This window comes from Paramisgurnus dabryanus, chromosome 23 (assembly GCF_030506205.2).
Source record: "Paramisgurnus dabryanus chromosome 23, PD_genome_1.1, whole genome shotgun sequence".
NCBI lineage: Eukaryota > Metazoa > Chordata > Actinopteri > Cypriniformes > Cobitidae > Paramisgurnus > Paramisgurnus dabryanus.
In genome coordinates, this window is record NC_133359.1 from 30,227,128 (window position 1) to 30,515,485 (window position 288,358).

Consider the following 288,358-nt stretch of genomic DNA (forward strand, 5'->3'; position numbering starts at 1 on the left):
AAACAATATATATATATATATATATATATATATATATATATATATATATTTAAAATGTATTTCTGTAATGTTTAATTTGATTTTTTTGTGAAAGTGTATCAGGTCTGTGTTCATCAAGACATGAAGACTCTGGAGTGGGACAAGAGAAGGATGATGGGTTGTATATTCGAATAGACACATTAAGGTAAATTAAATATTTTTGGCCCATGTTTGCATCTTTGTGTTTATATATCAAAAGATTGCTCTGTGATTTCAGTGAAAGCTGATAAATACAGAGGGCTGGACAGTGGTTTCATTGATTAAGTGAGTAAGAACTGACCATAGCCTAAAATTTATTTAGTTACCCGAATTGCATTGTTGAATACAAAGGAAAATGGTAAAAATACAAATATTTTGTATATGGAATACTGTCTATTTTCTGTTAATCATCTGCTGTGTTTGCTTCAGGTAAAGAGGTGAGACAAGGATGCTGACAGGACAGGAGGAGGTGACATTCAGGTTAGTGACAGTACATCAGGGCCACCATTTAATTTAATGTTAATTTGTTTGCTTCCAAAATCAATACTTGACAAATCTTTAGAATTATATCTGCAAAGCTGAATTTCTCATAGGTGGATAAAGTATGACAGCAATTGTGAAGACCTTAGATGTCGTGCAGTATATGGTTCTTCTCATAAATTGATGTTTACTCACTCCTCTTTATATTGATTTGACTTAATTTTCTTGGTAAATAATAATGGGGATATTCCTAATATAATATATTTTAAGTACATGCTTAGAACATATCTCATTTGCTTTGTATCTAAATGAAAAGTATGTCTTTAAGGTCTAAGCAAGGTTTCATTTTATTTAGACATTCAGCGCAGACATTTTCATCCAAAGCAACTTAAGGAAGAAAACAAGAAGCAGTTCATCCTAAAAGGTTCATCTTCTAATTCTCTATCTAAATGTTTTAAAGTATATCATTATGCTTTTAATTACTTTATTATATGGCTTTTGCTTCATAACATTTATTGATTTGCATCTGTTTTCTTTTATATAACAGTGGGCTGTTGTAATGTTTACATCTATGGGAAGAGGAGCTGAGAAGAAAAGTGAGGCTGGAAAGCAGTACTTCTTGTAGAGGAAAATCCTGAATAGGAACACTTTCTCATACACATAGATTATTATTAGTGTTTGATATTTTTTTCATTTTTATTAATTGTATTGTTTTAATTTTTCGTTTTATTTGAAATTACCCAAGTTAGATTCATGCTAATACTTTAACTGGAACTTGTATCTTTGCGTGAAGCTGGATGTAGAGTTGGTTTCACATACACATTAAGTTTCTAAATAACTTAACTAACTTTTAAGTTCAGTTTGGTTTAAACTTGTATTTACCCATGGTAATTCATTTAAATTTCAATTCATGCTAATATATTAATTTCAATGAAAACTTCTGTATTTGTGTATAGCTGGTAAATTGGGCAAACTACGTTTCACACACAAATGTAACTGTCACAAAGTTTTTTTTATTATCAGTTTACTAAGGATGAAATTGCTTTGTAATTTAAGTTGTTGGTGTTAGATTCATGCCAATAATGTATTTGAACAAACAAGTATTTTTGTTTATTGCTGGCAGTTTATACTACAGTAGAAGAGTTTTAACACGTACAATGTTGAAGTGTTATTGACTTGTGTGTTATTTATTAATAAAAGGCAAACAATTTGAAAGTAATTTTTCATGTGATTTATTTATTAATATAATTTGGGCAAGATTAGGCTGAGTTATGGCTCAGTTTTGGAAGTTCTGGTTAAATGCTGGTTTTAATATGGTTGACATATGCACTGTAAACCCGAATAAGTTGGAAATACTCAAAAAATTTGAGGTAATCAGTTGCCTCAAATCTTTTGAGTTTTGATGATCCTGATTTTAATTATGCAGAACTTATAAGTTTTGAGTTTCTGGTTCTCATTTATGTTAATTGGACCTAACTGAAAGTACTAAGTAAGTTAACACAAACATTTTAATTACTACACAGTTATATTTTGAGTTCTTGCATATCAAACATTTTCATTACTACACAGTTATATTTTGAGTTCTTGCAACTCAAACATTTATTATAAAACGGGCAGTTCTGGTTCTTCATTCTGATTGGTTGAAACGCGTTCTAAGCCGTGATAAAATACACTGGTAACCTCACGGTTCAGACCACATTACATAAGTATCACTGCGCCACTGTTGCTGCGTACTGATTTATGAAAATAAACACCACAGTCTTTAATCATATTTTTAATTTGTCTACAATTGCACAATTAATGGCGATATCCAGATAAATGTCAATAAATATTTTTGCGTCATCTCGTCGATAAAGAGAAAACGTTGTCTGAAGAGTTTATAACTCAAGTTCATACGTCCGCTATTATCCACTGGGTGGCGATCTTACCCAACTTAAACACTGACGCATTCACTCAACACTAAAAACACAGCGTGTAAGTTTTGAAGGCTCAATCTGATCTCTTACATAAGTTCTTCACAAAAATTGAATTATCTCCGCTTTTAGCTAAAAAATTTGAGAGGTGATAAGAGAACAAATGAAGGTAGGATGAATGAAACGTTTTTTTTTTTTTTTTTTTTTTTTTTGAAAGCGGATGGTCTGTTCTTTCATTTGATATTTTATGTTTATTTAAAGAAATAATTTTTCTGCAAGGCATTAAACTAAATCTGGGTGGCAACTTAAAAAAAAACGCTGACGGGGAAAGAGTTCAGCATGCTTCCAAGCATATTTGATCATCACTTCAACAGTTGCACAATATAAATGTTAATGTATAAATTAGATAAATGGTGATTTATAAAATAAACACCACAGTCTTAAATCATATTTTCATTGTGTCTTTGCTGCATCTCTGTTGGTTTGGAACTGCGCTCTGTTTCAGTCACACTTGATTCTGAGGAACTACTTTGTTTGGCGGAAGAGTAATATTTGTACTAATATAATTACAACTTATTTGTGTTTTATTTTATAAAATCCCGCTAACGTTATGCATATGAAGTAACCGTTTTATAAACGCAATAAACCCCTTGAAGCGTTGGGTTACCAGTGCATTTTATAACAGCTAAGGGGGTTAGCTGTTATAAAATGCATTTTATAACCCCTTAGCTGTTATAAAATGCACTGGTAACCCACTGCTTCTTGGGGTTTATTGCTTTAATTTACTAAACTTGTGTATTTTGAGTTCTTGCACCTGAAATATTTCATTATCTAAACTTGTGTATTTTGAGTGCTTGCAAATCAAATGTGTCATTTACTATACTTTTCTATTTGAGTTCTTGCTAAGCAAATTGTTTATTTTCTATATCAAGTTAAATCAACTTCTAAAATCTTTATCAAAATGCTTCAGCAATTTCACAGAAACACATGACATGTTAATAAAATATTGGCAATTTATTTCACAAAAGGATTGCTCCACAGCAAATTTCATACATTTAAACTAGCATGAGACAGTTGCATTAAACATCTCTCTTAAATTTACAATGTGAGACAATCTGCAGTCAAAAATTAAAGTCTGTTTAGCAACCCACATAAGTAAAGTTACCCTTTTAATGGGTTCGAGGTAACATAACTGTTTAACAGCATTTAATATTTTCAAGTCAAAAATTAAATTCTCTTAGCAACACAACATACCTTTTAACAGGCTCTAACTGTTTAACAGCATTTCATATAAAATGAGAAATGAGCAAGGAATGCTTAACAGCCAACTTCATATATTAACACCACACAGTTGCATTAAACATGACAATTTCTTAAACTGAACCGGTTTGTTAATACAATAACTTGTCAATAAGAACTAAGTAGATACAAGTAAAAAAATCAAAGTAACATCAGTTAGATAACATTTAAGTAACTCTTTTTGTCTTTTGTGTGTGCTGAGGTAGTACAAGTTATGCTTCACATCAACTCATTCTTTAAGGTTTGCAGGCTAGGAGACAGTTTCCTCATCTTCCATGCCAAGCAAAAGTTTTTTGCACAAATACAAATGTTTTTGCAAGTCCTTTAGGAATATGTATATGTGAAAAGCATACAGGAATCCAAACAGGACAAGAAAGGCCTCTGGAAGTTGGTTGTGGGTGGTGACCAATTCTTCCTCAAGAACAACAGAGACATTCACTGGGTCACTATGCATTTGGCCATTAGAGCTTTAACGCACAACCGTATATTGCTCCAGTGGCTCTTTCTCAATGTGCACTTCAGAATCTTCAGAAGCTAAAAAATAAGGAACAAAAAAGATTAAGAACATGAAAATGATGCTGCCAGAATTATCCGTTACATGGCTTCTGTACAGGTGACTTTTGAGTTCACCGAATGTGTGAAACATGCAGGGGCAATCATGATACATACATGGAAGTGGACTTATTTTTGAGCAGTGTCTATGTTCTAGTCTTTGGTGTCTGAGGAGGTGGAGTCTTGAGCGATGAATCTTTTTACACCCTGCACTCCCAGTCTATCATCTTATTTGAAATCTGAAAAGAAACATTTACATGGTTAAAAATTATGATTCAAACAGTAATAGCAAGCAGGATCTAAAAATAAACAGGTAGCAAACGCAACAATTCTCTCTCATTAAAACACATACATTGACAAATGCAATATAATGCATATTAATAGTATACATATGTGTCTCATTATTCAGTTAATCTATGGAAGAAAAATAATGACAAAAGTTTTTCAATTAAAATAGCCTGTTGAATTGTACTACCTGAAAAAAAATGCATTGTATTAACCGTACTTGAATTTTAATGCATTGTATTTTTATGTTTTTGAATTAAAACAGCCTGTTGAATTGTACTACCTGAAAAAAATGCATTGTATTAACCGTGCTTGAATTTTAATGCATTGTATTTTTAGGTTTTGCATTTTTAAGGGCTGAAATTCAACATGCGTGTATATTTTCTGTATTAAAAATTCAGTAGTCCACATTCACCTTTTAGATTTCACTTTAAAATATTCGGTCTGTTTAAAAATACAACGTACGTTGAATGTTGCGTTATATGGTTCTAATGAAAAAAATATTCCCGAGCAGCTTTCAGCCATGATCACTTTGAGAACTTTTTTGCAAGCAAGTGGAAAACGTATTTTGAATAACAACACGTTATAAATATGTGCTGCGCGCTTTCCTCTCAATAACATAAACACACAACAAATTTGACAGCGGGGTAAAAAATAGAAAGGAAACATCTGATCACAGTGATGTTGTTTGATAGCCTACCAGCTCTCTAACTCAGCACTAAGTCATGCCATGTTTATTGCTACACTTTATACAATATAGTCTATTGCTTTTAGCAACAAATAGCCTATCACAGGGGTCGGCAAGTAACTTTGGCCGCGGGCCAATATTTTTTTTAGCCAGTAGATGGCGGGCCAACTGCTGTTGGCACACTTACGTCTTATTTTGAATTAGCCTAGTATAGGCTATCTGATCTTTTGTCAAGAAACATTGTCTTTATTTCCTATTTAAAATACGAAAGACGGCATTAAAATGGCTAAAAACATGGTTATGGGTCTGTGTATCATTCGTTCAATCGTTTTTTTTATTAAAAACAAAAATGAAAAAATTAACCACCACGGGTTTTCTGATTGTGTGCTCAGATAAAAAATTAATTACTGGATTAGACATTTTTTTTATTTAACACCTTTATAGGCATAATATATAAATGAAATCATTTTAAACAGATCAAGTACTATTAGTGGTAACATTACAGGCATTTATGCTCTCATGAAAGACTCTTACAGTCCGACTTTTGAACTGTATTCCTTTTTTTATTAATATTTATCCGGGACACACACATACACACCTAAGGTTTAAGGAGGTCTCCGCTTTTTGTCCAGCTCCGACAAGGTTCTATTCAGTAAACCTGCTTAAAATACACTCTGTGTTCACCCGCTTTATTTCCCGACCTGACGGGTCCGCAAAACTTAACGTTAGATCTCGTTCCCAGAATCTCAAATTCAATGTAACGAAAAAAGAGAGATGAAGTAGCCTATAACAATTATAAATGTTATACAAAAATTGTGTTCGTGCCAATATAAATATTATTTTAACATTGTATTGTTAGCAGAGAAAAAATGTGACAGAAAAAATAATGAAATATAAATAATAAATTAAATAGGACAAAGCATCTCACTCAAACCGAAACCATTGGTTGCAGATTTGCTGTTCAAACAAATTGCTGAAAATCCTCCTTTGCCAAATTTTTTTTTTAAAAGGAGGTAAAGATCAAAGAACTATGCGTTAGGAAAATTAATAATGGCTTTATTTTAATAGACATGTAAAACCATATTTTGGCGGATTACTTTCATTTTATAACGAATTTACCTGCCCATTTAGTCTTAATAATTAACGGTAAACGAACTTGACTTGCTGTCGAACCTAAGGTCGGGCTCGAGCCCCAAGTTCAAGTAACAGAACAGAACAGTAGATTCCTACGTTAAAAGTGTAATAGTTAAAATATTACTGCAGTAAAAGAGTTTATTTTATCATATTTTGTGTAGTGGTTTCTAAATGCCTGCAATTACTTTTCAGTAATTTGTAATGTCACGGAGTTTAACGTCTTCACGCGTGACGCATTGACATGATTTACGAGGTAAATTTGCAAATGATTCATGAAGTCAAACCTCTGCAATTATTTGATTGATTGTGTTTTAGAAGTATGTTCAAAATCTAATGACAGTTATGATCGCGGATGCGCTGGTAGAGAAAGAGAACGAGAAAGAGCGGCCGGTTAAGATTAAACTAGCTATTATACGCATTTTTTCAGGACATTCTTGCGAGCCGGTGGCAACTTGTCCACGACGCAAATATTTTTTTAGCAGGTAATACATATTATTTGTCAGTGTGTTATACGCGAATAAATAATAATAAAATGAGAAATGAGACTTACCGGAAAGGTTTCTATTCAAACCCTTATTCAAACCCTTATTAAAATGTAATCTGTTAGTACCTGATCTGTTTAAATTTATTTCATTGGTATATGTCTGCTAAGGTGTTCAATTAAAATTTGTCCGAACCCGTTTTCATTCATTTTTGTTATTTTTGATCTGAGCGCACATTCAGAAAACGAGTCGTTTGATTTTAGTTCAGGAAATAAATAATAGAAAAATAAGTCGTTTTTCTTTCTTTCTTTTTTTTGGTTTTGATTTGAAAAAACGAATGAAGGAATGATACACGGGGCCATTTTTGTAAACTGTTATTTTAAAATAAAAAAGAGAGATAAAAAAAAACGGATTTCAAATTAATCCGACGGGCCAGAAAATATTACTGGCGGGCCACTTTTGGCCCGCGGGCCGCCTGTTGCCGACCCCTGGCCTATCATAACAACCTATAAGCCTACTGTGTAATTGAGACATTTATTTAAGAAATGCATTAAACGCAGAAAGAATAGGCTGCGGAAATATAGTGGGTTCACTATAATCCACACCACAGACATTCTTGGTTTGCTTCTTATTTATTAAATCGAGGCAATTGTTTGATTAAACATTGATTAATATTAAGATACAATTTATACAAAACGAAATTCACTTTAAAGAAAGTCTTTCTACAAAACAAACCTATGCAGGGCTCGCAAAATCGCTACCCCGACGTCCCGAGTAGTATTTTTTACATTTCTGATTGGGCGGGCCAGCTGTCAATCTGGGCCCGCCCATAGCTCCGCGCCTGCCTGCAATTAGTTTCATTTGCGATATCAAATGAATGTCTTCATTTTATTCATAAAGTCATACCTTTGCAATTCTTTGATCGATTGTGTTTTAGAAGTACTGTATGCTTGAACTCTAATGACAGCAATGTGATCGCCGATGCGCTGGTAGAGAGAGAGAGAGAGAGAGAGAGAGAGAGAGAGAGAGAGAGAGAGAAAAGAAAAAGAGAGAGCGCGGCCCTGTATAGAAGTGGATTGATATGTTATTTGAAGTCGGCTCGTAAAGGACAAAACACCTGATTAAACTATAAAGTAGCTATTATACACATTTTTTCAGCATGTTCTTGCGACCTGTGGCAACTCTGCGGTAGTGGACTCAGTTTGCAAAACCATTGCGAAAGCGTGTGCACTGTTTATTTATTGTTTATGAATTTGTGGATATGGATTGAAAATCTGAGAGCACTGATTGTTTAATTGTGCGTATGGTTTATTAATCCGCGCGCACGATTTGTAACTTGAACAGTTCAATAATCCGAGTATGGTTTATAAACTGAGGTGACGAATTACAAAAACGTGTCCGTTTCTCGTAGGCATAAGAAGATGGTAGATTGCCACCAATAAAATCTACAATCCACTTAGCTTTTGAGAAACGAAGCCAATAGACCAATTTAGAGTAGACGTCACAGTTACGTCACTGCAAGCTGCGCGCGCAATGCGGTTGCAGAAAAACAGTGGAAATGAATTAGACACGAGTGAAAAGAGCAAGATAACTCACTGGAAAATGTCCGGTTGTGCTGTTAAGTGTCAGAATAAGAATGCCAAAAAAGATGGCTTTCATTTTTATAGAATACCATCGTCAAAGACATCATTTGAAGATAAACGTAGGTGTTTATGATTACATTAAGCCCTTAAACGGACAGAATGGAGCGAGGAAATCATCTGGAAATCTTTTAATAATTAGAATAGAAAATAAGTAGAGAAGATGTCCGGTGTTCTGTCGAAGTCTGTTCCCCCCATGTGTTTCTTATAGCGTTTTTATCATGTTACAATTATAATTTACTAAGAAAGAAATAATAAAAAACAGGAAAATTATGAAATATTTAATAAACGCTATTATATATAATACATGATAGTATTGCTTTTACATGTACTTTAGCGATTCAGACTGTAAAAATAATTGATTTAGCAAAAAAGAACAATACATATACATTACATACATGCATATCAGTAGCCAAGCCATTTAAACTTTTTATCTATCTATAAAAATAAACGTAATGTGATTAAAACGCTATAAGAAACATTGCACTGAAGGGAAACATAAAGGAATCAGACTTCGACAGAACACCGGATCCATAAAAATCACGGTTTAATGCTAAAACACTTCACAACCCTACTGCGGAGCAGTCACTTTCTGCAACCAGTTTGGCTCCGCCCAGAAAAAACGTCATCTCTGTTTGCAAACACGAAATTGGTCTATAGCAGGCAGAAAGGCCCTATTTAATTTTTATGGCATTTAAAAACCGTTTAGTATCCTGTCAATAACATAACCAAACAATACACTCTCTGTATGAGTGTATTACAGTTGTTCTACTAAAACGGAACATAAAAGCCAACATTCATCACTGCAGTGGATAAATCATCTTACATGTACAAAGTTTTGGCGAACACGTGCACCACCTGCTGGCCAGATCGATTAACAGCAGATGAGATTATACTCGGTGCTCTACTGCTTTTCCTGCAGTTCCCGGATGTTAAATGTTGAAATCTGTACTACTGAATTTTTGGACGCGAATTTAAATGGACTGAAAATTGCCTGCTGAATATTTTACGTTGTATTTTTAAACAGACCGAATATTTTAAAGTGAAATCTAAAAGGTGAATGTGGACTATTGAATTTTTTATACAGAAAATATACACGCATGTTGAATTTCAGCCCTTAAAAATGCAAAACCTAAAAATAAAATGCATTAAAATTCAAGTACGGTTAATACAATGCATTTTTTTTTCAGGTAGTACAATTCAATAGGCTATTTTAATTCAAAAACTTTTGTCATTATTTTTCTTCCATATTAATCACTTAAACAGCCATGTGCACAACGATTCACATTAACCACTGTTTAATACTTTTAGACCAGTCACTTAACACATCGACTAATAGTATAAACACAAACTAAAAATCCTGATCAATACATATAAAACTTGCATTGCCATAACCTTAATATACACATCATTAGAAATTATCATTTAGACCACAACCATTACTCTCAAGTTATCGTCACATGGGGGGGTGATTCACGTGCGCCACGCGTGACCTACTTTTCATTAAACACAGTTTAGCTACTTTTTAACTAATAAAGTGCATAAAACAAACTCATAATAATTCCCACAACAGTCACTGAAGCATTAAAGCAATAAATAATAGGTTTTCTAGGGGTTTTACCTGCAATAAGGGAACAGGTATTAGAGACAAACAAACACGCTGAGTTTCCCTCGATCAGTGTAATTGTTCTATGATACTACAGGAACGCGTGCTTGACCCTAGTCACCTGTCCACGCCCCCTACTGGAATCTTCCAGTACTGCAGTCACTAAATTCCCTAGCCAAATATGGTATTACTCACAAAAGACAGCAACAATCTGACAACGCATCTAAAAATATCATATTTACATCACATCTAACTGTTAAACACAATTACGTACATGAAAAGTAAACATAATAACATAATGGCCTTTAGAATTGATACATTGAGTTTAAAGGTGAGACTTACAGCACCCCATGAAGCGACCGATCCGTCATCTTGAGGAGAAGAACTCAACGCGAGCAGATTACGTGAACACGGATGACGTCAGACGTAAAATCTCTAAACTGAGGGATTTTAAGTTTGAGTACATTAAAGAGACAGTTAGTGCAAATTAAAAAACAACATGTATTAATCTAACTTAAAAAGTTTAATTTTAACAAACTCATAAATATCTGAAAGTTCTAAATACTCAACAAGGTTAATTAATTTGAACTAATTGCAATGATTTAAGTTAACAGTACTAAATACATTTAATTACTTTGAGCATTCGGGTTTACAGTGTGGCTGAGAACTGGTACCAATGTTAGAACCTGTTCTGGCCCAGGTTTGGGCCGATTATGGGCTATTATCTGGCAGAGACATGGGCCAGTTATGGCCCATGTGTGGCCCTTGTCTGTAATTCAGAACTGGGCCACTGTAGGGCCGTCATTCTTCGTTGTATGTGGGCCGAGGAAAAACTGGTTGTGTGGGCCGGAGCTGGGCCGGAACAAAATTGCTATCTGGGCTGTTGTTCAAGAGTGGCTTGACACAAGGAATGCGACAGCTGAAACCCAGGTGTTCATCCTGACCAGTGGAAGAGGATGCTCCAAAATATTTGTATATATTAAGTGCCCCTGCAAAAGACTGTATTTTAAGACTGACTTTTCCTCATATTTTATGGGAATATTGATGTAAAATTTATTTCCATTTTAACTTGTTGAGGGGCATTTGCTAAAACTGAAAAAGGGCACTACCCCTCCAAATAAATAACACATAATAGTTGTCTCAAAACTTTATATTTATTCACTATTAATAATGATCGGAAAATTCCAGTGGGGAACCTTCAGGGCCTTCTACGCCTTCAGAGAAGGCCTAAAAAAATTAATTAAAAATATTTTTTATAATAATAATACAAATAAATAATATAGTATTCAATAAAAATATGTTTTTAATTTTTTACATTTCTATTTAATTCAATTTAATACAATACATGTAATATATTTTCTCTCATCTATGGTCTAACGTTTACTGTCAGGTTCATGTCATGAAAACATCTAATCCAATCAGAATCGTCTGTCTCTATTAAGGCCCGGTTATCTGGCTCATTCATTGGTTAGGACTTCATGAATCCGAGGGAAGGCCAAGCTATGTGTTTTGGTGTGGAGAGTGACGGGCAAATCGACCAATCACGTTTTGATTTCAAGTGGGCGGGTAAAAAACAAAACATTGTAAGCCTTCATGAAGTCCTAAGCATGCAACAAACTGGATGCGAGCTGCCGTAAAACACCAAAGACGAAGATCATAGACCGTTAATATAATACAGTCTAATGGCCCGAATCTCTGCGGTGAGAGTGGTTGAGGTAAATGGCGGAAAACGTGATTGACGTTGTGGTTAGCTTGATAGGGCTGAGGTAAAAACAAAATTACTTAAGCGCGTACTCGTGAAGAGCACAGCCGGTAGAAGCGCGTGCAGAGGAGCCTGAGCATATGACGCGAACACGAGAAAAATAATGGGTTAATTATACTTTTACTTCCTGACAGTTTCACTTGTTACGTGAGGATAGTAATGACTGACAGACGACGCCGAATTACATACAATATAATTTCCTAACTAAATCTGAGAGAATGCGAAAACATTCAAATATTTTTTCCCCCCGCTATACCCGATGGGCAGGGCGGAGATACATTTTGGTAGCCCTCGGGGCTCGGGCTAGAGATTTTGCGAGCCCTGGATATCTTTTAACAACAGTTATAAGCCTCAAGGAGGTGCACTGAGAACGCAGGGTGCTATATTTCCCCTTATGAAAAAGACTAACAAGGTATCCTACAGCTAAATATATATTTCCAAAAAATAAAAAATAAATTAAAGAACATCATTTAAGCATGTTAAATGCAAATTTACAGAGCCCCTGTCATTACAGAGCAGCAGAGTCTGTATTTGTGTTTATCAGTTAGATTAAAGTAATTTTAAACTTTAAAACTGCATTTAAAGGCAGACAATGCCCGTTCTGTAATTTAACTTTGCGTGCTCAGAATTTTTACACGTTCACTGTATGATTTAACGAAATACGAATAGCCTAGTATTATGGATGGAGAGGCATTTGCACTTCATTGCATATTTTGAAGGCCCAGCTGAAGTACCCACGGTTCGCCACTGGAAAATTCACTATTGAATGAATGAATGAAAATGACATTTAACGATAGCTTGGCTATCATAGACGTAGCACTGCTACATGAGTGGAGTGATTTGCTCGCAACACCTGAGAAACCCAGTGGTAAAGAGCAGAGTTCGCTCAGAGTAACTCCGCCCATGTAGCAGTGCTTTACCCTCTGTGAATATTGTTCCCAGTATGTATACTGTTAAAAGATTGTTGTGTCTCACATGACCTTGTTATTTGTAAAATAATGCCAACATTTTCATGTTTATGTCACTTATAGGGAGCAGTATGCTAGTTGGAGCCATTTACTTACAGTCTTTGTGCTAAGCTACGCTAGCGGTGGGTGCGTCAGACAGAGTTACGGCACGCACAGACATGAAAAAGGTATGTTTTTTATTACATTTAATTGGCTAAATATATTTGTAAAACAGACAGACAGATGTAAAGGGTGACCAATAGCATTGATTTATAAAAAAAAAAAAAAACACCTGAAAAATAAGGGCACTTCAGAGTGTAAGGACAAAAAGGGCATGTGCTATGGTGGAGCCCTACTCAAAATGCTTGATAAACATGATTTAAATCCTAATGTCCTCTACAGTGGAAATCAATGTCCTGTTCTTTAACAGAAAGTCATTTTTTGATTTGAAACCCCATAACGTTTTGACATAACATCTGAGATGTTTGTGTATGAAATATCATTTGAAAAGTAGTCAGATTTAAATAATTGAATACCCAGTCCTTACCCGTTCTATTTTGAATAGACCCAAAGGTGAACTGTCCCCCGCGCCCGCTCCGCTTTCCATTTCTTAAACAGCTTCTGTGCATGGCACCTTCTTAACAAGTAGGGGAGCCAATTTGCCAATTCCCCACACAGTGAAATGATAGATAATAGAAAACAGCTTCACGGTGGCACAGAGGATTTTTTTTAACTGCTCGTGCCACCCCGCATGTTTCATGAAAAAATGCTGCCTCGTGCCAAAAAGCGCTAATGTGTGTAACTCAAACCCAGCATAATTACAAAGTTAGGTTTTGCTGGGGTTTATTTATTATTATTATTTATTTAATTCAACAACATCACTACCCTTTCTGCTTCCCCCACCAGCTTAAGAGTTGGCCATGTTGACATTTTAATTTATGCATTTGGTAGATGGCTTTATCCAAAGCTTCATACAGTGCTTTACAAAATACACTTTTTATTAGTATGTGTTCTCCCTGGTTATTGAGCCTATCACCTTAAGCCCATTACCCCTATAGGAGATAGGCCTATTGTTTAGTGTAAAAAATGTTGATTGATTAACGGACGTGCTTAAGTTTAATTATTATATTATATTATATTATTTAATATGCATCTAATACTAAATTTCCTAACAAAAGCCTTTAATTCAACCTACTTTCCTCCAACGGTGTCCATTCAAAAATACTTTCTGCCCTCCTTCCCTATACCGTGTATTTCAGCCTTGTTTGTTTTATTATTTTTTATTATTGATATATCAACAATATATAAAATCAAATAATCAAATTGTCCTAAAATCCTTTAGAAATTATTCTTTAGGATATTTATAAGACAATTCCATTCCTATAGGATTTAATTATAAAAAATCTAATGGATTTTAATAAGAATTCTGTTTAGTGTAGGAACACTGTAAAAAATTGCTGTAATTATGCAGCTGGTTGCCAGTAACTTACTGTAGAGCAGGGTTTCTCAAAGTCCGGACTCCGGTCCGGATCCGGACCCGACGGGAACTTGATCCGGACCCGCGTCCACTTCATATTACAAGTGCATTAATTTCTATGTGACTGATAAATGTGTGCATTTGCTACTTTAAAAATGCATATTAAACTTGTAAACAATTCGTTTAGTTTTTATTTTTAGATTTAAGAGTATTCCTGGTCCGAAAATAAAACGAGTTATTTAAAAATTTCCTGTGTGACGCTGTAGCCATCACACCCAGATATTATGCACAGCTGCTTCATGTACTACGGCTTTTGATCAGTAAGTCCTTATCAATCTGAAATCACTAGGGTTTGAGTTGTTTAAAACATGCATTTGAAAAAGCAACACTCGTCAAACATAATCTTTATACATATTCTTTATTATCTTGAAAATACCTGAAAAGGTTTGAAGAACAGCAATATAAATATATCCTTAAAGAGTAACTAAACCCTAAACCAACTTTTTTTAGTTAATGATCTGTAAGAATGATGCTTTATTAGTGCTGTTCATTGATTTTAGTAAGTTTTTTGACATTTGGATATAAAGTGTTTCAATACTAGAATATATGGTGTAAAAACGTCTGAGTGCTGCCCTCTTCAGGTTGAACGGTGGCTACTGCAGTTGAATTTTCCTATTGGATGTTGGGTCCAAGAAATGACTCGTGACGTAAGCAGGTTCAAGCTCACCACGCCCTTGTTAAGATCTCACAACACACTTAGTTCGTCCCCTCTATCTCCGTTGGGATCTGCCCACTTTTCTTGCATTTTTCAAATATTGCAGTGGGTGGAGTCAGGCTCTGACCAGGGGTTTAGTTACACTTTAAGACATTTCCTGGAGCTGCGTGTGTCTGGTTCTTCGCTGGTTCTTCGCATGTTTAGTTTCTGCCAGAGAGCGCCCCCTGGCTTTTGGATGTAGCGGCATTTCACCATAATTCATTGAGAAGCATAGCAAGCAAGCATCATCAGCCAATTTATAGGTGCACCCCTAATTTTGGTCAGTGTCTCTGCCTACCAACCACCCTTTTTTTTTGCCATGGTTTATGCATCTGATAGAGAACAAACTGTGCCATTCTCTAATTAGGTTGCTCTGTATTTTGCACCTGGTTAATTTTGGCATATTTCTTGTGTTTATGTTTAAAAAATTTTTTTTACTTTAAATGCAAAATACACTTATTTTTTTCCCAAACTATTTGTGTTGATTTGTTATATAAACAAATGATTTACATAAAGTTTTTCCGGACCTAGGAAAATGATGAGAATTCAGATTTGGACCTTTGAATATAAACTTTGAGAACCCCTGCTGTAGAGGATAAAGACTGAAAATGTTTCATGTTCATTTCACTTTGAACAAACTGTTGCCACTGCCAGTAAATAACATAAATGTAAAATCTACAGTAAGTTACTGGCAGTTAATACCCAGTAATACTGTAATTTCTACAGATTTTTTTTTACAGTGAACGGTTCCAAAATATGATAGAAATTCTAAATTGATTCCTGTACATGATTCTTATTGAAATCCTTTAGGACTTTTTGACAAGGGTGTTGTGGAGTCAAGAAATGTCTAAACATTAAATGTAAATATGAGACAAAAGTACAGAATGTCACATTTTATTTTTCGCCTGTTTTACCATATACAATTGACCACATCAACAGAACAGCACATTTAATACTTGGCATTTGGTGACAGAACAACATCCTTTTATACTGACTAGGTTTTGTTGGTAAAATGGAAGTGACATGCTTGTCAAGTATGGAACACATGTGAACTCTGTATTTAGCCCATTCCAGTAAGTAGTGAACTAACGCACTGCACACACACTAACCACACACCCTCACACACAAATTGTAAAATATATATATATATTGTAGTCTAAAATTGTATTCATTTTATTCACTTGGAATCAGTTGTTAAAAAAATGACAGGGAATTATATGTATAGACAAAAAAAATATATTTTTCGAAGAATATTTATGTACAATTTATTGTGTACACCACACACAAACAGCAGGCAGCTATTCCTTCAGTGCCCTGGGAGCAACCTGCCTGCCAAGAGACTTGAACCAGCAATTCTCATATTACAAATCCGATTCACTAACCACTACGCAATACTGCCCCTAAGTAAAGCACATATGTATTTTTTGAGTAATAAAAAGCAGGTGTGATGGAGGACATAGAAAGTCAGATTTCAGGCGAGGGCACTCTCTTTTGCTGGGACAGAGGAATGGGCAGTTTGGAATGGTCAGCAGCAGATGTGACATTACAGTTCATGCTAAACCAGTTAGTCTGACACATTCTTTGGACAAAATGTTTACGGTGATTGTTACATTAATTCTGCTGCATCAGGTAAATTCTACAAAATATGTGTAGTAAATCATGATTAGTTATTTTCACGATTTTCTTAAACTTAAAAGTTTACTTTACATAATAAACCTTTAAACATCATGAAATAATTTGTCTTTTAAATTTAGCTCAGTAATTCCTTTAAGTGGTGTTTTACAGTTTTTCTGAATGGCTAAAACACTAAACCCCGTTCTCTGAACAAATTCCCAGGGACCTAAGCCCATTTTACATTCACGCTTTTGGGAAAAACCTTAAACATAGACACTGTTCGCAAATTTCTCACTAAAACACATTTCACACTTGTTTTGCAAAACGCTATAGGCCGGCAAGCACAAGTTGAACACAACTACAACAAAGTTATCATTAAGTAAACACAACAATTAAAGATTGTTCACACTTTTTTTTAATATTTTTTTACCGTGGATTAGAAACAGTCTGAGAAGCAGATGAAGAGTATGAGGCAGAGCCTCATATGTTGTTTTCCATTTTTTAAGGTAATGTCTAATGGGTGCTCTGTAGTGTTTTATATTATAGACTTATTTGTTTTTGGCAGAGCGGGGCACAACCTACCACTTTTTTACTTCGGTTCTATCATTCAAAAAATATTTAAGTTAAGTTATTAATAATTTTTTACACAATCAACACACACACATCTATGCTACAAATGAACACTTAAAGTTTGTTGGTGGGACCTACTGTACTGTTATCGTACAATTACACCGGAAGTGACAGGAGTGCAAACATTACAACTTACCCCATAGGAGGGGTTAGTTGTAACAGAGGGTTTGTTGTAATACCTGCTAGAATATATAGTTTAAACACAAATAATTCAATACAATTCTGTCTATATACTAAATGTGGATATTGTTTATATATATGCCTATAATAGATAGATATCCACAAATTCATCCATCCATTATCCTTCATCTAGCCATCCTTGTATTATGCATTAATTTATATAAATAGATTTTTTTAAAGGGCTGCACAATTAAGACAAAATTATAATTTTTTATGATTCCCCTAATATTGTAGTAACAGTTATCATTTTGATGAATAGTATTTACACTGTTTCCATTTTATTATCATTGTACACTGGAGGCTAATTTGTTTCAAATGTTGTTATGTTTTAGGTAACAAGACATTGATTAAAAAAATATAAGCTTGGATTTGGTGACTTACACACCCAACTCAGAAATCCAAAACTACATAAGATGAAGGAATTTACTTTTATGCCTCCAAAACACTCTTTGTTCAATATCTTAACCAAAACACATCAAAACTTTTCACAAATTCACAGGAGATCATCTGACAGTAAGAGAAAAACACCAAAAGCACAGATTGCTTGGTCTTGTATAAATATTTAAAGTAGCTGCATTACAATTAAACCCACGTTAGTTTGTGCCCCGCTCACCGCTATAGTTGAAATGGTTTTGAAAGGATTGTACGATTTTGCTGGAAGAGTCAGGGGTTTTGTGAATTTAGTTTGAAAATCTTGATTTGTATTTAAAGTTATAACAAAATGAGTCCTGGTTTCAAGAAATGTGTTTTAGCATTTCAGAAAAACTGTAATTTATCAGTTTTTATGTTATCACTTGCTCGGCCCTCCTCCTGAGGTTTCTGAGTCGAGTAGTTTCTCGTCCCCGTCTCCCCTTTACTCTCTTGCTCGTCCGGATTTCAATGAAGCTCGGTGGGTATAGATTTGTGGTGTTAAGCCCACTAGTCGGGGGCGGGACTTCAGTCCTTAAAAGGGTGTCACTGCATCCATCTCCAAAAACATTCGCCGTCCCGTGCATTTTTCTCGTTCTCCCCAAACCAAACTGTGCAGAGTCTGTCACTGGGGTGACGTTGTATCTTCAATACCTATATGTACATGTGTGTGTATGTGTGTGTATATTCCACTTACTTTCCACTTACTTTCCCGGCTAAGCCTGGGGTTTTTCTCTCCTAGGGGGTTTTTCAACCCGGGGAGGCAGCCTTCTTGGGCTTAACTTAGCACCCTCTTCTTTACGTTACATTAGCAATACGCACGCTTAATGTTGATTCATAGCCGCAGCAAATTTAGCTGCTTGTGCTATCGTGTATTATGTTGTGCTATCTGTCGTTTTTCTGTGCTTTCCACTGCTTCTATTAATGTTAAGCTGCTTTGAAACAATCACCAATTGTGAAAAGCGCTATATAAATAAAATTGAATTGAATTGAAAAAATTATCATGCATGGTAATATCCAATCTCAGCTCTTGTTAACAATCCCAACTCAGTTAAACTATATGATTATTAGCTAGGTTATCATAATGACAATTTATGTAATAAATACATCGTTAAGTCATGTTTGACAATGGTGAACACAATATTACAATATATGTACACTTTAAAGGCTAAAAGTCAATATCATTCTTAACTTACCTGAGCACCTCGAGGTCAGTACATGGTTCATAGACAATGCTTAGATTAAGCCAGGCCATAGTTAAAGTGCACCTATTTCATTGTTAAAAACAAACGTTATTTTGAGTATTGGTATAATGCAGTGTGTTTGCGTGGTTTATGGTAAAAAAAGCTAATTCTTTTTCACATACAGTACATTTTTGTAGCTCCAGATATCATGCTTTCCTCCAATGCTCTGCTTTTTCAAAAAGCTCCTCGATCTGAAAAGCGCTGTGTCCCTGATCAGCCAGCTAATCTGTACGTTGTGACTGGCCTGAATACCTCTGATGTCAGCCGGAAACGTGTCGCTCCATACCACGTTTGAAAGATTTGCTCACAATGCAATGCTGACAGGAGTTAATTTACAGGCTGTGAGTCAAAGCAGGAGGAATTATGATAATGACCGTCATGTCCACGTCAACAGGCCCAGGAAGTAAACTTGCCTACAATCCGTGTGTTTGTTGTAGTCCAAGAAAAGAGAGTTATGTTGGAAACGATATCTCGCATCATTGTTTACCTTGGTGTTTGTACCTTTTGCATATCGTTAACATGTACTAATACAAACATACACTCCAAGGGAAATGTAAAATCAAGAATCGGACCAAAGTTGTCCTTTAAATTAGGACTTTTAAATAGCTTTGATCAAAGTCACTTAAAAAAAACCATTCTTGGTGCCCATCTTGAGATAAAACCATGGCACTGATATATTTTAGGATATAATAAGAAATGTATGTTGCTTTAGTACTACATTTTTTTATATCTCCTTTATAATGGTTAATTACAAGTTTTAAAGTGAGTCAACGCCCAATATATATGATAGTCCAGTGTATATTATCCCATGCATTAACCTTATGACCCAATTTTATAAGAAGCAGAAAAATATTGATATTTTTGTGTAGATTTGTGTGTATCACTCTATTTCATATTTTCCTCTATAAATTCAATAAAATTTGTAATACCAGTGTACACAGTATAAAGCTCTGGGTTGCAGTTTAAAGAATCATATCCAAAACTAACCAACCCCAGAAGTTTCCACTCTTGTGAAGCCATTCCTTGGTAAGATGTGACAATTGAATCTGAGGAAACGGGTGGAAGGATAAGAATCCCTCCAGTGTCTGCCGGGCAAATGTTTGACTGATCAAAACCAGTGCCCTGCCGCCCGCACAGCATGTTTTCAGAAACACTTATTGGAACACCATAACTGGCATATTGCTGCTCACATTGAACAATATCCCCCAGCTTCACATGGCCAACACGGGCTTTCTCCATATCTCCAGCTCTTTTGTCAGATAAGAGGGACCAGCCCGTTACTATGCCTAGTCTGGAGTCTTCTGTGATCTCATGAGCATTTGGTAGGCAGATTGGTAGCACGTAGTCTCCGATACGAGCCTTGTCCAAGAGCTTTAATATGGCGACATCTGAATCCAGCACCAAGGGATCATAGTTTGGATGTAGAGTAATAAAGGATACCTGGTCAATCAAAGATAAGACAAGGCAAGTCTATTACAGTTTAATTGCCGGATATACTGTAAATGCCTCTTTTGACGTTTGGAAGCGATGTAACTAGCAGTCGACCACTGCTCGCTTTTAAATGGCCACAAGGTGGAGCACAAGAAAAGGTAAAATGATAACTTAGAAAAAAACTATAAGGTTACTCACGTAACCCTGGTTCCCCGAAATAACAGGAACGAGCATTGCGTCACTAGCTGATGCTATGGGGAAACTCCTGTTTACTCCGCAATTGAAGCCTATTGTTTAACATCTGTAAAAATTACAGTTTGAGCCTGCAAAAAGGGGCTGGGATTATGCCCTAAGTCCGGGTTGAACACAATAGAGTATCTTTTCGACTGAAGCATGCAGTCAAAAACTCTCACTGCGTGATGTTTAAGCATGGCCAGCTACGCAATGCCCGTTCCAGTTATTTCAGGGAACCAGGGTTACGTGAGTAACCTTACCGCTCCCAATCAATACGATTCATTACACCAGTGAGCTCAGGAAAATGGAGCTTGGAGTGTAAAGCACCATATAAACAGTTGATGTGTGTATAGGTGGGCTATCAAAGCACACCACAAATGTGATTATTTTGTGATTAGGCTGACAGGGCCTGCGTTTGTAAGGTAGTAATGTCCAGGCTGCAAATCTGACAAGTGTAGACGTCGAGGACCAGCCGGCCGCTTCAAATATGTGACCAGTCACGGAAACAATTCGGATCTGGGCATTTTGAGTTATACAAATTCAACAGATGCAATTGAAAGTGCAGTTTCTAAGCTTTCCAACGATGTGTAACACGTGGAAATCTGATAAGATTTGGAGAAGTTGTGGCCATTTGAATATAGGAACTCAGAAATACTCAAACCGAGAAAATCGAGATGAAAGGGACTCTTCTTTCCAGCTGGGGGAGACAATAGGGCTCATTTACATCTCATTTAGCTAAGCCATACCCACTGTAAAGCCGTTTTGAGATGTTCTAGCATCATATGTAGTATTTTATGACCAAATGACAACATGCAAAAATAAACATGACTCTTTTTACCTTTGTGGGAAACACAGGTCGAACCCAGTCTGTTTCAGATTATCCAATGACAATTTTTGTCCACAAATGCGTATAATCCGTGAAATATAGATTGTTTACATCAGATTTCGCATGAATGTCTCGTAATACAATATAATATACAATCTGAAGACTGTTTAAATTGTAACATGTAAGGGTATATGAGCTTACACTCCATTAAACACATGAACCCGCCTTCAAAGTTTGTATTTAAAATAGGGAAGTAGTATAATAGATCATCCAAACAGCGCCGTCGAAAACGTGACATCCTTTAGAGATGTTACCAATGGCTCGCTCGTTCCTCCATCAGCCAATGACTTCATGGAAAATATTGATAGACAAAACATGTAGCCAATTATATGAAGAATACAACGATATCTGTGTAACTTCTGTGTGTTTGGACTCATGCGGCGCTGCAAGAACTGACATAGAGATGACGTCAAAGTACCGCGAGAGCGAGTCAAAATTAAACTACTCTTGAAGAGCTCTCGCGGTACTTTGACGTCATCCGACTGCGGCGCCGCATAAAGTCAGTGACGCGGCTGACGTACGATGCGGCTGACTGTTATTTGTTCCGCCCCAGCTTCTTTTATTTTTCTTTTGTTTTGTGCGCCCGAGCTTTACAGTCTGGGGAGACGCAGGCTATAAGTTTGAAAAAAAAAAAACTTAGCAAACATGTCTGAGGAAGAGGGCAGCCGAGTCACTACAGTCACGTGACTTCACGCTCGAGCCGGAAGAGAAGACAATGCTGAATAAAGTCGTAATTCTGCTATTTTTGGACCAAACTGTATTTTCGATGCATCAACACAATCTTACTGACCCACTGATGTCACATGGACTACTTTGATGATGTTTTATTACCTTTCTGGACATGGAACCATACATAGATTTTCAATGAAGGGGATAGAAAGCTCTCGGACTAAATCTAACGATAAAACATCTTAAACTGTGTTCCGAAGATGAACGGAGGTCTTCTGAGTTTAGAACGACATAAGGGTGAGTCATTAATTACATTATTTTCATTTTTGGGCGAACTATCCTTATTTAGTAGTCACGCTGTTCCCTTTGGGGGCGGAGGCGAAAACAAAAGCTTATACAGTATGTAAATATACACACAGACAATGACGCCCCCCGCTGCACGCTAGAATCTCCGGAAAAACAAGCCTGTTTCAAACGCAAAATGTACGCTTTTAAATATACAAAAACTGCTATCTCAAACATGGAGAGGCTTCTTCGTGATCTCAACTAACAGATTCTGCAATAAAACGAAAATCACAAATTTTGAAAAAAAAACTTTGTTTCTCATTTTCTCGAAACTTGTGCTGCCGACTTGTGTCCCTGGTTTCCGTGACGGGTCACATATATCTGAGATGGAAATCCCTGTAGACCATGCCCATGATGAAGCCATACCTTGTGTAGAGTGGGCTTTAACACCAAGGGGGCCCCGCTTGTTCAGGGAGGCATATGCGAAAAAGATGGCTTTAACAATTTATTTGGATGACCTCTGTTTAGTGATAGGCATACCCAATGACTGATCTGCAAAGCTAACAAACAGCTGTTTTTCTTCCTGAAGGAGGAAGAGCGGGTTAGGTGGTTGTTCGCCGGGAGAAGGCGAGCAGGGAAACCACTTGAATTCTGAAAGTTGTCGATAAGACTTTAGGGATGCACCCCATCCCTAGGGATGGCCTAAGGATTGTTTTGTTATCTTTAGGGCCGAACTCCAAAAACAAAGGGTCTGTGGAGAAAGCATGTAAATCAGCAACTCATTTAACCAATGCCAAAGCGAGGAGAAGAACGATTTTAAACGAGAGGGCTTGCAGGTCCGCCTGTTCAAGAGTCTCGAAGGGGCAGCACTTTCAGGACCATGGACAGATCCCAAGACTGGGCAGTGCGCGGTCTAGGCGGGTTTAAATCTTCACGCACCTTTGAGAACCTTTACAATAAAGTCATGTTTCCCATTAGACTGGCCAGCTACTGGAGCATGATTTGCTGCTATAGCTGTCACATAGACTTTTAGCGTAGAGGGCACATGGCGCTATCCAGCAGCTCATGTAGAAAGAAGAGGTTATGTTCCATGCTACAGTTTGCGGGATCTAAGCTCTTTGCTATACACTTTTGTGCTTAAAGGCGCCTTATGGAAGGGGCCCTAGCCTCTATTATAGTGTTTAGTTTTGCCATAAGAGAACAATCAGCAACACCGTCCATTTGTCCTCCCTGATCCTGTTGAGGATTTGCGGCAACAGAGCTACATGCATACAGAAGGCATGCCGGCCGTGTCTGTGACAAGGTGTCTCACTATTTAGAAAATTTGGTAACACTTTATTTCGATAGTCCACTTTAGACATTTTACTAATTATAAGTAACTTTGCAACTACTTATCAACTACCAATCTTTAGAGAATTAGTAGACTGTCTGCTTAATATCTACTAACACTTTATTGTGATGATATCTCAACAGACATTCAACTGTCTATAAGTATCTTTGCAGGTGCATGTCAACTTATTCCACTAACCCAAACCTCTTCCCTAACCCCAACCCTTACAGTCTACTAATACTCTAATAACAGTTAGTTGACGTATAGTTGCAAATTATTGAAAGTTAGTTGACATGTAGTTGCAAAGTTGTTTATAGTTAGTAAAATGTCTAAAGTGGACTATCAAAATAAAGTGTAACCGAAAATTCATTTGGGCAGTGTGTGTTCTCCTCCAAGGCAAAACGTCGATACCGATCGACTGAAGATGGGCACGTTCTGTTGTGAGTCAGACTCAAGCCCTGTTGGAGTCGAGCGTCATGCTAATCAGCACAATCCCTTGTGTCAGGGTAAGCAAGCTCTTTTAGTGGTTGTTTTTAACCCCAAATTCTCCAGGTGTTGGAGCAGGACAAGCTATAACAGCCAATCGTTGAGGTCGCTAAATATGCGGATGCCACTCACTCTTGCCACTTGAGGAGGGGGAGGGGCATACGGTTCTGTGAGTGCTGAGCACAAAATGGCTGCACCACAGCAGCAAAAAACCTTTGTGAGCTTGTCACAGCTCTGTCCTTTGGTCCCTCTCTGCCAGAGAGGCGCACAAGCCTGTGTGTGCTTGTCTAAGAAAACCATGTTTGTTCCACAGCAAGTGAAGGCTTTATCTTTGGAGCAGCGAGGTGATCGCACTGAAGAGCAATTATTGTGAAAACAGGCAAAACTGTGTGTCACATGGAGAAAGCGTGTGAGTTGGCTTTTAATGAAGTCACTCTGCTTATATTTGCTGTGCACACTGTTTGTGTTAGCTCCTCTCCTCAAATGCTGTCATGAAATGGTACCCAGTGTGCAATTCTTAAAACGGTGTTTATCGGTCAATCCAATATTACAAAACTGATATCCAATAATGGGAAAATCTTTAAATATCAGGGAAAATATTAGGAAACAGATATATTGGTCGATCTCTAACTCTTATAGTATAATAGGGACTCTAAAACATGAGCAACTGTGAGTGAAGCCACTTCCAAATACAAACAGTGCTTTCAAATAGTGCTTTAGCTTATTTGGTTAATAATTGTTGGAACATTACTAAGGTAATAATATAATTTAATGACCATAAAGATTTTTGTTAGTTATCATTTTACCTTTTCTTGTGCTCCACCTTGTGGCCATTAAAGCGCAAGAAGCGTTAAAGAGTGGTCGACTGTGGGGGGATTTTGCTTCTAAATGCTAAAACACCCTACTGTATAATCCCACCACCCAAACAGTGATTCACAGGCTTACGTCCAGGCATTGGAAACGCAAATGCAAAGGAAATTGTTATTTCAGAGCAAGTGAAACAGCAAATGTGCAATTTGCAACTTATAATAAAATACAGCAGGGTCGTAACTGGAAAAACATTGGAAATTCAATTGCAAATTGACTTGAAATGTGGCATACATTGTACTTTTGTGTAAACGGAAATTAATTTAAATTATGTCACAGTTTTTACAGCCACAAGTAGAAAACTCACTCAATTTGCAATTATTTTTAAATATTGTCTGTAAAAATTTTCCATAGAAATGTGTCAAAATGTTTGACCGGTAGTATTCATAACCTAATCATTTGTGAAGCTTACCCGTAACTGCTGTAATCCTTTGGTCATTCTCAGATCACTACGATACTGTTTGCCGAGCAATACTCTGATTTCAGATGTGTCAAGTGGATATATTTTCCCCAACTCTGTGATGCAGTGTGCAGCTACTACCACGCTGCGCTGGTTCACCAGGGCTCCGCTGCAGATAAGCTGCCAATCGCCCAAATCAATCTCTTCCTCCATCAGCTTAGCGTCTTTTCCCTTTATCTCCGCCACACTTGAGTGTTTCCCTGGTTTACTTGAAGCAGGCAAACGATAGATGGCAGCCAGCCAGGGCCAGTTAGTCTCTGCTGGGTGCTGATGGTCAAAGTTTGTCAGCTTTCCACACACTGGCATAGAAAAAGAAGAAACAAAAAACAAAGAATTGTGGTGATGTACTTTTTATTACATCCTATTACATGCATTATAGTTTATTTTTCTTGCACTACCAAGAAGTTCACAATAAACTTTTGTAAGCTCATACACAATTGGAAGATTCATATAAAACTTCATCAAATAAGAAATTCTGTAACCATTTACTCACTCATGCTCAAAATACAATTTTGTTTTTCAGTGGAACAAACCAATAATGTTTTATTCTCAAAAAAGAAGCTCTTGTGTAAACATATGAGTAAGCTCTGTTACATGGTGAAATTACAAAATGGACTTTTATGATATTGATGTAGGGGTCGGGCACAAATTGATTTAGCTCATGCTTGTATATTGCACAGCACACAAACATGGTTTCAGAAGTAAGCACTAGAGATGAAATGTGGCTTTAAACAGTATTCCCATCTCAGAGGGCATGTCAGTGGATGTCTGTGGATTGGCTAATGCTATTTGCATATTTATGCAGGTCTGAAGAGTTTGTGTATTTTGACCACAATATTAAAACAAGAGTACAATGTGAGTTATAGTAAGATACTTCAACATGCAAGGCAGTTAGAAAAGGTTTATTTTGATACAAGACAAGGGTTTAAAATACATTGTTACCAGGGGTTAAATTGGGATTTGTTATGTGGGGGGGCTCTGCGGGGAGGGGTACTTCAAGGGGTAACATGTTTAATACTGATGATACCAAAGCCACTGGTGTGTTTCAATGACATTCTGGACCTCTTATAGGATTTGATAAGTTTCAGCTTTAAAGCTGTGCCAGAGGTTGACCCAAAATATTTTAAGAAGAGCTTCTGAATTTTAAATGATGCAGATATATGTGTTTGACACCCTATATCCATTTGTTGCACATGTCATTATGCACAACTGATCAGATTTAAAATAATCAACCTCCTTGAATAATTCTAGGCATAAGATAGGCTACCCCAAAAGACTCAATTAACAAGAAAAGGTACAACACACAGTACTGTATCATCAACATGTCTTATAAATTAGACATAGAGATTCCCTATGCTGGTCAGCAGCTAAAACAATCATATAGTTAGGTTTGATTGGTGTAATCAAAATACATTATTTTATTAAACTATATAATGAGTTATATCCAGTGTTATACTTAACATAATGTAATTAAATGAGTGACATACATACTTTAATCCTTTACACGTTTCTAGTCTTCTATTAAGTTTTCTCGACGTGGGCACCATTCTTACCTCTGTCTCTCTCTCTCGGTCTCTCTCTCTCTCTCTCTCTCTCATCAAATGATCCTGCGTGAGAGCGCGTTCTTGAAGTTCTGAGTTTTTTCGCTTGAGTTGCATAACTTGCGCGAAGACGCATTTAAAGGGAAAGCGCATCTTTTCGCGGCAATTGCGGCGCCCAATTCGCGTCATTTGCATCGCCCCGTGCGAGGACGCGCCTGGTTGCGTCTTTGCATTGACTTTGTATGTAATCTGCTCGCGCAAATCGTTGAACTTGCGTTGGTGAGTATGCCCCATAATGAATGAAAACGCATTATTCCCTTCGCATCAGTGCACACGCACCAGCGCAGCGAGTACACACGCACAAGCGCAGCGGGTACACTGGCAAGAGCAGAGCGCGACCTTCAGCCTATGTGCCGGGGCTTAGCCCCGGCAACAGTTAATAACACACTCAGTCTCCTCTCCATTAATAAGTGGGTGTGTGGTGGGCGTTCTGGTGCAATATGGCTGCCGTCGCATCATTGCACCAGAACGCCCACCACACACCCACTTATTAATGGAGAGGAGACTGAGTGTGTTATTAACTATTGCCAGTTAATAACACACACTCAGTCTCCTCTCCATTAATGGCAACCAGCTGCCAGTAATGCTGTAATTTATACAGATTTTTTTACAGTGCTGGATTCAACACTGTAATTATGTAATTTTGATTTCAGGTGCTTTCATTAATTATTTTGGATGAATCGTTTGGATGAATAGCCAATTAGTAGATATGGGGATGATTAGTAGGCCAATGGGCAAGTTTGGCCAGGATGCCAGGGCACACCCCTACTCTTTTTCAAATGACATCCTGGGATTTTTAATGACCACAGAGAGTCAGGACCTGGGTTTAACGTCTCATCCGAAAGATGACAGTATATGCTTTTTGACAGTATAGTGTCCCCATCACTATACTGGGGTGCTAGGACCCACACAGAGCACCCCCTACTGGTCTCACTAACACCTCTACCAGCAGCAACCTGGTTTTACCAGGTGGTCTCCCATCCAAGTACTGACCAGGCTCAACCCTGCTTAGCTTCAGTGGGAAAGCTGTCTTGGGCTACAGGGAGATATGGCTGCTGGTCTTTAAATGTGTTTCCAGCAAAAAAGTGAGTCGCATCCTGTAATAATAAAAATCCATCAATTCTTCTTTGTGCAATCTAATTTAAACTGCAACAGTCACACAAAACAGGCTGTCCTTTCAATGTGATGTCAAATTGATTTTTACACCCCACCCATGACCTCTCACAGACTCCGCCTCATGAGCACATAGTTTATAACATTCTGCCAGAGACACACGTTTTGATCAAGTCCAAAGCACACATGTACCCCCTACTTTGCATACGGAGAAACATGTTTAAAGAAACACACTGTTGTATCAGATGATATGCAGGATAAAATGCAAAATAATAGTCGACCACAGCAGATTGAAATTAATCTCAATGATCTGATCCATCAAGGTTTGCATAAGGAAAAAGACAGACGGAGTAAAAAGGAGCAGAGAAGAGACAAGAGGAGAAGAAAATGTTCTAATAAACAAAGAAGAATTCATCAAGACTACAAGCCTAATGATTAAAGTAATTAAAAAAATAAGAACTCAAAAACAGGGTTGTGATAAGGATGATACGAGAGTTGACAAGGTCAATAACTAACTTCTCTATTGTAACAGGCGAGGTTGCATCTTTGAGAATATAATATACTAATGCAACGCCAGCTGTAGCTTTTAACAGATACGCTTTGCATATATAGAGTGCAAAAAGCTTTTAGATGCAAGAAAGCGAAACTCGCTCATACCAATTATGTATTTTTTCTTTCTTCTAACTTTCTATGTTGAGATCTACCTATATAAGACGTTGAGTTTCGTTTGTGCTGTGGGATAGTTAGAATACTTTGCTGAGTGGGCAAGGTGTCAAACCCACACGGACATGAACTAAAGTTCTACTGTTTTTTTTTGTTTTTGTTTTTTTTTTGCTGATATGTGTATGTGCAATCGTGAGTTCGAGTTTCGGTCACCCAGAGAATTGCAAGGTGAAAAAGAGTGTACGCCCGAGTGTGGGGAGGTGTAGGAAACCTCCCTGCGGTTATGTGTGGGCTGAAGACCATGTAAGAATTTTGATTGATCCTGACCAAAAGGTCAGCCCTTCCTGGGAACACAGCATGGATGCCCGAGAGTGCAGTGTGTGTGCCCTGTAGGTGCCCGAGGCAGCAAGGACATCAAAAGAGAACTTTTTGCAACACAACAAGTTTCCTCCAGGACTCACGGCAGGGGACCAAGACCCCCAAAACACCCCTCTCGGGAACCAGAACTTTATCTCGAATACAGGAGACTCCCTGGAGAGTTACACTTGATTTTCAAACACCACATCTCCATACAACAACAGGATTCAATGTTAATCTGTGACAATAAATAAGTAAACTTAACCTAATGTTGGGAGACAACTCCTACCTTAGAGATGTTGACCAATCACCCACTGTATGTATATTAGGCAACACCCCTGAAACTTCTATATGCTTTGTCTCTCTGGATATTTAAGGGAATGATGTAAAATAGTTCAGGGGGTCTTTCTGTGCATGGAAATTCACCCCCATGATGCTGTATCTTTGATACAGCATCATGTATTTTATTTTACTTTGAGAAATCTGTAACCAGTGTTAGGTCCCAGTTAGTGCTGGGCCTGTGTTTGTTTTTTATGTTTTAGGTATGTCGTTATTGGGGGTGTGGTCTTTCCACCTGTGGCTCATCACTGGGCTTATAAGAACTCCAGCGCAGTGGTTTTGGGAGGAACGCAGCGATGTGACGGCACTTGACCAAGCAGCTTTCTTTTGTGTTTCTGTTATGATTTGCGTTCACATTCATGCAGCCCTTTAGCTTACAGCACTCTTTCATGCATCCTTCATCATTGACGTTCATACACTGACTACTGATTGTTCATTCATATTTTTGTTAAATTAATTTAGTTAAATAAATTACTACTTTTTCTATTTACCCGCCTGTGTTGCCTCTTGTTAATGTTGCAACCTTGAGCCAGTTGTAACATATGGGGGCTCGTCGTTCTTTTTTTTTAAGAGGCACAAGGTGTGGTAATCAGTTAAAAAAGAATCAGGTGTGTGCAGGTAACCGCTTCGTTCGCGTTTGTCTCCGGGCAGGTAAGTCAATGCGGCTCATAAATGATTTATGCTCCCCAGGTAGGTTGTAGTTTTTTTTTTTTTTGTGTATTCCTGGGTTGAGTGCACGGCCGTGGTGGCAGATCTGGACTGATTGTTCAGCTCTGTACCAGTGGTATTAGTTGCTTAAAGAGGCTCGACTCTTGGGAAAACACAGAAGAGTTAGGGTTGAGTTAGCTGGGGTATGGGTTGTTTAGGGGGAGATTTGGTTATGAGCCGGATTGTGTCTTATCATGTCTGATGTTTGTTAATGACATCGTGTCTTAGTGGTCATTGTGTTTTGTTGGGACGTCTTGAAAAATGACTTCGTTAGAAGAGTTTGTTAATTCCCCGTCAGAAGAGAAATTAAACTTATGTTCAAAGAAACAATTGTGGGGGATTGTAGGAAGTTATAAATTAGTGGGTATCGATAAGCGTTTGCGAAAAGACGAATTGAGAACTGAGATCAAAAACAAGTTGATTGATTGCGGCGTGATAATTGAGGTGCCAGACACGGCTGGTGTAGGATTGCCATTTGTGATGAGTGACTTGTCATTTGAACAGCGGAAAGAAATGTTAGAATTGCAGCAGGCTCATGAAAAGGAAATGTATAGACAGGCTACGGAGCGTGAAAAAGAACTTAAGGAAAAGGACATTGAGTTGGAAAAGCTTAGGTCCGAGGATTTGACAAGGCAGCGTGAGTTTGAGTATTAGAGTTGGACCGACAAAACCAAGATCATCAGTTACAGGTAGAGAGATTAAAGCTTATGGCTGATGGAAAACTATCGGCAGGTGGTTCGGGAAGTCGTGATCGTTCCGGAGAATTAGTAAGCAACTTGAAGTTACTGCCAAAATTTAATGAAAAAGACCCAGAAGTGTTTTTTTCGTTATTCGAAAGTGTTGCTGATGAACGAGATTGGCCTAGTGCCGATCGGACAATTATGCTTCAGTCCGTATTAGTCGGTAGAGCTCAAGAAGCTTATACTGCGCTTTCTGTAGAAGACCGCAAAAATTATTTGAAAGTAAAAGCTGCGGTTCTTAAAGCTTTTGAATTAGTTCCGGAGGCGTATTGATTGCTTTTCCGCAGTTGGAAGAAAAATGAGCGACAAACGCATGTTGAGGTTCTTCGTGAATTAAGCACTCATTTTGACCGTTGGTGTTCGACCTTCTAATGTGCAGACATTTGAGAGTCTGCGAGAATTAATTCTCACGGAGCAGCTTAAATGTATTATTCCTGACAATATCGCTACATATATTAATGAGAACAAGCCTATGACTGCTGGAGAAGCTGCGGTGTTAGCTGACGATTTTGTGATAACGCACAAAATTCGAGTTGGTGATTATCAAGCTATTAGAGGTAGGAATTATGGTGAAACTCCCTGGCGGTCTAAGTTTCGGAAACCTGATCTATTAAATACAGACCGAAGGCATAATGTGCCTCTAAGAGCTATTCCTGATTCTGTGTGCCGTTATTGTTTTGAGGAAGGCCACTGGAAAAAGGAATGCCCTGTTCTTAAAAATAAACAAATTCGAGGGAAGGGTCTAATAAGATCACAAAATGTTTCCTCACCGGTATTGCTGACTGATTGTGTCCACTCTGAGCTGCGTCCCGCTGAGAATTCGTTTCAGCATTTCTCGCAGGATGATTGTTTAACCGAATTTAACCCGAGTTATGCTCCATTTGTAACTGATGGTTTCGTTTCGTTGCCGGGGGATGATAAACATGTACCCATTAAAATTCTGCGTGACACCGGTGCTTCGGAATCATTTTTTTTAGAATCTATCTTACCATTTTCAGATGCCTCAAGTTTGGATAAAAGTGGGCTGGTTCAGGGAATAGCACTTACATGCATGTCTGTTCCGTTGCACAAGGTAGGTTTAAGTTCGGAATTGGTAAAGGGTGAGGTAATTATGGGGGTGCGTCCATCCTTACCAGTGAAGGGAGTGGGGGTGATTTTGGGTAATAATCTGGCTGGAGAGCGTGTGTGGCCAATTGTATCACCGTTACCCATTGTCGCACCACTACCCGTTGACAATTCGTGTGACGTTGCAGCCAAAGAATTTCCAACAGTGTTTTCCTCGTGTGCTGTTACCCGTTCTAAAATGAAAGCGATTTCTGATTCTATTCAGGGGGAAGTTGATCAAATTCCTTCACAGAAGTCCCGCAATTATCAGGTTCCTGGTTTTTCACTTCTTCCTGAGTCTTTTTCTCGGGCAGAGTTAATGGCTGCACAGCGGGAAGACCCTACATTGGCTGCTTTATTTGATGTTGTTCTGTCCACATATGAGGTGCAAAGTGCAGCTACCGGGTATTTTGTGCAGGATGGGATGCTGCTACAAAAATTGTGGTCCCAGTGCGAGGATAGCGGGGGTGAGTCTGTGGTGCAGTTGGTGGTTTCCACTAATTTGCGGGAGGTGGTACTCAATGTAGCGCATGGTCCCGTTGCGGGGCATTTGGGTGTAAGGAAAACCTATGACCGAATTTTGAGACATTTTTATTGGCCCTTGTTAAAAAAGGATGTGTCAAGGTTTATTAAAACGTGTCATACATGTCAAATGGCAGGTAAACCAAACCAGTCTCTTAGGCCAGCTCCTTTATGTCCAATTCCAGCTGTGGGGCAGCCGTTTGAGCATCTGTTAATTGACTGCGTGGGTCCGTTGCCTCCTTCAAAATCGGGAAATAAATTTTTATTAACGGTCATGTGTCAAACCACCCGGTATCCTGCAGTTTTTCCGTTACGGAAAATTACCACCAGAGCCGTAGTTAAAGCTCTCTCACAATTCATTTCCATTTTTGGTATCCCGAAAATTAATCAAAGTGACCGCGGAACGAATTTTACCTCCAAAATGTTCGCTGAAATATTAAAACAGTTACGAGTGCGGCACCACAATCAAGCGCGTATCATCCGCAAAGCCAAGGCGCGCTGGAGCGTTTCCATCAGACACTCAAAGCTCTGTTATGTGCATACTGTACTGAATTGGGTCGCGATTGGGAGGAGGGAGTTCCGTGGCTTCTTTTAGCAGCCAGAGATGTAACTCAGGCTAGTTTGGGTTTTAGTCTGAACGACCTGGTTTTCGGGCATAAAGTCCGTGGTCCTTTATCCATTCTGCGGGATGATTTAAAGGGAAAGGAACCTCCAATAAGTCTTCTGGATTACGTAAATGGGTTCCGTAGAAGATTGTAAATTCGATCTTTTGAAAGGATACTGGCAGGTGCCATTGACCTCCCGTGCGCAAGAGATTACGTAGTTTATAACATCTTCCGGACTGTATTCCTATTCGGTCATGAGTTTCGGTTTAAGAAATGCGCCGGCAACATTTCAAAGATTAATGAATTACGTCGTGCGGGGACTTGCAGGTTGCGCAGTTTATCTAGATGACGTGATTATTTATAGTGATACATGGGAACAGCATCTGGAGCGAGTTCGGGCTTTGTTTTCGCGCTTGGCTGAAGCTAAGCTTACGGTAAATCTGTCAAAATGTGAATTTGCGAAGGCAACGGTGGTCTATTTGGGAAGAGAGGTCGGGCAAGGTAGTGTGCATCCGTTGCAAGAAAAAGGGCGTGCCATAGAACAATTCCCTATTCCGGCTACAAAAAAAGAGCTGATGCGTTTTTTGGGTATGGCTGGATATTATCGGGCTTTTTGCCCAAATTTTTCATCTGTAGGTGTCCTTTGACTAATCTGCTGAAAGGCTCTGTTAAATTTGTCTGGTCCTCAGGTTGCCAACAAGCCTTTGATCATGTTAAACTTCTGCTGTCCTCCGCTCCGATTCTGGCTGCGCCGCAGTTTGACAAACCTTTTAAAATCCAGGTGGATGCGAGCCAGGTCGGGGCAGGTGGTGTTCTTTTTCAGACAGGCGGGGATGGGGTGGATCACCCAGTTAGTTACTTTTCCCGTAAATTTAATGCTTACCAGGCGAATTATTCGGTAATTGAAAAGGAAACACTCGCTCTGATATGGACTCTGCAATATTTTGATGTGTACATAGGGGGCGGAGCTCAAATTGTCATTTATTCGGATCACAATCCATTGACTTTTCTACATTCTTTACAAAGCCGAAGCCAGCGGTTAATGAGATGGGTGTTGTTTTTACAACCCTACAATTTGTGCATTAAACATATTAAAGGTGTGGACAATGTGTTTGCAGACTGGTGTTATTTGATCTGATGGATCGGGGAGCCGTTCTTTTTTTGGTTGTGTCCTTGTTCTCTTTCCTTCCTTCCTTAAAAGTGCTTCTAGGATCCGGATTGCTGGAGTGTCGGAGAAGAGGAATGGGGGTAAGCTAAAAATGGACGACTGTCACTGTTCGTTTTTCCATCAAAATTGTAATTGATGTTTTTTTATATATTTATTTCATCTCATTCATTCATATCATACATGAACGAAAAAAAGAAAAGAAACAGGAAGAAGAAAATCTTATAATACCTGTCACTTATGCCTACAGAGTCAAACAAAAAACAAAACAAAACAAAACAAAAAAATAAAGAAAGAAACTACATAAATAAGTCAACCCCCCTCCTTACCACAAACACAAAAAAAATATATATATATATATATATATATACCACCTATCTTTACATTTAATTATCATCATATTAGTCATCTTTTTTTTATAACCTTCCAAAATATTTTTCTTATACAGATTCTTAAATTTACAAACACTTTTGCAGCATTTCAGTTCATAGTCCAAGGTATTCCACAAACACCTCTGCTTTTGTGTGGTACGTGCAAAATTAATTTTAAAATAATACTGCCTTCTGTGGCCATAATCTTCTGATACCAAAGTAAATAAATTGTGTATATCCATAGGCAAAACTCTCTGCTTAGCTTTCCACATAAAAGTCAAAATCTTCAAATCAACCAGATCATTAAATTTTAGAAGTCCAGATTTTACATATAAACTATTGGTGTGTTCTCTATAGCCTAACTTATTAATAATCCTTAAAGCTTTTTTCTGTAACAAAAAAATCATGTATTTAGTTTTTTCCCAATTTAAACATAGTTTATTTTTATCAAACCACAGCTTAATTTTTCCCATTTCTGAACTTATGTTTTCTATAATTTCTAACAAATTATTTCCAGAACAAAAAATGTTGGTATCATCAGCAAACATCAAAAACTGTACCACCTCAGACACTTCACAGAGATCATTAATAAACAAAATAAAAAGTAATGGGCCTAAAACGGACCCTTGTGGAACTCCACATCTTATTTCTTTTAACTCAGATCTTAGACCATTAATTTGAACAAACTGCTGCCTATTATTAAGATAGCTATTAAGCCATTTATAAGCTAGACCCCTTATGCCATAATTGTATGATTTTGACAATAGTAAACTATGATTTATAGTGTCAAATGCTTTGCTTAAATCGATGAAGACCCCCATTATATGTTGCCTCTTCTCAATTGCAGATGTCATTTTTTCTGTGAGCTCAATTAATGCCAAAGCAGTTGATCTTTTGCTCTAAAGCCATATTGTTTTTCTGTAATTAATTTATGTTTTTCTAAAAAAATAGTAAGTTTTTGAGCAAACCACTTTTCAAGGATTTTAGAGAACTGGGAAAGCAATGACACTGGTCTATAGTTATCAAAATAAATGTACATCACCCTTTTTGAAAAGAGGAACAACCTTGGCAACCTTCATCTTCTCAGGAAAAACACCTGAGTGTATAGACAAATTAAAGATAAAAGTCAAAGGCTTTATAATGCAGTCAATGGTCCTTTTTACAATAATCATATCCAGTCCGTCACTGTCGGTAGATGTTTTATTTTCACATCCACTAACAATAGATGTATTTTCATTTTCCATCACCTCACATAGGAACATGGACTGCATTATTCTACTATCCATTCTATAGGCAGCAGTTTGATTTGTGTTAGGTACCTCTAGGGGTGGGCGATATGACCAAAATCTTCTATCACGATAGGATTAATTTTATATCATGATAACGATATGTATCACGGTAGAGTTTTTTATGTTTTAATAAGGTTTAAATCTTTAATACCATAGAAATGTTCATAATTCTCACAAAAAACATATACAAGCATAGAAAGAAGATAAAAACAAACAAAACTCAAGCTCTCTGAAGATACACAGTCAATAAGAATGATAATAAATAATTATGCATGTATGTATAGGCCTATATATATTTTTATTTAAGGTAGAAAAGTGATTTAATCAGGAGCAGTGAGAGATTTTTTTCTCAATGCTGTTTGATTAACACGAGTGACAGACAGGAGCAAAATTAGGTAACTTCCCCTTTAAGACCAAAGTCCGGAACCAATACACTGTAACACATGCGCTTTCTCTTTTAGCTGTTTACTTTCTCTTAAGACCTTACTGGTCGTGTTTATGATGATGCTTGCAAAGACGGGAATTTTGACGCATATGTGTATTTAAGGCCAATAAAGCGGGAAAAATGCTCACGAGCTTAATAAGCAGAGGTCGCGCGACTTGCGCGCTCCTCACAGACAGAAAGAGCAGCGGTTGCGCGACTTGTCCGCTCCTGACACACAGAAAGAACGCACGCATACAGATCTGTTGTCTGTGTTTCAATGGCTTAAAATAACTTGTTTTAAAACTGCAGTGCTTAAATACGTGTACAAACGTTACGTTTTCGCGACCACACGCACAGGAGCGTGACATGGGCACGTAACCTCGATAGAAACGATAGTCCAAAATCTCTACCGGTTGACAAATTTCTACCGGTTAATTTTGTCTACCGGTTTATCGCCCACCCCTAGGTACCTCAATTGATTCGGCAATATTTTCCCCAATATTAATAAAAAATGAGTTAAATTCATTAGCCACATCTATACAATTATTCATGACAGTTTCATTGCACACAAAATATTCAGGTAGCTTAGTATGTTGTGAGTTTGGTTTTATTATATTATTTAATATTTTCCATTGTAGCTTTCATATTTCCATTTTTGTCTTTCAGTTGTTTATTATAATAATCCCTTTTAGTGTCTCTTAAAATTGTTGTCAATTTGTTTTTATATACTTTATATTTAGCCTCACAATTTAGTGTCCTATTTTTTACAAAATCTTTATACAATCTATTTTTCTTTTTACATGCTCTAATTAATCCTAATGTCATCCAGGGTTTATCACTTTTAGGATGTTTCTTTAACAACTGTGGTAGGCAACATTTATCATAACTAGATATATACAAGTTTAAGAAGGTTTCATATGCTTTATTCACATCAGTCACATAAACGCCTGACCAGTCTTGTTGTAAAAGCTCACTCCTGAAGTCATTTATTGTTTTTTCGGTTCTTGCTCTAAAATATGAAGGCTGATGTGAACTCGTGTATATCTCAGGTTGCATATCACATATGGTAAAAACAGGCAAATGATCGCTTAAGTCGTTTATCAATAATCCACTTTGAACAATTTGTTTTAAATCGTTTGTGACAATATTATCAATTAATGTAGCACACGTGCTAGTGATTCTACTAGGCTGTGTAATTAATGAATAAAGAGATCTTGTGTGCAAAGCATCCAAAAAATCTAACGTGAGCTTACATTTAGATTGATTAAGAAAATCAATATTGAAATCACCACTTATTAAAAGTGTTTTCTGATTATTCTGTGTATCAAGTAATTCTTCAAATTTATTCTGAAAAAGATCTATTTTAGATCCTTGAGCTCTATAGATGCAAGCAGCGATCACATTCCTGTTTTTTCCCATATCAATTTCAACAGCTACACATTCAAGAATTCCCTCAATTGCAATAGACCTTTTTTTAACAAGTTTACATTTTAAACAACTATCAACATATAATGCCACACCTCCTCCTCTTTTTAATGATCTATTTACATAATATAACTTGTATCCTTCTAGTTCAAAGTCTGCACCCTTTTTATTACTAATCCATGTTTCAGAAAGTGCTATTATATTAAATCGACTTGTAAATGTAGTAATATAATCCTTCATTTTATTAAAATTTGCGTAAAGACTTCTAATGTTGAAATGAACAAGCGACAATCTATCCCTTAAATTAACATTTAAATTAAATTCATAGTCAGTATAGTATTTTGAGGTATCACCTATTTCATTCAACCCATAGTTGTCAGGGTCCAGATCCTTATCAAAATCATACATACTTTGTTCTCCAATATCAAATCCTATCAGTGTTACATTTATCTAGTTGTACATAATGATAACTAAAATCTCCATATATCCAGATCTGTTCAAAAGATAAGTAGACAACAAAATATTGGTGATTGAACATTCCCTTCCCACTCTTCCCCCACTCATAATACCCACCTCCCAGCTCCCACCACCCCCAAACTTAAAATAAATCAGCGCTCATAATAGATCCACTCTCCCAAAATTTTCAAAGTGACAGTCATGCATTATTCTCATTTGTTTCCTCGTATTTGAATTGGAATATAAATTGGCTTCTGAATTATGTTTTTCCTACCTGGTTAATAAATTGTTATGTTTGATTTTATTCTGTGTTGCTCGGTAAATGTTGACACTGCAAGTAATATTGTTGTATCCGTAGTTACTGTAAGGACTGAAATCAGGCTAGGATCGGCCCAATCCCAGTTAGATAGTGAATAATACATCAGCTGAGGATTTGAGAGATACGACTAGCAATTGGCGTTAGTTTAAGTGTACTTAGAAGCGTGGAGGCTGTGTTTCCGTTTAGAGTAACATTTCTGATTACTCTAAATAGGGTCAGCCTCAACCTCTGTATTTTTCAATATTATACTATTCATTAACTTTGACTAGAAATAATTATTGTAATAATTAAGTGTCACCTCTAAGGGGACTAAATAAAATATGTTTAAAGTTGAACACGCAGAGAGCGGCCACTTAAGCGTATATTCCAACCTCTGGCAGCGACCAACACTGATTCGCTTATGACCGTTGACCAGTATATAAATTATGAGGCCCCTACTAGGATCATGTGCGACTGTGAGAACCGAATGAACGAGTGCAATACCAGAGCTTTATCAGAATAAATAAACAAACATCCATCTAAATTCTGTAAGTTTAAAAAGTAATAATCAATCCGATTTGTAATATAATATAAACTAAATATTTGTCTATGGAGTCAGATTAGAGATAAATATACCTAAATTACGTAACACCAAAACGTCATCTGCAAAGCACCGGAAAAGACCGAACGCGCTATAATCCTTCCCATGCGGTTTGGACTCCGCCATTGGTCCAAACGGATGGATGGGGACATATAATTTTCACCCCCTTACAACCATAAATACAGATGTTACAGGGGGTTCTGGGCCGAACTTCTTGGTGAAGACTGATGGCATTATTGTTTTGATTTATTATTGTTTGTAATGAAAAATTTTGTTCATTAAACCAAGCCAGCTGCATATAACGATTCGTAAATTACTTTTTAAATAAGTCTCTGAGTGAGTTTATTTATTCTAAGATTATAATTCATAACTGAACAGACCTTAAACCTGAGCTCCGAGGCTGAATCCAGCTGAAGCTGGCAAAGGCACCACCTAAGGTTACTAAATACATTTCTACGCACTCAACCCAATGGTAAGAAAGGTAAATTACTTAACCCTATGGGGTCTAAGGCAGGGGCGTTGCTAGACATAAAGCTCTACTGGGGCACAGGCCCCCAATGTTTTGCTGACTTTTTTTTTGAAAGCCTGCTGTGTGCAAGAGGTGTGCAACACTTCTATACAATGTAATTTGCTTAACCCACTATTCTAGTGCAACAGTTACTGCAAAAGATACATATATACAAGTGTAATCTTCATCATACCTAACATTATTAACATGTTTGGAAATAATGACAGCAGAGAAATATTGTCTACATTATACAATGATAGCAATGATTATTAACTTATTTTTACAAGAATATTTTAAGAACCAGTCATTTTATGACTGCTATACTAAATAAATAATCTCAGTCATAGTTACTGCTAACTGTTATGTAAGAGAGTGTCCTAGAGTTAAATATTAGTAAACCAAATATTAATTTCATGTCTCAAAATACAAAACAGTATATCACATACATCTGTTGATTTTCTCAGCAACGATGCAATTCTATAGACTTGACAGAGGTTTTCCTGAGATTTTTCCTCTGTTTGAGACCTGACAGGGTGAGGATGTAATGTAGTTTGTCTTACCTCCTTTAAACTCATCTCTCCTTTCTTCTTCCCTTTCCCTGCTTTGCACAAAACATTTCTGATGTCCATATACAGAAGCCAATAATGATCGAGTCAAAATAAGATTAGCATTATTATTTAGAAACTTACTTTAGTTTCGTTATGCTTTCATAAGCACTCGCGTGGCGTCACCTTTTGAATGCGGTTGTGCGCGGTGAACGCAAACGCGCGCGGCCATGGATATGTGCGTGCACGCGTCAATGCGACTACTTCGTCGCTTTTAGAAGCCTAAATTGGGTAACTACTTTGCATAAAGATCCGTTATTGCCGCGATTGTCTTTGTAAAGGAATACACTAGTTAACTGCTAAAATTTAAACTTGAGATTTACACCGGGGCACAAAAGATTTACACTGGGGCACGTGCCCCAGTAAAAGGGGTCTAGCGACGCCCCTGGTCTAAGGGGTTTTTATTTTTGAAATGCACTGACATTTGTGCTTTTTTCAGTTGCTTAAAAACACAATAATGGCAAAAGTCTTAAAACACTGCATTCAGCACAAACTGGGCTACTATTTTATATGATTAACATGTATATACATGTTTGTATTTTTGAGAGAAAAATGTTTATGTGTGGTTTTTGAAAAAGAAATTTTTTTTAAGTGACTGATATAAGTCCACAAACCTATACTAAGGGCCAATCCCATTTCTCTGTCTTACCCCTTCCCCTTACCCCTTAGTTTTGCACGTTCACGTGAGAGTAAGGGCTATCCCAATTCTCGTTTTGACCAAGGGGTAGGGCTAAGGGCAAGTGGTAGATACCCCTTAAAACCAAGAATTTCCGCAAGCTTACTTGAAACCAAGGGGTACCCAGAATACACTGCGCAACCGGCAAAAATGGTGGCCAGAGCTCCCAGAGAGTCCCATAAATGTAAGTATTTTCGGCTTAAAGCAACACTATGTAGTTTCCATGTAAAAATGACTTACAGCTCCCCCATGTGGTTGAAAAGTGCAACAGTGCCTGGTATAAGACACTCTTCTGCAGGCAGGGGGAGGGGCGGGGCTGTGTGCTCTACCCTCTACCGCCACTTTCAGAGTGTGCTTGTAGCAGCTAGGAGGCTGCTCAGGTTGCAGCAACAGTACAATTTGTCCAGTTAAAAGTTGTTCTATCACTGAAATAATTTTAGTGACATTATTTAAAGGTAAAAAAACTACATAGTGTTGCTTTAATAATTAATTAAAAAATTACTAACGTCTTGTTTTGTGCTCTACACAGTCCTGTTCATATATATTTTAATTATGTTCTTAATTTAAATGTTTTAAAATTTCGCTAGTTTGCTACGCTAATGTTGCTTTGCTGATTTGCACAACATTCCCGTATTTGCTTATTTGCACAACATTCCCGTATTTCTCTAACTAGCCATGAATTGCTATGCTTGTCTAAAGTTTTAACTAAATTCCATTAACGTTAGCAGTGAATTTCCTTTGATATCAGTGGATAACACTACTTGCTTTGGAGACATCGGTACGTGCTTTACGTATACCGTCCTGTATCACACAGGGACGCCAGAAGAAACTCGGCGGCTGATTCACTTTCGGGCTGAAAATGAGCAGCGGTTTCTAAAATCAAAATATGCTGCAAAGCAACTATGGGAGTGAGTGAATCATGCATTCATGTTGTATCCATTCATTATTGTATTGTTACTGTATTATTGTAATCATTTTGTAAGTATTTCCTGGTCATACAATGTTGTTTGTTATGATGCAGGACACTGATGAAAGAAATGGGGTTGGAGGGAAGGGTTACTGGCCAGCAGGCATCGAAAAAGTGGGAGAATCTGAAGCAAAGATTCAAGGTATGTATGTGATGTTGTGTTAAAGAAAAAAAAACTATTTCTTTAATCTCGATGCAAGGCAATGAATGCATACTGTATAAGTTTTAGGCATTATTTTGTTTTATGTGTGTTGTGTGTCTTTCCAGGAACTAAGAACTCCCAAAACAGGGTCAGGTACGGACAGGGGGGAAGTGACTGCTGCAACCTGGCAGTTTTATGAGGAAATGCATGAGGTGTTGGGTGCCAGGCCCTCACTTGACCCTCCTGTGGTGGTGGCATCATTTTATGCGGATCCCACACCAATCCTCATGGTATGTAATGCAGTACATTTTGTGGTCTGGGATTTCAGAACAGCTGAATGTTAACAAGTTATAATGACGTTCAGTTACTTATAAGTTATTAGTTGAACTAATATTTTATAAAACATGACTATACATTTACAAATAATTAACTAGTGACATGCTAAACTTTTATAAATGTTTCGTTAATTTAGTTACATTTCATTTTCAATTTATTAGTTAGTGATTAACTAATACTTTGCTAAACACTTCATTCATAAATGATTAATACGTGGTATGCTACCATTTTCTAAATGTTTGTGAATTCAGTTAAAATTAATTTAAAAGGTCAAACATGCAGGTATGCTAGAGCAGTGTATGAAGAGTAATTTATTTGTTTTTAAGCAGATTAATGTTTATAAATGCCTTACAGTGTGGGGATTGCAGTGGGTTGTGATAAATCCTTTTACTCATCAGCACAAACTTTTGTTCTGTGTGGGATCTAGTGATGTTAACCAGTTTTACCTTCCACTGAAGCTCATATCAGGTGCACATGCATTTAAATACTCCATGTGTTTCAGAGAAGACAGCTGTCTATACCCTCACTAGTCAGCATTTACATTCAAGTACACACTACAAAGTGTTAAATAATTTACAAAGATTTCTGCATCCCCCAATCTACAGTGTAAACTATAATCACTGATATATACAGATATACAGTATAGCATACCACTTAGTAATCATTTGTGAATGTATTAACTAATAATTTAGAACTAACTTATAACTGAGTTTCAAAACATTCATAAAATGTTATCATATTACTTATTAATAATTTATGAATGTATAGTCATGTTTTGTGAATGATTAGTTCATCATTAACTAATATCTTATATGTGACTTAAAAGTTAATGCTATTATAGTGTTACCACATGTTGTAATTGCTGTGTGCTCTCTCTCTCTCTCTCATATATAAATACATAGAAACATATTTTTTACATGACCACAAACATTTGTAAATTGTAAATCAAGACTTTTCTTGTTCCTTTAAGAGATTGTTGAGCCCTCATCCACAATCAGCACCTCTGCAGCCAGCACCTCTGCGGCCAGCACCTCTGCAGTCAGCACTTCTGCAGCCAGCAGCTCACAAATGTCTGCACCCTCTACCTCTGCCATGACAAGCCCCCCAACTCCCTCACTCAAAAAAAGAAAAAGAAAAAATCCCATTCTGGATTTCCTCACTAAGGAGTCCAATAAAGAGCAGAGGCGCCACGAGGACAGTGAGGCCAAGACAGAGCGGTTCTTAAACCTTTTTGAAAAGCTGGTACTGTAGATAAGCTGTAGTTTTTTTGTTTTGTTTGTGGTTGCCATTTGCACAGTGTTGTGTTTTATACATTTTACTGCCCTTTTTTATGTGTGTTTGTAGATTTAAGTTATGGTTCTAACAGTTTGTAATGCTTCTGTAATATATTATTTTTATATAATGTTTTTGCCCGTTATGTTCACTTAATTGGGCAATAAAGACAGATTTTGTTAACAAAGAATGTGTTTCTGAACTCAATGACATTCAAAACAGTTATAACTGAAACAGATATACAAACCACAATGCAGTGTGTTTAAAAATATTTATTGAAAACAGACCTAAGTAGTACACAGATAAGAACATCTGCATTCATATCCATCATCAAAGTACACATAAAAGAACTATAAAATATATACATGCATATGTCGTCATGTTCATGGGGCTTGCACGTTGCCTGAAACTAGGGCAGCCAGTCTGTTTCTTGTGTCATTCCCAGAGGTTTCATTGTATGTCATGGGTTCACGGGAAGGTTGGGGGTCATACCCATCCATTAAAATGTCTTCGTCTGGAACCAGTGTGTCACCATTGTCCATACACACATTGTGCAAAAAGGCACATGAAGCAATTACCTGGGGTGCAAACGTGGGCTTTACCTCCAAAGCTCTGAAAAGTGAATCATGCCGAATGCCCTTTCAATGATGCTGCGCCCCCTTGACTGATAGTAATTAAATCACTGCTGTGCTTGTCCATGCACTGGCTCCTTGAATGGGGTAATGAGGCAAATCAGAGTTTCCAAACAGGGATACCCACCATCGCCCAGAAGGATGTAGCCCGTTGGGGGATACCGTCTCGCGGTATAAAAACTGCTGTTTTTCATTATTCGTGTGTCATGGACAGACCCCGGATACCCCACATAAATGTCCAGAAACCTGCCATTCGAGTCACATATTGCCTGCATGTTGATTGAGTAAAAGCCTTTATAATTCAAATAGTCTAATCTGTGACGCAGAGGTGGTTTTATCTGTATGTGGCTGCCATCGATTGCTCCAACCACATTGTGGAATGCAGGGGTTCCTGAAATGTTGACAAATCCCTGACCAACTGCAGGCAGTTCCACTGTTCGAGGGAAGCAGATGGCTCTCCTCAGATTGTCCCATATGTTCTGGGCAACTCTGTGGATGATGCGGTGAACTGTAGACTTTGGTATATTAAAAACACGACACACCACCCGATAAGAGAGTCCATGTGCCAGCCAATAGGTGTATATGAGTACTTCAAGGTCATTACCCCAGCCATGGTCCTGCTCCCTTTGCAAAAGCCTCTGTAAGCTGTGCATCGCTATTCTGCTGAGGCGGAAATCCTGCCTCAGCTCAGTCTCGACATCGAACCACATGCGCAGTATAGGCATGTTGGGGTTTATGGCACAGTACCTTGTTGGAGCATCAGGCTGGAAAAGAAAACCATGTCACACTATTAATGTGCTGAGTTGGAATTTTTTTATTTTAATTGCTTAGTAACCCCTTTTATTAACTGAAAGTGTAAATTTTGATTATTATGTTATGACTTGACTTGTTGACTATGGATTTTACTATGACATTTTACTTAACAATTAGTTAATAGTCACATGCCTCAACAAGTAAAGTCATAACATAATGATACCTTTGCAAATCATTAGCTAATGATTATTTAAAGCAGACAGCTGGAAGTTGAAGTGCATAGCTTTGACCTATTGAGGTAATGAACACATTAATTTACACTTTTAGTTGATAAAATAGGTTATTAAGGAATTAATACATTATGCCACATTTAATTAATAACTATTCATCTGTTAATCATTTATACTCTTTTTTTAGTTGTTGATGCAGTAATAATTAAATATTGGTTTATGTCTTAATGACTCACACATTACCCAACGACGATCTGTACATTAGTTAGTCATGAATTAATGCATATTACAGTGCACCCGTATTGTAAAGTGTTAACGTTACCAATATTGCTTATACACATAGATCTTTACTTGGTTTGTATTACAATATAATTCAAGTCTATGTAATTTACGCGTGTCCAGCTCAGCTAACGTTACTGTATTGGTTAGTTTGGTTAACGTTAATACAATATAACGTTGTTGGCAACCAATCCATACATACCGTAAGCTGGTCCACCAGCATTCGTAGGCATCGTAAACCTCTTCTTCTTGCTTGATTTCTGCGATTTGTTGCAGACAGTCGCAAAAATATCGCCAAAACCACGCAATCCACATATACACACTTGGACTCGGCATCTTGGAAGTTTGTGATCAACATTTGTCGCGTGTGGTGACGTTGCAGCCAGCAAACGACGATGTATGATGACGTAACCGTAACCAAGCGGTGTCTCATTTCATAGGGGTATGTTTTCACCCCTAGCGCTTAACACTTGGTTTTGAGGGACAAGGGCTAGGGGTAAGACGAAGTGGTAGGGGAAGGGGAAGGGGTAAGACAGAGAAATGGGATTGGCCCTAAACATGTTTTCCCAAGACTTTTCAAAACAGGATCTAGTAGTCTAGAGTTTTTTCTTTAAAATGATGTGAAAATCATTCTGCTTACTCATTCACATAAAACAATATATTGATTTACAATTTCAAAGTCACTTTTTGGCGAGGAAGGCAATATGCAAGGAGGCTGGAAGCTCTTGAATAATCTGTGATTGACAGCTGAAGAACAATACACTTGCATAATGAGCTGCATAATGAGCCTTTAGGCAGTAAGACGACACCATTATTGTTACTTGTTTGTTTGTGAAAGCAACACAAAAGAAATGCCTTTCCATGCATGATCCTGCTTTAAATTAACTTACTGTGCAGAGATATACGCGAATAAACAAGGTTTTAGATGTGTTTAGATGCGTCTTAATACAAAGTGCATCAAATATGAGGCATTGTGTGTTTGTGTGTGCGTTTGGCCGTCGATCGCGTCTGACGGAAACACACAGAAAACATTGGCCTCTGGAGATAACTTTAATTTACAGGGGAGAGTGAACAAGTAGATGTAATGTTTACAATTGTATCTTTTATAATGATACCACAAAGCGCGTCAAATATGAGGCATCGTGTGTTTGCACACACACGATAACTTATCTCCAGACGTGAGTATAATAGTCGCAAGTAAACAAGTAGATGTCATGTTTCCAGCACTCGGATTAAAACTCAACACATCACTGAATGGCTGCAGACACGTATAGTCTCCATTGACTGTGGGGTTGACTAATGAATATGGATGATCTCTGCTCTTCTCTTCAATGGAGAACATTGAAAATTGAGAATTATAGATAATGAAGTAACAGCCCAGCGGGCATATGACCGACCTTCAACGTTGAAATTTGGTTGAAATTAGGTCAGTTGTTTGTTCAACGTTGAAACAACGTTGAAACAACGGTGAATGGTAAACGGTTGAAAAAGGTTAATAAAATGCTTAAAAATCAACGTTGAAATTTGGTTGAAATAACGTCAGTTGTTTGTTCAACGTTGATTCAACGTTGAAACAACAGTGAAGTAAATGGTTGCAGAGAGACAATAAAATAATGTTTTATAATATGTGAATCATTCAGAAAAAAAATTTAAAAACTCATTTTATAAAATTGATGAAATTATAAAAAAATGTAACAAATAATTGAATATACAGGTATCGAGGTAATCTCGCGAGATTACACGAGACTGGACTGTTTTAACGGCTGTCTGCGAGATCTTGCGTAGCACCTTAACGTTGTATGCCACCCGCCAAACATAAGAAGAAGAAGAAGAAGAGATCTTGCATATCACATGAGAAAATGCTTCAGAGAAAGAAGAGGTAAGGAAATATAAGTCAATGTAAACGTATAACGTTATTTTATTCACATATACAAAGTGGTATGACAAAAAAGCACGATGCCAAAGCGGGGTTTTTTCTGTTAGTTGCGAATGTATTCGTTATAGTAGTTACTTTACTAGTCCACGGGATGTTCCCGCCGAAATCGGACTTCGTTATTATGAATATTAATAAATGAATATGAGGTGTGGTGTTATCAACTTAACCACTTGGTTTTTGCTTCAGAAAAGCAACTAGTTATAAATGTAGGGGCTTTTTTGGACAACTTCGGTGAAAAAGTGTTGATTTCGTAGTTCAGTCAGCGTAACTTATATCCGAGAGGTCTTACAGGCGCCACAGACACCTATCAGCCTTTTGTAAGGAGGAGCAGCTCGAGTGCGGTGCGGTCCGGTCAGTGTTAAGCTGCTTAGTTTCTTAAATTCATATTACTGATAAAGTGTTAAAACTTAGATGAGATGTTGGTTTTATGGCTCACGAATTCGCAATAACGGATACGTTTAGCAGTTCGTGTTAATGACATTAATCCAAACTTATTGATGACGTGATAACATGGGCGTCGAATCCAATATTAATCATGCTGAGGTTTTCTCGACGGGGTAATGTGTATAAATGCAGTTATAAAATTAAAAGGGACAAGATAGTCGACGTGACCCTCATGTTTCCATGGCAATCAGTCAATTACATGTTACGCTTATGATCGCACCTGCGGTCATTCGCGCAGTTTCCATGATTTTAAGCGGCATGAAACACTTAAGTTAACTCCTTTGTACGAAAATATCATGTCGTGTAAGTTTGCATGTTCTATTCGAATTGAAATACATTGTAACGGTGTAATTTTGCTTACTTGTTGAGCAGTTAGCAAGTTTTAATGGAAATAGAAAATAATGGTTATCTAGACAAATGTGCTCTTGTTTTTAGTATATTTTTATAATTCTTTTGTAATGTCTTCGTTATCAGAGCTCTTCAAATTAGAATAGTGATGATGATCTTGTCAATGCTGAGATTTTCATGCATCAACAGCCACTACATCTGGATCAGGTAATGTTGTGTTAACCCTGCTGTTCTACAGTATATACTTAAATGCAGTATGCAAGTGTATGTATTCATGTTCTGATAAAAGTCATTATAGAATTCTCTTCCAATATTGCACTAATTTTACTTTTTTATATTTTGTCAAGATTGAACAAGAAACAGACAGCAAGGGTTGTCAGATCAGAAACAGAATGACACACAAGAAACTTCACAGGTGAGAATTGAGAGTGGCTTTTTAAAAACACCTGCTACTTGTTTCTCAAGACTGGTTTATCATTGTCATTAGGAAAATATAAGAAACTAATTTAGGATACAATGGTTACTTTTCAGCACAGCAATTAATTTCTTTTCTATGCCACTATTCCTTCTACAGTATGCAGGCCTACATATTTCAAACACTTTGTTTTCAGTATACAGAGACAAAAGTTAATCCAGTGTTCAGAGTGGATGGTGATGCAAGTTTTATAGAGGCTTCATATTGACAGAAAAAAATGGGTCTTTGTGGTGGTGTACATGACAGCATTTATTTGTTCTTATCTTTATGTATTATGGCTTTAATCATAATTTTTTTAATTGTCAATGAGCTACCACCTACCCTGGTAATGCACCACCAAGATACCATGTTGTAATAGAAATTCGTAATTTACCATTTCTTTTTTGTGAAGCGTCTCCCCTAAAACCTTACAATGCATTTAATATTTGTTTTGTAACCAAATCAAATGCTACTAATCCTAATAATTAAGATGCAGTGTTTTGTATTTCACAATTTATGTTTTCTTTTTAAAAGGGGCTATGACTTGTTTTTATTTTATTATGTGTTTTAAATTGTAGGCAGATCAACATGCAATTTGAAGACGTGTGATAAAATACAGAGAGGTGAAGTAGTGTGTCTTTTCAGATCCCCATATCATTCCTTCTTAAAAGGTAATGAATAGTGTTGACAAAAAAATGTAAACATTCTTAATTTATTTAAAAGTTGTACTTGGGCCACAGTTTTCTGTATTTCTTACCACAAGATTACATTTATATTTCTATACTAATGAAATTTGTTTTTCTTTTTCCAAACTTTATCAAATGCAATGATCGCTAACCTGAAGAGGAGATTTGGGAAGATGCTGTTTCGTAAGTCTCTTTGCCAGATCACCTGTGGTAAGTTTGTAAAACATATATTAAAAATAGGATTAGAACATCTCCTAATCAAAAGTTTTTGATCAGGTCAGGATGTCTGCTAACAAGATGCCTTGCTGGTCTGGGCGAGTTTAAAGGCTTACACAGACAATCCAGAAGTTCTGAAGTCCATCTTCGATTTCATTGGTAAGGGACTACACAAAAGGCTGTTTGACCCAAACATAAAGCAACCTGTCAGTGTTTGCTTTGTTAAGCATCTCATTTGGGGATGTTGAAAATATAAAGTTAATATCACTTAAGCGTTCAGTATTGGATTCATTTGTAACCACATCGATCAGAAGCACCATTCACTACCATAGTATTCTTTTATCCTACTATGTAAGTCAATGGTGCTTCTGGTCAGTTTGGTTGCAGACATTCCTTAAAAAATCTTTGTGTTCATCAGGACGATTTAAGGTGTAGAAACATCTCTGCAACCTCAGTTGTTGCAAAGGGTCTGATTATGTATAATGTAAATATGATATGTTTTCTTTTTTCATACATTTGCAAAAGTTTCTAAAATCCTGTTGTTACTTTGTAAAAATATCTAAACAATTACAGTATCATGCAACAACATAAAATTGAAAGTGAAAGGTGTATGATTTCTGAATGCACTGTAGATTATATTAATTGAACCTCATTGTCATCTTCGTAAACACAACAGCTTTGTTCTTTCATCAGATGGCTATGCAATGTTTCAAGTCAGACTATCAAAGAAAACGCATCTTGCCCTGATGTGCAATAACAAGATTTTTTTGTACATGGGCTAAAATGCAGCATTTTTTGAAAATTAAATATCTTGTTTTTTTCCCTCCTTAGATGCTGTCATCGTATTAAGTACAGCATGAGCCAGAATAGATGGGGGGTGGTGGCCATAAGAAGACTGTCAACTAAACCAACAACAAAATTCATATTTGCAGTTTTTCTATTCAGATTAATAAAATGACTTTTAAACATGATTTTGTTTCATATTTTATGACTTTATTATATATTTAGAAAATTCCACTTATGCACTACTAACTGGAAACCTAACTGTTTGAAAGAATGTGTTTTATCCATAAAAAAATATTTTAACAGCTGCTTTCATGTTTATTTGGAAAGGGTAGGCACCTGCCATCTTATTTGTCCACATTTAAACTTTACCTTCCTTAAGTGTTTAGTTTTATGAATGGGGTTGTACTGTAAGTTATGCATAGCAAGTTGCATTCATATGATAATTGCACTAAAAATGACACGTTTACAGTAAATAATTTAGTGAGTATTGCAGTGTAAAGTAAAAATCTATATTTAGTGTTAAAAACAACAAGGAAATAGAAGGTTGAAATTGCGTCATGATATCAACCATAATTCACCTATGTTGAAAGTGTGACGTTGAAACAACGTCGTGATTTCAACGTTGAAATTTTTTGCAAAACCGAAAGGTAATCCAACGTTGATTCAACGTTGGTACCTGACGTTGATTCAACGTTGAATCAACGTTGAAATGCCGACTGGGAGGAGAAAGACCTTACATCTCCCTCTTCTAATACAGTTAACAACGATTTACAATATTTGTTTTCGATTTCACTTACATCTTCCAAAATCAGACATTCAAAGCATTATGTGGACATGTATCTTTTGTTTCTATGACAAGTATTCGTTAAGTTACAGTTAATTTTTCTGACGTGTTTCTGAAAGGACTTCACTGAGGGAGAGAGAACAAAACGCGCATCATGTTTATTTTCTTAATTTTGCGAAAAGCACAACATTCTGTTTTTATTGGGAGTGGACAGAAAAAAACTAGACACTTTGGGGCGGTTTCCCGGACAGGGATTAGACTAGTCCTAGACTTAAACACTTTTGAGAGCTCTCCAAACTGAAAACAACTTGCACTGACATATCTTAAAATACATCAGTACCCTTTGTTTTACCTCAAAATGCACAAAGGTAATGTTTTTAGTAAGGCATGTTTGTTAAAACTAGTTATATTTGCTAATTAAACTAAGACGTAGTCCTGGATTAAACTAATCCTTGTCCGGGAAACCGCCCCTTTAACGTTTTAAATGATGTACACTAGTCAACATTTGAAGTGGACCAAAACATTTTATAAAATTTGTCTTAAAACCAAAATGTGTTTTTTTCACAATTCATGCATAACATGTCAGTCTGTTATTAGTAAATGTTGCCATTAATGAAATGTAATCCTTCATAGCTTTTGATAGTCTCCAGTCATGATTGTTTGTCATTAGGTACAAATTGAACTGTCACAGGGGTCCGTAATTAGGGACTGGTGATTATTTAAGGCTCTGTAAGCTTCACATAAGGTCAGAAAGCATTAAAAATGCCACGTTTAGTGAGATTGCAGGACTCTGACCTGAAAAGGGCCATTGGGATGCTGCAAGGAGGAATGACTCAGCGTGAAGTGGAGGAATCTCCAGGAATCCGTGTGGAGTTTAGAAAAGCATTGCTGGAGGAATGGCAAGCCATACCTTAACAGCCATCCCTTAACAGAATATCCAAAACCTCATGTCAGCCATGCACAGGCGATGTGAGGCTGTGATCAATGTCAGAGGTTGTAACACTGCCTATTGACTGGTTGTCCTAATGCATAACTTTTGTTGTTTCTTGTTCATACCTTATTTGTCGAATTTTTTAAACCATGCAATTCATGTTTGTTTTACAAAACATGCTCAGATTTTTTGTATGCTGTAACATGAGTAATAACATCTTGTTTTGTTGAACTGAAAAAGCATTATTTCCTGTTTTGAGTCTTGCTCTCACTACAGTACAGTACAGTACAGTATCCAGTGCATCACCATTATGACTATAGTGCTGGCTTCTTGAGGCACTCCAAAGGCACCACTGCTGCACTGCAGGCAATAATGTTTAAGATGCATTTCTAGTCCAGTGTGATTTCAGTTTAATCACAGACTTTTGGTACACTGTTGTCTTCACGAATGTGTGAAGAGCCACTTCACACCTTGTGATAAACAATCCTGTCTGGGCACCATTAAAAGTGATGAGGTGTAAAATTCCATTGATGATAACATTGATTACAGAGAGACGCAAGAGAGAGAGAAGCAAGAGAGAGAGACGCAAGAGAGAGAGACGCAAGAGAGTGGCAACACTGTTGTCGGAGCTCCGTCGAGATCATCATCTAAATCCTATTTTTCTACTATCTTGTTCCTATCTATATAATATAACTCACTAGTTCATCTTAGGAATACCTTACCGTGACGATTATTCAACAGTATCAGTAACTGAAACGATTTATCACTGGTAAACACCCAGTATTAGCATATAGCCCGTTAGCGTAAACAAACGGGGAAACGCTGCTCCGTGCATTGGAGCTCCGTCGAGTTCATCATCTAAATCCTATTTTCTTACTATCTCGTTCCTATCTATATAATATAACGTACAAATTTATCTTAGGAATACTTTACCGTGACGATTATTGAACAGTATTAATAAGTAAAACGATCTATCACTAGTAAACACCTAGTGTTAGCATATAGCCCGCTAGCACTCGCTCACTGTCTGTTTTCTGTAAATCTGCCTTCCTTTTCGATCTAATGGCGGACACATCCGATTTATGTTTTTCAGACCTTTCCTCACCAGAGCGGGAAGCTGTGGAGGAGTTGTTCCCCGGCATTCGCACCAGACGGTACAGCTTGCCACACATCACCCTGGCTCCAGGCACCCGGAGACGACCAAGGCATGCAACGAGCGAGCACCCATCTCGATGCAGCTTCACGGACCGCGTTCGGGCGAACGGAGACGCTATCGCACAGCATAAAACGGTAAGACTCCGCTTGTCATTGTAACCTGCACTACTTGCCACATGTACAGTTTAGCTTCTTCCGTCAGCACAGAGGGGTTTACATGTGTTAAATGTATTGAAGTAGTAAGGCTAACGGAGAAGGTTGCAGAACTAGAAGCGCACATCCGAACGCTCGTTGAGGACAGTAAAACCGCTAATGTTTCAAACACTGTTTCGGGTGCGCCTACGGTAACGCGTAGTACACATAGCTCGGTTTCGGCAACTGAGTTAACACGGCCGACTAACTGGGTGACTATCAGGCGGCGTAGTCATATTCGATGCCCATCGAAGTCCCCCCTAGTAATTTCTAACAGATTCGACATCCTAAGCAATACACCGGCTGAGACATCTGTTAAAGGTGCCCTTGTTATTGGAGACTCGATACTAAAGAACGTGAACATTGAGGCACCAGCCACCATAGTTGACTGTATACCGGGAGCCAGATCGTCAGACATTAGATCCAAACTTAAAATGCTGGCTAATGCTAAGCGTAAGTTTTCAAAAATTGTTATTCATGCCGGCGCAAATGACACCAGACTCCGCCAGTCGGAGATCACCAAAGATACTATTAAAGAGGTGTGTGAAATTGCAAAAACAATGTCAGATAATGTAATATGCTCTGGTCCCCTCCCCGCCTACCGGGGTGATGAAACTTATAGCAGATTAGTGTCTCTTCACCACTGGATGTCAAAATGGTGCCCTCAGCATAACGTAGGGTTTATAGACAATTGGAAGCACTTCAGGGGGAGACCTGACCTGCTAAAGAGAGATGGCCTTCATCCGTCATCGGAAGGAAATGCTATACTCTCTAGAAATCTGACCAATACTCTTAATTCTAATACAGTCTGACTACCCAGGGCCCAGGTCAGGAAACAGATAGATCGGCCTACCCGTCCATCTGTTAGCTGCTCTGACATGTCAAGATCACATATATCGCAGAACTTAGAGTCTATCTTACCAGAGTATCAACACATTTCAACTGTGTGCGTTCCTCGAACAAACGAATACAGAGCACCGTTTACCTCGTCTCGTACAAATCTTACTAACATAAAATTAGAAAACAATACGTTTACAGATGAACCTCGAATGTTAAAATTCGTCCTTCTTAACATTAGATCGCTTACCAATAAGGAACCCATTGTCAATGAAATAATTACTGACCAAAACTTAGATGCACTCTCTTTAACAGAAACCTGGCTTAAAGCAGATGATTACATTAGTTTAAACGAATCCACCCCACAAGACTACTATTACAAACATGAACCGCGATTAAAGGGGAGAGGGGGTGGTGTAGCTACAATATACATCAACATTTTTAAAGTTAACCAAAAATCTGAACTAAAATTTAATTCATTTGAAATAATGCTATTAAATATGGAAATAACTGACCGTAACCATAAACAGCTCTCTTTTGTCCTTGCTACAATCTATAGACCTCCGGGCCATCATGCAGATTTTCTTAAAGAAATATCAAATTTCCTGTCTGACCTCGTAGTCACTGTAGATAAAGCTCTTATCGTTGGTGACTTTAATATACACGTTGATAACCCAACAGATACATTAGGATTAGCGTTTATAGATATTCTAAATTCTCTCGATATTAGACAAAACGTGACAGGGCCCACGCATACTCGTAGGCACACATTAGACTTAATTCTGTCACTCGGGCTCAATATTAATGAAATCGAGATATCACCTCAGAGCGGTGCAGTTTCAGACCATTGCCTTGTCTCATACACGGTACTTCTAGATAGGATCACTCGATCCACAATATGCTACCGACTAGCCAGAACAATAATTTCCACCACTAAAGATAACTTTATTAGCACTCTTCCAGACCTGTCCCAAATGAAACATGTAGCAGATAATCCTGAAGATCTAGATATTGTAATAGAAAACCTGAACAGTATTTGTTCTAACACATTGGATGCCGTAGCTCCAATTCGAAAAAAGAGAATCAAAGAAAAAACGCCAGCTCCATGGTATGACCATCATACCGCATCCCTTAAAAAGGCTGCTAGAAAAATGGAAAGAAACTATAGAAACTAAAGAAACAAAGTTAGAGGTATGGTGTGCAGCATGGAAAGAGAGTGTTAAACACTACAGACAGGCTATAAAAATTGCCAGATCTACGTATCTCAGCAATCTTATTAAAGAAAATCATAATAACCCTCGCTTCCTCTTTAGCACAGTTGCGAAACTGACTAGAAATAAAGAACAAACAGAACCCACTAATAAACTCCCACACAATAGTAACGACTTCATGAACTTCTTTACTAAGAAAATTATGATTATTAGGGAAAACATTGTAGGTACCCAAGCAGCCACCACTCTACCCAGTATTATATTTAACGCTAGCTTACCATACGAGCATGTTGAATCATTTAAACCTACTACAATAGAAGAGCTATCTAAATTAGTAGCGTCATCCAAATCATCATCCTGTATATTGGACCCTGTTCCCACAAAATTACTCAAAGAGGTATTCCCTGTAGTGTCTAACCCAGTACTAAATGTATTTAACTCATCACTAGAATTAGGCTACGTTCCAACAGCTTTCAAACTAGCAGTTATTAGACCGCTCATTAAAAAACCAAACCTTGACCAGGGAGATCTAAATAACTTTAGACCAATCTCAAATCTCCCTTTTCTTTCCAAAATATTAGAAAAAGTAGTGGCAAGCCAGCTACGTACAGTCTTAGCAAATAATAGTACATATGAAAAGTTCCAATCACAGACCTGCAAACTTCTCAGAGTAAAAAAGGTGACAGTGTCGCACGCACGGGGGGGGGGGGGGGGAGTATGGGGTTGTTAGGGTTACCCCTGCTCTATATTTGTGATTTTTATATGATTCTGAGCGTGACTTAACAAAAATCAGCATACTTTAATCAAAAAAACAATGTTAAAACATCCTTGAAGCTTAAAGAGAATGACACATTTAATATTTTACAAATGTTTTTATTTACAACTCACGGAAACGCCTGGGGGTGTTGTGAAGCATGACACTGAAATAAAAAACAACAAGAGACAGACAGAAATGAAAAAAATATATTTTGCTGATGTTCGTGAAAGCTTCGTGCGACAGAGCCACTTTGTCCTCAGCCGGCGTCTGTGCAAGGTTGACGATGACGGGCCATTGTGAATGGCAGTGAGTGCTCCACCAAAGTGCCCAGAACCATTGCCTGAAAGTAAATTAAAATCATTAAAATATAACCTTGCAAACTATCATACATAGGACTAATATGATAAAACAACGTGTCTCCATACTGTATGGCTGATATGCAGTTAATATCAAAATACATTTCTGTTCAATAATTATAATAATAATGCATTTTATATGTAGGGCTCCTTACATTGAATAAACAATCTGAAAGTGCAAGTGTTCATAATGTAAATTCAACTAACAATACAATGTAAAGATTTCATTGACAGACTTCAAAATGTAGCCCTTTATTATACAGAAATTGGCTGTTGGTGTATTATCCTAGGACAACACGCTCGCCAGATTGTTTTATCTAAACAGCCCTATGTTGTTAAAAATTACTGTTTACCAGGTATACAGCCACCAGGAATGTATGGGGCTAGGCTAAATCCTAAAACATTCACAACGCGATGTAGAAAGATTAAGTGCATGAATTGAAAAAAGATAGGTATGTATTAATTAGTCTAAGTTGAGGTAAAAACATAGGAAAATATTGAAAAAGGGTGGGTTTTCCTTTAACATTACTCTCGCATCAGCTGTTGTGTAAACAGTCACATTTACCCACATCACGAATGACTGCCTGCGCAAGCGCGCACCACAGCCACCATAATGAATAAGTTACTCAGGGTAACGTTAGCTCAGAATTCGATTAGTAGCCGTATATCTCGGAACTCCGGGCAGAACACCCGGGTAACGATAGGCCTAGCTAACAATCGTCCTGCTAAGTTAGCTAACATTAGTCATTTTGCTCGAAGCATAGGCAAACTTTATGCAAGGTCTACGTTTGTGCATTACTCGGCGTTGACTCGTTCCTAAAAATACAATATAAGCGGTAGCTAACGCTAATTAAATCAAGCAAACAAATAGTTGTCGTTTTTGGTCCAAAAAAGTTGACTTACCTCAAATAAGATGGTTCCTTCACGTTAAAAGTGTCCATCAGACTCGCGCGGTAGCCAGGTTTGTCTTATCCAAAGGGCCGCGCTGTCTTCAAGATTCTGAAGGAAGTGCTAAGATTCCGATTGGCCCAGAGGAAAGCATGCTAAGATTCCGATTGGCCCAGAGAAACGTCAAGTATAAGAATTATCCAATAATGTTTGGCAATTCTAGCCCGCATGGCATTCAGATAAAGGGCAGCCTTCCGACCCCCCCCCCCCAAAAACCTCAAAAAAAAAACTCTCCGGTTCTATGCGATTCACATGAATGACCCAACTGACCAAGAAAACGGCGATTGTCGCCGAAAAGCGACAAGTTTGCAGGTCTGCAATCAGGATTCAGGCCCCACCATAGCACAGAGACAGCGCTGCTTAGAGTTACAAATGACCTTCTCCTAACATCCGATCGTGGCGAAATATCACTCCTTATATTATTAGACCTTAGTGCAGCCTTTGACACAATAGATCACACAATCTTACTTAATAGGCTAGAAAACTATGTTGGCATCAGTGGTCAAGCGCTAGCCTGGTTCAGATTGTATCTAACCAATCGCTATTACTTTGTTTATGTAAATGAGGAGGAGTCACATCACTCCCTGGTTAAATACAAATTCCACTGTCACAGGTGTGCAGTTGTTTTGCACCAAATATACCTTCATACATTACAATGGGTTCCAGTGTAAGAGCGAGCTTTACTTCCTGCTTTGTTCAAAACAAATGCATCCTAATGACGAAAGTACACCCGGCCTCGGATCGATAAAAGTAGAGTGTAAGTGCAAACTGAACCGTTTTAAGAACTCGTTTGTGCCCGTATCTATTAGACTGCTGAATATGGAGAAGTGACATTTGTTTTTTTTTTGTTTTTTTATGATGTTGTATAGACACGGATGCCTGCTGTATGCAGAGTGTGGTTAGAATCTTTTTTTAATGTATTGTGTGTATCAGGTGATGTAAGAATGTTGATTTGAGTCTACTCCAAATTTCCCTACTAGGGACAATAAAGTATATTTCATTATTTCATTTCATTTCAAGTGCGTGCTTCTAGGGGAGTAGGGGGGGGGGGGGGGCAATCACGCTAGGGCATGGTTTGGTTTGGAAAGTGTGAGTGCACCTATTCTTTAGTACACCATATACCAAAACATATAGAATACTTTTATGATGATGTTCTTTTTAAAAACTCAGATAAAAGTCTTTCTGTATTCCTTGGAAAACAGTAATGAGGGTTTTTATAAACCAAGGCTAATTAAATGATGAAGCACATTTTGGTTGAACAGTCTCTTTAACCACTGGCAGTGCTGAATGTTTTGAGTTCTGTGTTTTCACCTGGTGAACAGGAAACGTGACGGCCACTCCACTTGCCAGTCTTCAGACAGGTTCTGCGTGCACTTCCAGAGTGCTTGTAGTATTGTGACATGCATTCATACTCAATGTGTGTGTAGAGATGGTGAAACCCATGTGGAAGTGCGGGTAGGCTGAGAGGGATGCGTGTTGGCCGTATATCATTCAGTAAATTGGTCATCCCAATTGAGGAGTAAAACTTGTGTACAGCTGTTTTCCTGAGAAACAGAAAGAACAGGGGATTCATATTAGACAAAGTAAAGAAATCAAATCAAATATTCAAAACATGTATTACTTAAAATAGTGCAGTTGTTTATACCTTGCTTGGAACTGTGGTGGCAGAACTCTCTGTTTGACCAGTACAGATACCTTGGGTTCTCGACAGGCTGTAAGTGAAAATATCCACAATAAATAGCATAGCTACTGATTTAGCTTTGAATTTATCAGTCCAATATTTTGAAGATTTTATACTAAAAAAACACATTTCATATTGGATTAGTGGTTTTGGTAATACGAATATGTAATAATAATAATAAGTCACGCCGGTCACAAAGATATATTATAAAATAAACAGTATCAGAGAGTTCAATTAATTCTAAATTCTAAATGATTTTGTTCTTGGGAACTTTAATGTTCTGTACAAAAGCTTTTTAACTTTTGAATTACCTCTACTGAATTTAAAAGAATACTTTACCCAATCTCCACTGTCCTCCAACTGGTGAGAGAAGACAGCTGGTTTTTGCATAGATGGTTGGGTTTACCAAGAAGTATCGGTACCATCGCACTGTATGGGAGCTCTTGCAAACTAAGACTCCCCTTGAAATCTCTTGAGGAGGAGTTCAAGGTAATGCGAGTGAGAGAAGTGCTACAGTACAGTGAATCCTCAGTCCCAAAGGTTACTGGAGCAAGAGTGGCAGTGAGAACAGGAAGAAAGTGCAGAGAAGAGGCTGCAATAGAAGAGGCTGATGTGTGGCTGCACCACAAAGTGTTGGTGGGAGCAGTTGCCAAAGAAAGATCTGGCCTTGGAAAGCCTTGAAGTCCCACATTTAGAGATGAAGAGACAACAGCTTATTCAGGATAAAGTCAGGGCAGTCGTGGAAGGGGAGAGGATGAGTAAAGCAGTAGCAAAGAGACAGCCAGGCCCCTGGATCAAATGAGACCAGGTATGTGAATGAAAGATCACCTAGAATGAACCATGGTGAATGGATTTACAGGGTATTAGATTCCTTATTAAGACTGTCTATGACGTCCTTCCGAGTGTTGATGAACAACCGGGGTGCCCCTCTGTGAGAGAATTGGAACACTTGAACATATCCTGAGTTCTCGCATGATGAGGTTCTTAGGACAATTGCAACCATCTGCAACACTCTAAGCATCTGCCGAAGATCAGGGCTTAGTAGGAATCAGAGCATATGAGTGAAGCAGATCGGTGTGACGCTCCGCTAAATATTCGCTCTACTGTTCAAGTGCTCCACTCAGTCACTCACCGCCCAAGCAAGCGCTCCGTTAACTTTCCGCTCACGCTCGCAAAAAAACAAATTCCCGCTCAGATCCCGCTCCGACATAAAAAAATGTTAGTAAGCATAATTGTTTTCTGTACTGACGTTCTTGGATAATTGCATTTAATTAAAGTATTAGCTGATAAATCGCAGTTATGTACAGTTGTGTGTTGGCTATTAGACCTAGTTTAACTGATACGGAGCTCCGGATATAATTCAAATTAACAATTTGTTTCCACGACATCCACATGTTTTACTAATTCACAATTTTAAGTAATAATACATGTAATAAGTAATTACGAAATATTATTATAATTCATTCCCCTTATGAGAAAAAGATTAACAAACTATACTATTATATAAATATATTATTTGAAAAAACTAAAATAAATTGAAGAACAATTTCTTAACAAAAAGGTTTTTTAAGTGCAAATTTACAGTGCATTGGTAAATTCAGAACACAGCTGTGTCTTAAAGAAATTAAAATTAGACAGTATTTATGAACCTGTAAATGTACAAAACGAATGCAATACAGAAGGCCATGAGTATTTATTTATGGCATTTTCAATAGTATATTAGTAGATAAATTAACGTGTATCTATATAGTATAAAAAACGAATAAATCATTATTTTGGCTAAATTAATCTGGATAGATCATTTTAAGTCAGACTGATTTGTCATCATTTCAGAACAAGTTTAAATGCTATCTATAACAACTTACATTTTATCCCGAGTGTTACTTGGTCGAAAATATGTAGAAATATTCTATGCGAGAACAAATTACGGAACAAACATTTTTAGCTCACACGGACCGAACGAAAAGCCGTTTATTAAGCGGACTCTCTGTAAAATAGAGGACGTGCTGAATCAGTCGAGTCGGCAGATTATCCTCAATGTTTATAATGTTCCACGCAGATACTGTTGATGAAAAAATTTAATATCTAAATGTCCAGGTAAGAGTCAAGTTTTGGGTCAGTTAATAACTAAAGGCACCGGCGTTTTTGGCTGCAGCTTCCTCATCCACGGAGCGGACGCTGTAGATACACAAAGAACTAAAGGTTTTTATTTTAAGTGGTTTTAATGCTGGTAAGCAATCAGTTATATTATGGCGCTTTGTATTTGTGTTGATCAGTTAGATTAAAGTAATTTTAATCTTTAAAACTGCATCTAGATGAAGACAACGCTACAGTTATTCTGTCATCTTAGTTTCATTTCTTTCATTTATATATAAGGCTGGCGAATTCATTAAAACAATATTTGAACTCCATAACTTATTGCTAGCCGTTTTTACAGATTCTCGAACTAGCAAATTACCAAAGGGCATTCTGGGATGAGCGAGCGGTGCTGAGCGTATTGAGCGAGCGGAGCGGAATTTTCGGAAATGCGCTCTGCGCTCTGATGGAAATATTACCACACCGTTCAAAGCTCCGCTCCCGCTTCACACCGATCACATGCTCTGGTAGGAATGCTGTTCAACTAGAGAACACCAGGGGGCTCCGCTTTACTGCACAGGATTGAAAGATGGAAGTAGACCTGGGAAAGCAGCTGTGGTTTCCTTCCCATATCACAGAGTTGCAGAGCATGTGAGCGGAGCGGAGAGTGTGCGAGGAGCGGCGCGTGAGAAATATAGTCAGAGCGCAGAACGGGTTTTTATCCAAAGATTGGATTGATCACTCTGTCTCGCTCCGGTTCCGCTCTGGTACCGCTCACACCACGAGTCTAGTGCATGCACAAAAATATAGGCTGCATGGCGGAGGCAACGCAGAGTGGGTTTGCTGCAGGTTGATTTGCTTATTCATGTCAGGTGCGGTCCAACCACACCGCAACCCCAGGCCCCGTGAAGCATTGAAGCAGATTTTTGTCCGCAGCAGTCACACAACAAACCAGCTCACGTCTGCCATGCAGACAGTGTGTCCCAGGTGTAAGGCTTTGGTTGAACATGGCAGGTGTTAGGCATGCAAAGGATTTATATTGAAATTAAATTGTAGGTGAGCGGGGAGCGGAATTGATGAAGCGGTCTGGTCCAACTTTGAGCAGTGAAGCGGGGTTAGCGAACACCCACATGAGTGGGGATTGGAATTTATCACCGCTCAGCTCCTCTCACATGTTCTGCTCAGTAGCCTGATATTGTGCTGTGGTCAGACTCATCAAAGAACATTCTGATTCTTAAGGTTATGGTACCTTGGGAAGAGCAAATAGAGGAAGCTTATTATCGGAAAAAGCAAAGTATGAAGATCCTGACTGCCAGAGAAGAGGTTGGAGAGCTAAGTGTTGGCCTGTGGAGGTTGGTTGTCAGGACTTTGCCGACCTGTTGTTGTGCAGGGCATACTTGGCACTTGAAGTAACAGGAGAGGAGAAGGAGAGTGATCCCTTCCACCACAGACACAGCCTAGAAAGCGTCTAGATAGATTTGGCTAAAAGGGGCAGATCCATGAGTTGCTGCTAGGGCACATGCAGTGTCTGATAAACCCTGGTAGGGTGGCTGGGGCGAGAGTGTATAATATTTAAAAGACCAAAAACACCCTGAGACTGTTGGAAAATCACTGATGATCACATATAATCATAAAGATGTTTCTTTAAAAATAAAATTTTTAAGTTTATTCTGAGATGTAGAGATTAGTTTTTGTAACATTGGGTCAGCCTTTCTCCTAGACACTCACATGAACATGTACAGCGTAGTTAGAAATATAAATGTTTGTTTCACTTCGTTTCGGGAAGATAATTGTATAATTTATAAATATTTTATTTTTTTGATGGGTAAATAAGCTTTTTGGAGCATTAAAAATTCCAACGAAGCTAAAAAAACACAGGATATTATTTATTATAATTTTGATTGTGTTTGTCTGAAAGCAGATAGTCATATCAAGGATGGTTATGGGGTGAGATAAATATGTTCATTTTAATTTTTGGTTTAACTATTCTTTAAACTGCAGTTATGCATATAATTACACTGAATTAAGCTTTAACCTTTAAGACAGATGGGCTGGGTTCCAGTCCAGGTACCATTAGGCTGACACATCCTCCGTGCACTGCCGCTCAGAGCATAAGTGTGGTTGCAGAAAAACTTGAATGTTTCAGGAAGTTGGTCTGTAACCAACTCATAGTAACCATTATACAACGGTGCCAAAGGAGGACAATGTCCTCCTTTACCCTCTAAAAGAAAGACAAGAAAGAGCAAGTAGGTTAATCTGTGATGCTAGAGACCCTAGAAGTGTTTATTCACAACACAGTTGATTATCTTTGAGTACTGCATAAGTTACTTTTTCAAAAGAAGAGATATTGAACTTTAGATCTGCAGAATCTAACATTTTCAGTATAGCTCTATCACACACAAACATCTATTTTAATACCCTGTTTAAGGATCATATACTTATAATTTGAACCTTAATAGGATATACAAACTGTAAAGCATTAAGGATGGTAAGACATCACAAAGCTCACTGTATCATTTTAGCTAGACACTCATTTCTCCAACCATTCATCAATTCCCACATCCTTTTTGATGCCTATAAAAGCCATGTTGTTTCTAACAATCTTTGCAAAGTACTGTCTGTACCCTGTTACAGTTATTGACTTATTAAAGTCAATTACTGTTTTTAGGTGAAAAATACATATATTTACATATTTTTTGACAGATGTATATACAATACATTATGCAAATCTGTACAACAAATTCCTTGTGTGTGTGTGTGTGTGTGTGTGTGTGTGTGTGTGTGTGTGTGTGTGTGTGTGTGTGTGTGTGTGTGTGTGTGTGTGTGTGCACACGTGGTAAATAAACCTCATTCTGATTTTGTTGTTTACTATTGTTTCATGTTTTGCTTTATGTATGTATAATCGGTTTGCCTTGATTGCCTGTTTATTGGCCACTGCCCGCATTTTGACAATGTTTGTTTGTCTCACGATTTGAAATGGTCCCCTTTGTATCAAAATCATTAAACTTTAAGGATGAGACCCAAGTTTCTGTTATTATTCTGCCCTCTTGTTCTTGTTTTTTTTTCTTGAGGCAGGATTGTGACAGGCCCATGTTTTATGTGGTAGCACATGGCCTTTTATTTGGGCTGTTTGCTTCCTTGTCTCGTCTCCTGACCCCGCCCCCGGGGAGTCAACCTACTCAGAATCACTTGAACTAACTCAGATCAGCTGTTCTGTAACCGAAAACTCAGATTTTCCCATATCAGTGTAAGTCAACTCAGGGTTTTAAATCAGAGTTGGTTGAACCTCCTTGCTGAAACGGGCCCCTGGTAAGATTCACTATGTTTAACAAGTTTTATGGTTTTACGTTAATACAAGATTTATTTCTCTAACCAACCCAAAGCATTCAGAGTGTCTCTATGTTTGTTGTAAACATGTTCTGGAGAGGCAGCCATGTGGTGAACAGGCTCTGAAGCAGCGGCCATGTTGTGGCCGTCAGTGTGGAGCATGCAAGCTTCCATGACTGGCCTGGATCTATGGCCAGTGGAGCCTGACGCTTCCCCCCCCCCGAAAAAAAAATGTTTGAGAGAGATGTTCTCCTTCACTCCACAGTAAAAAAGAACCCACAAACAAAGCTTGGTCCAAAAATTGTTCTAGCAATCCTCAAGGACCATTGCCAATGAGGGGATCTTTCACTGGGGGACTAAATCTATAACAGAAGAAATCATTAGGTACACAGTCCAGGAGATCTGATAAAAGTTCAATGGATATAAATTCCTTACAAGCTTTTTGCATGCGGACAACCATTTGTAGTCCAGTATTTTGTAATGATGTTGACACAAGAGCAGTGATGGGTAGCTTTTTCAGTAATTAAACAAATTACTGTTTCCCACTGTTAATGTCGTTGCCATAACTGGCAATAAAATGCTGAGCAATACTATAATTGATCTCACTGAAGAGACTTTCATCTGAATAGGCTCTCTGCAAAGTTTTTTCTCTTGGGTGTGTGTGTGTGTGTTGGGGGTAGGACAATAAGCTGATGATGATTGGTATGTGCGAGTTACAGGGGGTGGGAGACAACCACATAACTGATGATAATTGGCTTAATTTCCATTGTTAACCAAGCACATGCACAAGCACTTGTTGTTCACACACAAGCACATGCACAGTCCGAGCAATCTTGCAAACTTGGTGACTTTGTCACTAGATTTAGCAACTTATTAGAGCCCTTTAAGCGGCTTTATTTAAAAAAAGCGACTATGACAAATCTAGCATCTTTTTCTGACATGGTTAGAGACTTTTGGAGACTGACGTGAAAGCATGTATTGTTCTCTCTTCTCAATGAGCAGCAGGGGCTGCTGCTGTGGGCAACATACCTATCCCAAAGCACTCACAGACATCTAGGGGTGGGACGGTTGTCATGACCACCGCACCACCGCGGTGGTGCAATGCCACCGCAGTGGTGAAGTGCCACCGGCGGTTGTGTGACGTCACATATCAGGTGAATGATTAAACAAAATAATAAGTAAAAATTGCAGTTTTTTTTACACGTGAAATAATAATAACAAAAGTTGTACAGTAATTTAAAGCCTAAGATACAAATTTATAGCATTGTTTTATGTTAATACACAAATCTCCGCTACATTACCATGTATGGCGTTTCCACTAAACTGGTGGATTTTAGCATAACTCAGCACGTTGGAGTTTAGCCATGTCACTGTGTTGTGCGTCTGCTTAAGTTTCTTGTGGTCTCCAGTGACAGTGATACATACACATCACGTTTGTCTTTTGTTGTGAAATAAAAATGTTACCAGGTTAAAGTCGCGCGCATCAGGAAACTTTATTTTCTTTCACCATTTAAACCACCCTAACCCCCCCATGGACCCCACCACCGCAACACCGGCGGTTGTTGTTGATGGTTCCACCGCGGTGGTAAAAATTTGCCACCGTCACAGCCCTACAGACATCCCAGTCCTCGTGCAGTCGCACACATCGGCAATATAAGAGAGATGGCAAGTATAACAAGCTCAAATGTAGTAGGCAAGAATGTTTATGTAATGTGCAACTTACGCCGGTTTCACACCACAATCGTGAGCAGTGCGTATGCCTAGCGTAAGCAGCGCGTGAGGAGAGCATTTGCTGCGTGTGGCCATTGTGCTTTCACACCGGCTGCGTTTGCAGCACATACTGTGCAGTTTAATAACAGTATAAAAATCTCAAGTTCACATTACTTTAACGTATCAACGTTAACCGGTCAAAGTTGTCGGTTAAAAAAAGGGATCTGTAAATTAGGCTATTATAGACAGTGGACTAAACCCTACTACAGTTAGTCATCTCTTTCTTTCCAAGATCATTTTGTGTGAAGTGAACAAATCCCTCACACTCAGTTTTTCATAACTGGTCTGTTTGTACTTTATAAACCAATAAAAAAACATTTGGCGCCAGGTCACTGCGTTTGGTTTCGCATGCTCACAAGGTTTGCGAAAAGTAAATGCTACAGGCTATTTTTTGATAAATTCCTTTATTCGAATAGTAAATAAAATACAGCAATAAAATAATTAAAATTAAAGTCTCTCCTGGTTGGGTTCCAAATTATTAACATTTATGTCTTTTAGACTAACAGTAAAGTGCAGAGTAAGTTTTGTTTCTGTTAATCCTCAGCCATGATTTTTACCACTTTATTAATTTTTGCTTTGTAGAAAGCATTTCTTTAAAGTGAATTTCGTTTTGTATAAATTGTAAATGTTTCATCAACCAAATGCATGTATTTAATAAATAAAAAGCAAATATAGCAGAGTATATAATTACCAGTCCGTGCATGAAGGCGCCGGCACGGCGCGTTCACTTGCATTGCATTGTTAATTAGAACGCACCTCGTCGTAAATAAATAAAACTCAGCGTAGGCCTATATGCCTCATACAAGCATTAAATATCTTTGCTGCATTTGTTCTAGAACAAACACAGTGCGAGACCTGCTTTGGCCGGTGCGTCTTTTACACATTCTGAAGGTGCCCGTTTAATCCATTGGTTTTATCGTGTTGCAGTCTATTAGGCAACATTCCGCATAAGATGGGTTTAGATTTGGAAATACATTACATCTATATTTCAGTGGTAACAGAAAAGGTGATGATGATCATCCTATGTCTTTATTATTACTACCCCAAACTAAAGCGCAGTCTCTTCTGAGCTGTCATTTTCTTAAATGAGCCGCGGCAATTTTCAAATGAGCTTCACAAACGCCTTTATTTTCAAGTTCAACGCGATCACCTAGTACCTAAACTATTTCGAAACTAAGCACGGCGCCGCGTTTGCGGGACTTATGTTTCGCGCTGTAGGGGATTTAAAAAGTGTTGTGAGGTCTGTGTGTGTGTGTGAGCCGGAGGCAGAGCGCAGAGAGATGCAAGTTGCGAAATTGCAGGCGCGGCTCGAAATGGTAGGTATGTGACATAAAAATATAAATACTAGAAAATTCATATATAATTATAACCATATGATAGATAATAAAAAGAACTTTAACATGGTTTTTAAATTATTAAAATCGGATAATTATTAAGAAAGTTATGGAATTTTTTATCTCGAAAATTAGGGGGCATTTTTGTACCCAATTAAAACGATAAAACTATGAAAAACTGTGACCTCTTCCGCTTGACCAAACACTTTAAAATATCATAACTTCCTCATTTCTTGGTCTATTTGCATAATTCAAACACCACATTGTAAGTAATTAAAAGCCCAACAAGATTAAGATGACATCTTTTTAAAAGATATATAAAAATGTTATTATTTTTGATTAACCACTAATTAATGAAACCCAGAGCATCAATCCACGCATATCTTTCCATATGAAATCAAAGCCCTCTCAAATAAAATTGCTGTATTTTTATATATTAAAGAAACATTTCATTGTTTCTTTAATATTTCTTAATTGACTAATAATGCTGGCGAGCAATTTAAATGGTCAGATATTATTAATACATTAATTGATGATTATGTTATTTATCATTCATAAATCAATAAATGCATGCATGTTGCATGCATGTATTTATTTATATGTTTGACAAAATTATGCCAATAATGTAATCTAGAGAGTCTAATCCTTCGTTCTGTATGATTACTTTGAAAAATACTGCACGGATTGATGAAAACGGAGAAGTTTTGGAAGCCAATATGATTGAATGGGCGATTCTGCTTTTGACAACAACGTCACTTGCGGATCTTAAAAAAGCACATGCGAATGTTACAATCAATCCCAAACTTCACCTAATTCAAGTTAAATGTATATTCTATCAAAAGTATTTGGTTTGAAACAAAAAAATACTCGCCTTCATAGTGGATTTCAATGCCAAACACGAGAGAAATTTTGCTTCGCTTATAACTTTCTTCTTACGACAGCTGTCTTGGAAATTCGAACGTGAGAATCAACGTGAGGAAGTAATTTATGTCACTAGTATATGGGCTTTAGAGGTATTCACAAAGCAAAGATATGACAGATTTCCTAAGTCACCAACGTGTCTGGCGCTGAATACCTGCTGGGAACACAGCCGTGGGAAGAAAGCGCTTGTGCGTATTACGTCATTTTGTCACATACCTAGAAATGGCTGTTATTTTAAATAGCATAGCATATTTTAAACTATCGGTTAACCGGTTTCAACCGGCTAATGAGGCTCGGTGGCCGGTCAAGAAAATTTTTCGTTTTCGCCATCCCTAGTTCACGTGCGCTCACCTCCTGTCTGTAAACAGCAAGAACAGCAAACTTTTCTGCTGAATTGACAACCTACACAGGAGCCACAAAACTAAAGGCATCTTTTATAACAACAACAGCAAAAACTGCCTGGATCAGCAAGAGCAAAAACCCAAATTAACATCGGTAACTTTACTGCTTTACCACGAGATGCAAACAGCTACAGGAGGCAAAGAGTCTGAAAGGGTCGCTGCACTGTTTATTTTGGTAAGGTAGGTACGCGATATGTTTGTATTGAGATGGATTCAGATATTCTACTTTGATGAAACATTGTGTTGCTTATGAAATTTGTGTTCTTTTACAGATTAGCATAACGATATAGTTACTAGGTCTACACAACCGAACGTGTGCTTAAACAAATTCTGATGTAAACCAGTTGTTTATGTTGGTTATTTTGGAAGTGTTATTCACTTTGTACTGCAAAGTTTTCTCACTGGTGAATGAGACATGAGACATGACCGTCTGATCTGTGCGTGTTCATGTGTTTTTAAAGAGGCGTGACTTTGGATGGCGATTTGACTTGAGGGTGGGATTTCATTGCTAGGCGGCTACCGTTAGCATTTTTCAAAATGTGTTACCCTACCTTTAAATCTGTTTCTTTGAAGTTTTACAATAAAATAAAATTTCACTCAGTGATTTACAGTAGTGATGGTCAACCCGGATCTTTTAAGGATTCGGGTTATTCTGAGTCACTCACTATGATCCGGGTTGTGCGAGTCACTTGAGTCACTTGGTCAAAATCTCCCAATTCCAATCGGTAAGTCATACTAATGCCAACCAAGCAACTCAGATCACGCATGCAGCTTTGAGTCTACGACTCCTCTGCTCGCAAAAAAGGGCTCATGTGACCTGAGGAACTTGTAAAAAACATGCATGTCCGTGGTAACATTATCAATAACATAATTGTAAAAGTTTGGTGTGTTTAGTTTCATTCCATAACGACAAATATATCAACACCACGTTTAGAAGATGTCAGGCTTTGTTGACTTGGAAGTGAGAGGAACGTGTCCTGTTTCAGATTGACTCAAAAAGATCCAGGATAGGCTTCGGTTAATGCAGCCACACAGTCACTCATCCGCACAAGAACATGATCTTGTGAGTGAGTCCCAGACAGAGCCGCCCGCTCCTGCACGGGTCCTGTGAGTGAACCACTCACGTCACTCTGAGGCTATGTTTACATTAATGCGTTTATCCTTTAAAACGCGTTACTTTTGCTACGTTTACGCCTTTCATCTACACTACATCACCGTTTTCAACCCTCATAAACGGATTCGTTCGCAAACGCTGAAGACCCTGTTTTAGTTTGAGAACTCAGACGTTGCTCTGAGTGTAAATGAACGTAGACGGAGTCTTATGTAAACGAACAGCTGATGTTAACCTGACAACGCATCATTTTCAAAGTAAAAATTATTTTATTCATGTAAATGTTGGTTTGCAACGGAGGTTTTGCCAAAAATAGTAAACATCTACCAACCAGCTATTATAAACGCTATATCGGATTGTTTTAACATGTATCCTTATAGATAATGTCTGTTTTATATTAATGTTTGAGTATTGTTGGGTTTAATGTGTTTGTTTTGTTTAAATTTAGTTAGCTTACGAAATATAGACTGTAATTTTAAACGCCATATAGGCGTTGTAAAGGCCAATATGAATGGAGAATTGTAATGGGTCAGACATTATTTTTGAGTTTAATTTAAGTTTTGTTTGCTACTTTAAAATGAATTTCGTTTCAGATAATTTGTCTCTTAATTTTAATCGATGTTTTGTTGATAAGTTTTGTGAATATAAATTAATAAAAACAATAAACTCAACGTCATTAATATATAATGCTCGTTTAGGCGCTTGCGCTTTTAGCTATTCTGTGTTGCTAGCGGAGGACGTGCACGGACCTCGCACACTTTTAAAAATTAATGCAATAAGCATTTCTGGTAGGCTAAAGCAATACTTCACCTCTTACTATGTTTGATTGAAGTTTGCATTTGCTAAAATTTATTTTTGCTTCAAGTTCGCTACTGTTTAGTACTGTTCACTTGAATGCTTTCTTTTTAAATCATAAAGACCTTTATGTTTAGTTCTAAAATCAAAATTAACCTATTAATCATATTAATATGTTGTAGGGGGGAGATAGAACAGTATAAGACTTTCCCAAACACATTTTTATAGGTTCAAAAATAGTGTCTGTTATAGTTGCCAGCAAAGGACCCAGGTATGACTTTTTGTCAATATCGCACACCCCTAGGCTGCGTAAACGCGCAAAGGTAAGCTATTATTAGAGTAATAAGTTATTTTACACTTTTATGCGCATGCCCAGTTACATGATTGGTCATGTTTCATGGGTTTATGGTGGTGTATAGTGTGGATGAAGATTCTTTTTAAAATGCCAGTATAAACGAGGATCGTTTTCATTTTAAAATGCCGTTTTAAAATGCAAATGCTCTAATGTAAACATGGCCTGAGTGACTCAGTCAACAAGAGGAGCCGTGTACGTCCATTGGTGGCGGATCTTTCCAGCAGCACTGCTGCAGCAGCAGTCTTGTTGTTGCAAGTTATTGAACCTATGGCAGCTTATGTACAGTTATTTGTTATAATTCTGTTGTAAACATTTGAAGAGCTTTGTGTTTGATACAATTTCTCATTTTTAATGCAAAATCTGAGAGGACTCAACTGACTCGGGTTAATGGTCACTAAGGACTCATGGTTCTCGAGTCAATTTAGGGATCGGGTTAAATGATCCGAGTTTCGAGTGACTCGCTCATCACTAATTGACAGCATGAAGCAGTCGATTGTGTTTCCCTTAAACAGTTTAAGCATAAGATTTAAATTTATAGATTTTGAAATTTTGCGTGCCCTGTAATGGAATAAGGATGCGAGTAGGGTTCGGTATTCGGATTCTTCAAGTAATACATTACAGTGGTGTGTTCTTAGTGATGCACCGAATCCAGATTTTTTGGGTTCGGCCGAATACCGAATCCACTGTTTAAGATTCGGCCGAACCCAAAAAATCTGGATTCGGTGCATCACTAAGAACACACCACTGTAATGTATTACTTGAAGAGCCACACAGATAAAAAAATAAAAATTACCTGTATTGCAGTGTATGATGTACAGTAGCTGTCCATCAATGTAAACGATGTGCAAAGTAGTTAAACCAAAAGGTCCATGATTAATAAAGTTATTGCTTCTTAAAGTAGGGAGTCGACTTTGAATCACTGAAACGAGTCGTCATATAGTTTGAATCTCCTGCCTGTTTCTATCTATGTAGATACGAACACTTTGCATAATAATCTCCACCTACAGTCTTGCCCGGGAGAAACAAAAACTTAATGTTGTTTTCACTACCAAAGAATGAAGATGTGAAGAATCATTGGTTAAAGTACCCACTTTATTTGGAACAACATGCGTCTCCTAACCACAACCTGTAAGTATGATTATTACATTATGTGTTTATTTTCCCTGAGTGTTCTAAAATGTCTAGTTTACTGTAATTTCTTATCAGTAAGCCGCGCTATCAATGAATGTTGCAGTTAAACTACTGTTTAGATGTGGCACAGTTAGCTTACATACTTGCTTAAATGTTTGTAAAAATGTTAGCGTCTGTCGTCGTTTTTATTGCTTGGATTAATGATGAATGATGTGTATTGATGCAGTGTTTAAACTACTGTAGTAAACACACCATCTCTGCTTCTTATCATTTCAAAACCCCCTACGCCATCTCATGATGGCAGGGTGATCGTAAACATTCCTTCAAGCATTTTTCAAATTATTGGCTAAACCAAAGGACAAATCTGCACATTTCCACCACAAAAATGGACTTAAAACCATCACCCATTGACTTCATGCTCGTTTTAAGACACTAGCATTCTGAATTAAATATTTTTTCTCATGAAACTGTTCAAATCATCACAGTTATTAACATATGAATGAATGCATGTTCGATATGGTAACATTTTGCTGTCATGTTTATACTTTTTACAATGCCAATGGTATTTTGGAAATGGTTTGGTAAGTGTAAAAAGCATAAATGAAATTCAAAAGACAAAGTTAAACTCTGAACGTTATGCAATGCAAATGAGTTCCTCACATTGAAGAGAGGTTAACCACCTTCTGTGGCCTTCCTCTGACATCAACAGCCAATCACGGTTCTGCATCAGGAAAGCGCCCAAATGCAAACTCCTCCTTGTCTAAAGTTATAAAAGTCCTTTTTTCCCAGACATTCCTCGCTCTGAGTCTCCCACCTGCGTGCTAGAGACATAAACAGAGTAACCTGGCTCTGAGTCTCACCCCTGAAAAGAGGAACATTAACAAAGTATTCCCAAAACAAAGTTTGTGAATCTCTCTTTGAGATTTTACAGCTCCTAATTTTGAGTCCGACAACAGAGACTGAACCAGATCAACCACAAGTTCTGAATCTTTGGCCAGTGCGTCCAGAGAATGAGCGGATCACACCACGTTTCAAGCCTCACGTCCAGAAAGATCTGCTGTGTTAATGCTTTAACATCTTGCGGACTGAGGCACCGAGATTTGGGATGCCGGGCAAAGCGACTCTCTCAAGGCCTACACACACGAACTCTTACACACACATATTTATGCAATCACCACCCAGTACCCAAATCCCTCGCATTCGCAGCTTTGTACCCCCCAGCCGGAAAGACTGGTCTGTGACCAGCGCCGAATATGGCTGCAGGACCGGATGGCTGCTTGCCTGCATTGGGCTATCTCGAACCCCCATTCCTTCCTATCGTGTTGCAAGTCGTGTGTTGTTCATGTTGTAAGGTGTACTGACTATGTGCTTATGTTGCTGAGGTGTTTTTTCCCTGTTCCCAAACTGTACTCCCTTTGGAGCATAGTCTGGGGGTTTGTTTTTTTAACCTACCCTTCCTCATGTAATGCTGTATTTCTTCTTAATGCTCTGTCGACCTGTTCTGTCTACCCAATTGTTTTTATGTATTGTATGTATGGACAGGTTGATGGTTTCATTTCACTGGTTCTTGTGACCATGTGACAAATAAAGCTTCATTCATTCATTCATCTGCGTGTTCCAGATTTGTTAAGGACTGTCTGCACCGACTACAGGATCGCGTCTGTGTGTTCCAGATTGCTGGAAGCCTTTCTGTGCTTCCCGGAGATCAGCATCTTCACAGCAGTTCGTGTTCAAGGCTGTTGAACTGAACCTGACTCTTTCCCCATTACAGAATGGAAAAAGGCTGATATGTGGCCGACGGGCCACCACCCAGACAGCTCATTCGACCGCACAGAACATAAATATAACACAATCAAATCTTTCCTTAAACCATGGCATTGGTGTATTCTATCAGTAACTGTTACCGTATATGACTTTTAATATTGCATAACTGATTTCTTTAATGTTTATTAGATAATTATTTAATTATTTGGGTTATTAGTAATAAGGTTTTCATTTTATCAGAAACAGAAAAAATTCTACCATAAATTAAACTCAGTCATTTCAATGTAGTACGTTTTAAGTAAAGTTTTAAGGTGAGTTCGACTTTATGCAGCGCCGCCGCCGCAAGAACCGCAGGCGGATGACATCAACGTAACGCGAGAATGACTGATAAGCAGACTCCTCTGTATGATTTCTCGATTCACGTTATTACGTTCTTTGATTCCTGCTTAGCGAAAGACAGTTCAGCACATGACGCAGCTATTTTTAAATAATGCATTTTAAAAATAAACTTATCTTTGTTCTGTGTATCAATGTCATTTCAGGACAGATCAAACTTGAGTGCTGCTGACTCTGTTTGACACTTTGAATGCGTGTGTATGATAGCATCACATGGGGAGATTATCAAAATAGTCAAGTTAAAAAAGTTTTTATTCAAAGTCAAACAGCAAGCAAAACTGCTGTTGTAAACTGACAGTAAACTGTCTCTTTTTTAAGTCCTCTACACTTTATTTTATTTTATTCCTCTTAATACCCAGCTAAAATAAAAACAAATTTTTTTAAAGGAGTTGTTCATCTGTAGTTTTTTACAGTTAGGGTTTTTGCAATGATGTGTTGTCTTTTTAATTTTACTCTTTGGAGCAAGCAAAACTGTTTCCTGTGTTATCCCAAAAAGGTGGTGTTTTAAATAAATTACTGCATACACAACACAAATTTGACCTGCCTTAAAATGATTAACACATGTGGTTTTGCATAATTTCTAGTTAAATTTTAACAACAATTAAATCAATTTGTTAACTCGATAAATCAGAGAAGTAATGGGGAAAACATGTTTAATCCCTGTTGTGCTTAAATGATTTCTTACAGGGTAGAAAAAACACTTTCTCATATTATTCTGAAAATTAGAGGGTTGTGAGGGGCCTTCAACATACATTTTTCCTAGGGCCTCCAAATATCTAGAACCGGCCCTGGATGGACAATAAAGAAGCTCTTCTGGCTGCAGTCACTTTGCCAAAATTTAAGTTACGCTGGATCAGAGTGTCATGATTTTCAAAGACAGGACCCAAACGCAGGCCGCTCTCAACAAAAATGTATTTTAATAAATAACAGAAAGCCCTCGAGGGAGCAAACAAGACAAAACTTAACATGACCAACTTAACCAAAATACCAAACTCATTGAAGACAATGAACGAGGACAAGACTGAAAAGACCAGGACATTAAATAGGGAAACTAATCAAGGTAAACAGGTAAGAGGAGTAACTAATGGATCATTAATTAGATAACAAGGGGGCGGGGCTAGACTCAAAACTGGGAAACACATAGTACACACAACTGGGGCCTATATCATGAAGCCGGTTTAAGTGGATAGCCAGGTAAGTTTAAGATTAGTTTGCGCCAACCCTGGGTTTTAGGTACCATGAAAGTAGCACTGCTTTAATCTGTGTTCGTCGCCATGGTATCTTACGCTGCATGGCTAACCTGCCCCGGGGCAGGTTATGTTCTGGATTCGAGATCTGAGACTGCAGTTTGACCAATCAGCTGCAAGCAAAGAAATATATAGCTGACGTAACTATTACACAGCATCTCCTTGCAAATTTTATTTATTTGTTTTTTTTTATTTAACATATTCTAATACAACCATTAAGGCATATTTAACAATCACTATTTTCCGTGTTGACACCGCAAAATAAAAAAGAGGAAAAAAACTAAGAAAGAAAGGAGGGTGAGGGTCTTAATCTTAAACATCCAAAGCAGAAAGAAGTAGGGGTCTCCGCGCAAATTGTTAGAAGAGCATCTCGTAGAGAGAGTTTTTAGTTTTCCCTTGCCCAGTTATTTGTATGAAATATCTAGATTTTCCACGGAAGGAATCTCTTATCTTTGCAAACTTCTAGCCTCACATAAGAAATGTATCACGTTGAATCCGTGCCTTACTGTACCGTAAATGATGTGTATTGCGTTGCCCTTTTTTGCAAGTGGTACATACTTGTATGCGGTCGGTGGGGAAAACACGATTTGTCGAACCATGCGCAAGGTGGTCCTCGCACTGTAGGGCTACATTTACACCTTTATTGTGTTCCCCGGACATTTCCCGACCATGTCTTTAAAAGAGGGCTTTTATAAAATTCCCTGTAAGATTATTAACAAATTTAACAGTGCACATTAACTTAAAGCATATTTCACTTTGGGTAGCCTACCTAAATATATTATACAATGAAGTATGTTAATGTACAAGTTATATTAAAAAGAGTAGAGGCAGTATTATTTAGCTCTTGAAATAAATTTTTATAATCTTCATACTTTTATATAATTAGCTCATGCTCCTCCGCTAAAAAAAATACACTGGTTGTACGTGCTCTCTCTCTCTCTCTCTCTCTCTTTTCTATTCCGATTGGTTGTTCGTGCCGACTTCACTCTTTTATGTGCACGCGCGGGTGGAGTAATCATAGCCTAAAGATCAAGCCTGAGTTTGACAGAGAAAGTTGATAAGCCGCTTCATGGTACCAATAAAGCCTGATTGCATCGGTTTGGTTTTGTCAACTCAAAACCAATCCTGTAACCCTGAGTTTGTTCAGCTACCTTCATGGTATAGGTCCCTTAGGTCAATATAGCTCCTCAACAAGACATCATAACAGAGAGGTAGCAATGCCACGATCCTGTCACAATAAACAAGACACAAAAATACAAGAAAGCTGACAGGACCGTGAAAAAGAGAAGAAGAGAAACAAGACACTGTTAGGGCAATGCTTATGCTTACTACAGAATGCCGTGGGTTGCCAACTGAAGACCAACAGCATAATACTCAACTTCACAAGCCTGCTGACTCCACTGATGACTTTTTTCATTGGAGGAGGAGGAGGGTTATCCCTACTCTGTTGAAACAGAGGTCTATAGTAGAATTTTTGAAATCTGCAGGCTCTGAGCTGGGTGTTCTTAGCCAGTTTTCACAGGATAAAGGCCATTTCACTAACATACAACACAGCCACACCATCAAGCACAACAGTGGAAAGGCTTTTCGGTCCGGGTATCATTCGTTTATTTGTTTTTGCTTTCACATATAAAAACGAAAACACGAGAAAAAACTCATTTTTTTTAGAAAAACGAAAAAACTAAATTATGACTCGATTTTTGGTTTTCCCGTTCTTGCACAGAAATCAGAAAAAACACTTGATATTTCGATTGTGTCCAGTGGGTGGTGCTAAATCTGAGTGGAAGGATATGCGTTCATTGATTTTCAAAATAAACGTTTTTCCAACAATGTATTTAGCCTGTAAAATTATTGTCTATATATGCATGCTATTTGTCACCCAATAATTTGGCTTCACTGTTTGAAAAAAATATATTGAAATAGCCTAAATGCAAACTGTCAGGAAAAACTTCGGAGTCAATTGCAAGTTAACAGAGTTTATTGAGAAAAATAGAGAATTAGAGAGCTGGAGTGCAAAGTCACTGGTAAAATCCACACACGGCATACACCCTCGACTCACTCTGGATGTGATCACTACTGTGGAAATGAAGCACGCCCAACAGTAGGAGAGAGTGAGTCGGCACTACAAGATAGTCCAGTACAGATCTGAAGAGAGAGAGCCACCCACGCTCTCCGTCGAAAACACCAGCACAGTCACCACACGCGACAGAGGTATGAATCACGCCGCCCTGAAGGCGGATGACAGGCGGAGATGGAAGGTGGTAAATCCAATGTTCTCAGACGGAGTAATCCACTGTGGAATCCTGATGTAGATGAAGCCACCCGGAAGTAACTGGTATACCACCTAAGAACGAAGCGAACCAGCTGTTCCGAGAGACAAACAGTCAATAGAGTCAATGTAATCCACAATGGTGAAATCGTATAATCCACTCACAGGTGATGGTGCAAGCCGATGGGAAACAGAGACAGCTGGTGTACCGCCTAATAACGAAGCGAACCAGCTGTTCCGAGAGACAAACAAAGTCAATAAGTTCCAGTAAACCACAAGCGAGCGGTCCGGGCGAAGACGAGCCTCCGGATGCCGTAATCCAAACCTGGGGTAACTAGAGAAGGAAACAAGGAAGCGTCCGACATGACAAGGCAGAGCAGCAAGACTGTGATCAAACAAATGAGCGCGCAACGAAAGACAGGACTACATGCAATATAAAGGAAAAGGTAAACGAGACACCACCGGTGAACAATAACCGAAACAAGAGGGCGGAGTTAGTGAACACACGAGGGACCGGCACCACAGGTAAACAAACACACACACACACATACCCCACACACAGCCATCGATCACCCAGCAGTCATGACAATAGCCCCCCCTCCACGACCGGCACCAGACGGACCGGGAGACTCACCCTGTCACCGACGGAGGTCCTCGATCAACCCAGTATCCAGTATATCCCGAGCCAGAACCCAGCTCCTCTCATCCGGACCATATCCTTCCCAATCCACTAAATACTGAAATCCTCTGCCCCTGCGGTGGGAGTCTAGTAACCTCTTAAAAGTATAGATAGGGGCACCATCCACTAGACGAGGGGCGGGGGGATTAGGGGCAGAGACAGGAGGATTATAGCGAGCAAACATCACAGGTTTAACCTTGGATACATGAAAAACAGGGTGAACCCGACCAAGAGAAAAAGGTAACTTAAGCTTTACCGTCACCGGATTAATGACCTTAGAAATGCTGTATGGCCCAATGAATCTCGGAGCCAGCTTACGAGAAGGCTCACGGAGAGACAGATCCTTGGTAGAAAGCCATACCCTTTGACCACAAACGTAACGGGGTGGAGGTCGCCGATGATGGTCAGCCGCAGCTTTGGTTCATCTGGAATTAGATAATAACAGTGTCTTAGCTCTCCTCCAAGTGCGTCTGCACCTGCGCACGAAAGCTAACGCAGACGGAACCGCTGCCTCGGGCTCCTGTGATGGAAACAGGGGAGGTTGATAACCGTTGGAAAGCTCAAACGGGGACAAATTGGTAGACGAAACGGGAAGAGAATTATGAGAATACTCAACCCACGGAAGCTGATTGCACCAGGAATTCGGATATTGTGACGACAGACAGCGGAGCGTTCTACCGAGATCCTGATTAGCCCGTTCGCATTGCCCATTGGTCTGCGGGTGATAACCAGAAGACAAGCTGGCTGTAGCACCAATCTGTCTACAAAACTCCTGCCAAAAATGAGAGATGAACTGAGGACCCCTATCTGACACTACATCAGTCGGAATACCATGTAACCGAAAGACGTGACTAATCAAAACCTGAGCCATCTCTTTTGCAGAAGGGAGCTTGGGTAGGGGAATAAAATGAACCGCCTTCGAAAAGCGATCCACCACAGTTAGAATAACAGTGTTACCACTAGATGCCGGTAAGCCAAAATCAAAAATCAAGGGCTATATGAGACCAGGGGCGGGAGGGCACGGGCAAAGATTTAAGCAGACCAGCGGGTGGTAAATTAGATGCTTTATTACGAGCACAAACCGAACAGGCTAATACAAACTGTCTGTGGACATAGAAGGCCACCAAAAACGCTGACGGACGGCAGACAACGTTCTCCGAATACCTGGATGGCCGACAAACTTGGACTCGTGACCCCACCGGATGACATCGGAACGTAACCGCTCAGGAACCCATAGGCGACCCGCTGGACACCCCTCCGGAACTTCCCCCTCCCGACTGGCCTCTCTCACCCGCTGTTCAATTCCCCATACGAGGGCGCCGACCACTCTCCCCTCCGGGAGAATGGTCTCAGTCCGCTCTAAATCAGACTTCTCGAACAGACGGGAGAGAGCATCAGGTTTTGTATTCTTCAAGCCAGGCCGGTACGAGAGAGTGAAGTTAAAACGATCAAAGAAGAGTGCCCAACGAGCCTGCCTAGATGTTAGTCTTCTGGCCGAATGGATGTACTCAAGATTCTTATGATCCGTCCAGACCAGAAAGGGCTCCGAAGTTCCCTCCAACCAGTGACGCCATTCACCCAAAGCGAGTCTAACCGCCAACAGCTCCCGATTCCCTATGTCGTAATTACGTTCTGCTGGGTTTAACCGGTGAGAGAAAAAAAGCACACGGATGTACTTTCCCATCAATAGACGATCGCTGAGATAAAACGGCGCCTACCCCGACATCAGATGCATCCACTTCCACTATAAATTGTTTAGCCGGATCGGGAATAGAGAGGACAGGGGCCGAGATGAACCGGGACTTTAGCGCATCAAAGGCCTCCTGAGCCTCTCTATTCCAACGGAAACATACGTTAGGTGAAGTGAGAGCGGTAAGAGGTTTAGCGATCTGACCAAAATTTCTGATGAAACGCCGATAAAAATTTGCGAACCCCAGAAATCGCTGAAGCTCTTTCCGAGTGTCGGGTACTGGCCAATCGGCAACCGTCTTAACTTTAGTGGGATCGGGACGAATCTCTCCCTCGGCAATAACAAAACCCAGAAACGAAACCGACTTCCTGTGGAACTCGCACTTCTCCGCCTTAACGAACAGTTGATTCTCTAAAAGCCGTTGTAAGACCATGCGAACGTGCTGAGTGTGTATCTGCATGGAGGGAGAAAAGATGAGAATGTCATCGAGATACACAAAGAAAAATCTGTTAATCATGTCACCCAGCACTTCATTGACCATGGTCTGAAAGACAGCCGGAGCGTTACAAAGACCGAACGGCAGAACGGAATATTCCCAGTGTCCCGAGGGTGTATTAAAGGCTGTCTTCCACTCATCGCCCTCTTTAATACGTACCAAGTGATAAGCGTTGCGCAGATCTAGCTTGGTAAATACGCGCGCTCCTTGTAACAACTCGAATGCTGATGACATTAATGGCAAGAGGTACTTATTCTTAACAGTAATGTCATTCAGCCCTCGGTAATCAATGCACAGACGAAGAGACCCGTCTTTCTTCTTAACAAAGAAAAATCCAGCACCGGCTGGAGACGAGGAGCGGCGAATGAGACCTGCTTTAAGAGCGTCATTAATGTATTTGTCCATAGCCTCTCTTTCTGGTTTAGATAGGGAAAATATACGACCCTTAGGCGGAGAAGTGTTGGGAAGTAGTTTGATTTCGCTATCATACGAACGACAAGGAGGCAGAGAAGTGGCCCGGGATTTACTGAAAACCTGATGCAGATCCGAGAACTCCGCCGGGACCCCTGAGAGGTCGACAGCCGAAACCTGCAAAACAGAACAAGGGACAAGAGAAGGAGCAGGACCAAGACAAGAAACATAACACGAAGACTTCCAAGATAACACAAAACTGTTCTGCCAATCAACGTGAGGATTATGTTTGGATAACCAGTCATGACCTAAAATGACTGGTGATTGTGAATCCTCTAAGATCTAAAATTCAATCTCCTCACGATGATTGCCAGAAACAAACAAACTCACAGGGGGTGTGGGGTGCATGATCACAGCCATATGCTGACCCTTCAATGTCCAGGCGGACAAAGGAGAGGAAAGAGGGATGAATGGAATACCCCAGGACTTGGCCAACCCAGCATCCAAAAGACACGCCTCCGCACCGGAATCCAGCAACGCCTGTGAATGGAAAGAATTAATAATAACGGAAAGAGTGGTACTGCTTCCGGGAGATTTAAATGACGATGCGCCCACCGAGACTCCCAAGTTCATCGGCGGGCATGCTTTTACCGGACATGTAGCCGCCAAGTGCCCCGGCTTGCCACAATACAAGCAGAGACCATTAGACAGACGACGACTTCTCTCACCAGCAAAGATACGAAACTTGCCCAGCTGCATAGGCTCCTCGGTGGGCATTTCCGAAGCGGTCTCCCCTGGTTCCAACATCAGATGGCGAAATGAACGACGCAGATCTCTCTGCCGATGGCGAGACTCAACCCTCAGAGCCAGATCGATGGCAGCCTCCAGTGATGTGGGTGGCTCCCTCAGTGCAATCTCGTCTTGAATCGCCGGTGTGAGACCCTCGAGAAATTGAGCTCTTAATGCCGCGTCGTTCCAGTTGCAGCAAATAGCGAGAGTCTTAAATCTGATGGCAAAGTCAGTAACAGAGTGATTACGTTGCCGTAATCTCACCAATTCAGCCGCTGCCATGTCTCCCTTGAGTGAACGATCAAATAATTTCAACATCTCCTCCTCTAAAGCCTCGAATGATAACGTAAATGGAGCCTTAGCCCCCCAGGCAGCCATACCCCAGTCTCTTGCTCCTCCCGTGAGTAACGTCAGAACATAGGCCACCTTGGAAGTGGATGAAGAAAAGCGACGGGGTTGGAGCGCAAAGACGAGAGAGCACTGTGAGTGCAAAGTCACTGGTAAAATCCACACACGGCATACACCCTCGACTCACTCTGGATGTGATCACTACTGTGGAAATGAAGCACGCCCAACAGTAGGAGAGAGTGAGTCGGCACTACAAGATAGTCCAGTACAGATCTGAAGAGAGAGAGCCACCCACGCTCTCCGTCGAGAACACAAGCACAGTCACCACACGCGACAGAGGGATGAATCACGCCACCCTGAAGGCGGATGATAGGCGGAGATGGAAGGTGGTAAATCCAATGTTCTCAGACGGAGTAATCCACTGTGGAATCCTGATGTAGATGAAGCCACCCGGAAGTAACTGGTATACCGCCTAATAACCAAGGGAACCAGCTGTTCCGAGAGACAACAGTCAATAGAGTCAATGTAATCCACAATGGTGAAATCGTATAATCCACTCACGGGTGATGGTGCAAGCCGATGGGAAACAGAGACAGCTAGTTAGTAAATGGTAATGGTAAATGGACTGCATTTATATAGCGCTTTTAACAGACCTATGGCCATCCAAAGCGCTTTACAATTAGCCTCACATTCACCCATTCACGCGCACATTCATACACCGACGGCGGTGTCAGCCATGCAAGGCGCCAGCCAGCTCGTCGGGAGCAGCTGGGGTTAGGTGTCTTGCTCAAGGACACTTCGACACTTGGCCCAGTGGAGCCGGGGATTGAACCACCAACCTTCCGGTTTGTAGACAACCTACATGAACCACTGAGCCACTGCCGCCCCAAGTGAGTTAGTGAGTTGGTGAACACACCAGGGACCGGCACCACAGGTAAACAAACACACACACACATACCCCACACACAGCCATCGATCACCCAGCAGTCATGACATAAACATATTCACGCATAGTTGTTATCATACAAATTTAAACTATACATTAATTCTTTGTTTTAGATTTTTTTTTATTTACCTAAATTCTTATGAATAATATAGTTTTTATAATGTCTCTTTGTTATTTATGGACTGTATGCACATACAGGATTTAGGGGGCAGGACTATGGAGGCTGGGGGCTTAAGTTTATGCTTGGACCTGTCATGATTTCCAAGGAAACGGGACCCAAGTGCAAGGTTAGGTGAACTCAAAAGGGTTTATTAATAACAAAAACGCCCACGTGGGGGCAATAGACAAAACATTAACTGACAACTGCAAAAGACTAGACTGAGACAAACACACACTATGGCAAGACTAGACTTATCTTGACTTGACTTGACTTGACTCTTGACTAACAGATAGCAAGCACAATGGTTCAAGACATATAAACAATACAAAACGATTCAGCACAGGACAGAGAACACTGGGGCCTTAAATAAGGGAAACTAAACAAGATAACAAGGGAAGTTCAGGTGCGGGGAGTTAACCAATAATGAATAACTAACAAGGAAACAAGGGGGCGGGGCCAGAGACAAGACACTGCAGCACACTACACAAACAAAAGGCCATGTGCTACAACACAAAACATGGGTACTGCCACAATCCTGCCACATGACCATGAATTACTATAAATAACTATAACAGACTGGCAGGATCATGACAGTACCCCCCCTTTAAGGGGACGCCACCGGGCGTTCCTCAACAGGGTATACAAAGACAGTGGACAAGACAAGACTATGACAAAAAACACATAACAGATCAATGAAATAAACCAGAAAAACAAAGTCCAATGGTGACATGCTTAACAACTTAACACAGCAAATTAAGATTCATAAGGGTGGAGTCCAGGGAGGCTTGGGCAATGGTCGCTGGGGTAGTGACTGTAGTGGCTGCAGCTGCGCAGACGGCTGTAATGGCTGCGCAGACGGCTGCTGTTGCTCAGACTGCAGGAGCTGTGGCAGCGCGGACGGCTGCAGGAGCTGTGGCTGTGGCAGCGCGGACGGCTGCAGGAGCTGTGGCTGTGGCAGCGCGGACGGCTGCAGGAGCTGTGGCTGTGGCAGCGCGGACGGCTGCAGGAGCTGTGGCAGCGCGGACGGCTGCAGGAGCTGTGGCTGTGGCAGCGCGGACGGCTGCAGGAGCTGTGGCTGGGCAGACTGCAGGAGGTGTGGCTGTGGCTGGGCAGACTGCAGGAGCTGTGGCTGGGCAGACTGCAGGAGCTGTGGCTGGGCAGACTGCAGGAGCTGTGGCTGGGCAGACTGCAGGAGCTGTGGCTGTGGCTGGGCAGACTGCAGGAGCTGTGGCTGTGGCTGGGCAGACTGCACTTGCAGGAGGTAGACTTTCAAAAGTAGCCTGTCCACAAGAGTCAATGATGAGTCCACCGATACCTGCTGGGTCCCTGACTGGCTGAATCGTTCTGTCATGATTTCCAAGGAAACGGGACCCAAGTGCAAGGTTAGGTGAACTCAAAAGGGTTTATTAATAACAAAAACGCCCACGTGGGGGCAATAGACAAAACATTAACTGACAACTGCAAAAGACTAGACTGAGACAAACACACACTATGGCAAGACTAGACTTATCTTGACTTGACTTGACTTGACTCTTGACTAACAGATAGCAAGCACAATGGTTCAAGACATATAAACAATACAAAACGATTCAGCACAGGACAGAGAACACTGGGGCCTTAAATAAGGGAAACTAAACAAGATAACAAGGGAAGTTCAGGTGCGGGGAGTTAACCAATAATGAATAACTAACAAGGAAACAAGGGGGCGGGGCCAGAGACAAGACACTGCAGCACACTACACAAACAAAAGGCCATGTGCTACAACACAAAACATGGGTACTGCCACAATCCTGCCACATGACCATGAATTACTATAAATAACTATAACAGACTGGCAGGATCATGACAGGACCATACTTATTCTACAAACATCATGATGGAGTAGGACAAATTACACAAAAATTTTAGTATTTAAATATGGTTACTAGAACAAGTAATATGCAACATGCCTTTAGTCAGAGTTTGGTGGTAGGCTAATACATTGTAATTATAATGCAATATAATTCAGAATGCGCTCACTCGGTTAAGAGAAGATCAAAACTCTTATAAAGTCAAGTCAAAAGCTATTTATATTTTTAATTGTCATAGCTATCTGTCCTCTTATTTCAGATTCTTAAATTTGGTCAACAAATTCAATCAGAATGCAAAGACACATTGTATGGCTATTATGACCAAATAAAAGGAAGTCAGTATCAATAAAATTAATTTTTGGATTGACACAGGCTGTTTAGATATGGCTTGCGGATTTACACAGCAAATTATGATTGCATAAATTATGTAAGAGATTCATGTTTTTAATGTAAAAATTTTAATGTAGAAATATAAAATGATTGGGAAAAAAGTATACTTTTTAACTATGAAACAAACACCGCCAGTAGGTGGCGGAAAATCTCTCTTATCTAAACACCTACTGAAATTGACTGTAAGTACTGTAGACTCTGGGTAGCCGACTGTGGGTAGCCTACTGGAACCATTTACTCTTCTGATTCTATCAAAAATTCAGATATTTGCTCGGAGACGCAGCGGATCTGCAGTTTATTCTGTTTTCTTGGACGAAGCAAAATCAGAATGTAGCCTATAAACGTTACTCAGTAACTTGAACTGTTGTATAAAAGGTGCATTTTTGCTGGTGTGATAATTTGCATATCATAGGCTCTTGTTATAAATATATAAAACTGGAACTCATTAGGTCTAAATGTTTTTGTAAATGTTTCATGTAGGCTATTTGAGATATGATAAGAAGTTTATTAGTCTTTATCATCTAATCATAGACAAAACTGTAAAAAAATTAAAGTTTTAATTTTAGTAGGCCAAATGACAGAAAAAAACCTGAGTGCCTATACTAATAGACTTTATAACCTGTAAGATGACGAAAAATAATGTGATGTACCAGGACATTAAATAACGTAGCCCATTTAAAGTTTAGCCTAATATAAAGAGACGTTTTTACAATGCGGGTTTATATAAAAAAACACTAACAAGTATTTAAACTCATTGGTTTTTATATTCTGGTTTCATCTGCTTACTGGTAAATAGGTTTTTTTAAGTTTTTTACTGAACTTTCCGTTTGTACTGAACTTTTTTTTATATCTTAATACCTGCGCCGCGTAATACATTATTGCCTTTATGTTTTATTACGTGAAACTTTTATATGCTGGACTCGTCTATATTCTCTATAAGGTATGTTATATTGCAGTCTTAATGCATTAAGTCGCGTTCAATGGTATAATTGATGCACTTGCTGCCTGAGATAAAGACGAACATGACCCGAAACGATCTCCACCATCCGCTGGTCAAAAACATTTCATCTCTCTCCGAGTTTGTTTTACATTAAAAATGTTATGAATATAATGACACCTGTCTGGCCATATGTGAAACCAATATCAACTTTGACAATGCCAGTGTTTAAACAGTGTTTTTATAATTTCATAAAACCCATGAGACCAAAAAATGTATTTCTCTTGACAAAAGTATATTTTAAATATAATAATAAATAAGTTAAATTTTTTAGATAAAACTATTTAATTTTAACCTTTTTAAAACTGTTATGTTTATAGGTTTGTAACAAAGTTTTTCTTTCAATGCGACGTGAATATATTTCCTTGAATTCAAATATATGAAGGGCTAAATATATTTGTAATGTTTTAAAATGTATTTAATTGTGAAAAATATATTTTTGTAAACATATTTCAAAATATGTTTCAGCAAAAATATTTTTTGGTATTTTTTGTATATTTAAAATTTTAATTTTAAGAGAGGCTCACAAGCTGCGCTTCCCTTCAAATTGAGCAAATTGAGTTTGCGAAAAAGGCACACAGCCAAATCCCCTGTGTTAAATTAACACCAGCTCGGTGTTTATATGGGTACCATCAGCAGGGTGTTGAAAGTACCACCAAAGCAGTGTTAGAGTTAATTAGATACTTAAGTGATCATTTGAGGGATGATTCTCCATACTCTCCGTTATAGGAATGAAAAAAAATCAGAATGAAAAAAAAAAACATTTAGACCTAATGAGTTCCAGTTTTATATATTTATAACAAGAGTCTATTATATGCAAATTATCACACCAGCAAAAGTACTATTTTCCCGAACATCTGCACAATCACAAATGTGACATTTAATACAACAGTTCAATAAAGTTACTGAGTAACGTTTATAGATAGGCTACATTCTGATTTTACTCCGTCCAAAAAACAGAATAAACTGCAGATCCACTGCGTCTCCGAGCAACACGCGTTTTTATCCTCAAAATATCTGAATTTTTGACAGAATCGGTTCCAGTAAGCTACCCACAGTCGGCTACCAAGAGTCTACTTACAGTCAATTTCAGTAGGTGTTTAGATAAGAGAGATTTTCCCAGGGTCGGCCCTGGCCAATTTGCTGCCCTAGGCAAGATTTCACCTGGTGCCCATAGAATCACAGACAATTGTGTTCCGATCACTTTGTTCATAAACTTCACAGAAACAAACTGCACAGCTTTGTCTTGGCTTTGTTTATTTTGAAAATATTTTGGAAACACACACACACACACACACACACACACACACACACACACACACACACACACACACACACACACACACACACACACACACACACACACACCCTGTCAGGCATTTAATCTAATCATTGTAAGAATCTTGTCTTTTTAACAAGTTTTAACACTGTACATTTAACTTAAAATATTTTATTTTGTACAAGAAAACAGCCCTTATTAATGAAGTATTAGTAGCATATTGTTGTGTCTCAGGAGATCGTGCTTAGTTACAATAGCTCTGTGGCTATACTGCACTGAAGCTGCAGTTTAAAATATAAATCCAGAATTCAGCGAACGTCAAGAACAAGAAAACGGAAAACAACAATCAGACGAGACGCAGGATTTAGCCTACATAACGTTACACAGACCATGTTTAAATTTTGATGTGAAATATCTAATAAATAATATTGTAATAAATATGTAATAAATATTTAAATATCTGTGCTGTGCCACCAGTACTCCGTCCGAGCGGGTCTACAGCACCGCGGCGAGCAGCCAGAAGCACTCCAATGTGCAGCTTATTAATACCAAACAAAGTGAACAAGTTGGTATTTCTGGCCAAAAACATCTAAATTTAAACATGGTCTGTGTGACATTATGTAAATCCCGCGTCTCGGTCTGATTGTTGTTTCCGTTTTCTTGTTCTTGTTTGCTGAATTCTGGGTTTATATTTTAAACTGCTGCTTCAGTGCAGTATAGTCACATAGCTATTTAACTAATGAGCACGATCTCCCGAGACACTACAATATGCTACTAATAATTCATTAATAAGGGCTGTTTTCTTTTACAATATTTAATATTTTAAGTTAAATGTAGAATATATATATAAATGAATATTAATAAAAAATATTAATTTGCGCGCCCGGGCGCCCCAAGGGGTGGGCGGCGCCATTAGCATTTGCCTATTCCGCCTATGCCCAGGGCCGGCATTTTCCGCCAACTACTGACGGTGTTTGTTTCATAGTTAAAAAGTATACTTTTTTCCCAATCATTTTATATTTCTACATTAAAATTTTTACATTAAAAACATGAATCTCTTAACATAATGTATGCAATTATAATTTGCTGTGTAAATCCGCATGCTATATCTAAACAACTTGTGTCAATCCAAAAATTAATTTTATTGATACTGACTTCCTTTTATTTGGTCATAATAGCCATACACCGTGTCTTTGCATTCTGATTGAATTTGTTGACCAAATTTAAGAATCTGAAATAAGAGGACAGATAGCTATTAAAAATATATTTGTCTTGACTTTATAAGAGTTTTGATCTTCTCTTAACCGAGTGAGCACATTCTGAATTATATTGCATTATAATGACGATGTATTAGCCTACCACTAAACTTTGACTAAAGGCATGTTGCATATTACTTGTTCTAGTAACCATATTTAAATACTAACATTTTTGTGTAATTTGTGCTACTCCATCATGATGTTTGTAGCATAAGTATGGCCCAAGCATAAACTTAAGCCCCCAGCCTCCATAGTCCTGCCCCCTTAATCCTGTATGTGCATACAGTCCATAAATAACAAATAGGCTTTTCACACCTGAAATTTTTAACCCTGGGTTATTCTAAAACCAGGGTTAACAGAATCCTGGGTTATTTTTTCATGTTTTACACTGTTCAAACTTAACCAGGGGTTAAGAGATAACCATGGGTATTCATAATTTGACGTTTCACACTGTGCATTCCTAAACCCTGGGTCAGGAGTCTCCAACCCAGCTCCAACACACCTGTCTGTAATTATCAAGCAACCCTGAACACCTTGATTAGCTACTTCAGCTGTGTTTAATTAGGGTCATAACATTCTAACCCTGCTTCGTTTCACACTGCATGCGCTTGGCACCGCAATGCGGGGTTAACACCACAAATGTGGTGCTAACCCTGCTCCGGAGCAGGGTTTCATAACCTTGGGTAAAAAGCGGTGCTAACACCGCTTTCAAATAACAGGTGTGAAACGCTCCTTAACCCAGGGTTAAAAGCGGGGTTTAGAATAAAGATAACCCAGGGTTAAGCGCAGTGTGAAAACCCCTAAAGAGACATTATAAAAAACTATATTATTCATAAGAATTTAAGTAAATTAAAAAAATCTAAAACAAAGAATGATAACAACTATGCGTGAACATGATTACATTTAGGCTATTTTAATATATTTTTTCAATCAGTGAAGCCAAATAATTGGGTGACAAATAGCATGCATATATAGACAATGATTTTGCAGGCTAACAAATACAGTGTTGTAAAAACTTTTATTTTGAAAAACAATGAACGCATATCCTGCCAATCAGATTTAGCACCACCCACTGGACACAATCGAAATATCAAGTGGTTTTTCGGATTTTCGTGCAAGAACGGGAAAACTAAAAATCGAGTCATAATTTCGTTTTTTTTTTTTTTTTCTAAAAAAAAACGAAAAAACGAAAAAGGAGTTGTTTTCTGTTTTTTTTTTTCGTTTTCATATGTGAAAGGAAAAACAAATGAACAAATGATACCCGGACCCTTTTCAGCCTGTGCAATCTTGTGCTCACTCCCAGAAGGAAAAGAATGTCAAGCAAACGTTTTGAGAGGCTTCCATTAATGAGATACAACCACTATTTTAGAAATTAGGCAGCACTGTCAGCTGAGCAGTGCTCATTGCTTAGAAAAAAAACATTTACAGCTTGAAATTTTTCAGAGTAATTCTATATTTTTGTTATTCAGATATTTTGGCAGTGAAATTCTGTTTGTTAAAGCAACACTATGTAGTTTTTTTACCTTTAAATAATGTCTCTAAAATTATTTCAGTGATAGAACAACTTTTAACTGGACAAATTGTACTGTTGCTGCAACCTGAGCAGCCTCTTAGCTGCTTCAAGCACACTCTGAAAGTGGTGGTGGAGGGTAGGAAGAGTGCCTGCAGAAGAGTGTCTGATACCAGGCACTGTTGCGCTTTTCAACCACATGGGGGAGCTGTAAGTCATTTTTACATGGAAACTACATAGTGTTGCTTTAACTAAATGTTACAATGAATTAGAAATCAGTTCACTTTTGTGAAAAATGGTTCATTTACATACATTAAGGTACTCATTGCTTTGAAAGTAAAATTCATGTTAAAGCTTGATACATGTCATGTTAAACTTTTCTAAAGTTGTTATTCAGATATGTTACAGAATAATTATTTTTCTTGATATTCAGATATTTGCAGATAATTTACAGAATGTTTGTTAACTACAGAATGTTACTATAAGAAGTATTATAGTATGTTTTAATAAAGATAAAAAGTTTTTAAAAGCTAAAAGGCTAAACTATTCCATGTTTGACTTATATTTAAATATTTAAAAGTTTAATTTCTATTTTCTCTCCGGTCAGCGTTTAATAGGGATTTTAAGAAGTAATTAATTAAATTACTTATTGTGTAATTAAAATACTTTTCAGACAAAGTAATAAGTAAAGTATTTTAAATACAACATTGATGATGTAATCAGTAATTAATTACTTTTTTGAAGTAACTTACCCAACACTGGTTACATGATTGTCTATGTCATATTACTCTTTTTTCAACACTATAGATTTTTTGTTAGATTTCAGGTGCTTGTATTTATAATTGTAACACTCTTCTACTATTTTAAGTCACAGAGTGTACAAATAAACAAAGGGGATATTGCTCACCTTTAAAATAGGATGACAGAATATCATTATATTCTGTCATCCTATTTTAAAGGTGAGCAATATCACAGACACAAATAGCGTTTAACCTGCCCAAGTATATTATACAAAAGAAACAAATATTGTGATAGCGAGGGATGGGACAAAACGCTCAAAGAAGGGACATTAACAGTACAGGTGGAGATAATAAAGACATTTAACAACACACCAATATTGACAGCATATAATTAGTTTCTTCGTGAGACCCAGCTCCTTGGCTTATTACTCTCAGACAGATCCTCCAGCTTCATTTTCCCCATTTTAATTTTTATTTGCTAACTAATACAATCTTTTATCTGGACTATTGTATCCTTTTTACTTCACAAGATCTGTTGTGGCCAAGACCACCTAAACCGAGACCAAGACCAGACCAAATGTTGAGACTAAGACAAGACACTCTCTTTTTTGTCTGTCGAAGCAACCAGGGGAAACCCCTGCACTTAACCATGCCTAACTTGAGACCATTAAAACACAACTTTGATCCAACACAACCACTATGCAGAGGTAAAGCAACAAATGGATTACACATATTTGTCTCAAAAGAGCAAGTCTGAGTGAGTAGTGCACATAGTCCTTTAATATCTGTACAATGAACACATTTTTTTTTGTTTGGAATATACGATTAAAGTTCACTTTGGCATACTCAGTTTACTTGATTAAGAGTAATTTCACTTAATTCAGCTGAATTTAAAACCCTTTCAACCCAAATTAATACTACAAACTGTATATTATCTGTTATATACCTGGTATATCATTAAAGGTCATATCATATATCTAACCTCATGAAAACATGCAGTTTAGTAAGGCATAAATAGAGTACCTTCTAATCATGTGCGTAATTTGCACGGGGGTTACGGGGGTCATGACCCCCGCAAAAATCAAATCCAGCTAATATAACCCCCCCAATATCATCACATCATTCAGATTAAAAAAAATAAATATTACGAATGAACACTTTTGTTCGTTTTCTTTATTAATTTCATTTGCCAGCAAGAAAGATAGTATTATATTTTAAATAATCTGTAATGTACCCCCCCCCCCCGCACCGACAAGTTGGTATTGCCCAACCCGCTTTCTCAAGTTTCTCACTGTTTTGCGCGTGCGCAGTGGCTGGGATGAATGGTTGGAGAAAGCTGACGGTGGATGATGAAAAGGACAAGGCAGCTTGTCACACCGCGCTGAATGACTGATGATCTGCTTTTATTTCCTTTTTTATTTAATTCCACAAATTTGTTAGCTATATAGGATATATCTGAAGTTGAAACTCTGATCAGATTACTCCTTGTGGTAACAGTCTCCTCTTCTGAGGCAAAGATGAGCTTTAGTGCTCTAAGTTAGACAATTAAAGACTTGGTAGTACAAATCACAACGTTTTATGTCTTTTCTGACTTCTGGCGCGAACACACGGTGAAAAGCGCTATTTTTAGCCTTTCATTGATAAAACTAAAGCGTCTGATCTCCTTAGTTTCATTTTGAAAGTGTGTGAAAGTTGCGCGATCCTATTTCATCAATTGCGCCGAAAATTCAGAGAAAGCTCTAACATATACAGGTAAAAAACACTGTGCAGTATGTTTACTTGCTAAACAAGCAGTGGACTCCGACATAATATTACTTCGCGTCCATATAAACTCATCATTACTCCCGCTCGCGTTTGAATGACAGCAGAGAGACTCGCCAACCCGTCTCGACAGACCGCCCCCTCACAGTATTCAGGACAGAAGTGGTCGAAAGTGGACAAAAGAGACGGATTTAAATACCAGGTGTACAGTAAAGGTGATGTGTCTGATCGATGAAAACACATCTTAATAGCTTGAGCCGAAAGAGTCGAACCAATGGAAAGAGCCGGACTGCCCATCACTACAGGACAGGTTATGCACAACTATGACACAGCAGAGGCTGAACCATGTTGCAGTGTCTCACATACATCAGGACAAATTGGACATCTTAAAGGGACACTTCACCCATTTGCATTAAGCTTTGTGTAGTTAGAAACTCAGTCATTTTTTTGAATGGTCATGCATCATTCCCTATGTTACCCCTGAGACAGGATAAATATGGAATTCAGTGTTGCACTTCCTTCTTTCAATGATGTAAAAATCATTATTTTGCATCATTGAAGAAGTCCTATATCTTTGTAGAGGGGGTGAGACCTCAAACACTCCTTTTCTCGGTCAAATAGGCACCAAATTTTAAATTTATGTTACATTTCGACTACAAATATGATCCACTTTTAATAAAGATGAATGTTTCCACGGGTGAAATGCTCCTTTAAGTAAGAAGTCAGTGTGTGCACAGTTCATTTCTTTTACACCGAGACGTAAACAGGTGTTTGGTGCTTTTATCTGAATGGTATGTGTGTTAAGTTGCAGCCTAATATTTTGTCACATACAGTACCTTAAATGTGATTTACAGACAGGCCTTCTTTTGTATTTACATGCTTTTGTTTAGATTTTGTTAGTGGATGGTGAGTTTTTGTGATGCCCACCGATATGTGAAATCTGTTCTGAATAAAGGTGCAAGCTGCACTTCAGTGTGCCACCCTGTATTGTGTAAGGTTTTGAGAGTTGAATTGTTCATAATACATTTGCTGCATGTAGGTGACAATACAGTGATGGAATTGATTAATCTTTAAGTTCTTGTTTCTTTTTTGATAAAATATTGAACACACAAAAAATGTGGAAACTACCACTGCTGGCTAGTGCTTAAACACTTAATTTGTGTCATTATGGCATAAATAGTCAAGTGAACAGCTGCATTTACGTTAAGTAGTCTAAATCAGTAAAGGTATCACAATGCATTTATAATAAAGGAACAGCAAATTAGCATGTTACCTTTTACACAAGAAAATGATTCAATAAATAAATAAATATGCCGTGAGTTTAACCCCCCCAATGGTAGACCCAAAGTTACGCCCTTGCTTCTAATGAATATGATAAAAGTGGTGCAGTGTTTCTAAAGCACTGAGACTTTTTATTCTGGACCAAGACACAGTATAATAAATCATATAAATTTTTAATTACCAGTGATTACGAGGTTCTCTGTTCCAGCAGTCTGCCCAAATTCACCTTCAGTCTTTGCATTTGGTTGAGATTCCTTTTTCCTTTCCTGTGGTGGGACTTCTTTTGTAATAATTTCAATGACTGTATTAACTTTTAGCATTTCTGTTTTTTTTAAGATATTTGTCACTTTTTCAGTTTCTTTGATCACTGTTGATATTATTTCCGTTCTGTTATTGCCAACAGTAGCTGTCTGCATTTCTTCTGTTCCTTGTTGGGCTGTTGTCTCCAGACTTTTTTCTATGTCATTGCTATCAACAGATTCTGTGTTATTTTCTGTGCTTATAGAATCCACTTTATAAAAAATGTTTTCTTTATCATCTTCAGTAAAACTTAATACTGTGTATCGGGGTCCATCAGTTATTTTTTGGTCTGTTGTTTTATTTTTTCCTGTCTGATTGGCCCTCTTACTATCAATCAACACAATATCTACAAAGTCTACTTCCAAACCTTTTGTTGTACTTTTTGCAACTTTCTCTGTGCTATCTAGGTTATCAGTGGGTTTCATATTATCCTTGTGTTTTTCTGTTTCCTTTTTAATAATTGTATTAATGCTGCTATCAGTATCTTTATTTGCTTCTTTGTCCTTAGATTTTTCTTTTTCAACTTCCTTCCTAATGTCCAAATCTACACCTTGTCCAACATTATCCTTTCCAGAGGTAGGTTTTTGTGGTTGTAACTTCTTTTCTGCTTCTCCAGTGGGTTTGCTTGAGTTTTGTTTATCTGATGCAGGATTACTGTCCAGCTCTAGAAGGAAAAGGAGCACAGTGGTTAAAAACAAGGCTCTCCACTTTAAAAAACAACCAAACAAATGACAAGATGTCCAAAGTAAGCACAACAGTTTTGTATGCGTAAGTTTCAAACTCTAATGGTAATAAGCAGAGACAAGCTGACTAGTTCATAATATTAAGACTGCATAGCTTGACCAGGTTTTCTGATCAACAACCGACGCATGCTCATTAATTGATCATTCAAAATGTTTACACTAAAAAAAGTACTGTTTACACTAAAATTCCAAAAAGAAGTGACAACTTATGAAAGTGATGTGTCAGCCAAGTATGGTACCCCGTGATCGAAATTTAGCCTCTGCATTTAGCCCATCTCAATGTGAAGTGAATACATGCACTGGAAGTCGTGAATACACAAACACTTGGAGCAGTGGACAGCTATCACTGCCGCCTGTGAGAGTTGAACCACAAAACCTTCAGGTTACAAGCCCAACTCTGTAGCCATTAGGCCACAACTGCCCCCTCATACACTTCGCATGCAGTTTTGCTTACATAGTGGAAATGGGACGGGCATATCAGACAGTGTAAGGGGAAAATTCACCTGCAGACTTTGTGTCTAAGCTTATGTTGGGCAAAACGGATAACAAATTGATTTTCATTGACTTATATTGTGTAATCCCTAGGCTTGACCCATCAAATAATAATTCTTTTTTTTTTCGAAATTGAAAGTTTAATTGAGCAGTTTGACAAACCCCCCCCAAAAAAAATCATTTAAAATCATTATAATTTTGTATTGTATTTGATTTATTGGTCCTTGGCAAATTATTGCTCATAACAGTGATGCTTATTTTAGAAACAGTTTTAATTTAGAATACTTTTATATACTAAAAAGTGGGCCAATTTAGTCCCAAGTGGTATTCAGGTAGTACACTTACAAGTGTACTACTTGTGATGTCAGAAATTGATCCTCAGACACCCTTACTAAAAAGAAGTATACTTCAAGTAATTTTATTAAGTATAGTTAAGTAATGTTGGAGTACAGTATTTTTAAGTATACTTTATGTAGTAAGTGTATTAACGTATATGTGGTATTAGTGTACTTGTAAGTGCAATAACGAAATTGGTTTTTAGCAAATAAAAGTATACTTCTAAGTGTCCTATAAGTGTAAGAGCAGTCAACTTTAAGTGCACAACTATTCCACAATTACGTTTTTCATTTGTACTGCAAGTAAACTCTAGTAAACTACTATACGTATCTGTTATACTTGTAGTAAATGATTAAGTACACTGATGGTGCGTCCATCCTTCACAAATTTAATCCAAACGGCTCCAGGATGATAAACAAAGGTCTTCTGAGGGTAATCCGCGCGGTGTTGTTGTAGAATTATCCATATTTAAAACTTTATTAACGAAAATAAATACCTTCCGGTAGCGCCGCCATCTTAGTCGCGTCCGCATTCAGGAGAAAGTATTAGCGTAGTGTACGCACTTTTCTTAGTGACGTATGACAAATTCGGAGGGCGGGGGCACAGAGCAGCAGCAGAGTAGCCTCCGTAGGCTGCGTAAGCTCTCATTCTGAATGCGGACACAACTAAGATGGCGGCGCTACCGGAAGGTATTTATTTTCGTTAATAAAGTTTTAAATATGGATATTTCTACAACAACACCGCGCGGATTACCCTCAGAAGACCTTTGTTTATCATCCTGGAGCCGTTTGGATTTAATTTGTGAAAGATGGACGCACTTTTTTTGGACTTGAAGGTCGTGGACTATGGGTGGACCCCGTAACTTTACATTTAATCAACTGAAAGATCTAAAACATTTGATAAAATATCCGAAAATGTGTTTGTCTGAAAAACGATGTACATATGCAACTCAGACAGCTTGGGGGTGAGTAAATCATATGTTTAATATCATTTTTGGCCGAACTATCCCTTTAATGTTTTCTATATGTTGTATAGTGGTATTGCACAATGCTGTGTAAATATAACATTCTCTATTTTGCAAATAGGATCGAGACAAGATGTAGCTACCATGTCATCTGGAATAGAAACGAAAAAAAAATAAGTGGACCAACCCGTGTGTTCGGGTTGGGGGCGTATATTTACATGTGTAGTATTCACGCCCCCTACTATTTCTGACATGTTGTAGACTTGCCCCACACATCTGCTGGTCAACATAACGTTATTTCGTGTAGTCGCGGCAGTATTCGACACCCTCTTAGTAAGTAAAATGTTTTACTGCATCGTTTCAGCAATACTTTTGTTTAAAATCTTTATTACAACGGACCCTTTGTCATTGCAGGTGATTTGACCACGCTGGTGAATAATATTCACCAGAGACCAGGTACGTAAGAACCCTGGGTCAACAGAGCACCCGTCTCGGGTAAGAGGCCCCTCACAGCGGCCCAGGATCGCTCTTTGTGTAACGGATGTACCGCAACCGCTTGAAAAAAGACCTATATTAACTGGTTCATGCGGGGGTTGATCCAAACTGTAAAAGATATGAATAGACCACGGTCTATCACAGACAATTTTATAGGCTCGATAAACACGACACACTAAATTCCCCGTGTACACCCAGAGTCAGATATGTCTTTAGAACATAATGTCTTAAACACAACTCCGATTGTTGAGGAGTCAGATAATAATTTAGATGTGCATCAGGTTGGTGAGGCAACAGCTAATGACACTTATCAGCAGTGATGGGAATAACGGCGTTATAAGTAATTGGCGTTAGTAACTGCGTTATTTTTTTCAGTAACGAGTAATCAAATAAATTACTGTTTCCCCCGTTATAACGCCGTTTTCGTTACTGACATTAAAATGCTGCGCATTACTAAAATTGATCTTACTGTAGTGATTTTCAGACGCGTATGCTCACTCTCTCAGCCAAACACTATTTTCTCTTGTGTGTGTTGTGAGAAACATAACGGATGATGATTGGCTTAATTTCCATCGGTAGCCAACCAGAGGCAGAGTTCACAAAAAAGGACCGCCCACACGCGCAGTCCAAGTCCGAGGAGTGAGCAGCAGTGTTAAAAAGTCTGAGCAACTTGGTCACTTTGTCGCTAGATTTAGCAACTTTCTATCACTTTAGCGACTTTATAGGACAAATCTAGCTATCTTTTCTGGCGTGGTTGGAGACTTTTGTAGACTGACATGAAAATACGCGTCATTTTCTCTTCTCAACGAGCAGCGGTGCTGCTGCTGACTGTGCCCCATCTCAAAGCACTGACATGCAGCCCGGTCATCGCGCATCAATCACTCAGAAAACACCGGCGACAGGGCGATGGCAAGTACAACAAGCTCAAAGGTAGCGGTCGCAAACAAGAAGTATAAAGCACTACTTTTCCATTGTTGAGGTGTCATGGTCTTGTCAGACCTTCTGTACTAGATTAAGGTCTGAGTGCATCTGACAGGACCATGACAGTATTATTTCTGTGTGGGGACATGTGGAGTCATATTGTGTATGTGGCTTCCACGTGTTCCCACTGTCTTGTCGCTGTCATGGTCTTGCCAGACCTTGGTATAATATTCAGGTCCAATTTCAGAGGGCAAGGTCATGGCAGCATTGTGTTTGTGTGGGGACACGTGTGTTTCACATTATGTATTTGTGTCTCGTGTTCCCAGTGTCTCGTCACTTTTACCATACTCCCTTATGTGCTCGTGTCTTACGTAATTAATTATGTTCACCTGTTCCCCATTGATGTCGTGTCTTTATTATGCCCTCTCGTTCTCTGTCGTGTGCGCGTTTATTCGTCCTGATTCAGTGTTTGTGTTTCCCGTTATCCGGTCACCCTGAATCGAGTTCTCCTTGTTAATTTGTTCCTGTGTTTTCTGTTCCGTTTTTCATCACGTTTTGTTATCATCTGTTTTACCCCCACGTGGGTTTTTGTGTTTGTTAAAATAAACCTTCAGTTCATTTTTTATTTTTGTCGTGTCTGCATTTGGGTTCTCTTTTTGTGTAATACGTACCGTGACATGAGGTGAAAGGCAGGAATGTTTGTGTAATGTGCAACTTATGCCAATGAAGAAAAAGTCTCTCCACGTCTGTGGCAAGTAATTCTGATCTAATAAAGCACCTCATATCGTCACATGCTGCCACAAAATTAGTGATTTCTCTTAAGTATCCATTTTAGTCATTAAACATATTTAATTTTGTAAGGGGCATTCAAGTTATTTGAAATATTAAATTTTTTTTAAGTAACGCAGTAATTACTTTTCCTGGTAATTAATTACTTTTATAATAATGTAACGCAGTTACTAACTCAGTTACTATTTGTGAGAAGTAATTAGTAACTATAACTAATTACTTTTTAAAAGTAACGTTCCCAACAATGCTTATCAGTCATTTTATCCTGAAAATATGCCTGAGGATGTTTAACACATTTTAATAGATGATGGTGAATGTGGTTATACTGTGGTTCCTAAAGGTAGGTTTAACGGCCCGGAAATACGTAGGAATATTAATCTGAGGACAATATCTTCTACAAATATGGGTGCGTACATTGTATTTTTGGATAACACTCTTTCTGAAATAGTGGAATTCTCTAGACCAGTAATTCTCAAAGTGTGGTCCGCGGACCACTAGTGGTCGTCCACCAAAAGATGATCTAAACTAGGCAAGTTTTTATACAATCGTCACTTATTTATGTAGATTTTTAATGCATTTGCGAAACTGTGATATCAGTTCTTGCCTTTCTGTTTTAATAACGTAAAAATGGATCGGTTGGCTAAACCACAGAGGAGTCAAAATAAAAGATCAAGCATCAACTGAAAGCAGCTAAAATCCACAGATCTATTAGTTTTGTAATGTACTAGTTTTTGTTTCATGTGTAAAATTCCTGTAATTTCAGTGATTTTGGACATTAAGGGGAACATTATTTTTTCAGTATTTTATTGTTACCATAGTTACAACCATAGACTTCATATGCCCACCACCTCAGTTTTAAACTAAGGGCTCGACATTAAGTGGGACCTAGGCTGTTACAGTATGTTTAATTGCATTTTTTTCCACACGTGCCGTTTGCTGTTCATATTAAGCTGCAACTCATTTCACATTTACTTTTTCAGAAGAAATAAAATTTATATAATAATTTCTGAACGTAGTTGCATATTAAACTTAAACTTAGCTTATCCTTCCTATTTTGTTGTTTTTGGGGGGAGTGTTGGAGTGGGATTCTGTTAGGTGGGCCTCAGAAAAAAATTGGAAGATAAAGTGGTCCTTGGGCTGAAAAAGTTTGAGAAACACTGCTCTAGACTCTTGGCCGTTGATTGTGGTTTAGTTAATATAACCCTGAGAGGCCCAAGTCTGACATCTGATGTCAATGCTCTGCTTACCCAGCAACGACTACAGTGTATCTATATTCACAGACCAAATTGAAAAAAGCATGCAAATCAATACCAATGTATGTATTGATGACAGTTTGATGTTAAATGTATCCATAGCTAGGGGTAAAAATGGTGGTGCATATAAAAAATTCTGTGATCTTGCACATAACGAGGTGATCAGGAAAAATAGGATGAATCTGTTTTGAAGCTGTGTTTCACAATTTGTCTGGCACATTTCCTGAATCCCCAAAAAATAGATGATGAATTAGTACCCATAGCTGTTGTAATGCAAAATTCAGCTCGATTTTCTGATCAGGACATGATTGGTTTCAATGATATCACCCGGTTGAGCGTATGCTGAATAGTGTTTTTTCACAGATCAAGCACTGATATGTGGGAGAAGTATATTACGAACGGGGATCATCAGTGCTTATATAGCCTATAAGGCTTGAGACTCCTAGCGAGAAATACGTTTTCTATGATTTTGAAACTTGTTACGAGTCTGGGAAGCATGTAGCATATTTTGTGTGTGCTATTACATTTGTGGGTGAAGAATTCACTGCAGAGGGTACAGACCAGGGACGTGCACAGGAATTTTTTAGGGGCAGTTGCTCTGACCTACATAAAGGCCCCCCCCCCAAAAAAAATTTTTTTAAACTCACTGCCTATATGAAGGACTGAGAATAACATGGTCTTTATTAAAATCAGCAAACATGTTTGCCTAATGCCTACTAAAAAAATTGTAGCCTAGGCTGCTTGTCTGCAAGCTGTAGCTAGCTGCTATCTGTCTGATTATTTAGGCTTAAACGTGGCAAACTCAGCCTAGATTCATAAAGATTTTAACAGAGGTGAAAAGAGTAGCCAAAAACTTTACTCAAGTAAAAGTACAAGTAACTAAATAAATAATTACTCAAGTTTAAGTAAAAAGTATGCAATGAAAATAATACTCAAGCAGCGAGTTAGATACACACACACACACGCACGCACGCACACACAGACACACACACACACACACACACACACACACACACACAAACACAAACACACACACACACACACACACACACACACACACACACACAATACAGTGGCCTCCATAAGTATCAGAACTGTAAAGACAAGATTTTTCTGTTTGCTATGGAGACCAGAAATTGGTAAGATAAATATCAGTATGTCAGAAGTTTAGAATGTCACATTTTATTAACCTTTGTTTATGTTTCAACACATACATGCTTTAACAACAAAGAACAACAGCATTAAATGCTGACTTATGTGTGTTGTACACAAATTCACACAAGTCAATCAAACTGATCCTACACATTTTATGCTTTTCATCTGTAAACAATCAGGACACAGCTCAGTGACCAATAAAAAAAAAGAATGTGACAGATTCTGTACTTTTGTCTCATGTTCATCTTTTACAGTTTTTTTTCGATTGCTAAACGCCAGTGGGCACAACTGGAGTCACATGTGCAAAACTCTAACTACAGTCTGCACAGCAGCAGTTCATGTGGACCAAACTCTAGTTCGTTTTTCATTGCTTGAACACAGTTTTCAAAACTTTACACACTTATTCCATGACTTTAACCACAACCTGCACAACACTGTGGATTTACAGCACTTTGTTCAAATGCTAACACACTGCTGTCAAAACTGTGAATCACACATTCAAAACACAATTGATTTCAGCATTGTGCCTTTCAAACACTGCTGATTGCAATTTCATATAAATATAAATTCCAATTTCATATATATCATTTATATATAATATTACCTTTCATGTACTTTAAGTTTCTACCTTTTTTCTCATTACTGTAATTCCGTAAATTACTACAGACAACTGAAGCAAACTGCTAATTTTCATTTACCCTAAAAAATTATGATGTTCTAAAAAAAATATTGTGATAAATCAATAAATAAATCATTCTTTAAAGAAAACATTACTTGGTGTGACATCACTGAAATTGTTAAAACTGTAAAGATATAAAGTTAGTATTTTGTGTATTGGTGTTTGATGTTAGTGTTTTTCCTCTCAGTGTGTTGTGAGTGACAGTGTGTGTTATCTCAGTGAGGGTTGTGTTTAGTGTTTGGCTGCACGGAGCTGTTTTGAGCCATATGTTAAGAGTTGTGCTCAGGTGACTTTTGGTAGTGCAGACTGTAGTTAGAGTTTTGCACATGTAGCTCCAGTTGTGCCCACTGTCGTTTAGCAATCGAAAAAAACTGTAATGTTTAGACATTTCTTGACTCCACAACAAACAGAAGAATACTTATGAAGGGTACAGTATGTGTAAAACTGCAACATATGTTGGTATGTTGGTATCAGTGGTCAGGCGCTAGCCTGGTTTAGGTCATATCTAACCAATTGCTATCACTTTGTTTATGTAAATGAGGAAGAGTCATATCACTCCCTGGTTAAATACGGTGTACCGCAGGGATCAGTTTTAGGTCCTATCCTGTTCTCGTTATACATGTTACCCCTAGGAGACATTATCAGGAAACATAACATAAGTTTTCACTGCTATGCGGATGATACCCAGCTTTACATCTCCTCGCATCCCAGCGAAACACACACGTTTTCTAGGCTAAAAGACTGCATTAGCGATGTTAGTGACTGGATGGCACATAACTTTCTTAAGCTCAACTCCAATAAGACAGAGGTACTTATTATTGAACCAAATCGCTACAAACATAATATGTCAGATTACAAATTGCACATAGATGGCTGTACTGTGGTGCCATCTTCCACGGTTAGGAACTTAGGTGTGATGTTCGACAGCAACTTATCCTTTGATAGTCCTATCGCCAACGTCTGCCGCACAGCATTCTTCCATCTTAGAAATATCTCAAAAATACGCCATATACTGTCTACATTTGACGCAGAGAAGCTTATTCATGCTTTTATGACCTCTAGAAAAGACTATTGTAACTCGCTACTCGGGGGATGCCATTCAAATCAGGTCAACAAGCTTCAGCTAGTTCAAAACGCTTCTGCAAGGGTACTTACTCGATCTAAGAAGTATGACCACATAAGCCCAATTCTGGCATCTTTACACTGGCTACCAGTTAAATATCGCATCCAATTTAAAATATCACTAATCACCTACAAAGCTTTAAATGGCTTAGCACCCTCATATCTTAGAGAATTACTATCAGAATACAACCCATCACGCACACTACGGTCGCAAAATTCTGGCCTATTGATTATCCCTAGACTATCAAAAGTGTCTAAAAGTGGAAGATCCTTTTCCTACTTAGCCCCTAAGCTCTGGAATGATTTACCAACCGATGTCCGAGAATCAGACACAGTCGATCATTTTAAATCTAGACTTAAAACTTTTCTCTTCAACAAAGCATTCGCATAATTTGTCTAGTAAAGGTTCTTAACTCGCAATAGTTATTTGCACGGAACAAAGCACTCACGGTCATAACACAGACCAACCAAATAAATAAATAAAAACCTTTTCTGCATGAACACTTAAAATGAATTGCATTAATTAGTTTGCCACCGTTTGCCACTGAACCTGCATTAACGACGACAGTGGGGCTTCCGGCCTTAGTCAAACGGTTTGGCACGTATGGTCGGGTTGCGATTTTGGTGCTTTCGTGTGTCTTGTGAATAGTATGCCATACAGACCCGTTTGCCACTGAACCTGCATTAACGACGACATTGGGTCCTCCAGCCTTAGTCAAACGGGTTGGTATGTATGGTCGGGTTGCGTTTTTCGCGCTTTCGTGTGTCTTGTGAATAGTATGCCATACATACCCGTTTGCCACTGAACCTGCATTAACGACGACAGTGGGGCCTCCAGCCTTAGTCAAACGGGTTGGCACGTATGGTCGGGTTGCGATTTTGGCGCTATCGTAAGTCTTATGAATAGTATGCCATACAGACCCGTTTGCCACTGAACCTGCATTAACGACGACAGTGGGGCCTCCAGCCTTAGTAAAACGGGTTGGTATGTATGGTCGGGTTGCGTTTTTCGCGCTTTCGTGTGTATTGTGAATAGTATGCCATACAGACCCGTTTGCCACTGAACCTGCATTAACGACGACAGTGGGGCCTCCAGCCTTAGTCAAACGGGTTGGCACGTATGGTCGGGTTGCGATTTTGGCGCTATCGTAAGTCTTATGAATAGTATGCCATACAGACCCGTTTGCCACTGAACCTGCATTAACGACGACAGTGGGGCTTCCGGCCTTAGTCAAACGGGTTAACACGTATGGTCGGGTTGCGATGTTTTTGGCGTTTTCTCCTGGTCCTGTAAATGGTATACAATATAGACCCGTTTGCCACTGAACCTGCATTAACGACGACAGTGGGGCTTTAGGCCTTAGTCAAACGGGTCGTCAGGTTTCATTTTCTCTTAAAGATCGGAAGGTGACCCTTATTTACCATATATACCCTCGCATTGGGCCCCCAATTTGCTAAATCCTCAACTGTGGATAACATAATTATGCCGCAATATTTAGTCTGTCTGGAACTAAGCTGAGTTAAACCACATCACTGTGTGACACTTCAATACATATGAACGGCCGCTACGCTAATACGATTTTGTTTTTCTCTCCCTGTCTCGTCCTCGACCCGAGGACGAGACAAACAGACCCAGTCCCGGTAGATGTGAAAGTTGGCACACCTCTGATCTACTGGCTGTCCTTCAACGTTATGCCCAGCTGATACCTGACCAACGATCACCGGCAGAACCGCTTAATCTCCGCTAAATCTCCATTTCCGTTCTCCCAAGGGTTTTTCCCTCCTAGGACTTATTTTTCCTCGGATAAAAGCCCGGGGTTTTTTTTCTCCTAGGTGGTTTTTCACCCCGGGGAGGCAGCCTTTTTGGGCTTTACCTAGCTTCCTCTTCTATACGTTGCTTTAGTAATACGTGCAATTATAATATTGAGTCATAGCCGCAGCAAATTTAACTGCTCATGCTATCATGTATTTTGTTGTGCTATCTGTCGTTTTCTGTGCTTTTCACTGCTTCTATTTATGTAAAGCTGCTTTGAAACAATTGACTTTTGTGAAAAGCGCTATATAAATAAAATTGAATTGAATTGAATTGAACATACACAAACAGTACAGAAAAAAGAATACAAACACAGAATAGACAAGCATTTCAAATTAACAAATTAACTCTAGTCTCAATGTTGATGTAGCTTATAGCTGAAATATCAGACAAGTAAACTGACAACAGTTTTGCATATGTATAAAGTTAGAAATCTCCTATGGTCTGAGGACATTGACAGTTTACACTTACATAAAAATGATTTTAGACAAAACTCATGTTTTCTTACGTTGTCATGTCACGTCACGTGTGTTTTGTGAGGATCACTTACATCATATACAGTACAGTATACAGCGAATCAGACGTCAATCATCGATGGATTTTCTTCAATCTGTGCTACAATGCTTCTAGAGGTTGCACGCGTTTAACTGTGTCTGACGACGAACAGGTCGCGTGTATGTAATGGCGGGTACATGTGTAAAGTTTTGCTTTTAGTTAAAAGATTGGTAAATTCATTTCCACGTCACCCAACACTGGTTATATTCTGCGTGCTTATGAGTAAAACAGCTTCGAACGATTCAGTTTTTGCAGCGATCTGAACAATTCATTCAAACTGATTCGCGAACCAATTTAAAACTTTGGCCCATTCGCTTTGTAAAGAATCGACTCAAAAGACTCGTTTATTTGCAACACTTTGTAAGGAATCGACTCAAACGAGTCATTAATTCGCGAATACGCCAGAAACACAAGATAGCAATTTAAAAATAAAATACAAATTTCATAATTAATTAAAATACAGTAACGAAGGATCGCTGCATAGTGTAAATAAAGTAAAAGTACAATTTATTTTTTTCCACCTCGGAAGGGCAACTTGAGTCGAGAAGGGCATATGGGCAGTTGCCCTGGCAACCTGAGCAACCCCCCTGTGCACGTCCCTGGTACAGACTGTAGCTAAACTTGTTCAAGATTCAGACATCCTCATTATAAGAATTATATGTGGGTTGCCCACAATGCTTCTGGCTTTGACAACTTTATACTTTTGGAATATTTCACAAAAGTAGGGCTTACTCTTAAAATTACTATGCAAGGATGTTGTTTGATTTTAATGATCGATGACCGCTTCAAACAAAGGTATATCAACAATTTTTAATTCCTTCCCATGCGTCTAGCCAAGACTGCATCTGCCTTGAGTCTGACCTGTGCAGAGAAGGGATATTTTCCACATCACTTTAACAGGGTGGAGAATGAAAACTACATAGGTCCATATCCGGACAAACAAATGTACGGATGTGACTCTATGTCAGAGCAGGAAAAAGAACAGTTTGATGAGTGGTACAAAACAGTTGTCAGTGCGGTGTTTGACTTGAAAAAAGAGCTTGCATTGTATGGCAAGAATGATGTTGTTTTTTTGAGAGAAGCGTGCATAAAGTATTGACCCATTCAGATACACCACGCTAGCTGCTTGTTGTATGGCCGTGTACATAACCCACTACTTGCCAAAAGATATACTAGCTCTGACCCATAGCAATGCTTATGTGGTTTAACACAAAGCATACTCAAGCACTGCATGAAAAGAGCTGTATACGGACAAATACGGAATGGGAAATCCCTGCTAAACTTTAGGTTTGCCAGATTTTTGAGGCAGAGTGCTTGGAAAGGTAATACAACAAAGTAAACTCGTGAAACATCCAGAAACCTTAAGTTTGTGGATGTATGTAGGAACTGGTGGAAGTTTCCAGGAATCCTTACAGCTGGTTGTGAGGAGGGGTGGGTGTGAGGTGTGAACGGCTTTTTATATGTTAATGACCCACAGGTAGAGGTGTCTTCTTTGTTTTCAGAGCTGAGTGGGGTGGGGGGTTAACCATGTCTCTTTAAGACAGCACATACAGTATTGGGGTACATAAAAACTGTGTTTTCTAAATACGTTTATTATTAATATAATTTAATTAGTCTATTTAAGAAACTAAGCATCATTCAAAATAACTAAAATTCAATGGACACAATTACCATTTTAATATTTTGTCTCTGACTCAAGAGAAATGCAACAAATGTTATTTCAGAATATATATTTCCAACACTTTGAAAACATGTCTCCAACTGCCCTAGGTCAGAATATTGTGCACCTATGTCTCAATGCTGCATACATCGTTTAAAAGAAGCCGTTCAAATGACATCATGTAACTCATTTTTGCTAGCTAGGATGTTGATAAATTAGTCAGTGAAATGGAAAGCTGCTTATTTTTGCTGATGTCTCATGATTTGAAGTTCACTGTTTCTATTGTTATTATAATTCTACCCTAACATTTCATTAAATCTTTTAAAATAGAAACAAAAATATCAATAGACAGGTCCATAATCTAAAAGACAGTCTTTCACATGTGGATGCAAAACATGTTGGGTGAAACAGACTGACAAACTCGGGTAAACATATCTGCAGATGCCTGTCAGCTACTGTACTTCTAGGCCAGAGGTGCCCAAAGTTGGACCACAAAAGACCTTTAATTTTTTTTATGTTTCATGCATACTTGAAGGTGTATAAAATGCATCACGAAACTTAATGAACTCGGGTACTATAGGCTAAAAATGAAGAGGTTGCGGCAGTGGCAAACAGAGAAAAAGATATTTAAAATTGATTGGCAAAACGATTTCTTTTTTCTACAAAAAGCCTTGGAAAATAAAACTGCATTAGTTATGCATAAACAGAGTAATGTTTGCTTATTTATTTTTAAAATATTAGAAAATTATAAATTATAAATTAGGGGTTATCAGGGCAACTTTAATTTTAATATAACACAACAACAACATTTACTTTTTGGCCCTTGTAAGGAAAATGTTTGGGCACCAATGAATGTTCTAGTCTATCTGAGGAGGTAACTTTTAGCATATGATAATGCATGCTTGCACAAAGTCAGACCACATATTATAATGTTTGTCTTCAATCAATCAATGTAAACAAAAGAGATGGGGACTTTATAATATAATAAGGGTCCATATATCACAGTGAAAAAAGACATACATGTATTTTTACTTTAACATGAACTAATGCTGAGTTACAGCATATCCTAATCATAAACTATTGAAGAGTCATCATTAACTACGACATGACATGTTTTTCATTGTTAGTTAATGCAGTCATTTACAATAAATTAATTTGAGTTCATGTTGTAGTTAAGTAAGTTCAGTAAGTTACATGTCTTAACTCAGCATTAGTTTATATTTACTTATATTTAAGTAAGAATTCATTTAGGTATACGTTCAATGTTTCCAATGATGAGCAGTTAATCCACTAAACCCAGAGATAATTTAAAGAGTTTTGTATTTCATCAAGAAGGTGCTGATTCACAAAGATTTTATATTTAAAATCTGAGCATCATTCAAAATAACTGTTAACATGTTTGTCAACTAAACATGTTTTGTAAACGTAATAAACTTTATAAAAATATTTTTAATTTTTTATTAATAATCAAGTATAAAGAACAATGCATAGTGTGAAAATGCGGATTATAAAAAAAAATATATTAAAGAAAAGGACTACATTTCCCAGAATGCACCTGCACCCACTCATCTGACTGCCCCCACCCTTCAGGTGCGACTGCTCAACCAATGGGCTTGACGGGAAAATTCAAAATCGCGAACCGTTACTGCCTGGACTACTCCGTCTCTTATTTGTTTGTTTGCTCATCAACAGTAAGGTAAGTTTGATTTAATTCATTTGTCTGCATCGCGCTGATCGGTTGCCTATTTGTTCATATTATGTTATTTACTATGATTCGTTTTTGTTTTTATACTAGAACTGTTTGAATTTAAAGCACAAACAGTAAAACATTAAGGTTATACGTGGTACACAGCGGTAAACATGAGGTTAGAAATACGCGAAGTAACATTCAAACCGGGCTGTTAAAAGAATCAATTCGATGTTTTTAAATTTTTAAAAACAAAACTTTAAAGAAGCCAAGATGAGACGTTATTTTATTAAAACAAACAAAACAAAAGTAACTCGTGTGTTTGAAATGTTAGCAGCTAGCAAGTGTCTCTCTGCTATTTTAAATGATACAGACGCTCTTTTGTTGTTTTAAAAGCTCATTCAGTTATGGTAGATGCTGCTTATTTTTCAAGACTTTATTCAAGACAAGTTTTAATAGCTTTATATTGATTTGTAACAAAGCCAGCTTCACTTTAAGAGAACCTAGATGCTTATTGTAAAGAAGCTTGGAGTCATAATATATTTAAACGTTATATGTTTGCTGTTCTTCATCTTTTTAAATATGAAGTCTATACATGTTTGTGTTTACAGAGGTCATGTACACTGTGGTCAACTTTGTGGACGATGAAGAGGTTTCTGGGTAAAGATGATGTATGTTTAATCATTCAATGATTACATTAAATTAAAATCAAACATGTTAAATAGTAAACGGATGTATTGTGATGTGATTTTAATTTTTAATTCTGTGTTTGCCAGAGAAATATAATGAAGTAACAGTGAAAGCTAAAACATCAGCCTGATCCAGACACTGAAGAAATTGATGTCACTGCAATCTGGCCAAAATGATGTAAGTTTAATAATTAAATTATTAAATTAAAGAGGTTAAATCGTAAATAGATGTGTTATGATGTATGTGATTCTATTTTTTTTTATTCTGTGTTTGATAGACAACTATATTGAAGTAGCCTACTGTAATGAAGCTGCAGAACAACACAGAGACTCTGAGGACATCAACACAGAAAATGAAGTAAGAAGATGTATATTAAGAAGTTCTTTGATCATATATTGTTGTATCTTTGTACAGTTTAATGCAGTGGTTCTTAACGTTATTCCTGGAGACCCACTGCTTTGCACATTTTGTATGTCTCCCTGATTTAACACACCTGATTCAAATCATCAGCTCATTAGAAGGGATCTCCATGAACTGAACTACGTCTGTCAGATAAAAGAGATATACAAAACATGCAGGGCAGTGGGCCTCCAGGAATTACGTTAAGAACCACTGGTTTAATGTAAACTTTCTAAAATGTACAACTTTAATTCTATGTCATTTGATTTGTCGTGTGTGTGTAACGTATACGTATATGTGTATTAGTATTATGCCAAATACTTATATGTTCTTTTATATTTCCAAAGGGCTCCAAAGAGATGTCTGTCCAGATGAGGGTGCATCAACGTTACCTTTGCTGACAAGTATATGCTTTACAATGTAAAACCTAACAGTTAACTTAACTCAAACCATTTAAGGAAATCGGTTGCCTTAACCCATTAAGTTTTAAAAAACATACATTTGAGTACTGTGAACTTAAGTCTTGTGCAATTATGCACTTATATTTAGTTAGTGTGAACTTAAATATAAGTGCATAACTGTATGTGACTCAATTTGTTTAAGTTCACAGTACTCAAATCTATGTGTTTTAAAACTTAAATGGTTTAATGCAACCGGTTTTCTTAAATGGTTTGAGTTTAGTTAACTTTTATTTTTTACAGTGAGAAATTCTTGAATAATTCCAAGACCGAGCTCTGCAATTGAATCTACACTGCAAAAAATCAGTTTCTAAATTGGGATTTTTATCTTGTTTTTAGTAGAAAAACTAAAAATTCTTAAATCAAGATGTATTTTCTTGATGAGCAAAATTACCTAAGAAAATGTCTAGTTTTTAGACAAAAATATACAATTTAAGTAAATTTGTGCCTAAACAAGCAAAAATATCTAACAATGGGGTGAGAAAATTGTGCTTGAATTAAGTTTTTTATTTCTCACACCATTGGCAGATATTTTTGCTTGTTTTAAGCACAAATTCACTTAAATTGTGTGCATTTATTTATTTTGTCTAAAACTAGACTTATTTTCTTAGGTCATTTTGTTCATCAAGAAAAATCATTTTAATTTAAATAATATTTCTACTGAAAACGAGACAAAAATACTATGTAAGAGAGTCATTTTTTGCAGTGTAGGACTGATTTCTTAAAGCAAGATCAGTATAGTTGTTGTTCATTTTATTTAGATATTTACTACATTACAGTGGCAGCTGGTGACTTCTTTTTTTGTGAGCACTCGATGCAAAGTTTGTCACAACATGTATATAGCCAGTCATTTGTGTGGTTCCCAATTTCAAAATATGTGTTCTGCGTGTATGTGCATCACGTGTTTTGACTAAACACGTGATGCACATGGTTTACATGAAGCAACAAACACATTTTAAAAACACAAGTAACACACATGACACTCCGAACACTTATTTTGAATTTGCACCCCTCGGATGAGCAGTCACGAGCCGCCACTGCTACGTTACATTGTACTGCTTTGAATGTAGTTTTCATTGTTGCTTTTATTTTGTTTTATTTTACTCTAATATTGCTTTCTCTGTCTGTATATTTATGAGTTTAAATAGTATTGTTTATGTATGCAACTTTTAATATTTGTGTATAATATTATTTTGTGATTGTGACAATTGTGAATTGTTCAGTTTTTTATTAAATAAACATTTCAAACTCAATTCAAGTTTTTTATTTTTTTAAGGGTTTTGGGGTATATATATATATATATATATATATATATATATATTATAGTGGGTGGGGGATTGTAGTCTATCTGCATAGCAGGCAAATAACCAATCAAGTCACTAAGCTATGAGGGCTTGGGTTGGGCTTAATACAAAGTGTAACCAATCATATAATCTCAAATGGAAAGTTTCAAAGTTGTGTCCCAATAGTTGTCAGAGTTTTGAGAGGGGGTTTTAAAAGCAACCAATCAGTGTTGAGATTAAACACCAATGGGGACACTAGAATTGTGCAAAGGTGTGAAATCCCAGAACCTCTGCAGGTGTGAAAATGTCCCCTGACAAAATCTTCAATGGGATTATTTACCATGGCAACAAATGGCTGCATATACCACAGGAATATCCCATCAGCAAGATACATCCGAATTGGTATCATTACGGGAGTTTCCTAACTTGGTGGAATTAGAAGTTTAACCTCAGTGGAACTAGTAGATACCTCCGAAAATCAGTGGTGTTTACAGGAGTTTCCTAGTACGGATACACCTCTTTTCATGCAGTGAAGCATCTTCACTGAATGGCTTGAATGTGTCAAAAAAATCACGATATTGTAGATGTTCGACATGTGTTAAACCATGCCGAAGTGACATTTGGTAAATACCATGTCGACATATTTTTTGAAAAAGGAGGACAAAGATTTTTGTCTATAAATGGCTGGCTGTTTTTGGCACGGTCATTCATGCACATTTATGGATTATGATTTACATAATATGTCAAAATTGACACATGGTACCCACAGAAAACAGTTTAAGGAAAAAATTAAGATTTTGGAAAAGGAGTAAGGGTTTAATGTGGATGTGATGTGGGAGTGTGAATGGAACACTGCTAAAAAGAATGACTCTACTGTAATAGCGTCTATGCAGACATATACACCCCAAGGTTGAAACCACACGATGCTCTATTTTGGGGACGCATAGAAGCTGCTCCATATGTTAATTTTAAAAGTCTGTACCCAATCTGTCAGGCCAAAAGTGTTATCCAATAGGGCACTCCCAGATAATTTTTTGATTAGATCTACATCATGTAGTCACACAGATGAGGAACGCTCCTTATTAGGCTGCTGGGTCAGTATTGAGTTGTTAAAAGCTATTGAGAAAAGCTATGTTGTGACAAAAGTGGACGAGGTACGGCATTTCCCTCAGCTATCAGAATCCTTGTTTTATGAATATGTTAAAACATTTTTACAAGAGGCCAGCTGTTTCCCTGCACACGTTGTGACAGATGAGGACAAAGAACCATACATTGCTGATTACTTTGAGAAAGAGGGGATAAAACTGGATCTTGAGAAGATGAGCCTGCGATTGAGTTTGTATCTTGTGGTCCAAAAACATATGCCTACCGTACAGCAAAAGGGTGTACCGTGTTAAAGGCCAAGGGCATAGTCCAGAATTACACAAATGATCAAAACAGACACTCTGATTGGCCTTGTCCATAATTATGTTAATGGGGTGATGCTGACAGACACGTGCTGGCACACGCTGACTGTGTTGTAAGGGATAGAAATCACTTTACACTCCACAACAGAACAGTTGTGAAAAAGTTCAAAGTTGTTCACAACTAACGTGTTCTGCTCCTGACACCACTACGATTCCATATGGATTCTTACAACGTTTTTGGTCATAGAGGTGTACCTGATGCTAAAGAATTTGACCACAGTTTGCAACATCCGTTCTCTTTAATTCTAACGGGCCCCTCAAACAGTGGGAAATCATTCTTTGTTAAAATGTTATTGCAAAATGCTGTAAATATGATTTCTGAAAAGTTTGAAAACATTGTAATAATATTTGAATGTTGGCAAAAAAAATTATGAGGAAATATCAAAAATGCACAAAATTTTGAATGATGATCATTTGTTTCCAATTGAAAAAAACATCTGATTCTAGATGATGTCATGCACGATGCGTCTGGAAAATCGAAGTGGCAAAGGCATTCACGCAGTATGTGAATCACAGAAACTTGAGCGTTATTTATATTGTACAGAATTTATTTTGACAGGGAAAGTCCAGCAGGACCATAGCCATAAACACAAATTATCTGATTCTATTTAAAAACCCCAGAGACACAAATCAGGTCATGGTTCTAGCCAGACAGATGTACCCAGATGTAAAAAACTAATATTTTATGGATGCTTACAGAACAAAGACACGACCCATAATCCTTTTGGGTACCTCATGATTGATTATAAAGAAAAAACACAAGAGCAATATCGTCTCAGAACAGATTTGCTTTCACATCATTCTGTGGTGTAAATCCAGAAAAGAAAACAGAGAAAGTGATGAATTTGTCTTTATAGAAACCTCCCTCTTTTAAAATTACTATTAAAAGCACCCCCAAACAGAGACAGATTATTCTACAATCTGATAAAGATGATTTCGTTGTAACATTGTGCGAGCTGGCTCTTAGGGTGTTTTCACACATACACTGTTAAGGTCGGCCCAAATGACGTGTCGGTCCGAGTACGCTTCGTTTGGGTCAGTGTGAACACAGCAGCCGCACTCTGGTGCGCACTAAACGGCCGCTCCGAGACTGCTCTAAACAGGTGGTCTCGGAGCAGCTGCCGCCAAACTCTGGTACGACCCATCTGTGGTGTGAACGCTGCTCGACCTTGAGCCGAACCAAATACAGGAAGTTCTCCACATATTTGATCCACTGGGCTTACATTGCGATGTGAGCCGGGTGTTATATTGTGGGTTAACAACAAACATGGCAATCTTGGTCCACTGCAGAGATTCACTGTCTCCTGGATGTTTGAGCTGATGATTTTATATATGCACAGCTGTCCTCCACAAACAAAAATAGTGCTGTCTCCTTGAGAAGGGCTTTTAATAGAACAGTTGCACAATTTCGCGTTAAAGCAAAGAGACTTTGCAAAGACGTGCATCGTTTATCCCCATATCTTGCTAGCCTCGCTCTTCCTGTCAGGTTGTCGTGGAAACGTTGTAAGGGTTGTGTCTGTCATGTTCTTTGTAATTATTTGCTCTTTGTCTTGCCCTGTTTATGTTCCTTATTTTGTCTGATGTTAACCGTGTTTACCTATGTACTCTGATTAGTGTCTTGCTTGTATCTCCCTGTATTCATTATCGTTTCTGCCTATTTGTTACCATAGTTACTCATTACTTTCACGTCCTCCCTTGTTACTCATTGTCATAGTGATTTATTGTTTCAGCATTTCTATTGGTCATTTTTTTGTTTATATTCAATTCCTGTTCCCCTGTCTTGTTGCGGTTCATTGTGTATGTTATGTACATGTTACGGTGTGTTCTCGGATTTTCGTGTCTGTATTTGTCATACCTTGCTGTTTAATTAAAAATACACTGGTCTGTCTTTTGCTCTTCTGCCTCCTGTGATGTTTTTCAAGCTCCTGAGGTTGAGCCATCGGACTCACCGGTTTAACCTCCTGTCACAGTTAAGGGGTCCGAACTTGAGAATCTCACCCATCCTGTCACAAGTCAAGCTTCTGTCACATTTGAGCCACCTGAGTCACAAAGGACACGCGAGTCAACTGAGCCCCCTGAGCTCCCTGAAAGGGCTGAGATGGTTAATCCTGAATTCCCCGTTTCATGTAGGTCAGCTAGTACGGTCTCGCTTAAGCTCCATGAAACCTCTACTCAGTCTAACTCGACTCATGTCGAACTCTCTGTTATGCTTAGCGTGTCTGATTTTGAACTTTGTGCCCTGTCTGTTACGGCCAGTGATGAGCTCTCTGCATTGTCTAACTTGACTGACTTTGAACTCTGTGTCCCAAATAAGATGAACAGTTACGAACTCTTTGCCCAGGACAAGATTACTGGTGTTGAACCCTCTGCCACTGTTCGCCACTGACTCCAGCGTTATTATGGGTTCTAGCTGGTCTGTGGACTCAGTCTCTGCCCACGGCTCCACCCTGGCCTCAGTCTCTGCCCGCGGCTCCGCCCTGGACTCGGTCTATGCCCGCGGCTCCGCCCTGGACTCGGTCTCTGCCCGCGGCTCTGCCCCGGACTCAGTCTCTGCCTGCGGCTCCGCCCTGGTGTTGATTATGGTTTCTGGTCATTTGTTGGCCCTCCGTCCCTCCCCCGTTCCGCCTCCACTCCACCTCCCACCTGGACTCTTGCTTTATTGCTTGTTTGGTTCGTCTGGTAGCCGTCTCTTAAGGGTTGTGTCTGTCATGTTCTTTGTAATTATTTGCTCTTTGTCTTGCCCTGTTTATGTTCCTTATTTTGTCTGATGTTAAGGGTGTTTACTTATGTACTCTGATTAGTGTCTTGCTTGTATCTCCCTGTATTCATTATCGTTTCTGCCTATTTGTTACCATAGTTACTCATTACTTTCACGCCCTTCCTTGTTACTCGTTGTCACAGTGATTTACTGTTTCAGCATTTCTATTGGTCATTGTTTTTTTATATTCAATTCCTGTTCCCCTGTCTTGTTGCGGTTCATTGTTCAATTCAATTTTATTTATATAGCGCTTTTCACAAAAGTCAATTGTTTCAAAGCAGCTTTACATAAATATAAGCAGTGAAAAGCACAGAAAAACGACAGATAGCACAACAAAATACATGATAGCATAAGCAGTTAAATTTGCTGCGGCTATGACTCAATATTATAAGTGCACGTATTACTAAAGTAACGTCTAGAAGAGGAAGCTAAGTAAAGCCCAAAAAGGCTGCCTCCCGGGGTGAAAAACCCCCTAGGAGAAAAAAAACCCCAGGCTTTTATCCGAGGAAAAATAAGTCCTAGGAGGGAAAAACCCTTGGGAGAACGGATAAGGAGATTTAGCGGAGATTAAGCGGGTTCTGCCGGTGATCGTTGGTCAGGCATCAGCTGGGCATCACGTTGAAGGATGGCCAGTAGATCAGAGGTGTGCCGACTTTCACAACTACCGGGACTGGGTCTGTTTGTCTCGTTGTCCTTGGGTCGAGGACGAGACAGGGAGAGAAAAACAAAATCGTATTAGCGTAGCGGCCGTTCATATGTATTGAAGTGTCACACAGTGATGTGGTTTAACTCAGCTTAGTTCCAGACAGACTAACTATTGCGGCATAATTATATTATCCACAGTTGAGGATTTAGCAAATTGGGGGCCCAATGCGAGGGTATATATGGTAAATAAGGGTCACCTTCCGATCTTTAAGAGAAAATGAAACCTGACGACCCGTTTGACTAAGGCCTAAAGCCCCACTGTCATCGTTAATGCAGGTTCAGTGGCAAACGGGTCTATATTGTATACCATTTACAGGACCAGGAGAAAACGCCAAAACATCGCAACCCGACCATACGTGCTAACCCGTTTGACTAAGGCCGGAAGCCCCACTGTCGTCGTTAATGCAGGTTCAGTGGCAAACGGGTATGTATGGCATCCTATTCACAAGACTTACGATAGCGCCAAAATCGCAACCCGACCATACGTGCCAACCCGTTTGACTAAAGCTGGAGGCCCCACTGTCGTCGTTAATGCAGGTTCAGTGGCAAACGGGTCGGTATGGCATACTATTCACAAGACACATGAAAGCACCAAAATCGCAACCCAACCATACGTGCCAAACCGTTTGACTAAGGCCGGAAGCCCCACTGTCATCGTTAATGCAGGTTCAGTGGCAAACGGGTCTGTATTGTATACCATTAACAGGACCAGGAGAAAACGCCAAAACATCGCAACCCGACCATACGTGCTAACCCGTTTGACTAAGGCCGGAAGCCCCACTGTCGTCGTTAATGCAGGTTCAGTGGCAAACGGGTATGTATGGCATACTATTCATAAGACTTACGATAGCGCCAAAATCGCAACCCGACCATACGTGCCAACCCGTTTGACTAAGGCTGGAGGCCCCACTGTCGTCGTTAATGCAGGTTCAGTGGCAAATGGGTCGGTATGGCATACTATTCACAAGACACATGAAAGCACCAAAATCGCAACCCAACCATATGTGTCAAACCGTTTGACTAAGGCCGGAAGCCCCACTGTCATCGTTAATGCAGGTTCAGTGGCAAACGGTGGCAAACCATTTAATGCAATTCATTTTAGGTGTTCGTGCAGAAAAGGTTTTTATTTATTTATTTGGTTGGTCTGTGTTATGACCGTGAGTGCTTTGTTCCGTAAAAATAACTATTGCGAGTTAAGAACCTTTACTAGACAAATTATGCAAATGCTTTGTTGAAGAGAAAAGTTTTAAGTCTAGATTTAAATAGATTATCTAGGGATAATCAATAGACCAGAATTTTGCGACCGTAGTGTGCGTGATGTATTGTATTCTGATAGTAATTCTCTAAGATATGAGGGTACTAAGCCATTTAAAGCTTTGTAGGTGATTAGTGATATTTTAAATTGGATGCGATATTTAACTGGTAGCCAGTGTAAAGATGCCAGAATTGGGCTTATGTGGTCATACTTCTTAGATCGAGTAAGTACCCTTGCAGAAGCGTTTTGAACTAGCTGAAGCTTGTTGACCTGATTTGAATGGCATCCCTCGAGTAACGAGTTACAATAGTCTATTCTAGAGGTCATAAAAGCGTGAATAAGCTTCTCTGCGTCAGATGTAGACAGTATATGGCGTATTTTTGAGATATTTCTAAGATGGAAGAATGCTGTGCGGCAGACGTTGGCGATAGGACTATCAAAGGATAAGTTGCTGTCGAACATCACACCTAAGTTCCTAACCGTGGAAGATGGCACCACAGTACAGCCATGTATGTGCAATTTGTAATCTGACATATTATGTTTGTAGCGATTTGGTTCAATAATAATTATCTCTGTCTTATTGGAGTTGAGCTTAAGAAAGTTATGTGCCATCCAGTCACTAACATCGCTAATGCAGTCTTTTAGCTTAGAAAACGTGTGTGTTTCGCTGGGATGCGAGGAGATGTAAAGCTGGGTATCAACCGCATAGCAGTGAAAACTTATGTTATGTTTCCTGATAATGTCTCCTAGGGGTAACATGTATAACGAGAACAGGATAGGACCTAAAACTGATCCCTGCGGTACACCGTATTTAACCAGAGAGAGATATGACTCTTCCTCATTTACATAAACAAAGTGATAGCGATTGGTTAGATATGACCTAAACCAGGCTAGCGCCTGACCACTGATACCAACATAGTTTTCTAGTCTATTGAGTAAGATTGTGTGATCTATTGTGTCAAAGGCTGCACTAAGGTCTAGTAATATAAGAATTGAGATTTCACCATGATCGGATGTTAATAGGAGGTCATTTGTAACTCTAAGCAACGCTGTCTCTGTGCTATGGTGGGGCCTGAATCCTGATTGGAACTTTTCATATGTACTATTATTTGTCAAGAATGTGCATAACTGGCTTGCCACTACCTTTTCTAATATTTTCGAAAGAAAAGGGAGATTTGAGATTGGTCTAAAGTTATTAAGCTCTCCTTGATCAAGCTGTGGTTTTTTAATCAGCGGCTTAATAACTGCTAGTTTGAAAGCTGTTGGAACGTATCCTATTTCTAGCGATGAGTTAAAGATATTTAGAACCGGGGTTGACACTACAGGGAATACCTCTTTAAGTAGTTTTGTGGGAACGGGGTCTAATATACAGGACGATGATTTGGATGATGTGACTAGTTTAGAGAGCTCATCTATTGTAGTAGGTTTAAATGAATCAAGATGTTTGTATGGTAGTCTAGTGTTAAGTGAACTAATGGGTAGAGTGGTGGCTGCCTGGGTAGCTACGATGTTTTCCCTAATAGCCGAAATTTTGTTAGAAAAGAAGTTCATGAAGTCGTTACTATTGTGTTGAAGTTTACTATTGGTTTCTGTTTGTTCTTTGTTTCTAGTCAGTTTCGCAACTGTGCTGAAGAGGAAACGAAGGTTATGATTCTCATTTATAAGTTTGCTAAGATATGTAGATCTGGCGGTTTTAATAGCCTGTCTGTAGTGTTTAACACTCTCTTTCCATGCTGCACGCCATACTTCTAACTTTGTGCTTCTATAATTTCTTTCCATTTTTCTAGCTGCCTTTTTAAGGGCTGTGGTGTGATGGTCATACCATGGAGCTGGCGGTTTTTCTTTGAATCTCTTTTTTCGAATGGGAGCAACGGCATCCAATGTGTTAGAACAGACATTGTTTAGGTTTTCTATTACAATATCTAGATCGTCACAGTTATCTGCTACATGTTTCATTTGGGACAGGTCTGGAAGAGTGCTAATAAAGCTATCTTTAGTGGTGGAAATTATTGTTCTGGCTAGTCGGTAGCATGTTGTGGATTGAGTGATCCTATCTAGAAGTACAGTGTATGACACAAGGTAATGGTCAGAAACTGCATCACTCTGAGGTGATATTTCGACGTCATTAATATTGAGTCCGAGTGACAGAATTAAGTCTAATGTGTGCTTACGAGTATGCGTTGGCCCTGTCACGTTTTGTCTAATATTGAGAGAATTTAGAACATCAATAAACGATTGTCCTAATGCGTCTTTTGGGTTATCCACATGGATATTATAATCACCAACAATAATAGCTTTATCTACAGTGACTACAAGCTCAGATAGGAAATCTGCTATTTCTTTAAGGAAATCTGCATGGTGGCCCGGTGGTCTATAGATTGTCGCTAAGGCAAAAGAAAGCTGTTTGTGGTTACGATCCGTTATTTCCATATTTAACAACATTAGTTCAAATGATTTAAATTTTAGCTCAGATTTTTGGTTTACTTTGAAAATTGTGTTGTATATTGTAGCTACACCACCCCCTCTCCCCTTTAATCGAGGTTCGTGTTTATAATAATAGTCTTGTGGGATGGATTCATTTAAACGAATGTAGTCGTCTGCTTTAAGCCAGGCTTCTGTTAAACAGAATGCATCTAAGTTTTGGTCTGTAATTATTTCATTGACAATAGGTTCTTTATTGGTAAGCGATCTAATGTTAAGAAGGCCGAATTTTAACATTCGAGATTCATCTGTTAATGTATTGTTTTCTAATTTTATATTAATCAGATTTGTACCAGATGTAACAAGCGGTGCTCTGTATTTATTTGTTCGGGGAACAGATATTGTGTATGTTATGTACTTGTTACGGTGTGTTCTCGGAGTTTCGTGTCTGTATTTGTCATACCTTGCTGTTTAATTAAAAATACACTGCATATTGGATCCACCTGCTCTGTCGTCTCTTGCCTGTGTGTCGCACACCCTGACAAACGTGGGGGGTGGTCATGAGATGGTAAGAGACCAATAGCCGCGTTTGCACTATCGGGCTTCAAGCGGGCGCGCCAGTGCCTGCCGAGGCCTGTGGCGTTTGCATTGTCACTTCCGGGGCATGATCGTGCCTCACTGGTGCTTCGTTGGGGCTTAAGGCCCGGCTTTTCTGGCCCGCCGAATTCCTTGGGCCAGAGCGGGCTTCTCGGGGCTAGGGGAGTGGTAAAGGTCAAAGGCGGAGTTTATCTGAGTCTCTGGCAAGATGCGCAACCATCTGTCTGCAGATTTAAAACTTTAAAAATAATCGGGATCACCAGTAATTTACTGTTTAACGGAAGATGCCTGCTACGTTTGTACTTCGGACTGAAGAAAATGATCTGCATATGTAAAAAAAACAAAGACGCGTTACAACGCCGAATTCATCACGCTAAGGATCCGGCGCACACCGCTACCGGTTCGGGAGAAGTTTATAAAGTTTCCGGCACAGAACAAAGGATTTAAAGTGCAACAGTGCTGAGAAATTAAAGATGTGTGGTGGATCATCATTTCATCGTCCATGTATTAAAGAAGCGATCACTCGAGTCACGATGGTATCTACAGTCGGTGAGTAACATGCTACATAACGTTTGCATACAAAACACTTAAAATACAATACAATTAACGATTGCATAAGTGTCTTACATGGGTGTTTGTTGTGTTTTTTGTGTTATATTGTCATCTCTGTTGAATTTTTTAGTCAGCCCTTAGAAAAAGTAACCAAGGTTTTATTATATTAGTCATAGCCATGCTTTCTGGTATTTTGGAGATTAATTTGACTCTTATATGAATGTAGCAAACTTATGTGGGTATACTGTATGTGTATTTACAAACCCTTTATACAAAACATCACATGTGCTGCTTTCTTTTGTGTCCGTTTTACAGAAAAATGCCAACGTAAAGCTTTCAATTTGTCATCCAGGAGTTTTTATTTTGTATATGAGAGATGACACAGCAACAGATGAAAGAGCAGGAGATGAAATGAAGATGATGATGATGAGACGACAGGAGCCATGGATGTTGAAATCCGTCCGGAGGAGATGTCTTTAAATACACCTGTTTGTGCACTGATATAAACTTCATATGTAAATAAAGTACTGCGCTATTATTACTACGGCTGCTTGTCAGTTTATTGAAAATGATTGCTTTATAAGGATCACATCTGAAACACAGAAATGGTATGCAACAAAATGGTAAATATAACCATCATTAACTTAACCACTGTAACATAGCTTTTTAAATACTTGTGCATATTCAGAGTTGATTCTTAACGAGTACATTTTCTAATGATTTCTCAAACGTTTTGAGATGCAAGTAAAGTGATTTTCAGTCTTATTCAGCTATTCGAGGCAGTTCTTTATAGACAAGTATTTATTGATTGACACATTATTGAAATAGCTATTAGACAGTTACCTTGTGTTTCATGTGATGTTCAACTATTAATGTTTTCATGATTAAAGATATCATACCTCTTATAATGTGTAAGTATGTTTACATCGCCATAGAATTATAATTACAAACTTAACATTGCATAATTAGACACACGTGCATATTTTAAAATAAGATTATTTTATATAAATGTAAAACTATGACTTGTTATATTCTTTAAAATATTGTGTATATAGTATAATGGCACATTAGGTAGATGAACGCTTTATTTGTAATTATCCTACTTCATAAAGTTAACTATTGCTTATTGATCTGATATTGTCTCGTCGTGAGATCGCTCGTGTGCAGCCAACATAAACTTCAAGTGTAACACCGCGGATGGAGCAAACATCTTTATCTTCTCATCTTGGCTTTCACCGTGCAAACAGCCGCCTCAGTTATTTTCATTATGTTGTTGTATGATGATGCGATCTCACTCCCGTCTCCTGTCAGATTGAAGTGACTTCCTCACGGTAAAACAGGCAGAGTTGTGTGACGTTACATCCAGTAGGCGTATTAAGGGCAGGGTTTTCTGAAGCGCTGCGGCGCTATTGGCTTGACAATGCAAACGCGTCGTGATTTTGGCTACACAGCTGGAGGTCTGAGGCTATTGGCTCCGCGAGGCCCGTTTAAAGCCCTGGCTCGCACAGGCCCGATAGTGCAACTGAGGCTATTGACAGCGCTGACCGTTGTCACATGGTGTACAGTGTGGCGTTTCGAGTACGGTAAAAATAACATATGTGAACACGGACCACACTAATTAAAAATGTATACAATGTATTTTGGTGCGCACCAACATATGTGAAAACACCCTTAAAGAGTAACTAAACCCTAAACCAACTTTTTTTAGTTAATGATCTGTAAGAATGGGGCCTTATTAGTGCTGTTCATTGATTTTAGTAAGTTTTTTGACATTTGGATGTAAAGTGTTTCAATACTACAATATATGGCGTAAAAACGTCTGAGTGCTGCCCTCTTCAGGTTGAACGGTGGCTACTACAGTTGAATTTTCCTATTGGATGGTGGGTCCAAAAAATGACTTGTGACGTAAGCAGATTCAAGCTTACCACGCCCTTGTTACGATCTCACCACACACTTGATACGAGCTTAGTTCTTCCCCTCTATCTCCTTGGGATCTGCCCACTTTTCTTGCATTTTTCAAATATTGCCAGTGGGTGGAGTCAGGCTCTGACCAGGGGTTTAGGTACGCTTTAATTTGGTTCGCGGGAATGTCCCCCTCACAAGTCAACAATACCAAAAGTTGAAAAAGAAGAAATGTGAGATAAAAATCGTTGCAGACAAGAAGATTAGTGTTATAAGAAAAAGACGTTTGATAAACCATGAGGGGGGTTTCTTTCTACCCCTCCTAAGCGTCACAATACCTTTTATTACCAGCCTGATTGCCTCTAGATAAAAACCAAAGCATGGAATATGCAGAGAAAATGTATTTAGTCCTGCAACACCAACTGGATAAACTAAAGACCGATGCCCTTCGCGACTCTATTCAACAGGTTGTTGAGAGCGACATGGATCAATCTGTAAGAAATATTTTACACAGAAACTATTTGGATGTCTATGAAAAGGCAAAGCTGTCCTGGAAGACCAGGAAGTCATCACATAGTCAACACGTAGATGATGTTGTGACTGATGTGTTAAACAATGTACCATAAAAAGGTTTTAAAACATTCAGTACATTTTAGATAAAATGTCTAAAGCTTAAGATGTATCTTCATGGGCCGAATCAGGGGAATTTGTATTTTAGGGGAAACCTATACACAGATCGCATTTTTATGATTTAGTGACAAGTGTTACAGCTTCACAAAAGATCAGACAAACACAGACCTGTAGGATGGTCAGAGTTTTCAGAGGCTATCGCATTGCTAAATTTGCCTTATTCTATACTACCAAACCACAATGTTTGACAGGCTGTAATCTTTTAAATCTAATCCATTGCCACATATGTATACACCATCCAGAAAAAGAAAAAACGTAGATCTCGAACTTGTACATCTGCTATCCTATTGGATGAGCCTATGTTTAAATCACCTAAACTCGATTATAATCAATGGCTACATCTCTAATCTTTTAAAAAAAAAATTTATTTTAAAACAGGTGTTTTATGTCATCATTATATGCATTGTTGTTGAATGAATGTATTAACAAATAAAAACAAACCCTCTGAAGAAAATAGTTTTGTGTTTTTATTGATTAATTAGGAATGTGACACAAACATTTCACCCGTCTGTACACATTGAACTCATTTAAACGCATCCTTATAACAAGCAGACGGTTTTAGCTTTTTAACAAAACATGATACATTATTCATAGTCTTTTTTAATCAGACATGGTGATTACATTACCTATATAAAAATTATCATGGCTTTTATTCATCACATCTAGAGTTTTTAAACAAACAAGATGACAATATGGTATGACCATCACACCGCAGCCCTTAAAAAGGCAGCTAGAAAAATGGAAAGAAATTATAGAAGCACAAAGTTAGAAGTATGGCGTGCAGCATGGAAACAGAGTGTTAAACACTACAGACAGGCTATTAAAACCGCCAGATCTACATATCTTAGCAAGCTTATAAATGAAAATCATAATAACCCTCGTTTCCTCTTTAGCACAGTTGCGAAACTGACTAGAAACAAAGAACAAACAGAAACCAATAGTAAACTTCAACACAATAGTAACGACTTCATGAACTTCTTTTCTAACAAAATTTTGACTATTAGGGAAAACATCGTAGCTACCCAGGCAGCCACCACTCTACCCATTAGTTCACTTAACACTAGACTACCATACGAACATCTTGATTCATTTAAACCTACTACAATAGATGAGCTCTCTAAACTAGTCACATCATCCAAATCATCGTCCTGTATATTAGACCCCGTTCCCACAAAACTACTTAAAGAGGTATTCCCTGTAGTGTCAACCCCGGTTCTAAATATCTTGAACTCATAGCTAGAAATAGGATACGTTCCAACAGCTTTCAAACTAGCAGTTATTAAACCGCTGATTAAAAAACCACAGCTTGACCAAGGAGAACTTAATAACTTTAGACCAATCTCAAATCTCCCTTTTCTTTCGAAAATATTAGAAAAGGTAGTGGCAAGCCAGTTACGCACATTCTTGACAAATAATAGTACATATGAAAAGTTCCAATCAGGATTCAGGCCCCACCATAGCACAGAGACAGCGTTGCTTAGAGTTACAAATGACCTCCTATTAACATCCGATCGTGGTGAAATCTCAATTCTTATATTACTAGACCTTAGTGCAGCCTTTGACACAATAGATCACACAATCTTACTCAATAGACTAGAAAACTATGTTGGTATCAGTGGTCAGGCGCTAGCCTGGTTTAGGTCATATCTAACCAATCGCTATCACTTTGTTTATGTAAATGAGGAAGAGTCATATCACTCCCTGGTTAAATACGGTGTACCGCAGGGATCAGTTTTAGGTCCTATCCTGTTCTCGTTATACATGTTACCCCTAGGAGACATTATCAGGAAACATAACATAAGTTTTCACTGCTATGCGGATGATACCCAGCTTTACATCTCCTCGCATCCCAGCGAAACACACACGTTTTCTAAGCTAAAAGACTGCATTAGCAATGTTAGTGACTGGATGGCACATAACTTTCTTAAGCTCAACTCCAATAAGACAGAGATACTTATTATTGAACCAAATCGCTACAAACATAATATGTCAGATTACAAATTGCACATAGATGGCTGTACTGTGGTGCCATCTTCCACGGTTAGGAACTTAGGTGTGATGTTCGACAGCAACTTATCCTTTGATAGTCATATCGCCAACGTCTGCCGCACAGCATTCTTCCATCTTAGAATTATCTCAAAAATACGCCATATACTGTCTACATCTGACGCAGAGAAGCTTATTCATGCTTTTATGACCTCTAGAATAGACTATTGTAACTCGCTACTTGGGGGATGCCATTCAAATCAGGTCAACAAGCTTCAGCTAGTTCAAAACGCTTCTGCAAGGGTATTTACTCGATCTAAGAAGTATGACCACATAAGCCCAATTCTGGCTTCTTTGCACTGGCTACCAGTTAAATATCGCATCCAATTTAAAATATCACTAATCACCTACAAAGCTTTAAATGGCTTAGCACCCTCATATCTTAGAGAATTACTATCAGAATACAATCCATCACGCACACTACGGTCGCAAAATTCTGGTCTATTGATTATCCCTAGACTATCAAAAGTGTCTAAAAGTGGAAGATCCTTTTCCTACTTAGCCCCTAAGCTCTGGAATGATTTACCAACCGATGTCCGAGAATCAGACACAGTCGATCATTTTAAATCTAGACTTAAAACTTTTCTCTTCAACAAAGCATTCGCGTAATTTGTCTAGTAAAGGTTCTTAACTCACAATAGTTATTTTCACGGAACAAAGCACTCACGGTCATAACACAGACCAACCAAATAAATAAATAAAACCTTTTCTGCATGAACACTTAAAATTAATTGCATTAAATAGTTTGCCACCGTTTGCCACTGAACCTGCATTAACGACGACAGTGGGGCTTCCAGCCTTTGTCAAACGGTTTGGCACGTATGGTTGGGTTGCGATTTTGGTGCTTTTGTATGTCTTGTGAATAGTATGCCATACCGACCCGTTTGCCACTGAACCTGCATTAACGACGACAGTGGGGCCTCCAGCCTTAGTCAAACAGGTTGGTATGTATGGTCGGGTTGCGTTTTTCGCGCTTTCGTGTGTCTTGTGAATAGTATGCCATACAGACCCGTTTGCCACTGAACCTGCATTAACGACGACAGTGGGGCTTCCGGTCTTAGTCAAACGGGTTAGCACGTATGGTCGGGTTGCGATGTTTTTGGCGTTTTCTCCTGGTCCTGTAAATGGTATACAATATAGACCCGTTTGCCACTGAACCTGCATTAACGACGACAGTGGGGCTTTAGGCCTTAGTCAAACGGGTCGTCAGGTTTCATTTTCTCTTAAAGATCGGAAGGTGACCCTTATTTACCATATATACCCTCGCATTGGGCCCCCAATTTGCTAAATCCTCAACTGTGGATAGTTAGTCTGTCTGGAACTAAGCTGAGTTAAACCACATCACTGTGTGACACTTCAATACATATGAACGGCCGCTACGCTAATACGATTTTGTTTTTCTCTCCCTGTCTCGTCCTCGACCCGAGGACAACGAGACAAACAGACCCAGTCCCGGTTGATGTGAAAGTCGGCACACCTCTGATCTACTGGCCGTCCTTCAACGTGATACCCAGCTGATGCCTGACCAACGATCACCGGCAGAACCGCTTAATCTCCGCTAAATCTCCTTATCCGTTCTCCCAAGGGTTTTTCCCTCCTAGGACTTATTTTTCCTCGGATAAAAGCCCGGGGTTTTTTTTTTCTCCTAGGGGGTTTTTCACCCCGGGGAGGCAGCCTTTTTGGGTTTTACCTAGCTTCCTCTTCTAGACGTTGCTTTAGTAATACGTGCACTTATAATATTGAGTCATAGCCGCAGCAAATTTAACTGCTCATGCTATCATGTATTTTGTTGTGCTATCTGTCGTTTTTCTGTGCTTTTCACTGCTTCTATTTATGTAAAGCTGCTTTGAAACAATTGACTTTTGTGAAAAGCGCTATATAAATAAAATTGAATTGAATTGAATTGAACAATATACCCATAAAGCATGAGACAATGCATCTGCAACTACATTGTCACGTCCTCGAATGTGCCTAATCTCCTAGTTATAAACTTGCAAAATCAAACTCCACCGAATTAAATGCTGGTTACAATTGCCCATGCAATCGAGAAAAAACAAAGGGTTGTGATCTGTGTATACCACAACCGGATCTGCAGCACCTCCAACATACACCTCAAAGTGCTGCAAGGCAAGCACAAGAGCAAGGGCTTCCTTTTCTATTGTCGAATAAGCACGAGCGATAGGAACGACTGGCAAAAGAAACATCAGCGGCAAGTGATTTGTCAGCGCCTGGCACTCTTGCTTTAACTGGTCATCACAATCGTTCACAGACACAAAGTGATCGGACTACATCAGCGGCTATGGACAGAGCTGCAATGATAACACAAGGATATGAATCGACAAGTTTTAATAACCCAAGAATGTTTCCATGGACAAATGATGAGGACATTGAACATTATTTAATTACTTTTAAGCGAATTGCTCATGCTAGCAGATGGCCACAGCAAGATTGAGTGTTACATCTCTTCATTGGAATTCATTGGACTATGATTGTGTCAAGCAAGTAATACTGGAGAAGTTTGAAACTAAACCTGAAACATTCCGACAGCGTTTCAGAGCATACAACCAACAAGAGGAAGAAACGCAGCGAGAAATGTATGTAAGATTGAAAGATCTGTACTAAAGGTGGATGAACCCTTCACAAAGATCCAAATAAGAGATTGGCGACCAGATAGTGCTTGAACAGTTTCTTAAGTTGTTGAATCCTGAAGTAAAAACATGGGTGAAGCAGAACAGCCCGACTTCATGTAAACTTAAGGCAGAAACGGCAGAGACGTTTACAGCTGCAAGGCGATCGTTACATCAACCAAGATGATGGTGAGGCACCAACTACAGCCCAACCGGTAAGTCTAGGGATGCTTAGGGTAGTGGTCTGACAAATTTTGATGCCGATAACCGAAATGTTACAAACTAGTTTTAACCGGAGTAACGTTATCAGTATGCAAACAGGCGGAGTTGTTCAGTACAGTAGAAAGTCTGTAATTATATGTCATGGATGTGGCCAGTCTGGGCATACCAAAGCAGATTGTCCTGGGCAAAATGTGACTAATACACGCCTAGCATATGAGTTAAGATCATCTGTGAAACTATATGAAATTGAACTGAACACTGATACAGTAATTGATGTGAAAATAGGAAACACAACGTTTAAAGCACTGGTCAATTGAGGTTCAAGTCAAACATTAGTTAGATCAGAGTGTGTAGAAAAGTAAAATATGCTGTCTGTTGTATCCACAGAGATGAAAAAGAGTACCCCCTAAACTGAAATGGTGATTGAAATTGAAGGCCAAGCATACAGTTTGACTGTTGGGATAATTGACAAAGCACCTGATATTAGGCAGAGACATACCTGTGTTGGTGGATCTGCTACAAAGGTTAAAGGTGTTGCAACTGGCTCATTCAGCACCATGTGCAGGTTCATCTGGGTCAGCAGAAAACACTGTCTAGAATTGCTAGTAGGTTTTATTGGCCAATGCTCTATTCAGATGTTTTTGATTTTTGTAAATCATGTCCAGAATGTCAGCTGGTCAGACCAGCTAAAAAGAGTGATAGAGCACCTCTTGTAAGTTTACCTATTATTGACATTCCATTCACTTGTATTCCAATGGACATTGTAGGACTGTTGGAAAGGAGGAGATCTGGTAATAAGTACATTTTGGTTTTGCTGATTATGCAACACGTTATCCAGAAGTTTTTCCTCTCAGAAACATCAAGACGAGGCAGGTAATAAATGCGTTAGTCAAGGCCGCCTTAATGCACGGGCTTACCTGGGCTGAAGCCCAGGGGCCTCCCAAGTTCAAGGGCCTCCCAAGTTTGCGTTCATGATGAGCTGAAAAGGTCATATTGTTTTGTAACTTGTCAGGTTTTCTGTCAATCACTCTAATTGCACGTTACATGGCTGCTGATTGGTCCGTTGTAACTTAACGTGAAATAAAATGTTAGACGTAACATATTTTTTATTCTGCGTGATGTAATTAAGTGCGCGTTGTCAACTTGACATTCCTGCATGTTAGACTGAGTGTGACAGAGAAACGGGAAATAATCCACCAACAAATGAAAGAGTAATTTCTGAAATTTCATAAAAAGCACTGAGGTGCAGGTCTCTCTCTCTTTCGCGCGCGCGCTCGCTCGTTTGCTCTCTCTGTGCTCCTGCAGCTGTCTGAGTCTCTGGCATGCAGAAGTCTCTCCAAACGTGCACAAGAAACTGTGCCGCTAAATTAAGAAAGGAGTTCCCGCACATAATGCTGTTAGTTGTTATAAAGTTTAAGTTTACTCGCGTTTATATCAGTGACGCGTGCGCAGCTGGAGCGATGTTTGACGCGACGTTAGCTCACAGTACACACATCTGTTGGTTTAGAAAGACGAGAAAGAGACGCAACGGTAAAGGTGCAAATCTAAGAAAGTAAAGAGCGACTAGACCATCTCAAATGATCATCCCCTGATAGCACCATTATAATCTCATTATCTTAAGATCTTATATACAGGTATGTTCCCTGTCTGTCTTGTGCATATTCATACTTGGTCGTTTTACATGCTTATGTATGCATAAATACTAAATACAATGCATACTATATCTTCAATAGCCTACAAAATAAATAACTGATTAAAAAACAAGATTCTGTCTAAAGACTTATCTTTTGTTATCATTAATGCATTTAACAAGATTCTGTCTATAAAGACTTATCTTTTGTTATCATTAATGCATTTTCACTTTAAAACTAACTTTAACTTATTATATTTTTAAAACTGTGTTGAGCATTTAGTTGTGAGTGGCAATTTTCTGCAAATTTGTATTTTCCAAAAACTATATAAATATAAAGCTTATAAACATATATACTTTCACACATTTTGGTTTTATTATCACCACATGTTGCTGTGTGTGGTTGTTAAATAAAGTGTCTTGTGTTTATGCTCAAGTGGGCTCAGTGATATGTTAATAACAATATTATGGTGTTTTCTGGCTCAAAGAGGGAAAACTCACTGTTGTATGTCTCGAAAGAAACTAATGCATTTTGTGATGTACCTAGATATTACACTTAAAAAAAAAAATTAGACTATAAATCGAGGGGAAGGGGGGCCTACAAAACCTCTTAGCCCCGGGGCCTCACATTAGGTTAAGGCGGCCCTGGCGTTAGTGCAACTCTTTTCACTAGTAGGGTTGGCTAAGGAAATAATCACAGATCAAGGCACTAACTTTACATCTAAGTTAATGAAACAAGTTTGTTCAATGTTGTGTATACATCCGATACAGACCACTCCTTACCACCCTCAGACTGTTGGTATGGTAGAAAGATTCAACCAGACCATTAAGTCAATGTAACACATTTTTGTGTCTGATACAGGTTCCGATTGGGATCAATGGTTGCCATACTTGATGTTCGCTTACCGTGGAAGTGCCACAATCATCAACAGGTTTCATACCATCTGAGATGCTATATGAACGTCAGGTCCGGGGACCGTTGCATGTGCTTGGGAAGGAGGTAATGCATGTGAACAAACAAATATCATGTCATATGTTCTGAAGATGAGAGAGATATTAGACTCAATGACTGAGGTGGTAAGTGCTAACTTGATAAAAGCACAACAGCAGCAGAAACACTGGCATGATCTGTCAAGTAGGGAAAAACGCTTGCTCCAAGTCAGAAAATGTTATTGTTACCTCCTACTTTTAAAAGTTTGCTTTTGGCTAAATGGCAAGGGCCATATGAAGTGCTTAGAAAGTCCTACGAACGATGAGATTTCTGTACCCGATCGTAAGAAAGAGTCAGATGTTCCACATGAATCTGTTGAGGCCTTGGAATAAGAGAAAGGGCTCATGGTCAAAACAGTTGTGGGCAAGGAGAGTTGAGGAAGAAGAAGAATTGGAAGAACAATATTTTCCTGTTGATTCAAAGTTAACTTTCCCAGCAACAGATCATTTGACACCTAAACAGCAGATAGAGTTCCAGAAAATGGTAGCAGAGGGTCTGTTTTACGATAAACCAGGCAAAACAATGCTTTTACACCATAACATTCACACAGCATTTGTTTATCATACGCATGCGCGCAAGTTTTACAAGATTTTCCTTATAACAATAACCTTGCATGTAATTGGAGGAGCCCGACAGGCTTCTCGCCTTCGTCCAATCACGTGCAAGGTCATGGCTACGACTCTTATATCAGTACAAGACGAGCAGACGTTTGGTGTTTGTAACTCCAAAAAGAGAAGACGGGTGCACAATCCCAAGATTGCGGTAAGAATAATTTTATGTATAAGCATATTTTTAATTAGCCCAAGCTAAAAGCCCAAGCTGTGTGTTTTATAACTTAGAGGTGTTTTTTGTCTTGTAATTTTTAGGAGGCTGTACGGCATGAGGCACACTGTAGGCGCTATAAACCAGAGCAAGGGTAACGTTACGTTACGATTTAAAGAATATATTTTAATTCTTGTATAAGGAAATAGATACGTTAATAGATCCGAGCTTAAACCCGCACATTTTGTTTTCACAGACTAACGAAGCCGTGACCTCCTATTTGCTTGGGGCTATTTCAGCAAGTCAGATTTAACTGCTGAGAATGACGACGTAATTTTAAGTAAATGTAATTGTTTTCCAGCTGCCTGTAAGACGTATTATGAGTCGATACGCCAGAGCTTCTGATACAAACAACCTGAATTCGCGTCGCAGGCGGAAAATGCGAAAGTTTAGCTCGGAGTCGATCCAGAAGAAAAAGGGACAGATTTAAAATATTAGATCAGTTTTTTGTCGATGTGAGTATTTTTCAGGTCACTTATTGTCTTTATTGATCGTATTACAGTTGCTGGAAGCGAGACGAAGTGTGCTGGCTGAGGATGAGATGGACATTTGGAAGTGCGCCACCATAGATCTCATGTCTGATGAGGAAGACTGCATTGTTGACGGGGTGTCTGGATGGATTGTGCGGCCACCGCCTTCTCACAGCCTGGAACTCTCCGAGCTCTGTGCCAAGCTGCAATACAGATTAGAAGCGATACCAAAGTACAGGGCAACTCACCATATATGCCTGCAAAAGTTACTTTTTTACGCTTTTTTTCAACACTTTGATCACTTTGAAAAAGATTTTTAGGGATCTTTCCCGAATGTCTTGGGCACTTTTTGACGTGTTTGGAGGACAACATAAGAGACATTATGCTGCTTTGTACATAGTTGTGTGTTTCTTTCTCTTTCTTTGAATAAACAGCTGTGTGTTTATAAATAAACCTCTTTGTTTTCTCTTATATTCCTTGATGGTGTGAATAGTGTAGTACATAGCGCACTGACATTAATATATGATAAATTATTATAACATAAATTATATATTTATTATTATTATTATTGAGTTTTACATTTATAATGAGCCAGGGTGCCCAATAACTCCCCCTTTTAGAGTAACGGCCCGACTTGAATTTACCCACTCAGTATTGACTGAAGCCACTACTTTAAACAAGAAAAATCCCTTGTGATTGGTTTGAAGTGATCTGCCAACCATTCACGGGGGATTTTACTTGTTTAAATGTAGTGGCTTCAGCCAATACTGAGTGAGTATATTCAAGTGGGCCGTTACTCTAGTTTCGCTTCTATTTGTTTCTATATCTGGCCTGCAGAGGTTTCGCTGCTATTCATATGCTAATTAGAGGCATCGCACCCGCGCGGGGCTCTCCACCTACGTCATGGTTCGTTTACAACAATTTGTGACACAGACAAACGCAACACTCGCTGCCTGTAAATTGAGGAAAGCGGCCGAAAATTAGGGAGATTTTCGGAAGCCTACAGGCGCTTACGGGGACGAAAATCCCACTTTTCATGCAGTGTTCTCTTCTTCTTCCTAGCATTTTCCTGCTGTGGCGTGGAATCCGCTTATCAGCATTGTCTTCTCCATTTGGCTCGGTCCAGGGCATCTTCGGGGGATGAATTGACCGTCTTCATATTTTCCTTTATTCGATCCATATACCACTTCTTCGGACGTTCAAGTGGGCGGCGGCCCTCTGGCTCAATACGCATGGCAATCCTGGCCACTAATGACTCTTCACTTTGCATTACCACCGTAGCCGGGGACCACACAAATTTGCTTCCGGACATCTTCGTTCATGACACAATCCCAATGTCCGAGGCTCCATCTGAACATCTTCATCTTCATGGTGTGGAGGGCTTGTTCATGTGCAGATGTGGCTGGCCAACACTCGGATCCCTAGAGTGCCACTGGTTGGACGATGGTGTTGTAGATTATGCCTTTCAGTCTGTCCGGCATTTTCCGATCACAGAGGACTCACGTGGCTTGCCTCCACTTCATCCATGCCTCATTGACTCGTGACTTCACATCAGTTGTGATGCTTTCATCTGAGCTGATGGTAGAGCTTGATAGCTTGTTCCACTTCAGTGATGGGCAGAACAGGACCTGGGACAGGTTTAGCACTAATAATCTGTGGTTGGGGAAATTCCTGGTTGCAGATTCCAGGGAATTCCAGAGAAGTAGTCGCTTCAGTGTTAAAAGATGGCGGGCGGGTCTCTGAGGGTGCTGTGGTTTTCATCTTTTATGCACCTGACCAATATCCGAACGATGGCGTGCCTCTGCCAGTCGATAGATCTTGTTGGCATCTTTAGGGGTGTCCAGTTTGACACAGAGTTGGTCATATTGAGCTGATTTCGCCACTGCTACTACTCGCTTAACTGTCGATTTGCAGTTTCTGTAGTGTTGGTTATGCAGCCAGAATGTGGCGCATAACAAGATACCACCCGGAGGCGTAGGTCATGTAAGTCGATTTCGATGGACATGAGGCAATCAAAAACACGATGGGTGGCCCCGACACTATCTTGTTGATTTTGGCTGACTGCAATTCCAATGCCGTTCTGGGTGTTTCTTTCACTGTTGTAGAACAGTTTGTATTCTTCTCCAATCTCCCTGGTCTTTGCTCCACTCCACTTTGTTTCTTAGATGCATGCAATGTCAATACAACGGGCCTTAAGGGCAGCTGATAATTCTCGACCTCTCCCTTTCAATGTTCCAATGTTGAGTGTTCCCAGCTGTAGTTGTACTAACTTCTTTGGCCTGCACCGTCCATGAGCAGGTAGCCCTCATCCACGTCTCGCATTGTTTGGGCAAGGACGGCACGTGTCGCCTCCAAAGGAGGCCCTAGTTTGTATCAAAAGTTGACTCACATATTATTTTAGCAAATTTTGTGCTGAACACAGTGGTATGTGATTAATGTCATTAATATGTGACATGTCATGGAAACCAGGGACACAAGTTGGCAGCACAAGTTTCGAGCAAATGAGAAACAAAGGTTTTTTTCAAAATTTGTGATTTTCGTTTTTTTGCAGAATCTGTTAGTTGAGATCACAAAGAAGCCTCTCCATGTTTGAGATAGCAATTTATGTATATTTAAAAGCATACATTTTGTGGTTGAGATCGGCTTGTTTTTCCGGAGATTCTAGCGTGCAGACGGGGGGCGTCATTGTCTGTGTGTATATTTACATACTGGATAAGCTTGTGTTTTCGCCTCCGCCCCCAAAGGGAACAGCGTGACTACTGTATAAGGATAGTTCGCCCAAAACTGAAAATAATGTAATTAATGACTTACCCTTATGTCGTTCTAAACTCAGAAGACCTCTGTTCATCTTCGGAACACAGTTTAAGTTAAGATGTTTTAACTTTAGATTTAGTCCAAGAGCTTTCTGTCTCCTTCATTGAAAATCTATGTATGGTTTCCATGTCCAGAAAGGTAATAAAAACATCATCAAAGTAGTCCATGTGACATCAGTGGGTCAGTAAGATTGTGTTGAAGCATCGAAAATACAGTTTGGTCCAAAAATAGCAAGAATTACGACTTTATTCAGCATTGTCTTCTCTTCCGGCTCGAGCGTGAAGTCACGTGACTGTAGTGACGCGGCTGCCCTGTTCCTCAGACATGTTTGCTTAGTTTTATTTTTTTTTTCAAACTTATAGCATGCGTCTCCCCAGACTGTAGATGAAGCTCGGGCGCACAAAATAAAAGAAATATAAAAGAAGCTGGGGCGGAACAAATAACAGTCAGCTGCATCGTACGTCAGCCGCATCACTGACTTCATGGGGCGCCACAGTCGGATGACGTCAAAGTACCGCCTTGCAGTCTTGCAGCGCAGCATGAAGTCAAACTCATATGTTACACAGAGATCGTTGCATTTTTTATATAATTGGCTACATGTTTTGTCTATCAATATTTTCCATGAAGTCATTGGCTGATGGAGCAACGAGTGAGCTATTGGTTACATCTCTTAAGGACTTCACGTTTTCGACTGTGCTGTTTTTGGATTATCTGTTACACTACCTCCCTATTTTAAATACAAACTTTGAAGGCGGGTTCATGTGTTTAACGGAACGTAAATACCGGAGTGTAATCTGATATACCCTTACATGTTACGATGTAAATAGTCCTCAGATTGTATATTATATTGTATTACCAGAAGTTCATGCGAAATCTGATGTAAACAATAGACTATATTATCTATATTTCACGGATAATACGCATTTGTGGACAAAAATCATTGGATGATTCACACATCTGAAACAGACTGGATTCGACTTGTGATCCCCACAAAGGTAAAAGTCCTGTTTATTTTTGGATGTTGTCATTCGCACTTCTGTAATAAAATACTACATATGATGCTAGAACATCTCTATCTCAATACGGCTTTACAGGGGGTATGGCTTAGCTAAATGAGATGTAAATGAGCCCTATTGTCTCTCCAGCCAGGGAAAAGGGAAAGTGTTAACTTTTTTTCTTTCTCAATTTCTCAGCATTCTCTTTCTTGAATGTGTTACATTCAAATGGCCACAACTTCTCCAAATCTTATCAGATTTTCATTTGTTACACATCGTTGGAAAGTTAGAAACTGCACTTTCAAAATCTATAAATATCTCAAATTATTTAGTTTATTGGTTCTTCCTTACCCCAAAATAGCTGGTAGAAGTCTGAAAAAAATTCAACCAAAACCTGAGTCTTAGGAGGTTAAAGCAACTGAAAAAAGACCAAATGTAAGAGCATGTCAGAACCTCTGCCAGTGTCCCAAAATGGTCAGACCCCAGGGGGTTAAAAAGCAATACTGTTCCATTAATATTGGATCTGACAGGAATGGCACAGCAGTCTTATGTGAGTAAAATATTTTAGTTCTATGTGTCACTATTGCTTTGTTAGAGATTGCTTGATATGTCCTGATTGTGTGTAACATCTGAGTTTGATTGTTTCAATTTACTAAAAACATGGAACGATTAATAAAGGTCCAGCAATCAACATAATATAACTGTAATATAATGTTATAAATATACAAAGATAGTGATAAGGACTTACCAGCCCCAATTTAGATTTTGTGTTGTGCTTAATGTGTTTACGATAATTTAGGCAAATTGCATTTGAAAGGTCCAACACTCAACAAAAAAAACGTTTTAATCATATACAGTCTTGTTCAAAATAATAGCAGTACAATGTGACTAACCAGAATAATCAAGGTTTTTAGTATATTTTTTATTGCTACGTGGCAAACAAGTTACCAGTAGGTTCAGTAGATTCTCAGAAAACAAACAAGACCCAGCATTCATGATATGCACGCTCTTAAGGCTGTGCAATTGGGCAATTAGTTGAAAGGGGTGTGTTCAAAAAAATAGCAGTGTCTACCTTTGACTGTACAAACTCAAAACTATTTTGTACAAACATTTTTTTTTGTGGGATTTAGCAATCCTGTGAATCACTAAACTAATATTTAGTTGTATGACCACAGTTTTTTAAAACTGCTTGACATCTGTGTGGCATGGAGTCAACCAACTTGTGGCACCTCTCAGCTGTTATTCCACTACATGATTCTTTAACAACATTCCACAATTCATTCACATTTCTTGGTTTTGCTTCAGAAACAGCATTTTTGATATCACCCCACAAGTTCTCAATTGGATTAAGGTCTGGAGATTGGGCTGGCCACTCCATAACATTAATTTTGTTGGTTTGGAACCAAGACTTTGCCCGTTTACTCGTGTGTTTTGGGTCATTGTCTTGTTGAAACAACCATTTCAAGGGCATGTCCTCTTCAGCATAGGGCAACATGACCTCTTCAAGTATTTTAACATATGCAAACTGATCCATGATCCCTGGTATGCAATAAATAGGCCCAACACCATAGTAGGAGAAACATGCCCATATCATGATGCTTGCACCTCCATGCTTCACTGTGTACTGTGGCTTGAATTCAGAGTTTGGGGGTCGTCTCACAAACTGCCTGTGGCCCTTGGACCCAAAAAGAACAATTTTACTCTCATCAGTCCACAAAATGTTCCTCCATTTCTCTTTAGGCCAGTTGATGTGTTCTTTGGCAAATTGTAACCTCTTCTGCACATGCCTTTTTTTTAACAGAGGGACTTTGCGGGGGATTCTTGAAAATAGATTAGCTTCACACAGACGTCTTCTAACTGTCACAGTACTTACAGGTAACTCCAGACTGTCTTTGATCATCCTGGAGGTGATCATTGGCTGAGCCTTTGCCATTCTGGTTATTCTTCTATCCATTTTGATGGTTGTCTTCCGTTTTCTTATACGTCTCTCTGGTTTTGCTCTCCATTTTAAGGCATTGGAGATCATTTTAGCTGAACAGCCTATCATTTTTTGCACCTCTTTATAGGTTTTCCCCTCTCCAATCAACTTTTTAATCAAAGTACGTTGTTCTTCTGAACAATGTCTTGAACGACCCATTTTCCTCAGCTTTCAAATGCATGTTCAACAAGTGTTGGCTTCATCCTTAAATAGGGGCCACCTGATTCATACCTGTTTCTTCACAAAATTGATGACCTCAGTTATTGAATGCCACACTGCTATTTTTTTGAACACACCCCTTTCAACTAATTCAACTACTTGCCCAATTGCACAGCCTTAAGAGCGTGCATATCATGAATGCTGGGTCTCGTTTGTTTTCTGAGAATCTACTGAACCTACTGGTAACTTGTTTGCCACATAGCAATAAAAAATATACTAAAAACCTTGATTATTCTGGTTAGTCACATTGTACTGCTATTGGTTTGAACAAGACTGTAACTGTGGGATGTAACGCTACGTGTTCATAAGCGCAACCTCACAAGCAGATTAGAAATATACATAGTTAGTGATAAGGACTTACCATTTGCGATTTAGCCCACATGGAAAGAACCTATATGTGGATATATGTGCATATATGAAACCTATATGCAGCTTATGCACATATATGCTGCATATATACAGCATATATGCACATATATATAAATATATATGCGCAAATATGAAACATATATGCAGCTAATATGCACATATGCAGCACATGTACAGCATATATGCACATATATAATAATATATATGCACATATATGAAACCTATATGCAGCTAATATGCACATATACGCTGCACATATACATCATATATGCTCATATATGATAATATATACGCTGCATATATGCAAAATTGAGGTGCATATATGTGCATATACAGGCCATATAGGTCTCCTGTATTGCTTCTTAATATCCACATATGAGCCCTATAAGTTATGTCTCCTATAAAGCAGGATCTGGTCATTTTGTAGCTCATATCTCACTTTGGCAAATGTCATACATGCCCAGCTCATATTTTCTATTATCAAGGCAATATCTAAGAACTAACAAAAAAAATGCAAGAACTTATGTATGTGCTAACACATGAAATTTGTGTCACATGTAATTGGCATTTTATGGAATTTAACTACACTCTATGAAAGGATGTGTTAATCCCAGACATGGGGACTTGTGACTTGGTGACTTGGACTCGAGTCGACTCGAGTCGCTATTTTTGTGACTTGTGACTTAACTTGACAAAAAATAAAATACTTGAGACTTGACTCGGGCTTGGAAGTTAAAGACTCGGGACTTGACTTGACTTGAGACACGATGACTTGAATGACTTGAGTGTTAATCACATCATGTTTTCAGTTTAAATATAAAATATGTAAATTATTTTAAAAAATAAAGTCGACCCAGCTGGAGCGCAGGCTGAGAATGGTGTTGTCATGACTGAATCACGACACTATCATTCGCCATGCCCTCTCGTACCTTACGCACACCACGCCCACTTAGATCAGATATCAACATGGAAACCTCCAATTTTGGTCGTCATTTAAAGAGCCATTATGCCCAGTAAGTGCTTGTCAATTTGTTAATATCTGGTTAGTTGGTAGTTAGCTAATGTAATAATAGCTAATGTAGCCCTCATCATACTGTGTTGAGGACAAATGTGGGCAAAATAATTTAGATTTTTTTTTTTAAATACTTATTTTTATTTTTGAATACTTCTTTTTCAAGTTTGCCACCTGAACACACACACAGAGAAAAATTACTTGATTCTACAATGTTAGGGGCGGTTCACATGTCGTGTCTTTTGCGCGCCCAAGTTCGTTATTTCAAATTTAGGCACGCGAACGGAAGAGGTGCGACGCGCTCGTTTTTTCTGGGCACATGTTTGAGAGAGAGAGAGAGAGAGAGAGAGAGAGAGAGAGAGAGAGAGAGAGGGGAGAAAATTTAACAAAGTTTAATGTTGTACATAAACTGTGTTTGAGAGAGAGGGAGGTGTTCAGAGAGGGGTCTGTTGGATGTTAAGCTGTTATTTGTTTTATGGACTCAATGTGGAAAATTTCAAACACGGTTGGCAGAAGTGAAAAATAAAGAATTTATGAAGTTACAATTTTGTTTGATTCCATGATGTATTATACTGAACATGAGTTTTTACAATGCAAATCCAAATGATTGTAATTTACTGATAGTTACTTACTGTATATCTTGTCACTTTATTAAGATCAGATTCTGCAGGTAAAATTACAATAATAAGGTGACTTGACTTGGACTTGACTTGACCTACTACAGGACTTGACTTGACTTGACATAGCCTGTGACTCGACTTGACTTGACTTGCCCAAGAAAAAAAATACTTGGGACTTACTTGAGACTTGAAGGTTCAGACTTGAGACTTACTTGAGACTTGCACATGTGTGACTTGGTCTCATCTCTGGTTAATCCTATTTAATACATTATGTGTCATTTCGTGTTGATTTTGAGTTTAAATAAAGAAAAGGGACAAGATGTGTTAAAACAACACAAAGTGTGTTGTCACAAAAATAACACAGAGTTGTGTTAAGTTAAGGACAACACATTAGATGTGTTATTTTAACACATTCGTTTTAAGAGTTTATGGCAATTACAGGGAGAAAAGTTATGATGTCTGCACGTTTAAAACATTTACAAGATCTGTCTAGGACATGTATGACAAAATGGTTTAATTTAACAGCTACTGTTCAGTGTTTTTTAACAGTGACAGTAGCGCAGATGGTAGAGCAAGTCGTCTAATGATCAGAAGGTTGGTGTTCGAATCCCAGCAGTGGCGCATATGATTGCATTTTTTTTATGATCGGAAGGTTGGATGTTTGAATCCTGGCTCCTGCAGGTGCAGACTGTCATTGGCTGGACCTTTATTTATGTTTAATTTATTAGCAGCTACAGATTTTAATAATTTTACCAATATATAGGTTACATCATATGTATATGTTTCTTTTGCATATTGGCTATTCATTTACACAGCTTTTCTCTAGTTTTGGCCATATTTGCACTTCACCATAATTGACTTACAGGTATTTTGCTCACTAACATTATTTGAATTTAAATACTTAAAACTATTTTAAAAACAATCCATTTACATTTAGTCATTTAGCAGAAGCTTTTGTCCAAAGTGACTTACAAATGAGGTTAACAATAGAAGCAATTATAGCAACACAAGAACAGCAATATATAAGTGCACTGAAAATCAAGTCTAATACAGTATACATAGCCATGTTTTTTGTAAGAATGTATAGATAGAGATCAAGAAAAAAAGGAAAAGAGAAAGATAGTAAGTCGTATATTAGGAAATGAGGTAAAGGCGGAAGAGATGGGTTTTAGCCGATTCTTAAAGACAGCTACAGAGTCAGCAGATCGTGTCGCGACCGGCAGATCGTGGAACAGCTCCAGAGAAGGTACACGATAATGTTTTTTCCCTTTTTGAGATGGCACCACAAGCCGTTGCTCAGTGACAGAGCACAGCGATTGAGAGGGTGCAACGCAATGTAGTAATTTAGTGAGTTACCTTTCACACAGGTAGGTGCCATCCCACTCCAAGTGTTGTTGCTCAGGCAGATTCTCTGATGAGTTCCATTTAGTTTGTATGGTTTATTGCACAAAAACTGGACAGCGATGAGTACATCATTCGGTCCATAAACAAGGAAATGATCACCATTCTCTGGCTTTGGCGGAATCTTACAGTTTTGGTCAGACACTGGAACAAAAGGTCAGAATCATGCATTAGCTCTTTTTTTCATTTGCATCTTATAAATGCTGAAGCAGGGACTTCTTAACATAGGATTCTTAGTCAAAAATATATTCACTAAAGAATGTCAACATTTTAGATTATTCTCACAGATCTACACCAGAGACATTGAAATGGGTTTGCAGATTTCTTACCACAATGTGGAGTCATTGTACTCCATGAGCCATCCAACAAGCAGGTGGCCACCTGAAAGCCTTGTAATGTGTATCCAGGGTCACAGCTGAACAGAGCATGACCTCCAACCCTTACATCGAGATGCTTTGTAATCCCATGGGCTGGACTCAAAGGCGTTCTGCACTCGAGCACTGAAATATCAAACAACTATTACAAATACAGAAGTGGTAAATGGAACAATGAAATGCACAAGGCATGTCTTTGTCTAGTTAATTTATTTAAGAAATAAATCTAAAAAATTTAATACATTTTTGTGGTACTGGCCATTTATTAAAGCTGCAGTTCTTGGATTTAATCAACTTGTAGATGTCTTGCTTAAGAGCTTAATAACGCTGAGCCAAAAGAGAAAGCGATTCATCTTCAGGTGACCAAAGTAGTGTGTGAGTTTGCTATATACCTCATTTACCTTGCTTTTTATGCTTGGATGACATGTTGTTAAGAAAACTTTGCTTGCTTGTTTAGTTAATATACTCAATATATTGACCGACTGTTAAGTTTTATTTTTGACTCTGTTTGTTAGCTTCTGTTAGTGTGTTTGTTAGCCTCTGTTATCAAGTGCTTCATTAGTTTACTCCATCAGCTCTAGCCAAAAAGTTTGTTTTTGTTTCACTTTTATAGTTTTGCACTTAAGGCGCATAGCGACTAGCTCATACCAGCACTTACACACATCATCAACACCTCTCTGCCCACTGGCACTTTCAGTGCAATACTTTCAAGCAGGCACTGGTCACTCCATAGCTTAAAAAAGCAACGCTCAACCCCTCTCTTACTGACAGTTATAGACCCGTCTCTCTCCTTCCTTTCATTGCAAAAACCCTTGACCACATTTCTATTTCTACTATATTTTATCTAAAAAAACTAACTCTTTCTTTCTCTCTCAACAGGTATTGTTTCGGAGTAGTGATAATTTGTATCTTGGTATTAGCACCTTTTGTACCATTGCCTCTCTGTGACAAATCTCTTTATTGTTGCCTAATCTTTGTAAGCCACGTTGGATAAAAGCTTCTGCCTAAATGTAAACGTGACCATTCTTAAACAGAATTTGTAGTTTGGGATCCATTTTAATTGTAAATTTATCACCAAATCAGTAATTCTTTCAGGGGACTGTACTTACCATGTTCACATCTTTTGCCAGTATATCCAGCCAGACAGGTGCAATAAAAAGAGTTTGAGGACTCTGCGATGCAGGTGCCATCATGAAAACATGGAGAGGATATGCATGCTGTACACATACAGACACACACACACACACAAATGTAAGGAATCATTGGTGACGGCTGCTAAATTAGTAAGGAATAATTGACGACGGCCCATTGAATTATTTGAAAATAATACACACCCAAGATGGTAATGCTGGTGTGCATTATTTTCAAATAATTAAAAAAAACTGGAGTCAATTATTCTGCTTATACCACAGTTAAACATTGCTCTGGTGGTTATTTTAAGACAGGTCAGGTGTGCTTTTAACAGAAAAATAATTAACACCCATGAAACATTTCTCAACCAATCAGAATAAAGCATTCAACAGGCCTGTGGTATATATATATATATATATATATATATATATATATATATATATATATATATATATATATACACATACATACATACACACACTCACCTAAAGGATTATTAGGAACACCATACTAATACTGTGTTTGACCCCCTTTCGCCTTCAGAACTGCTTTAATTCTATGTGGCATTGATTCAACAAGGTGCTGAAAGCATTCTTTAGGAATTTTGGCCCATATTGATAGAATAGCATATTGCAGTTGGTGGAGATTTGTGGGATGCACATCCAGGGCACAAAGCTCCCTTCCACCTCATCCCAAATACGCTCTATTGGTTTGAGATCTGGTGACTATGGGGGCCATTTTAACTCATTGTCTTGTTTAAGAAACCAATTTGGAATGATTCGAGCTTTGTGACATGGTGCATTATCCTGCTGGAAGTATCCATCAGAGGATGGGTACATGGTGGTCATAAAGGGATGGACATGGTCAGAAACAATGCTCAGGTAGGCCGTAGCATTTAAATGATGCCCAATTGGAACTAAAGGGCCTAAAGTGTGCCAAGAAAACATCCCCCACAACATTACACCACCAGCCTGCACAGTAGTAACAAGACATGATGGATTCATGTTCTCATTCTGTTTACGTCGAAACCATATGAATGTCTCAAGAGAAGTCTAGACTTATCAGACCAGGTAACGTTTTTCCAATCTTTAACTGTCAAATTTTGGTGAGCTCATGCAAATTGTAGCCTCTTTTTCCTATTTGTAGTGGAGATGGGTAATACCAGGTGGGGTCTTCTGCTGTTGTAGCCCATCCACCTCAAGATTGTGCGTGTTGTGGCTTCACAAATGCTTTGCTTGCATGCCTCTGTTGTAATGGGTGTTTTTTTCAGTCAAAGTTTCTCTTCTATCAGCTTGAATCAGTCAGACCATTGTCCTCTGACCTCTAGCATCAACAAAGCATTACCGCCCACAGGACTGCCGCATACTGGATGTTTTTCCCTTTTCATTAGTGATGTTAGGTTCTTGAACGAATCATTCTTTTAAGCCGGTTCTCAGGCGTAAATGCGCGATCCGCGATTGAAACTTTGACCACAAACATTACTAACTTGTGAATGAAAGGCAATAAATCAGCTATGGCTTCACAAAAACAACTTTTTATTTGAATGTTTTAATGTATTGACACAAACAACTTTATTTGAATGTTTCATTGATAAAAGTAGTTAGAAAATAAATGCGTAGTGATGTCATTTCTTGATGACGTCAGGAACCGTTGAATCGGCCTTTTGAACTGGTTCAATGAGCCAAACTGTCCGAAAAGAGCTGGCTCGCGGAAATGAATCGGACTTTGCATCACTACTTTCACACCATTCTTTGTAAACCCTAGAAATGGTTGTGCGTGATCCCAGTAACTGAGCAGCTGTCTTGACCAGCATTACACCCCTAAATGCATTGAAGCAACTGCCATGTGATTGGTTGATTAGATAATTGCATTAATGATTAATTGAACAGGTGTTCCTAATAATCCTTTAGGTGAGTGTATACAGACACAGACACACACACACACAGGGGAAAATAAGTATTTGACACATCAACATTTTTATTTGTAAGAGGATTTCTACGTGGGCTATGGACACAAAATTTCCACCAGATGTAGCCATCAAGCCAAACATTGAATTCATACAAAGAAATCAGAGCATTCAAGTATACAAGTTGAGTTATAATAAATAAAGTGAAATGACACAGGTAATAAGTATTAACATGAAGAGAACAAGGTGCAAAATTGCATAGAAAGCCAGATCATCACCTGAAATCTGTCAGTATTGAGAGAAAAACCTTACCCCCATCAGTACTAATTGATATCAGCTGCTTTAGTCCAAAGAATGGGCCAAAATTACTCCTGAGCAATGCAGACGACTGGTCTGTCCATACAAGAGGCGTCTAGAAGCTGTAATCACCAACAAAGGCTTTTCTACAATGTATTAAATAAAGTGTGTTCAATACTTATTCCCTGTGTCATTTCACTTTATGTATTATGACTAGGGGTGTAATGATTAACCGTGCAAATGCACGTTTTATCAATGAATGAATTTGAATTAATTATGGTGAAATCCCGGCCCATCCGAAAGCCAGGGGGCACTCTCATGCAGAAACTCCCTTTGTGCCACAGAAAAAGTAGCATTACAAATGCTATTCCATGAAATGTCTACAGGAATATTTATATTGCTGTTCTTCAAATTGTTTAAGGTATTTTCATGATAATAAAGAATATTTTGAATGATTTTTATTTAAGGAGTGTTGGTTTTTTAAATGCACGTTATAAACGAATCTGACACATAATGATTTTAGATTGATAAGGACTTCCTACTGACCAAATGCCGCAGTACATGCACAAGCTGTGCGTGAAACAAAGAATTGCAGCCTTGCGATTCAGAATCGATTTCAGACAGGCATTTTTAATGGGACACGCAAATTAATTGTTACATCCCTAATTATGACTCAACTTGTATACTTAAATGTTCTGATTTCTTTTTATGAATTTAATATTTGGCTTGATGGCTACATCTGTTGAAAATTTTGTGTCAATAGCCCACTTAGAAATCCCCTTACTGATAAAAATGCTGATGTGTCAAATACTTATTTTCCCCGCTGTATGTGAACGTTTTCCTGTGACGGTAATTTCTTACTACTTTAAAACAGCTTGAATGTAACTGTACACCCTATCCTATTTTAATATACGTATGTGGATCCATAAATATAGGAACTAATCCTGCTGACCATAGATATATATGTAAATAGATGCTACATTCGGGCAGTTTTAGACACATCGTTTGGATTTACAATGCATATGTAAGCCGCACATTTGCAACACTATTTTTGCGCTGATGTTAACAGACTAGAGCATTCACACTGCATGTGTGAGCATCACAGAAGTAGAGTTAAAGCTGTTGTGCTGCACTTATTTTAGCACGAGTCTAATCAGTTTCCATCCATATCTATGACTCAGAATGCTTGATCCACTTGTTGAACTGTGTTTGATTGGTGCTTTGTGACGTAGGAAACTGAGGCGATTACAAATAGTAGTTTTGAGTCTTTGAAAAACTCAAATTTTATAGCGAAAATACTTTGCTGTTAATGATGAATTAGTGCATGGGCATATTAAAAACGCCTCATAGAGATATAAAAAACTATTAAAACTTGATTTTCACCACAGGGTTTTAAAGTTATTGCACTGAAATACATAATATGACTATATCTGTGGTGTTTATGGATTCAATGTGAGTGGGAAATCCTCTTCTTAGTCTCTAGGTCTAGGAAAAATGCTAAAGGTTAATGCTCATTCACTGAAGTAGTGCCCATGAAGTGGGTAATTATTTATCGGCAATGTAATTAGGGCCCGAGCACCGAGGAGCCAGAATGGCCTGCACCGAAAGGTGCGAAGCCCTATTGGTTTTGCTCCGATTTATTATTATTATTATTATTATTATTTAACACTTTTGGGCATTTTGGGTGCCTAAACATACTCGAAAACTCTTGGAATTTGGCACAGACGTCAAGGGCGTGGCACTGGGGCTCTGTAGTGCCCCCTGTAATGCAAAAACAAACATTGTTGCACAGATCGAGCAAACATGTACGCAAATGTAAGAAAGTTGGTACACATATAGATCTCATCGACCCGAACAACTTTCGCCCTCTAACCTTTTAGCTCCGCCCAACAGTTAAGTCAGCTATTTTGTATTGTTTCAAAAATGCATGCGGTGAACTTTTAAATACTCCTCCTAGGGGATTCATGCGAATGACACCAAACGTGGTGATCATGATGCAGAGACATTGTACTTGTTAAATTGCGAAGGGATTTTTGATATCTCAAACGGTTCTGCCATGGCGAGGCGACAAATTTATGGCGAATTCAGAGAAACAGGAAGTGTCTAATATCTAAGGCAAAAAATGTCTTATTGTGATGCCATGCGGGGTGTTTGTTCGTCTGAAGATTCCGATCGCATCGATGTGCCTATTGTGATTCCCAGGTATAGCGCCACCACCAGGCGCCAGGAAGTGTGTCAGTCACAAAGCTGGATTTTTTTGACAGTTCCATGCTATGTTCTTTTAAATACTCCTTCTAGAAAAATCATGCAATTGACACCAAAAGTGGTCAACATGATGCTGAGACATTGTAGATGATAAATTGTGAAGGGATTTTTGATATCTCAAGCGCTGTTCCCATGGCAACGCGTCAAACTTTACTTTCATTTTAAAGGCATATTTAAGCCTTTCAGTTGACGCCGATGTTTTTTTAAATATTCCTTCTAGAAAAATCATGCAATTTACACCAAAAGGGGTCAACATGATGCTGAGATATTGTAGATGATAAATTGTGAAGAGATTTTTGATATCTCGAACTCTGTTCCCATGGCAACGTGTCAAACTTTACTTTCATTTTTACACATATTTAAGACTGACAGTTACATGCTGTGAACTTTTAAATACTTCATCTATGGGATTCATGCGATTTACACCATAAGGGGTCAACGTGATGCTGAGACATTTTAGACTCTAAATTGCGAAGGAATTTTTGACACCTCGAACACTGTTTCCATGACAACGTGTCAAACTTTACTTTTATTTCAGGCTTATTTAAGGCTCTTGGCGTGCTTAGAGTAACTTGACATTGGCACACACATCAGAGTTGTTGGCTGTTCAGTGTTGACAAAAAGGTCAGATAAAGGCGTGTCTATTTAGTGGCTCACTAGCCCCCCCGTTTGTCTAAAATGTGGGGTTTCTTTTACCTACAGTCGCCAAATGGGTCAGTAACAACATTAAAAAGCCCCACTGATATTTACCCACTTGATGCCCTTGCCCACCGTGCATCGTTTTCTCGGACGCACCGTGTAGCGGTAAAAAAAACTTGCGAGGGCCCGCCATTGCTGCTTGCAGCTATATTTATGTTTTGTAATCAAAATTTATAAATACTGTTCACCTTCCAAAATGTTTTTCTATCGAGAATATTAACAGGTTGATCCGGTGAATTAGGTGTTAATTCAGTGAGACATGGAAAACCTTCTGGGGGGTTGGATGAGGACTACAGTTAATTATATAATAATTTATATAATATTGTCTTTATGGTTTTCTACCTGAGCTCTCCTGGAAGCTGACAAAAAACCCATCAAAATTCTTGTAACCATCAGAAACAAACAGAATGTGGAGAGAATCGCCAGTGCTTTTAATTGGAGGAGGTCTCTCATTTCCACAGTAGCGACCAATTACACGCGAGTTCAAGCTGTCTCCATCCCTTACTTCCACATAGTCATACTGACAGCTGTAATCAAACTCCACGCTCAGCATCAGGAACCTGTGTGAGAGAGAATGAAACAATGGCCTATAGTTTAAACTCCCATGCAACAATAATTTGTTTTCAAATATTGTCAGTTATCCCTCCATTTTCCCCTATTTGACGTTTCTATTTTTATTTCTAATATTTTTTATTAAACATTTAATACAATGTCTAATTCAATGACACTCGGTTTCTCATTAGTTGGTGTTCATGTTTTTTTAAACAAACGCTGCTTTGTTTTCTGCTTAAAATGTTTTCCTGGCTCTAAAACACTGTGACACAAAACACTGTAACACTAACATATTAAATTGCTGTTGGACATTTTGAGTTGGAAAGATTTTTCTGATTTGTTTTGGAAATAAACACAAACTCGGCACTGAGGATTTCTGGAGCACACTAGGTCCATCCTTCTGTCAACAATTCAATACACTTTAGAGAGATCACATTTTTATTTCAATGTGTGACTTCATTATTGTTTTTTGATAATAGCTGAGGCACTTTCATTAGGTCTTGGTCTAAAGATGTTGATATCCCTTAATAAAAACGCAGGTGGATTTTTGGCTTTCTGTGTTATTTGTCATACTGCCATGCAAAGGCAAAAGGCCTTTGGTTTTGGCAAAAATTAATTATTGATATTTTTGGGATATTCAAGCCTATTTTATTATGTGGATAAGTATTGTGAAATAGTAAGTATTTTTTTAGTTATCTATTTATTTAAGAAAATAATGGGTTGTCTTTAACATTGACTTTCAACAGTCCAGAAGAAACCAAGGCGAACACTGCAACACCAGTTAGCGCTCTTTGACTTTGTTTTGGAACGCTCAAATTGAGTTTGAGAGTTCTGCCTTTGCTGCCATAACTTGCTAGCAATAAATAATCATGAATAAACATAATTTTTTCTTTCTTTTCATAATTCATATTTATCACTTCGTGCATAGACTTACTCTTTGTACAGGGCCTCATGAATTTGTTAGCATTAAGCCTAGCCCCTATTCATTCCTTAGGATCCAAACAGGGATGAATTTAGAATGTTTTATCTATTTAAAGACTGTTACATGAGTAGTTACATGAGTAAGTATGGTTGCACAAAATAAAACGTGGCAATTTTTTAAGCGGATAAAAAATGAAAACTATTGTATGGTGAAAAAGCACTAAGTTTGCGAAACTTCGACCTCAGGCCCAGTATTATTGATGGAAGTTTGGGCGAGAGGGGGAATTGTCAGGAGTGATGATGTTACTGCGCCCCGAGGTCGCAAACAAAGTGCTCTTCCACCATAAAATATATTTCTCATTTTTTACTCACTTAAAAAATTTGCCACGTTTTATTTTGTACCACCACACCTACTCGAAAAAACTGTGGTGTTTTCCTTTAACTGCCTTTTGCCTATGCGTGACATCTCACGTTTTGAAGACAATACAAAGGCAGTATACAGTAGGTATCAAAAATCAAGTTTTAAGCTCAAGATTTTTTATGTAAATAATATTTTTTACTACACCATATAATTGCCAGATTTCCAGTGTCTTGTCTATAAATAATTTGGCTGGACAACTAAACATCTTTAAAGTAATTTTTCTCACACTCTAGCGAGTTAAGGTCTTTACAAAGGCAAAAGAAGTATAAATAACAGCACTCGCATCAGTTATATATTATATATTTGTTGAATATCTGTTATAGTCACAGATAAATTGATCCTTTTTGTCCTTAAATGCCTTCATTAGTAGCATGACTAAAGCAGCATTTTTTTCAACTGTTCTGAATTTCTATTTTAGTACAAAAGATGCTGAAACACTGGTACATGCTTTTGTAACCTGTCATGCCTTGATTATTGTGCCTCAATCATGCCTTGATAATTGTAATTAATTATTTTATGGACTAATAGCGCAGTCTATTTCCCAATTTCAATATATTGTCATATCACCCCTACTCATATCACCCCTATACTTTTTTTATCTTCACTGGCTATCTGTGCTTTTTCGTATTACCTTTAAAGTCCTTCTGATTACCTTTAAAACACTCAATGCTCGCTCCTATTTTTCTGACTTACTCTTTTCCTATATTCCTCCTCATTCACGTCGATCTTCTGAGTGCAAGCTTCTTTGTGTACTCAGATTCCACCTATTGTCAATGAGCGGCAGGTCTTTCTCTGTTATTGCTCCTAAACTTACTCATGTAACTCACTGCCCCTGGCTCTTAGGACAATAAACTTCAGGAAGTCTAAACTCAAAACGTATATGTTTAGTTAGTACTACCGGTCATAATGTATCTGTTATTTACTCTTTGTAAGTTGGTCTTAATTCTTCTGCTTTTGAACTCTTGTGATATTCAACTGCAATCCCCTATGCCTTAGACTGTGGCAAATGTCTACTGGCCATTTCTGTGTTCTCTTTATTTGTAATTGTTTGATCTATTATAACTGTCATTATAAAAGTTTTCTTACGCATGAAAAGGCACCATAGAAATTAAATATTTTATTATTATTATTATAAATATCACATTATGGTTACCTAGCAAAGGCATCACTAGGCCCCTTTTAAGTGGGCTTTAGCCCCCCCCCCCCCAATCTCTGACCAGCCCCCCTAAAAAAACAAAAAATATATATTGCATCTTTACACAAATTCACCCTTACAGAAAAGTCACATGAATTGTGTGTGAATCCCATGTGAAACACAGGTGAAATCAGTGTGGTAACATGATGTCCCCATGTGATCACATTAAAAAAATTGTCACCATATTATGTAGATGTGATCACATGGGTTTCACATGGGATTCACACAAAAATTTTCCAAAAGCACACATTTCACATGTGAAATTGATGTTGCTCACAGATATTGTCCCTGATTAAGAGGCAAAAATAAATGTAGCTGATCTGTAGAGAAGACAGAGTTAATGGGATCTTTCTCTCAAGAGAAACCAGAAAGCATTTCAAAAGCATTGTTCAAAGCATTTTATCAAAAGCACTATTCGGACGGGATTAGTTTTCCAAACAACGTTTGAGTTTCAACGTGTCCCCCAGGACATCTGTGATTTTATGTACCGATTCGGACGGGATTAAAGTGATGCAGGCTATTCCAGAGATGGGAGTGTCTGTTTCATGCATTTGGGTGTTGCGGAAGAGCACGTGCTCTGGATACGTGTGTTTGTAATGTTTAATATTTTGCTTTAAATGTAAAATTATGACAGAACATGTAATTTATTAATTTAATTTTAACAAATCAACATAAAATATACAAATCCTACTAAAGTAACGTTAGCCTACGTGTTTTATATAACTGTCGAAGCGCTCTCTGGCTGAATCCATGTTGTGCCTCCATCTTTGAAATACATTCGCCGACGAGGCACATTCCTGAAATTCAAGCTCCGCCTTTCGCGCTTTCAGACTACACTCACGCTGGCCGCTAGCTGAAGCCTCCGGAGGTTGCATGTGTAGGCGGTATACGTCATCAAGACAGTCTTATTTCAGAATATTAACAATTATAAAGCTGACAATTATTCTTAGTTAATTGTAAATTGATGTATGCTTATGACTTGCGAATGTAATGCTCAGTTAATTTAAATAAACCAGGCTTGATGACATATGCAGCCTGCGACCTGCGTAGCTGAATCCTTCGGATTTTACAACAGCCGCACACCGTGATGAACCTGCAATCTAATGCTTTAATTTGAAAGCCTGTTGAAGACATATTCACGAGGACATTAAAACAAGTCGCCAAGTAAGCGAAACAGGGATTTTAAACGACAATGCGACAGGAAAACATCAAGACCAAAGTCAATATTGGAGTTAGTTTTCCAAGATGGGACTCAAGGGAGACAGAAGTTGCACTTTATATCTTCTCCACAGGTAATTCAGCATATTCGTTTTCATCTATACAGTCTATGTTGTAAACTTGAAGTTTTATAGTTCCTTGGCTAACTATAGCATGGTTATGCAGTTAGTGTAAACACGCATGTGGTTTAATGTGTTCGAACAGCCACACGCCGTCTCTCCACCCATTTATGTAATCTGAGGTACTGAGATAAATGTTTTTCATCTTTTCTGACCTCTAGCACAAACACACGGTGACAGTCCTATTTTTAGCCTTTCATTGATAAAACGGCACTGATCTGCGCGTCTTTCGTTTCATTTTACAAGCGTGTGAAAGTTAAGCGATCTTATTTCACCAATATCAGAGAAAGCTCTTTCATATACACGGACATGTAACGTTTACTTAAAACATAAGCATTGGACTCTGACATAATTAGTTCGCGTCCATTTAAACCCGTCATTACTCCCGGAGAGGGACTCGTCCACAGACGAGAGAGAAGCGGTCGAAAATGGACAAAAAGAGACGGATTTAAACACCAAGTGTAAACGTAATGTGTCTCTCTCGTCCACTTGTGATCTGATCGAAAAACACATCTTAATACCATGCCTCTGTGATATTTTTCCTCGCGTCGATGAAAAAGGAGTGTCTAAGCTACGTTTATGGTTGCTTTTTGTATGTGATTTTAAGCGGACATATCATGACAATCAGACTTTTTCCATGTTAAACATAAATCTGTGTGCTTTGATGGATCACAGGCAAAGGACATTGCAAATTGTTCATTTTTTTCATTGCTTTTGCTTTGTAGCTACTGGAAGCCATGTTAACCTTGGCATGACACGGCTGGGCCACCGTACGAGTTAAAACGCATTCCGAATGGGGGGGCTAGAAAGTAATATTCAGTTGGTTGTCATATAGACTTTCACCGCTAGATGGGAGTAGATCTTGCACAGTGGAGCTTTAATGATATAACAGTGGCCAGTCCTAACAGTGTTTGATATTCAGCTCGTCTTGATTTAATTATTTTATTTTGCCGAATGCGTAAAAACATCCATATCTGAATGAACAGGACTCAGGAAATACAATATACGCGCATTAGTAAGACCCTACGGCAGATCACGTTGGCCAAAACATGAAATGAACTGCGTTTTCAAAAGATATTGCGGGCAAACACAGACATTTGCATCTGGACGGGATTACATTTCTCAGAGGACCTCTGAGTTTGGCGAAAAACAGTAGGTAAAATTTTCTCAGAGGTCCCCCTGTAAAACTAATCCCTTCCGAATAGGGCTAAAGAGGCGGTTCATTTTATTTAAACAAAATGCCATTTTACAATTCTCACCTTAGATCAATGGTAAATGGCTGGTCCACTCTCAGTGTCCATTCACAGCGGGCGTTGGTTGGGTAACTCTCTAGCCCCAGGTGACCCTGCCTCCTATGAATCACCCCTCCACATGCTCAAAAAGGAGTCAGTGAAATAATTTTGTCAAATTAAGAGAGTTGAAATCTGCATTGATGGAGGTTAAAAAGGTTTTCCATATAATGAATAAATGTTTACAGAGGTGAAGCCATGGGTTTTTGTAATGTTTGGTTTGAGGTCAGCTTAGTATGGTGGCCCTGAAGTGCAAACCACAACAACAAATTACTAAACAACAACAACAAATAAAAAAAACCACAACAAAATAAAAAACCATAACAAAATAAAAAACACAACAGCAAGTTAAAAAAACACTACAACAAATTAAAAAACACTACAACAAAATAAAAAACCATAACAAAATAGAAAACACAACAGCAAGTTAAAAAACACTACAACAAATTAAAAAACACTACAACAAAATAAAAAACCATAACAAAATAAAAAAACACAACAGCAAGTTAAAAAAACACTACAACAAATTAAAAAACACTACAACAAAATAAAAAACAACTACAAAATAAAAAACACTACAACAAATGAAAAAACACAACGACAAATTAAAAAACACAACAGCAAATAAAAAACAACGATATTAACCTACCGGAAGAGGTAGGTACCAGTGGGCATAGACATTATATACGTAGACACCTCATGACGTGCTGGAACGCATCAAGCGTCTGCGCCATATTGGATGGGTCTCCTCACTGTACGCTAGCACCAGAGTCAATCGGAGTTAACAGAAGAAAGCAACTATGCCCGTATTTTGTGCAGCTTACGGTTGCAATAACCGGCGCAGTATTGATTCCAGTTCAGCAGGAACTGTTACTCTCTCTCATGATCTCTTGCTGTTTTTTCTTCACATTTGAAGGTTTCCCAGTGATACAGGCATAAGGAGGCAATGGGAAGTTGCTATAAAACGGGAGGGTTTTTTTATTACAGAGTCGTCAAAGGTCTAGCAAAGAGTATAGAAGAACAAGAGGGGGAACTCTGATTCGTTTTTGGCCTCAGCCACTAGATGGCGCTTCAGAAGCGCGGCCGCCATTGTGGAATGAAAATTCTCACACCCAATTCATTCACAAATCATTCATATTAAAATCAATTTAATACCTAATTACATAAAATACCTAATTACGTAAAAATTACATAAAAATTGTGTACATTTTAAGTAAAAGTAAAAAAGTAGATGTTTAATGTACTTAAATATTAAAGGAACAGTTTGTAAAAAAAAATATATTAATTAATCATAAAATGGCCCTTATACGTCACTAGACATTAAGAAATCATTTTCATTTCAAATACTTATATTACTGACAACAGTGGTCTGGCCAGGATATTGGCCTCTTCTGGTAGGTTAATGTAGTTGTGTTTTTTAATTTGTAGTTGTGTTTTTTTAATTTGCTGTTGTGTTTTTTATTTTGTTACGGTTTTTTATTTTCTTGTAGTGTTTTTTGATTTGTTGTAGTGTTTTTTAGCTTGCTGTTGTGTTTTTTATTTTGTTATGTTTTTTTATTTTGCTGTATTGTTTTTTAATTTAAAGCAACACTATGTAGTTTTTTTTACCTTTAAATAATGTCTCTAAAATTATTTCAGTGATAGAACAACTTTTAACTGGACAAATTGTACTGTTGCTGCAACCTGAGCAGCCTCCTAGCTGCTACAAGCACACTCTGAAAGTGGCGGTGGAGGGTAGGAAACACAGCCCCGCCCCTCCCCCTGCCTGCAGAAGAGTGTCTGATACCAGGCACTGTTGCACTTTTCAACCACATGGGGGAGCTTTAAGTCATTTTTAAATGGAAACTACATAGTGTTGCTTTAAGGTTTTTAACGTGACCTCAAATCTCTTATGAACACACGTAGTTTATAACGTTTGTAATGAAATGTTTTCGAAGAAAACCCATTGCGTTGCCTCAGAAAACATTTACCTTTATAGATTTTTTTAAGCATGCGTGTGCTTTTTGTATCTTTATACAATCCAATACAATTATAAAGCTGAAAAGAGTCAGGATATTAATTACATCAGCCTGATCTCACAGGAATTTATACGTTTTTTACAAGTCATATGAATATGAAAAAATTATTTGAAAAACTACAACATTGAAACCCCACCCCTAAACCAAAAAGCAATTAAAGCAAATTTTTCGAAAACATATGAATGTGGTCATACAAATTAATAAAATTAGCCACCTCATAAAATATTTACGAATTGCCATGAGATTGTGGTATTTTAACACAGTCTCACCCCATTTCGTCAATATTTGACGACACTTGACCATTCGTCATATGTTGACGTGAAGGGTATACCTTTCGCGTCATTTTTTGACGAACTGGGGACTTCAATACTATTACGTCCGTTGCATTCTCTTTCCTATTTTATTACCATTTGCGCGTCGGTTTAGGGTTAGATTACGCAAAATTAAACAGTGTACGCGAAATTAAACAGTGTACGCGAAATTAAACAGTTGTCACCTGGCATTGGGGTTAGAAACAGTTGTCACCTGGCGTTGGGGTTAGAGTTAGGTTTGGGTAGGGATGTCATTATGTAAGTCTAACCCTAAACCGACGCGCAAATGGTAATAAAATAGGAAAGAAGATGCAACGGACGTAATAGTATTGAAGTCCCCAGTTCGTCAAAAAATGACGCGAAAGGTATACCCTTCACGTCAACATATGACGAATGGTCAAGTGTCGTCAAATATTGACGAAATGGGGTGAGACTGGGTTGGGTATTTATAACCGACTGTGATTTTTTCATTTCTTAGGAGCCTTTAATATTTCTTAATAATGCAGGGATTCTCAGTCCTGGATGTGAAAAGCCACTGTGCTGTAGAGTTTAGTTCAAATGTTAATAATGCTCAGATAGTGAGTATATCTGCAGGCACTGTGGATAATCTGTGGGTTGGGGAATAAAAAAATTACGCTTGATTAATTGCAGGTGAGTTGCAGGTAGATGATATAAATCATTACTTATGCAAATATTAACCGCACACTATAAATATGAATGTGTTTAAAATGTATTTTTAATCAGGCAAGACCGACATTGATTTGCAGACTCTTAATTTAAAAAAATATTCGCAACATGGTGGGGTCTATTTCTTAAAGTGCCCATATTATGCCTGCTTTTCCACAAGTTAAATAGGTGTATGAGTTCTATAAAACGGCCATTCCCAAACAGTCGTCCGCGGACCACTAGTTGTCCGTGGGGGTACTGCAGGTGGTCCGTGTAAAGGCAAAATAAGAATATATATATATTAAGAATATGCAGTGTTGTGCCTGAACAAGCTCAATGAACGAAAGTTCGTGAACTCGTTCATATTTTGGGCGAACGTGAACTGAACGTACTGTATTACTGCCTAATGAACGTTACTGTGAACTCATTCATTCTAGTGCCTGTGAACGGCACGCTCTCTCAGTTTAACGTCGTTCAATAGGGTGCCAGATTTCTATATTCTTCCAGGCGAAAACCCGACTAAAACACACTGTAAACAGGCCTTAATGTGTAGCGGAAAAAACACCCAATCTGGCAACACCGCCACCAGTCAGTGTTCACCAGTCACGCTGCATGCGTCATCAAAACAACACAGACGCTGCTGAAATTTCTGCCACGCCACTCAAATAGTTTAACATTAAATAACATCATATTTGTCCTAAATCGTTAACGATTAACATAGGCTGCTAACGCATATTCAGGATCTTGAAATAGACTCTGACTAAGCTCACGCTATTTAATGTGCACGTGTGGTGTGCAATACCTGCGAGTTGCCATACAGGCAATGCCTCGCAGCACTTCTCGCCCGGGGTGCGACGCCCACCCGACTAGCCTTTCAAGGTATGTGCAAGCTAATACAAAAATTAAAAGACAGTCAGTGCTAATGTTAACCCTGGTTGGATAAGGATTTAAAGTTGGATATGAAGATGAAATCTGACGCATTTAGCTTCAGTGTTAAAACTGATAAAATAATTGCTTTCTGTGATGGTTCTATATGGGCTATAATGGCAATCATTTAAAAAAAAATATGGGAAAAAATAACTATAAATTAGTTCATTTTTGGAACTGTGAACTAGTTCAACATTTTCAAATATGAACTATGAACTGAACTAGTTCATTTTAATATTTGTGAATTGTGAACTAAACTAGTTCATGTAGAAAGTGAACTTTCCCAACACTGAGAATATGTATATAAATAATACTGCTATAAGGTTAAAAAACCTGTTGTACTGATGTGATGACCATTTATAGTTTTAGTGCTAGTAAGACTATTTAGATGTGCAGATTAATTCAGGACTTTGTGTAGACATATTTTATAATGAGTATTATGAGGTGGGCCACGGAAATTCTTGATTACAAATAGTGGTCCACACACACAAAAAGTTTGAAAACCCCTGCTATAAAACATGTTTCAGACGTTGTTTGCTCGAAATAGCTTGTAGGAAAAGATTCTTATCCATCTCTAGTAGCCTCTGTTTCAGTGCCTTTTTAAATTGTGCTGTTAAGGTGGTCATTACATATTTATGAGCTGCTGCTCCTTTGGCCACAACCCGCTACTAACTTCATGTGTGCACACGCAATGGTATCGCTCAAGCAGTACAGACCATATACTGTATATTATTATATATTATTATTAGCGGTTTAGGTATTATTTGGCCAAAAAACAAATCAAGCAAAAAAGTATCACTAATAAGTATACTCCAGGAGAACAAACTCATTACACATAATGATTGGCTTCAAGAGTAAATTGTGATGTGATGCAGCAGTCTCAACAATACACATTGTTTTGCTCTGGACAACGCTAACATATTTCCATTTATAAAACATTTTCAAACGCATTCTTTTCGCAAATTACAGAAATTTAGACCCGGTGGGGGATGTTTGCTGTTTGTGGACACCATGCTAATTGCTAGAACCTAGCGGGAGGTCCGCCGTATCTTGGGAAAGTGATAGAGACTCAGGGGTAGGCTCGTCGGAAAGGCCCGGTCTTGGTTAGTTTGGCAAAACACTTTTAGTTTGGCAAAACACTATTACTTGGTCAGTTAGTTCATGTAGAATTGTAAAATAAAGCAGTTAAATATTACTTTTAACTTTCAAAAAGTACGGTAGCTGGTCACTGGCTTTGCAGAAGAAACCAATACTAGCATAGCGGTCAGCCACCTCATTCTCAATGGCAAGTGACTGCTAAAACACACAAACAAGTTCACCCTCTCGACGTGCACCAATTCGTGGGCGGGATGACGTCAGTTTTTTAACCCTGCTAATAATAACTATATGGCCTACTGTCTACAAACATTAATAATATTACATTACTATACATCGTTTAAATGGTCTACGGGTTTAGCATCAGTGTACTGTCTCTGTTTTGAGATACAGATGCTCTAGCATCATAAAGGTAGTGTTTTGTGACAGAAGTCCAGATGACAACCAGCAGAATATAAACGTGACTTCTTACCTTTGTGTTGATATAATGATCACGAGTCGAATCCAGTCTGTTTCAGATGTGTGAATAACCTATGAAAACCGTCTAATAGAAAACATCCAATAACCATTTTTGTCCACAAATGCATATATTCCGTGAAACATAGACATATACTCTGTTGTTTACATCAGATTTCACATGAACGTCTTGTAATAGAATATAATATACACTCCCTGACAAAAGTCTTGTCGCTTATCTATTTTGTAGAAACACCTGCTTATTATCCTGACTTTTAAATAATCAATTGGTGTTAGAAATAGCTCATATGAAAAGCTAAAACCCTCCCAAATGATGTTTAATGCACTGAAATGAATTAGTTTCACAAATTTTTTATCATTTAATCAAGACAGAGAGGTCAAATTTTGGCAAGACAAAAGTTTTGTCGCCTATACAAAAATTGAACAAAATATTTCAGCAAATTAAGTAGTGGTGCTGTGAGATTGAACAAAATATTTCAGCAAATTAAGTAGTGGTGCTTTCATGAGCTTGAAGGACTGCATCCATGGGGTTTGGCAAGGATTCATACAATGTATAGATGAAGTCATCAGGAATAGCAAAAAAAGCAGTCTTGCCTGCCTCCCAGAACTCATCAATATTCTTTGGTTTCGTCTTCCATGCTTCCTCTTTCATCCTACCCCACATATGCTCAATGATGTTCATGTCTGTTGACTGGGCTGGCCAATCCTGGAGCATCTTGATCTTCTTCGCCTTGAGGAAGTATGCGATGGAGCACCATCCTGCTGCAGAATTTGGCCTCTTTTATGGTTGGGAATACAAGAGGTAGCTAAGATTTCTTGGTATTTTAGACTATTGATGTTGCCTTCCACCCTGCAGATCTCTTACACACCCCCATACTGGATGTAACCAGACCATGATTTTTCCGCCAACAAACTTCACTGTTTTCAGGGTGAATCTCGGATCCATGCGGGCTCCAGTAGGTCTCCTGCAATATTTTTATACACACCTGAGACCTAATTTATCCATTATTAGTCACAGATGAAGGTCATATAACTAGGCGACAACACTTCTGTCTTTGCAAAAATTGACTCAGTGGGCTTTACCAAGCTGTGAATATTAGAATACCTTTTGACAGTTTCATTTTGCACTGAAACATTATTTCAAAAGCTGTTGGGATTAAAATGAGGCATTTCTTGAAAACAAGTCTTGATTAGAAATATATTTTAGCAGCACTTCAGGTCAATTTGTACACAAGCGACAAGACTTTTGTCAGGGAGTGTACAATTTGAGGACTATTTAAATCGTAACACTGTATATGAGATTACACTTTAGGTTCCGGACCGGTAAACACATAAACAGGCGTTAAAATTTTGTTTTTAAACGTAGGTGGGAGTATAATACATACTATCCAAACAGCGCTGTCAAAAATTTTGACTTGCTCCTTCCTCAAACGACTTAGACAGAACGTATAGCCAATTAGATAACGAATCCAACGGTGTGGAAACTGCATTTTATGTGGTAACATAAGGATTAGGGGTGGGACAAAAAAAAATCGATTCTTAGATGAATCGCGATTCGGACGTGGCCAATTCTGAAATTGATTCACAAATGTCAAGAATCGATTCTTAAATGTTAGTTTACAAAATAAAAACATGACGTTATCAGAACCAAAAGGCGGAACTCAACTGGGGGAGCGGTGCTGCACACGGACAACTTAAGAGAGTGTGAACTGCACGAGCGCATAGCGGAGCTTACAAGAGCAGAAGAGAAACAAAATAAAATCTAGAACAGCCCTGTTTGACTCATTCTAAACTGCAAGAAAACAAGATACACTTTGGGATAGTATTTCTCTGCCTTTTCTCTGTTCAGTAAGCGGCAGGGAGAAACAGCGCATTTAATTTAATGACTCTGACTGCACTGAAAAAAATTATTAATTGAATTTAATATTTTTTTTTAGGTAAGTAGTTGAAATCAATTTATTTAAGCTACATTTTCCCCTAGTTTGTTATTCAGTCGGTGGGTGCACTGCATTATATAAATACAGTAATACTGCCAAAATCACTGTGTATAATGATGATGCTAGACGCTTAATGTTAATAATAATAATAATATTTCCTTACATTTATATAGCGCTTTTCTCAGTACTCAAAGCGCTTTACATATGAACGGGGGAATCTCCTCAACCTTAGTTAGTTCGTGGAAGTTAATGATGGTTTACATATAGAATTAATATGTCACGTTTAATTACTGTTTTTACTGGTTTTAATGTCTTATAACAGAAACAGGACATATATGTGTATAAGAATGACATTATTTATCCCTTAGTTGCATTTAAGTACAGTATATGACAGTTTATAGACTAGCAAAAGCGCAAACATTAACCTGGCTTTGAGAGCACATGTGACGTAATGACGTCACAGATTTGCAAATTAGTACGTCAAGAATCAATTCTAAATCGAATCGGGACCCTAAGAATCGATTCATGAGGGTCAAAGCGATTCCCACCCCTAATAAGGATAAATAATAATAAGAACGAACGTGTATGCGTGTTAACCAAATACTTTATTTAATTTCCGTGTGACATGAAAACAATATGTAGGATATCAACAATGACAACAATAGGGAATGTGAAGGTACGTCATGCAGTATTGCATTATGGGACGTGGGTGCCATATTTAGAGGCACAGCCGACCGCTATGCCAATTTAATTGTGGGTGTGTTAAGCTAAAACAAAGTAAAATTGAAGAAGAAAGGAAATAAAATGAGACGTTGAAAGAAAAAAAGAAGGCACCATATCGGGAGAAACTAAATGCTACTGCCAAAAAACTTTATTGGACAAACTGTCCGAGATAAACAATATAGATCCATATGATTTAGCAGCCCAAGACTGGATTACGGATCCAGACACACTACCTCCACTCACATATCTGGTCAATTACCTTGTTTTTGGATTGAATGCATCCACTTTGCAGGAGTTTAAGAGCTATAAATCCATCCAGCTCCTAGTAAGATGGCACTTCTTTCTGAGTTTTTGACGGTTGGCAAACCAGCTAAAAGATATATGCATTTACTTAATGTATAAATAGCTACGTATCTTAATGATTCTATAAAATTTATTCTTTCTCTGTTGTTTTCTGTGCAATGAATCAACACATGTTCATAAGATGGTACTTCTGTTTCTGGCAAAGTTACTGAAACTAACTAAATATTCAGCTAATGTTATGTTATTTTAAAGAGTCATAAGCAGTGGGTTTGAGCAGTTGCATTTAATAAAAAAAATATTTGTTATAATCGTCAAAATTGTCTAAAGATTTATTTTTGTAACTCATGTGGTTATGTTGATTAGAAATTAATGAATACATAATTTACATTTATCGATTCATTAGTTTGACAGTGTTAGCATAAAAACAAGACAATTTAAGGGGTTCTGCTTTTATTAATCACAAATTACTGAATGCCTGAAAATGCAGCGAACACACTCTCGCTGATGCAGGGATGTTTTGAAAAGTAAAAGTTTTTCTCCTGATTGCGGCAGGCAAACCATGCGATCTGGCGTCTTTTCGTCAGCTCCTCCACCGGCTTCCCTTGTTGTTTTTTCCAAGAATGAAAGCTGAAAAACGTATTCCGTTGTTCAGTTTCCTCCCTGAACGATCGTGTGACCTGCTATGGCAGTTCTTGATGGAGCAGTACTGACCAAACATATCAACGTTTATTAAAATCTCGACAGAAAATCCAAAAACAACCTACAACACACAAACTCAAATCCAGCTAGATAGGGAACAATCCTGCAAATATGGCGGAGGACTCACCTCCACATTCCCTATATGTAGGATATCAACGAAGTGACTGTTATAGCTACCTGGTGGGTGGAGACCTGGGTAGTGGGGTGGTGGGCGGGAAAATACAAATGGAATGTGACAACAAGGCATGTGATGTCACAACAGAGCTGATTTTGAAATCTGAGACTCAAGGCAGAGGACATTCAGAAACCTGTATCTCACTCAAAAGAGCATAGATGTATTTTTTTCCAAGTTTGTATGCGTGTGGAAGCACCAGAGACACAAAAGAACACCACAAACCCCAGAAAAAGTGAGTTTTTCAAAATATGGGCACTATAAAGCAGAAATGCAGGCGAAATAAATTTGAGATGAAATTAAAAAAAGTGATCATAAAAAGAAAAACAAAAGGAAGGTAAGAAAAATACTGTGTGGCAGGGTTTAAGCAAAGTGTTCACAGATATGAATGTTTATTTTAAAGTACCCAGATGTCACAGGCGCGGATTGAATCTTGGCATAGCCAAGGCCATAAGGGATCAATCTATGGATCCTTGGTATCAGGGGAAACAAAAGGCACATTTGGAGGCTGCATGTAAAGGAGCCTTTGAATTGGGACAGGCTTCGTTGGGTCTCGGTGATGCATTGGCCTTTAAATACAGCCTTCGATGGAGGCAGCCATTGATTTGGAGTACACCCATAGATGTTTGATTTGTCCCCTCTCAGTAGTTTTTGAACTTGCTTAATTGAATAATATTAAAATTACTTATGGTAGGGCTGCCTTATTATTTAGGCTACTGTATTTGCACTAAATTGGAAATTATATATTTGAAAAATACAATAAATTGCAAGGCTGCAAAGAACAGTGCAGCAGACTTATTTAGGCTACGGAGGATTTAATTATTTTATTTTAATATAGTTAGTCGTAAACTAAAGTGGGCCGGTCTAAGGCATGAAACCCCAGGGCTGGAAATGAGTCCCACTTCAGCCCTGGTTTAATATATAATGTTCATTTAAAAGCAGCATAAGCTCAGCTATTATGTTACATATGTTTAATGTCACTTAATTTGCTGTTGAATGATCTATTGATGGTGTCATCATGCTTAAAACTTTGTGCTCCTGTAGAACTCAGTGGTAGAGCATTGCATTAGCAGCTCAAAAAGGTCATTTGTTCAAACCCAGGAAACACACAAGAAATCTACCTTGTAATGCAGTGTAAGTTGCTTTTGATAAAAGTGTCTGCCAATACATAAATGTAAATGTAAGAATTAGAATAATTGTAATGTGATGAACGGGCGCAGATTTCTAAGTCCGAGAAAATTTTGGTGAGGGTGGGTGACATCTTTGAAACAGTGGATTTGAGTGACATTTAAGCTGATCCATGCATCTCTATCGAAGGCTGATCAAGCACACATGAAAAATCTAACTAAAGCTCTCAGGTTTACTTGTAATGGACATCAACACTCAACAGGACAATGGCCCTCCAGGACTGCCCACTCCAATTTGGTTGTGCAGGAAAGAACAAGCGTTTCAGTGTTGTACAACAATGACAACAACAACAACTGTGATTTAATGCCACGATATTGGTGTAGTGTGGTCTAAACTTACATGTAGCAGCAGCTTTTACTGTAAGCCACTCTACGACACGGATACGAGTACGACTGCATATGAAAGAGCATAGCAGAGCCGCTCATAGCAGCGCATGTGTATTGTAATTAGGCCTGGCAAACTCGATTCCTTTTAAGGATCCGGGTTATTGTGAGTCACTCACTTAAGTGATCCGGGTTGTGTGATTCACTTGAGTCATTTGAGTCAGTATTGCTAAATTGCCAAGGAAACTCAGTACAGACCCACTTGTAACCGGCTGATCCACGCGACTCGAGATTCTCAGAGCCGGAAACATTGCAGACTCGCAGACCATGGACATGAGACTCGCTCTACAGATCCCACTAACCGGCTGATTCGCGTGGATCAGCCGGAGCCGGTTAGTGGATCTATGGAGCGACTGAAGTCTCCTCAAAAGCAAATCCATAACAAAAGCCTTTCACTTCTGAAATAACATGCTTATAGGTTTTAGGTTTGGTGTGTATGGTCGACCATTTAAAAAAGAAGCCTAATAACAATAGCATAATAATATAGAGAAAATATAGAAAAGAACTGTCCTGCTTATGTAGCCCCCAGAGTCGGAGAGACAGTTCGCGCAGATCAGCCGGTTACGGATCAGCCGGCGGATCAGCTGGTTACGGATCAGCTGGTTACGGATCAGTCGGTTACGAGTTGAGAGACTCTCGAGTCAGAGCAGATTCGCATGTCTCTCGAGTCCGCATTGTTTCCGGCTCTGAGTGAGAATCTCGGGTCAGTTCGCGGCTCGCGCGGATCCACAGGTCTCTCGAGTTTGCAATGTTTCCGGCTCTGAGTGAGAATCTCGGGTCAGTTCTCACGCAGATCAGCCGGTTACGAGTGGATCTGTAGTGCGAGCGAAGTCTCATCAATAATGTTGAAAGAGGTTTGTGTGTGTGGTGGCACTGTTTATGGTTTTACATTGAATTGTAGTAGGACTCAACTGATCCGGGTTAATGACACTAGAGACTCGCGACTCATGAGTTAATTTAAAGATCCGGGTTAAAGATCCGAGTGAGTCGCGACTCGAACAGGTCTAATTGTAATGCCTGTTTCAAACCATACATCGGCATGCATCTGAACGAATGACAACTGATTCATACTGCACGTTGCAGCAAAGCAGAAGCAGAGTGCATTTTTCCAGTATGCATGTTAACAAATAAGTGGACTTACACCGGACGCTGAAGCAGCTCGGTAGTGGTTTTGGCATTGAGTCTTAGCAGCTCTAGTTTAATTAATGTGCCAGTACAAGGTTGAAGGATAATTTGAAAAACTTTTTAGTTGACAAAAAAAGTATATATTGCAAATAATAAGCATGTATTTGTAGAGTAGTATGATTACATTTAATATACACTAATTATGCAACCGGCCCTTCATTACCAGTTGCATATGTCAGATTTTGTCAATTTAATGGTGAAGCAATAGATCAAAGATTCCAAATGATGGAAGGTTTGCAAAGAAATTTCATGCTCCCTTGTAAACATTTTTTTTTTGTATTTTCAAAATACAAAAATACAGTAGTTTATTTTCATACATGTTATGGATGCTGTATTTTGAAGTTTATTTTGATACACTTAAAACTAAGGTATTTGATATTTTATTTTCAAATACATTTCGATGCATCTTTGCCCAACCCTGCTTGCTTCTACCATTGTTGTTATTGCTATCTGTTATTATTGATACAAAAATTGTGTCATAGCACAATCATTAATTAATATTTAAAGTAAGCAAAGACTTATCCAAAACTTTCATGTTCAAAAACAAGACATTCCTAGAAGCATGTAAAACATGTTATTCCTCTGAATACAGCAGATTGTTAAAGAACTTACTTAAACAATCCCCACCAGACCATCCTGGCCGGCACTCTGCACAGTACTGCCCTTTCACAAAAAAGTCATCCATTGGGCCCCAGGTGCCATTGTTACAGCGCTTGCAGTTTTCATATATGCTGCAGCCTTAAGTGGATAGTAAAAAAAATAAAAAGAGGCATTAAAGAAAGTGAAGGAAATGGAGGTAAATGAATAGCAGTAAAAAGCATATAAAGATTCTCAAATTGAATGCAGAAAGCATTACTAAAAGTATTTACAGACAAAAAATAGTCCTTTTAAAAGAAAAGTATTGTAAAATCCAGTTTTCACCTGCTGTAAATATATATCCCTAAAATGATATATAAATACAATTTTATATCACACATAGCTTAACTAATGGTTAAGGTCTGTTGTCCAAAATTCCACTGACACATCAATGCAACTCACCAATGAACTGATAAGATGCTCTATGATGTATTCATATGATATGGTCAAGATTTGGAACTACAAACATTGTTCAAATAATAACTGGGGAAGAACATCAATGCACTGAAGTCCTTTTCTGTAACAATTTTTATTAATCTTATCTTTGGTAAGAGTTTGTGATTGGCTTTCAGTTTGCCACCATATTTGATTTGTCACATAATAAAACAAATCCGTGTGGAATACATTAAATTATGATTTTAACTAAACTAACCGTAAGAATAAAGTATTATTATTTAAACAATGATTTATGTTAACATACGTACAGTTCAAACTTCAACCACTCCAATGTTCAACCCTACACCCTTGGCCACAACCCCACAAACCAAACCCCACCATCCTTACCAGGGTGTATTATGCAGGGATCACATTCATTTATGATGTTACGGCAGCATGGCACTGCATAACCAACAGGGGTCCCTTGAAGAGGACATTTACAGTGGATGACCTCATATTCACAGCATCCCCTGCACATTACGCTCCACTCTGGCCCCGGACAGTAGTTATACAAGAACCTGTAATCTATCAAACAACAAGCATTATCATAGGAAATACATACTGTTTGCACATGATGTTTATCAAAAGATACTGACATCATGGATTGGTAATCAATCTACATTTAAGGCATCTGAGGCTCTTATTGTCACGAACCGCACACACACAAAAGAGGTAAGATCCAAGTGCAGTTTATTAGGGTAATCCATGATCATAATCCAGCCAGGCAAAATGTCATACACGGTAAACAATCCATACACAAAAAATCAAGACAAGAAACAAAACAAGAACAGAACTCCAAAAGGCAGGGTGACATGGAAACAAGGACTCCGTGACAAGAACTGAACAGACAGGGTACATATATACAGGTGGTGATGAGTGCCCAATGGTCTACAGCTGTGAAGAGTAATCAGTGGCTAATGAGCTGCTGTCAGGTGAAAACACTAAACATCACACACACACACCAAACACAGTTCAAGGCTATGTTTACACGTGGGCGGTTATTTTCATAAACGGACATTTCAACCTCTCCTGTTTCAAAAATAATATCGTGCACACATGTCAGTTTTCAGAAAAGTGTTTATTTACACGTACCCGTGCATATATGCCGTCAAGAGAAGCTCAAGCCCACGTAAGCCAATCACCGGCTGCGCTGGTGGTGACGCGAACTGGTTCTTCATGTTGGAGGGAGGAGTTGTTGCAGTAGGTGATCGATGACGTCAAAGTACCGCGAGAGCGAGTTGAGGAATCATACATAGAGGTCTAATTTCGAATCGCTCTCGCGGTACTTTGACATCATCCGTTGCAGTGCCGCATGAAGTCAAACACGCATAAAATTGCTGACCTCAGAGCACTCGTCTCTGCTCCTTGACATAATGGAGCAGCTGTATTTGCAAATACAAACACACGAAACGAGTTTGCACGAACATAAATGTGATCTTGGAAGCATTCAGAGTAGCAGTCACATGTAAACATAGGTCACACTTTTGACGTAGGTGCGAGCTCTGGCGCATACTCTGTGACGTTGCCTGCTTAAACATCCGTTTGTCTCACTTTACATGCAACCGTGCAACCGAAGATTTTCAAGATCTCCACTCTGGCCGGAGTTCTTAGAAACAATCGGTTTCGGGCTATGTTTACACGTGGGCGGTTATTTTCATAAACGGACATTTCAACCTCTCCGGTTTCAAAAATAATATCGTGCACACATGTCAGTTTTCAGAAAAGTGTTTATTTACACGTACCCGTGCATATATGCCGTCAAGAGAAGCTCAAGCCCACGTAAGCCAATCACCGGCAGCGCTGGTGGTGACGCGAACTGGTTCTTCATGTTGGAGGGAGGAGTTGTTGCAGTAGGTGATCGATGACGTCAAAGTACCGCGAGAGCGAGTTGAGGAATCATACGTAGAGGTATAATTTCGAGTCGCTCTCGCGGTACTTTGACATCATCCGTTGCAGCGCCGCATGAAGTCAAACACGCGTAAAATTGCTGACCTCAGAGCACTCGTCTCTGCTCCTCGACATAATGGAGCAGCTGTATTTGCAAATACAAACACACGAAACGAGTTTGCAAGAACATAAATGTGATCTTGGAACCGTTCAGAGTAGCAGTCACATGTAAACATGGGTCGCACTTTTGACGTAGGTGCGAGCTCTGGCGCATACTCTGTGACGTTGCCTGCTTAAACATCCGTTTGTCTCACTTTACATGCAACCGTGCAACCGAAGATTTTCAAGATCTCCACTCTGGCCGGAGTTCTTAGAAACAATCGGTTTCAGAGGCGAGTTCTCCGTTTGCGTGTAAACGAGGGGCACAAACGAAGGTAAATCTCTCAATTTTTAAAAATAACCATGTACGTGTAAACAGAGCCTCAGAGGCGAGTTCTCCGTTTGCTTGTAAACGAGGGGCACAAACGAAGGTAAATCTCTCAGTTTTTAAAAATAACCATGCACGTGTAAACAGAGCCTAACACTGTGACACTTATATTACTAACAGCCAACCAGTTGCAGAAATCACAGACCAAATTCACGACAGAGCAGTTTCCCAGACAGGGTTTAGATTAATCTACGACTTAACCTCAGTTATATTAGGACATTTAAGAATTTTTTACAAATATACCTTACAAAAACTACTGGTGAGCATCTTGAGACAAAATTATGGCAAGGATATATGAGGATATGTGAGTGCAAATTGTTTTTAAATTAAGACACCTCAAACATGCATTTTTAGTCTGGGACTAGGACTGGGACTGTCTGGGAAAGCACCCCTACATTTGAATATATACATAAATTGATGTAAAAGGTTCACACTGTCAGGTATGGTAGTGCAACAGGATCTTTTTTTAGATAAATGAACAGTTCTTTGTAAACCAGCAATGCTGTGTAGAGCAGGGATTTTCAAACCTGTCCTGGAGGACCACTAGTACTGCACAATTTGCATGTCTCCCTCATTAGACACACCTGGTTTAAATCTTCAGCTTATTAGTAGAGACTGCAAGACCTGAACTGGGTGTGCAAGGTAACTGAATGAGGTGTGTCATAAAAGGGAAACATTGAAAACCCCTGGTGTAGAGTAATCCAACATTAGAAACAATCCTTCAAATTTAAAACATAATTTAAGAAGTAATTTCTGATTAATTAATCAGAAAATATGATTTCTAGGGATGCACCGAAATGAAAATTATTGGCCGAAACCGAAAACGAGGAAAACAAGGTCGAAAAACCGAAACCGAAACACCGAAATAAATTATTATGCCAATTATTAGTACAAATGCATTTATGGCTATCACTGTGTACTAACTTTACTAGGGGTGTGTGACAGATCACAAAACTCATGGTTCAGATCACATTACAGTTTTTGAGGCACGGATCGGATTATTTTTCAGATCAGCAAAAAGGGGGTGGGGAAAATCTAATAACAAATAAAGAAATTACAAACATTTATAAAAAAAGAAAAAAGCTGCACATTAATAAGGGCTAACATTAGCATTAGGTACAGAAATCGAATTAAATGAGTCATAACACTGTCTTTATTGTATAAATTAAATATATTATTATTTTTAGAGCTATTTGTCTATTAGATGAATTGAGGTTAGTTTCTTTAAAGGGACACAAGGCAGCATTTTTATGTTAATAAATCATCTTCGTAAGTCGGTATATGGTTAAATGACTCATTACATGACGAATGAAGACTCTCTCGCCCGCCCCTACCGTCTGTAGGAAGAATACCCCACTTGCAAGTTCGCTGTATCCGACCCGGTGTCCTTCAGTCTTGTATAGTCTTAGATATAGAACGCATTTACTCCCAGACACTAGGGGGAGCTAGTAGAGAAATAATACTCAGACTTGCCTTGTGTGCCTTTAAATAAGCAGAGACTGGTTTATGACTGTAATCTATACATACCCTTAAGACATAAACAAATGTTTTTATTAGAAAAAGAATACTTTGGAGATAATTTTGTTTATATGTGCCCTGTCAATAACAGAAAGATTTTACGTTCTCTTGTTTGCGTCTCACTCGTGTGTGCACTATTGAGGGTGTTATGGATCAACTGGGGATCGTGTTATCTGGGGACATGCGCGTGCACGCACGTAAATTTACCTGATATACCAGCAGATGTTAGACGGCGACAGATTCGTCACTTTGATTATCCAAATGAGCCCTTATGAAAACCTATATTAGAGCACCTATAAATGTTGTTATTATCATTTGAGACTGTCTTTTTCTCGATGTCTGTTTTCATGTATTAAATGCCGTTCATAAGCGGGTTTTAAAAAGTTTTAATATTAAGCCCCGCCCATATTATTTTGAGACTAATCAATTGAAATTGGTTAGACGTGTGAGCGCATAAAGTCTGCAGTCTGTCATGCAATAATATGCTAAGTAAGCGTTGTGGAGCCATAGCCTCGTGGACAGTACTCATCGCTTTAATTCAAACCACCAGAGTTCAAACCCCACTTCTGGGCATGCTGACTTGCTAGTCCTTCTTCATTTGTTTATGTTTATTTTTATTTTCTCACAAGTTAAAACCCAGCATTTATATATTTTTAAGTGATCATAACTGATTTAACAAATTAGCATTCAAAAGAAGTTCTTATATGAAAACACATCTAATATGAAACATATTCTTATAATTAGTAAAAGCACAAACCATATGTCGTTGTGATAACTTGTAAATAAATGGGAATAAACAAAATACTAATTTCATAATCAGAAACAACTGCAAAAGAAGAACCACCAATTCGATAAATATGAAAAATATTTTTATATTTTTCATAGTTTTTTTTTTTTTTTGCTAAATTACCAGTTCCCTATGCACTCAGGTACAACCTGTAACATTTTAAATTCATTTTCAAATACAATACTACCACATTATGTGTATAAGAGAGCTTTCTATTATAGGATTGTAGAGCCTGCCAATCAACCTCAGGCTGATTTGCCTAAGGACACTGAACATCTGGCAAAAGTGTTCTTTATATGTTGAGTTATCTGAATGTAAAGCATATAGTTCTATTACCCCCGCCCCCCAAAAAACAAAACAATTTAGCACCAGCCGCGACTGTTAAAGACAACTTTGTTTGCAAATAGTAAGTTACAGCAAAGTCCCAAATACTAGTTGATGCTTTAGATTGAGGTGCCAAATGAGTAATGATGTGTTCTGTATTTAAGAATGTCTTAAAGCATACATGTAAGAAAAATGATTGTTTCAGAATTTATGATGATTTATGGATATGTTCTGCTCATGTGGTTACATTGAGCACTTGTCATAAAGCTTGCATAAACAGAAGGGCAGAAGGCCTGTTGAAGCTGAGAAAAATTTTTTTTGAAACTTAGGATGGTAACAAGAAATAAAATCATCATTACTTTATCATCTTTAGTAGCATTGATGGAGAAAACTGCAAGTCCCATTGTCACCTCATTATCCTACAGCATGGTGAGTTTTGAATTGTAAAGACTATAAAGACTAAGATTAGTATGTCACAGAAAATATAGAGACCAGTTATTTATTGAGAAAGTTTACAGAAAACAATGTATTCGCCACATATCCAATCACAGAAACAAGACACAATTTTAAAGAGTTTACTTTCAGTTTTACACTGAGTTACAAAACAATATCATTTTGTAAGCATATGTAACGTGTATGGATGTAATCTCAAAGATCAGTCATTTACCTTAGATATTTCCAAATTTGTCACAAATTACGATCTGCTTAAAACAATAAAAACAGATTGATGTTTGACTGTCATCTGCCTTTTTTTAACATTAGCCAAGCCCTACAATCAGAACATTAGTCCATTTAAGTCAGGCTAAAAGCGTATAGGCTTCATAAGAGGAGTTAGTTACCTTTGCATATTACTTCTTTGTTTGATGTTCAGGGCAGATCATAAAGATGTATGCATAAACTGCTAGACCTCAGCTTTTGGTACAAGCAATTTAAAATACAGTCATTTAGAACAAACCAAATGCATCTCTATGCTGCCTTCAACTCAAATTGATATTAAATTAACTTATACAATGTGTTGAATGCATTAAGTCACTTGTTTATCAAAAGAATGAACCCTTATTATAAAGAAATTACATTTCACTAATATAAATGTAATGTAATGTAGATGTAAATTATGTTTTAATCATGACACCTGTTGGTACGCTACAGATGCACATTTTCCTACGATACAGTTGTGTTTTAAAGAAAATACTTACAAAAGTACTTAAATCCGCTGGCAAGTTTAATGATAACATCCCCGAAAGGTAACGTTACAGCTGTCCCATTTTAACGTGGGCGTGGTGCATTTGGCCAAACAAAACACGCTAAACTTAATTTAAACTGCGTCAAAAAATAAAAACGGGAACACAAGCAGAGGGAAAAAAGTAGTAGAACATTGATAACAACAATTATAAATAATTTTATATATGTTTTAAATCACGGCGTTTAAAAATGGAATTTAACGAATCTGATGCTGTGCTGGTATATTAGGTAAATTTACGTGCGTGCACGCGCATGTCCCCAGATAACACGATCCCCAGTTGATCCATAACAAGGGCACTTAAACGCGCGCGCTCACTCAGAGAACGAAGGCGAATCCCAAACAGCGCAGCATAAAAACGTTACGTTGTTTTTCATTGCTTTATTCGGCACATGTATGTTAATGGACTATACAGTATGAGACACATTTGCGCGACTCTCTCTAAAGTTTACACATCAAGAGTTCTGATCTTTGAAGAGCGTACTCACTGTTATGATCACGTCTGGACCGGACACAACCGCATGTGCCTCTGTGCGTACTTTAGCGCCTTTTTGCGGTTAAATACATCCACGCCGCATACATGTTGCTTCAGACAAGCATGTGCAGGTCGCGGTTTCTGTTTGCGTCATCACAACATTTCGGCCGTATTGTTTCGGTGATAAAAGTCTTTTGGCCGATAGCCGAAAATGCTCTTTTGGGCCATTTTCGGCCGAAAAGTTTCGGTGGCCGAATATTCGGTGCATCCCTAATGATTTCCATACAATAATTATAAGGGATGCACCGAAATGAAAATTCTTGGCCAAAACCGAAAACCGGAAAAAAAAGGAAACCAATGCCGAAAACCGAAACACTGAAAGAAATTATTATGCCAATTATTAGTACAATTGCATTTATGGATATCACTTTGTACTAACTTTACTAGGGGTGTATGACGGATCACAAATCTCACAGTTCGGATCACATCACAGTTTTTGAGGCACAGATCAGATTATTTTTCGGATCAGCAAAAAGCAGGTGGGAAAAATCTAATAACAAATAAAGAAATTGCAAACATTTATAAAAAAGAACAAAGTTGTATTTAATAAGGTACAATAAACATTACCTTAGCTTTTCTACATTTACCATAAGTGACAAATCAACGGTTTGGTTGAGCACGTTTCTGAAAAATTATTAAAAAAAACATACAAACGTTTTTCATGGCACCAAGTAACATAATTTTGTAAAGATATGGCTCTTGCAATGTAATATGTCAAAAATATATGCTTTCCTTGCAAAAAGTCAACTAGAACAGTTCACATGGCAGGAGTGATTTCTTTCTCTCTGACATCCATCTAAGAAGATGTGTAGTGACAACTGCTGTTGATTGACACACTGACATCTAGTGGATTTGTTTGGCATAACATAGCTCAACCAAAAAATAGAGATGGCTCAATCAGCTTGAGTTAAGTTAGGTACTCTTCTCAATAAAATATAGGGACTCAAAATGTGCTCAACCATTTGGTCGAGCAGGCAGTTAAAGGGTTAGCTTGCCTGTAAAATATCATTTTTTTATGAAAACATAAAAATATCACATAAATTATGATTAAATTGTTTTTAGATATTTATCTATATGTTATTTGTTGAATTCGGACATTTGGTGTTTAGAAAAAACATTAAAGTATTACAGTCTAGGAAATAAATCATTTTGACCAGCAGATGCCCATAGAGACCCATTCATTTAAATGGATGTGGCCAACTGCTCAAATTACTAGTTTAGTGATACATTTTGTGAATTTATGTTTATATAAACATTACAAACAGTGCCGGCGCCAGCCGAGCGCTGATGAGGGGGCGTCTAAAATACCAGAGGGGGCGATCACATGAATGCATATAATTCCCCCAGCTAGAAAATACATAGGTTTGGTACATTAAGTTTTAAAGTAAACAAACATCTCAATACAACCACAAAAACTACAGCTATAGTGAGCAACGTACAGAGCTCTGAACAATAGAACAACAACAAAAAAACGCATACCTAACGTCACATATTAGCACAACACTACTCATTTGAAGTTCAGACCCAGAGGTAGAAATAAATTTTACGTAATGGTGGGGGCAGTGTTGGCAAATAGAGTTGATGGTTTTCAGCCCAAAAACGGTCCAAACGCAACATTTTATCAACATTTTGGTTCAATTTGATCATATAACGTAGTTATTTTAACTGCCACAAGTAATGCACCAAGCTAGCGATTAAGCAGCTAGAGAACCACAATAGCAAAATGACAATAACTCGTTTACATATACAGCTATGCTGTAGGATAGGCTAATTCAAATTCGTTAATTATAAATTTAACAATGTCTGTTTTTTATCTATTTACTCCTGATAAACAGGTGTGTGTGAGAGAGAGATCGTACAGGCTTACCTTTAACGTTAAATGCAGAACAATAATAGGCTGTTGGTTGTACGTTGACTTGCAAGGATGCTGAAGAACATGAACATCTGAACTTTTCAAAACTATGTACAGTCTGGCTGAAGTTCATGGTGCCCGAATTGACTTAATGACAGCCGAAAATTTGGATCTTTGCACCTGAAATGCTCCGATAATTCATCCACGCCACGGCATTAATTGATGTGTGACAATCAGGAGTCCGGTTTGTAGAACTTCCAATGCTATTTTCCATATATCCATTGCTACAGGGCAGGCCCAGGTCACTCTCACACTCCTGTTTGTACATTTTTATATAATTTCCCACTTCGACATCTTGATTTCCCTCTGAGACTCAGAACGCGGGCTCATTGTCGGCGTGCCTCAAGCCGCCAACACAAACTTGTTCAACTTCAGGCGCGGCTGCAAGAACCAACAACCACATGACGTCAAAGTACCGCGAGAACGATTCGAGAAATCATACTAAGTGTCGTTTCGTCTCGCTCTCGCGGCATTTTGACGTCTTCGCCTGATGAATTCGAACAAGCCTATAGGCTATACATGAGTGGGCGTGTGTCACGGTAGAATACATGCACACTTGTTTTTTTGTTTTGTTAAATAATTAGACTTTAAAATTCCCTTTAGGAAGACAATACACAAGGCAAACGTGATTTTTAAATAGCGCATTTTATCATTAAAATCCCATTCAACATTAATGGTGATCTGAGGGGGCGGGATAGTGCCAGTGAGGGGGCGATGCCCCCTCACGCCCCCTCGTGGCGCCGGCCCTGATTACAAAGGACATTAAAAATAAATATTATTTCAAATAGTAGAATGTTTTGTAGTTTTTAATGCATTTTGAGAAATGCAACAGAAATTTGACTGAATGTAAGTGTGTGTGTCCATGTGTGTGTAGGTGCGTGCATGTGTGTGTGTGTGGATGGGGTGCTAAATAGGATCTAAAAACCACCAGATCTTCTTAACTCAGCGAGCTCATCAAAAAAAAAAAAAACGGTATAAAGACTTTATAAACTTCTTCGCTAACAAAATTGGGGTTATTAGAGAAAATATCAAAGCTATGCAAACAGCAACCGTTTTACAAAAAAGTACACTGAACACTAGATTACCATATAAACATCTTTTGAGTCATTTACTACAATAGAGGAGGTCTCAAAACCAATAAAATCATCCAAATCATTGTGTATATTTGATCCTGTTCCCACAGTTATTAAACCCCTCATTAAAAAGTGGCACCATGACCAGGGAGAGCAGAATTATTTTGACCAGTTTCAAATCTTGTTTGCCTGGTTTAGATTGTATATTTATCCAACTGTTATCACTTTGTTTATGTAAATAAGGAAAAGTCATGTCACTTTCAGGTTAAATTCGTTGTACCGCAGGGATCAGTTCTAAATTAAGCTCTGTTTTTTGCACAGGCCTACTAAAGGGGTTAATGGTGCCACATGGTGATCAACAGTAAAACTGACACATTTTACCTTTAGCAAAAGGAAAAACTACCAACAATCAAGAATGCATGCTCAGTACTGAGGTTGATTAACAGATTTATGAAAAAAATGAGGAAAAAAATTAATCTGATAATTTTTTACAGCCGTTTAATTTAGTTGCCTTTTTTGTACACTAAGAAAAATAAACCCAAGGTTTTGTCGAAGGAGACCAGAAAGAGATAACGGGAGAGTGACAGAATAAAAAGAAGGACGAGGATCAATTATATTGGGCCAGCGTTCGCTCTCTGGCGTGAACTAGAGGAGGAGGGGTTCCTAACCGATGCTGACTTGGCCGTCATGCTTTTGGACTAGTAAGTAATGTTATATGTTTAAGAATTTAGGCGGAATGTTCGACAGCAATCTATCTTTCGATAGTCATATCTCCAATGTCTGCCGCACAGCATTCTTCCATCTTGGAAATATCTCAAAAATACGCCATATGCTGTCTGCATCAGATGCAGAAAAGCTTATCCATGCTTTTATGACCTCTAAAATAGACTATTGTAACTCGTTACTCGGAGGATGCAATGCAAATCAGGTAAACAAGCTACAGCTGGTTCAAAACACCGCCGCAAGAGTGCTTACTCGATCTAAAAGTATGACCACATTAGTCCAATTCTGGCATCTTTACACTGGCTACCAGTAAAATATCGCATACAATTTAAAATATTACTAATCACCGCCTAGCGCCCTCGTATATTAAAGAACTACTATCAGAATACAATCCACCACGTAAACTGCGATCACAAAATTCTGGTTACTTAATTATCCCTAGAATATCAAAAGTCTATCTAAAGGTGGTAGATCCTTTTCCTACTTGGCCCCTAAGCTCTGGAATGATTTACCAAATAATGTTCGAGTATCAGACACAGTCGAGCAATTTAAATCTAAACTTAAGACATTCTTCTTTAACAATGAATTCACATAGAATGTCCAGTAAATGTACTTTTCCTGCAGTAGTTATTTTGTCTAGATCAAAGCACTTACATACCTCATATGGGTAATAAACTATTGCCGCAATAGTTAGCCTGGAACTGAGCTGACTTAAACCACTATAATGTATGACACTTGCATTACATGCGAACGCCCCCTACGCTAATAGAATTCTGTTTTTGTCTCCCTGTCTTGTCCTCGACCCCGAGGACAATGAGACAAACAGACCCAGTTCCTGCTGCTGTGAAGGTCATCGCACCACTGATCTACTTGCTGTCCTTCAACGTGATGCCCAGCCGATGCGCGACCAACGACCACCGGCTGAACCAGTTTAATCTGCTTACCTGCTTCCTATCCCTACCGTGTCTCTATATATAAATATATATTAATTTTTCCCTAGGGTTTTGGTCCTTCTAGGAGTTCTTCCCACCGGGTTTTCTCCTAGGGGGTTTTTTAGTCCCAGGGAGAGTCAGACAACTTTGGCTTAACTTAGCACTGTACTGTATACGTTACATTATTAATACGCTCGCTTGTACGGTTTATTCTTAGACGCTATATTCTACTTATACTATCTATTGATTTTCTGTGTTCTTCTCTACATCTACTCATGTAAAGCTGCTTTGCAACAATTAACACTTGTGAAAAGCGCTATATAAATAAAATTGAATTGAAAAAAAAAATGAATTAAATATTTCTTGCATATATTAGTCCTGTCTGGCCCCCAAACAATAATTTTTTTAAAGTGAATTTTACTGGAGGCTACTTGGAGAGTGTAGGGAGAGACACTGTGGTGCTGCAGTAACCTCATGGACCTACGACATGGGTGATCCGGGTTCGATTCCCATTTAAGGCAATTTTTTTATATAAACTTTAACCAAGCGACCACCGTTACAATTGGCTTGTAAACGTGAGCGACGAGAGCTTTTGCCGTTTGAAAAAAATAAAACCCATGAAATTATATTCATATGACATGCCGGAAGGCCCACTTGGTGACCTAAAGAGTTGTCTTATTTTTCTTTGGGACAGTGCTGCGGCGCTTGTAGCCTCTAGGGGCACTAGATGTTGTGATCATATTTTTGAGATATTTCTAAGATGGAAGAATGCTATGCGGCAGACATTGGAGATATGACTATCGAAGGATCGATTGCTGTCGAACATCACACCTAGGTTCTTGACTGTGGAAAACGGCATAACAGTGCAGCCATCTATGGGCAACTTGTAATCGGCATATTTTGTTTGGAGCGATTTGGTTAAATAATAATAATCAACCCCTAGTGGCCAAAAAGTTTCGCGATGTGGCTTTAAAGCTAATACAAAGCAAAGAGCTCTCAAAATTAATAAAATCATGCAAATCATCGTGTATATTAGACCCTGTTCCCACAAAATTTCTAAAAGAGGTATTCCCTGTAGTGTTAGACCTAGTACTAAATATCTTTAACTCATCGCTAGAACTAGGATACGTTCCAACAGCTTTCAAACTGGCAGTTATTAGACTGCTTATTAAAAAACGCACTTTGACCAGGAAGTAGGGATGGGCATTTGATAAAAAATTTTTAGTCGATCGTCGGGAGAATTAACGATCGACTATCGATTAATCATTAATATTTTTATCATAAAAAATAATCATTTAACTTTTATAATTCAAAAATGTTGAATAACATAATTATGCCGCAATATTTAGTCTGTCTGGAACTAAGCTGAGTTAAACCACATCACTGTGTGACACTTCAATACATATGAACGGCCGCTACGCTAATACGATTTTGTTTTTCTCTCCCTGTCTCGTCCTCGACCCGAGGACGAGACAAACAGACCCAGTCCCGGTAGATGTGAAAGTCGGCACACATCTGATCTACTGGCTGTCCTTCAACGTTATGCCCAGCTGATACCTGACCAACGATCACCGGCAGAACCGCTTAATCTCCGCTAAATCTCCATTTCCGTTCTCCCAAGGGTTTTTCCCTCCTAGGACTTATTTTTCCTCGGATAAAAGCCCGGGGGTTTTTTTTCTCCTAGGGGGTTTTTCACCCCGGGGAGGCAGCCTTTTTGGGCTTTACCTAGCTTCCTCTTCTATACGTTGCTTTAGTAATACGTGCAATTATAATATTGAGTCATAGCCGCAGCAAATTTAACTGCTCATGCTATCATGTATTTTGTTGTGCTATCTGTCGTTTTCTGTGCTTTTCACTGCTTCTATTTATGTAAAGCTGCTTTGAAACAATTGACTTTTGTGAAAAGCGCTATATAAATAAAATTGAATTGAATTGAATTGAATACAAAAATACAGCGCGTTTTCCTCCATGAGACCTTTATTACAAGTTCAACTTGTGGCAAACAGTTAAACTACATTTAGTTAGACAAACGGAACATATATGCGCTTAAATATGTGGTGCTCTAAAGCAGCGGAACCTGCAGCTGCGAGCCGCATTCTTAAACATAGACCTAATTTGTTCCAAAAAATCATGACCTCTTCATGATTATTTTGTTGAAATCAAACGGAAGGTCACAGATAACGGAGTATGGTGTCAAATATTGCACCCTGGTGGTAAAATGTTGAATTTCTGCCACACAGTGAAATTCATTTAACTGTTTCAAGACACATGCTACGCTAGGCAACACAACCTGCATTAGATAAAAAAAAAGTATTCGATTAATCAATAACAAATTAACGTCATCGACTAAATTCTTAACAATCAATTATCGATCGTCGATTAATCATGCCCATCCCTACCAGGAAGATCTTTTAAATAATTTTAGACCAATCTCAAATCTCGCTTTTCTTTCTAAAATGTTAGAAAAAGTAGTGGCAAGCCAGCTATGCGCATTTCTAGTGAATAATAGTACATATGAAAAGCTCCAATCAGGATATAGGCCCCACCATAGCACAGCACTGCTTACAGTTTCAAATGACCTCCTATTAACATCCGATCGTGGTGAAATCTCAATTCTTATATTACTAGACCTTAGTGCAGCATTTGACACAATAGACCACAGAATCCTACTCAATAGACTAGAAAACTATGTTGGTATCAGTGGTCAGGCGCTAGCCTGGTTTAGGTCATATCTAACCAATCGCTATCACTTTGTTTATGTAAATGAGGAAGAGTCATATCACTCCCTGGTTAAATACGGTGTACCGCAGGGATCAGTTTTAGGTCCTATCCTGTTCTTGTTATACATGTTACCCCTAGGAGACATTATCAGGAAACATAACATAAGTTTTCACTGCTATGCGGATGATACCCAGCTTTACATCTCCTCGCATCCCAGCGAAACACACACGTTTTCTAAGCTAAAAGACTGCATTAGCGATGTTAGTGACTGGATGGCACATAACTTTCTTAAGCTCAACTCCAATAAGACAGAGGTACTTATTATTGAACCAAATCGCTACAAACATAATATGTCAGATTACAAATTGCACATAGATGGCTGTACTGTGGTGCCATCTTCCACGGTTAGGAACTTAGGTGTGATGTTCGACAGCAACTTATCCTTTGATAGTCATATCGCCAACGTCTGCCGCACAGCATTCTTCCATCTTAGAAATATCTCAAAAATACGCCATATACTGTCTACATCTGACGCAGAGAAGCTTATTCATGCTTTTATGACCTCTAGAATAGACTATTGTAACTCGCTACTCGGGGGATGCCATTCAAATCAGGTCAACAAGCTTCAGCTAGTTCAAAACGCATCTGCAAGGGTACTTACTCGATCTAAGAAGTATGACCACATAAGCCCAATTCTGGCATCTTTACACTGGCTACCAGTTAAATATCGCATCCAATTTAAAATATCACTAATCACCTACAAAGCTTTAAATGGCTTAGCACCCTCATATCTTAGAGAATTACTATCAGAATACAATCCATCACGCACACTACGGTCGCAAAATTCTGGCCTATTGATTATCCCTAGACTATCAAAAGTGTCTAAAAGTGGAAGATCCTTTTCCTACTTAGCCCCTAAGCTCTGGAATGATTTACCAACTGATGTTCGAGAATCAGACACAGTCGATCATTTTAAATCTAGACTTAAAACTTTTCTCTTCAACAAAGCATTCGCATAATTTGTCTAGTAAAGGTTCTTAACTCGCAATAGTTATTTTCACGGAACAAAGCACTCACGGTCATAACACAGACCAACCAAATAAATAAATAAAAACCTTTTCTGCATGAACACTTAAAATGAATTGCATTAAATAGTTTGCCACCGTTTGCCACTGAACCTGCATTAACGACGACAGTGGGGCCTCCAGCCTTAGTCAAACGGGTTGGTATGTATGGTCGGGTTGCGTTTTTCGCGCTTTCGTGTGTCTTGTGAATAGTATGCCATACATACCCGTTTGCCACTGAACCTGCATTAACGACGACAGTGGGGCCTCCAGCCTTAGTCAAACGGGTTGGCACGTATGGTCGGGTTGCGATTTTGGCGCTATCGTAAGTCTTATGAATAGTATGCCATACAGACCCGTTTGCCACTGAACCTGCATTAACGACGACAGTGGGGCCTCCAGCCTTAGTCAAACGGGTTGGTATGTATGGTCGGGTTGCGTTTTTCGCGCTTTCGTGTGTCTTGTGAATAGTATGCCATACAGACCCGTTTGCCACTGAACCTGCATTAACGACGACAGTGGGGCCTCCAGCCTTAGTCAAACCGGTTGGCACATATGGTCGGGTTGCGATTTTGGCGCTATCGTAAGTCTTATGAATAGTATGCCATACAGACCCGTTTGCCACTGAACCTGCATTAACGACGACAGTGGGGCTTCCGGCCTTAGTCAAACGGGTTAACACGTATGGTCGGGTTGCGATGTTTTTGGCGTTTTCTCCTGGTCCTGTAAATGGTATACAATATAGACCCGTTTGCCACTGAACCTGCATTAACGACGACAGTGGGGCTTTAGGCCTTAGTCAAACGGGTCGTCAGGTTTCATTTTCTCTTAAAGATCGGAAGGTGACCCTTATTTACCATATATACCCTCGCATTGGGCCCCCAATTTGCTAAATCCTCAACTGTGGATAACATAATTATGCCGCAATATTTAGTCTGTCTGGAACTAAGCTGAGTTAAACCACATCACTGTGTGACACTTCAATACATATGAACGGCCGCTACGCTAATACGATTTTGTTTTTCTCTCCCTGTCTCGTCCTCGACCCGAGGACGAGACAAACAGACCCAGTCCCGGTAGATGTGAAAGTCGGCACACCTCTGATCTACTGGCTGTCCTTCAACGTTATGCCCAGCTGATACCTGAGCAACGATCACCGGCAGAACCGCTTAATCTCCGCTAAATCTCCATTTCCGTTCTCCCAAGGGTTTTTCCCTCCTAGGACTTATTTTTCCTCGGATAAAAGCCCGGGGGTTTTTTTTCTCCTAGGGGGTTTTTCACCCCGGGGAGGCAGCCTTTTTGGGCTTTACCTAGCTTCCTCTTCTATACGTTGCTTTAGTAATACGTGCAATTATAATATTGAGTCATAGCCGCAGCAAATTTAACTGCTCATGCTATCATGTATTTTGTTGTGCTATCTGTCGTTTTCTGTGCTTTTCACTGCTTCTATTTATGTAAAGCTGCTTTGAAACAATTGACTTTTGTGAAAAGCGCTAAATAAATAAAATTGAATTGAATTGAATTGAAGAATAGACTATTGTAACTCGTTACTCAGGGGATGTCACGCAAATCAGGTAAATAAGCTTCAGCTGGTTCAAGACGCAACTAAGAAGTATGACCGCATAAGTCTAATTTTGGCATTTTTACAATGGTTACCAGTTTAATATCGCATACAATTTGAAATATCACCTATAAAGCCTTAAATGGCCTAGCCCCTTCGTATCTTAGAGAATTACTATCAGAATACAATCCATCACGTACACTGCGGTCACAAAATTCTGGTTACTTAATTATCCCTAGAGTATCAAAAGTATCTAAAGGTGGTCGATCCTTGGTCTAGGGTTCTATCAATGTCTAAAAGTAATTTCGCGTAGGTCAAAAAACATGGCCGCCATCGACCAATCAAGAAAAATAAGCTATTAGACAGGGTTAACGGAGGCCGATCGAAACGAAACGCGGTGGGCCTGTTTGTCTCTTGGCCATGAAGGTCTGTGTAGAGTAAGAAAAAATTCAGCCTCCGGGGGGCACTATCACATTTTTTCAGTGTTTAAGTAATTGTGTATTACGCAGTGTTTCAGATATCAACAAGATCCTCATATCATTTAATAGAGGTACTTACAATGAACAACTTTGCCTCAAGAAGCACTTGTCTCAGTCGAATCGTTTGTTAGTTATTCATCATTTTCTTTTAAACCTACTTTTGCGAACTAGTCCTAGGTTTTTTGACCGATCTGAACCAATCCGGGGCTGGAATATTCCCTAGACACTGAATATCAATAATTATCAAAAAAAAAGTTGAACTTGCACTCGTCGCCGCAACACCACGGTCAAAAGTACAATGAGGCGGGGCTAGGAATGATAGGAATGAGATATCAACACGAAACTTGGTTCACATAGGTATAGACGCAGGCTGAGGTCATATGCAAAAAATTGCAGAGATTGTCCACTAGGTGGCGCTATAACCTAAGAACAATGACTATAGCGTATGTATACGACACATAAATATTTGTCTGACCTACTTGTTATTTTGCACATAACATTTGCTTTCAGATTCTTATAATGGTCTATTAGGATAATTACATATCTTAGAAATCATGCTGACCAACAGCCAACCAGCATTAACAATGTACAAGTCAGCGTAATGGTGTGCAATTACAACTTAACTAATGGGCTCCTCAGTCTGCCTCTCATCGAGGGCGTCCTGCGGTGGCCACCTTCATTCCCCCTCCTCGGACCTCATCTTGGCAGAGCAGGGGAACCGGTCGTCAGCAGCTCGACCCGCCCGCTCAGCCGCTTTCCGTGACAATCATGAGTTTAAGTAGCCCCAAGACGGGCGACCCGGAGTTGGAGAGGATCACTCTTCAGGTGATTCGCTCCTTCCCCCCGAAGAGGGTCAGCAGCTGCGGCTGTGACACTGCTCAGGCTGCTCCATATGAGACCGCTTCAGCGTTGACTTTACGATTGAGTCCAGAGGAGAGCGTGGCGCACCGGCATACACTGTGTAACCATTACACCTGCGTGTCGTTTTAATTTCACCCCGTGGTCTGACCCAGCATTTCTGAGGGCAAGATATGCCCCTGAGATAGGTCTCCTGGCATTCTGTAGCACATACGATGTCCCCAGCACGGTTTGAGCAGCCACGTATAATGGGATCGCAGTCTCAGGGGTGTGCCTAGCACCCCAACTGCCGCGAGTGGTGGGCTGTATATCTGGGACTCGTATGCTCCGCTATGGAGATGCGAGGGAAGGATGTATTAGTCGGCACCGACAACATTGCGACTGTTGCGTTTATCAACCGTCAAGGCGGTTTTGGGCTCTCGTCACCTGTCGCATCTCGCTCGTCATCTCCTCCTTTGGAGTCAAAAGCATCTGAGGTCCCTTTGTGCCATTTACATTCCAGGTTCGCTCAACACAGCGGCAGAGCTCGCGCCGGCGAGTGGCGACTCCACCCCCAGACGGTTCAGCTATTTGGAAGAACTTCGGTCGTGCGCAGATAGATCTGTTTGCGTCGCCAGACAATCTTTAGAGTTTAGAACGACATAAGGTTAAGTTATTAATGACATTATTTTCATTTTATTCATTATTATTATTATAGTTCATTATTTTGAACTATCTCTATTAACTCTTTCACCGCCAGTGTTTTTAAAAAAAGTTGCCAGCCAGCGCCAGTGTTTTTCATGATTTTCACAAAAGTTTAATGTCTTCCAGAAAATGTTCTTCTTCAAATATATAAACATACAATATACCAAATGAAAGAACAGACCCTCTGCTTTCAAAAAAAAAAAAAAAAAAAACGTTTCATCCTACCTTCAGTAGTTCTTTTGAAATCAGCTTTTGAATATGGGTCAGTTTCTGCAAAAACACCACATTTTGAGCAAAAAGCAGAGATAATTCAATTTTTGTGACGGACTTTTCATAGAGTTCCCATTCAGAGCGATCTTTAAAACAGACACGGACATGCAGAAGCTTGCCATAGGGCAATACTTCCGGGTTTAAAAAGTTGCGGAATCTCCCTTTTTTCCCAAAACGCAATAAATACCACTCCTTCTTTTCTACAGAATGCAATTAATCCGCTCCACAAATTACAGTGCACAATTCCACGCAATTTAAACAAACAATGGTGGCGCGTTGAGTACACAGTGTCCTAGTTTTCCTCATCTACTTTGTACTTCATGATCAATAAACAAACAAAAACAAAATAATACTTTAATAGCATTGATAAACCTGTGGTTTTTTGTGATGGGAAAGAAACGTAAGCCATCAACATCTAATAATTTATGCGAGAGGCACTCGGGAGATGATCGCTTGTTCTCCCGACAGTAGGGCTGCACGATTAATCGTTTTTAAACCGAAATCGCGATTTTGGATGGGCAAAAGCTGAGATTATTTCGATTCAGAACTATCAAATAACAATCATCTAGTACGCAGTTTTTGACAGTTCGCTTCATGCGCATTTTACGTTTGATGCAGTTTAAACCAATAGAGGGCATTAACACTGAGGTGCTGAATGATCGTCAGATAACGCCATTGCGCGAGCAGCAGTTCAACTCCCCAACAAAGTGTACGGCCATATGATTTCCGCGATGCGGAAAACATGGACAGAATTGCGAAATGCATACAAATGGAATTACCTGCACAACGCGGAATGTCATGGAAGTTGGCAGATTTTGGATTCAGTCATTTTTAAAAGCCATTATAACTCATTAACCGGCAAATGAAAGGACAGAAATGCGCGAAAACATTTCCCTTTTGTGTAATGTTGGACTTAAAGAAAGGTGTATATACGTCCGTTTCTCATCATGCATCGCAAACAATGACAAGCGCCTCATCAGACTATAAGCAGGTTTCATTAAAGGCGCTCTAAGCGAATAATGTGCGACGTCACTTCCTGTTGATGTTTGAACTGTTTTCAAACAGACAGAGCGTAGCTAACTCCTCCCCCTCCCCCTCCCTTCCGTGCTTTCATGAACGCGCCCAACCCCCACCCCCAAATCCTTCTTGTCGTTTATTGGCTGGAATACTTTGTTTAGTTTTGTGATGCTAGGTTTGGCCATTTGTTGATATTGCCGTTTGTGAAGCCTGGGCTGTCTACAGAGATCGCGTTTTTTTACAGTTTGATCAGCGGACAGGCAGCAAGCAGATAGTGAGGAGATGTTTCCGGTATGTAACAAAAAATGTTTTATGGTCTAAAACGCTTCAATTCGCTTAGAGCACCTTTAAAGCCGGAACACAGCAGACGAAAGAGGTACAGTATACTTTCTTGCACGCGCACATCCGCACCGCTTTGAAAGTATATTACAGGCACGAGGGTTCATGAAGCGCGCACACAGAGAGCAGTCAGCACACGCATGATCACTAAACTTAAGTTTTCTTTCTTGTCTAATTGAACATAAACAGCTGGATGTTTATCAGTATATTACTTTTCAGGCATCTGTAATAAATGTAAATTATATTAGTTATTAGAATCTATGATTTTACATAGCAAAGATACAAATAAAACAGTGCACAGTCCTCGCTGTGGGATTTTAAATGTGGAGCTGCAGAAGCTTGTTCACTTAAGAGTAAGGTGTGATTTTAATTTTTGGTGTTTAATAAACATTTCTGACACAGAAAGCACCAGGTTACTGTCTGTCACTTTAAGACACAAGACAGCTTTAAAACCGCTCTGCTTTAACTGTTAAACGTCACCGTATACGGGACACCTAAGTTTACTTCAATATTGTTCAGGTAAATGTTAATCTATCACTACAAACTATATATTGTTGGAAAGGTCTAAGCCTCTTGAATAGACATTTTAACAGTGTTTTATAAAATAAATTATGTAGGTAGAGTAATTGATTCATTTATGAAGAGAGTGCGCCTCAAAACATTTATATTCTGCTAAATGTCACTGTCTCGCCAGCGGGGCTCCTACGTTTACATCAGTGTTTTCCATGTGAATTCTTATCCAATCCTGACAAACTATATATCATTTGAAAGCTCTAAGGGTGTAGTTTCGATTTATCATCAGAATTTTGGGAAAGAAATTACATAGTGAGAGCCATTTTCTAAAATGCCACAGGTCCACAGGTGGGCCCATGTTGTTATTATATATTGGTAACACGAATACCCTATCTAAACCTAAAATATCTTGACAAACTTTATATCATTGGAAAGCTCTGAGAGTGTAGTTTTCATATTTTATCATCATTTTGGATAAATTATGAGAGAGTGAGAGTCACAGGTGAACCCAGTTTATTTTAACATATGTATAGCACTTATACCCTATTCCAAACCTAAACAATTTTGACAAACTATATATCATTGGAAAGCTCTAAGAGTGTAATTATCATATATCTTTACCATTTTGAGAAAAAATGACGTAGTGAGAGTCAGTTTCAAAAAGGTCACTGGCCCACATGTAGGCCCAATATGTTTTTACATTTTTCTAACACTAAACCCCCACCCTGAACCCCAAAAATCTTGATAAACTATATATCACTGAAAAGCTCTCAGAATGTAGTTTTCATATGTCAAAGTCATCTGATGATAGAAATAATTTAGTGACAGTTGTTTGTTACATGCCACCCCCCCATAGGAATGCATATTCATTTTCTATATTCATAATACTATATCCTAGTATAAATCCTCAAAAATGTTGATAAACTATATATCATTGGAAAGCTCTTAGAATGTAGTTTTCATATTTCAAAATGTTTTAGCAGTATTAATAATGCAGTGACAGTAATTGATTCATTTATGACAAGAGTATGCAGCAAACCGTTGACACCTACTGGCCGTTGTTGGTAAAACCACTCAAACTGTGACACAAACCTCATTTTTTGTGATTTTAACCTGAGATGTGGATCACAACTGCTTGAGACATATGGCTTCAAATTTAAACTGCTATAACAATTTTTCTGTTAAATATTTTCACCTGCTTATACTTCAGTCAAAAACCTTGAATTGTCTTCTTTAAAACAAGATAAAGATTAGGCTTCTAGACCAAAAAATGCCAGAGTTATATTCATTTGAAGATGCACTTCAATTTTTCACCCCCCCACTCTAAAGGATAGGACAACGCTTAAGAGGGTAAAGCAAGATGAGTATAGTCTTATGATTAAAAGATAAAACTAAACATTTGCTTGTCAGAAACATTGTTGGTAGTGACAGCCAAAATACATTGGCCTATATGTTATTTTAAATAAAACTTTCAATATATTTTTGTTAAACTGTATTTTTTTAATGTTCTTAGATTAAAAAAAGTGTGTCTGCAGAAGAGCAAAGTCCTGCAGACACCTTGGTACAATGTTTAAGAGGTCTTAAATAAACAGTAGCACAGCATATTTCTTTGGTGCTATTAAAACCATCACAACAAACCTGGATGTAGCTTTTTTATTACATACTAATGAATCGCACTTAAAACCTCGAATCGCAATTGTGATCAGAAAAATCGCAATTAGATTTTTTTCTCTCCGAATCGTGCAGCCCTACCCGACAGCATCTAGCTTCTCTCGTGCTAACACATTGACCCCAAGGAAACTAATGAAAAACTTTCCATAATTTTACTCAAAGTCAACGAGAATCACAGCTGATCGCTGTGAAAAATGTTAAGCGACGACGTCAAGTATAACCGTGCAGCAATGACAGAGTTCCTAATATGACAAAGTAAGTGTTTTGATTAATGCCATTAATGTTTATTTTTTTAATTAGTGTGTACAGCTGAATGCACATTTATACATTGATTGAATAGATTTATAGAATTTTGGAAACCTTGGATTTATTTAATTTAATTCATTTTTATAATAAATCTTTGAAAATCAAGTTATGTATTTGAATTTTTTATGTTTTTATAACCTAAAGATGCTATGTGAAAGTTTGTTACAGAAAATAGTGGTTTTATCTTGTTACTTTCTTGGTATAGGGGTTATTCGATCTACGTCATCAATGTTTGCGGCGGCCATATTGTTGACATAGAACTGTCAGTCTGTCAATTGACAAGCGATGCAGCGTGGGTATTATGCATGATATTATTGGTGTATTTTTTTTAAACCGCGCGATGGTGTGTGGTGTAATACACGGATGTTCTAACAACAGCAAAAAGAACCCCGGAATTAGTTTTTATGCGATACCGACTGTCAGAAAACATGAAAGGAAGGAGACAGAGGAGTTGAAGCAGCGAAGGAGAGACTCCCAACATAACGATCACATAACGATAACTATAAAAAATACAGTTTTGAAAATCGTTTTATATTAAACAGAATAGCGGAGCTCACACCAAAACTATAACGATACAGATACAATGAACGACACCATTGGGGTCACTTTCTGAGCGATTTTTCCCACCTGATGAAGGATAAACCATTGATAGCATTAAAATCTATTTGAACTTCAAGTGCACGAGCACTTAAAATGACAGTGAAGCTCATTGCTGAGGTCTATAACAGTAGATTACCTCCAGTTGCTGTGAAAATTGACTACGTAATGCTTTTAATCTATTACATTAACTAACTGTTATGCCAAAAGGTAAGAGATTACACAAACTATTAGATTCACTGTTTAGAGTTACGCGAAACGCAGCGTGTTGAGGACATCTGCAAAAGTTTTTATTACAAGCAATATTAAAGGCAAGTGATTTGCGCGAGTGCCGTGAGCGAATTAGCATAAACGTATTGTTTGGTGATGTGGACGATGATATAGTTATCGTTATAGTTATCGTTATAATGTGAACGGCCCTTCAGTGATGAATGCGGATACTGTATGAACGATATAGTTATAAATATCCGGATAAGTTACGGCTGGCAATAAGGACGGATCTATACTTAAGGCTATTGGGTCTATTTGATATGGTTCCACAATAATCAAGCTCGTCTTCTCTTAACTCTTTCCCCGTCATTGACGAGATATCTCGTCAATTAAGAGAAAACGCTTCCCCGCCAATGACGAGATTTTCCGTCTTTCCGCAACTTTTTAAACCTGGAAGTATTGCCCTATGGCAAGCTGCTGCATGTCCGTGTCTGTTTTAAAGATCGCTCTGAATGGGATCTCTATGAAAAGGAATTATTTCTGCTTTTTGCTCAAAATATGGTGTTCCCTTTCAGTCGGTCACTACGACGTCACGTCGTGACCGACGAATTGGGAACCGCTCCGCGGGTGACCTATCTACTTCGAGAAACTATAAAAACGCCAATGAACTTGGCATGCAGGTATTTGCATAATGCCGGCGCTGCCCCGCCAGGTGCGTATATAAGCCGCAGGTGCACAATACCAAATTAGCTTTTATTGCTTCGAAGCCGGCAGACATCTGCTCTCGAGAAGCTTTCTATCTGATCTTCGTAGATCCTGTTCTGGAAGGGAAGAAAATAAGATCTCAGCTTGCTGAAGTTGGTTGGGCAAAGACACCTCAGCGGAGGCTCGCAGTGTTTTTTCTCCACCCTTTCTCTCTCTCTCTCTGTCTCTTTAATTTAGGACTTGAGTTCGAGTGAGTGCGTTGCCTCTCCCTGTGTGTTTCACCAGCTCGCACAAAAGAGTGATTTCCCTAAAAGAGCAGCACGTTTGAGCTTTGTGTCTTTTTAAAGACAGCCACTCATTCGTGTCACGGTCGGGGTCGTCTTTTTAAAGATGGATTTCCGTCCGTGTTCGGTTTCTGGATGCGGTGTGTTCATCGCCCCCCGGGACGGCCACCAGCGTTGTCTTTCGTGTCTGGGGCTCCAGCACGCAGAGGCAGCGTTGCGTGATAGTTCATGCTCCATCTGTGAGGGCATGACTATGGCGGATTTGCGGAGACGGGTGTCGTTTCTCCGGGAACGGCGCCCGCCTTCCAAGTCTGGTGCTGCTAAGAGCGCAGCTACCAGACTTGCGAAGGATGATCTCCGTATAACGGTGCTGGGTCGGTCTGCTGGTTCGTCCAGCAGCTCCCAGCGCCCTGATCCGTTGCCAGCGGAGGTCCCGATGGAGACGAGCGGCCCGTGTTCTACGGTGTCCTCGCGCTCTGTCGAGCCTCCACCCGACGCGATGTCCACCGTAACATCGGAAGGGGGGTTGTCAGCCTCGGACGTCGATCCGGATCCGCTCCCGCCTTCGGGCCAGGTTGCGGCTTCTGTGTTCGACCCCGAGATGGCAGCCATGCTCGCCCGGGCGGCGGAGGCAGTCGGCTTGGAGTGGACTAAACCTCCCCCACCTGAACCGTCCCGCCTCGATGATTGGTTCTTCGGGGGTGCCAGGGCTTCTCAGTCCTCGCCCCCGGTGCCTTTCTTCCCCAAGGTGCATGAAGAGCTGACGCGGTCGTGGAAAACCCAGTTTTCCGCCCGGAACCGACCGTTTCAGCCTTCACCCCTCACCTCTCTCGAGGGTGGAGATGCCAAGGGGTACACTGGTATCCCGTCAGTGGAGCGGCCGGTCGCGATGCAGTTGTGTCCGGCCGGTGTCGCTTCCTCCTGGCGGGACCAGCCTACTCTCCCCTCACGGGCCTGTAGGCAGTCTTCGGCGCTGTCCGGTGCTGCTTACAAGGCTTGTGGGGAGGCAGCCTCTGCCCTGCAGGCTAAGGCTCTGAGGGACCTGCACGCGGGAGGTCACGACTCGGCGGAGTTCTCTGAACTGCGTGCGGCTACGGATCTGGCGCTCCGTGCGACCAAGGTCACCGCACGCGCCGTCGGGCGTGCGATGTCTACCCTGGTAGTCCAGGAATACCATCTCTGGCTGTGTCTGGCGGACATGAAGGATGCTGATAAGACCCGGCTCCTGAATGCTCCGGTTTCCCAGACCGGCCTGTTCGGCGAGACGGTCGAGGAGTTTGCCCAGCAATTCTCCGCGGCCAAGAAGCAGACTGAGGCCATCGCCCAGATCATGCCACGTCGGAAGCGTCCTGCGCCTGCCCCGTCCACGTCGGCACCTCAGCCTGCTCCTCGCCGAGGGCGTCCTGCGGCGGCCGCCTCCGTTCCTCCCCGGGGCTCTTCTAAGAAGCGAGGAACCGGTCGTCAGCAGCCCGCCCCGCCCGCTCAGCCCGCTTCAAAGGGTGGAAAAAGAAAATCGAAGCGGCCCTGAGACGGGCGACCTAGAGATGGAGGGGATCGCTCTTCGGGAGATGGTGAAAGCACCACTCCCCCCACCGGAGGAGGGCCGGTTGGGGAATCCTTTGTTTCAATTTTCTGTTCCGCCGACTTTTCAGTCGGCACCCACAATTCCACAAAAAGAGCGAATTCCACTTCCATCTCTAGGTCTTCAGATGAGCGCCGGAGACACGAGCGGGCTCATAACCCCCCCTCGTTCTCCGACTCATCAGAGGAGTACGAGAGCTACGCACGGGCTCATAACCCCATCGCGCTCTCTGACTTCTCAGGGGAAAGAAGACAATCACGGGCTCATAACCCATCGTCTTCCTCCCCCTTCGCCAGAGGGTGCATCGAGTGGCGTGAGGTGTCTTCAGCAGAGCCTCCCTTACTCACCCACCCAGCAGCGGACTCAAGTGAGTGTTATCATGCACAACACTGCTGTCGGTGCGGCCAATACGCACACACCGGCGATCACCTCCGTTGCGCCCGCCGCGGGTACACCGATCATGCCTTTAGTCCCCCTCGCACGGTGTCTGGGGGCGTGGGAACAGCTTCCCAGCCCGTCGCGTTGGCTTTTACGCACGATTCGTCTCGGCTACGCGATCCAATTTGCCCGGCGTCCCCCCAAATTCTCCGGCGTTCGTTTCACTGCGGTGAGAGCTGCCGATGCGCACGTCCTCCGTGCGGAGATCGCTGTCCTACTGGCGAAGGACGCGATCGAGCCGGTCCCTCCAGCCGAGATGAGGTCGGGGTTTTACAGCCCTTACTTTATTGTACCCAAGAAAAGCGGCGGCTTGCGACCGATCCTGGACCTGCGTTCGCTGAACCGTGCACTTCACAGAATGCCGTTCAAGATGCTGACGCCCAAGCGCATATTTCCATGCATTCGTCCAAACGATTGGTTCGCATCCATCGACCTGAAGGACGCGTACTTCCACGTATCGATTCTCCCCCGGCACAGGCCGTTTCTCCGCTTTGCGTTCGAGGGGCGAGCATACCAGTACAAAGTCCTCCCATTCGGGCTCTCTCTGTCTCCCCGTGTTTTCACCAAAGTAGTGGAGGGGGCTTTAAAACCCCTGAGAGAGAAAGGTGTGCGCATTCTCGCGTATCTAGACGATTGGCTCATAATAGCTCAAACACGTCAGACGCTGTGCAATCACAGAGATTTAACTCTAAAACACCTCGCTCGTTTGGGTCTTCGGGTCAACTGGGAAAAGAGCAAGCTTTGCCCCGTGCAGAGAATCTCTTTTCTCGGGATGGAACTGGACTCGGTCGATTTGACAGCTCGTCTAACAGAAGCGCGTGTACAGTCGATTCTGACTTGCCTGAATACATTCAAGAGCAAGAGCGCGGTCCCGCTGAAACAATTTCAGAAGCTCCTGGGGCATATGGCAGCAGGCGTAGCTGTAACTCCGCTCGGACTGCTTCATATGCGACTGCTTCAGCATTGGCTTCACGATCGAGTCCCGAGGAGAGCGTGGCTGCGCGGCATTCACCGTGTTATCATTACACCTGCGTGTCGTCGCACTTTCACTCCGTGGTCAGACCGTGCGTTTCTCCGAGCCGGTGTGCCTCTGAGACAGGTCTCCAGGCATGCAATAGTATGCACAGATGCTTCGGACACGGGGTGGGGGGCCACGTACGATGGGCTTGCGGCTTCGGGGGTCTGGACGGCACCCCAGCTGCATTGGCACATAAATTGCCGAGAAATGTGGGCTGTATATCTTGCGCTCGTCCGTTTCAGCAACGAGTTACAGGGCAAAGATGTATTAGTTCGCACAGACAACACTGCGACCGTGGCGTACATCAATCGTCAAGGCGGTTTACGCTCGCGTCACCTGTCTCATCTCGCCCGTCATCTCCTCACTTGGAGTCAGAAGAATTTGAGGTCTCTTCGTGCCATTTACATCCCGGGCACGCTCAATGTAGAGGCGGATGCGCTCTCTCGGGCTGCGCGTCCCGGCGAATGGCGACTCCACCCCATTGCGGTTCAGCAGATTTGGAGACGTTTCGGCAAAGCGCAGATAGATCTGTTTGCTTCCCCAGAGACGACCCATTGTCGCCTGTTCTATTCACTAGCCGACGACTCGCTCAGCGTGGATGCATTGGCACACAGCTGGCCGCGAAACATGCGCAAATACGCGTTCCCTCCGGTGAGCCTCATTGCGCAAACCCTATGCAAAATCCGGGAGGACGAGGAGAGCGTGCTGTTGGTGGCACCGTATTGGACAACCAGGAGTTGGTTTCCAGAACTCTCTCTCCTCGCGACAGCCCCTCCGTGGAAGATTCCCCTGAGGAAGGACCTTCTTTCTCAACAAGAGGGCACATTATGGCACCCGCGCCCCGACCTGTGGAACCTCCATGTGTGGTCTCTGGACGGGGCACGGAGGATTTGAGTGATTTACCGCAAGAGGTATCTAACACTATTGCTGCTGCGCGAGCGCCGTCTACGAGACAGGCTTACGCGCTTAAATGGAACCTGTTTGTCGACTGGTGTTCTTCCCAAAGTGAAAACCCCCGAGAATGCCCGATTAGTGTTGTGCTTTTATATCTCCAGCGCCGTTTGGAGAATAGGCTGTCACCATCCACTATTTGGTCCGAAACCATTTATTTACCGAAACTATTTATTTATTTATTTACAGATTTACCACTGACAGTGATAAGGCACCTGTTGCAAAAAGAGTCAAGACCAACATCCAGGCAAGCAGCAGCAGGTCCATTCTGTCATGGAAAACAGAGGCTCATATTGATGTGCTTCCACACACTTTGCGTTTCTTTCATGCACGGGAACCTGGACATCAGCTGAGTCATGCAGACGCACACACCCGAGTCTCTTCAAAATGTTTTTTTCCGGAGGATGCAGTTTCAAATCTAAGCCATAACACCAACGCTCAGGCTGCCAGGGTAACAGCAAATAGTTGCAAGTATAAATGGAAAGATGTCAGCGTCACTGAGAGGTAACGCTACATTGGACTACTATTTTATATGGCCATGGTAAAGATGATCTCCATCAGGCACTACTGGAGACAGGACGATGTTTTCTCCGTGCCTTTTCCTGCCAGAGTAATGTCAAGAGAGAGATACTGCACTATTTCATGGAATGTGCACATGAGTCACCCAGAAGACGACAAACATGTAATGTTCCATTGTGTGTTCAGTTAAATAGGAACTGTTTTGAACAATGGCACGACAACATTTAACTCCATTCTCAAAGAGTTACAGTGTGTGATGGTTTACAAATGTATACCTTATTTTTTATATTGTGAAGTATTTTTAGATGCACACCAAACTGTACATTCATAGCTGACATTTAGAATAATTTTCTTTTAATTAGAGCCATATTGTACTGGTCATATAGAATATTGTTACATGTATTGTTACTTTATTATTTATAATTACAATGATGCTTCTTTATTGATAATTACAATAAAGCTTTTTAACTCTATTGTTTTGTTCATGTTTTTAGCATTTTTTGCAACCCTATAAGACTTTTATTTTACTAATTTCAGATAAAAATAAAGTCTTAACTCTTTTGTATTTTATTATAACCTATTTTTTTTAAACTACAAGCAAAATATTCTCTCTTTAAGTCTCCCCGCATTCATTCTTTTGTCCCAACATTCCTCACTGAGCCATTAGGGGGTTGGGTCTCTGGTGTGAAACACATCAATATTCATGACCATTGACCCGCCCTTGCATATTGCCTTTACACAGCAAAAGGTGTCTTACAAAAGTTAAATCAATGTATTGTTTCATGTGAGTGAGTGGGTTAAATGGTTTTTACATCTTTTTGTAGCAAATTCTCTACTCTACAAGAGTAGATAACTTTTTTGCTTGTTTACAAATGTTTAGGATGTGTTCCTTGGCCTTATTTCAGCAACTTTTTGTTTTCTTTTTTTTACTAACCACGCATAAACATCATTTACTTAAAAATACAAACATGTACATACATTAATCTTACATATTATTATAGCACAGTTTGTGCTGAATACAGTGTTATGTGATATTAGCCATTAATGTGTTTTAAAGCAACTGAAAAAAGACCAAACGTGAGAGCATGTCAGAACCTCTGACAGTGTCCCAAAAGGGTCGGACCCCAGAGGGTTAAGGTCGATATAGCTGCGATATCAGCTCACCATTCACCCGTAAACGGTAGGACAGTGGCACGACCTGGTCATTAGATTTCTCAGAGGCGCTCGAAGACTGAATCCTTCGCGTCCTCCCTCTATTCCTCCTTGGGACCTGTCCTTGGTGCTGAAATCACTCCAGGAAGCCCCATTTGAGCCTCTGCATAGTGTGAGTGTTAAATTTCTTACTATGAAAACATTAACTCTCCTTGCTTTGGCTTCCGTTAAGAGGATAGGGGATATTCATGCATTTTCGGTCGACGAATCGTGCCTTCAGTTCGGGACGACTGCATCCAGCGTAACACTGAGACCCCGGCCCGGCTTTGTGCCCAAAGTTCCCACCACTCCTTTCAGAGATCAAGTGGTGAACCTCCAAGCGCTGCCTTTGGAGGAGGCAGACCCAGCCACGGCTTTGTTATGCCCTGTTCGTGCACTACGTGTGTATATAGACAGGACGCAAAGCTTTAGGACCTCAGATCAGCTCTTTGTTTGTTACGGTGGTCAGCAGAAAGGAAAAGCTGTCACCAAGCAGAGGATGTCCCATTGGATTGTGGATACTATAGCCCTTGCATATCAAAAGCAGAATGTGCCTTGTCCATTAATTTACGTGCCCACTCTACACGCAGTGTGGCATCATCTTGGGCACTGGCTCGCGGTTCCTCGCTAACAGATATTTGTAGAGCTGCAGGCTGGGCGACACCTAATACGTTCACAAGATTCTATAGTGTTCGTGTCGAACCGGTTTCCACTCGGGTTCTTTCTACTAACTAGTTAAGAATGCCGAGGGTCGGCTCGTGTGTCGGCTTGGAGCCTCTATTTTGGTGCTGCACATCTGCACCAATATGGAAGGCCATCGGGACAAAAACGTCTAAAAAACTGTTTTTGCCTCTCCTCCACCGCCCTGATAGCTGGTGTTGCGGAGCATCCGCTGTCAACCTATCACTGATGTATTCTCTGTAAACCTGTGTAGGCTAGGCGTCCACATTTGTCCCCTACGTGGGGTTCATTTGTGTGTATACTCCGTGGGGTACTAATCCTCCACGTTTTCCTTAGCAGAGCCTGCTCTGCATCTCTCTGCATACTATGTTTTGTTCAGAGACTTTTTATGAGCAACCTATCGGTTGTTTCATATTTTTATGTCATCCATTCAACCTTCTTAGGGGATGGCTTCCGCAGTGTTCTAGCTCCGCTCAGTTTAGACGCTTCCCCAGTTCGCTGCTTCACTATCGTGGGTTAAGGAACAGGTAGTGACCGTTCTTCTGCATTTCGCCTTAGGTTCCGCCCCCTATGTGGAGGGCGGAGGGCTTTTACAGACACTGGAAGGGTTCAGCTGCAGTGGCGTTTTGGTAGGGATTCCTAATTCGTCGGTCACGACGTGACGTCGTAGTGACCGACTGAAAGGGAACGTCTCGGTTACGTATGTAACCCTCGTTCCCAGACGTCACGTCCCGTCGCCACAGTTTGCTGTTCCATTGCTGTTTTTCAGGCCGGGCACTGTTGCTCGGCTTCTCAGCAATAATATAGCTAATTTGGTATTGTGCACCTGCGGCTTATATACGCACCTGGCGGGGCGGCGCCGGCATTATGCAAATACCTGCATGCCAAGTTCATTGGCATTTTTATAGTTTCTCGAAGTAGATAGGTCACCCGCGGAGCGGTAACCAATTCGTCGGTCACGACGTGACGTCTCCGTTCCCTTCCTTCAGGGAACGAGGGTTACATACGTAACCGAGACGTTTTTGCAAAAACCTACCCATATTCAAAAGCTGATTGCAAAAGAACCACTAAAGGTAGGATGAAACGGGTTTTTTTGTTTGAAAGCAGAGGGTCTGTTCTTTCATTTGGTATATTGTATGTTTATATATTTAAAGAAGAACATTTTCTGGAAGGCATTAATCTTTGGTGAAAATCATGAAAAACGTTGGCGCTGGCAACTTTTTTTAAAAACGCTGGCGGTGAAAGAGTTAATACAGACGAGATGAAGCCATAGGCTACTGCTCCCCTCGACTCAAATCTACGTGCGGCTAGGGGCAGGACAGATGTCATGTCAACAAGATGGCCGCGGTTAGCGACCTCCGGTGTTTGCGAATAAGCCCTATAGGAAACACATTTTTACAGAAATTTGTCAAAATGGATTTATTGCGTTTTGGAACCAAACTCTGCAAATATACACAGACAATGACGCCCCCTGCTACACGCTAGAACCTCCGGAAAAACAAGCCGATTTCAACCGCAAAATGTACACGCTTTTAAATATACAAAAACTGCTGTCTCAAACATGGAGAGGCTTCTTTGTGATCTCAACTAACAGATTCTGCAATAAAACGAAAATCACAAATTTTGAAAAAAATCGTTCTTTCTCATTATCGCGAAAGTTGTGCTGCCGAATTCACTGGTTTCCGTGGCGGGTCACACACGCACGCATGCACGCACACACACACACACACACACACACACATATAGGGAAGGCAGTCAATCAAATAACAATAGGCAGTCCAATCCAGGCAAACAATACAGAGGGGTTATCCAAAAGACTTGAGTACAGATAAACAGGCTATGGTCAGAACAGGCAGGGTGTGATTTGCCGGGGGGGATGCGTCGGATTTCCCCCTTTTTGGTCAATGTATCCCTGCCTCTGCTTAATTATTTTTATCCCCAGTGGGGATAAATTTATCCCCCCCCTCAAAGTGATCAGTGCTACTACACTAGTGGCGAGACGGATCACAAAACTTATCATGGATCCGTGGTTTGATTAAAGTCAATTTTGTTTCAAAATGCGCTACTTTGGCTGGCTTTGATACAGCTGCCGCACAGCCTCTCTGTATTCACCACTCTGCATACTTGCTCAATGTCCCGCACACGGCGCTATCTGATTGGTTACAGACCCGGTTACACCTCATGAGTAATAGCCTATCAACACTTGTGAGATGGTTATGGAGCTGTGTGTCGAAACGATGGAAGGCAGCATATAGACCCTTTTACTGTTTGTACACAATGATGACGTGGCAGCGTATGCGCGCGCATTTAGGCAACGGAAGTATTGTAAGAATCAAAAGTGAAGCAACACAAACAGTAAGTTATTTTAAAAAAGTTGACTTTATGAACATTTTCAACACAGCTACCAGATCTGTGTACTATAGGGGAGTGGATAGAAGACGTTAGCAGATGGCCAAAAATAAAGTTGCCAGATACATATATACGTATATTAGTATATTATATTTGTGCAACCAAACTCAACAACCAGACAATTTGATGCTGGGAAACCGTTTTAATAAACTTTCTGAGTTGCTACCACGTTAGAACCAATGGGGAATAACACCACTTCCGTTGCCCAAATGCGCGCGCAGGCTATTTGATCACGTGAGCTGTAAAAGGGTCTATTCAGCCGCATATTAAAGGCTCTCTAAGCGAATCTGCGAGACGTTAGTTATTGTTGACGTTTGAAACTGTTTTCAAACAGACGGAGTGTAGCTAACTCCTCCCCCTCCCCCTCCCTTCCGTGCTTTCATGAACACGCCCAACCCCCACCCCCAAATCCTTTTTGTCGTTTATTGGCTGGAATACTTTGTTTTGTTTTGTGATGCTTGGTTTGGCCACTTGTTGATATTGCCGTTTGTGAAGCCTGGGCTGTCTACGGAGATCGCGTTTTTTTACAGTTTGATCAGCGGACAGGCAGCAAGCAGATAGTGAGGAGATGTTTCCGGTATGTAACAAAAAATGTTTTATGGTCTAAAACGCTTCAATTCGCTTAGAGCGCCTTTAATAAAGCGGGAATAAACATCACAATCTGATTATCTGTTTATGATGACAAGCAGAGTTAGTGTCCCAGTCACACCACTGAGAATGGCAGAAGTGACACATGATAAATGCAACCTGATCTCACGAATTTCCGTGGCACAGTCACGGAATTTTTTGCTCATTTTTCCGTGGCATTCTCACGGATCTCCTCATATTTCCGTGGCCCTGCCACGGACTTTCTTTTCCGTGGCATTCTCACGGATTGGTTACTCAACTGTTTTGTCCTATTTTCTTACCATTGTCGCTTCGGTTTAGGGTTAGATTTACATAAAATGACATCCCTACCCAAACCCAACTCTAACCCCAACACCAGGCGACAATTGATTAAAGTTTAGAAAATATAAAAGAATACATCAGAAAAAATAGTATAAACCAATACTTAAAGTCACATACTAACGCAAACACCAAATCTAACCCTAAACCGAAGCGACAATGGTTTGAAAATAGGAAAAAGCAGTTGAGTAACCAATCCGTGAGAATGCCACGGAAAAGAAAGTCCGTGGCAGGGCCACGGAAATATGCGGAGATCCGTGAGAATGCCACGGAAAAATGAGCAAAAAATTCTGTGACTATCCCACGGAACTTTGTGAGATCATGTTGGATAAATGCCGATGACGCATTTAGCGAGGCGCGGGCGCGTCCAGTTTGCACAAATGAGGCTAATTGACTAACACATAATGCATCTGTCTTTTCTATCATTTCACTGTAGCTCAGCATCGCGGTGTAAAGTTAATGTTATTACTGTAGCCTCTTATGGAACGGCTGAAATTCCACAAGGGGGCGCATTTGTTCCTCAGACGTTGCACAATAAACATGACATCCGAATATATTCATTATAAATCATGAATGAAAAGTGAGATTCGAACGAATGTCTGTTAGTGAACTTATTGTATACACTATTTATATCGTAATTCGGTCAGAAACTTCAAGATTGTGAGATGAACAAATCGTTTTGGATTAAAAGGCTTGGATATTCCATTTCCTTGGACTTTTGGGGATTTATGAACAATTTGTTTTGGACAATTTCACCGAAGCGGATAAAGGAAAGATTTTGAAGGTAAGTAAATATCCTAAATCGGCGCCGCCCGGTTCAGGTAACTAACAACTAGATTACAGTTTTATGACTGCTAAAAATCATATTATGCTTTCTGTGTGCGCTTAATGGAATCCCGAAAGTCTAAGCTTTACAACGATGTGCCGCATGACCGTATATTTTGAAGATTTAATGCTTCAAAGTTACAATGACGTAATGCAGCCTCACGTGCAAGGGAGGGGGTGTGCCGTGTACCGCACAGTGTTCCTTATCAGGTTAAAAGCCGCAGTAAAGCTGTTTCTACTGTAATGGTTTAAAGGAAAACTTCAGACAATTTAAATTTGAATATATTATTAAATTGGGTCACCTATGTAGTAGAAGTGTGAAGTTATTTTAGAAATTGGTGCCCTCTAGGCCGAGAAAAGCCAGAAAATGTGGCTTATGTGGATGAAAAACACCAAGTCCCAGAATGCATTGCTTCGCTGCTCTACGAGGCCACTCCCTAGTCACGCCTACTGGTTTGAGACGGCAGGAGGGAGGGAGATTCAACTAGACTAAATACAACTTTTACAGACACGTCTGCGACGATTTAGTTGATATATTATTATAAATACTACCTTTTCCACATCGAAATGATGATAAGTTGCGTTGTACCGGGATGTTCAACCAAAACCGGGAAAAAGACAAGCAGTAAGTATCGTTTGCTGCGGTGTAAACAATGGCTGTGGGCTATCAACCACGCAAAGTGTCGAGAAGACAACGATGCGGTAAAATAAAAAAACCAGAGGGTTTGCAGTCTCCATTTCAAGCATGAAGACATCGAACCCAATGTACTCGGAATGAAGCAAAACACGCGAAAGGACACTGGAATTCCGTTCATGTTTACCTTCACAGACACGACGAACAGCCGGAGCTATCTGGTATCAAACGCATTCGTCTACGTTTGAGGTAAGACTCTTGCTAATACTCGTTTCTGATCACACAGTAGCCTTTACATAGTGATACAGTGGTTAGCAAAGTAACGCTAGATAGATAATGACACATAAGTTGGGTGTTCTCAAAATAAAACAACTGTTAGCTACCGAGCTACTTCTGGAGTTGCGTACCCTGCTGAAAAAAACAGCATCAAACCAGCATGGGAATTATGCTGGTCTATGCTGGTTTAGCTGGTGGTTAGAGCATACCAGCACCAAAACACAACATATGCTGGTATGACCAGCATGGGATGCTGGTGCTAATGCTGGTTTAGCTGGTGCTAATGCTGGTTTGATGCTGGTTTAGCTGGTGCTAATGCTGGTGCTGATGCTGGTTTGATGCTGGTTAAGCTGGTGTTCACTAGCAAACCAGCACCAAAACACAACATATGCTGGTCTTGCTGGTATGCTGTTTTTTTCAGCAGGGTAAGCACGAAAGCCTGTTACTGTAAAGTTATTCGATGGTTGAGATAACTGCAGATACATTTGCCAGATGTACATGATTAATTAAATAATATTTATGCATACTACACGTAAATAACATTGCATTTTATCTGTAAAACTGTAAAATATAGTAATATATTTCCTAAATCATATGTGGTTTTCCTGTGCAACCAGTAAGGGGGACGTTGAGGTAAGACATTTGATTCTAATTTGATTCATTTTTAGGAAAAACTATTTTTCTAGACTTATTGATAATAATCATATTTTCATGCAGGTACTGAAATTCCCGTGTAAATCCATTCTACACCATGTGTGTAATGAGCATGAGTGTACAGATGATGACGGAGGACATCCTGTGGCATTTCATGACCTGTCATCGCTGGTCCTTGATAAAAGGCTTCTGAGAGACATGGAAAAGATGGCCCTGTTCAAACATACTGGTGAGAAGTTGCGCTTGTACACTTCATTGTTTTTCCAAATCCTAATGATCATGTTTTAATTTGTTATATCCCTTCTTTCTTTCTCTTTATATAATTGCACACAGGGCCGCTGGAAGTCTTTCACAGCGCACTTTTGAAATACCTCCCCAATGTTAGTTCCTGCACTACAATGGTACCACACTGCCCATAGCTGTACATATCTTATTTATATGGTTCTTGCTGAATATGAATATTTATTGTGTTTTTCTTATAATATATTCTGTTTATACACTGCATAAATCAATATTATTTATACTACTATTAGGTTACTGCTTCTACATCGCACATACATACACGTCGAAATATCACCTCAGAGTGATGCAGTTTCTGACCATTACCTTGTGTCATACACTGTACTTCTAGATAGGATCACTCAATCTACAACATGCTACCGACTAGCCAGAACAATAATTTCCACCACTAAAGATAGCTTTATTAGCACTCTTCCAGACCTGTCCCAAATGAAACATGTAGCAGATAACTGTGACGATCTAGATATTGAAATAGAAAACCTAAACAATGTCTGTTCTAACACATTGGATGCCGTTGCTCCCATTCGAAAAAAGAGATTCAAAGAAAAACCGCCAGCTCCATGGTATGACCATCACACAGCAGCTCTTAAAAAGGCAGCTAGAAAAATGGAAAGAAATTATAGAAGCACAAAGTTAGAAGTATGGCGCGCAGCATGGAAACAGAGTGTTAAACACTACAGACAGGCTATTAAAACCGCCAGATCTACATATCTTAGCAAGCTTATAAATGAGAATCATAATAACCCTCGTTTCCTCTTTAGCACAGTTGCGAAACTGACTAGAAACAAAGAACAAACAGAAACCAATAGTAAACTTCAACACAATAGTAACGACTTCATGAACTTCTTTTCTAACAAAATTTCGGCTATTAGGGAAAACATCGTAGCTACCCAGGCAGCCACCACTCTACCCATTAGTTCACTTAACACTAGACTACCATACGAACATCTTGATTCATTTAAACCTACTACAATAGATGAGCTCTCTAAACTAGTCACATCATCCAAATCATCGTCCTGTATATTAGACCCCGTTCCCACAAAACTACTTAAAGAAGTATTCCCTGTAGTGTCAACCCCGGTTCTAAATATCTTTAACTCATCACTAGAAATAGGATACGTTCCAACAGCTTTCAAACTAGCAGTTATTAAACCGCTGATTAAAAAACCACAGCTTGACCAAGGAGAACTTAATAACTTTAGACCAATCTCAAATCTCCCTTTTCTTTCGAAAATATTAGAAAAGGTAGTGGCAAGCCAGTTACGCACATTCTTGACAAATAATAGTACATATGAAAAGTTCCAATCAGGATTCAGGCCCCACCATAGCACAGAGACAGCGTTGCTTAGAGTTACAAATGACCTCCTATTAACATCCGATCGTGGTGAAATCTCAATTCTTATATTACTAGACCTTAGTGCAGCATTTGACACAATAGACCACAGAATCCTACTCAATAGACTAGAAAACTATGTTGGTATCAGTGGTCAGGCGCTAGCCTGGTTTAGGTCATATCTAACCAATCGCTATCACTTTGTTTATGTAAATGAGGAAGAGTCATATCACTCCCTGGTTAAATACGGTGTACCGCAGGGATCAGTTTTAGGTCCTATCCTGTTCTCGTTATACATGTTACCCCTAGGAGACATTATCAGGAAACATAACATAAGTTTTCACTGCTATGCGGATGATACCCAGCTTTACATCTCCTCGCATCCCAGCGAAACACACACGTTTTCTAAACTAAAAGACTGCATTAACGATGTTAGTGACTGGATGGCACATAACTTTCTTAAGCTCAACTCCAATAAGACAGAGGTACTTATTATTGAACCAAATCGCTACAAACATAATATGTCAGATTACAAATTGCACATAGATGGCTGTACTGTGGTGCCATCTTCCACGGTTAGGAACTTAGGTGTGATGTTCGACAGCAACTTATCCTTTGATAGTCATATCGCCAACGTCTGCCGCACAGCATTCTTCCATCTTAGAAATATCTCAAAAATACGCCATATACTGTCTACATCTGACGCAGAGAAGCTTATTCATGCTTTTATGACCTCTAGAATAGACTATTGTAACTCGCTACTCGGGGGATGCCATTCAAATCAGGTCAACAAGCTTCAGCTAGTTCAAAACGCTTCTGCAAGGGTACTTACTCGATCTAAGAAGTATGACCACATAAGCCCAATTCTGGCATCTTTACACTGGCTACCAGTTAAATATCGCATCCAATTTAAAATATCACTAATCACCTACAAAGCTTTAAATGGCTTAGCACCCTCATATCTTAGAGAATTACTATCAGAATACAATCCATCACGCACACTACGGTCGCAAAATTCTGGCCTATTGATTATCCCTAGACTATCAAAAGTGTCTAAAAGTGGAAGATCCTTTTCCTACTTAGCCCCTAAGCTCTGGAATGATTTACCAACCGATGTCCGAGAATCAGACACAGTCGATCATTTTAAATCTAGACTTAAAACTTTTCTCTTCAACAAAGCATTCGCATAATTTGTCTAGTAAAGGTTCTTAACTCGCAATAGTTATTTTCACGGAACAAAGCACTCACGGTCATAACACAGACCAACCAAATAAATAAATAAAAACCTTTTCTGCATGAACACTTAAAATGAATTGCATTAAATAGTTTGCCACCGTTTGCCACTGAACCTGCATTAACGACGACAGTGGGGCTTCCGGCCTTAGTCAAACGGTTTGGCACGTATGGTCGGGTTGCGATTTTGGTGCTTTCGTGTGTCTTGTGAATAGTATGCCATACAGACCCGTTTGCCACTGAACCTGCATTAACGACGACAGTGGGGCCTCCAGCCTTAGTCAAACGGGTTGGTATGTATGGTCGGGTTGCGTTTTTCGCGCTTTCGTGTGTCTTGTGAATAGTATGCCATACATACCCGTTTGCCACTGAACCTGCATTAACGACGACAGTGGGGCCTCCAGCCTTAGTCAAACGGGTTGGCACTTATGGTCGGGTTGCGATTTTGGCGCTATCGTAAGTCTTATGAATAGTATGCCATACAGACCCGTTTGCCACTGAACCTGCATTAACGACGACAGTGGGGCCTCCAGCCTTAGTCAAACGGGTTGGTATGTATGGTCGGGTTGCGTTTTTCGCGCATTCGTGTGTCTTGTGAATAGTATGCCATACATACCCGTTTGCCACTGAACCTGCATTAACGACGACAGTGGGGCCTCCAGCCTTAGTCAAACGGGTTGGCACGTATGGTCGGGTTGCGATTTTGGCGCTATCGTAAGTCTTATGAATAGTATGCCATACAGACCCGTTTGCCACTGAACCTGCATTAACGACGACAGTGGGGCCTCCAGCCTTAGTCAAACGGGTTGGTATGTATGGTCGGGTTGCGTTTTTCGCGCTTTCGTGTGTCTTGTGAATAGTATGCCATACAGACCCGTTTGCCACTGAACCTGCATTAATGACGACAGTGGGGCCTCCAGCCTTAGTCAAACGGGTTGGTATGTATGGTCGGGTTGCGTTTTTCGCGCTTTCGTGTGTCTTGTGAATAGTATGCCATACAGACCCGTTTGCCACTGAACCTGCATTAACGACGACAGTGGGGCCTCAAGCCTTAGTCAAACGGGTTGGTATGTATGGTCGGGTTGCGATTTTGGCGCTATCGTAAGTCTTATGAATAGTATGCCATACAGACCCGTTTGCCACTGAACCTGCATTAACGACGACAGTGGGGCTTCCGGCCTTAGTCAAACGGGTTAGCACGTATGGTCGGGTTGCGATGTTTTTGGCGTTTTCTCCTGGTCCTGTAAATGGTATACAATATAGACCCGTTTGCCACTGAACCTGCATTAACGACGACAGTGGGGCTTTAGGCCTTAGTCAAACGGGTCGTCAGGTTTCATTTTCTCTTAAAGATCGGAAGGTGACCCTTATTTACCATATATACCCTCGCATTGGGCCCCCAATTTGCTAAATCCTCAACTGTGGATAACATAATTATGCCGCAATATTTAGTCTGTCTGGAACTAAGCTGAGTTAAACCACATCACTGTGTGACACTTCAATACATATGAACGGCCGCTACGCTAATACGATTTTGTTTTTCTCTCCCTGTCTCGTCCTCGACCCGAGGACGAGACAAACAGACCCAGTCCCGGTAGATGTGAAAGTCGGCACACCTCTGATCTACTGGCTGTCCTTCAACGTTATGCCCAGCTGATACCTGACCAACGATCACCGGCAGAACCGCTTAATCTCCGCTAAATCTCCATTTCCGTTCTCCCAAGGGTTTTTCCCTCCTAGGACTTATTTTTCCTCGGATAAAAGCCCGGGGTTTTTTTTCTCCTAGGGGGTTTTTCACCCCGGGGAGGCAGCCTTTTTGGGCTTTACCTAGCTTCCTCTTCTATACGTTGCTTTAGTAATACGTGCAATTATAATATTGAGTCATAGCCGCAGCAAATTTAACTGCTCATGCTATCATGTATTCTGTTGTGCTATCTGTCGTTTTCTGTGCTTTTCACTGCTTCTATTTATGTAAAGCTGCTTTGAAACAATTGACTTTTGTGAAAAGCGCTATATAAATAAAATTGAATTGAATTGAAAAAAAAAAAAATGCTTCATATTACATATCCATATTTATTCTGCTATTACAATGTAATAGCTAATAAACTGAAACATTTATATTTTGTTTATATTACTCTAACCACCTTCTGTAAACAAACAGTATACTACTGTCTACACTGCACTATATTTTTTGCAGTTCTGGTTGGACACAAATTTTGTACTTGTACTCTGCATAATGACAGTAAAGTTGAATCTAATCTAATTTTCTACCCTTTACAGGAGAAGCACGGTTCAACCAAATGTTCTGCAAGAGATCCAAGCAGTGGGTCTTGAAGAAAAGCTTCATACCACACAGTTTGTAGACAAACTCATCCAGGCGGCCACTGACAAAAGACTCAATCCAAACATTGTGTTCAACGTGCCAACCTCCTCACTGCCACCCAACATTGCACCAGTGCCTAAACCATCAAAGGAGGCTGCCACGACTTCTTTCAAAAGTCACTTCTGAGACTGACACTTTCTAATAATAATAATAACAATCACCTCTTCCCTGAGTTCTATTGCTGTGCCTAATCAGATTCTGCCACCACTCTTATATTTATATTATTATATACTGTGTGTATATACACACATAATTATTATTATGTTTTGCTTTGTTTTTATTTTGTGCAGGACATTTTTAGATGTAAATTATGTCCTTGTTTATTTTAATGTGTTCTTTCCACTGGTGGCACAATATTTTTCCTTTTTGAATTATAAAAAATACATTTCTTCATCTAACCCTGTCTTTTGTACACCAAAGTTATACATTATAGACTTGTGGAGGCGCAATGATTACTGTTACTGTGATTTAGCTGTCATTACTTACTTTACAAAATCATTTGGGTTAAAAATAAAGCCAAATATTATGTGTGTTACAGAATTTAGACCTAAACTTTAAAAAACGAATGCTTTCCTCAAATTGCAGTCACTGTTTCTTTATAAACTCTAATGTAGCAACAATAAGGACTATAACACGAACCACAACAAATGTGAGTTTTAACTTTTTATTAAAAAACATAAACAACTCCCACTCATAGCTGATTCAGAGCTTCATCCGTTTCTTTATAGCCGCTATAATGTCCGTGAGGAGCTGGATATCTACGTCTGATGTCCTGAACAACACAGGCAGGTAAAACAAGTCGATGTCCTTTCCCCGGTCTTTCACCTTGCTAAGCCCATTCTATGAAATGACGAGGATGTAAGGAAAAAAAGTAAGCACGAAGTTAGCAGTGCAAGCCATTTTCACATACAGAATAGGCTAACATAGGTGTAAATATAACAACCATAGCTCAGCTGACGGACGTGAAAAACAAAATACTAACTTTATACCCATGCCTCCGTTTCTCCCTGCGGGCTTCAAGAAGAAAATGCTATCGCTGAAATTCGCGACAGCAATATGACTCTCTTTCGGTGTCCATAGGCGCACAGCGAGAGCAAGTAAACCACCAGACCGGCCCCACCTCGGCTACAGCAGCCGTGGTGGCAGCCTCTTGTTCCTCGATCATCCGTAACTGTTCCTCGTTGTATTGCGGCTCATCGGAATAATTTTTTGCACAACCAGAATACAGATATCTCTCCTCTCAGAGGAACATGAGGGTGGGAAACACGGTCATTCAAAAATATTGTCAGGTTTCTACTGATACAAAGCTGAATGCTAAATCGGTGAAGTATTCCTTTAACATTGCTATCAATCCATTGTTCATATTTATGTTTAAGTTGACACTACGTTGTGCCATACAGTTTTGCCATTCAAGATTTAATTCTTGCGTGTTTTTTCGTTGTGCATGATCACAGTTCATATGTGTGGGAAAAGATAAGCTATTAGAGTAAAAATATTGCGTTAGGCTGCTTCATGAGTTAATAAGAAAAAAGATTTTACAATTCCTGCAAATGCAGTGATGAGTTCATGTTCTCATGATTTAGTTTTATGAATTAAAATGTTTTGAAATGTGCTGTGGACAGAGACGCATTATGTCAAGAATTATAAAAAATCGTCAATAAGCTCATAATTTGTGCTAAAATAGTCTAAATGTTTAGTTTTAAAACCATTTTAAAAAGCTGGTTATATTTTGATGTTTCTGCGCAAGTTCAGCAGACAGTGAGGTTTCGGATTGTTCAGATCAGAGCTCGTGAGCGGAGAGCGCATTTCTGAATGTTAGAAATATTTTAATTAGAAATATATATATATAAAAAATAATAATATTATAATGGATTTTTGTTAGGTCGGACAATGATTACCAAATTGCTCTTCATAACCACTGAAAACAGTCAAAAAAGTTAAAACTAGTGGTGGGTACAAAATGACTCACGGCGAAATATGGTGGGTACCCACCGTGGCCGAAATCAACGCCTATGAAAACATCCCCCCCTCTGTTTTTTTCACAATCGCACCCTGACAACAGGTAAACAGAATGCAATGTAATAAAGCTAAGTAAGGCAGGTAAATGGAAAATACTTTGCAGTGAAGTGATGGCGTGAGCAGGCCAGCTGACAGTCTTGCCTGGGCCCGGGACAAGATAATCTTAGAGCCCCCCCCCCCTTACTTTTTACTGGTAACAAGACATATGGCATTATCAGATTCAGGACCCACGAATATTGCATATTATACTTTGTATAAAACATTTATATAGACGTTAAATGTAGTACTGACACTGTATACTGACACAAAATATCATATAATCACGTATGAATTATGAACAGACTATTGGAAATATCGGTAAAACAACTTCAGCTAATATTATTCCGTGTTTGGACTAAAAATTTAATAAATATTACTCCTTTCTTTAGAAATTTGAAGTAAACATGTAAAAAAAATCAATATTTCTCCAAACATGCACGCCTTTGAACCAAAAGCCCAGAGGGATATTATTTTGTAAAGAGCTTTCATGATGAGCAGGCATTAGATTTTTCTCAATGAATGCGACTGAGGGTAGAGCCCTGCATTTCAGCACAAGCCCGACAAGGCCCGACCTTTATACACCCCTCGGGTCGGGTTTCGGGCCAATTTCAACGTCACAGCTGATACGCGGGCAGACCTCGAGCTTATTTAGGCTTCTATAAGTCCGCTATAAGCACAGCCAGCCACACATTTACAATGCAGCTGTTGCGTATTTAACAGCAGGACCTTCAGCGTACCTGTAAAAAATGGAGGACTAGATTAAAACCTTGGATACTGTGCATAATCTATGCAAACAGCATCCAAGACATAATCTATAATATATATATATGCATAGCGAAGTTGTAAGATAAGGCATGTTGCATGTTTATTCGGTTTCATGTTTATTTCGTTTCGTTTTGTAGCTATAGCCCTTTTCATTTTTTTATTTCTGCACCCGTTGCAGCTGCGAGCAGCAGAGCAACCTGCCTCCGCTTTTTAAAAATAGTGTGTGTTGATAATAAACGTTTAAACTAACACTGTGATATGCTGAAAATATTTATTTTATATAGTTGTTATTATAGGCAAATGAAGTGTTGATTTGAGAGTTCAATTCATCAAACATGTCGTCAACTTGCTGTGGCTGCTAACCTCTTGTCATAAAAAAAACTTTCAACAAACAAAAATACTCTAAAATGTAAATAAAAAAAGAAATATAACTATTTTGCCATTTAAAACAAATCTGAACTACCTTAATTGCTGCAAGCGTAGTACAGCTGTGTAAGGAATCTGTGTAAGGAGTTATTTTTTGCTATTTCTGCGGATTCCTTTTGCAAAATCTATGCAGAATTTTGCAGAATAATTAAAAATGTTTTAAAACGATCTGAGAGAATGTGCGCTGTGAATATTACAAAACAATAAAATATTTTATAATTACATTTTATTAAAGGATTACCCTGAATTAAACTGGACCAACATGAACCAACAGATAATGGATAATGTGCTGTCACGACCATAGAGTTTTATATAAAATACATATATTACTGTCTACAGTGTAACAGTAAAAATAAAAGGCTTCTCATAATGAATGTAGCCTATATCAAGATAATTTCATCTGTTTAACAACACAATGTATATTTATCTTGTAAACGGATTTGAAATAATAAATAATTGTCGCGTCACTTAGCAAGAGAGATGATAGAGATCTCATTAACTTCTCCGCGGTAAGTTTTATTTCAAATTCAAGTTTTACATATTAAATATTAAATACTTTGTGCTTTCTCTCATAAAAACCTCACAGCAAACAGCACAGACTTCTACTCACAAACACACGCAATGCAGTGACTATATCTGCAGTCACGATTCCTAATGTGGAGAATTAGGAATTCTATTTTCCTCTATAAGGCCTATATTTTCTTCTTTTCTTTTATTTTCTGAGCACCGGACTTGTGCTGAGTCTGACCGGACATTTTGAGCGTACTGAACTTCGAATCAAATGAATCAAATATTTTCTTTATTTTGTAACAATTATTCCATAGGTTCCAGTTCTGGGCCCCCCTCTGGGCCCCCCCTCCACCCTGGGCCCGGGACAACAGACCCGTTTGCCCCCCCCTGTCGGCGGGAGTGGGCGTGAGCATGCTTTATAATGAATGAAGCAGGAAGTGAAAAGAGAAGCAGAGGGTGGCGCTCCACTAGAACTCCGGCGAGGGCTACCTCTGCTGTCATGGCATCACAAGCACCCTCTTATATATGTTACATTGTTACTAGCTCGCTAGTACGGTTTAGTATTCCGCTGCTTATGTTGTCCATCAATTTTTTATGTCTTCTCCTGCATCTATTAATGTAAAGCTGCTTTGAAACAATTAAACAATTGTGTGCACTATATAAATAAAATTTTATTGAAAAATTTTAATATTTCGTTGGATGAGGATGCAAAGGTTTGGTGCTAAGGGAGGGCGACACGTCGCCTCCACTTTCAGGTTGTGTTTAATTGGCAGTCGTGTAGTTAATGCATATTCACAGTGTGTACCGCATGTTGGCAGTATTTTTCAATTCAATTTTATTTATATAACGCTTTTCACAATTGTTTAATTGTTTCAAAGTAGCTTCACATTAATAGATGCAGGAGAAAACACAGAAGGAATACTATTGTGCTACTGATAATGTCGAGGTATGGAGCTGTATTCAGTTCATCCTCGTTTCTTTCACACTAGCTATCCTGGTGTGCATCTTATGCTACACCAGCGGATGCCGAACGCAAGTATGCTTGCTTTGGTCATTTGTTGCATTGTGCTTATCTGCTGCCCTGTGTAGTGCAGCGATAACACCTGTATGCTGGCTGTGCATCTATGTACCCTGTCCAGGGTCGAGATGAGTTTCTGATTGGGTTCCTAGAGGCTCTGGCATCCAATCTTTTTCACGTTGGCTTACTCCGACTGAACTAAAACTGTACTATGTGCTACTCCTAAGTGTTTCGGTGCATGGGTTTGAGTAAACTCCACTGTGGCTGCTCTTCGTTGTTCTCACTGCGTGGTTCTATAAAGTCTCCCACAGTGTCAGCCAGACATGGGGACTTGTGACTTGGTGACTTGGACTCGAGTCGACTCGAGTCACTATTTTTGTGACTTGACTTGACAAAAAATAAAATACTTGAGACTTGACTCGGACTTGGAAGTTAAAGACTCGAGACTTGACTTGACTTGAGACATGATGACTTGAATGACTTGAGTGCTAATCACATCATGTTTTCAGTTTGAATATAAAATATATAAATTATTAAAAAAAAATAAAGTTGACCAAGCTGGAACGGAGGCTGGGAATGGCGTTGTCATGACTGAATCACGACATTATCATCAGTCATGCCCTCTCGTACGCACACCATGCCCACTTAGATCAGATATCAACATGTCAGCCGGAGGGGTACCGAGGGTCATGCTTTTGGCTTCAACAAGATGGCAAAAGACGAACAGTGCGTTGCAAGACATGCAACATTAAAATCACGGGCAGCCAGACGACAGCCTCAAAGCGGTACAAGGCTTGCCTACTTTTTCTAAGTTTGCCACCTGAACACACATACACACACACACAGAGAAAAATGACTTGATTCTACAATGTTAGGGGCGGTTCACATGTCGCGTCTTTTGCGCGCTCAAGTTCTTTATTTCAAATTTAGGCGCGCGAACGGAAGAGACGCGCACGCGGTGCAACATGCTCGTTTTTTTTAAGCGCATGTTTGAGAGAGAGGTAGAGAGGAGAAATGTAACAAAGTTTAATGTTGTATTTAAACTGTGTTTGAGAGAGAGAAAGGTTTTCAGAGAGGAGTCTGTTGGATGTTAAGCTGTTATTTGTTTTATGGATTCAATGTTGAAAATTTCAAACATTTCAACACGGTTTTACTGAACATGAGTATTTACAATGCAAATCCAAATTATTGTAATTTACTGATAGTTACTTCCTGTATATCTTGTCCTTTCACTTTATTAAGATCAGATTCCGCAAGTAAAATTACAATAATAAGGTGACTTGACTTGACCTACTACAGGACTTGACTTGACATAGCCTGTGACTCGACTTGACTTTAGACCTGTTCGAGTCGTGACTCACTCGGATCTTTAACCCGGATCTTTAAATTAACTCATGAGTTGCGAGTCTCTAGTGTCATTAACCCAGATCAATTGAGTCCTACTACAATTCAATGTAAAACCATAAACAGCGCCACCACACACTCAAACCTCTTTCAACATTATTGATGAGACTTCACTCGCACTACAGATCCACTCATAACCGGCTGATCTGCACGAGAACTGACCCGAGATTCTCACTCAGAGCCGGAAACATTGCGCGAGCCACAAATTGACCCGAGATTCTCACTCAGAGCCGGAAACATTGCAAACTCGAGAGACCTGTGGATCCGCGCGAGCCACGAACTGACCCGAGATTCTCACTCAGAGCCGGAAACAATGCGGACTCGAGAGACATGGGAATCTGCTCTGACTCGAGAGTCTCTCCGTAACCAGCTGATCCGCCGGCTGATCCGTAACCGGCTGATCTGCGCGAACTGTCTCTCAGTCTCCGGCTCTGGGGGCTACATAAGCAGGACAGGTTTTTTTCTATATTTTATTTATACTATTATGCTATTGTTATTAGGCTTCTTTTTTAAAATGGTCGACCATACACACCAAACCTAAAACCTATAAGCATGTTATTTCAGAAGTGAAAGGCTTTTGTTATGGATTTGCTTTTGAGGAGACTTCAGTTGCTCTATAGATCCACTAACCGGCCCCGGCTGATCCACGCGACTCAGCCGGTTAGTGGATCTGTAGAGCGAGTCTCATGTCCATGGTCTGCGAGTGTGCAATGTTTCCGGCTCTGAGAATCTCGAGTCGCGTGGATCAGCCGGTTACAAGTGGGTCTGTACTGAGTTTCTTTGGCAATTTAGCAATACTGACTCAAGTGACTCAAGTGACTCACACAGCCCGGATCACTTTAGTGAGTGACTCACAATAACCCGGATCCTTAAAAGGAATAGAGTTTGCCAGGCCTACTTGACTTGCCCAAGAAAAAAAATACTTGGGACTTACTTGAGACTTGAATGTTCAGACTTGAGACTTACTTGAGACTTGCACATGTGTGACTTAGTCCCATCTCTGGTGTCAGCTACGTAGAGAGATCGTTCTCGAAAGCGTAACCTCGGTTCCCTGAGAAACGGCCGTGTTACTGCTCTGGGGTGCGTTTTCCGAACAACGACGCTACTACGAACCAACATAGTACGATGGATAGTTGGAGAAACGAACTACCTTGTCACGACTTCCTCTTATGTCACTTCTTTCTTCTGTAAGCTGACAATTGCTGGAATCAAACAAAACTGTCTTTAGGTTTCTGAGGCACTCAGGGCCAGAGTTATACACTTTCAAATAAAAACTTTAGAAAAAAACATCAAAGCGCCTATTTATTTTGTGTTTATTAGAGGACTAACAACACATACAACCATGTTTAGCACTTTCAACAGTGTTTTATGTAGAGATCGACCGATCTGTTTTCCGATATTTTCCCCGATATTTGAGCATTGGTTTTGTATTAACGGATTGACCGATAAATGAGAGAATTGAGAATTGCACGCTAAACGCATTTGAGGAGAGGAGCTCACAGCAGCAGCAGCAAAATATGAAGGCAGGGTGACGTGACTTTATTAAAAGGTCTTTGAGTATACTTACTTTGCATATTCGCAGGCATTTATAACACATCTTATTTGTGCATTAATGTATGTTATGTTAAATAAGTTGATATATTACTGTAAAAGCAATGTATGCAGCTTGTCCAAGAATAGAGACGAACTCACAGAGTCACGCTGATCCATTAAATCCGGTCCCAATAACGACGTAGTTTTGCATGAATAAAACAGCCATGAATTAATGCTTTGTGGAATTAAAAACGCTAAATTAAATCCGTTTTTCTGTTATTTATGCTTATCAGTAGCATCGTAAAAACACGTTCATATTGCTGTTCACTTACCGGGGTTGAAGGCTGAAGCACAGCCACCACATGTAACTAACTTTTAACAAGATTTAAGTTATATTAACATTTACCAGATAAACATTATTTTGCTTAAATATCTAAATAAATGTCTGTGGATATTAATTAATTATTTATTACCTTCGCAAGCGGTCACAGTTTGATACAGTTAATGCGTGAGTAAATGCATAAATAAACAGCGCTGTCAACAGCCATTTCATAAGCTACAGTATAACAACAAAATAGTAATTATTCTGACATCAAATACCAGTTAAGAAATTCAATGATATATAAGCAGTTTTGTTTGTTACTTTCCTGAATGTATTCCAGTCAGTGATATTATGTGTAAAATCTCTTTGCTAACTACTGGTTGGATTGCTGAAGACTACAGGTTGCTGGTCAAGACAATTATATTATATCTCAAAAAAGGCACTTAATCCACCTGTTTTACTTTATAAACTATGTACAATATGCAGCCAACTCCGCTATGCTGTTCTCTCTCCCGCTCCGTCAAAACCGCAGCGCGAACTTTGGATCAGTCCATTTCTGACGAAATGATATGGGTGTTTGGAATGGTCCATGTATTGGGAATATAGTTTCTACATTATTCATTAAATTAATATTATTTTGGTAGGCGATTGGTAGGCGATTTTCCAGGCGAAAATCCCCAAAATAGCTTCAGGGTGGAAGAAGTTAAAGACGTAAATTTTTTATTTGTATATTTAGAATGATGGATATAGAATGTACTACTTTTTTTTTTTGCTTATTTTGTTCAAAACCATGATCAACGTAAGTCTACATATTAAAATAACAAGGAACTATGCTTCTAACAACAGGTGAAGAACTTTGTGATGCAGTTTGCGAATTTCCGCTGCAACGATGGTTTCGGGAAACACCCGCATCGGTGAACTACGCTGAAACAATGGAACTTGCGACCGCAGTTGGCTAACGATGCTTTCGGGAAATGCACCCCAGATCATCTCTTTTTTTGTTCTGTCAAAAGAATCTGAGGGTTGTTAAAGAAGGTCGTTATGTAGCCCGAAAGCCACGCCTCTATACGTGGTCATGCTAGGCATTGGCAAGTACACTGGCATTGTTCTATTAAAAACTTCAGAAAATCGGAAGAGGGGAGGATATCCCATAACGTCATTTACTGATGCAATGTCTCGTTCCCGTTTTTCAGGGAACCAAGGTTACGATAGTAACCGAGATGTTTCATATGGTATCAAAACCTAAAATTTCACCATATGATGGATTTTCCCAGATCGCATCACATATATGTTATTTAAAGACATATATATTTTTTGTGTAATATAAAAATTTTGCATCCGGGTTACTGTGTGTTATTAGTTTTAAGCAGTTGTTATCTGGAAATAACAAACCTTCGAATGTTGCAACTGGCCAACCAGAATTAAGCATTCCAATAATCCGTGTAGTAATAAAAGAACAAACTCAATTAGCCCCACTCATGTTCACATATAACATAATTAGGGTTTAAAGTCACATATCACAGATGTAATGCTAAGCTGCACAGAGTATAATATTTTGCTAACAATGTTACTTAACATGCAAGTATGAAATATTAAGTCCAAAACCTCACACTTCAGTGCAGTGTTCGGATATTCCATAGTTCTGAATGATTTAGTAGGTATACACAGCAGGAAACCTTTCTGTGTCTTGGCAGGGCTTTCTTTCTAAACATACCTTCTTAACCTCTGTTTGTGAATGTACTGTCTTTGGTAGGCTTTGCAGTCTTAACTAGAGTTGTGTTTAGGATAACAAAAGCTTTTTTCATAATTTAACATTAAATTAAAAATGTGACTTTGCTCTCTGAGGTGGGAGGGTAAAGTTTTCCACAAAAATGTACCTTCCCTTTTCTGACTGTTGCCCTTATGTCCCTGTGCTCACCACCCATTGGCAAAGATTGGTTTGTTTACATCTAACCAAAATGAGTCACAGAATGTATCAGCTGATATATCCTTTGTCCTACCACTTTATTAGTTTTGTCTGAGACGAGTTGTTACATCTTATGATTACAATTCTGATAGAAGAAAACATAACACAACAAATCAATATTACATGTTTACAGAAAATAACAAGTCATTGTTTGGTAAGTGTCCCTCTGTAACCCTATGATTTAATGCAATCCAGCTGTGATTTGAAAGAATGTAAACATTAGCCAAACATTAAGGGCCTGAAAACAAATTAAAGACGGAGACAAACAACTAATAAGAACTCTCAAAGAACAACAAACTGAGACTCAATTGGAGTCAAACTCACCATACGGCCAGGCTGTCCCTTGAGCCAGCAATAGGAGGAAAATGAGGAGGGTGATGCCGGGAAGACAGCTGTAGTTCGAGGAGAGAATGCCGCATGCCCGCTGGCTGCACCCCTGAAGCACTTTAGATAAACACATGCTGCAGTCTCAAGTTCTGTTTACTCTCTGAACTCAGCTGCTTTGACATCACCTCTCCTCTACCCTCCCATCTGACTCACATTCTCTCTCTCTCTCTCTCTCTCTCTCTCTGACACACACACACACACACACACACACACACACACACACACACACACACACACACACACACACACACACACAAACACGCTCTGTTCACTTCCCTTTCTCCCACAATCCACAATCTTTTTTTAAATTGTTTTTAGTCAAACTTGTCTCTTTATTTGATGCTATGTTTCTCTTCCCTCCCCTGGTGTTAGGTTTCAAAGTCCAGCCTTCAAAGAAGGATCTACACTAATAAAAGCTCTACTGCTGGAATACCCACACTGCTTTAGAATAAGAGTGCACCCTACTGAAAAATCCAGCTAAGACTTTAGCTGTTCTCCCAGCTTGGTTTTAGCTGGTATTGCTGGTGTAGCAAGCTGGTCTAGCTGTGTTTTGATCACTTTTTAAGCTGGTCATGCTGGAAGACAAGCTGACCCACCAGCTTGACCAGCTTTGCAAGGCTGGGAGGACCAGCTATCAGCTTATGCTGGCCTTTGCTAGATTTTTCATTAGGGCAATACTATACACATATTCTGTTCAGTTCTACAGTTTCTACTTAACACTACAAACTATCAGACTTGCCTGGCTTATGTTCAGTCTTAAAACTATTCATTGTATAAGCCTGGTATCTTGTAAACACAATGTTTTTCCATACAAACTGGTGCACTACCCTGCACCAGACACACACATTTGAAAATGATCTGCAGCATATTGCATTTGCTAATTATTTTAGTCCTCTACACCAATAATAAACAATACACATATCATACCACAAACATTACAGAAATCTCTCTTTACTCTACATCAGATGTCTATGAAAAACAGTGTTGAATTAAATAAATAATATGACTTTTGATCAATGTTCTGTTATTATGTTAGTAGTCATAGGAACACTGAAAACAGATGGTACCCGAGAATGACCCATAAAAGAAATCACATACAATTTAAAATGTTCATTGTTAAATGACAAACATTCATTCAAAGAGCATTATGTTCTTGTGTCCCATGTAAGGCTTCAAGTCAATGTGATTTCAAAGCGTGTTCCTACATGTTTTTTTTTGGTTCTAGGATATTTCCAGAAAGCAGGGTTAAAATACTGTCACAAAAACCCTGGACTCTCAGTTTATTAACCTACAGTTTGCCTAGCTGCCCCAGGCAAAGAGATTTGTTTAAATGTCATTAGATTTTAAACCTTTTCAACCTTACACTTTTGTTCCTGAATGCTGTAACTACACACTGAAGGTACATTCACATTATAAGCGACTTTGACGCTGTGTGTCGCTCGTCTCTTTCAAAAGAGGCATTTCTAAATCTGGTTGTCAACATTTCTCAACTTTGTCGTGCGACTGGACACGCCCCATGCTTTTGCCAACGATCACTGTCACTCGTGTCGCCAGAAGTCGCCAAGCTTTTGTTGAAATCAATAAGTTTGCATTGCTCTGCTACTGCTAGTCGCTGCTAGTTTGAATGCAGCTTAAAGAGGCATTTCACAAGACTTTTTTTAAGATGTGGAAATAAACTGACATTTAAACTGTCATTTTGACCCAGGTTTAAAATTTCTAGTAAAACTAGATTATCTTTTATTCTGTTGCTACAGTACTTTCAACTCTGTTTTAAATCTCTGTTAGGGATTAACTTTAACCTTGCATATGAGGAGGTTTAAATATTTTTTTTACAATTAAATGTGTGGCAATTAAATCATTTATGACAAATTCGTCTGCACATCTTGAAAATCCGGAGAGTTAACAACGCACTTGTGACTAAACAACATTTAAATCATCAGTCCAATTTATTACTTTATCTGGAAGTAAGGATCCAAATGGCCATCGGGAGAGTCGAGACATTTCCAGTGGCAAAGCCAAAGGGCTAATTGGGGTGGCAATTGCCGGAGAGAGACAAAAAGTCCTTGCCACCCCTGTTGCCACCCCGCTGAAAACATTACACTGTTTGATTTTTACGAACATTTCTCAAATCTCCCAGTGGACGTGAATGCGCTGCTACACTTGCGCTGCAAGAACCGACAGCTGGTGACGTCAAAGTTCCACGAGTTTAAAACTCCTCTGTTTGATTTCGCGAATCGCTCTCGCGGTACTTTGACGTAATCCGGCTGTCGATTCTTGAGGCGCCGCTTGAAGTCGAACAAGCTCCTTCGTGCTCCAAAACATAACGCGGCAGCACACACAGGATCAATGAAGAGCGTTTTGCTGGTATGTATGGCTTTTTTGGTATTAAATTAAACAAAGAACTGTTTAAACGGGAAGTAAGGGAGATGTTGCACTGTAGTGCTTAGCATTAATACTTCAATGAGCATTATAATCTTGTGAAACTGACTATACTGTCACGCCTGCTTGAAGATGCTTAAAACAATAAAAAACATGTCGTTAGCAACTGTTCCGCAACAATCACAGACATTAGGTAGGCTTATTCATATTGGCACGTGTAATGCAGCATATTGAACTTAATAAAACCACCGTGGAGATAGTACAGGGATGTAACAGCGTGCTTTTCGGTGCCTCATGCTTTTTTCACGTCAGTTTGGGTGACTTGGGTCTGAGAGGGTTGGATTATAATTTCACAAAGTCATCTGAAGCCATTCCATAGCTTAATGTGAGGGACAGAAGTCTATTTACATCATTACATTAAAGTTTACGGAAACTCGCTCCCTCCTCCCTTAACATAACATTTCTAGATGTCTTTAAGCAATTTTCCTCGTGTTGTCAAAAAGCTAGACCTCAATATACTCAGATTTGTCGTAATGTATTACTTTAGTATGTGTATTATTCGGAACGGTGTACTTCTGGTAAATAAAATCAAGCAAATTGTTCCCAATTTTGGTTTCTTCGTAACCAAGTTTTCCTTTAGGGACAGCAGAATGAAGAGAAAAAGCAATATTACCAACTTCTTTCTAAAGAAGCAAAAGTCAGGTGCAAATCAGGGCCAAACAGATCCCAGTTGTTCTATTTTTGCTGTATACTTAATACATATAGGCTATAATTATGTACAACTTTAATTTAACCTATATACATTTTGTGGAAAATAATTTATTTTTAGTGTAATTGAACACTTTGTATATTGATCCCCCAAAATAATACCTTGCCACCTTTGCCACCCCAGTTTTAAAAGTCTAGCTCCGCCATTGGACATTTCCCAGTGGGTCGGTAGTGTTTTGAGGCTGCGAGGGCCGGTCTGATAATAGTTTTACATTGCGAGTTATATAGCAACCTCGTCTGGTGGCCTGATGTGCGGCCGCTTCCCGCTGACCAATTGTGCAGCCTCTTTGCTCAACACAGTGGCATGATGATTGGTTAAAATTAATTGGTTGTGTGCTCATTCTCACATAAGCTCAGCAGTAAGGCCAAACATTAGAGTGGGTGATACTGCAGAATTTGGTATTCATGTAAATACAGGAAAATATTACCAAAATTCATACCGGTACCGATCCTTTTTCCCGAAACAAGCATGCACTTGAGCCTACATGTACTTTACTCTACGGGAGAACAGTGTATCATGAAGTAAATGCAAATTCATTATGCTGAATTTAAATAAATTTTTATGACCACTAAAATATTTTTTATTTGTAATCTCAACTTGCCTGTAATTTATGCAAGTTTTTCAGACAACTTTAAATTAATAATTAATTAAATGCTAAAATACAAATAAAATCTCAAAATATCTCTCAAATTTGAAAATCAAATGCTAAAGAGTTAAACATAAAGTTAAATTATTTTATTTTCAAGGTGATAATCGTTCTTTCCTGCCAAATTGGAAAATAAAATGGAATTGAGGATTTGACATTTCATTTTCAATACAATATCGAGGCAAGACTTCCAATCTTAAAATGAAAGGGCAAACTTGAAAAGGAATCTGTAAATACATTATTAAAAAGATGTTTTATTCATGCCCAAGCAATAATAGTGACAAAATAAAATTTTAAGTTTAGTTTTCATTTAATGTTCTCTTTTATTTATTGGTTTTTAATTTCTTTTTCATTTTCAACTTGTATCCAAATCAATGCCAATCAGTGGGTGGGGTTTACTTGCTCAAGAAACAGGAATTGAGTGAAGCAGTGTTGCCAATTTAGCGACTTTTAGACCCATTTAGCCAAACCTAGCAGCTTTTTGAATGAATCTTAGCTTCAAATTTGTATAGATAGGCTACTGTGTGCCCACGAGTGCCAGGTCTTGCTGTCTCAGTAAAATACGCGTCTCTCGGCTCTACATTCTGTGCATGGAGCTGCAGTGAGCAAAATTTAGACTCTTCCAAATATGATAAGGAGCGCCACATTTCTTAAATTTCTCTGGTATTACCTCAAATATCAGACGTTTGAGGTATTCGGCCAATCAAAATGCACTCTATATCTCTTGCCAATCCCAGCACACCGTGCCGTTCAGAACGATAAGTTTGTACAAAATTGACGCATTTTAGAGAGGCAGGGCATAAAAGAGCAACAAATATGTACTGTATGTGGAAAATAATGTTTTTTTTACCATAAACCAATTTTTATTTTTATTTTATTTTTATGTTATTTTTTAGCAACGTAATAGGGGATCTTTAACATCAGTATTGAAAAAAAAGGATACTTCACGACCCTATTGAATGTGTGACACGATTTAATAAGCATAACGTAACTGATCTGAAGAGCATGAGTTCAGTTCCCATCCAAAAGTGTTGTGGTCTTTCTATTTTTCCTTAAGTACATGTGGAAGTAAGTTAAATAACATTATAAGTGAATCCTAAGGAAAGGAAAAAATAGCATGACATAACCCCTTAAAAAAGCTTGGACTACAATAGTTATGAATCACTGGCATGCTGTGAAGAAAAGTGTTGGGGAAAATGTCTCTGAGATAATGGAAAACGCAGACATGGAAAGCTGCAGTGAGGAAAGCCCACAGAGCAGGAGACTTTCCATCTGCTGAACACAAAAAACAAACACCACATTCATAACAGACAATTAAGCAGAAACAGCAAACCATCGCAAATTATTTTAAATACACAACAGAACAAAGCCAATGGGTGAATAGAATGAACAGATGTTTCACCCACAAAATATTGTTTTGTAACTCCATAGAAACTTGGGCCGATGTTTGATGTGTGTTTTGGAATGGGAATTCCTTTCACTAATTATCGAGCGACAGCATGACTTCATCTGTTGTGAACAAAATTAACTCAACTTTAGTTATGTAGCATTAATACATAGCAAAATCACTGTTAAATGGACACTGCTGGTGTTTATATGAGTACCACTAGACCTGATGATACCTATATACTGTTTATACACCAGCAGTGTACATTTAACACTGGTGATTTTGCTGTGAATGTGGAATTTATTCTAATAATTTTAGTTGACAAACAAATATCATGTAAATCACAATGTAAATCTCCATGTTCATGTTTTTCCCCTGTAAATACAAACAAACATAGAATTAGATTTCATTGCTATGGTGTTGATAGTCAGCTCTCATCAAAGCATGAATCCTACAAATTTTAGTAGCAGACCATATTAATTAAATAAAATTTTATTTATATAGCAGTTTTCACAATTGTTTATTTGTTGCAAAGCAGCTTTACATTAATAAGAATGTATAGAAGAGAGTTCTAAGTTAAGCCAATGTCAGCTAAATCCCTAGGGGAAAACTAGTAGGATAATTGGATGGCCAGTACTTTTAATGAATTCTAAGGTATTACAGCAACACTTTAAAATAAGGTTGTATTTACACAAACATGTTTTATTGCGGCACTTTGAGATAATTTTGTGCAAATATGTCTGTTCAAGTGCATACAGTACATGTTGGCATCCGTGGTTTATGGGGACAATTCCATAAACGCAATGCATTTTATACTGTACAAACTGTATATTCTATTCCCCTAACCTACTGTAACGTGGTTCCCCTGTGTCCCTGTGTTCACTTGTGTTTTGGGTTTATACTTATGTCACTATGTACCTGTGTTTGACTTGTGTTCCTGTATACCTTTGCTCCCAGTTGTATCTACCTGTGTTAATTAGTGTCTCCGCCCCCTTGTTTGCAACCATGGTTATTCATTGTGTCTTACCTGGTTGTCACCCGTGACACCTACCCCATTCCCCAACCCCAACCATCACAAAAACCAGTTGTCAGTCTTTAATCTATGAAAATGTGCCAGTATAGTTTAGTATGTTTTTTAAGACGTTCACTTCCTGTGTCCACGTAAACCATTGTTATACTGTAGCATAGTAAACAGGGGCCTCATTTATAAAACTGTGCGTTGATCCTTACTAAAATTCTACGTATGTACAAAAGCCAAAAATGGCATTCATTAAAAAATATTAGGGCTGCAACTAACGATTATTTTAATAATCGATTAATCTGTCGATTATTTGTTCGATTAATCAATGAATCGGATAAAAAACAAAAAACAAGAAAAGCATTCATTTCCAACCCCTTATTCAAAACTAAACTAGAACTAAAATCTTTAGAAATTAAACAAACATGTTGCTCCTTGAACACACCTGAGCTGTTACAATAATAATAAAATAAAATAAAAATGGACTAACACAAAAAAATACACATGTATCCTTTACATCTGCCAAATATATAGACTTTTTTATGATGAATTTCCCATCAAGAAGCCTCTCTTGATGGGCCAAAAAGATAGTATATGAGTACACTCTCAGAAATACAAGTACAAAAGTTGTCACTGGACAAAAAGGTACACATTTGTACCAAAAAAGTGCATTTTAGTACTTCAAAAGTACATATTGGCAGTTCAAAGATGTTTCAAAGATTTGTACCTAAATGGTACATATTAGGACCTTTTATACAGGGTACTGCTTTGTACCTTATATTTGACTTTATGTGTTTTTTTCTGATCGGATAGCTATCTCATTTGTTAAAACTGTTCCATTTACATTTGGCCACATAAATGCGTCTTGTGAAAACGGAAAATGTGTCTTCCACTCCCGCGCAAAATGCAAATACACCATTCATTACTTCGCCTTAAAAAATGTAAGACGATGTTTATGCAACAAAAGGCGGCACTTACTGTATGTTGTACTGTATGTTGGGCCGGGCACGTGCGTCTCCTTGCTCGCCATGAGCTGGAGCGTGCAGTACAGAGCAGCAGGAGAGTGACGGCACGATGATTAACATACAGGTCAATGACAGGGAAAAGCGTTCATACAAAACTCTCTCAACGTTATATTTCTTTGTTTAATATTATTGGAGTTTGTCATTGGAGTTTTTTATTCGTTCTAGAAACTTTTTTTACTCGCTGTCGTCGCTCCATAAAGCATAAGCGTGTCGTCTTTGTTTGTTTACCTCTTTGACGGCTATAACGTCCAGGTGACGGTTGGCGGTTTGGGACGCAGTGCGAGTGTGTTCACTCCGCTCCGCGCTTAACTGAAGTTTTTCCTTTTTTTTATTAAACGTCTCTGCGTCACGTGACACAACGAATCGATTATGAAATTCGTTGCCAACACTTTTAGTTATCAATTTAATCGATTCGTTGTTGTAGCCCTACTCTTTTCATCTATCCTGAATTTGTAAATGTCCTGTAAACCCAGCCATCCATGGATAAGTATGATTTGGAAGCTGCACGGATACCTGCACGCGAGACAAAGATGGACACACAAAGTTTGTTGTGTTCCGACGCCCTCCCTCCCTCTACATACTATGCGCACCAGGTGGGCACACATCGTCAACAGACAGACAAGTAGGCAGGAGCTCCTCACAGGTCATATAACAGCTGTGTTTTTCTTGACTTGTGTTGAGGTGAGTGAAGATCAAATGACTAAACTACCTGTACCAGTGCATCAGCTTTACAGCTAATTAGCCAAAAGACAACTACAGTTAACTTGTGTCTTGCTAACATGACTTATATATAATGTAATAAGTTTTCTAAATTTAAGATAAGGCAAAAGTAGGAGTTCAGTTTAACATGTAAAACTTTTTGTAACAACAATAGGGGAAGGTTGCATACAATAGCAAACTGGTATCGGACATTTTCAAGAAACCTGTTCCGTAAATAGTACCTTACTTCATGTGTTAGGGAAACATCGTAAGGGACATTTCAGAAGAAACTTGTGTCATTTACTGCGTGACTTATTCCATTGTTTTCAATGAAAACATACAATGAGTAGGCCATTACATTCGCATCTTTTCGACAGATTTTGCGATAACATTTTAATCTGTTCATTAAAGGGATAGTTCGGCCAAAAATGATATTAAACCCATGATTTACTCACCCCCAAGCTGTCCGAGTTGCATACATCCATCGTTTTTCAGACAAACACATTTTCGGATATTTTATAAAATATTTTAGATCTTTCAGTTGATTAAATGTAATGTTACAGGGTCCACCCATAGTCCACGACCTTCAAGTCCAAAAAAAGTGCGTCCATCCTTCACAAATTAAATCCAAACGGCTCCAGGATGATAAACAAAGGTCTTCTGAGGGTAATCCGTGCGGTGTTGTTGTAGAAATATCCATATTTAAAACTTTATTAACGAAAATAAATACCTTCCGGTAGCGCCGCCATCTTAGTCGCGTCTGGATTCAGGATGAGAGCTTACGCAGCCTACGGAGGCTACTCTGCTGCTGCTCTGTGCCCCCGCCCTCCGAATTTGTCATACGTCACTAAGAAAAGTGCGTACACTACGCTAATACTTTCTCCTGAATGCGGACGCGACTAAGACTCCAAAAATGTGTTGTCTGAAAAACGATGGACATATGCAACTCGGACAGCTTGGGGGTGAGTAAATCATGGGTTTAAAGCAACACTATGTAGTTTTTTTACCTTTAAATAATGTCTCTAAAATTATTTCAGTGATAGAACAACTTTTAACTGGACAAATTGTACTGTTGCTGCAACCTGAGCAGCCTCCTAGCTGCTACAAGCACACTCTGAAAGTGGCGGTGGAGGGTAGGAAACACAGCCCCGCCCCTCCCCCTGCCTGCAGAAGAGTGTCTGATACCAGGCACTGTTGCGCTTTTCAACCACATGGGAGAGCTGTAAGTCATTTTTACATGGAAAATACGTAGTGTTGCTTTAATATCATTTTTGGCCGAACTATCCCTTTAAAAGAAACGGCCTGTGGTCTCCTTTTCTGTATACAGCAGCGTTACATATTTTTATGCTAGCTTGCAGGCTTCCGTAAAGTGGCTTTGGCAAGATGCCTTCTTGCAATGCGGCTGGTGCAACAACACGTCTACTGTGAACTTGTGTAAGGACAAGCAGCGGATGAGATTAGCAGTTAACAATGATTTCACCGTGAACTTATTTTTACAACCTGATTCTGGACATGCCACAGCTCGCCCCTCAAATATATGCATTTTTAAAGAGCACCTATTTAATTGCTATTTTGTGTATTTAGTATAATACAATGTGTTTGCGTGGTTTATGGTTAAAAAAACTGATTTTTTTCCACATACCGTAAACTTTTGTAGCTCCAGATATCCCTGTCTTCCTCAAATGCTTTGATTTTGTACAAAACTCATTGAATTTGAAAAGTGCTGTCACTGATTGGCCAGCTAATCTGTACGTTGTGATTGGTCTGAATACCTTTGACATCAGCTGGAAATGTGACGCTCCTTACCATGTTTGAAAGATTCACTCACAATGCAATGCTAACATTAGTCAACTTACAGGCTGGGTCAGAAGCGGGAGGAATTATGATAATGTCGGTCTGTAATGTCTACATCACCAATCCCAGGAAGTAAACTGTTGCCTACATTCGTTTGTTGTAGTCCAAGAAAAGAGATTTACATGGGAGATGATAACTTGCGTCATCATTTACTTTGTGGTATGTACCTTTTGCATATTGAATACATGTACTAATACACACTTAAGTCCAATTAACACAATTAGTATTAGCTGCTGACCTCTAGTGATTTGTAATAATTACGGAGGTTGTCTGTGTTCTTAATCCTGTGCGAATTGCCATCTCTGTAACTTGGACAGGATTTGGCAGGGTCATATATAGGCTTTTGTTACCTGCACGCCTTTTTAATTTTGTTTTTCTCTGTTTGTGCACCTCTCGCACTGCAGCTGTGGAGCGCACATACAGAGACACATCCCTCTGCTTTTTATGGTTTACTTGTGAAACTTGAGGGGGTTATTATTATATTTATAATTTTAAACGTCTAATCAGTCTCTCATCATCCATGTTTGATGATTAATATTAAAAAAGTGCAGAACTGTCATTATTTGCTCTTCAACCCTGAGGACCCTGTCCCGGGTCCAAAATTTTGTATTTTGACTTAATATAACATATAATTTTAATTTTTAAAGCTCCGTCATGGACCCCAGTACCACATATGAGATACTGTTTGAAAGCTTTGAGTCTCTACTTTCTGCAGATATGCATCACTTTGACATATCTTTTACTGTAAGAAAGTTATTAACACTTAATTTACACTATCACCCCCCATATTTTTTATATCATTTAATATTCACATATTTCATATTTTTCAAATATGACAAACATGGGCAAGTCTTATACCAAATGAAAGTTCTCACTCTCAGGAATAAGGCTACATCGTTATTTTTGTTCTATTATCAACACATATCCAACAATCATCGAATGAATAATAAGGTAAAAAATTGTCTTTTGTAAACATATGGGAAATTTGAGTGTGAACTGCCTCAGATAGCACATATAGCCACAAATGATACACCATCTTTTATTTTAGGTCCTACTCTAAACAGTCCATTCACAGCATTTTCTTTGGTTGTGTGCATAATTAGTCCCTTGCTATTTATTATATGTGCAAAACAAAAAATGTATATTTATATGAAAATGTATTTTCACACCCTTTAGTAAAATGAGAATAACTTTTGAATGCGACATGCTAAAGAGTTCATTCTTTTTTTGGGTGTTTACTGTCTGCTGCTGCTAACAAACAGAACTGTCTGCAGTCTGCTAGACCACAAAGAACCAGAGTTATACACTATCAAAGACAGTGTTTACAACATAAAAAAGAAATTTTGGTGTTTCATCATATGAAAAACAACATAAATAACAATATTTGTCACAAACAGCAGCTTTTTATGTAACTTCAAAGGGTTTTATTTAAAATGATATAAAGAAATTGCATTTATTCCACTGTATGTGGTTATGGGAGCACTTCAAATGTTTTTAGGCAGAAATTGTATACAAAAGGGGAATTATTCCTCCCTTCAGTTGGAGTAAAATAACTTTTGCATATATTATGATAGAGAAAAAAATCATTTTTCCTCTATAAGCTGATAATTGCTGGAATCAAACAAAACTGTCTGCACGGAGCTGAGATACCCAGGGCCAGAGTTATATACTTTCAAATAAAAACTTTAGAAAAAAACATCAAAAAGCGCCTATTTATTTTTGTGTTTATTAGAGAACTGATATCACATACAACCATGTTTAGCCCTTTCAACAGTGTTTTATGTAATTTCAAAGGGTTTCCTGTAAAATGATACCAAACATTTGTATGTAAACCTCTGCATGTGGGTATGGGAAGCTTTTGAAATTGGGTAGGCCAAATCCAGGCGAAAATCCCCAAAATAGCTAGGGGCTGTCGTGGTAAATAATATAGTAGATAAATGAATGTGTATCTATACAGTATGAAAACGAATAAATCATTATTTGGGCTAAAGTAAGTTAGATTTTTTTCATTATTTCAGAACAAGCTTAACTGCTATCCATAACAACTTACATTATCTCCTGTGTGTTCCTTGTTCGAAAATATGTAGAAATTTATACGAGTTAAAAGTACAGAACAAAAACGTTTAGCTTGAAAAGCCATTAATAAAGCAGACTCTCCATAGAGGATGCTGAAACAGTCGAGTCAGCAGATGATCGTCATGTTTATGTTTCACGCAGATATTGTTTTTGAAGAACTTGACAAATAAAGATGCATAAAATGTTAAACTAATAATTTTATATGCACAATATATTTTTAAAATGCATATGCTCACAATACCATGATAGAAGGTTGTTAAAGTATTTTATTATGTATTATGTTCCTTACGTGCTTGTCAATGTTGAGGCAAAATCAAAAGAAAGGTGAATGTAAACTTTAGAGCAACGGTCTCCAACAACGTCTGTGAGGTGCCCGCCAAAGCACATTCTATTAATTGTCTCAATTGTAATATTTATTCATTACAGATTGTATTTGTATACAGATTTGTATTAGTTTGCCCTGGTTTATTTTGAAACAATACTAAAACATCAACAAGTAACATAAAATAAAATAAACAAGTAAAACAAAAAGGTTTTGAGTAGACAATATCAAAAAGTAGCCCTCCAGATTGTTTTATCCATTGTGGTAGCACTTGCTCACAAAAGGTTGGAGACCCCGCTTTAGAGCCTAACAGGCTGCGCGGTCGTTGGGGCTCTGTAGTCTGCTGATATTTGTGCTGTCAAAATATTCCAGTTAAAATCACTTTGACCAGTCCTCAGAAATGACAAGCGCGTTAACCAAAGTCACAATGCCAAATGTATAGTGCTCATATAAAGACCATCAAACCGCCAAATCATACCAGTTTATTTGTGAAACCCATTAAAATGAGAACCTCTGCAATATTATCTTGATATTATTTTAAACAATATTTATTTCATTTTTTCTCATTGCATCAGGATCAGTGTTCAGCCAGTGGCAGATCTACTGGTGGATTGACAGCTTGCACAACCAAACATATCCATGGAAAGCGCTTTGATTCGACCGTAACTCTCCAACCATTGGGGATATAAAAAATTGAATTGCTCCTATAATGCTTTTTTGGCAGTATATGGTTTATTACGGTAATGTCTTGCTTTCCATCCACCAATCACTGCTGTTATCTAGAGCGGAAGGGGTGGGTTTGAACAAAGCGCGGATTCACGGAAATTAGGGTGCACTCACTGAGTAGCAGATTCGTGTGGAGAAAGAACGCGTGGATCATTGTTGTAAAGAAAAGCCTCGTAAATAAAAACGGTGTGCACCAGTAACACACTGATGTTATCTCGCTGTTTGTAGATCGGGACTCGACGGCCCGACTGGACTGTTTAAGTTGATTTTCAATAAAGCAGTGTTTAATTTTTGCTTCTGGGTCCTCTATGTTTCAGAAACAGTAGGTAAGCCACGGGCGTTTAGCTAATTAAATAAATGCTTAATGCTTAAATAGTTAATCGTAAATTGTTGTAATATGCTTATGCCTTGCGAATGTAATGCTCATTTAACTGAAATAAACCAGGCTTAACGACGTATGCAGCCTGTATATCCGACCTCCGGAGGATGTAGCCTTCTGTTTCACTTTCAGCCATTGTAATTCAATTCAATTCAATTTTAATGACCCCACAGCCAGGCTGGTGGAATTTGTTTTTCAGTACAGATCTTTTCTTTGGTACAGGTTCCAGCATTACGTTAAACAATAAACATGAAACATATAAAGTAACATACACATTCATACATTCATATACAACACAGAGTATTTAAGAAGTGGTACTTAATCCAGTCCTCAGCGTACAGAGTTAAGAATGTTTATTGCTGTTGGGATGAAACTGTTTTTTAGATCGAGTTGTTCTGGATGCTGTGACCCTATAGCGCCTTCCTGAGGGCAATAGCTGAAAAGCGTTGTGTGCAGGGTGAGTATTATCTGAGATTATTTTATAGGCCCTGCGTAATGTCCGTTTGTGGTAGAGTGATTCAAGGGATGGTAGAGGTGAGCCAATGACTTTAGATGCTCTGTTAATGATGTGCTGCAATTTCTTCCGGGAAAAAGTGTCAAGACTGCCAAACCAGACTGTAATGGATGTAGTGAGAATACTTTCAACGATGGCTGTGTAGAAGCGGAGCAGGAGATGTGACCTTACTTTGAATTTCTTGAGCTGTCGGAGATGAAAAAGTCTTTGCTGGGCTTTTTTGTGGATATGATCCGAGTTAATTTTCAATTTAAGGTTATTGCTGATGTAGGTTCCAAGGAATTTAAATTGATCAGTGATGCAAATGGGTACACCTTCAATGAGCACAGGAGTTTTGGGAGATGGCTGACGTCTAAGATCGACGATAAGTTCCTTTGTTTTTGATGTGTTGAGTAGGAGATCATAATCTTTACACCAGGTCACTGCTTGGTTGATCTGTGCACGATATGCAGTTTCTTGATTATTGGTGATGAGTCCTATGATGGTTGTATCGTCCGCATATTTGTATAGGTTGACAGAACTGTGGTGTGATATGAGCTGGTTTGTGTAAAGAGAAAATAACCAGGGTGAGAGAACACATCCTTGGGGGCGCCTGTACTGAGGAACAGAGGGGAAGATATGTTGTTGTTAATCTTTACCCTTTGTTTCCTGTTCCAGAGAAAGCTATAAATCCAGTGACAGATGCATGGGTCAATATTCATATCCAGTTATATATTAAACAATTTAACTGGGTTTATTGTATTGAATGCAGAACTGAAATCCATGAACAAAATGCGGGCATATGTATTTGCAGACTCAAGATGGTTCAGAATGTGATAAATTGCTAAGTTGACTGTGTCCTCAACTGACCTATTGGCTCTATATGCAAATTGAAATGGGTCCATTTGAGGGGTAGTGACAGTTTTTAGGTGCTTAAGTAAGATGCGTTCGAAAGATTTCATGACTGCTGATGTCAGAGCGATAGGTCTGTAGTCATTGTGGCAGGAGATGGTCTTATTTTTGGAAACCGGAATGATAATGGATTCTTTGAGGCACTTGGGCACCGAGTATTGGCAGAGGGAGGTGTTGAAGATATCAGCGAAGACTCCTGCCAGTTCAGCAGCGCAGTGGTGGAGAACGGTAGGGCTGATGTTGTCTGGGTCGGGGGCTTTGTTTCTCTTAAGTCCCCTGAAAATGCTCCTCACCTCCTCCTCGTTAATAATAAGGGGGGGGGGGGTCGGGAGGAGATGGTGGAGTAACTGGTGCTTGCTCAAATCTCCCATAAAAGGAGTTGAGTATATCTGGAAGCTGATTATCCCCGTCAGGTGTGGGAGTGAGTTTCTTTTTGTAATTTGTCATGTTTTGGAGCTTTTTCCAAATAAAACATGTGTCATTATTGGTAATCTGTTCTTCCAGTTTGGTAGCATAGTTAGATTTGGCTCTTCGTATAGCAGATCTCAGTTTGTATTTGGCAGCCATATATTGTTCTTTATTTCCTGATAAATGAGCTAAATTTTTCTCCTTTCTTAACTGTGTAAGTTCCTTATTAAACCACGGTTTATTATTATTGTAATTATTGATTTTTTTTTAGAGGGATGCACAGTAGGGGTGGAACGGTACACAGAAGTCCCGGTTCGGTTCGTACCTCGGTTCAGACATCACGGTTCGGTTAATTTTTCGGTACAAAGGAGGGAAAAGCAAAACAAAAATGCAGAAAGCAAATTTTTTTAGTACTTAAGATAATCTTAAAAACATAGGTGTCCTTATCTGTGTTATTTTGAGATGTCATGAATATGAACTGAAAGGCATTTAAAGCAACACTATGTAGTTTTTTTTACCTTTAAATAATGTCTCTAAAATAATTTCTGTGATAGAACAACTTTTAACTAGACAAATTGTACTGTTGCTGCAACCTGATCAGCCTCCTAGCTGCTACAAGCACACTCTGAAAGTGGCGGTGGAGGGTAGGAAACACAGCCCCGCCCCTCCCCCTGCCTGCAGAAGAGTGTCTGATACCAGGCACTGTTGCGCTTTTCAACCACATGGGGGAGCTGTAAGTCATTTTTACATAAAAACTACATAGTGTTGCTTTAACATACTATCTCGTATAACAAAAATGTATAAACTTGTACTAATCTTTCATACAAAGATTTCAATGTATTACAAGTTACCTAAATACATTTTTAAATTACATTTAAGCATTTTTTATTTAATATTAAATGTACTAAAGAACAAAAAAAATGTAGGCTTGTAGGATGCATTAACAGGTGTGTACGACTTCATGAGGCGCTGCAAGAAACTACAAGTGGATGACGTCAGAGTAACGAGAGAGCGATGTGAAATCAGCCTCCTCCGCAAGATTTCTCGTGGTACTCTGAAGCTGATGGCGCTGCGTTAAGTTGAGCACACTTAAAAAACTGAAAGCAGCTGAACTCGACAGAACTGCCTTGCGTATGCATGCGCTTCGTCCATTAATTGTATATTAGCAGGACAATTTATCTCCCACTTCTCAGCGTGAGAAATACAAGGTGTGGCGTGTGAACTGACTGAAATGTGTGTGTCTCATGGTGAATGCTTGAGACCTGAGAGCCCTGATAAGATGTACTTCCACTCACATACCTAACAACTGCTGAAAACGCCGACACACAGTCGTCGTCTTTTCCACCACTCTCTCGCCTGTACTACTGTAACTGACTGAAAAGTGAAGTTTTGCCAAACTTGCGATCTTAAAGAGGCCGGCGGAGCGTCACCACCATTTACCATACTCGCTGTAGCTGCTCGCTCACTCACTCACTAGACCGTCAATCTGACAAAAAACTGCAGAGTGCCAGAGAATACAGACGGGCTCTGATAGGGCTAAAGCAGGGCTACAGATTAGTTGTCCCTAAAGAACCCGCGGATCTAACAGTAGTTCCGCATTACATTAATTATTTTGCACGCAAGTTTTTTTATTTTCATACCGTGTATTCTCCATTTAAATTCATGCACCGAACCGTGACCCCCATACCGATTCGGTTCGAAACAAATACATGTACCGTTCCACCCCTAATGCACAGGTCCATGCAGTAATTGACATATGACGTTATTACGTCGGTGACGTCATCGAGATCGCCTGTGGCACGGAAAACTTCCCAGTCTGTGCACGCGTAACAACCACAAAGTTTTTGATGGCCTCAGAGGACCAGCATCGAACAACTTTTGTTGGTGACTTGGAGGATTTAATTTTTTGTTTGTATTGTGGAATTAGCAGCAGCATTGCGTGGTCGGACCTGCCCAACGGAGCCCTCGGGAAAGCACGGTAAGCCTCCTTGATGGTAGTATAGCAGTGGTCCAACGTGTTGCAGGGCTCTAGACTAACTTTTTGCACTGGTTGCACTGGTGCGCCTAACATTTTTTGTTAGGTGCACCAGCACAAAAGTTAGGTGCACCCTAATTTTTGACCACATCGGATTTATAGTTCACCCAAAAATGAAAATTCTGTCATAATTTACTTACTCTCATGTTGTTACAAACCTGTATAAATGTCTTTGTTCTGGTGAACATGAATGAAAATATTTTGAGGAATGTTTGTAACCAAACCATTCATGAGCCCCATTCACTTCCATAGTATTATTTTTTCCTAGAAGTGAATGGGGCTCATGCTTGGTTTGGTTATTAAAGCAACACTAAAGAACTCTGGCTCTTTGCTCCCCCTACAGGTTAGAAGCGTAATTGTTCATTACCACTGTCATAAATACTGAGGCATAGCTGGCTCTGATTGGATTGTAGGTCTGCCGTAAAGCAAGTTTTTGTAGTATTCACTCGGACTATAGGACCACTACCCGACGTTTGGAAACTTCTTTAGTGCGGTTTTGGCCGATAGAGGGCTGCAAAGCGAATGTGAACGTGCTGTTCACCCTGTTTAGAGTGGATGAACGACTGAAACTGTTTTGGAAGCGTTATTTTAAGGTAAAAAAAACTCTTTGGTGTTGCTTTAACATTCCTCAAAATATCTTGCTTCGTGTTTATCAAAACAAATAAATTAATACAGGTTTGTGACAAAATGAGGGAGAGTTAATGATGACAGAATTGTCATTTTTGGATTAACTGTCCCTTTAACACAGCAAGTTTAGCGCCCATGGTGGTTTAATACAGAATATAAACATGTAGGCTATTTTATAATTTTCCTTATATGAGTCATGCACAGTCCTGTTTGATTACCCGCATCCGCGCGATTAAAATAACATTAGACCGTTATCCGACATCAGCATCACTTTATTTCATACCCGCCCGTTTTACATAAAGACTGCGACCGGCCGCACCGCAAATCGTGAAGTAAGTAGAAACCTTTAAAGATCTTCATGCAGAACATTGACAGAAATAAGCACAGGACCATGACTGGACAAATATATTAACATTTAATGTGAAACTTTGTGAGGGTCGGCAGATTGACAGCTGAGCGGTCAGCAGTGTTTGAAAACTCATACACGCTGCGTGTAACCCTGTTAAAAATGTGACATAAATAAGAATAAATAGTTAAAAGCTGCATAAATAAGTTTAAAAAGTTAAATGATTCGTTTAACGAAGTTTATTCATGAGAATTAAAAATGTTAAAAATGTTAAAACAGCCATTTAATGTCTAAAGATTAAAAGCATGCTGACAGAAAATTCAGCTCACCACCCCTTTAACAGGCTAGTGACGTAAGTGCGTCACGTTAGCGACGCTGCAGCAGAGATCTGCGGGAGAGAGCAGAAGAGAGATCGGAGAGAACGAACTGTGTTTAATAAGCAGCGAAAAGAGTGTAAAAGTTGATTTTGCAGTTAAAAAACATAACTTACCTGATCGGGGATTGACAGGGATTTTATGTGATCTTAGCCACAACAGTTTTGGTGAGTTTGAGTTGTTTTTTGCACTTTGCTGTGTCACATGTTTTTACTTTCTCTAGCAGAGAGTTAATAGTAAAACGTAGCTGTTTACAAGGAAATGTTTTGCCATAAGTTGTTTACTAGTTAAAATTTTGAGTTTATGAAAACTGTGAATGTTATAAAAGTGAATGTATGCTTTGTAAATGAAGGATGTGTTATGTATTTATGTTGAGACGGAGTGGTGAGTTAAATGAGAGCGCTCCGCCGCCATTTTGGAGTGAAAAAGCACCGTAGCAATAACTTTACAACTCAGAGACTGTGGAACATTTAATTGTGGGATTTGAAGAGTTAAAAATTAATTTATTGTGCTTATGACCTGTTATACAGGTCAGGTTTTTTATGTGCTTAATTTGAGGCTCTGTCGGAGCGAGGATTGATCTGCAGTGTGCGGGTGTGCTCACGTGCGGACGGGATTCAAGATGGCGAGCCAGACCCAGATTTGCATATCTTCATCACATCAGTAAGGGAAATCTTTTGAGTACAGTGACTCGCTGCCAGAGCGGTAGGAGTATATTTGAGAAATTGTTTTTGGATCGAATTGAACTCTGATTGAACTATTTTTGCGGACTGAATCGAACTGAAACTCTTCATTGAACTGAATAATTGAACTCCCATTTGAACTCGGACTGATTTAAAGGGACACTTCTATTTTCACATTGAGTTCATATGTTGAAATGTGATTTGAAATGTGATTTATGTGATTTGAAATCTGATTTGAAATGTTTTTGAAATGTTTATGGGTTATTTTGATTTGATTGTGTAAATTGAAGGTATTTTCTTACCTGTAAAAGAAAAAGGGTTTATTCAAGAAGAAAAATAGGATCCAAAAATAGGTTCAACATAGGAGAGACCGGTCTAACCTAAATTAGTCCAATTAAAAGTGCCTAGGTGAACTAGATAACAAAAAGAGAGTGAAATACAATTCATTTTTATTTCTTTAATCTTTTATACTTACCTCTACTTACCTCAATATTGATAACTTGCAGGGTATATTTTCTTGTTTTACATTTTCATAGTTCTGTATATATATTCATGTGTTTTACATTCAGTAAATAGCCGGCCTTTTGTATTTAAAGTAACGGTCTCTGGTGTAGTGATTTTTGCTCCCCCACTCCTTAGAACCTAGAACTGGTCCAGTAGCGCAGACAGTGGTGTGATACCAGTGCTACAACATTGCTACAACTTGGCGAGCCAGCCAGGAGTGGCATAGAGCATTTAAAATTAGAAACCAGAGACCGTATAGTATTGCTATCAGTGATTCATTATGGATGTTATTCAAACGAGTAGTGTGAAAATCTCTAACTCGGTCATAGTTAGTGGTATAGCTGATACAGAAGCTGATGAAGAACTATGTGATTTCCTGAAACAATATGGTTCCATTCAAAGGGTAATTCCAGTAGATTCCGCTGAGCCAGCGTCAGACAAACAGGTCATAGTAGAGTATGTACACGGTACAGCTATGCAATCTCTCTTACCTTCATTGCCATACAAACTAGACAGTAAGACCCAGACTGATGTTACTTATCACATTAGAGCCTTAGCCAGTGTTTACACACCTGTAGCTAGCAAAACAGCCACACAGACTTACCTTTCAGAGTTAAAGGACATAGCAAAACAAACTGGCAAAGACTTTGCAGCTGTCCTTAGAGAAGAGCTCTCTGCCATCAGTGAGAGTGTTGATCTACACCAGTCAGAAACCCAAAGTGAAGATTTAGAACAGAACTCACCTGCTGTTCCAGAGCGAAATAGTTCTGAAAATGCTGCACAGGCAAGCCCCCTGCCCAGTACCACAACGGGGCAGCATGTTCAACACCATTGGTCCTCATTACTATCTAGAGAAAAGACACAGCCTGCTCTGAAACTTTCTGACGTCAACCCACCTGACATACAAAAAGTAATAGTCGAGCACATAGTGAGAAATGAAGATTCTGCTCTGCAAGTGCACACTTCTTTGAGACTCAGACCTTTCTCTGGGCGTTTCCCCCGGCCCAATAATGAAGTAGATTATGAGACATGGCGTTCCAGCGTGGAACTTCTCCTTAAAGACACAACGCAGTCCAACCTTTACAAGTCACGAAAGCTTCTTGAAAGTCTCTTATCACCTGCCATCGATATTGTGAAAGACTTGACACCTGAATCCCCCCTTTATGAGTACTTGGAGATGACCTTTTTGCAAAGTACCTTAACACAATGCAAGATAACGGTGAGAAACCATCAGCTTATCTACAACGGCTGCAGGCGATGCTTAACACCACCCTCAGGAGGGGAGGTGTAATTGCAAGTGACCTTGACCGACATCTTCTCAGACAGTTTGTCAGAGGCTGCTGGGACAACATCCTAATAGCTGAACTCCAGCTAGAGCAAAAGAAACAGAACCCACCTACCTTTGCTGAACTTCTCCTATTACTCCGCGTAGCAGAAGATAAACGTACTTCTAAGGTATCCCGCATGAAACAGCACCTCAATATTGCAAAACCAAAAGTGTCTTCTTATTATCAAGGTATTTATGTGCAAAGTGAAGAAGACTGCAGCCCATCTCAGCCAGCTCTTGGTCACAGATCCGAAATCCAAGACCTAAAGAAACAAATAGCAGATCTACAGTCCCAGCTCACACGTATCACACAGAAAGACAGTAGAAAGACAAAATCAGCTGCCAGACCTGTAGCTCCACAAACAGCTATCACTCCAACATCTCAAAAGCCGCACCACAGCCGAGATGAAAACAAAAACACAAGCAACAGACCAAAGCCCTGGTATTGCTTTAGATGTGGTGAGGACGGACACATCAAACCTCAGTGTGAAAGTGAGCCGAACCCATCTCTTGTAGCTGAGAAGAGGAAGCAGCTGAGAGAAAAACAGTTAACGTGGGACATTGAAAATGGAGCTTCAAAGCCTGATAATTTAAACTAGACCCAGTTCCGGTTGTGGGACAAACGGGGACTGGAACACAGACAAAGTGTCCCAAAAAGAAGCTGCACAGAGCCTGTGTGTATTCTCACACACAAAAACAGACAGTGACCCTGCCAAAAGGGCTGATCGGAGCCAAGTGCACCGCACAATTGACCATAGGTAACAAAGATTGCAGATGCTTGTTAGATTCAGGCTCTCGGGTAACAACGATCCCCAACTCTTTCTATTTAAAGAACCTGTCACACTTACCTATGAATTCCTTAAATGATTTGCTTGAAGTGGAAGGAGCCAACGGCCAAAGCGTCCCTTACCTTGGCTATGTTGAGACCACCATCAAATTCCCAAAGAGCTTGCTTGGAGCTGACATTGAAGTGCCCACATTAGTTTTAGTTGTACCTGACATGCGCTCCACCTTGTCATCAGTGCTTATAGGCACAAACACTTTGGATGTTCTCTACGAAAAATATGCAGACATCTCTCCTCAGAAATATGAGTCTCTTCCCTAAGGCTATAAAGTTGTCTTAAAGACCCTTGAAATCAGGAAAAGACAGTCTGTTGATTCCAGTCTAGGAGAGGTGAGGCTTCATAGTAGGGACTTTGAGACCATTGCAGCTGGACAGACAAAAGTCCTTGAAGGATCAGTGAGCCGCAGGACAATTGATGTTGGAAAGTGGGTAATGGTAGCGTCACCGAAGTCATCTTCTCTGCCAGGTGGCATCCTGGTGACCGATAGCTTGGTAAGCCTACCACCAAAACTACCACGCTGTATCCCAGTCATGCTCAAGAATGAGACACATCATGATATCACCCTATCTCCAAAAGCTGTAATAGCAGAGATACACGCTATCAAGAGTGTTCAATCAATTAAGATCCCTGATTCAGACCCCCCCACAAAACCTGACCAAAACTTAAATTTCAACTTTGACTTCACTGACTCTCCTGTACCCAATGAGTGGAAAGAGAGGATAACTGATAAATTAAGTTCCATGCCAGAGGTGTTTGCATTGCGCGAGCTCGATTTTGGTCGCACTGACAAAATAAAACACCACATAACCCTTAGTGACGAGACAACCTTCAAACATAGGCCAAGACCCATACACCCCCAAGACATAGAGGCTGTGCGCAACCATCTCCAGCAACTCCTCGATGCAGAAGTCATTCGCGAATCGGATTCGCCCTTCTCCTCACCAATTGTCGTTGTCAGGAAAAAGAATGGCGATGTTAGACTCTGCATAGACTACAGAAAATTGAACAGCCAAACAGTAAAAGATTCGTACGCCTTACCTAATCTTGAGGAGTCATTTTCGGCATTGACCGGGTCCAGGTGGTTCTCGGTGCACGATCTCAAATCAGGCTTTTATCAAATAGAGATGGAGGAAGCAGACAAACATAAAACCGCATTCGTCTGCCCACTAGGATTCTTCGAATTCAACAGGATGCCTCAGGGGATCACGAATTCCCCTAGCACGTTCCAGAGGCTTATGGAGCGCTGTATGGGAGAGTTGAATTTGAAGCAAGCCCTAGTTTTCCTTGATGACCTCATCATTTTCTCCTCGACACTGGAGGAACACGAGGAAAGGTTGATGCGCGTGCTCCACCAATTAAAAGAGTTTGGCTTAAAACTGTCACCAGGGAAATGCAAGTTCTTCCAAACTTCTGTAAAATACCTCGGTCACATTGTGTCTGAAAATGGCATCGAAACTGATCCAGATAAAGTAGCAGCATTAAAAACCTGGCCAAAACCCAACAACCTGAAAGAGCTAATTTAGAACCAGCTGAATTAAGAGACAAGCAAAACTCTGATCCCTGCATCCGTGAAGTACTTAGGCAAGTGGAGGTAGGAGAGAAACCTCCACCATCCTTGAGGAAGGAACTTCCTGAGCTGGGTCTCTTATTAAGAGAGTGGGATAAACTTACTGTCTTAAATGGTGTCTTGTATCGAAAGCGACAGGAGGGTGCTCAAACTCACTACCAGCTTGTACTCCCCAAAGTCCTGAGATCCTTAGTTCTCAAGAGTCTTCATGACGATATGGGCCACATGGGCGTAGAGCGCACTCTAGATCTCGTCCGGAAGCGTTTCTATTGGCCCAAAATGTCAGCTGAGGTGGAAACTAAAGTCAAAACCTGCAATCACTGCATACGACGTAAGGCTATGCCTGAGAAAGCTGCACCACTTGTCAACATCGTCGCTACAAGACCACTTGAACTTGTATGCATCGACTTTCTCAGTGTGGAACCAGACTCCAGTAACACTAAGGACATTCTGGTCATTACCGACCATTTTACGAAATATGCAGTAGCTGTCCCCACCCCAAATCAGAAAGCCAGGACAGTGGCCAAGAGCCTGTGGGACCACTTTTTTGTCCATTATGGCATCCCCGAAAAACTCCACAGTGACCAAGGTCCCGACTTTGAGTCCCGAACAATAAAGGAACTGTGTGAGCTCATTGGCACTCAAAAGATAAGAACCACCCCTTACCATCCGAGAGGGAACCCTGTAGAACGCTTCAACAGGACCCTGCTCAACATGTTGGGAACTCTCGAGAATCAGAAAAAGAGTCACTGGCGGGATTACGTCAAACCCTTAGTACACGCTTATAATTGTACTAAAAACGAGACAACTGGTTTTACCCCTTACGAGTAAATGTTTGGGCGTCAGCCAAGATTGCCAGTTGACCTAGCCTTTGGCCTACCAGTCAATCACCAGCCAGGCTCACACTCTCAATATGTTCGCAATCTGAAATCCCAACTTGAAGACAGTTACAAAGTAGCAACTGAGAATGCTGAAAAGACAGCCAGTCGCAATAAAGCGAGGTTCGACAAGCATGTTGTTGACTCCACCTTGAAAGAAGGCGACAGAGTCTTAGTCCGAAACGTCCGTCTTAGGGGCAAGCACAAGTTGGCCGACAGGTGGGAGTCCGATGTGTATATTGTCCAGAGACAGTCTGGAGATGTCCCAGTGTATATTGTGAGGCCTGAGACGAGAGATGGTCCACAAAGAACTCTTCATCGTGACCTCTTGCTGCCATGCGGTTTCCTTCCTGTAACCTCAATTGAAAGTGAAACTAACCCGGCCATGACAGTGAGACGACCAAGAACTCGACAATATCCTAAAAATGACAGTACGGATGGAGCTAATGAGGATGAATCCCAATCTGACTCTGAGGAATATCACTATGATGGACACAGAAACCTACAAGTGGAAACACTAAGGTTTGACCCAACCCCTGAACCCATAGAATACTTACCAGAAAGGATTCAACCGGAACCCTCCAAAGAGTTGACTGCTGTTAAGCAAGGCCCTTCAAACGTAGCCAATGCTCTTGAAGATGTCCCAGTAGAGACCTATGATCCTGGAACCAATGACTTACCTGATCCTGAAGAGAGCGGCTCAACCGCTGGACAAGAAACTGAAAACTTACCTGAGGAAGATGTGGATAACGTCCATCCTTCTATTCAACCTGCTCAGGAGGACAAGAAGGACACAAGTGTTATGGACCAAAGTGATATCCAAACAGAAGATGACTGTTCTAGAAGACCTATCAGAGATAGAAAAGCAGCTAAAAAATGTTAAAAATGTGACATAAATAAGAATAAATAGTTAAAAGCTGCATAAATAAGTTTAAAAAGTTAAATGATTCGTTTAATGAAGTTTATTCATGAGAATTAAAAATGTTAAAAATGTTAAAACAGCCATTTAATGTCTAAAGATTAAAAGCATGCTGACAGAAAATTCAGCTCACCACCCCTTTAACGGGCTAGTGACGTAAGTGCGTCACGTTAGCGACGCTGCAGCAGAGATCTGCAGAAGAGAGATCGGAGAGAACGAACTGTGTTTAATAAGCAGAGAAAAGAGTGTAAAAGTTGATTTTGCAGTTAAAAAACATAACTTACCTGATCGGGGATTGACAGGGATTTTATGTGATCTTAGCCACAACAGTTTTGGTGAGTTTGAGTTGTTTTTTGCACTTTGCTGTGTCACATGTTTTTACTTTCTCTAGCAGAGAGTTAAAGAGTAACTAAACCCTAAACCAACTTTTTTTAGTTAATGATCTGTATGAATGATGCTTTATTAGTGCTGTTAATTGATTTTGGTAACTTTTTTGACATTTGGATATAAAGTGTTTCAATACTGCAATATATGGTGTAAAAACGTCTGAGTGCTGCCCTCTTCAGGTTGAACGGTGGCTACTGCAGTTGAATATTCCTATTGGATGTTGGGTCCAAAAAATGACTCGTGACGTAAGCAGATTCAAGCTTACCACGCCCTTGTTACGATCTCACCACACACTTGGTACGAGCTTAGTTTGTCCCCTCTATCCCCGTTGGGATCTTCCCACTTTTCTTGCATTTTTCAAATATTGCCAGTGGGCGGAGTCAGGCTCTGACCAGGGGTTTAGTTACTCTTTAATAGTAAAACGTAGCTGTTAACAAGGAAATGTTTTGCCATAAGTTGTTTACCAGTTAAAATTTTGAGTTTATGAAAACTGTGAATGTTAATAAAGTGAATGTATGCTTTGTAAATGAAGGATGTGTTATGTATTTATGTTGAGACGGAGTGGTGAGTTAAATGACAGTGCTCCGCCGCCATTTTGGAGTGAAAAAGCACCGTAGCAATAACTTTACAACTCAGAGACTGTGGAACATTTAATTGTGTGATTTGAAGAGTTAAAAATTAATTTATTGTGCTTATGACCTGTTATACAGGTCAGGTTTTTTATGTGCTAAATGTGAGGCTCTGTCGGAGCGAGGATTGATCTGCAGTGTGCGGGTGTGCTCACGTGCGGACGGGATTCAAGATGGCGAGCCAGACCCAGATTTGCATATCTTCATCACATCAGTGAGGAAATCTTTTGAGTACAGTGACTCGCTGCCAGAGCGGTAGGAGTATATTTGAGAAATTGTTTTTGGATCGAATTGAACTCTGATTGAACTATTTTTGCGGACTGAATCGAACTGAAACTCTTCATTGAACTGAATAATTGAACTCCCATTTGAACTCGGACTGAATTAAAGGGACACTTCTATTTTCACATTGAGTTAATATGTTGAAATGTGATTTGAAATGTGATTTATGTGATTTGAAATCTGATTTGAAATGTTTTTGAAATGTTTATGGGTTATTTTGATTTGATTGTGTAAATTGAAGGTATTTTCTTACCTGTAAAAGAAAAAGGGTTTATTCAAGAAGAAAAATAGGATCCAAAAATAGGTTCAACTTAGGAAAAGACCGGTCTAACTTAAAGTGCCTAGGTGAACTAGATAACAAAAAGAGAGTGAAATACAATTCATTTTTATTTCTTTAATCTTTTATACTTACCTCTACTTACCTCAATATTGATAACTTGCAGGGTATATTTTCTTGTTTTACATTTTCATAGTTCTGTATATATATTCATGTGTTTTACATTCAGTAAATAGCCGGCCTTTTGTATTTAAAGTAACGGTCTCTGGTGTAGTGATTTTTGCTCCCCCACTCCTTAGAACCTAGAACTGGTCCAGTAGCGCATACAGTGGTGTGATACCAGTGCTACAACATTGCTACATGCGCTTATATTTATACCTTTTAAATTGATGATATGATTGCAGTGATTCCAAAGGGATGTCCAAAAAAACTCAAGTAGAATGTTAAATGTTTAAAGTTTAATGTATTTTTCTCACTGCCCTGCGTAAACCTGTGCCGGTGATGGCATGATACGCATGATAAGATTGCATAAAAAAGTTTTGGAGCGTGTCACACAAAAAATAAACTCATATAGGCTATATAGGCTACTTTTAAATTCGTTTTGTTAATTTGCTAATATTTAAGTTAAACACATTTCATGTAGGCTTATTTATTTTATTATTTTTTCACAAAAGAAAGATGTAATTATCATGTTCTATTCATTTTAATGCTTTTTGCGCATAAACTAAACCCTTGGGGGAATTATTTATACATGCATTAACAACGCAAATCAAGGAATTAACTTATTTCTCTATTTAAGACGATACAGCAAACACCGAAAAGTTTATAGGATTAGATTTGGAAGTAAGATTATGAAGAAAACAGCGGTCCTGACTCCTGGCTTTTTTCTATAAATTTGGCGCACGGCACGCGACATTGCTGTTCGGGGTTACGTTCAAATAATTTTTTTCAAAAGAATTATGCTCTGGCTCTGACTCGATTGTAAGAGGCTCATTACCTAATTCTGTCTTCGGGTTCGGATCTGATGTGACGTGAGGTTGATGTCAGAGCATTGGTTATGATCTTCGGACGGATCAGGCATTAACTTAACATTCTTAACGAAAAAATTATCAATCGTTGTTTCCTCTTCTCTAATCATCCACGGCTACATCCACTCTGTTTATCTGACGGACTCACCTCTCTCTCTTTCTCTCTCTGACTGGAGCGCACACGCACTTTTAAACGTACAGACACGTAGATCTGGACCATGGCTTTTTCCCTCGAACTCCTGATATTTTTTTAAGTCGCACCATTGAGAAATTAGGTCGCATGTGGGAGCGGTGGCCGGTGCGGTCGTCTCCTGAACCTGGCAAAGGTTCCTGAGCGACGACCTTTTTTAGTCGGCAGCCATGGTGTTGACTGGCTTGGTATATCTAGTTCCCGTAGATTCTCCAGTAAGGACGTAGACAGATCACAGTGAGAGGTGTATCTGAGGTTTAGGAGCTCCGATCGAGTGTACTGAATTAGACATGACACTTCACAAACAAATATCGCAGACAGTAGGATGACATACAGGAACACTGCTTGTACTGTGGCAAGCCTTACGGCAGCCATCTTGTTATAACTAATACGGTTAGATTGAATAACGTCATTTGAACTTGAATTGACACAACTGACGGACAGAACAGAGTCATTTTATTCTCCCAATTAAGTTAAAAAAACGATTTGAATTTTTCTGGCACGCAGATTTTTAGAGACCCACCCATCAAACACTTTCTCCCTCCGCAAACATAAAAATAGGAAGGATAAGCTAAATTTAAGTTTAATATGCAACTGTTTCAGGTCAAAAACTAATTATTCAAACACAAATGCAATGATATGATTAGAAATTATTATATGAATTTTATTTCATTTGAACAAGTAAATGTGAAATGAGCTGCAGCTTACTAGCCTTGGTTTCCCTATGCTGCCTTGTGTGCAAATGTATTCACACTGCAAGTCTAGCATGGAAACCAGGGACCAACGGGGAGGAGGCAGCAAGACGATGACGACACCTATGCGAGCAGTTTTGTTTATCCAACACGCCATTGCAGCCTTAGATAGTGTTCTAAGTAGTTTTGAACGCAAGTTTATTTAAAAACAGAGCAATTTCATATCCAAGGATGTTTGGATATAGCAAGACATGAAAGCCATGGAGTTTAATCCAATTCAATTCAATTCAATTTTATTTATATAGCGCTTTTCACAAAAGTCAATTGTTTCAAAGCAGCTTTACATAAATAGAAGCAGTGAAAAGCACAGAAAACGACAGATAGCACAACAAAATACATGATAGCATGAGCAGTTAAATTTGCTGCGGCTATGACTCAATATTATAATTGCACGTATTACTAAAGCACCGTATAGAAGAGGAAGCTAGGTAAAGCCCAAAAAGGCTGCCTCCCCGGGGTGAAAAACCCCCTAGGAGAAAAAAAACCCCGGGCTTTTATCCGAGGAAAAATAAGTCCTAGGAGGGAAAAACCCTTGGGAGAATGGAAATGGAGATTTAGCGGAGATTAAGCAGTTAATTAAACATACTGTAGCAGCCTAGGTCCCACTTAATGTTATTCCAAAGAGCCATTAGTTTAAAACTGAGGTGGTGGGTATAGGAAGTCTATGGTTGTAACTATGGTTACAATAATGTCTGGCTCCAAAGAGGAGAGTTTCAGTCTCATGCTAGGCTCCATGTTTAGTCTGTTGCACTGTTTTGTTTTTAAACCAACAAGTATGGAAAACCCAACTTCACAGTTGTATGTAGTTGGGAAGGGCATGAGCACTTTGAGGGCAGATTCTGCAAGCTTTGGATGTTCAGTAAGGAGCTGAGCCCAGAAGTCTGTTAAGGATTGTTGTTTAAATGACATTTGAGACCTCTATCTGATACAGTGTCCACAAGACTATTTGCCTTCTTTTATTGAGAGCTTGGTGATGCTCAATGATGTTGCCAAACGGATTTCTGATCCACTCAAAGTCCACATCTAGCTCTGGGAAGTATTTTCCCAGCTGCATGTGAAGGCCCTGTAGATGTTTCTTTATGGCTGTGAGCGTGTTGAAAATATCTGCAAGATAGGCTTGTTTTGAAAGCCACATGGGGCTGTTTACAGTTGGTATAAAGATGTGTTTTCATCGATCGGATCACAAGTGGAAGAGAGACACATTACATTTACACCTGGTATTTAAATCCGTCTCTTTTGTCCACATTCGACCGCTTCTGTCCTGAATACTGTGAGGGGGTGGTCTGTGAGACAGTGGGCGAGTCTCTCTGCTGTCATTCAAACGCGAGCGTGAGTAATTATGAGTTTATATGGACGCAAACTAATATTATGTTGGAGTCCGCTGCTTGTTTAGCAAGTAAACATGCTGCACAGTGTTTTGTACATGTTAGAGCTTTCTCTGAATTTTCAGCGCAATTGATGAAATAGGATCGCGTAACTTTCACACGCTTTCAAAATGAAACTACGGAGATCAGCCGCTTTAGATTTATAAATGAGGCTAAAAATAGCGCGGTTCACTGTGTGTTCACGCCAGAAGTCAGAAAATACGTAAAACTTGTGTTTAGTACCTCAGATTAGATAAATGGGTGGAGAGAAGGCGGTCACGTGTGGCTGTTCGAACACACATGTGCGTTTACACAAACAAAAGCAATCCGATCGAAAGGGGTTTTGACTACCTCTGAATGTGGTTGAAAGTTGTCGAAAGTGGACGAGCTCAAAACGTTTTGAACACCGTTTACACCTGCCATTAACTTTGTCCACTTGTGATCCGATCGATGAAAACGCATGTTAATGTCAAGTGTAAATAGCCTCATAAAGTCATGAAGCCAATCATACAGTTCGTCAGCTGGTGCAGAAATATTTTACTTCATTGCGCAGTTCAAAGAGATGACACAGGACCTTGCCACATAGTAACCAGGGCACTTCAGTGTGGAACAAGTTTTGTGTGCTCACTCCCCAATATTTCTTCACACAGGACTTTAAAGAGGCGTGAGAAGAGGGCCTTGAATTTATAGAGTTGACTATTTAAACTGCCTCATCCAAAACAGTTTTAAGGCAACTTGGCATCTATTTCACCCCAAGCTGTTCTCTGTGAATGCAGCAATAAGTTGAGAGAGCAGATGGAGCAACATCCGTGTTACCAGTTAAAACGTGTTACCTGGCCCTTGTGTTTGGCTGTCATCGCAGTTGCGCCATCAGTGCAAACTTCAACACAACATTTCCAGTCAATGTTATTATGCAAAACGAAGGCATTAGTGCATGAAAGATTGCTTTTCCTTGTGGTGATCACTTCTCCTTTGTGAGGTGTTGAAAGGGATTTACAGAAGAGAAAATCGATGTGGACTGAGCGCGCATGGATGGATCTCACAAAACACAGAAGATTTGCCTTGTTACAAATGTCAGTGGACTCGTCCAGCTGAAGACAAAAGAAGGGACTCTGATGCCCACCAGGACCCCCGGATTCACCGAAGGGCGGCCCCCTTTAACCGGGCAGAGCTTCGCGAAATGTCCCGGCTTACCACAGTAGAGACATAGGGAGTTCTGCTGACGCCGTTCTCTCTCTCTCAGCGATAATCGCATCCTACCCAGCTGCATGGACTCACTCCTGGCGGTTAAATGGACACTGAACAGTAGGGGTGACCCCGAATAGTCGAAGATTCGATGCATGGATAGGAGAAGCCTGATTCGACTACCAATCTCACAGTCGAATCGTCGCAGATGTGTTATGAAATGAGGATCATTCAATTTTGGCCGTATATGTGCACACATTATCTGATTTCACATATAACAGCTTTCTCACAATATATTAATATACTGCATATTATGATAATGCTGCAAATAATATGTGAAGTAGCAGCTTTCAATAAATATTTTTAAAATGCGTTAATAAATCCAACAACCCCTGTGACCGGGCTACACGTCCATAAGAGGTTTTATGTTAATAAACCATTGCCTCTTTGTTTCTACATTTAAAAGACAAAGCTGGCAAATGATATTATGCCTTTCGTTCTTTTAATAATTTCTATATTTTATTTTATTTATAAATCACTTTGGGTTATCTGATTTAACTATTTGGCATGTGTTTTGTTTCCGTGCACTTGAGGCATTTTGCATATTTGTTCTGCACTTTGTTACTTCTGACCTTATTTTATTTAAAAAATTGTATTTATTATAAACGTAAATTCTGATCTAATTTAAGTATGTACATTTTGGATAGCTTTTCGTTGTATCGATGTTGCGCTATTGCGTGCTGGCCATGCTTGCGCATGTAATTTAGCCGAACGCGCTAGGTGCTCTGCGTCTCATATTTAGGAGTTCATCAGACTAAACATTAAAAAACTGATGTTTTTCGACGAGTATACGTTTTTAAAATGTATTTAAAACATAGTGGTTATCTTGTCAAAACAGGTAAGCCGTTTTTTTTTATTCGGTGATAAAACGGAAGTATCTGCACCGAACCTATTTCTGCCTGACACGAATGTCTTTCTTGTGATTTAATATTATGGTGGGTCGGTGTTCACTTTCAAATGATAGCAAAGAGATTCCTGAAATAAATAATATCATCCGGTCTTTCTGTATCTAAAGTTAATACAGAGATGATCAAAGTCAAAGCAAGCAAGGTATTTCTGTGCTAAATAATAACGTGAAGTGTCTATAAAATCATTAATTTCAGTGTTTTTCTTGTTATAAATTAACATTTAATGAATTGTATATAAATATTAGTTTTTATCATTTACAGTCACAATCACAAATTATTTGTCATTTCTCATTTGTCGTTTTTTTTGGTCAGGACTGCTTTGACGCGCTATCTCTAAATTAAATAAAAACACCCGAATTGTAGCCGGAGTTTCCAAGGCAGGATCACCTTTGTTATTTTTTTAGGTTTAGTTATCAAAATGTATTTTTGTGTGATGTTCTGTAGATCGTGGCTTTAAAATGTTATGAGGAATAATTAAATGTTGCCTTACATTTGACCATAAAAAAAAAAATATATTATAAATGCATCGTCAGTTTTGTCTTCGTTTATTACTTGAAAGACAGTTTTGGTCACTTAATCAGAAAGTTGTTTATGTGTGCTGCTTGTGAAAGAAAATAAAAGTTACCAATTTGTACCTGATCTGGCCCCCTCCCAACCCATGCACACAAACATAGATGATTTGACTATCGGTCGACTATGGAAAGATTCGACAATTCTGATTCGAATATGTAAATCCTTAGTCGAGGACACCCCTACTGAACAGACTGGGGTGGGTGACTTCACTCTGAAGAACACGGTGGCGAAGAGAGCGGCGCTGGTCGCGGAACAGCATCCGGGCTTCAACCCTCAGTGCTAGCTCGATGATGCCGTCAAAAGAGTGGGGCAGGTCATGGGTAGCAATTTCATCCTGAAAGTTGTCGCTGAGACCCTCAAGAAACTGCGCCTGGAGTGCAGCCTCGTTCCAGCTGCAGGCCGCTGCCAAGGTCTTAAACTGGATGGAATAGTCTGTCACCGAGCTCACTCCCTGGGCAAGGCGGGCCAGCCGATCCGCGGCGGCATCCCCACGAACAGAACGGTCAAAGAGCTTCACCATCTCCTCCCGGAACTCCTCAAAAGACTGGCAGCATGGCTCCTGGGCGTCCCAAACTGCGGTGCCCCACTGGCATACTCTCCCCACCAGCAGGGTGATAACGTAGGTGCGCTCAGTCGCATAGCGGCGAGGCTGGAGAGCAAACACCAGCGAACAAAGAGATAGGAAGACCCGACAGGAAGAGGGATCACCGTCGTAAGGTGGAGGGTTGGCAGCATGGGGCTCTGAGTCGAGAGAGTCATGAGTCCAGTTGAGACGCGACGAGAGCTCTCTAAGGCGAGCGGACAAATCCTCCACCTCCTGGGCTGTAGTGGTGAGCTGAGCGGTGTGTCAGCCCAGCCAAGCCCCCTGCTGAGCGATCGCTGAACGGACAGAATCTGCATCTGCAGGATCCATGGTGGCAAGTTCGTTCTGTCAGGCAGAAAACACAGAAGATCCCAGTGCGGATAAGAGAAAGTTTATTTAAACAATAATGTATGATAACAGACAGTAGCACTTCTGGGCGCAAAGGCCACTCCGAGGCAGACGGCTGGAGGCGGGGAGCACACACAGGCACTGGGGAGATGAACCGCACACGTTTGGGCTCCGAACACACAAGCGAACGGTGGGAGAGAGTACAGTACAACAGTTGAAACAATACACAACGACACAGCAAATGTTCCTCTGCTTAGAGACGGGGTGAATAATCCACTGAGGAGAGACAGGGTGAGATGTTAAAATGCCGTGGAGATATAACCAGCTAAGCTGGACCGCGGCTGCAGACCCTGAATGGGTACGCTGGACAGCGCCCAACCAACAGGCAGCTGGAGCTGCGGTGGAGAGAGTGTAAACGCAACCTCATGGTGGGAGCTTAGCAGTGGATGACCTGGCAGATAGCACATCAGTCCTTAAGCAGGTAGATGGAGAAAACAGTCTCTTCAACAGTCAGCATGACAGAAACAGTATTTTGAGAATATTCCTGGGCAGCAGAGGGCACAGATTAAGGGTGGGACAATGATTAATGAACAGACTCGAACTAACAAAACACACGACAAGACAGGACTAGAAACTAGCAAAGCTAGTAACTGGCGAGAACATACACAAACGAACTTGCAACCAGACACTGAACACACAGGGGAATAAATACTGAACCAATTGGGCATCAAATGAGCTGCAGCTGTGAGAGACGCAGGTGAAGGACATAACATAATCACACCCGTGAGAGAGACGCGCACGTGAGAACTGTCAAAACATATAGTAGTTTTTGTTGGGTAAATTACTGATCATATGCTGTATTAATATTATATTAGGCCTAAGGCCTGTTCTTTCTACACAAGGCTATAAGACGCCCAGTTAAACTTTCGTTTTCTAATTAAAAGAGTCCAGGTGCGATCCTGCGACTATAGCCCTATTGTTCTCGTCACGATTATCTTGAGAAGCAAGGTCGAAACAATTGATAAACAAGAGTACGTCATTTTGGATTAGAGAATTCGTCCAGCTGTACTTCGCTACATTAACAATAAGGTATCTGTGCAAGCTAGGCCAAGGCCATGAAAACCAATAAGCAGAATATATCATTTTAGATATGAGGCAGGATGCAGCTGCACTTTTGCTACATCAAACAAATAAAATTAATTGTGGCAGACCGAGACCAATGAGAAGAATATACGTCATCTCAGATAAGAAGTGCTTGATCTTACTGTATAAAAATGGAGTCAGATTTTGGGAGGGCAGATGATCTTTGAGCACCTCTTTGAGGGGTATTGATTGTCTCACTTTGTTGGCTCGAGCAAATAAAGTAATTTTTGTTTGGCACCTGGAACCTTTGTCTCCTGAGTATTTTTCTTATGAAGATTCAAGCTAAGACTTTTTGCCACAACAAACACAAACACAAAGAAACCAAAACATAGCAATCAATAAAACCGAAGTCATGACACCATTAAAACTTTCAATGTATATAAAAGAATAAACGTATAATGTTATAAAAACGCTATAAAACACTTAAAGGGGGAACAGACTTCGACACCACACCGTGGCCGCGGAGCGGTTTAGTCCATGCCAATTATTTTATTCGGCAACACTTAAACCCTTTTGACATTTTGCCTGACGTGGCTATATTAAAATATTTAAAAAATTTCACCTCCCAAGACAACTCATTATAAAGCTGCTGGATCTTCTCAGACTATATTCTGTATCTAACTATCTCTATCTGTTCCTTGTAGATAGGTTGCTTTTTATTGAAAACATTAACCAATGGAAAGCAATACCGCATTAAACAGAAGTAACTGCAGCTGCTTGCCAATCAATTCTGATTGTAAAGTACCTTACCATTGGTATAAAAGTGTATTACATAATTACAAAAGTCGTTAAACCTATGTCAAGAAGTGGCACAACAGGATTAGGAGGGTGGATGATTAGGGAGGGATACACAGTTCGTCTACCCGTATTACTGACAATTTGATAATTGAGTGTATATTTTACGGATAACTTAAACTATGTTAAAATAAATGTAACTGGAATAATTTGACCAATGTTCCATTTGTATAGAACGTGTTGTCTTTCTTAACGCCGTAATGCACCTTCATGAAGTAAAAAATCGATACTTGAGCAATCAATCCCAAATAATTCAGCACCTTCACTTGGGACAGCGCCTTTGTTACGTCGAACTTAGAGGCAGCGTGTTAAGAAGCTTCCTAAGGGACACTTCGGGGAACACACTAAGGAACATGAACAACTTTGGTAAGATATATCTTTTAGTGTCTTCTTAGCATACTAAGAGTGAGCATTATCGGGGAACTGGGCCCTGGTAGATATGTTGTGCGAGTTATATGCATATTTTATTAGCTAACTGTTTAGAAACGTCACATTAAAGTAAATTATTCCAATTCATGAGCAGTGGCATCAATTATGCAGTGCCATTTTAATTGAGCATGAGGTGCAAAACATAAATGTGACCCGCCACGGAAACCAGGGACACAAGTCGGCAGCACAAGTTTCGAGAAAATGAGAATCAAAGTTTTTTTTTTCAAAATTTGTGATTTTCGTTTTATTGCAGAATCTGTTAGTTGAGATCACGAAGAAGCCTCTCCATCTTTAAAATAGCAGTTTATGTATATTTAAAAGCGTACATTTTGCGGTTGAAATAGGCTTGTTTTTCCAGAGATTCTAGCGTGCAGCGGGGGGCGTCATTGTCTGTGTGTATATTTACATACTGGATAAGCTTGTGTTTTCACCTCCGCCCCCACAGGGAACAGCTTGACTACTGAATAAGGATAGTTCGCCCAAAACTGAAAATAATGTCATTAATGACTTACCCTTATGTCGTTCTAAACTTGGAAGACCTCCGTTGACGTCATCCGACTGCAGCGCCCCATAAAGTGAGTGACGCGGCTGACGTACGATGCAGCTGACTGTTATTTGTTCTGCCCCAGCTTCTTTTATTTTTCTTTTGTTTTGTGCGCCCGAGCTTCATTTACAGTCTGGGGAGACGCACACTATAAGTTTGAAAAAAATAAAAAATAAAGCTAAGCAAACATGTCTGAGGAACAGGGCAGCCGCGTCACTACAAGTCACGTGACTTCACGCTCGAGCCGGAAGAGAAGACAATGCTGAATAAATTCGTAATTCTTGCTATTTTTGGACCAAACTGTATTTTCGATGCTTCACCACAATCTTACTGACCCACTGATGTCACATGGACTACTTTGATGATGTTTTTATTACATTTCTGGACATGGAAACCGTACATAGATTTTCAATAGAGGAAACAGAAAGCTCTCGGACTAACTCTAAAGTTAAAACATCTTAAACTGTGTTCCGAAGATGAAAGTACCGCGAGAGCTCTTCAAGAAATCTTACGGAGTAGTTTAATTTCGACTCGCTCTCGCAGTACTTTGACGTCTTGCAGCGCAGCATGAAGTCAAACTCATAAGTTACACAGAGATCGTTGAACTCTTTATATAATTGGCTACATGTTTTGTCTATCAATATTTTCCATGAAGTCATTGGCTGATGGAGGAACGAGCGAGCGATCGGTAACATCCCTTAAGGACTTCACGTTTTCAACGGCGCTCTTTGGATTTTCTATTATACTACGTCCCTATTTTAAATACAAAATTTGAAGGCGGGTTCATGTGTTTAACGGAAAGCAAATACCGGACTGTAATCTGATATACCCTTATGTTACGATGTAAATAGTCCTCAGATTGTATAGTATATTGTATTACCAGAAGTTCATGCGAAATCTGATGTAAACAATAGACTATCTATATGTCACGTATTATACGCATTTGTGGACAAAAATCATTGGATGATTCACACATCTGAAACAGACTGGATTCGACTTGTGATACCCACAAAGGTAAAAGTCCTGTTTATTTTTGCATGTTGTTCATTCGGACTTCTGTAATAAAATACTACATATGATGCTAGAAACATCTGTATCTCAAAACGGCTTTACAGGGGGTATGGCTTAGCTAAATGAGATGTAAATGAGCCCTATTGTCTCTCCAGCCAGGGAAAAGGGAAAGTGTTAACTTTTATCTTTCTCAAATTTCTCAGCATTCTCTTTCTTGAATGTGTTAAATTCAAATGGCCACAATGTGTTACACATCGTTAGAAAGCTTAGAAACTGCACTTTCAGAATCTATGAATAACCCAAAATGCCCTAGACTTGTGTCCCTACTTTCCGTGACTGGTCACAAATGCTTCCATCTAGAGCCTTGTGTTTTATTGTTAAGCTTTTCCGTTATTAAATTGCATACATGCCTTAAACTAAGATTTGTACTTCTCAATTAGACTATTTTTCCAGATCTTGGTCCACTTTATTTATCTGACGCTCCGTCAGTCACGTTGATCATCCCCATCTCCATTTTGTCTTGATTTTCACTTTCTTAGGTAAGCTCTTTTATTTATTATCCAGAATTGGCGGACAGAAACAAGCTGCTTTGCTTAAGGAAAGCTGGCAACACGTTTGTAGAGTCTCCGCCGTTTAAACACGCTTTTTACACGCACTGTGAGTTTGCTCGCGACGTGAGCACTGGTTAGAAGATGTAACGTGACAGCTGGCTTTAATGTCACGGAGTGACTAGATAGGGTGGAACCAAAAGCAGAGTGAAGAGGTTCCGCCCGGACCGGTTTGCGCAGACACCGGCACTTCCGGGTTTCCCGTTGATCCCCCGCAATCGCTGTAATAAGTTGCAGCTGCGTAAGCGACGTGGCGAACGATGATTGGGCGAGCCACGCTAAAGAGAGGGATATAAAGGGAGAGAGCAGAAGTTACTTCTGAGGAGTTCGGTTGCGTTGGATGGACGCTGTGAGTACCTGCTGGGTTGTGAGTCGTTGAAGCTGGAATCCGTCACTGTTGATACGTCCTGGTTATTTGTGAAGAGAGAGAAAGCACCGTTTAAAGCCAAGTAAGAGTGAGCATTGTAGGGAAACAAACATAGTGACACCTTTGTTGTTGTTGTCTGTATGAAGGACTGGGTGAGCTGCATAGAAGACGTTGTTGACATTGGTGGACGTCCTGGAAAAGGAGGAAATAAGAAGAGAGCGATCAATTAGAGACTTGCCAGCCGTGAGTAACAGCGAATCAGTGATGAATGTTGAATGTTTACATTGTTAAAGGAGAGTGTAACCTGTTTCTAAGCGGCCCCACCAGGTGCGTGTGGTAGGTGGGCGAGCCGAGAGACGTGTATCGAGCTGACACTGGACAGCGAGAGTTTTGCCACCAGTCGAGGCACTGCACGACGTAGCAAAGTACGATTCTACCCCCGATTCAGGTGTAGTCCCGCCAGGAGAGGAGTACGGACCCTAACCTATTCACTGGAGTGTGTGCTGTGCAACGAGTGAGTGATCTATTTGACGTGAGTACACAAAGCTTTTGAAGTGTTGTGCTGTGTCCTTGTTGTTTGTACTCACCTCAGGAGGGATTGAACCCCTGTGGATGCCATCGGGAGCCGCTACGACGGCGCATACCCAGCCAAACAAATTACGCCTTGTAACTGTGTCTAGCCGGAGCTCGACACAAACACCAAGTAAGATACTGTGAGGAGTCCTGTAGCTACGTCAGCCCACCAAGCAGCAGAGGAGTAGTCGAGGGTGATCGGGGAGACCTGGGTGTCCATGCATACGTTGTATGTGAAACTAATGTGTGACAACTACTGTTTTTTTCGTCTAGATCTTCGCCTGCCTAGGGAAGAGGACGTGCGGTCATTGGCCGTTTGGAATATATTCAGCGGGACGTCATTGTGTCAGCCCCAGCCGTGAGCCAGACAAGGCCCCTCGCCTCTTGCTGCATTGGATGGTGATGGTGACGTATGGGTTTCAGTTTTAATTGAACTCCTATGCCTAGTCGAGGAAGATACCTACCTCATCCTGAGCTAAAGCTAACTTACCCAGCAACGATCCACAGCCCTAGAAGGCCTGTATAGAGGGAAAGATACCTACCTTAACACGAGCTAAAGCTAACTTACCCAGCAACGACCCACATTCCTAGAAAGCCTGTATAGAGAGAAAGATACCTACCTTATCACGAGCTAAAGCTAACTTACCCAGCAACGATCCACAGCCCTAGAAGGCCTGTATAGAGGGAAAGATACCTACCTTATCACGAGCTAAAGCTAACTTACCCAGCAACGACCCACATCCCTAGAAGGCTTGTATAGAGAGAAAGATACTTACCTCTTCACGAACCCAAGCTAACTGCTCCGCAACGACCCCCGCCCTAGAAAACCTGTAGAGAAAGATCATACTTACCTGTGTGCAGACGGAAGTCGAAGTCCCTTGACCCATTCTAGAGACCTGGTGAGAACGAGATGCGTACCTTGCCTTGAGTCCCTGCCAAGTCCACTCCATCTGATCCAGGCACCTAGAAGGAAGGCGTTGTGCGAGTTTTGTCCAATGGAGAACTTACATTGTGTTTATTCTGCCCTCAGGAGTAACGAGGCGCGCCACGGGAACTCCTTCCACGCAGGAGGTGGGCCGTGGACAAAGGAGCTCCGCCCGGCCCTTGCCCTGCTGTCCCCTGGTCCCGCAGAGAAGGCTTCTCCCCTCCAACGTCCCTGGCCCCGTAGTGTTCCCCCTGAGGTAGGGAGAAGCGATATTTTAGATTCCCTTTCCCCACTCCCTATCAGCTTTTAAATAATTTAATAAAGTTTACTGTTTTATTTTACTCATCTCTCGTTGTTTGGTCATTGGGGTGCTTTTGGGACCTCCTTGATGTGGAACTTGGGAAGGAGCGAGACGCACACAGTCTGTGGTCCTCTCCGACCTGTGACGGATTTTTGGCGTAGTCGGCAGGGCGTCCACCTCGAGTGGAGCGACCAAGGTCCCCCAATTGGCCAACAATGAGTTGCCTGAAGTCCCACCCCGCATCATGCCTGTGCAATCCCTGGATCCAGAAGTATTGTGGTGCCGAGTCTGAAGTTAAACTCTCGGAATGGCGGGCCCAGATTGAATATCTAGCCGGGCTCCAGGGCCTGACCGCTGCCCAGCAGTTACAATTTGTTCTCAGTTCTTTAGAGGGAGAAGCGCGTCGGGAGGTACAGGCTGCACCAGAGGCAGTGAGAGCCACAGCGCAGACCGTGTTCAACTTCCTGTCTGAGCAGTATGGTGATACCACCCCCACCGCAGTCCTGAGGGCCCAGTTCTTTGCGTGTAAACAAGGGCCCCGACAGCCCATTCGGGCGTATGCGCTACGACTACGGGAGCAACTGACGCGGCTACAAAAATGCCCGGATCATGGTCTGGAGGATGGTGAGACGCCTTTGAGAGACCAGTCTCTGCTGGGATTGCGTGAGGGCCCCGTGCGACAGAGCCTGCGGGTACAATTCCGCCGGGACCCAGACCTCACCTTCGAAGATCTAAAGAAGGAGGCGACTGCCCTTGAACATGACCAGGAAGAGACTAAGGAACCCCCAGTGTGTGCTGCGGTGAGTGGCACTGGAAGCAAGCCTTTAAGGCTGAACTTCTGAAGGATCCTCAAGAACAAATTAAGGAGTTGTCTAGGACACTTGTAGAAGAGTTGCAGTCAGGAGCCCCTCGCCAGGACGTGCGGGCCGTGCCCCGAGAGCGGGCCCATTCGGACGGAGAACGAGGCCTGCGGAGAGGAGCGAGTCGGCCGATGCGGCCACGCTTCGAGTGGGATGAGCAGGGGCCTCCCATATGTAACCGTTGTGGGGAGGCCGGCCATAACAGCCGACAGTGTGGCCCCCGAAGAGGCTCGATGGGGGATTTTTAAGGTGGTCGGCCACAGTGGGTCTTGTGGTCGGATCCCCTTTAGGAGACCCGCCTGGAAGAAAAGAATCGGCAGAAGCATTGATTGGACAAAGTCCCACCATAAAGGCAAAGGTTGGTGGTGTGAGTATTTCATGTTTAGTGGACACTGGCTCCCAAGTCACCCTCTTCTCCGAAAGCCTGTCCCGAGAAGTGTTCAAGGGAAGAAGCATGGAAGAGAGGTGATTCGTCGTGGCTGACCCTAAAGGGTGCAAATGGGCTGGACATCCCGTATATCGGTTATGTGGTGGCCGACATATGAGTAGGAGGGATTTTTGTCCCACAGAAGGGGATAGTGGTGGTAAAGGACCGCTGCCTAGGAGTACATCGAGCCTTGCTGGGGATGAATATCATCGCCGAATGTTGGGAGGAGTTATTTCGGGCTAGACCTGGGAGGACTGCCCCTAGATCTGAGCAACAGGAGTGGAAGAGGGTCGCCGCAGATTGTCGGCGAATCCAGACAGCCAAAGTGAAGATGGATTGGGAGGATACAGGGCGGGTGGCCTGCTGTTTTGCTCTATCTATTCCAGCAAAGAGTGAAGCCCTTGTATGGGTGAGAGTCCCCCGACAAGACTTTGGACCTGATGGCTGGGTACTAGTCGAGCCCCACCTAGATTGTCAACACGTGGAAGTGGATCGAGGGTTGGCAGTGGTCCGCTGAGGGAAGATCCCCGTGAAGGTACGGAACGAAAGTCCATACCCAGTGCAGTTACATCGTCACCAACGGCTGGCCCGAGTGTCCGTGGTTGGCCCCCACCAAGTCCGGGAGGAGTGAGATATGAGCTTTCGGCAGGTTAGACCTACTGTGGTCGAAGTTGCTCTAACCCAGGTAGACACGCCCCCGAGAGAGATAGGAGAGGAAGTGCCCAGGCACCTGAGGAATACCTTGTTGAGAGGAGAAGAATTGCAGGAGGCTCAAACTCAGAAATTGGAGAAATTGTTGATTCGCTGGCAGCACGTATTCTTGATGAGGACTATGGGTGTACAGATGTTGTACGACACCAGATCCCTACTGGGGAAGCAGGACCCAGCCGTGAAAGGTACCGACCCATCCCACCCACTTTGTACTCGGAGGTACGAACGTTATTACAGGGCATGCTGGACCGAGGGATTGTGAGGGAGAGTAGTAGTCCTTGGGCAGCACCAATCGTTCTGGTGCAGAAGAAAAACGGGGCCTGGCAGTTCTGTGTCGATTACAGAAAACTGAACCAGGTGAAGGACGCCTTCCCTCTGCCTTGGATCGAGGATTCTCTGGCCAGCTTGACCCAGTCCGCATGGTACTCGACCCTGGACTTGGCGAGTGGGTATTGGCAGGTGCGAGTGGAGGAAGAAGATCGGGAGAAGACCGCATTCATCACCACCCCATTCAGCCTTTTTGAGTGGGATCGGATGCCCTTCGGGCTTTGTAACGCCCCTGCCACTTTCCAACAATTGATGCAGAGGTGCCTGGGAGGGCGGTTGATGGAGTCGACCTTGGTGTACCTCGATGATGTTATTGTGTACTCACCTGATTTTGAAACCCATCTCAAACATCTAGAGGAGGTCTTCCAGGCTGTAGAACGATATGGGCTCAAGTTACAACCAGATAAGTGCCACCTACTACAGAGGAAGGTAAAGTTCCTGGGCCATGTGGTGAGCGCGGCTGGAGTGGCCGTGGACCCTGAGAAAGTCGCCGCTGTACGAGAGTGGAGTGCCCCGGCGACGGTGAAGCAGGTTAGATCTTTCTTAGGGTTTGTGGGCTATTACCGACGATTCATTAAGGGGTTCTCCAAGATTGCCAAGCCTTTAAATCAGCTGTTGACAGGGACAGGACGACCCCGAGGTCGGGGGTCGCCCTCAATAGTCTGGGATCCTGAATGTGAGGCTGCGTTTCATCAATTAAAGAAGGAACTGTTGCAAGCCCCTATTCTGGCTTATGCGGATTTTAACCTTCCCTTTATTTTATATACAGATGCCAGTAATCTGGGGCTGGGGGCCGTGTTAGCCCAGCGGCAGGACAGAGCTGAGAGAGTGATTGCATACGCCAGCCAGAGCCTCCATCCCGCAGAGCGGAATGACGCCAACTATAGTTTGTTTAAGCTGGAACTGTTGGCCCTGAAGTGGGCCTTAAGTGAGAAGTTTAAAGACTATTTGTGGGACGCCAAGATCCAGGGGGTGACTGACAACAATCCTCTGGTCCATCTACAAACCGCTAAGTTGGGGGCAGTGGAGCAACGGTGGGTGGCGCAGCTAGCCAACTATGATTACCAGCTGCAGTACCGACCAGGGAAGGAACATGTGAATGTGGACGTGCTGTCCCAACTGCCTGAGGGACGGACCCCGGGGGAAGAGTTTAGTAGGGAGGCCCAAGTACCGGAGGATGGGTACTTGGTGGGCGTAATCGAGGCCCCAGGAAGTCACCGGGAGGCAGTGCTTCAAGTTGGGGGTGGGACCCCGCCCGGTGGATAGAACGACAGCAGAAGGATTAGCGAGTGCGGACTGTGAGTCGCTGGCTGGAACGAGGCCAAGGGCCAACGCCAGAGGAGAGGAGAACCCAGGATGAAGGGGTCCGTACAGATGTGGCCTTTAAAAACGCGCGTTTTCTCCCGCGGCATTCGCCAAATCGTCTCGCGGAGTCAAGCAGAATTCTGCAAGTGTTTTCGGGGGGGCTACTTTCCCTTTTCCCTTAATGTGTTTCGCTTCACAGAAAATCCACCAGGTGGCGCATTAAAAACTACATTTTTATATGCGTTGTCATTGCGGTTGTTTCCAGAAGTTAATAAGGGCATTGCTGAATATTTAACATTTCTATTAAAACAGCAAAGTGACGTCAACCACTTCTTGCCAGCATAACAGCGCATACATATATTAAGATGACTGTACGTGCAATATGCATTTATACTAAGTGCAACAAAGAATTTAGTGTGAGCCTAATACACTTAACTCTATTTACAATGAATATCTTAATTATTTGTGTTGTCGAATTTTGACACCGTTTCATTGTTTGTTCATAATATTAATAATTATGTCAGTTTTTCTAAAAGTATTAATATTTTAAAGAGATTCATGTGGTATAAAAATACATGTTTTAAAGTTAAAAATGTTGTAAAAATATATTAGTATTATTGTTCTTAATATATTAAGAACAATAATATGACACATGTATATTGCGCTAAATTGCTTTACATATGGAAAGAGGAATTCTTCTCAACCACCACCAATAAAGTTTAAAAATTATTCTTTAGGAAAACGGCGTTTAAACCCACGCAGAGCGAACAAGAAAACATAGGCCTATGCTTACATACTGTACAGTGGGCATATGATATCTTTATTTAGTTTTACATATTTAAAACTTTAATAATACCTTTCTTGCGCATATAGGCAGTCAGTGTTATGATTTTTTTATCCTTTCAGCAGTTATTCATAACAGTAAAAATATTCAGTGGCTTTGTAAATATATTACTAAAATAATGGATTAAAGTAACTTTATAAAATCACTTAATGTCACTTATGTATTTTTTAGTTGGTCAAAACAAAATAAATGGCTAGAAATAGAACAGACATTTTAATTTAAAATGTAAATATATTATAGGCGTATATTATAGGTCCTTCCAGATATCTTATCTCAGACGTTCGCAGTCAACACTTTTAAAACTTATTTATATAAAATCTAATTTATAAATTAAAAAACAAAGTTTTAAGTTAAGACAATAATAAATATGTTTATTTTTATTGAAAGAAAAACGTAGAAAATGTTATTATGGGTATAGTTGAGGCAAATAAAGTGTGCAGTATACAAAAAATGCAAACAAATTATTTCTAAAAGTGGCAAGATTTTAAAAAGATAAAGGTGGTATAAAGAAAGACATGAGAAAAGTAGAGGTATGCAAAAGAGCACAGTTTAGTTATTGTTAATTAAAGCGGTTTTATACACCTTTGTTTGAATTGACAAGCATTTTATTCGCCACTTTCAACACATTTTGTGATTGATTTACTGATTTATTACAGAAAATTGTTGTCAGAAGCAAAGCTATTGTACAAAGCATCTTTATATGTATGTTTTAAAGTTAAAAATGTTGTAAAAAATATATTAGTATTCTTTTATATTAAGAATAACAATATGATACATTTATATTGCGCTAAAATGCAATATACATTATTCTGCAATATAAATTATTCTCAACCACCACCAATAAAGTTTAAACATTATTCTTTAGAAAAAAACGGCGTTTAAACCCGTGTTGTGTGGAGCTAACAAGAAAACATAATGCTTACATGCTCAATCGGCATATGATATCTTTTTTATTTAGTTTTACAGTTTTAAAAGTGGCAAAAAAGTTCTTAAAATCTAATGAATACCGGTTTTGTAAAATGTATATAACTGCAGATGCGTGCGTGGGATCCGGGCAGGTACCCTTTTCCTCCAGACCTTGACGCATGGTCGCGGAAAAGCGAGAAATATATTTTTTTAAAGTAAAAATATTTTGCACAATTGATATATTACTTATGAATATTTTAGGAAATTATTTTTGACACACGTAGGTTATTACGTGTATTTTGGATTTTAATTTCATTACTGTCTGTGCCTATCCGTGGCCTCATCCGAGCGCACTTTCTCTGTCTTGCGTCTTTTGAAGACATTGGTATGCAGCACCATGCCCCAGAAAAGACTCACACACCTTTCCCTGATGCATGCCCACACAGAAATACTGAACTCCCTGGACATTCGTCCCCTAGCTCATGAGAGACTTTGGAATTTCTATTATACAACCGGCGCAATGCGCGAGAGCGCATTGATAATATGCGTATTAACGGAATGACAATGCGGGTTTGTTTATTACATACATGGATGCGCAGCAGCACAAAAACGCTTTTTAATATGAAAAATTAAAGGATTAAAATGTAACAGATTATTATTGAGTCTCTTGGACATAAATGATGACCAATTATGAGACGTTAGAAGGCTTAAATAGCTGCTTCATCTGTAGCTAAGTAAATAAATGCTTTGCTTTAAACAAATGCATCTACTTTTAAATGTTTTTTTTAAATGCTACCCAACGGATTTATTGTATATAATGACTCTGCACCTGTAGATATGGTGAGATGAGAAAACATTTTAAGTAATGCTTTTAAAAAAAACATTTCGCTGTCCAAGTGCTGAAATGGCTCTCCACACGTTTGTAAATTCTTTATCTTTTGTTTGTAACAAATAGAGTATTTTTACAGTACAAACCTTATATAAAGCCTATTCTAAAAATGTAATTATACACCATGTATTTCTTTATAAAAGTATACAATATCAGAACTAAACCCATTATTATTTTTGTTCAAATTATGAATTATTTATAAGTTTAAAAAAGACAGTAATAGTACTATTCAGTAAAAAAAAGATCTATATAAAAATATTCTAGGTATGTTAATGTGAGAATATTTTACATCTGTCGTGTGATTCTAATTTAAAAACGAAAGTAAAATATGTTCGTCCGCATGGACATTGAAAATTGTGAAGTTTAATTAATATTATATGTTGTTATAATATTATATGTTGTATGTAAATTGTAACGAAAGTAATTCCCCCTGGTATAAGTATTTTTGCTTCTGATTAATAGCGCATATTCATCTGAGAACTGATGATGTCTGTGTGTTTCAGACCCTGGCTGTGTGCCCTGAAGTGTATATGACAATAAAGTAGTAAATCTTAATGTATTTATTTTTAAAATGTATTTTAAATAGGCCTATAGGCTCATAGATTTTTTGGTTAAAAAATTCACAGCACCCCCTGTTCAAAATGACTTCCAGCGGCCCTGCCTTGACGCTTTGTATGTTCGACTTTAAATGGTGCGGCGCTGACTGGTCAGCGTATGACATCAGAGTACCGCGAGAGCAAAGGTAAAGTCGGACCATTTGTAACATTTCGACTTGCTTTTGCGGTACTTTGATGTCTTCGTTGCCGATCTGTCTGCGCAGCGCCACATAGAAACGCCCTTTGACTCTTTAAGGCAAAGTACCAGCAACATGAGAAATGGTGGCACGCAAAAGAAAGTGAAGGTACGCAGTACGCTAAAATATAAAGCGTCTGTACTGCGAGCACTGGTATAATTATTTACATCGTGTGTTGCTCTTTCACCATTGTGCACCCGCGCACTCGCTCTGTAGTTTGTAGCTCGCGCTCCGGCTTCGATAAACAATGCCCATTTCTCAATACCAAGTAGGGGAGAGTGGGGCAAAGTGAGCCAGTGGGTAAGTTGACCCACCCCCTTTATCTAGGCAACCATACAGATTTGTAGCCGTGTGACCACAAATACAGGTAGCAACCATAATTTATATGTTAAAGAGAAGGACAAATTAAAGAGTTATGATTAAAGTATGATTTTTTTTAACAAAAAAACAGTTTTTATCCTATCAAAGTAAAAGTTTATACATACCAGGTATAAAGGCTGTTATGTTAAAGTAGATTTATCCAGGTCTAAATATTCATACCATAAATATTTGTGATAGGCTAATGTATAAAACCATGTGAATGATTTAGCTAAAGATTAGCCTGAATTACTAAGCTAGGCAGTTTCCCAGAACGGTGGCTGTGGGGCAAAGTGAACCAGATGGGGTAAACTGAACCAGGGGTTCAACCCCACCATGAGGCACTGTAACCATTGAATATGTTTCATTAAAAAAAAATCTGTGTAGTTTCGCACAACTGATTTGTTCATTTTTAAACATTTTAGAAAACATATCATGCTAAGACATTACAATATTAATTAATTTTTATGCATTTGGCGTTTTGCAGGTCTACACTGAAAAAACAAACATACCACTCAGAAACGTCCATTGACAATCTCCAAACAATAAGTTGTTCCTCAAAATCTGTATTTTCATCTGATACAGACTCAAACATGAGTGGATGACATCAGAGTACCGCGAGAGCGATTTAAAACCAACCTCCTCCGCTTTATTTCTCGCGGTACTCTGATGTCATCTGCTTGTCGGTTCTTGTGGCGCTGCGTAAAGTTGACCACACCTAAAAAATGTACTGCTAAACTCGACAGAAATGCTCTGTATACCAGCACCTCCTTTATTAATTTGTATAGCAGGAAAAGTTCTATTTTACTTCTCAGCGTGAAAAAAGCTTACAAGGTTTGGTGTGTGAGCGTGTGAACTGACAGAAATGCGTATGTCTCATGGTGATTGCGTGGGACTTAAGAGCCTAGGTTATATCAACATATGTCAAATTAAGTTACCTGATATCCACTTAATTTTATAAGTTATAAACATTCATTTAAAATAACATACAGCGTATGTATTAGGCCTATTTGCTTAAATTACATTTTAACAAAGAAACTGCAAGGGTTGATATTAAAAAAACAACACGCTGGTAAAAACTGGATAAACCGGTTTTCTTTGATGAGGTGATCGATTAGCATTGGGGGTTGGCAAAGAATTGGCAGACCTAGGGGTGGGTGGTTTTTAATTTCTTGACTTTGTGTCACTGGTAGCTGCTAAAACAAGCAGCTAAACCATGTACAATTACTTACATTTTGGAATTAACTTCCTTCATGTCTTTTTATTTATACACTGTTAAAAATATTTTCTGAATTTTTAAGTAAAGTTAGCATTAAATATGTTTTACAAACAATTGGTTTACAAACCCTGGGATGTTTGTGATTATCATGATTCAGAAAAGTGGTGCTTGTGTTTAGACTTGTGTTTTACGTGATTAAATCAGGAAGATTACATTAGTTTCTTTACAGTGTAGAACAGTTTGTAATCAAAATGCAAAAATATATTATATTTATAAACATCGCTGAAACAAAGAGTGAATTAAAATTAAAAAAGTAATTAAGTTAAAGCTGCTGATAATTTTGTTTAAATTTACTAGCATTTTCTGAGTGAAAATTTTTTAGATTTTGTTAAGTAGCCTAAATCCTACTCCAATTTATTTCAGTGTAGGTTTCTCATTTTTATCAGCTTTCTTTTGCTTTTCAAAGAGCCGTCTACCTTTGCTACCGCCAGTGCTTTAATGTGGGCCGGTAGGCACCAGTACACAGTACCGCCACTTCCAAATATAGCTCTTGAGCGTACCACCGCCTCTCCCTGCGCCCAGAACGTACTTCTAGCGTACCAGAACGCTCATTTGCACATCTGTTTAAATCAGACGCTTAATTTAATTATTTGGCTGCGCTGCCGCTTTTCAAAGTGCCCCTCACAATGCAAGCTACCTAATTCGTCCCACCGAGAGCAGAGACTACATTACCCATACACCTTTGAGTTTTACAAGTTAAAAGCGCATGCGTAGCTTTTGCTGCTGTCAATAGGCTAGTTCGACTTCATGCGGCGCCCCGAGAATCGACAGCCAGAAGACGTCACAGTATCGCGAGAGCGAGGCGAAATATGATTTCTTGAATCATTCTCGCGGTACTCTGACGTCATCCGGCTGTCGGTTCTTGCGGCGCCGCATGAAGTCGAACAAGCATAGTGTTAACAACGTGGTTTGGAGAGGTGTGTGAAACGCGCAACCATAGCTGCTCTGTTAAAATGAAAATACAATGAATACTTAATATGCCCTCCTGGTTTTAGACTCTGAGGAGTAAAAGAACAAGGTCAGAATCAGAGGACTCTCGCTGGCTGACATCCCACCAAGCCAGAATGATATCGCTGCAGGTCAGATGCAAACTTTTTCCAATACCCTTCTGTAGGTACGTGACAATCTCTGCTGTCGGGGCTGTCAGCTTGGTTCCCCTCGACGCAACTTCGGATTTCCTCAGACGATGTGCAGTGTAAAAACATTATTGAAATTGTATTATACATACTTGCTAAACTACAAGTGAACGAAATTTCAATGAATTTGAACGACGCGCACAGGAGTTTTACCACACGCAAAATGGAAAACAATGGGACAAAATAAAGTGATGACTTTCGAGTTTCAAATGGCCAATATTTTGTTATTCTTGAACCCATAGACATGGTCTTGGTGTCCAGAGAGTATCTTTGCCCGACAGCGACAATATGTTATTAAAAAATAAATTACATCATTATGGATAAATAAGTGCTTGCAGAATATATATGTTTGAGAATGCTTATCAGTCCTTTTTTGTTTCTTAAACTTTAAAGATGAATATTCTCCTTTAGAGATGGGCAATTTTCAGCAATAGCACATTATATTCAAATTTTTGAGCTCATAAAAAAGATTTTTTCGCTTATTTAAATGACTTTTTTATGTTTTTATGCACGTTTAGTTTTGGTGCAATTTCATCAAAAGCTTGTAATTAGGAAATACACACAACATGCTTAACGTGTATTTTCTATATATTAAAAATGTAGTAAAAATTGCGTATTCTTATATAATAAGAATAACAATATGATATATTTATATTGCGCTCAAAAAAAGTATTTAGAAATAGAAAAAGTAATTCTTCTCAACTACCACCAATAAAGTTTTAAAATTCTTCTTTAGAAAAACGGCATTTAAACCCACGTGCACCGAACAAGAAAACGTATGCTTACATACAGTCCGTGTATGATATCTTTTTTATTTAGTTTTACATATTTTTATTTATATGCATTTAATAATAGTCTACCGTAAGGTCATAATGTACACACTGTTAATGATTCAGTGGCTTTGTAAATATCTCTAAAATAAATGATTAAAGTAACTTAATAAAATCTCTTAATGCAGTTAAAAATAGAACAGATATTTTGTGTAAAATGTACATATATTATTTGATGTATTCGCCTTAATAATATAAGTATTACATTTACAGATTATTTTAGTCAATATATTTAAAAAGGTCAGAGTAATATTTTTTTTTGTTTTTAAAACTGTAATAATTGCATATTTCAAATTATTATTATTTCTATTTGACATCAAAAATTTGTACGTTTTACGCCTAACTTGAAGTATGATTTACTTATATTTTCACATTGATATTATTTGAGTAAATGTAGGCAAAAAATTAATTAATAATAAGTAGAAAAAATGTCAATTTTAAACAATCACATAGCCAACGGTTTTTAATCAGCAACAAAGAAACTGCGCATTTTGCCGATGACAAACACCTCAGAAACTCCTCGAATTTATTAATATTTACACTCACAATATGATTTTATTTCCTTAGTACAAAAGTATAACATATTATACAAATTCTCAGTGAAATGTATTAAACACCAATGCATACTTTTTATCGTGTTTCATGTAAAGGGAAACATAATAATATAAAAAGTAGCCTACTGTTCAGTAATGCAGAAAAGCGCACCACAACCATGTTAAAGCTATTAAAACGTTCAGATGCAAAAATGAACTAAATGTAAAATTAGATAAACTAGTTAATGATATTGCGTAAATGCGCTCGGTCTCTTCAAAGGTCTTCGCGAATTATTTTGTTATAAGACTCGATTATCATACATCACGTCTCTTCTACTGTAAGTACACGGAAAAAATAAGACAAATGATGCGCGTTTGAGTCGGATTTTTATGAAGAATATGTGACTGTTTATGTAACTGGCAAAAGAAAACTTCGCCAACAAAATGTTTGCCAAAAAGCATGCATTTGTATGACATCAAAGTCTATCACCTAAACATTGTTTACTTCAATATCATACAGTATACGCTCAGCATGAAGTCGAGCACACACATTGTCGTCAGTATGGCCTACAAGAAACACGCCTGCCCTCTACAGGTTTTAATATTTCCTGCGTCCCCCACCGAACCCCCCTTTTGCGGGATCTCGCAGAATTTCGGAAGTCTCCGCGGCATTCTGCTCTCAGAGACGCGCATTTTTAAAGGCCACATCTGTAAGTTTATGGGGCAGTGGGAACGGCTGGAGTTGCGAGATGGGGTCGTATGCAGAGTGGTCTCCGAACAAGGAACAGGAGAAGAGGTCCATCAGGTGGTGGTGCCTAGTCAACGAAAAGTATTACGAAATATAGTCGTCAACGAACCTTTTTCACATGACGAAAACGAGACGAGACGTAACGAAAATGCTGGTCATGTGACGATGACTATAATAAAATGTATAATGCAATATTGTTGACGAATAAAAACGAGACTAAAAGTGGTTTACAAAATAAAAACTAAGCTAAAATGTCTCTTCATTTTCGTTGACCAAAACGAAACGAGACGAAATGTTATAACGTTATTTCGTCTTTTACCCATCTCAGCATCTCCGGCCCCCACCACTTGACTGCAGGTGATCACGTGTGTTGTTGGCGCTGCGTAGATCAATCAAAATATGAAAGTACCGCGAGAGTGAGTAGAAAGCATGCGGAGCAGTCTGCTCTCGCGATGCTTTGATATCATACGCCTCCATTTGCACGTTAATGGGCATTTCAAACAGTGTGCGCGGCAACCGCAAGACATGCCGAAAGCGGAGAAACGGGGGCGGTTACAGAGATGAAGCGGAGTTGGTCCACAAGCCTTGCTCGTGCACCTAAGATCCTCTCCCTTTTATGGCAGTCGCTGTTGAAGAAAAACACATTTCCACTAAATGCTGCACAAAACACTTCCACTACATGAGAAAAGCTGTAGCCGCGCGGCGATTCCGACCGGGAAGATGCAGCATTCTGGCTCCAAATGTAAAAGAAAAGTCCAAAATAAATCTCGTGCATCACTTTCAGGTCAGTTCAACAAGCCTGTTAAAATCTATAGCTTTGATTGCTGACACCACCAGTATAACAATGTACAAATTTATATCATGTAACAGTTGTTTAAATGACATTGTGCTGCGTTGCCTTTTGAAACATTGTAAATATATCTATGCTAAAGACATTCGTTGTTTTGTATATGCTTAATAACTACACTTATTTATTATTTAAATAAACAAAACATACTTCGCTGAATACTTGAGTATTAAATCAAGCAAACACCTGTACTGTTGAGAACATAACCATACATACCAACTTTGCTTTTCTTAATAGACATCTGATGTTTTCTTAAAGCTGACTTTTAATTTACTTACAAGAAAAACATTTAGTAATTCTCCAAAATTGCTTGGATTTATACTGACATTTAAGATCAGCTTTGTCACATTAGATTAAGCCAAAGTCCATTAGGTACACTGGTGGTAACGTACATATGCAGAAATATAAACTATAATAATATATAATTACATATGTATGATTGTAGTTTGTGCTGCTGTCAAAATATTATAAATGTTAACAATAGCATATTTCTATTCTCACACATACTATAGTTGTGTGTGACCCATTTGACCTTGTGTGTGTGTGTGTGTGTGTGTGTGTGTGTGTGTGTGTGTGTTTGCTTAGACTACTTTTGTTTTGATTATGTAGACTCTTACGAACAGTCAAGTCACTCACTCAGAGGATAGTAAAATAAATATCTATTCAAATCAGAGCATCTTCCATGTCTGGAATGGATGTATTCGTGGGTCTATAAGGTAACAATAATGTAACTTTTGTTTGAAATGGGTTTGGCTAAAAGAAAATATTGTTTTGTCTATAATAATATTAGGTCATTATACTATATGGGTTAAATAGAATTGCATTACTAAAAAGAGACTAAATACAATTTCACTGACTAAAACTAGACTAAAATGTCATCAGTTTTCGTCGACTAAAACTAGACTAAAATAGTAATGGATAAGTCTGACTAAAATAAGACTAAAATGGCAAGAATTTTAGTCGACTAAAACTTGACTAGACTAAAAAGAGTATGACGTGACTAAAACTAATAAAAACTAAAATGACAGCTTGATACAAAGACTAGACTAAAACTAAAATGAAAACAGGCTGCCAAAAACAACACTAGTGGTGCCCGCCGGAGAGGTGCAGGCCTTGCTTACAGCATACCACGACCAGCTGGGGCACCAGGGGAAGGAGAAAACGGCATCATTGGTACGCCGGCACTTCTACTGGCCAGGATTGGAGGCCGCAGTGAGTACCTTTATTCAGGCTTGCCCCCGTTGCACGCTCTTCAAGGCAAGGCGGGAACCGGTGAAGGCGTGGGCCCCTCTACATATTGTGGCAATGGACTTTCTGACCTTGGGAAGGCCCGCGGAGTGACGGATCTGTTCACGAAATATGCGTGGGCCATCCCGACATTGCACCAGACCGCCCATACAACTGCCACGGCCCTCTGGAGGACCCTCTTCCAGGCCGGAGGGGAAGGCCGGGCCAGAACGCATCGTCCACCGAAACATGGTTAGACCTTGCCTGAATTTCCCCCGGCCAAGTAAGTGGATGGGCCGTGATCCCCAGGAGGCCAGCACTAGCACCTGCACCAGTTGAGCCGGTGTCTCCACCACGTCGCTCTCAACGAGAGACCCGAGGACGCCCTCCGGCAAGGTATGGTGAGTGGACTGCGCGAGGACGTTCTAGGGGTTTCGCCCCGGACTGGTTTGCGCAGACACCGGCACTTCCGGGTTTCCCGGGGATCCCCCGCAATCACTGTAATAAGGCGCAGCTGCGTAAGCGACGTGGCGAACGATGATTGGGCGAGCCACGCTAAAGAGAGGGATAAAAGGGAGAGAGCAGAAGTTACTTCTGAGGAGTTCGGTTGCGTTGGATGGACGCTGTGAGTACCTGCTGGGTTGTGAGTCGTTGAAGCTGGAATCTGTCACTGTTGATACGTCCTGGGATTTGTGAAGAGAGAGAAAGCACCGTTTAAAGCCAAGTAAGAGTGAGCATTGTAGGGAAATGAACACATTGACACCTTTGTTGTTGTTGTCTGTATGAAGGACTGGGTGAGCTGCATTGAAGACGTTGTTGACATTGGTGGACATCCTGGAAAAGGAGGAAATAAGAAGAGAGCGATCAATTAGAGGCTTGCCAGTCGTGAGTAACAGCGAATCAGTGATGAATGTTGAATGTTTACATTGTTAAAGGAGAGTGTAACCTGTTTCTAAGCGGCCCCACCAGGTGCGTGTGGTAGGTGGGCGAGCCGAGAGACGTGTATTGAGCTGACACTGGACAGCGAGAGTTTTGCCACCGGTCGAGGCACTGCACGACGTAGCAAAGTACGATTCTACCCCCGATTCAGGTGTAGTCCCGCCAGGAGAGGAGTACGGACCCTAACCTATTCACTGGAGTGTGTGCTGTGCAACAAGTGAGTGATCTATTTGACGTGAGTACACAAAGCTTTTGAAGTGTTGTGCTGTGTCCTTGTTGTTTGTACTCACCTCAGGAGGGATTGAACCCCTGTGGATGCCATCGGGAGCCGCTACGACGACGCGTGCCCAGCCAAACAAATTACGCCTTGTAACTGTGTCTAGCCGGAGCTCGACGGAAACACCAAGTAAGGTATTGTGAGGAGTCCTGTAGCTACATCAGCCCGCCAAGCAGCAGAGGAGTAGTCGAGGGTGATCGGGGAGACCTGGGTGTCCATGCATACGTTGTATGTGAAACTAATGTGTGACAACTACTGTTTTTTTCGTCTAGATCTTCGCCTGCCTAGGGAAGAGGACGTGCGGTCATTGGCCGTTTGGAATATATTCAGCGGGACGTCATTATGTCAGCCCCGGCCGTGAGCCAGACAAGGCCCCTAGCCTCTTGCTGCATTGGATGGTGATGGTGACGTATGGGTTTCAGTTTTGATTGTACTCCTGTGCCTAGTCGAGGAAGATACCTACCTCATCCCGAGCTAAAGCTAACTTACCCAGCAACAATCCACAGCCCTAGAAGGCCTGTATAGAGGGAAAGATACCTACCTTATCACGAGCTAAAGCTAACTTACCCAGCAATGACCCATATCCCTAGAAGGCCTGTATAGAGAAAAAGATACCTACCTTATCACGAGCTAAAGCTAACTTACCCAGCAACGATCCACAGCCCTAGAAGGCCTGTATAGAGGGAAAGATACCTACCTTATCACAAGCTAAAGCTAACTTACCCAGCAACGACCCACATCCCTAGAAGGCTTGTATAGAGAGAAAGATACTTACCTCTTCACGAACCCAAGCTAACTGCTCCGCAACGACCCCCGCCCTAGAAAACCTGTAGAGAAAGATCATACTTACCTGTGTGCAGACGGAAGTCGAAGTCCCTTGACCCATTCTAGAGACCTGGTGAGAACGAGATACGTACCTTGCCTTGAGTCCCTGCCAAGTCCACTCCATCTGATCCAGGCACCTAGAAGGAAGGCGTTGTGTGAGTTTTTTCCAACAGAGAACTTACATTGTGTTTATTCTCCCCTCCAACGTCCCTGGCCCCGTAGTGTTCCCCCTGAGGGCGAGAAGCGATATTTTAGATTCCCTTTCCCCACTCCCTATCAGCTTTTAAAAAATTTAATAAAGTTTACTGTTTTATTTTACTCATCTCTCGTTGTTTGGTCATTGGGGTGCTGTTGGGACCTCCTCGAGGTGGAACTTGGGAAGGAGCGAGACACACACAGTCTGTGGTCCGCTCCGACCTGTGACATTAACGTGACAGCACATAATTTTCAAGTGATAGTGATTATGTCACGGAGTGACTTTCTGAAGGGGCGGAACCGAAAGTGATGGAGAGACGTTCCGCCCGGAATATGATTTTCAAACACCAGTCACTTCCTTCAACTCCATGGCAACCCAAATCGGGGTTTATTAGCAACAGGTGTGGAAAATGAGCATGGCAGTTGTCGATTGGGCAATGCAGTGAAGAGGAGACATACAAATAGAGCGTCAAAAATACAGGAAGAGCGGTTGACTTGGGGCGAACTTATTTCCGCTAAAGGCGGCAAAAATTGCCTGCCTTCTAAAGAGTCGGAAGGCCCTGTTGATCCGGCGATCGCACGGAAGCGAGCGGAAAGAGGACGGGGCCGAAGGAGACGAACGGAAGGGCAGTTTATTCTAGCCGATCCGGCGAGCAAGTTGGAGTGTTTGGGCAAGTGCAGCGGAAAGAAGGCGGAGGATGTTGTTGGCTGGGCAAAGAAGGAACTGAGGAGTTGGCAAGAGTAGTGATTGGGCTGAGTATACTCCGATAAATATCTACCTGTGCAATGATCTATGAAAGTGTGTAATATCTTGTGAGGATTTCAAATAGGAAGATTCACTGGAAGTACTGCCGGAGGAGGCCATCCAGGGACGGTCACAGGGCAACCAGACTTCATTTGGTGGCAAGAAGGAAGAGGAAAAGAGACTTTGTGTTAGCAACAGTGTGAGTACCCCAAATTATCGTTAACAGCCTACTTCCCCAGAATGAAACCACCAGCGAGTCTTTTGTGAGCGGCCCCACTGTGGAAAGGAGTTTTGGGGGAGCCGGAAATAGCGAGTGAAGGGAAACGCAGGGGTGTCGTGGCGGCAACGTCTACAACTGACTATCCGCTGAATCCGTGTCTAGCAAATTCCAGGACGAGTCCCCATTCAGTCGTGGTTGTGACCCTAATTCACCAAGAGTGTGTGGAGTGCAGTGGGTGAGTCTTTGTCCTTTGCTGTGAGTGTATACACTTGAAAACTGCAGTATCGTGTTGTGTCCGTGTTGTCAATAACCACCTTTAGGCCGGACGAACCCCTGTGAAGAAGTGGACATTGAGGCTGGCGAAGTAAACATCATCATTCATATGCCGTCGGCGACATCCAGATCTTTCTTCCCCACGAGGCGGTGGTGAGATAACCAAACCAAGTAAGAACAGTGTGGATGAAGTGGGAAATATTAGTAGTGAGAAGTTTGGCTGCTGTAGGAAGAAATCAGCTGTGTGTATAACATTACCTGATGTGGAGCCTCTTCCAAGGTTTGCCCCTGTCTAGATCTCTTGCCCTGTTGTTTGGAAGAGAGGAGAGGGAAGCATTCGAACCACTCAGTGTAGTACACCCAGGGTTGAACAACTTACCCGAACTTACCTGTGTGGTGACACCAGCGGAGGCCGTGTTCAATCCAACGCAGCAGTTTTCATCTCAAACAGCCCTTTGTTGAGGCCTCCAAGAAGGTCAACGCCTGACGTCCATCACCTCATAAGGTCTGTGAGTTTCATGTACTTCCTGCTTCTTTGTATATTCACCGCAAGCCCATCGCCCAGTATAGTCTGTTGTGAGACATACCTACATGCTGCCAAAAACTAAAGCTAGCATATTGTGTTGTACACCCGCCCGTAAGCCCAAGTGAAGCCCCAGTTACCTGCATTGTACTTACCTTATGCCAAGAGCTAAAGCCAGCATATTGTGTTGTACGCCCGCCCGTAAGCCCAAGTGAAGCCCCAGTTACCTGCATTGTACTTACCTTATGCCAACAGCTAAAGCCAGCATACTGTGTTGTACGCCCGCCCGTAAGCCCAAGTGAAGCCCCAGTTACTTGCATTCTACTTACCTTATGCCAACAGCTAAAGCCAGCATATTGTGTTGTACGTCCACCTGTAAACGCAAGTGAAGGCCCAGTTACCTTGAAGTCCTACCCAATGCCCAAAGCTAAAGCATTCATGCTATGACGCTCAGCTTGAGAAGGGGATTGGATGTTACTGGCCTCCCTCCACCAGTGAGCGGAAAAGTTAAAAGCCTCCATCTTGACCTGCATATCGCTGTGTCCCCTCTCGTTGCTACCGGTCCCTGGTCTGTATGTTTGCTTGTAAGCTGAAGAGCCACAGCCCTGTGTTCTTACCTGCCCCTTGCTGTATGTGAAGAGTTAAAGTGCCGAACCTCCCACTGTATCTCCATTTGAGTTAATACCAGAGTATTCATTTGTGTGTCTTCTGCCACCAGCCTGCATGTTAAAGAGCTAAAGCTCTGTACCGTCGCCTGACTGCTCTTCTGAACATTTAAAGGCCAAAGTCCCGAGTGCTTGCCGTACTTCTACCTGTGAGTGCACAGCTAAGAGCCTTGTCGTCTTGCCTGTACGTCCTCTCCAGCCGCCTGAACACCAACGAGCTAAAAGCCCTGTGTACTCACCCACATGTCTACCTGTAAGTCGAGCCCACCTGTATACTTCCCTGTGCGCCCAACGGCCAAAGCCCTGTGTACTCGCCTGTATGCCCAACGGCCAAAGCTCTGTGTACTCACCTGTATACTTGCCTGTACGCCCAAAAACTAAAAGCCCTGTGTACTCACCCGCCTGTACGCCCAAGAGCCAAAGCCCTGTGTACCCTCTTGTATACTCACCTGTACGTCCACCAGTGAAAGCCCTGCGTACTCACCTGTTTATCTACTTGTATGCCTCTCTGTGAGACGAAGAGACCAAGTTAGAGTACCTACCTGTACGTCCACCTGTGGATTGAAGAGAGAGCAAGCCCCGAGCACCTACCTTTACCTCCCACCTGTACGGCCAGAAGTTGACACCGGTGTCCCGAGCCGCTCCCTACACCCTCCAGCCTCAGAAGTTTTTAATTATTTAAATCCCCCCTCTCTTTTAAATTAAAGTAAAGCTGTTATAATTTTATTTTCTCTTGTCTGTTCATTGGGGCATTATGGGAACTCCTCGGGGTGGACTTAGAGGGAGGAGCGATCCCATGGTATTGGTGGTCTGCTCAGACCTGTGACATATGTTGTACTTGGATTGTTTCTGGAATGCTAGCGTGGAGAAGGATTGTCTTGTTAAAATGCCAAATATAATGAAAATGCTCTTATGTAAACATCACCCCAGGTGTGAGGAAATGTCAGAGCGAGAGCTCATTTCAAGTGCAAGAAATCAAGCTCTTGTGTAGATTAAAGCTCACAGTTCTCTCCATAAATAAAGCACACAGAATGGCCAGAAGTCTCAATGTTAACGTGAAACTGTGGCTAACCATAATAGTTTACAACATTAAAGTGCAAACAGTCAACTGTCGTCTTGAAGGCATCACTATCGGCAATACGTCTGACTCATCTGCACAACCATACTGATTCCGCTTCTCATTTTTTGGGGGGGTCTGATTTAACATTGTACACAGATATTTTATAACTACCTGCACAACACCCTCTTAAAGCATTTAATTCCTTTATTGTTTCAAATTTCTTACTCTGGCATGTTGTTGCCTTCTACGGCCTACATGGCCTTTTTTACTCTGGTAAATCGTTGCCTTCTATGGCCTATGTGGCATTTCTCACTCTAGCATATCGTTGCCTTCTACGGCCTATGGCCTTTCTATCCAATGTAAAGTTACATTGTGTCTCGAGTCTTTGTGGTAGAAATATTGTTTCCCAGTCCTCTGCTGTCATTGTATGTAATGATGCTTCCCAGAGCTCAAATGATGCAACAGCAAATGACAACATTGAACTGCCACAGAATTTTAACGAGTCATTTCATAGGAATGTTTGTTTACTGTACCTAATATTGCAAGGGCAGCTCCTCATTCCAGCTTTAACAATACAGACAATTGTTGAAGAGATGCGAAATGTGCATGAGTTAGGACAGAATTATATTTTAAGTTAACTACAGTGACTTAAAAAAAAAGCTGCTGGATCTTTTCAGACCATAATTCTGTATCCAACTCTCTGTCTCTGTTCATTGTAGATAGGTTGCTTTTTATTGAAAACATTAAACAATGGCAAGCAATACCGCATTAAACAGAAGTAACTGCAGCTGCTTGCCAATCAATGCTGATTGTAAAGCAGTGTTGTATAAAGTACTAGAAAGCAATACTTGAGTAAAAGTACAAGTATTGTACTAGAAAAAGACTTTGGTAGAAGTGAATGTTATCTTTTAAAATATTACTTAAGTAAAAGTCTTAGAGTAATACTGTACTTAAGTATCAAAAGTAATTTTCTGATATTTAATGTACTTAAGTATTTGAAGTAAAAGTAAAAAGTTTTTTTTTTTAAAGCAAACGGTTAGAACTTTGATTGTTAACTTTATTGTGGCTTTCTTATAGTAAAGCATATTCAGGGTTCCCATTATCTTCTTAATCTCAATCATCAAATAAAAATCTGTTTTTTTCCAGGACTTTTCAGGCACAATTCTCTTAAATTCAAAGAGCAAACAGCATATTTTTAGAGTTGACATCAAATAAAAAAGCAGAAATTTCACTTTTGTATGAACTTCAGGTAAAAATGAAAAAAATAAATAATAACTTATTTTCTTTCAAAACATGAGCATATTTTTGAAAAAAGTGGAGTATCCCTTTAAGTTAGCTGCTCTACTAAGAAAAAATGCCAACTCGTTGTGTGGCAATGAAAGCACTGTGACTTTGATCAACAATGCAAACGTACATTCACAATGTATAACATTAGCACAACATTATCCTATAACCACTGAGTTTTGAGTTAATTAACATAAAAGGAAATCTCAAGTTTGACAAAACGTATGATGCTTTTGAAGACGTGAATACAGTCCTTAACACTTTCTTTCTAACCTGCCCCTGATTAACATAGCAGTTTTTAATAAATATTTCTCAATCTAACTTTAGCCTACCGGAGGGAATATTCGGCCGGCAGTTATGCTATAATGTTATCATAAACAGTTAAGCGAGTTTCAGTTGAGAGTTCTCTGTGAATTAAATAAAATCAGCGGTGTAACGTTAACGTTTATTAAACCATCACATTAGACAGATAATTATCTGATACGGCTTATGATAACTAATGTTGAATCACAATGACATTGTTGCTTTACTTAATAACTATTATTTTAACGTACCTTGATGTGATTCTTCAGGTTGGACGGGGAGTTTTTAAATGACAAAATGTAAGTGATTTTCTGTAGGCATAAGACGCGCTTTATTCGGTAATCGGGAATCTTTAATTCCAATGTACACAAACATTTCTTACAAATACGGCCATGGGTGTATAACGTTAGCTTTCTCGCCCTGTTCATCGTCGGGGTGGTCGATTACGATAACGGGAGGTCCTCCAGTAGGTGCTTTCATTGCAGTTACAGTTGTGCTTTCTCATCTTTTGGCAACACTACGCTAAAATAGAGTGTGCGTGAAATAGAGTGTGCGGAGCGTGCGTAATGCAATTTAGAAGCACTGATTCGCCAAAACCTCCCTTATTGAGGTTGCACACATTTCTTCTGATTTTATTTTGTAGTAACGAGTAACGAATATGCTTCTTGGAAATGTATCGAAGTAAAAGTATACATTTTATCTAGAAAATGTAGTGGAGTAAAAGTGAAAGTTGACATAAATTTAAATAGCGAAGTAAAGTACAGATACGTGAAATTTCTACTTAAGTACAGTAACGAAGTATTTTTACTTTGTTACATTACAACACTGTTGTAAAGTACCTTACCATTAGTATTAAAGTGTATTGCATCATTTTTAAAAGTTGTTAAACCCATGTCAAGAAGCGGCACAAGTGGAACAATGGGATAAGGAGCGAGCGGTGCGCTGTATATCTGGGACTTGTATGCTCCACTATGGAGATGCGAGGGAAGGATGTATTAGCCGACACCGACAACATTGCGACTGTTGCGTTATTTACCGTTAAGGCGGTTTTTGCGCTCTCGTCACCTGTCGCATCTCGCTCGTCATCTCCTCCTTTGGAGTCAGAAGCATCTGAGGTCCCTTCGTGCCTTTCACATTCTGGGTTCGCTCAATACAGTGGCAGACGCGCTTTCCCGAGCTGCGCGCCCCGGAGAATGGCGACTCCACCCCCAGACGGTCCAGCTAATTTGGAATAATTTGGTCGTGCGCAGATAGATCTATTTGCGTCACCGGACGATACCCACTGTCGCCTGTTTTATTCACTAACTGAGGGCAGCCTCCGCGTGGATGCGCTACCACACAGCTGGCCGTGGGGGTAACGAAGTATTTATGTAAAGCGAAGTATTTATGTAAAGCTGCTTTGAAACAATTGACTTTTGTGAAAAGCGCTATATAAATAAAATTGAATTGAAAAATTGAATTGGATGCGCAAATACGCATTCACTCCAGTGAGCTTAATCGCACAGACACTGTGCAAAGTCAGGCAGGACAAGGAGAGCCTTTTATTAGTCGCCCCATACTGGACGACCAGGAATTGGTTTTCAGAGTTAATGCTCCTCGCGACAGCCCCTCCCTGGCGAATTCCCCTGAGGAAGGACTTTCTTTCTCAAGGAAGGGGCACATTATGGCACCCGCGCCCCGACCTGTGGGATTTCCATGTATGGTCGTTGAGCGCGCGCAAGGTTTAGGTGATTTATCGCAAGCGGTATCTAACACCATCGACGCGGTACGAGCACCGCCCACAAGACGGGCTTACGCGCTTAAATAAAACCCTTTTTCGTCACCTGGTGCTCTTCGCAACGCGAGGACCCCAGAGAATGCTTAACATTGTGCTTTATATCTTCAACATAGGTTAGATGGTAGGCTGTCCCCCTCCACCATTAAAGTTGATATCGCCGCTATTTCTGCTCATCACTCACATATTAACGGCAGATCAGTTGGCCAGCATGATTTGGTTATTAGATCTTAAGAGGCGCTCGCAGGCTAAACCCCTCGCGCCCTCCCTCTATTCCTCCCTGAGACCTGTCCATGGTGCTAAACCCCTACAGATCCCGCATACGTGGATCGCACACAAAGCCTCAGGACTTCAGATCAGCTCTTTGTTTGTTACGGTGGTCAGCAGAGAGGGAAAGCTGTCACTAAGCAGAGGATGTCTCATTGGATAGTTGTTATTATCGCCCTTGCTTATAATCTGCAGGGTATTCCTTGTCCATTTAATCTGAGAGCTCACTCTACTAGAAGTGTTGCCTCATCTTGGGCACTCGCTCGTGGTTCCTCGCTAACAGACATCTGCAGAGCTGCTGGTTGGGCGACACCTAATACGTTCATTAGATTTTAGTGTTTGTGTCGAGCCTGTCTCCTCTCATGCCCTTTCCTCATTAGGGGAAGCACAGAGAACAGGCTCGCAGGTCGGCTTGCAGCCTCCGACTGCTGCTCCAAACTGAGCTCAGTATGGAAGGCCATCAAGGCAAAAACGCGTAATAATTTGTTTTGCCTTCCTCCGCTGCCTTGGCAGCCTGATGTTGCGGAGCATCCGCTGCCAGCCTCTAACTAGCTGCATCCTTGCGAACCTGTGTTTGGCTCGGGCATCCACATTGCGTCCCACCGGGTTTCTTTGTGAGTATTTTTCCGTGGGGTTAATCCTACTAGCCCACGTTTCCCTCAGCAGAGCACTGCTTTGCTTACACAGCCACGGCTATCATTTATACCTCAACTATGGTTGACTTTCGCCCACCAATAGCCCTTAATGGGGCGGTGGCTTCCGCAGCGTCCCTATACCGCTCAGATAGGGCGCTTCCCAGTCGCTGGCACTACTGTGGGGTTAAAGGAACATCTAGTGCCCGGCCTTCTGCCTTAAAACCTAATTCTCCTTATCCTTAAGTGGAACCGGAGGGCTTTACGCAGACACTGGAAGAGGTCAGCCCTCAGTGGCGTTTTGGTAGGGATTCCCAATTCGTCGGTCACGACGTGACGTCGTAGTGACCGACTGAAAGGGAACGTCTCAGTTACGTATGTAACCCTCGTTCCCTGAAGGAAGGGAACGGAGACGTCACGTCCCGTCGCCACAGGGCTGCTCCCTGCTGTTTATCGGCCGGTCACACTTTCCGGCTTTCTCAGCGAAATGACACTAATTTCCATATTTGCACCTGTGGCTTATATACGCACCTGGCGGGGCGGCGCCAGCATTATGCAATATCTCAATGCCAAGTTCATTTGCGTTTTAGTAGAGTACGAAGCAGATTGGTCTCTCTAAGCGAGTTCCCAATTCGTCGGTCACGACGTGACGTCTCCGTTCCCTTCCTTCAGGGAACGAGGGTTACATACGTAACGGAGACGTTTCCCCCATTATTACGCCGTTACCATTACTGACATTAAAATGCTGTGCGTTACTATAATTGATCTCACTAAAGCGATTTTCACTCGAGTAGGCTCTCTCTCTCAGCCAGACAGGCAATGTTTTCCTAAGTGTGTGTGTGTGTGTGTGTACCTGACAATTGACCAATTGTCCCCACAAAGATAGGAATACCAGTATTTTTGTGACCTTGTGGGGACATTTTGAGGTCCCCATGAGGAAACAATCTTATAAATCAAACAGAATGTTGTTTTTTGAAAATCTAAGGTAAAAGAAAGTTTTCTGTGATGGTTGGGGTTACAGTTTGTACAGTATACAGGGTTTCCGCGGGGTTGTAAAAAGTAGTAAAAGGTAGTAAATTAAATTATGCCAAATTAAGGCCAGTAAAAAGTAGTAAAAAGTAGTAAGCGTCATCTGACGAGGTAGTAAATTTTCGATTGCCTTTTGTAATGTTATGATGCCTGGAAATAAGTTCAAATCACCTGCATTTCTGGGCAAATAATCAAAGGTCTTTCGTCTCTGGGATGTGATCAAAGCCTGGAGTGGAGCCAAATCACGTTCCTCTCTCCGCTGTAAGCGTTCTGTAATCACTACGGACCGGATCCACTCCGGGTTTTTTGACTGTATCACGTTAAGCTGAGGTAAAACTTTATTTCAGCTAGCATGGTCAAACTTATAATGCAGGAAGGCTCCGATGTTTTGAAGATCGATAAAGGTGTAAAAGACGATTGACTTGGCTTAGCGAAATGATAAAGATTGGCAAGCCTTTCAGTTCGTGGGCTAAGAAAACAGGTAATTGCGTGTCTTTGCACAGTATGACTAACGTAAGGGGTCCTCTATTTTGGGGGTAAATGATTTCTCACGTTACTGATCATCCGCGGCACGCTTTTTAATGCTATGCTGATATAGCCAGTGGCTGGTACAACGGGTTTGTTTAACTTGTGGGTAAACTTCATGTGGCGCCACAACAACCAAAAGGCAGATGACATCCAAATCCTGTGAGAGCGATTGACGAGGAATCATAAGAGGAAACTGCTTCCGAAATGCTCTCGCGGGACTTTGATGTCATCCACCTGTCGGTTCTTGCAGTTGCATTTGCGTGTGGGCACAAAAACGTAACATTTGTACATATATTTAAGCACAGCAGTTTAAAAACAAGTGATTTTAAGCCATTCAAACACAAACAACAGTGCGTCCGCTGTTTCTGTGTCAGAGGAGCACGCTAGCCGCGCATTCGTTTCTCATTGAGCTTGTGTTGTACGTATTTTTGCCGCTTTATTGGCCTTAAATAACACATATGCCTCAAAAATCCCGTCTTTGCAAATATCCTCATATAAACACGACCATTTAGGTTTTAGGAGAAAGTAAACAGCAGAAACATTGCGCATAAACTAGCACATCAGCGCTGCCTCTATTGTATCATAATAATTTGTTGATAAATGTACAGTCATTCAATTAACAACTGTCACGATGGTTACAGACATCCTGTGCGAATTCTACACGAGTTTGACTCGAGTTACTCGTTCATACATAACGTTTCTATATTAGAGCTGTGACTGTAAGCTGTTGTGTGAACAGAACAGACCCTGGATTATTTGTTTATGTGTACTGAATAATATGATATGAAAAAGTTGTTTTGTTCACATTAGTAAATGCATTATATAACATAAACAAACAAT

General features: G+C 39.6%; 1 protein-coding gene and 4 long non-coding RNA genes across 12 annotated transcripts; 3 read left to right on the forward strand and 2 right to left on the reverse strand.

The window, feature by feature from the left end:
• Positions 1-3,531: 3,531 nt before the first annotated feature.
• LOC141281508 (uncharacterized) lies at positions 3,532-10,568 on the reverse strand. Its single transcript, XR_012335871.1, has 3 exons — positions 10,440-10,568; positions 4,380-4,501; positions 3,532-4,244 (listed from the first exon to the last, which is right to left on the reverse strand). It is a non-coding gene; the product is annotated as an uncharacterized lncRNA (long non-coding RNA).
• A 5,349-nt stretch (positions 10,569-15,917) lies between these two features.
• On the reverse strand, positions 15,918-221,621 carry pamr1b (peptidase domain containing associated with muscle regeneration 1b). Of its 8 annotated transcripts, XM_073813228.1 has the most exons (15): positions 221,438-221,574; positions 176,235-176,310; positions 169,391-169,567; positions 168,584-168,709; positions 155,858-155,972; positions 150,515-150,732; positions 144,984-145,091; positions 143,830-144,000; positions 143,456-143,644; positions 95,326-96,108; positions 63,776-63,961; positions 59,629-59,695; positions 59,295-59,527; positions 25,714-26,060; positions 15,918-20,553 (listed from the first exon to the last, which is right to left on the reverse strand). In XM_073813228.1, the coding sequence occupies exons 3-15, from the start codon at positions 169,518-169,520 to the stop codon at positions 19,999-20,001; spliced, it is 3,228 nt and encodes a 1,075-aa protein (XP_073669329.1). In that variant the 5' UTR covers positions 169,521-169,567; positions 176,235-176,310; positions 221,438-221,574; the 3' UTR covers positions 15,918-19,998. The 8 variants fall into 8 exon arrangements, with proteins under 8 accessions (XP_073669329.1, XP_065154063.2, XP_073669330.1 ...); XM_065297991.2 differs by lacking the exon at positions 176,235-176,310 and having other exon boundaries at positions 221,438-221,621; XM_073813229.1 differs by lacking the exons at positions 176,235-176,310; positions 221,438-221,574 and adding an exon at positions 176,200-176,220.
• Positions 48,202-49,795, forward strand: LOC141281467 (uncharacterized). Its single transcript, XR_012335798.1, has 4 exons — positions 48,202-48,229; positions 48,797-48,877; positions 49,018-49,085; positions 49,703-49,795. It is a non-coding gene; the product is annotated as an uncharacterized lncRNA (long non-coding RNA).
• Positions 49,963-51,535, forward strand: LOC141281468 (uncharacterized). The gene is made up of 3 exons (XR_012335799.1): positions 49,963-50,020; positions 50,087-50,185; positions 50,858-51,535. It is a non-coding gene; the product is annotated as an uncharacterized lncRNA (long non-coding RNA).
• Positions 110,059-111,697, forward strand: LOC141281466 (uncharacterized). The gene is made up of 5 exons (XR_012335797.1): positions 110,059-110,117; positions 110,720-110,779; positions 110,885-110,975; positions 111,076-111,155; positions 111,545-111,697. It is a non-coding gene; the product is annotated as an uncharacterized lncRNA (long non-coding RNA).
• Positions 221,622-288,358: the final 66,737 nt, after the last annotated feature.

Coding starts and splice junctions, on each gene's coding strand:
- pamr1b (XM_065297991.2), bottom strand. CDS start 221,573: ATGTGTTTATCTAAAGTGCTTCAGGGGTGCAGCCAGCGGGCATGCGGC. Junction 169,568..221,437: donor AGGGACAGCCTGGCCGTATG/GTGAGTTTGACT, acceptor GTTGTTTGATAG/ATTACAGGTTCTTGTATAAC. Junction 150,733..155,857: donor CCATTTACCATTGATCTAAG/GTGAGAATTGTA, acceptor TCTCTCACACAG/GTTCCTGATGCTGAGCGTGG.